Genomic DNA, 244,801 nt, shown 5'->3' with positions numbered 1-244,801 from the left:
ATTGAGCCCCGCATCGGGCTCCCTGCTCAACGGGGAACCTGCTTCTCCCTCTCCCTCTGCCCGCTCATGCTCTCTCTCACTCACTCTCTCTCTCAAATAAATAAAATCTTTTTAAAAAATAAAAAGAAGTGTTTAAGTTTTTTTCATGGCTTATTCTCTTGTACTCTCCTTATTTGAGAAAGATAATAACTGGAAGAATTGGAGCACTAATCTTTCACTATAAATATGTTATCACTCTTGGGATATCTTCATTTGGAGCTGAAGAATAAAAGCTGTTCTGGCACCTGGAAACAGGTTTTAGTTGGTCATTCAAAGCTTCCACTCATTCTGGAAGCTAGAGAGGTAGGTAGGAACCAAGAACCTTTCATACACCCCATTTTTAAAAAGATTTTATTTTTAAGTAATCTCCACACCCAACATGGGGCTTAAACTCACAACCCAGAGATCAAGAGCCACATGCTCCACCAACTGAGCCAGCCAGGTGCTCTCCCTTCCCATTTTTAATAGAACAAACTATATCTGCCACAAACCAAAAGCCTACCTTGTTTTGTAATAAGAAGAATATGCTGATAGGATTTGACATTTCTGCCATCCATAGCCTGAACTCCCAAGCTGAAAGAGACGTATAAATAGCCAACAAAGTCCAACTTCAACCTATATGGTATCTGGTAACTTGAGATGCTAATTGTTTCATCTTCACCCCGATCCCCTTCTCAGAGAATGTGCCCAACCCACAGTCCCTGGAAAGGGCAGCCCTCCTTCCATTAGACCCTGTCTCCTGAACTGTGGCTGATTGGACGAGGGGAGAACACCTAACCCAGTCAGGTTCTTTTGCTTGATTATTTGAACCCAGAGACCTAGATATTGAGTCAGTAACTCTGTGGAGGAAACTAGAGCTATAAGGTCAGGTAGGCTAAGGAGTGGCAGTCATTTTTTGCTGTATACATGCAAATAAACTGAGAAATCTGGTCCTCAGAGATATGCCATAACCTGGATGTGCCAAAGGAAGCAGAAATCATACAGCTCTAGAGAAAGATAGAGAAAGGAATGGTCTGACAAGTTGGACTATTTCTATATTTGTGTTGGGAACCATGAGATTTCTCCTCTGGGACTTCCTTTTTTTTTTTTTTTTTTTTTTTTTTAAGATTTATCTATTTACTCTAGAGAGAGAGAGAGAACATGTGCACGTGCAGAGGGAGAAGGATAGAATCTCAAGCCGACTCTGCACCGAGTGTGGAGCCCAATGCTTGGCTCAATCCCATGACCCTGAGATCATGACCAGAGCTGAAACCAAGAGTCAGAAGCTCAACCCACTGAGCCACCCAGGAGCCCCTCCTCTCTGGGACTTCTAATTACCTCCTTTTTACTTGAGTTAATTTGGATAGCTTTCTTTTACTTGTAACCAAAGAATCCCTGACTCAATAGTTTTTAAAAGTTCATTTTTGGCACCCATGACTCTACCTTTTCATACCTCTCTAACCATCTGGATCCTACAGGTCCTCTGTAATTTGTTTTAAGTTATTTGGGAACACAGAAATATCAAAGGAAAAACATTTCCTTTTTTTTTTTTTTTAAGATTTTATTTATTTGAGAGAGAGAGAGAGCATGAGCAGCAAGGAGGAGCAGAGGGAGAGGGACAAGCAGACTCCCTGCTGAGCAGGGAGCCCAATGTGGGGCTCGATTCCAGGACCCTGGGATCATGACCTGAGCGGAAAGCAGACCCTTAACCGACTGAGCCACCCAGGTGCCCCAAGAAAAGACATTTCCTTGCAATGTCCTACAGAAGGGATGCCTGGGTCTTTCTAGTTACAGGGATTCAGAGGTGCTTAAAGGATCATCCCTTTAAGACTCAGCCTGCTCTTCAGCAGTTCTGATCGATGTTGGAAGAAACCAGAGGATGAACCTGATGAATAATCTACATAATTTGATGCCATTTATTAACTTAGAACTATATCAAACTATAATTTGTGAGTAAAAGTTACAAGATTTGTTATGGTTTATTGTTGTTTCAGTACTCTTTTGTAAAATAAAGCTATTACATCTTGGTTGTAACTTGGTTGTCTCTCTCCCTCCCCGCACTTGTGAGCACAGGCGCATTTGCTCTCTCTGTCTCTCTAAATAAATAAATAAATAATCTTTTTTTTCTGTAAAGATTTTATTTATTTATCTGACAGAGACACAGCGAGAGAGGGAATACAAGCAGAGGGAGTGGGAGAGGGAGAAGCAGGCTTCCCTCGGAGCAGGGAGCCCGATGCGGGGCTCGATCCCAGGACCCCGGGATCATGACCTGAGCCAAAGGCAGATGCTTAACAACTGAGCCACCCAGGTGCCCCTAAATAAATATCTTTTAAAAATAAAAGTGTACCTTTAATACATTCAGTAAATTAAAGTCTATAAACAAGATAAAACTCTCCTTTGTACACTGACATAATTAATGGGACTGATAATGCTTTGCTGGACAATAATACTTTCAGGTCCTCACCATCAGATGTTGAAAACACTGTCCCACATGACAGTCAAATATTTCCCCTATTTAAAAAAAATTTTTTTTTAAATTTTAAGTAGTCTCCACGCCCAAATGGGGCTTGAACTCATGACCCTCAGCTTAAGAGTTGTATGCTCTACCAACTGAGCCAGCCAGGTACCTCAAGATATTTCCCTTTAGTTATTTTCTTGTTTTTTAAAAATGTAAGGTTTGAGGTGCCTGGGTGGCTTGGTTGGTTAAGTGTCTGCCTTCGGCACAGGTCATGATTTAGGGTCCTGGGATGGAGCCCCACGTCAGGCTCCCTGATCAGTGGGGAGTCTGCTTCTCCCTCTTCCCTTCCCTCTCCTCCTGCTTGTTCATGCTCTTGCTCTCTCTCTCGCTCTCATTCTCAAATAAATAAAATCTTCAAAAAATATAAGGTTATATTTTTTGTGGAGTTTTTTCTTGGTCCCTTGTTGAAACTTTATTTTAACAAATACCAGTATTGAGATCTCTATTTGAGAAAGTCTCTGCTGAGTAATTGTCAAAATAGAGAATTTTTAGCCATGTACTCAGAGAATGTGGAGAGAACCTCCCCAGGTAAATATTTGTAAACATACCTAATCTTCACATTTTTAACAGAACCAGTTTAGTATTATTCAAAATCCACAATTGTAGGGGCACCTGGGTAGCTCAGTCAGTTAGGCATCCAGCTCTTGGTTTCGGCTTAGGTTGTGATCTCAAGGTCCTGGGACTGAGCCCCATGTCAGACTCTGCACTGAGTGCAGAGTCTGCTTGAGATTCTCTCTCCCTCTGCCCCTCCTGCTTGTGCGCTCTCTCTCTCTCAAATAAATAAATAAATCTTTAAAAAGAAGAAAACCAAAATCCACAATTGTAGTTTTCAACTTAGCAAAATTTTGTTGTCTGCTATGTACTTAGCACTATGTGGAAGTATAAGATGAGGACCCTTCAAAGGACCATACATAAAATGCATGAATCTAGGAATTTATACATCTCAGTGTAAATTCAACTAATGAATTTCAATCCATAGAATGAAAGAATTACAAAAATTTGAAGGAGAAATACTGTTAAGAAGAGTAGGTAACTTTTTGTATAGGCAAACATCACATAATTATGGGTACTCTGGTATCTGGTCATATCACAAAGTATGCATTTTTTTTCTTTTTTACAAAGTATGCACTTTTATTTATTTATTTTTATTTTTATTTTATTTTTTAAAGATTTTGTTTATTTGTCAGAGAGAGAGAGAGAGCACAAGCAGGGGGAGTGGCAGGCAGAGGGAGAAGCAGGCTCCCTCCTGGGAGCCTGATGTGGGACTCCATCCCAGGACCCTGGGATCATGACCTGAGCCGAAGGCAGATGCTTAACCAACTGAGCCACCCAGGTGTCCCCAAAGTATGAAGTTTTAAAGTAGAGTCCTTAATGACTGTCAAATTCTGAGATACTAAAAACCATACATTTATTTATAAGTCAGTCACAGTGTTTACAATCATTAAATCCTTATGAAAGTAAGGTGGACCAAAAATGAAAATCATCATTACCGTGGATGAAAGAAAATAAATTGCTTCTACCCTTGGGTAATTAAAAATTAAAATATCTTATGAGTTTAACTATGTTGACAAGTTAATTTTTATCTACTTTGAATAGTGAAGTCACAGTACTGTTTATTTGTTTCATATCTAAATGAAATGTGAAAGTTTTCCATTCATTTTGTATTTCTATAAACTATTTCATGTCTAGTATTACTTGCACTAAGCCTTAAAAAGAAAATAACCTTTTTATTACTTATAAGCTTAGTTTTCCTTAAGAATATTCCTAAGAGGGACGCCTGGGTGGCTCAGTCGGTTAAGCGTCTGCCTTCGGCTCAGGTCGTGATCCCAGAGTCCTGGGATCGAGTCCCGCTTCGGGCTCCCTGCTCTGCGGGGAGCCTGCTTCTCCCTCTGCCTTTGTCTCTCTCTCTGTCTCTCATGAATAAATAAATAAAATCTTAAAAAAAAAAAAGAATATTCCTAAGAAAAACAATATTTATTTATTTATATATTTATTTTTTTTTAAAGATTTTATTTATTTATTTGAGAGAGAGAGCACAAGAGTGGGGAGCGGGAGAGGGAGAAGCAGACCCCCTGCTGAGCAGGGAGCCCGATGCGGGACTCGATCCCGGGACTCCCGGATCATGACCTGAGCCGAAGGCAGTTGCTTAACCAACTGAGCCACCCAGGCGCCCAGAAAAACAATATTTAAAGAAGTAATTAATCATTTCACTTTATTTATTACTTTTATTAATTTTCCATTGAGTATTTTAAAGCTTAATTTTTTTTAAAGATTTTATTTATTTATTTATTAGAGAGCGAGTGAGAGAGAAACAGCATGAGAGAGGAGAGGGTCAGAGGGAGAAGCAGGCTCCCGCCGAACAGGGAGCCCGATGTTGGACTTGATCCCAGGACCCTGGGATCATGACCTGAGCCAAAGGCAGACGCTTAACGACTGAGCCACCCAGGTGCCCAAAGCTTAATTTTTTTAAAGAAAGCAATTATGTGAACAAAGTAATACAGTAATTATAGCCTAGTTTTGTCCAAATAGGTTGGTTTGATGTGTATACTTTAGCCACTCAGAATTATAATTACATTGAAGGAGAATTTACTTTGTGCACTCACATTATACTTCCACCCAAGGAATTACATAGAAAGAAGTGATTCCTTTCTCCTTTGTACTCATTTATTTTCCTTTTTGTGCACCTTGCTGACCTACATAAAAGTTAGTTGTAGCTCGTTTAAATTCAGTCTCTGGTGTGAAGTTGTGTATTGCTTAACTGTAACCCAAAGTGTGAGAATGGGAGTGTCAGTGTTTCTCAACAGCAGTGTCTTTAGCAATTAAGGTGTGGCATCACTAGAACTGCTGAACCCCATTCCAGTCAAACGCACTTCTGCATCTTCCGTTGTGGAGTAAACTTTCTAATATAGAGATTCTAATTTTTAAATAAAGAAAAAAAGAGCTAGAAAAAAAAAAAAAAGAACAAATATCACCATCCAAAACCAAGAGTCATCCATAGTGTCTGAAAATTCCTGGACATAAAGAATTGGTCACTGGATTTTCCTTCATCCCTGCCAAGTTCTGCCTCCTCTGAGTAGGTTTCCAACAGGAGATAAGAGAGGGTGGCAGGGAAATGTTGCTAAGTAACATATGGCGTACAGCTGTGCAGTGGGCCTATCAGATGGCACAACCTGAGCTTTGTGCTGGCTTACAACCATTCTGCAATATAATAAAAGACCGCAATATTATGTAGATACAGAGAGGCAAAATAGAGAGTTCCTAACCTCAATTGTTAGTCCAGAAAGTCAGGTAGTTGAAAAAGGACATGGTTACTTATACCTATGAATTTTTCTTGTTAGTCTTATTTTTTTCCCAGAACACTTTTAGGTTTAGGCATCATTTTTATGTATTCATGAATTAATTAACTAATCCAATCATTCATTCATTCAACAACTATTCACTGAGTGCCTATTATGAAATTTTGCTAGGTCTTAGCTATTGAAATTGAGACTCTTATAATGATATTGTGAGGTTTCCATAAGCAGTTTGGTATAAAAATGAACAAGAATAGAGATCAAAATCAGCAATTCCTTCAATCAGTTATTATTGTTGCATTTTATTTTTGAGGTAACGTTAGAATTCGAGCCTTTATTTGATAGGCCTGAGTTAGAAAACAGTTATTTCCCAACTGTTAAAGGAGGTGGGGAGAAAGTCTAAACATGAATAGTTTTTATAATACACATTAGAAAATCCATTAGGTTATAGAAGAATTTACCAGGGTTCCCTTTTAAACAGCAGCTTTCAGTTGACTTTAATCAATTTATATATATTTTAAAGTTTTATATAAGTAATCTCTACACCCCGTGTGGGGCTCAAAGTCACGACCCCAAAATCAACAGCTACATGCTCTTTCGACTGGGCCAGCCAGGTGTTCCAATTTATACACATTTTAAAGGGGTGCCTGGGTGGCTCCATTGGTTCAGCCTCCGACTCTTGGTTTTGGCTCAGGTTGTGAGATCATGCCCCCTATTGGGCTCTACACTCAGTGGGGAGTCTGATGGAGATTCTTTCTCTCCCTCTGCCCACTTTCCTCCCCTCTCTCTCTAAAATAAATAAATAAATCTTAAAAAAAGAAAAAAAAAAGCAGGGGCACCTGGGTGGCTTAGTTGGTTAAGCATCTGCCTTCAGCTCAGGTCATGATCTTGGGGTACTAGGATTGAGCCCTGCATCAGGCTCCCTGCTCAGCGGGGAGTCTGCTTCTCCCTCTCCCTCTGCCTCTTCCTCCTGTTCATGCGTTCATGCACACTCTCTCTAATAAATAAGTAAAATCTTAAAAAAAAAAAAAAAAAAAGCACATTGGATTGCCTGGCTCACTCATTTGGAAGAGTACATGACTCTTGATCTGAGGGTCCTGAGTTTGAGTCAAACTTGTGTGTAGAGATTATTTTTAAAAAGGGTGTAGGGGCACCTGGGTGGCAAAGTCCACTGAGCATCCAACTCTTGGTTTCAGCTCAGGTTATGATCTCAAGGTTGTGAGATCAAGCCCCTCATCAGGCTCTGGGTTGAGTGTGGAGTCTGTGTGCGATTCTCTCTTCCTCTGCCCCTCACACTTGTGCTCTCTCTCACCCTAAAATAAATAAATAATTTAAAAAAAAAAGGTGTGTAGAGTGTAGAGCTCACACACACACAAAAGCACATTACTGTCTAAAGTGAGCTGTACTGGGCACCTGGGTGGCTCAGTCGTTGGGCGTCTGCCTTCGGCTCGGGTCATGATCCCGGGGTCCTGGGATTGAGTCCCGCATCGGGCTCCTTGCTCGGCAGGGAGTCCGGTTCTCCCTCTCCCTCTGCCCCTGCTTGTGTTCCCTCTCTCGCTGTGTCTCTCTCTGTCGAATAAATAAATAAATAAATAAATAAATAAATAAATCTTAAAAAAAAAAAAAAGTGAGCTGTACCTGTTATTTATTTTTGCATATTCAGCCCCTATTCTTTGTCTAGTGTAACTTTCCTTTTTTTTTTTTCCTGGCAAACTTAATATGCCTAAAATATATGAATAATGCTAACATTTATTGACTGCTTAATTTATACAACCTGGAGTCATGTTAAATACTACATGCTTTATCTCACTTAGGTTTTAAGAAGTAGATACTGTTATTAGCTCCACTTTACAAATAGTAAAACTAAGGTTAGTTATGTTCATTGCAGCATTATTTACAATACCTAAGATATGGAGGCAACCTAAGTGTCTATCAATAGATGAATGGATAAAGAAGATGTGGTATCTATACACACAATGGAATATTACTCAGCTTTAAAAAAGAATGAGGGGCACCTGGGTGGCTCAGTCATTGGGCGTCTGCCTTTGGCTTGGGTCATGGTCCCAGGGTCCTGGGATCGAGCCCTGCATCGGGCTCCCTGCTCCACGGGAAGCTTGCTTCTCCCTCTCCCACTCCCCCTGCTTGTGTTCCCTCTCTTGCTGTGTGTCTCTCTGTCAAATAAATGAATAAAATTTAAAATAAATAAATAAATAAATAAATAAATAAATAAATAAATAAATAAGAATGAAATATGGCGATTTGCAACAACATGAATGGATCTTGGGTATAATGCTAAGTAAAACAGAGAAAGACAAATACCATACAATTTCACTTACATGTGGAACTTAAGAAAGAAGACAAATATACAAGGAAAAAAGGAGACAGACCAAAAAGAAAAAAGAAAAACCAGACTCTTAACTATAAAGAACAAACTGGTGGTTGCCAAAGAGGAGGCCGGTGGGGGGATGGATGAAATAGGTGTTGGGAATTAAGAGTACACTTACTGTGATGAGCTCTGAGTAATGTATAGAACTGGTGAATCACTATATTGTATTGTATTGTAATATAACACTATATGTTAATTATGCTGGAGTTAAAATTTTAAAAAATTTCTACCAAATACAAAAAAAAAAAAAATGAAATTTTGCCATTTGTGACAACATGAATGGACTTAGAGGGTATTATGCTAAGTGAAATGAGTCAGAGAGAGAAAGACAAATATCATATGATTTCACTTGTATGTGGAATCTAAAAAAACAAAACAGAAGCAGATTCATAAATACAGAGAACAGACTCATGGTTATCAAAGGGGCAAGGGGTGGGGTGGATGGGCAAAATAGGTGAAGGGATTAAGAAGTACAAACTTCCAGTTATGAAATAAGTTGCAGGGATATAAAGTACAGCATAGGGAATATAGTGGATAATATTGTAAGAATTACATATGGTGACAGATAGTAACAAGACTTATTGTGTGATCGTTTTGTAATGTATATAAATGTTGACTATGTTGTACACCTAAAACTAATATAATATTGCATATCAACTATACTTCACTGAAAAAAAGGAGGGGATATGTGGACAGAGACACACAAGGAGAACATCATGTGAAGATTAAAGCAGAGATTGGGGTGGTGCTTCTACAAGCCAAAGAATGCAAAAGATTGCCAGCAAATTATCAAAAGTTAGGAAAGAGGCATGGAACAGATTCTTCCTCACAGCCCTAAGGAGGAACAGACCCTACTGATGTTTTGGTTCCAGACTTTTAGCCTCTAGGACTGAGACAATAAATTTCTGTTGTTTATAAAGAAGTCATTAAATAAATAAAGTAAACAAAATAAAACTTAGGTTAATTAAAAAAAAAAGGACAGGGGGCGCCTGTCTGGCTCAGTCAATAGAGCATGGCAGGTTTTATCTTGGGGTTGTGAGTTCAAGCCCCTCACTGGGCGTAGAGTTAATTTTTTTTTTTTTTTGATTCCTATCTTTTTTTTTTTAAAGATTTTATTTATTTATTTGTGTGAGAGAGAATGAGAGAGAGCACATGAGAGGGGGGAGGGTCAGAGGGAGAAGCAGACTCCCTGCCGAGCAGGGAGCCCAATGTGGGACTCGATCCAGGGACTCTGGGATCATGACCTGAGCCGAAGGCAGACGCTTAACAACTGAGCCACCCAGGTGCCCCCTATCTTTTTTTTTTAAAGATTTTATTTATTTATTTGACAGAGAGAGACACAGCGAGAGAGGGAACACAAGCAGGGGGAGTGGGAGAGGGAGAAGCAGGCTACCCGCAGAGCAGGGAGCCCGATGTGGGGCTCGATCCCAGGACTCTGAGATCATGACCTGAGCCGAAGGCAGACGCTTAACCAACTGAGCCACCCAGGCACCCCTTTGATTCCTATCTTTTATTTTTTATTTTTTTTTGGGTGTGTTTCTTTTTTATTATTTTTATTTATTTTATTTTGTTAGTCACCATACAATACATCATTGGTTTTTGATGTGGTGATCCACAATCCATTGTTATCGTATAACACCCAGTGCTCCATGCAGTATGTGCCCTCCTTAATACCCATCACTGGGCTAACCAATCCCCCCTCCCCTCTCCCCTCTAAAACCCTGTTTGTTTCTCAGAGTCCATAGTCTCTCATGGTTCATCTCTCCCTCCAATTCCCCCCCCCATTTTCCCCTTCCTTCTCCTAATGTCCTCCATGCTATTCCTTATGTTCCACAAATAAGTGAAACCATATGATAATTGACTTTCTCTGCTTGACTTATTTCACTTAGCATAATCTCCTCCAGTCCCATCCATGTTGATGTAAAAGTTGGGTATTCATCTTTTCTGATGGCTGAGTAATATTCCATTGTATATATGGACCACATTGGGCGTAGAGTTAACTTAAAAAAAAAAAAGGTGCAGTAAGTTGGCCAAAGTCATACAGACATTGAACTACAGAACCAAATCTGGACACTCTGTCTCCAGAACTCTTCTCATTAATTGCTATGCTCTACAACTTCCCATGAGCTTCAGTTGTATTCATCTGATGAAAATTTCACATGATACATCAAAATGCCCCTAACACTTAAAAATGTTGAACTAGAGAACTACAGTTTATTAACTGTAGTTTGGCTTTTCTCATTTATTGGGAATAAAATCCACTCATATACACAACACATTAATTACAGGAAAGTGCTTAAAAATCTCAACTTAAAACCTTTTATAGCATTTAGAAACAAAACACCTAAAATTATAAAAATAAACCACTACTTTTTAGGGAAAAATTCATGAATTCATGTTATCAGGACTTAAAAGCAAGTTTGTTTGTTTTTATTTACTTGTGACGCCATAATGAAGTTTAATTTCAGTCCATATTTTATACATACTTTGTCCTAAAAACAAAAACATGTTAAAGATTTTTTTAAAATCAACAAACTATGCTTTTTTTTTAAAGATTTTATTTATTTATTTGAGAGAGAAAGAGAGAAAAACAGCATGAGAAGGGGAGAGGGTCAGAGGGAGAAGCAGGCTCCCTGCTGAGCAGGGAGCCCGATGTGGGGCTCCATCCCAGGACTCCGGGATCATGACCTGAGCCGAAGGCAGTCGCTTAACTGACTGAGCCACCCAGGCACCCTCAACATAATGAATTTAAAGTAAATGAAACAGTCTATGTCTCTTGTGAAATGGGCAATGTTTCCTTTTCTGTGAAGAGGATTTCACTAGGCTAACAATCTCTTTCACTCTCCCCTATGCCTCCCAGCGAAGGCAAATGATTTGCTGAATTGGAGGGAAGAGACTGGGTTTCTGTATCCCACTCATTTCTTCCATTCTCCTGATAGCTGGCAGCCTCCATGAGCATCCAAGTATTGTCATATGGGAGAAGGGGCCAGTCTCTTCAAGTGAAGCCTCTGGTTTTCCAGCATTACCTGTTGACCAGATAGGCAAATCTGCCTACTTTTGGAGTTCAGTGTTAGGAAGCCCGCGTGCCCACAAATGTAAGCCGTATTCTCTGATATCTGCTTTTAGTATTAATAAAGAATATCCTCGGGTGGCTGGGTGGCTCAGTCAGTTAAGCGTCTGACTCTTGATTTTGACTCAGGTCATGATCTCAGGGTCCTCGAGCCCCATGTCGGGCTCACACTGGGCGTGAAGCCTGCTTAAGATTCTCTCTCTCCCTTCCTGGTGCTTGTGTGCTCATTGGGTGCGGACCTGGTACCTCTTTTGTGAAGCAGCAGCTGAGGAGACTCCGGAGCTCACCGTGGCCAACGAAAAACCCAAGGAAGGTGTCAAGACTGAGAACAACGATCATATTAATTTGAAGGTGGCGGGGCAGGATGGTTCTGTGGTGCAGTTTAGGACTAAGAGGCATACACCACTTAGTAAACTAATGAAAGCCTATTGTGAACCACAGGGTTTGTCAATGAGGCAGATCAGATTCTGATTTGATGGGCAGCCAATCAATGAAACAGACACACCTGCACAGTTGGAAATGGAGGATGAAGATACAACTGATATGTTCCAGCAGCAGACAGGAAATGTCTACTAAAAAGGGAACCTGCTACTTTACCCCAGAACTCTGTTCCTCCAGACCAAGAAGACATTCTCAATTAGAAAGCCACAATTTGGTTCCACCACATCCTACTACAGTATAGTTCTATTTTTTCATTTTCCTCTTCCCCATTCCTTTATTGTACATAGAGTAACTGTGTATGTGCACAAGCATATTGCATTTTTTAAAACTAAATGGCCAATGGTATGTTTTGATCGACATCAAATGGAGATGGGATGGGGCAAAATACTGCTTCTGTGAAAATACCCCCTCTCTCCATTAGTGGCATGCTCAGTCAGCACTTATCTTTATATTCCAGTAAGTTATTTTGCTCTCACTGTTTAACAAAAAAAGAACAACATAAAAATCCTTGCATACCTCGTTTGATTGGAGAATTTTAATGTTCTTCATTTATCATTGTAAAACCAAGGACAATTTTATAACTTTTTGGTACATAGCTGTTACATGTAGGGCAATCTGTCTTTAAGTAGGGATAAATTACTCTAAAAGAAATGAATCCTAGATAGTTTTCCCTTCAAGTCAAGCGTCTTGTTGTTTAAATAAACTTCTTGCTTATTTTATTTTTTTAAAGATTTTATTTATTTATTTGACAGAGAGAGAGAGAGAGAGACAGCGAGAGAGGGAACACAAGCAGGGGGAGTGGGAGAGGGAGAAGCAGGCTTCCCGCCGAGCAGAGAGCCCAATGTGGGGCCCAATCCCCGGACCCTGGGATCATGACCTGAGCCGAAGGCAGACGCCTAACGACTGAGCCACCCAGGCGCCCCAATAAACTTCTTGTTTAAAATGAAAAAAAAAAAAAAAAAAGTTTCTCTCTCCCTCTGCCCCTCCCCCGCCCTCCCCTCTGTCTCTAAAAAAATATATATGTATATATCATGGTGCTTCATATACCTACTCTTTTTTTAAGAATTTTATTTATTCATTTGAAACACACAGATACAGAGAGAGAAAGAGAGCATGAGAGAGACAGGGAGAAGCAGGCTCCGCGCTGAGCCAGGGGCCCGATATGGGGCCCCATCCCAGGACCTTGGGATCATGACCTGAGCCAAAGGCAGACGCTTAACCATCTGAATCACCCAGGCATCCCTCATATACCTACTTTTTAAAAAAGATTTTATTTATTTATTTGGCAGAGAGAGACACAGCGAGAGAGGGAACACAAGCAGGGGGAGCGGGAGAGGGAGAAGCAGGCTTCCCACTGAACAGGGAGCCCGACGCGGAGCTCAGTCCAAGGACCCTGGGATCAAGATTTGAGCTGAAGGCAGACGCTTAACGACTGAGCCACCAGGTGCCCCCCTCATATACCTACTCTTATCTCTTAATTAGTTCAGAACACAGGTGGGGAAGAGGAAAAAAACCATACAAACATACAAACATGTTGTTTGTTTCCCTTAAACATGAACATGTGTGTGATTGATATTATTAAACAGTATTTTAAAATGAACCAACCTTTTTTAAACTAACATTATTTTTTTAAAAAGATTTAAAAAAGGTTAAAAAAAAGATTTAAAAAAAAAGATATACAGAGAGAGCACACGCACAAGCAGGTGGAGTAGCAGGCAGAGGGAGAGGAAGAAGCAGGCTCTCTGCTGAGCAAAGAGCCCAACGTGGGGCTTGAATCCGGGACCCTGGGATCATGACCTGAGCTTAAAGCAGATGCTTAACCGACTGAGCTACCCAGGCGCCCCTGAACTAACATTATTTTTAATAATAGCTCTAAAGATATATATATATTTTATTTATATATGTATATATATAAATTTTATATATGTATATTTTATATATAAATTTTTTTTTATTTTTTTTATTTTTTTTAAAGATTTTATTTATTTGAGAGAGACAGAATGAGAGAGAGCAAGCACATGAGAGGGGGGAGGGTCAGAGGGAGAAGCAGACTCCCCGCCGAGCAGGGAGCCCGATGCGGGACTCGATCCAGGGACTCCAGGATCATGACCTGAGCCGAAGGCAGTCGCTTAACCAACTGAGCCACCCAGGCGCCCTATATATAAATTTTATATATGTATATTTTATATATAAATTTATATATTGTATATTTTTTTACATATATGTATTTTTAAAGATTTTATTTATTTATTTGACAGAGAGAGACACAGGGATAGAGGGAACACAAGCAGGGGGAGTGGGAGAGGGAGAAGCAGGCTTCCCGTGGAGCAGGGAGCCCAATGCGGGGCTCAATCCCAGGATCCTGGGATCATGACCTGAGCCGAAGGCAGACGCTGAACAACTGAGCCACCCAGGCACCCCTACATATATTTTAAGTAATCTCTACACTCAACGTGGGGCTCGAATTTGCAACCCCAAGACCATGAGTTGCATGCTCTAGACTGAGCCAACCAGAAGCCCCTAAAAATATTTTATATTTAAAATCAGCTCTTCCGCTGTGAATTGTAAGACTAATGAATCAGAGCTGTACCCCTGAAACAAATAATACATTATATGTTAATAAAATAAATAAATAAAATAGGGGCGCCTGGGTGGTTCAGTTGGTTAAGCGGCTGCCTTAGGCTCGGGTCATGATCCATCGAGCCCCCCGTCTGGCGCCCTGCTCAGCGGAGAGCCTGCTTCTTCCTCTGCTCAGCGGAGAGCCTGCTTCTTTCTCTGCTCCTCACCTCGCTAGCTTTCTCGCTCGCTCTCTTGCACTCTCTCAAATAAAGAAATAAAATCTTAAAAAAAAAAAAAATCAGCTCTTCATCACAGACCATATTAAATTGTGAAGTAACCGGACAAAGTTCCAAGGAGTGTTAAGATTACGTATTTCTGAGAAAGGGACCATCAAAAAAATTGAACTAAATCTTAAACAAAGCTAAGGGCCAGTAGGATCCAGAAGCTCATTTTCTCTATACAAGGCTTTCCCAAACATCCCTAGCACCTGGGCCACTTGTCAAATCTGCAGATTATCTATCAGGTCTCTCCCCTGGACATCTTGATTCATTGAGCCTTGATTGGGGCCCAGGAATCTCTGTTGCTAACTTTCTTCTAGGTAAGCTTTCCCATTAGGGAAATGAGAAAAACATTGCCTTTTACCAGAAATAATGAAGCTAACGTATTTTGATTTATAGCTATGCATAAAAATGTAGAATGAGGGACGCCTGGGTGGTTCAATCAGTTAAGCGTCTGCCTTCCGCTCAGGTCGTGATCCCAGGGTGCTGGGATCGAGTCCCACATCAGGCTCCTTGCTCAGGGAGGAGCCTGCTTCTCCTTCAGCCTGCCACTCCCTCTGCTTGTGCTCTCTCTGACAAATAAATAAATCAAATCTTTAAAAATGTAGAATGAAATTTAGGTTTGTATTATGACATCATCTAATAAATAAGTTTGGCTTATTTTTCTACTACTTCCAAATAAACTACTTGTTAATAGGAATATTATAGAATCGAACACTATATAAAATATAGAACAAAACTTTCAGGATTTCTGGGTCACATAATTCACACACAAAATGATAGCGACGGTAGCATTTGGATTCAAATCCCAGCTCTGCCACTTCCCAGGTAAGTGATCTTGTACAAATTATTTAACCTCTCTACCCCTTTTAATTTTATTTATTTGAGAGAGAGAGAGAGAGCACAAGCAGAGGGAAGAGGTAGAGGGGGAAGTAGGCTCCCTGCTGCGGGACTCGATCCCAGGGCTCTGGGATCATGACCTGAGCCGAAGGCAGATGCTTAACCAACTGAGCCACCCAGGCGCCCTACCCCTCAGCTTTCTGATTTGCAAAATGGAGATTGTATTAGTAGTAAATTCCTACAGAGTTGCTTTGAAGAGTTAATGAGATAATTAATGGAGTCTTCACAGTAAGTAATTAGTTGTTGAGTATCTTATTATGCCTTGTGTTAATTAATTTTAAGAGTTAATACACATAAAACCCTTAGGACACATAGCACATAGTAAGCCCTCAATGTAAGTTATTACATAAAGTAGGATTGAGATAATGATGACCTTTATTTCTATGACTATTTACATTTTAACATCCATCTTCACTTAAATATCCTCTCATTTGTTCTTTTCATTAACCCTGTGAGGTAGGTGTTATTAGCCTTTTTTATTAAGGATTCCTCCTTAAAGAATTCTTCTTTGAAGCTTACAGAGATTAAAAATTTACTCAAAAGTTCACAGTTTGTTAGTTGAGATCTACTTAGAAGGTTCAGTGTGCCAGAGTTTGTGAGGTGGGTCTGTTTCTTTTGTCATAGAAGGGCCTGGATCCAGGGATGCTTCATAACTGTTTGATGAATTTGATTAACCTACATGCTTTCTTACATCCTTAGTAGTTCCAAAGTACCTAATAAATCAAGCAGAAACTATTCTGAGTTTATCATTTCATTGCCTAGCCTCGTTTTACTTAATCTCACTCATCACATACACCCTCATCCACTCCCTGTGCTTAAGTACGTTTCTTGTTTCTGAGGCCTAATTATGATAACTATATTCTCCAAATCTAAGCTTGGGACATATGATTTGAATAATAGTCCAACAAAGGGGCAGATCATTGAAATCAGGTTCAGCGCAGAAAACTTGGGATGTACGTATAGCGCTTGTAGATATGACCCTCCTTTCACTCTTGATCTTTCACTCCTGGTAGTATATGATTTATTCCTAATCTCGGTCCCTATAATTCTGCCTTAGAAATGTGCTCAAGGGGCACCTGGGTGGCTCAGCCTTTAAGCGTCTGCCTTCGGCTCAGGTCATGATCCCGGGGTCCTGGGATCGAGCCCCGCATCGGGCTCCCTGCTCAGCAGGAAGTCTGCTTCTCCCTCTCCCACTCCCCCTGCTTGTGTTCCTCTCTAGCTGTCTCTCTCTGTCAAATAAATAAATAAAATCTTAAAAAAAAAAAAGAAATGTGCTCAAAAAGTATGTATTTACATTTGCAAATACATTAAAAAATTTTGGAAAATATACACCAAATGGTTAACAGTGGCTACTTCTGGGGAATGAGATTGGGGGTATCCAATCTGGATTTTGATTTTTTAAAATATTATACAACTTTTTATTAGTTGAATGGTATTATAATGATCATATGTTACTTACATATTTCAAAACTACTTAGGGAAAAAAACTACTTAGGAATTAATTAAAAAATTAATCACAAATAGAACTAAAATCAGGATGTCTTCTTTCCAAATAATAACAACTGCTCAGTCTAGGTTTCAGTCAACTAATCAAGCCAGCTGTTAGAGCCATCTCAGCTACTCCAGTTTGAACACTAAATTCAGGATCTCAAGTCAGAGCCTTTATATTGATAACGTGTGCCCAATTTGTTATTATATTCTTCTTTGCTCTAACACTTTTAGAATCCATTCCCACAAGCTTCCCAGTTTCCTATTAATACAGACTTGCATGGTTTTGCAATTATTTTGGTATGTAAAGCTGTATCTTCTTGGAACAGAAATGCAGCTTTCCCCTGGGGGTACCCTGGAAAGTTAACTGGTTTCTGGAGGCAGGAAGGAATGGTGGGGGTGAATCTTCAGGAAAATAGGCATCCTCTACTAAGGTCACAGCCTTAGGCAAGGTTTTACAGAGTCTTTTAACAAGGGAAATTGGTTTCCTCAGGCAGAGAAGGAGGTTCTGTTTTTACTTGCAAGGGAGGTTCAGGGGAATTTGTGTACAAGATTCTCAGCTTTGCCTTAGTCCATCCAAATATCTCTAACTCAGGTCTTATTTCCCTCCTTCCCAACTTATATCCTACTCTTAACATAAGACTTGGTGAGGGGGCACCTGGTTGGCTCAATTGGAAGAGCATGTAACTCGGGATCTCTTGATCTTGGGGTCATGAGTTTGAGCCCCACATTGGGTATAGAGATTTCTTCAATAAATAAAACTTAAAAAAAAAAAAGACTTGGTGAAGTTGTTTGTTCTGTTGTAATTCTGTCAGCTGCAAAATTAAATTGGGGCCTTGTCTACCAGGCACTTGCAAGAGATCATTTATTTTTATTTTATTTTTTTAAAGATTTTATTTATTCACTTGACAGAGAAAGACACAGTGAGAGAGGGAACACAAGCAGAGGGAGTGGGAGAGGGAGAAGCAGGCTTCCCGCTGAGCAGGGAGACTGATGCGGGGCTCGATCCCAGGACCCCGGTATCATGACCCGAGCCAAAGGCAGACGCTTAACGACTGAGCCACCTAGGCGCCCCGAGATCATTTTTTTTTAAGGTTATAGAATTTCTGTGGTTTTCTACCTATTTCTTGAGCTCAGAACCAATGTCCTGACATTTTCTTATTTTTACTGAATATTCTTTTACTCACTAGTATAGCTAGAAGGAATCTCACCTCTCAGTTCTTGTGGCCATCTTTATCATCATACTAGACTAGCCAGTACTTGAATTCTCAGAGCCTTGCCCTATTCAGACCCTCCATCTCAAACAGATCACACTTTAAGAAATTATGTCATCCCGGGGCGCCTGGGTGGCTCAGTCGTTAAGCATTTGCCTTCGGCTCAGGTCATGATCCCAGGGTCCTGGGATCGAGCCCCGCTTCGGGCTCCGTGCTCCATGGGAAGCCTGCTTCTCCCTCTCCCACTCCCCCTGCTTGTGTTCCCTCTCTCGCTGTGTCTCTCTCTGTCAAATAAATAAAATCTTAAAAAAAAAAAAAAAGAAATTATGTCATCCCATGGTGTAATGGTTAGTTTCATGTGTTAACTTGGCTAGGCTATAGTACCTAGCAATTCAATCAAACACTAATCCAGGGATTTTGTAGGTGGATGGAGATTAAATTCTACAGTTGTTGACTTTAAGTAAAGGAGATTACCCTCTATTATTATTATTAACTGGATAATTATTCTCATCCAATCAGTTGAATGCCTTTAAGAGCAAAGGCACCTGGGTGGCTCATTCAGTTAAGCGGTTAAGCATCTGCCTTAGGCTCAGGTCATGATCCCAGGGTCCCGGGATTGAGCCCCATGTCGTCAGGCTCCCTGCTCAGTGAGGGTCTGCTTCTGCCTCTTCCTCTGCCCCTCCCTGCCACTCGTGCTCGGTCTCTCGCTTTCTCTCTCTCAAATAAATAAATAATCTTAAAACAAAACAAAACAAAAACAACAAAGTACGTGAGGAAGAAATTCCACTGAATGGACTTCAGCTTCAGTTTCTGCCTGAATTTCTACCCAGAGGGCCTGCCTGTGCTATAGATTTCAGACTTGATTAGTCAGTCCCCACAACTGCTTAAGTATATTTCCTTGAAATATACATATTTGTATATGTACTAGATAATATATATATTAGATTCTGTTTCTCTGATACTTCAGAACCCTGATACACATGCCATTTCAAAGCTAGCTACATAATTTGTTCAGCCCACTGCAAAATGAAAATGTAGAGACCCTTATTCAAAAAGCAGGAAACAGGGGTGCCTGGGTGGCTTAGTCCGTTAAGCGTCTGCCTCCGGCTCAGGTCACAATCCCAGGATCCTGGGATTGAGCCCCACATGGGGCTCCCTGCTTGGCGGGGAGCCTGCTTCTCCCTCTCCCACTCCCCCTGCTTGTGTTCCCTCTCTCGCCGTGTCTCTGTCAAATAAATACATCAAATCTTAAAAAAAAAAAAAAAAAGCAGGAAACAGGGGCACCTGGGTGGCTCAGTTGGTTAAGCAACTGACTCTGATTTAGGCTCAGGTCATGATCTCAGGGTTGTGAGATCGAGCCCTGCGGCGGGCCTGTGCTGGGCATGGAGCCTGCTTAAGAGTCTCTTTCTCCCTCTGCCTCTACTTACTCCCCATCCTCAAAATAAAAAATCAAATACAATCCAAATGTGGAATGGGGATTCTTTAAAAAAAATAATGAAAAGCAGGAAACAAAAAAGCAGGAAACAAGTGCCATACTAAAACATAAAACTTTTTCCTTTAAAAATATTTTATTATTTATAAAACACATGGAGGCAATGATACATGAGTAACACCACAAACTTACTAATTACAAAAATGTATTTTTGTTGTCATATTGTAAGTAAATAATACTTTATTAGTAAATAAATAATACTTTATTAATATGATATCTTGATTGATCTTAAGATTTTTCTGACTTGCTTGCCTGCAAATTCATTCGTTAGGTCATCAAAATTTATACTTTTAGCAACTTCATTTTTAATCAATATAATTGAAAGTAACATCAGTTGGTCTTGGCAAATGCCAGATTGCAAATAATTTTTGATAATTTTAAATTTCAAGAAGGATCTTTCCACTGATGCAACTGTTACTGGAGCTATTAACAGTATTTCATAGACTTTGACAACATTGGGGTAATTTTCTGATAACTTAAATTGAAAATATAACATATAACTTATGTTATATATATTTTATATATATATTTATTTACATATATATTTAGGCTCTATGCCCAGTGAGGGGCTTGAACTCACAACCCCAAGATCAAAAGCCGCATGCTCCACTGACCGAGTCAGCCGTGTGCTCCACCCATGAAATGTATATTTTAATTCACCTAGAGCTAATGATTTACATGAAATAATTTTTCTGAAGAGATTTAAGGGGCACCTGGCTGGCTCTGTCAGAAGAGCATGTGACTCTTGATCTCGAAGTTGAGACTTTGAGCCCCACATTGGGTGTAGCGATTTTTTTCAAAGTGTTTTATTTATATTTTTAGGTAATCTCTATACCCAACATGGGGCTTGAACTCACAACCCTGAGATTTAGAGTTGCAGGCTCTTCTGACTGAACCAGCCGGCTGCCCAGGTGTAGTGATTACTAAAAAAAATAAATAAACTTAAAAAAAAAGATTTAATTCTACATATATATCAGCTTCTTGTAAGCCTGAATTTAATTGTAAATGTAAATTTATGCAATGGCATTTTAATGTTTCTTCTGACATTTCCAGTAATTTGTAACGGTCATACAAGAAATTTAAAGTGGCTTTGTGATTTGTATATAATTCAAGATGGCTGTTTATGCGTTCTGTTATGGCGTATTCAATTAAAAGGAAAAAGTTAATTTTCAAATTCTCTTCCTTCTCAATTTGCTCACCTACAGTTTCATATGAAAATAGTGTTCTTGGGCGCCTGGGTGGCTCAGTTGGTTAAGCGACTGCCTTCGGCTCAGGTCATGATCCTGGAGTCCCGGGATCGAGTCCCACATCGGGCTCCCTGCTCAGCAGGGAGTCTGCTTCTCCCTCTGCCACTCTCTCTCTCTCTCAAATAAATAAATAAAATCTTAAAAAAAAAAAAGAAAATAGTGTTCTTTTCCATTACATGTGACAATCTTTAAATTATTTGTAAAAACCATGAATACTTGCTTTGCAATACTGTCATTTTCAAACTTCTGGAATTTAAACTCAAGAATTTCGATAACTCTCTGAAATGATTTATTACAATATCCACGAGCACACTTTCATTTTATAGTAATTTGTTGACAGTGTCTCTTGCCAGAGTGCTGGCAGTTCCTGTCTGGGGACTCAGGACAGAGAATTAGCGTTTGTGCCGATGCCGCCCCTCCACCACTTGTGTTGCCCCTTCCATCATCACCAACACCGGGCTGGACCCAGACCCTGGCCCAGGCAAAGGCGGGGACAGCTCTGGGCTGCCAGGTCAACTGTTCAATACCCAGGCTATCTGCTGTGCCCATGGCTCTGAACCCTTGTCTGCATGGGCTGCCTCCTTCCCTCCCAGTGTATTTCGGTTGCTCACAAGAATGCTTCATTGCCCTATTGAGCTTCACTTACAAAACACAAGTTCAGGGGCACCTGGGTGGCTCAGATGGTTGAGCATCTGCCTTCCGCTCAGGTCATGATCTCCAGATCCTGGGATCGAGCCCCGCATCGGGCTCCCTGCTCAGCGGAGAGCCTGCTTCTCCCTCTCCCTCTCCCACTCCCCCTGCCTGTGCTCTCTCTCCCTCTCTCTCAAAGGAATAAAGCCTCTCCCCTTGCTTGTGCTCTCTCTCTCTCTCAAAGGAATAAATAAAATCTTTAAAAAACAACAACAAAAAAAACCAAAACACAAGTTCAAAGATAAAATTAAGTATGATGCCTTTCTTATGTGAGGCCCATGAGCCCATGAAGCAGTTCTGCATGGATTATCAGTATCCTAATTTCACTTCATTTATGCTGTACTAGGTGAGCAACTCAATCCCCAAATTACCTTCTTGAGAGTCTGTTTACTATGTAAGGAAAATATGGTCAGTGCCTGTGAAGTAGCTGTCAAGAAGGAATTAGGAATGTGATAGATTTATTGGGGGGCAATGTTTGTGAAAGATAAATGGAGGGGGATCAGTGGTAGAGAGGGAAAACCTTCACATTCAGTGATTCTGTGAGAACTCAGGTAGCTTTAATATAGATATTATAAAAATGTTAAACTAAATTTTAAAAACCCTTGCTTAGAGAAAATCAAAATTAGATTTTCAAACTTTTTAATTTCAAAAAAACTTCAGGCATTAACAGTCATGTTTCAAAGTAAATTTATGAAATCCAATTTCAGAACTCATAAAACTTTAAAAAAACATCTGAGGTTCATATCTAGAAACAGATGAATAACTTAGGAATTTAAAAAATGCCTCTTTGTATTTTGTAGAGCTATTTTCAAAAGGCCATGATCACAAAACTTATCTCGTTATCCACAGGCTGAATGAGCTGAAAGGTTTAATAGGTAAGTATAATTCATTTTAGATATGTTCACTTTATTTATTTATTTAATTATTATTATTATTTTTTAAAGATTTTATTTATTTATTTGACAGAGAGAGAGAGTTAGCGAGAGCAGAAACAAGCAGGGGGAGTGTGAGAGAGAGAAGCAGGCTTCCCCCGGAGCAGGGAGCCTGACTTGACTAGAAGCTCATGTTTCCTTGATACATTATCTATGGGAACTGTCTGAGGTCTCAGTTCTTCCAGGGAGGATTTTCTCTTGCTTATACAGATGGTTCCTGATTTTTTTTTTTTTAAGATTTTATTTATTTATTGACAGAGAGAGACGGAGCAAGAGAGGGAACACAAGCAGGGGGAGTGGGAGAGGGAGAAGCAGGCTTCCCGCCCAGCAGGGAGCCCGATGCGGAACTCGATCCCAGGACCCTGGGATCATGACCTGGGACGAAGGCAGACGCTTAACGACTGAGCGACCCAGGTGCCCCCAGGTGGTCCCTGACTTAATGATGGTTCAACTTAGGATTCTTTTGACTTTTCACTGTCAGTTTATTAAAAGCAATATGCATTCAGCAGAAACTGTACTTTGAATTTTGGTCTTTTCCCTGGCTAGCCCTATGTGGTGCATACTCTCTCGTGATGCTGGACAGTGTCAGTGAGCTGCAGCTCCCACTCAGCTACCCAATCACACAGGTAAGCAACCAATACACGTAAAACCATTCTGGGGGCGACTGGCTGGCTCAGTTGGTTGAGCATGACACTCTTTATCTCAGGGTCACGAGTTTGAGCACCACGTTGGAGGGGAGTAGATTGTACTTCAAATAAAAACATAAAAATTTAGAAAATTAAAAAAAATTAAAACCAGGGACGCCTGGGTGGCTCAGTCAGTTAAGTGTCTGCCTTTGGCTCAGGTCCTGATCTCAGGGTCCTGGGATCGAGTTCTGCATCAGGCTCCTTGCTCAGTGGGGAGTCTGCTTCTCCCTCTGCCTGCCGCTCCCCCTGCTTGTGCTTGCTCTCTCTGACAAATAAATAAATAAAATATTTAAACAACAACAACAAAAACCTAAAACCATTCTGTACCCATACAACCACTGTTTTTCACTTTCAGTATTCAATAAATTACCTGAGATATCCAACATTCATTATAAAATAGGCTTTGTATTTGTTGATTTTGCCCAACTATTGGGTAATGAAAGAGCCTGAGAATGTTTAGAGTAGGCTGGTTAGGTAGGTGTATTAAATGCCATTTTCAATTTACAATATTTTCAATTTGGCAGTGGGTATATTGGGACATAATCCATCATAAATTGAGACCTGTACTAGCTTTCTAAGGGTATGACCAACTTAGGACCAATTTAAAATATATTTTCAGCATAAGGTTTTTTCCTCCCTCCCTCCCTCCCTCCCTCCCTCCCTTCCTTCCTTCCTTCCTTCCTTCCCTTTTTAATGAGCTCTACATCTAATGTGGGGCTTAAACTCATGACCCCAAGATCAAGAGTCACGTGCTCTACCAAGAGTCAGCCAGGTACCCCTAAGCATAAGGTGTTTGGTGGAACCACCTACACTTGAAGAACTGTGAAAGATTTGAGATTTTACTCTGCCATAGTTAGCCTGCCTTAATTGCATGGATTTTTTATTTTTAATTGCATGGATTTTGGCAGAAGACAGTGTACACTACTCTTGGGTCAGAGACCAAAGACTGGTTATTACTCAAGCAATAGCAATAGCCAGAGTGTTAGCATTTGTGTTGCCTCCCCAAGGCCAATTCCCACAGGCAACACAAAGCAGGCCAGGTGACATCTGTATATGCAGTGGGTTGCATTACAGGAAAGGAACCCTGAACTTACAGAACATGCATTATTTTGTTTTATTATTTTATTTTATTTTTTTAAAGATTTAAAAATTTTTATTTATTTGACAGAGAGAGACACAGCGAGAAAAGGAACACAAGCAGGGGGAGCGGGAGAGGGAGAAGCAGGCTTCCCACGGAGCAGGGAGCCCGATGTGGGGCCCGATCCCAGGACCCTGGGATCATGACCCAAACTGAAGGCAGACACTTAATGACTGAGCCACCCAGGTGCCCCTTTATTTTATTTTTTTTAAAGATTTTATTTATTTGCTAGAGAGCGAGCAAGCAAGCGAGAGAGCGTGGGAGTACAAGCAGAGGGGGCAGCAGGCAGAGGGAGAAGCAGGCTCCCTGATGAGCAAGGAGCCCTACTTGGGACTCAATCCCAGGACCTTGGGATCATGACCCAAGCCGAAGGCAGACACTTAACTGACTGAGCCACCCAGGCGTCCCAGAACATGCACATTCTATAACGGGTAGTAAGCATGCCTACCTTTTTCTCCAGAGGTGGACTTTCTGGCTATCTTCTAAGGCTGTACACAAAGCTGTCTCTGGTCTAGAGGGAGACACCATCAGTATCTTCCAAGATTGCTCACTACATAAACCGTTGAAAAGAGAATCTGGAACAACAACAGTCAGTGCCTCTGCTCACAAGATGTGCAGAAACTTGAGCAACTCATGAAGAATTGTCTTCTAACAATAGATAATTTGAATTGGGCCATGAACCCATGCTTGTGTTTGGCAAATTATTAGGGTAGCTTTATCCCTCCTTTTATTTAGAGCCAAGATCAAGACAGATAAGTTTTCTTGCTGTCCTCTGGTGTAGGTTTGATAAAAGTGTAGACCTTTGTTCTAGTTTGTGTATGAGTATGTGTGTGTGGGTTAAGGATCTCCTATTAGACTCCCTACCTTGGCTGGAATCTTGGGTTTCTCTCCTGTCCCTACACCCTTCATAGTCATTAGAACTCTAGTCCAAACTCACTAGAGTTCAGAAGACACCCCTAGGGGAAGAATGAAGCAGGGGAAATCGGAGGGGTAGACGAACCATGAGAGACGATGGACTCTGAAAAACAAACAGGGTTCTAGAGGGGAGTGGGGTGGGAGGATGGGTTAGCCTGGTGGTGGGTATTGAGGAGGGCACATTCTGCATGGAGCACTGGGTGTTATGCACAAACAATGAATCATGGAACACTTCATCTAAAACTAATGATGTAATGTATGGGGATTAACATAAGAATAAAATAAATTAAAAAAAAAAAAAAGAAGACACCCCCTAGCCCCATAAAATCTTCCTTTTGTGCTCGTACCTCCCCAGATTCCTGCTTTCACTTGATTTTTGGCCTCTGGTTATTCCTTAATTTTTGGTATCTCAGAAATGTATTTCTATAGATTTTTTTTGTTTTGTTGAGAAGTATTATTATTATTTTTATATGAGAGGGCTATTCTGTGTCTCCAATCTCCTATACTGCCATGGTGGCTGAAATGCAGAGAGGTAATCCTAATTGGAGTTTAGGGTCGTGAGTCACCTGAATGAAAGCTGAATTCACCCAGAAGGCTGGCAGGTTTGAAAGAATATCCTTGTTGCTTGAAAATACCAAGATGCATGCATTAGGAAGAATGAATGATAAAAACACTGATTTTCTTAGAAAGCTCTTTGAAATAAAAACATATTTTAATAAAAAAAAAAGAATATACTTAACCAATATGATTAGGAAATGGGGTGTTTTAGTTAACTGGATTTTCCCCCCAGAATAGATATTCTTTATATCTAAAGAATAACTGGGGGGTTATACCCACGTAAGGCTGCCATATACAGGAAGCAAAGCCTCAGGATTCTCTAAGTTGTATATAGTCACAGCACAGTTGCATTGATTATTTTGTTGGCAACTTTAGAAATATTGCAGGTATTCAATTTCATAGCTTTGATATAGTAACTACTTGGATCACTCCAGAGTTAATAGACACTAAAAACTTGCTACTCAAAGTGTAGCCCATGATCAACATCAGCATTAGTACCAGCTGGGTGCAGTTAGAAATGAAGATTCCTAGGCCCCTCTCCAGCCCTACTGACCCAGAATCTGCATTTTAACAAAGTTCCCAGGTGGTTCCTTTGTGCATTAATGCTTTTTATTCTTTAAATATTTGTTTGAGAGAGAGAGAGAGAGAGAGAACACCTGCAGAGGGGCAGAGGGAGAGAAGCAGACTCACCGTTGAGTGCAGAGTGCAGAGCCTGATGCAGGGCTGGGTCCCACAGCCCTGACATCATGACCCAAGCCAAAATCAAGAGTTGGATGCTTAACCAACTGAGGAACCCAGGTGCCCCTGTGCATTAATGTTTGAGAAGCACTACCTTAGAAAAATGTTTTGAAGAAGGTACAGTTGTTGCTGATGACTCCAGCAGTCATAAAATTTGGAGGCAGTGTAATACAATGTAGAAAGCATGGTTTTAAGACTCAGAATCTGAGGTCCACTCCTGAGTAACAGTATGAGCCTCAACAAATCACTTAACATTTCTAAATGTAGGTCTGGGGTGCATGGGTGGCTCAGTAATTAAAATTACATATTTAAAATGATCTGACTTTTGTAAATTGTTTTTCTAACGGCAAATGTGTGTGTTTGTGTACACACCACAAATGGATGAAAAGATGTCAGAAAGGAAATGCACTGGGGCACCTGGGTGGCTCAGTTGTTAGGCATCTGCCTCCAGCTCAGGTCATGATCCCAGGGTCCTGGGATTGAGCCCTGCATCGGGCTCCCTGCTCCGTGGGAAGTCTGCTTCTTCCTCTCCCACTCCCCCCACTTGTGTTCCCTCTCTCGCTGTGTCTCTCTCTGTCAAATAAATAAATAAAATCTTAAAAAAATGTTGGATCTTATTTCACAAGATTGTTAAAGGAATAAAAAGAGATAATGTAAAGAGTGCCTATGATAGCACCTGTCATATAGTAGGTATGCAGTAATAGTTTATTTTCTTTCCTTTTTCATGTCTTGCCTAGAAAGAATAACTTTTCCCTCTATCATTCAAGTGTGTAGAAAATAGTTTTTATAAATCCATAAGAAATGTCAGTTATTAAAACAATTACATTCATGAATAGGTAAGATATAAATTATAAAAGTTTCCATAAATGATGAAATACGGTTTAAAAGAGATACATACAAAAATATTTAAATTAAAACAAAGTGAAAAAAAACCAAACAAATGAAAATCACTGGACGTTGAATAGGAAAAATACCTACCACATAGCTTATCAGTTACTCTAGGCAAGTTTGAAATGTAACGCTGAGCTTCCTAATCACCATAGCAAAGAGGAAAACTCAGTAGATTACATAAGGAAATTATTCCAGAGACAATTTCCTTGGCATTAAGGTCCAATAATGCATGAATCCTTGTCCAAGGAGCATCAAACAATTTAACGGGATATATTTAAATGGTACAAGTGGAAAGTAGCTGTTAAGATAACGAAAACGTGACTTTTAAGGGGTCTCTGGTTCTTTATACTTGAAAACTAAAGATAGATAGAATCTAAACAGAATTTTTTCTTCTTCCTTAATTATGAAAAACCAGCACAGGCTGAAAGAAAATTTCTTTTTTTTATAAAGATTTTATTTATTTATTTATTTATTTATTTATTTATTTATTTATTTGAGAGAGAGAATGAGATAGAGCATGAGAGGGGGGAGGGTCAGAGAGAGAAGCAGACTCCCTGCTGAGCAGGGAGCCCGATGTGGGACTCGATCCCGGGACTCCAGGATCATGACCTGAGCTGAAGGCAGTCGCCCAACCAACTGAGCCACCCAGGTGCCCCCCCCCTTTTTTTTTAAAGATTTTATTTATTTATTTGAGAGAGAGAATGAGAGAGAGAGAGAGCATGAGATGGGGGAGGGTCAGAGGGAGAAGCAGACTCCCCGCTGAGCAGGGAGCCCGATGCGGGACTCGATCCTGGGACTCCAGGATCATGACCTGTGCCGAAGGCAGTCGCTTAACCAACTGAGCCACCCAGGCGCCCTGAAAGAAAATTTCTTAATAAGCTCTCTAGAAATGGATTATCTACAATTCTTGGAAAACTTAATTTACACAATCAGAGGAATATTTTATATATCAGTTATAGGCATGGTAAAATGTCACCCAGAATTTTTCTAACCTGTATAGGAGGCATATAGACAGATGGAAGAAAGTATTCTTTTTTCCCTACCAATAGGGACCAACTCTTTTTTAGCCTATAAATATTAACTTGCTCTTTCCACTAGATTAATTCCCAGTAAAATAAATGAAGGTATATATATTAAAACAAAACAAAACTTAAGCCAGTTGATGTCTTGTGTTTTATAATGATTTTTTTTAAAGTAAGCTCTATGCTCAGTGTGGGGTTTGAACTCATGACCCTGAGATCAAGAGTCACATGCTCTACTGACCAAGCCAGGCAGGTGCCCCTAGAATGATTTTAAAATAAAAATAGCATAGAGGGTGCCTGGGTGGCTCAGTTGGTTAAGCGACTGCCTTCGGCACAGGTCATGATCCTGGAGTCCCAGGATCGAGTCCCACATCGGGCTCCCTGCTCAGCAGGGAGTCTGCTTCTCCCTCTGACCCTCCCCATCTCATGTGCTCTTTCTCTCTCTCTCTAATTCTCTCTCTCAAATAAAATAAAAATAGCATAGAACTCCTATTAATTTCTTAGTTTGAAACAAAAAAAAATGCATGATCAGAAATATTTGGGAGATGTCCTAAATGAAGAATATTTTGGCAAGTTTTTTATAATCTATTGTGTTTTTAATATTTTTAAAATTTCTGGGTTTTTTTACTCTGTGATATGAATGGGCATCCCTCCCTATTAATACAAACTATATCTATACCATTCTTTTAAATGGCTGCAGCAAAATTCACTGAAGGGATATACTATTACTTATTTAACCAATATTTAAACTATTTTTAATTTTTTTTATCATAAAAACCATAGTCATGTTCATCTTTGCATATATATCTTTACACACTTGCTTGGGATTACTTTTCCCCCCCCTTTCCTGGATTACTTTCTTAAGAGTTCTCAAAAGTGGAATTGTTAGGTTAAAGGGGATATATATTTAAATTTTTAAATTCATATTGCCAAACTGCATTCAAGAAAGATTACATCAGGGTGCCTGGGTGGCTCAGTCGTTAAGCGTCTGTCTTCGGCTCAGGTCATGATCCCTGGTTCCTGGGATCGAGTCCCACATCGGGCTCCCTGCTCACGGGGAGCTTGCTTCTCCCTCTCCCTCTGCCTGCAGCTCCCTCTGCTTGTGCTTGTGCTCTCTCTCTGTCAAATAAATAAATAAAATCTTTAAAAAAGAAAGAAAGAAAGATTACATCAGTTTACCTTCCCACTGAGAATGTATAACATTGTCCAATTTCCCTATCTTTAGTGAAAAGCAGCAATCATTATATATTGGCAAATCAGAGAGGTGAAAAGTGATTCAGGAATTATTTTAGATTATGCTCTCAAAAGAAAGGGAGTTAGGGAATTAGTATGGAGTAGGGGGAAACGTTAAGTCAGGTTATCATCTCAGCTGCAGACTAGCTCCATTCAGCCTTATCCCAAGGGGACCTCTGGTATATGATGTCACCACAAAGGTACTGCCCTGAGGCAAGAAGACCAACCGTGAGCTGCCTCTGGGAGGGGGTAACCACTTTCTTAGATGAAACAGTTCCCTTTGTTAAGGGCAGTTCTCTAGACTCTAGAGAAAGGACAGCTGTGAACTTTTAGCTGCCAACACTCATAGCAGTTCTGGGATGGGTGTACCTTCCTGCAGGGAATATTGATGGGTATCGTAGTCAAGTAATCGAGTAGTGTCCTCCTTAATTCATGTCCACCCAGAACCTCAGATTGTGACCTTATTTGAAAATAGGTTCTTTGTAGATGTAATTAGCTAAGGTGAGGTTGATAGGAGTCAGGACACACTACCCCAAAATATGGCCCGTGGCATATTGAATATTTTAAGCTGAAGGAGTTTGAGAAAACAGCAGAAGCAGTAAAGTCATCCCGACCACCTCTTCTCATCCCCTGAAAGAGATCGTAAAACACTCCTGTGAGAGGTGGCCTCCCTACATCCCAGGGGACAGGAGCATCCATATAGCTGAAGGAAAACAAAGGGACCCTAAGAAGAATATGAACAAGACAGGCCTTGCTAAGTTTCCCGCAGTTTACTATATTTATTCTCTTGAACTTACCATATTCCTCCACAACTGTCTACTCTTCATCAAATCTAGCATAAAAATCTCAGGTCTGTTTCTATGAGTCTTCATTTCCTTATGAAATTCTCCCTTGTCACGTAAAAGTTATTTTCAGACCCAGCTAGGGACCTTAAGAGGGTCCAGGAAAACTTTTTCCTCCCCTACAAATTCATGCTAGATTACAGTGGGCCCTAAATCCAATGACTTGTGTCCTTATAAAAAGAGGAGAGCACACAGACAGACACCCAGAGAAGGCCACATGCAGGTGGGAGCAGAGATTGGAGTTATGCTGCCATAAGCCAAGGAATGCCTGGGGCCACCAGAAGGTGGAAGAAACATCTGTGGGAACAAGGCCCTACTCATATCCTGATTTTAGACTTTTAGCCTCCATATCTGTGAGAGAATAAATTTCTGTTGCTTTAAGCCAACCAGTATGTGATATTTTGTTATAGCAACCCTTGGGAACTTATGAAGTAGGGCACTAGCTATTTACCAAGCAGTTCTTAAAGTATGGTCCATGGACTCCTGGGTATCCCTAATGCCCTTTCTAGGAGTCTACAAGGTTAAAACTATTTTCATAGTAATGTTAAGACTTTATTTGTCTTTGTTTTTTAACTGCGTTGATGTTTCAATAATGGTGCAAGAGCAATCAATGGGGGTAACACTGCTGGTGTCTCAACATGTATGAGATAATGGTACCAAACTGTATTAGCAGTTGTTGTATTCTTCACTGCCATACTCACAATAAAGAAAATGCCAGTCTGTATAGGAATGTCCTTGATGAAGCATAAAAATTATTAGCTTTATTAAATCTTGACCCTAGAGTACATAGCTCTTTAATATTTTGTGTGACAAGTGCTTTGTCTGACAAAGCGCTTCTGCTGCATATTGAAGTACAATGGTTGTCTTGAGGGAAACCCTTGTGTAATCACTGGAACTGTGAGCTAAAGTAGCCACCTTTTCCCACAGACTATCATTTCTACTTGAGAGAATAGCTGCCTAAAAAACTATGATTATTCAGACTTGGGTATTTGGCATTTTCTTAGAATTGAAGGGAGCGGGGGTGCCTGGCTAGTTCAGTCAGTAGAGCATGTGACTCTTGATCTCAGGGTTGTAGGTTTGAGTTCCACATTGGGTGTAGAGATTACTTAAAAATTAAAAAATATATATATTTAAAGAAAAAAAAGGAAATGAATGAAGTGACACTGTTACTTCAAGGAAAAGAGTTGATGGTATTTGTTACCAATGATAACAGTTGAGTTTTCAAGCAAAAATTAGTATTTTGAAAAACTTATCTGACACTGTGAGAGTTTCCTGATGAGATCATGGTGATATTAGCAAATATGATTTTTATGATCATGGAATGTGTCAACATTTGTCAGATCTGCATAACTCTGGAAAACATTTTCCAAATGACGAATGTATGATGTTACAAATTAATGTGTGAGAAAAAGATACGTTCAAGTTCAAGATAGACCAATGTTGACTTTTTAGATAATAGAATATGAAAACCTCATTGCTATTGGTTTCAGATTTTACACTGTAATCATCTTTAATAAACTGCCACTTGTTGGGATGCCTGGGTGGCTTAGTGGGTTAAGCATCTGCCTTTGGCTCAGGTCATGATCCTAGGGTCCTGGGACTGAGTTCTGTGTTGGGCTCCCTGCTCAGCAGGGAGCCTGCCTCTCCCTCTGCCCCTCCCCCCTGCTTGTGCATGCACTCTCTCTCAAATAAATAAATAAATAAAATCTTAAAAAAAACTATCACTTGTTAAGTTTTGATACAGTATCAGAATATAATACCCACATAATTATCTGAAAAGTCTGTTAAGATACCCCTCCTTTTTTATTTTTGTTTTTTTTAAGGAGGGAGGGGCAGAGTGAGAGAGAGAATCTCAAGCAGGCTCCATGCTCAGTGCAGAGCCTGATGTGGCTCGATACCACAACCCCGAGGTCACGACCTGAACCTAAATCAAGAATCGGTTGCTTAACCAACTGAGCCATCCAGGCACCACACATCCCTACTTTTTTAAAAAAAATATCTGTGTGATGCTAGATTTTCTTCATAGCAAACATAATAAAACATAACCAAGGGGCGCCTGAGTGGCTCAGTTGTTAAATGTCTGCCTTTGGCTCAGGTCATGATCCCAGGGTCCTGGGATCAAGCACCACATCGGGCTCCCTGCTCAGCGGGAAGCCTGCTTCTCCCTCTCCCACTCCCCCTGCTTGTGTTCCCTCTCTCACTGTCTCTCTCTCTGTCAAATAAATAAATAAAATCTTAAAAAAACCCTCAACCTATTGCAATAGAATGAATGCAAAAGCAGAGATGGAAATCTACCTGTATTCTGTAATCCAAATATAGAGATTTACAATGACATTCTTTTCACTAATTTTATTTTTGTTTTGGGAAACAGTTATTTTTCATATAAATGTGCTAGTATATTTATTATTATGTTTAAATAAAAACTACTTAAAAATTATTAGTGTCTATTTCTAATACACTAAATATTTATAAAAATAACCCACATATAAAAGTTTTTGGGGTCCTCAATTTTTAAGAGGGTTAAGGAGTACAGAGTCCAAAGAGTTTAAGAGTATTTAGTGTACTATAAGTCTTGTTTTAAAAATCAACTTTAGGGACACCTGGGTGGCTCAGTCAGTTAAGCAGCTGCCTTCGGCTCAGGTCATGATCCCAGGGTCCTGGGATCGAGTCCCGCATCGGGCTCCTTGCTCAGTGTGGAGCCTGCTTCTCCCTCTGCCTGCCACCCCCGTTTGTGCTCTCTCTCTCTCTCTGACAAATAAATAAATAAAATCTTTTAAAAAAATCAACTTTAATAAAAATTTTGCAAAAAGTATATAGTTATATAGACTAAACACTACTTATCAAACAATAATAAAGTCAATGAGGAGAAATTAAACTCAACTATTTCTGAGAATATTTAATCAGGTACATTCTTTCTCATGATCTACTTCACTGACAGTGGTTCCCACCTTCAATTTCAGTTTACTTAGTTCTTTTATTTTTTATTTTTTTTTGAGAGAGAGCATGTGTGCAAGCACAAGTGGCAGGGGGGAGGGGGGGACAGGGAAAGAGGGAGGGGGAGGGAGAGGGAGAGAGAGAGAATCCCAAGCAGGCTTCACACCTAGCGTGGAGCCTGAAGCTGGGCTCCATCTCACAACCCCGAGATCATGACCAAGCCGAAATCAAGAGTCAGATGCTCAACCAACTGAGTCACCCAGGCGCCTCCTCAGTTTAATTCATTCTTAAAATTAGGCTACTCAGGGTGTCTGGGTGGCTCAGTCAGTTGAGTGCCAGATTTTTGGTTTTGGCTCAGGTCGTGATCTCATGGGTCGTGGGATTGAGCCTCATGTCCAGCTCCATGTTCAACGGGGAGTCTGCTTGGAGATTCTCTCCCTCTGTCCCTCCCCCACTAAAATAAATAAATAAATCTTAAAAAAAATAAAATTAGGCTACCTGAAGCACTCTTTTTTTCCTCATGGATGAAATCATCTTTAATTTCTCTAGATGTATTTGAATCCTTAAAACTAGTTCTATATCCCTTGATAATGGAGAAGGCTACACATTCGTGGGGACAGAAAGTACATGGTAAATCTCTGTTCCTTCCTTTCAATTTTGCTGTAAATCTAGAACTGCTGTAAAAAATAAAGTCTATTAAAAACACAAAAACAAAACAAAGAAACAAAAAGCTGAGTGCTACATCCCCAATTCTGTTGCATGTTCACTTGGCTACTGTAGATGGTTAAGTCATATAAAAGAAGGATAAACTCTTTGGATACCTGAAACATTCTTTTATTTAACAAATTACTAAGTGTGTATGGAATACTATAAACTGCTAGGCATTGGTTATTTATTGGTAAGTAAAATCGACATAGCCTTTGCCCTTTGTACCATGATTCTTGCTTCTGGTTAAAGATGGGGGTGGTGAACATGTTTCCTTCCTGGCGTTTTTTTTTCCCTTCCTGTCCCTCTTACGACATCACTGAAATAGAGATTCAGAAGCACAAAGAGGAATAAAGTAGTAGTGAAGAGACCAGAGAATGAGCTTTTAAAACATTTCTTTCTTTCTTTTTTTTTAAGATTTCTTTGTAAGTGATCTCTATACCCAAGGTGGGGCTTGAACTTAACAACCCTGAGATCAAGAGTTGCATGCTCCACTGCCTGAGCCAGCCAGGCTCCCCTAAAACATTTCTATGAGACTATTCTGACACATGGAATGAGGAAGCTACAGGCCTCATCTACGAGGCTGGAGAGATGCAGGTGGTCTGCCACAAACCTCTAAGTTTTGGGGCTGCTGGAGTTGGCATACAAGGAAATACAGCAATAGACGTTAGAGTTTGGATGTTAATTGAAGAATTGCATATAGAACAGTCGACCTTCCCTTATCTGCTCCATTCTTCATATGGGCAAAGTACCGTCAAAACAAAGGCATTAGACATTTAGCACCAAGCCAAAAACAGGAGTGCCTTCTCTAAGAGAAGGGAAATGCTAAGGCCCCTAATATACATATTAGCTCCTCAGAGAATAGAGAAAGAAAGAACTGATTAAGAGGCATTAAGAATCAATCTAAGATAGGCACCTGGCTGGCTCAGTCAGTAGAGCTTGGAACTCTTGATCTCAGGGTTGTGAGTTTGAGCCCCACATTGGGCCTACAGATTAATTTAAAAAATCAATCTAAGAGGTCCAACATGAGAGTTAATGAGAGTCCTCAAAAGGGTGCAAAAAGGAGTGGTGATGTGACGATAGTGAAGAGGGGAAAGGAAAATCAAAGAGAAAATAAAAGAGCAAAATGAATTCAAAATACCCATACCCAGACACATCCTGAAAGATTCTATTTCCATGATGAAGAATAGATCCTAGGGGCACCTGGCTGGCTCAGTCAGTAGAGCATGCAACTCTTGATCTCAGGGTTGTAAGTTCGAGCCCCACATTGGTTGTAGAGATTATTTAGAAATAAAATCTTTTTTGGGGTGTGGCGCCTGGGTTCATTTAGTTGGGTGTCCCTTGATTTCAGCTCAGGCCATGATCTCAGGGTCATGGGATCAGCAGTGTAAGGCTCCATGCCTAGTAGGCTGTCTGCTTGAAGATTCTCTTCCTCTCCCTCTCCCTCAGCCCTTCCCCGCCTCAGCTCATGTGCTCTCTCTCAAATATATAAATCTTAAAAAAAAAAAACCCATTTTTTTAAAGTAGGAAGGTAAAACAGATTTTTTTTTTCGAGTTTGTTTGTTTGTTTGTTTATTTATTTATTTATCAGAGAGGGAGAGAGCACAGGCAAGGGGAGCGGCAGGCAGAGGGAGAAGCAGGCTCCCTGCCAAGCAAGGAGCTCGATGCAGGACTCGATCCTAGGACCCTGGGATCATGACCAGAGCTGAGGGCAGATGTCCAACCGACTGAGCCACCCAGGCATCCCAAAACAGATTTCTAATACAATTGAACCACTGATTGTTAGAAAATAGTGGGGGTATGCCTTTAGAGTTCTGAGGAAATTTCATTTTTAACTTGGAATTGTATATTCAGCCAAAAAATAATCAAACAGTTTATAGTTTGGAAAGCAACCAATCTAATCTGCTCACTGAGGAGCTTACAGCCTGTCTGGGAAGAAAGACAGGTAAACATGATATGCTTAAGTTAAGAAAGTATAAACAGGTCTCACAGGTGTTACCAACATGGAGAGGGGCACCCATCCTAGTTTGGGGAGGCCAGAGAAGACTTCTTGAAGATGATCCTGAGTTGAGCCTTGAACCATGAGAAAACAACTTGGTAAATCTCTTCAATAAATTTCCCTGACCTAGAGTAGACTGTGGTAAGAGAAACTTTATCTCCATATTCAAACTTGACTTCTACATAGCTTATAACTGGTCATGACTAAGGGTATAAGCATTAAAAAATCATCATGATTTTGCTCACTCCTTCTATCACATATGCACTGAACCTGATTTGCAAGATGTGCAGCTCAGTTCTCCTCATGACTAATCCATTGGAAGTAAGGCACACCTACCTTTCCTTCTGACTTGAACAAATGGTTGAAACCATCACTTTTTTCTTTCACTGTGGTTCTCTACCTGTGTCAAATGCACTCAGGTTTTTAATGTTTAGGCCAAACTTTTCAAATTCCTTATTGGCATGTGATTTAGGCCTTACTAAGTTCTGTGTGATTATCATTTGTTTTTTGCTTAGATCCCAGGGCAGACTATATTCGGATGTCAGAGAATGATTTGTGCTGTATTGGGGCTAAGAAGTTTAAAGAATGAAAAGATAGCCATCAAAGTCATATTTGTGACTTCCTATTTCTTTTTCTCTCTGTTTTCCTGAAAACATAGTAAGCCAAAAAGACAAATAAGGTACCTATGAAGTCTTGCTCCTACTTGGAATTTTTTTCTTTTTTGAATGAAAAAAAAAAATGTCCCAGCTCTCTTTGAGATGAGCATCAGCTGAATAGACCTACTTCATTGTTATTTTGTAGCACACTGTAGTTACTATATATTTGAAAAATCCTATATTTTCCCATACTTAGCTACTAAAAAAATGATAAGAAGAAGAACAAGAAGATCTTGTAATCTGTTTACAAGGCTACTTTTTTTTTTTTTTTGTAAAGTAGGCTCCATTCCCAACATGGGGCTTGAACTCACTCTGAGATCCTGAGATCAAGAGTTGCATGCTCTACCGACTGAGCTAGCTAGGCACTCCTACAAGGCCAATTTTTAAAGATCAGATTCATTCACCATGACATGTTTTTGTTATCAGAGCAGAGAAATACGGCTAAAAGATGGAGAGGGAGTGTTTTATAACATTCTTGTAGTTAGACTCTCCTTTATTTTTTATTTTTATTTATTTTTTAAAGATTTTATTTGAGACAGAGAGAGCATTTGAGAGAGAGAGAAAGCGAGCACGGGCTTACACGAGCAAGGGGAGGGGCAGAGGGAGAAGCAGGCTCCCTGACATGGGGCTACATCCCAGGACCTTGGGATCATGCCCTGAGCCTAAATCAGGAGCCAGATGCTTAACTGACTGAGCTACCCAGGGGCCCCTAGACTCTCCTTTATGAAAAGAAAAATGTAAATAAGAAAGCCCACTCTGGGGATGCCAAAAATTCCCTCTTATTCCTACTGAATGTTGTATGGGATGAGGGAAAAGATCATTTTCTTCCTTTTTTTCAGAATGGCCCCTCATTCAGTGACAGTCAAAACTGAGCACAGTTCCTGGTTGAATAGTGTTTCCCCCAAATTCATGCCTACCTAGAACTTGAGAGTATGATGTTATTTAGAAATAAGATTTTGTAAATGTATGAAAGTTACAATGAGGTTCTAACTTGTACAATGAGGATTAAGGTGGGGCCTAAATCCAATATGACTGATGTCCTTTTTTTTTTTAGATTTTATTTATTTATTTGACAGAGAGAGACACAGCGAGAGAGGGAACACAAGCAGGGGGAGTGGGAGAGAGAGAAGCAGGCTTCCCGCAGAGCAGGGAGCCCAATGTGGGGCTCGATCCCAGGACCCTGAGATCATGACCTGAGCCGAAGACAGACGCCCAACGACTGAGCCACCCAGGCGCCCCGACTGAGGTCCTTTTAAGAGGGGAATTTGGGGGGCGCCTGGGTGGCTCAGTTGGTTAAGCGACTGCCTTCGGCTCAGGTCATGATCCTGGAGTCCTGGGATCGAGTCCCACATCGGGCTCCCTGCTCGGCAGGGAGTCTGCTTCTCCCTCTGACCCTCCTCCCTCTCATGCTCTCTGTCTCTCATTCTCTCTGTCTCAAATAAATAAATAAAATCTTAAAAAAAAAAAAAAGAGGGGAATTTGGACACAGACACAGATGGAAGATGGCCATGTGAAGATAGAGGCAGAGACTAGAGTTATGTTGCCAAAAGCCAAGGAAAGCCAAGGATGGCCAAGGACTACTGACAACCACCAAACAAGGAGGGAGGCATGCAACAGATTCTCCCAGAATGAACCAACCTTGCTATACCTTGATTCCAGAATTCCAGAATTGCGCCCCAGACCATCCTTATTATATGAAGCTTTGTTATCAGACTTTTAATCAATGTTTAAATAGTCTGAATATGCCTCCCAGAAGAGTTACAGGTATTTACATGGCAATTAATACTCTGAAATCTGATTGGCCAGAGAACTGTTGCTGTTTGACTGGAAAAGCAAAGGCAAGGAAGGCCTCTTTAACATACTAGGACAATGAACATCATGGGGCACCTGGGTGGCTCATTCATTAAGCGTCTGCCTTCGGCTCAGGTCATGATCCCGGGGTCCTGGGATTGAGGCCCACATCGGGCTCCCTGCCAGGCGGAAAGCCTGCTTCTCCCTCTCCCACTCCCAGTGCTTGTGTTCTGTCTCTCTCTGTGCCTCCTCTGTCAAATAAATAAAATCTTAAAAAAAAAATACTAGGACAATGAACATCTCAATGGCTGTGGCAATGATAGTCTCTGTATTTCATAAGCCCTATGACTCTTCCACGCACTGAGAAAGCAGAAAGAGATGACTAATATCAACCAAATATGAAGAAGAATAAAGTAGAGGTAGTAATTTTAACATATACAAAGTAGAGTTTAAGACACAGACGACAGAATGTCTCAGAATCATTTGATCTTGATAAACAGCCCTGTTAATACTTGACAGTATCATCCTCTAGTGTCATAGAAACCTGGGGTTAAATCCTATCACTAACTGTAACATTCCATAGTTTATCTTCCTAGAGCCTCTGGTTTTTTTATTTGCAAAATGGAGATAATACATATCTTCCTCATAGAATGGTTGTAAGCTAATTTATATAAAATGCCTAGGATTCAATAAATGTTAGCTTTCATTCTCTCTGCTTACTTGTCAAAAAAAAAAATATGCCAAAACCATCATTCCTTCTTCAAGCCCCCTGCTCAAGCCCCATTGCTTTTTTTCCTCTGCATTTGATCATGCTTCCCATGTTATATAGAAGTTATTACTTTTATTATAAGGAGGCTAGGAATGTCTCAGTTCTTCAATTCCCTTTCCTTCATGGAGGCCTAGTCTTACTCTCCCCATTCACCTTCTGAAGATTTCTCCCTTTCCGTGTGAAGCTACCTCTGTTTGGATTTTGTCCCCTAGAAGCTCCATATTTTACCCCCAATATTTCCTATGTTTTCACTTTTCTTTCTCCACCAGTTCTTTCCTTTCAGTATATGAAAAGCTTCTTCCTCCTATTAAAAACAAACTAATAACAAAACCAAACTCTGAACTTCTCTTGACTATGTTAGGTTCAATTCTATCTTTCTCCATTCTTAGCCAAGCTCCTACTGTTTTTTTCAAGATTTATTTATTTGAGAGAGAGAGAGAGAGCATGTGTGCGCGCACGCACACACACACACACAGAGGCACAAACGGGGGGGGGGGCAGAGGGAGAGAGAATCTCAAGCAGACTTCTCACAAGCAGGGAATCCGACGTGGGGCTCCAGATGGGGCGCAATCTCACAACACAGAGCATGACCTGAGCCGAAATCAAGAGTCAGCCACTTAACTGACTGAGCCCTCTAGGTGCCCATACTTTTTTTTCATTTAAATTATTTAATATTCACCTTTTGAAAAGGCAACATTTTATGAATCAAAATTCAAAAAGGCCAGTACAAATTCTCCCTCCTATCCCTGATTCTTAAGCCATTTACCTTCCCTGAGCAAATGGTTTTCTGTGGTCTTTCTATGCATATACAAGCAAATACGTATTTTTCCTTTTGTATGAAAATTTTAGCATATGGCAGACACTCTTCTGATTCTTGCTTTTTTTCAGTTAAAAATATATCTTGGGGGCGCCTGGGTGGCTCAGTTGGTTAAGCGACTGCCTTCGGCTCAGGTCATGATCCTGGAGTCCCGGGATCGAGTCCCGCATCGGGCTCCCTGCTCGGCAGGGAGTCTGCTTCTCCCTCTGACCCTCCTCCCTCTCATGCTCTCTGTCTCTCATTCTCTCTCTCAAATAAATAAATAAAATCTTTAAAAAAAAATATATATATATATATCTTGGAGGTCTTTTCATATCAGTGCCTAAACAATTTCCTCACTGTTAAAGTGTTCTCAAAAGCAGATGCCAAGATGGGATTAGACATGCAAGAGACTTACTGGAGGAAATGCCTGTGAGGGAGAAAAAGGAGAGAGCTGGAGACAATCAGATAGTGATGCTGATCTGAGCCCCATGAAGGAAGGGTGGGGGGAATTAGGAGGGTTGGGGTAGTTAGTGACTCAGACTACAACATAGTTCTAAGAAAGTTTCAGACAGGCTTAAACCTGGGGATTCCTTAAAACAAAGTCACACATCAGAGGAATCCTGCATCCTGCAGGAATGGACCTGCCTGAACATCCTGCTATGCTCAGTCATCCGCTGGGAGAAGTTCATGGGGAGTGTGGCCTCATTGCAAATGCGGTGGTAGATTCAGGGCTTAGCAGATGGAGCCTCCCTGCAGGGAAGAGATCTGAGAGGAATAGTTCATAACCTTCATATTATTTTTAGGGCTGCATAATAATCCACTGATGGATGTGCCATACTTTATTTATCCATTCTGGGAGGTACATCACAGCATCTACCACAAGGAGTGGTACTACTATGTATTTTTTTTTTTGGTAAACTACTATGTAATTTTGATAGATGCTGCCAAGATCAAAATCTAATGTATATATTTTGTGAATGTGTACTTCCACTAGCAATGTAGAAGACTATATCCTCATATCCTTAGTAACACAGGGTGTGGTAAAACTTTATTTTTTTAGTTAACCTTTTCATAATCTATATTTGGTTTTTTACTTACACATTTTCCCACTTTTCATTTACTCCCAAGTACATACTCATTAAGCCCTGGCTCTGTAATTTACTAGCTGTCTCAGTTTGTTCATTGTAAAATAAGAATAATAAATCAACAAACCTAATAGGGATATTTCAAGGATAAAATGAATGCAAAACTCAATAGTTAAAAACAGCAACCAACCAAAAAATATTCTCCATACTCTACACTGATGATTTTCAAATCTATACATTTAGGCCAGACTTCTCATTGGCAGGTAAAAATACTCATCTGTTTACTTGTTCTTTCATTATTTATTTATTTTTTAAAAGATTTTATTTATTTATTTGACAGAGACAGACAGAGACACCAAGAGAGGGAACACAAGCAGGGGGAGCGGGAGAGGAAGAAGCAGGCCTCCTGTTGAGCAGGGAGCCCGACGTGGGGCTCGATCCCAGGACCCTGGGACCATGAACTGGGCTGAAGGCAGAGGCTCAACTGACTGAGCCACCCAGGTGCCCCGTTCTTTCATTTAAAAAAAATTTTAATTTAAATTCAACTTACTTGTTATTTATTTATTTATTTTATTATATTTTTTAAAGATTTTATTTGACAGAGAGAAACACAGTGAGAGAGGGAACACAAGCAGGGGGAGTGGGAGAGGGAGAAGCAGGCTTCCCGCCGAGCAGGGAGCCCGATACAGGGCTCGATCCCAGGACCCAGGGATCATGACCTGAGCCGAAGGCAGACACTTACCGACTGAGCCACCCAGGCGCCCCGTTCTTATTTTTAAAGATTTTATTTATTTATTTTGACAGAGAGAGAGAGAGACAGTGAGAGAGGGAACACAAGCAGGGGGAGTGGGAGAGGGAGAAGCAGGCCTCCCAGCGAGCAGGGAGCCCGATGCGGGGCTCCATCCCAGGATCCTGGGATCATGACCTGAGCCAAAGGAAGACTTTGCTTAAAGACTGAGCCCAGGCACCCCTTACTTGTTATTTCTATCTTGATGCCCCCACAAGCACTTCAGATTCAACGTGCTCTAGCCAAACTTATCATTTTTCTCTTAAAAACTGCTCTTATTCCTTTATTTACCTTATTGTTAAAGTCAAAACCCTGGAAGACATTTTGGATTATTCTTTCTCCCTTAAACCCACATTTAATTAATTACTAGGTTCTGTTGAATTTGATTCATAAATAATTCTGGTATCTGTCTTTTTCTCATGATCAGCACTATCACTCTATGGTTCAGATCCCTGTATTTTTTTTTTAAATTTTTTTTAAAGATTTTATTTATTTATTAGAGAGAAAGTATAAGCAGCGGGAGCAGCAGGCAGACGAAGAAGCAGGCTCCCCGCTGAGCAAGGAGCCCGATGTGGGACTCAATCCCAGGACCCTGGGATCATGATTTTTTTTTTTAAAGATTTATTTTTATTTATTTGACAGATAAAGACACAGCGAGAGAGGGAACACATGCAGGGGGAGTGGGAGAGGGAGAAGCAGGCTTCCTGCGGAGCAGCAAGCCCGATGCAGGGCTTGATCCCAGGACCCTGGGATCATGACCTGAGCTGAAGGCAGCCGCTTAACCGACTGAGCCACCCAGGAGCCCCTAGATCCCTGTATTTTATAAGTATTAAGGCAACAGCTTCTTCTTCTTCTTTTTTTAAATAGGCTTCACCATGGGGCTTGAACTGAAGACCCTAAAATCAAGAGTCACATGCTCTACCAACTTGGGGATCCAGCCAGGTGCCCTAAGGCAATACCTTCTTTACTGTTTCCACCTTCTTCCAATCTATCCTGAACACTGCTGTCAGGAGTTTTTGAGTACACAGCACTGATTATAATACTTCTTAGCTCAAGAGTCTTTAATAAACTGGACCATTTCCTTACACCACACACAAAAATAGACTCAAAATGGTTGAAAGACCTAAATGTGAGACAGGAGTCCATCAACATCCTTGAGGAGAACCCAGGCAGCAACCTCTTTGACCTCAGCCACAGCAACTTCTTCCTAGAAACATCACCAAAGGCAAGGGAAGCAAGGGCAAAAATGAACTATTGGGACCTCATCAAGATAAAAAGCTTTTTGCACAGCAAAAGAAACAGTCAACAAAACCAAAAGACAACTGACAGAATGGGAGAAGGTATTTGCAAATGACATATCAGATAAAGGGCTAGTATCCAAAATCTATAAAGAACTTCTTAAACTCAACACCCAAAGAACAAATGATCCAATCAAGAAATGGGCAGAAGACATGAACAGACATTTTTCCAAGGAAGACATCCAAATGGCCAACAGACACATGAAAAAGTGCTCAACATCGCTCGGCATCAGGGAAATCCAAATCAAAACCTCAATGAGATATCACCTCACACCAGTCAGAATGGCTAAAATTAACAAGTCAGGAAAGGACAGATGTTGGTGGGGATGCAGAGAAAGGGGAACCCTCCTACACTGTTGGTGGGAATGCAAGCTGGGGCAGTCACTCTGGAAAACAGTATGGAGGTTCTTCAAAAAGTTGAAAATAGAGCTACCCTACAACCCAGCAATTGCACTACTGGGTATTTACCCCAAAGATACAAATGTAGGGATCCGAAGGGGTGTATACACCCCGATGTTTATAGCAGCAATGTCCACAATAGCCAAACTGTGGAAAGAGCCAAGATGTCCATCGACAGATGAATGGATAAAGAAGATGTGGTATATATATACAATGGAATATTATGCAGCCATCAAAAAGAATGAAATCTTGTCATTTGCAATGACGTGGATGGAACTGGAGGGTACTATGCTGAGCAAAATAAGTCAATCAGAGAAAGACATGTATCATATGACCTCACTGATATGAGGAATTCTTAATCTCAGGAAACAAACTGAGGGTTGCTGGAGTGGTGGGGGGTGGGAGGGATGGGGTGGCTGGGTGATAGACACTGGGGAGGGTATGTGCCTTGGTGAGCACTGTGAATTATGCAAGACTGTTGAATCACAGATCTGTACCTCTGAAACAAATAATACATTATATGTTAAAAAAAAAAAAAGAAGATAGCAGGAGGGGAAGAATGAAGGGGGGGAAATCGGAGGGGGAGACGAACCATGAGAGACAATGGACTCTGAAAAACAAACTGAAGGTTCTAGAGGGGAGGGGCGTGGGAGGATAGGTTAGCCTGGTGATGGGCATTAAACAGGGCACGTTCTGCATGGAGCATTGGGTGTTATACGCAAACAATGAATCATGGTGGGTCAGCCTGGTGATGGGTATTAAAGAGGGAACGCTCTGCATGGAGCACTGGGTGTTATACGCAAACAATGAATCATGGAACACTACATCAAAAACTAATGATGTAATGTATGGTGATTAACATAACATAATAAAAAACACCTTTTTATCTTTAAAAAAAGTCTTTAATGGCTTCCGATTGCCTCTAAAATGATGAAATTTAAAACTTTTACTTGACATATATATAGGCTCTTCATAATCTGACCTCTGCTTATCTAACCTCTTTTTAGATATCCCCTTTCCCTGCTTTAATCTGTAACAAACTAGTTGCATTTCTCAGATTATATCATGTTCTCTCATGATATATGTATTTGCCATCCTGCCTTAAATAATTTCCTGCTACTTGTCACTTGCCCTTCACATAAGGTTCTCTAAATTTTGGCTCAAACTGACCTCCCTTGTGAAGCCTAGCCTGACTCCTCTAAAAGTCTTCCTATTCTACCATTGCTCTTTGTTCCCACACGGTTTGTTTTTAATTTGCCTGCATGTTTATTTCTTCAATAGGTTTTAGTTCCCCCGATGGAAAAAGACCAATTTTCATCTGGTATCTTCAGCACTTATCACGGCTCCTGGAAATAAGAGAAACTCAGATACTTTTTGATTGACTTCAAGATCTGAGAAAGTTTCCCAAGAAATTTACTCTTGTAGTAAATAAATGATCTCCCCCCCACCCCAAGTTCTCCAGGTTTCTTCCAAAACCTAGCAGGCAGCTCACTATCAACTTTCCTTGCCACTTTATTTATTTTTTAAAGAAAGCCTTTTTTTTTTTTAATTTAAGATTTTATTTATTTGTCAGAGAGAGAGAGGCAGGCAGAGGGAGAAGCAGGCTCCCCGACGAGCAAGGAGCCTCATGCGGGACTCAATCCCAGGACCCTGGGATCATGAACTGAGCCGAAGGCAGACGGTTAACCAACTGAGCCACCCAGGTACCCTCCTTACCACTTTAGATACGAGTGACCATTTCTTCCTTTGTGCTCCCACTAAATGTAGTATATTAGTCCTATCCTAGCAGCAATCATGTTTAAGATTGTATCCCAATTATCTGACACATTAAGCACACAATAATTAAATGAATCAATCTTCACCTTGATTAAGGAGACTTTCTTGAACATTCTAGGAGAATGTCACCATTATGCATAGACTGTAAAAAATCTTTTACAATCCAAACCTGATGATTGTTTTTAAAATGATGCATCCCCCTGGCACTTTAACTGTCCTTAGACAGATGGCCAAAGCTTGGCTGTGGGAACCGCATATGGTAGGAGGAGACCTGACTAGAGCGCGAGGAAAAGGATGATTGGCAGCTAGGGCTCAGAAGTTCTCCTCAGACCTAAGCTAGGACTAGGAAACTGCTGATGGTTCAGCTTTTGAAATACGGTTTTCGCATTGTAAAGAAAAAAGATTAACCTATCAGAAACAACCGAGCCCACCCAATTACCAATCAAGAGCGGGAAAGGAGCCAAAGCCTGGGGATACCCACGCACCAACGAGGACGTCATTCTCTAGTCTCAGCCAATGAACGGTTGGACGGGGGAGGGGGCGGGGTAACAGGCGGACCAATTGCCACAAAAAACAATCTGCAGTACAACTGCCTTAACCACAGCGCTCGCCTCTCAAACCGCTGGAGCAAGCTCCTGAGCAAACCACTTGTCAAATACTTTCCACTCTCTTTCTCGCCCGGGAGCAGTTATAGTGGAGTACCTTCCTCACACCAGAACAAGCCTTCTTTCCACCAGCTCCCACAGACTCGCAGAAAGAATACAGCAACTTTGAGCTTTCTACCTTCACAGGAACTGGCAGTCCGGCGGTACCTGAGGGGGAGGGGCGGCCCCAGTGCGCAGGCGTGCACGCCTCGTGGGGGCGGGGCTGTGGCGGCCCAAAGCAACCTGGGTGCTGTATTTCTTTTGCTGGCAAAACTCAGGCACTCCTGTAGACTTCAGAACTGTATTTCCCAGGAGCCTCCGCGACTTCGGGGTGGGCGGGATGGTTCGTTAATGAGCTCGAGGAAGCCGCGGAGCTGCCCACCAGGTTCCAAAACAAGGAAATGAAGGGGGGAGGCGGGACTGGGGCTGCCTGCGGGAGCCGCCGCCGCTGCCGCCGCGGAGGAGGAGGAGGTGGTGGTGGAGGAGGTGGCTGCCGCGGCCGCCGAGGAGTCCCTTGCTGAAGGCGGACCGCGGGGCGGCGGGCGGCGCGCGCGCGCCCGAGAGGCGGCTGTTAGAGAAGTGGAGCGGCGGTCGCGGGGGGAGGAGGAGGAGGGACTGAGCGGCGGCGGCCCCCGCGTCCCGGTGCCTCTATGGGGAAAGCAGACAATGGATTATGATTTCAAGGCGAAGCTGGCGGCGGAGCGGGAGCGGGTGGAGGATTTGTTTGAGTACGAAGGGTGCAAAGTGGGACGCGGCACCTACGGGCACGTCTACAAGGCGAGGCGGAAAGATGGGTAAGAGCAGGGGCGGGGGGAGTAGGCTCGCTTGGGTCTTCGCCCAGCCCGCGACCGCGCGGGATGGGTGGGTCGGCGCCGGGTCGGGCCGTTCCCGAGTGGCGAGGCGGAGGTGGTCGCGGGGCCGTGTCCCAGCGCGGACTGAGGGACGCGGGTGCTGTCCGCCTCCCGCGCGGCCCCGTCGCGCCCCTCGAACTCCCGCGGCGCAGCCCAGTCGGGGGGCGTCGGTCCCGTCCCAGAGGGCGCTTTCCGCGTGCATGGAGCTGGCGGCGGGACTCGAGTTGGGACCTCGGTTGGAGGTGGAGTTTGTGGGGTCCGGTCTCTTGGGGAGACGCGGAGGGATGGGAGAGCTTTGCCGAGGAGTTGCCGCTCCGGCCCTGGGCTGGTGACGGTCGTTGTGGAACTTCCAATCGGCTGAGCGCCTCCCGGGGGCGGCGGTTTGAAACCTAGCCGAGGAGCCGGTCGCGCGGCCGAGTGCTGGGGTCCTAGCCAGCCTCACGGGTCTGACCCGCCGGGCACCTCTGCCCTTGGCGCCAGCCAGCCCATTGGTTCCTCAGCGCAGCCCCCCCATCCCAGTCTATACCTGGCGATTCCTGGATCCCTCCTCATTCGCCCCCGATTGCGCTTTTTCACATTCTGAATTCCGCACCTTACCTCGAATGTAGGACCTCTTGGGAAACTAACCGCGTTTTACCCGCAGAACTTCAGAGTTCGCCTATTTCTCTGGTAACTCATTTCCCCCAACCTGGGATGTTCTGATGTCCTGCACTCCGTCCCCTGGCTAAATGCGTGCTGGGCTTTATAGAGCACCTAGATTATCCAGAACGGAATTGAAGTGACAGAGATCTGGGCCTCAGTCTCTGTTTTCCTGGGAGTTGAGGGAGAACCGTAGTAAGCTCTTCAGGAAGCCTTTATTGATTGATCTCTTAGGAGAAGGCGAGCTGGATAAAGTATTGAGAACACCTGTCTTTCGTCCTGTAGGGTAGACGAGCTCGTACTGTAGGACAGGTGGAACAGCTGCAGCTCCCTGCCTGTGAAGGGTAGGTGTAAACCAATCGCCTCTTCACCGCCTATCCTGGCAGAAATTCTCCTCCCCCAGAGTTAGGAGCCCAGGAACGTCTATCATCTACCTGTCCCGCTTAGATTTCAAAGACTTAGATTTCAAAAACTATATGAAAGAGAGTCTTTAGGGTCGTAACGGAACATTTCTGAATAAAGTGAGTATCAGCCAAAATGACATTAGTAAGATTTGAAGTGTTGCCTATCGTTCTGCGCACTCTGTTGTAATTGATATAATTGATTTATGAGCTCTAGGACGAAAGTAGTTGGAGTGTGTGTGCTAATTTCGTACAGAGAACGAGAAAGCACAACTTTACAAATTGTTTTATCATAAAGTATCATGGAGATCACCAGGTACTATACACGTGTCTAAGGATTGTTACTGGAAGTAATTTTTGTCTTATAACTGAACAGGCCCCATGGTATTCAGTTGTAAACTTTTCTCATAATTCTTTCAGTTAATTGCCAGGTGTTCTTGAATTAATATCTTGGAATGTGAGGTACTATAACTTGTATTTTGTTTTTGGAATATTTACTTGTTTTACTGGTGTCCCTGTAGTAATCTTATCAGATATACTCGGGGAGAGGACATCTAGTTTTCCTATTTGGACATTGGCATTACAAAACAAATTACACGTTGTGTTTCATACTCCTCATGCTAACTTTATAATATACTTGATCTGGAATTTCTAAAATGTATTTTCATTTTTGTTAAAATGGCTTCCTTTTAGTAGGCAACTTTTGAGAAAAATTGAAAATTCTGCTTTTGAATTGTATTTCGATAGCATGGGCTATAACAAAAAACAGATAATTTAATTTCTGCTTCTAATTGTTCTTTTTGAATATTTTCCCCTCTAATAAAGTTCTTGATTCGACTACACTTTCTTCTTGAGTGAAGTTTGTTTGATTAGAATTAATAAAGTTTCTTTAATAGAATAAGATCAGTTTGTGTATTTTCAAAATATACTTTTTAAAGAAACTTGTAGGATCTGAAAGCATTAGTTGATATCACTGTATTACTTGTAAGAAAAATCATTATAAAGGTAGGTTTTCTTGGACCAAGGGTCTAGTTGAGATTTGAGGCTTTACAGTAAACACATCTCTTGTGGGTTGGTAGGATTAGTTTTATGTTCATTGATACCAGCAATTTCAAAGAATAGAAAGTTTTCAGTGATGGTTCTAAACTGTGATGCAGATTTGCAACGTAAAGGATTTTACACTCTGATCATGGTCAATTACAGTTTAGCTCTTTACAGAATTTATTTTGGTTAATTCAGAAAAAATGTGTAATGCTATTTTAGGGAGCAAGAAAAAAGTCACATGGGTTCATTAAAGAGAAATTATTCTGTTGTATATAACATAGTATATAACCAAAAAATCATTCAGGTCTTTTGGAGAAACACTGGAAGAAGTAATGTAACACAAAACATCACTGGAAAAGCCTCTGCTTGTAGTTTAATACTAGTTTAAAAAACCTTAGACTATTTTCATTGAAATATGACTTTAACTTAGACTATGTTAATTATACTACATAACTTTATAACAGTGGAAATGAAAGATTACATTTGGGTTTTTCACTTTTAATAAAAATGTTACTTTTTGTTTTGAAGGAAGAGAATTTTTTGACCCAATCATCCTTTTTAAATAAACTGAGGCTTAAAAGTTATTCTTGAGAAACAAGTTCAGAATATTTCTAGATTTTTTAGTATGAGCAAGAATTTGTAATAGTTTTCTTTTAACAGTAACAAGTCACCTATAACGGTTTATGGTTACAAATCTCAAGACCATATTTCTTAAATTTGAAAAACTTTGTTTTGATTGATAAAGGAATATTGTTAAAAAGTTCTTTTGTCAATAAGAGGTTCAAACAAACTTGATTCCTTAGGATAGTGTTATGTCTGAAAACTGTTGGACCCAACAATACTACTATTCAACTTTGCAGACATTCATTTAGTCTTTGAACTACTCTAATCAAAGAATGCTCCTTTTTGGAGATGTCTGAAAGATACTTGTTAATTGAAAGTGAAATGGCTAACTGACAACAGTTTCAGTTTTGCCTTAGGGTTTCAGATGAGTAGTTGGTGACTATATATCTTAATGTATAAAGTTACAGATGAGCAATTGGTGTCTGCATGTCTACTAATATAGGTCACGAAATCCTTCACAAATAAATGTAGTTAGGTACATGTGGATACATATAGGTAAATAGTAATAGGCATGGTCATAACAGCCTGGTTTTGATAGATTTTTCATATTTGGTTTGTAGTTAAAATAGATTATATTTGCGTTCTTTTTTTTGAGATCTACGAAGATTAAAGATGATGTATCAGTAGGATCATAGCATTTTATTTTATTTTTTTTATGACTTTTTTTTAGATTTTTATTTATTTATTTGAGAGAGAGAATGAGAGAGAGAGAGCACATGAGAGGGGGGAGGGTCAGAGGGAGAAGCAGATTGCCTGTTGAGCAGGGAGCCCAATGCGGGACTCGATCCTGGGACTCCAGGATCATGACCTGAGCCGAAGGTAGTCGCTCAACCAACTGAGCCACCCAGGTGCCCAGATCATAGCATTTTAGAAAGCTATCAAGAATTTTAAGATTATTTAGTCTCATTTCTTTACAAATGAGAAAACCAGAGCTGTTAGAGGTTGTCATGACCATAGTCTCACAGCAAAGACAAGCCTCACAGCAAATTGCAAGACAGTAATCCAGATCTCATGACTGAGTTACTGCATTTTCTTTTATTTTTTTTTTAAAGATTTTATTTTATTTTTGAGAGAGAGAGAATAAGAGCACATGAGAGGGGGGAGGGTCAGAGGAAGAAGCAGACTCCCTGCCAAGCAGGGAACCCGATGCGGGACTCGATCCAGGGACTCCAGGATCATGACCTGAGCCGAAGGCAGTCGCTTAGCCAACTGAGCCACCCAGGCGCCCAGTTACTGCATTTTCTAATGTGTTTTCCTTCTTTAATACCATAGGAAGCAAAACAAAAAAGGTCCTGTTGCTTCCAGTTTATTGTATAAACTTTTTCCATGTAAAGGATACATCTATACCAACAAATACAGAAAAGGGAAAATATCACATGGACATTTAAAAAAAGTAGAAGTACAGGCCTGTAGTTCTCTTTATCTGGTTTCTCTGCATTCTCACTGTCTTACTTTTGTCCACCATCTTTGATTTGTGCAGTAGCTTAATTGGTCTCTGCTGTTAGGTTAGTCTTTCCTCATGATAGTCCAAGATCCAAGTTGCCTGGGGTCATTTTTCTAATAAAATAAAATCACTCATGTCACATCTTGGAAAACTGTGCAGTCTCTCTGGCTCATACAATCACATCCAATCTTAATTCCTTACTTTGGCATGTAAAGCCATTTGCATTCGGATCCTGAAGTCTTTCGTCTTTACAGCCTTTATGCTTGCCACCAATTCCCTCCTTTTTTCCAGAGTGTTCAAGCCATGCTTCTGTAGCATTGAACTCATATTTTCTAGGACTTGGTAAGTCCTTTTCATTTCTATTTTTTTTTTTCTGTAGTCAAAGTAGAATGGTGTTGCTCTGCTACTCCCTGCCTTTTCTCCTCACTCCCCAAAACTTGGCAAACTCCTGCTCATCCTTAATACCCAATTCAAATAGCTTTGCTTCCAGAAGCCTTCTCTTATTCACCAAGTATATTCATTAGCTGTGATTCTGTCCTTCTTTGTTCTTAGAGGTGTGTAATATCACTATAAGTAATAACCCGCAGGGCTTGATCTCACGACTGCGATCATGACCTGAGCCGAAATCTCAAGAGTTGGAAGCTTAGCTAATTGAGCCACCCCAGGTGCCCGTTCTGTGCTTTTACTAGCAATTTTATAGAGATGCTTAGAAAATGTTAGCATTCAAGCATACTTTAGGAAATTTATTGATATTATGGGTTTATGTTAATAAATTTAGTATCTTTAACACTTAGTAAATTAAATGGTCATTGGTTTATGTTTAATTGGTTCTTCATTTATGCAGTGCAAGCTTTCAGAACTTTATTTTTGAAGCCCAAGGGAAATAAATGCTCTTTTCAATGAAATTTGATTGTTTAGAGCAATGGCTGACAAACTTTTTTCCACAAAGAGGCATATACTAAATATTTTGGGCTTTGTGAGCCATACCATATATGTTATAATTACTTGAATCTGCTGTTGTAGTGCGAAAGTATCCACAAATAATATATAAATGAATATAAATTAGAGTGGCTGTGTTCCAATAGAACTTTATTTACAAAAACAGGTGGTGAACTGGCTTTGGTCTGTAGGCTGTAGTTTGCCCTGCTTAGTTTACCAACCCTTAGTTTAGAGCAGTGATGCCCAATAGAACTTCACGCAGTGATGAAAATGCATCTGTGCTCTACAGTATAGTAGCCACTAGCCACATGTGGTTCAAGGAATGTGACAACTGTGACTGAGAAACTGGCTAGTTGCTGTGATACTGGACTGGGAAGGTTTAGTTTTTAGAATGAGTGGCTTAGCAACACATAATTTTCAAATCCATGAAGTGACTTTTTTTTTTTTTTTAAATCTCTACACCCAACATGGGGCTCAAATTCACTACCCCAAGATCAAGAGTTGCATGCTCCACCGACTGAGCCAGCCAGGTGCCCCTGAGGTGACCATTTAATAAAAATGTGTATATGAGGGTGTGGACAAATGAAATAGGAAAGCTCATGTCTTTCAAGTTATAGGAGGGATTTTGAGGCTGAAACATTTTGATGATGCAAACTGATAACTTGGAACTGAAAAACTGTCAATTTGTGAATGCAGTCAAGATCACCTTTTCAAAAAAATATTTTGTTAAAAAAAAAGCATGTGTTCAGTAAGTAGTAAGTGCTTGTGCATAAAAAGATACACAATGTAATATATAAGCCTTCCCTTTCCCCACCCCTTTCCCTTTCTATAGGCAGCCGTTCTTGGTTTTCCATTTTAGAGAGATTTTCTTGGGATGTGTGTGTTTAATAAATAGTTTACATTTCTCTATTTTAAACAAATATAATTTGAAGATCATTACATAACTGATATGCAGAGATGCCTAGTTCTTCTGAATAGTTTTACTGTATTCCATTGTATTGACTTACGTAATTTATTTAACCATCCCTCTTGATGGATATTTAGGCTGTTTCCAGTCTTTTGCTAGTACTAATACTACAGTGAATAAATATCCTAGTAGGTACAGTTTTTGTGCATATTACTGTAGCTAATTAAAATTTCTGTAAGCTATTTACCTTTGGAAGTACTGGCTTGAAATGATTTGCTAACATGGTGATATATGAGATATAAATCTCTGAAGACTGGAGACAAGGAGGCTGAGGATAAGGAAAAGAAATGTTTAAGGCTTTAAGAATAATATATAAAAATGAGTTTTAAATCACTAGTTTGCTATAGGAAATACAGGTTACTATTTTAGCAGCATGGGAAAGGCATGTCTCCGAGTTTTATGTAGGAAAAAGTAGACCTATGGAAAGGTTTTTTTTTTTTTTTGATGTAATGGATGTCAATATTGATGAATTAAGGATTTTTACTTTTGTGTATTGATTGTTTGGACTGAATATGCTGGATAAAAAATTAATACGTGATGTTAAACTGTGTGCTTGTTTTGCAAAATGCTCACATAGCATAGTGAAGTTTAGACATCAGTATAGAAGACTTGAAGGCAATATATTACAATTTTAAATCTTCTTGGTGGTAAATGATGAGAGTAAGGCTGTTTGGTTAATTTTTTTGTTTTTTTTTTTAAGATTTTATTTATTTATTTGACAGAGAGAGACACAGCGAGAGAGGGAACACAAGCAAGGGGAGTGGGAGAGGGAGAAGCAGGCTCCCCGCAGAGCAGGGAGCCCGATGCGGGACTTGATCCCAGGACCGTGGGATCATGACCTGAGCCGAAGGCAGTCGCTTAACCAACTGAGCCACCCAGGCGCCCCTGTTTTTTTGTTTTTTTTAAAGATCAGCCTGTTCATTATCTTGTGATGTTGGTATTGTATAATGTTAGTCCTGCCTTTGGATCCCAAAACAAAGGGACAAGATATTTTTTCCCCAGAGAGCATTTTAATGTTTTGCATTATTAACATGACTGTTTCTTTAAAAACAGGTAGTTTTTAAGGTCTAGAACCATGAAGAAGTAGCCAACAAAGCTATTTGAAGATTTTGTCCATTTATAAATAGCTGATAGTTCAACACTTCCTGTAATAGGCCTTTTGAGCTCACATTGTGCAGGATAAAAGAGAGTCTCAAGAGAGGAGACAGGATGTAATTCAGGATACAAGTGTGCAGCAGTAGTTTTTTATTGAGGGTTTAAATTCTTATCCAAAAGTAAGTGATGGATCAAAGAGAAGTAAAAACCTGTGAAGTCCTCAAATAATTGGTATCCTTATAAAATATCTTTAATTTCTAATATAATGAGTCTTTCTAAAGGAGAAACACACCCTCCTTATAGAGGCTTTAAACCTGTTGTGTGTTTTCTTTTTTTAAGATTTTTTATTCATTTATATGAGAGGCAGAGAGAGAACTGGAGCAGGGCAGAGGGAGAGGGATAAGCAGACTCCCAGCTGAGCAGAAAGCCCGACTCGGGGCTCAGTCCCACGACTCTGGGATCATGACCTGAGCTGAAGGCAGATGCTTAACTGACTGAGCCATCCAGGTGCCCCCGTTGTGTGTTTTCTATCTAAAAATATTATTTCAGTGAGATTTTGTGGTTGATGATCTCAGTTACCAAGGAAAACGTGATTAGGAGATGGATTTAATTTTGTTTTGTACTGTGACCACAGACCAAAACCATGTCATGGCAAACTGTTTTATAGATACTTATATTTGGACAGAAAGGTGAATCCAAGGCTGCTGGAAAAATAAGGTAAAACTTTTGCCTTACAGGTGGTTAGTTTGCCTTACAGGTTAGTTGCATCTTTCTGTAGGGAAGTTATAATTTTCTTTATGATTGTTAAATAAGCTCACCTATGAAAGTACCAAGTGGTCTGAGGCACAAAGTATGTTGCTTTTTACAAAAGTTAGTTTCCTTTTTCTCTTTCCCTTTTTGCAGTGTAATTATTATAATGCATTTTAAGAGTGACTTAAACACCGAGTGAATCCTATTGCTTTGTTAGGTGCAAATTTAAAAAAAAAGTGACCTTCCGGGCGCCTGGGTGGCTCAGTTGGTTAAGTGACTGCCTTCGGCTCAGGTCATGATCCTGGAGTCCCTAGATCGAGTCCCGCATCGGGCTCCCTGCTCGGTGGGGAGTCTGCTTCGTTCTCTGACCCTCTCCCGTCTCATGTGTTCTCTCTCTCTCATTCTCTCTCTCTCAAATAAATAAATAAATAAATCTTTAAAAAAAAAAGTGACCTTCCTTTTTTCTGAAAAATTATATGTAATTTGAACTTGTGTAACTTAGAAAACCAGAGTTCTGTTAACTAATTTCTCAGCAGTTTTTGATGTTTATAATACATTCGTGTCAAAGTGGAAATATTTTTATTTTTATGCTATTAAAGTTTATTAAATAATAGTTGTACATGATTAAAACAAACTCCAACAGTACAACTTATATAATGAAAAGTAAAAGCTTTCCTTCTTATTGTCCACTCTCAAGCTTCCCTCATTTCTCAGAGGTAACCAATGTTAACTATTTCTGTTTTAAGTTTTGCTGGTGCTTACCACTATAACTTTAATAAGCATATAATTCTGTTTCTTTTTAAAAAATATTTATTTATTTATGTGAGAGCGAGAGAGAGTGTGAGTGCACATGAGTGGAGCAGGGGGAGGGACAAAGGGAGAGGGAGAGGGACAAGCAGACTTCTGGCTGAGCTCGATCCCAGGAACCTGAGATCATGACCTGAGCTGAAGGTCTGGTGCTTAACCAACTGATCCAACCAGACACCACCATAATTCTGTTTCTTGATTTATCAACTTTAAATGTTTTTTGTTTTTCCATTAGAAAAGCTGAACAATTGTGTGAAATCTCACTAATTCCTGTTTTCCCCTTTCCCATCTCAACATTCAAATTTATTACCTTTGTTATTTTAAATTTTTTATGGTGAATACTTTTATGACTTAAATCATAAATTTCTTTTTCTTGATTTGTTAGTTTAGATATTATTTGTGGTCTTTCTGATATGAATATTAAGGAAAGTAATATATTTGTCTTACTCTTTTTCTCCATCTGCCAATAAAGTATAATTTTTATAGCATCCTGCTTTTTGTCTATGAGTTGATTTTAAAAAGGGAACACTGAAAACCATTTAACAGCCTTAAAATATTGTGATTATGAAATTATTTATTGTGGGATGAATTAGTATATTAAGGCCCATGGAGAAGGAAAAGTAATCTTGTGCATTAAGTAATTGCTGCTTAAAAGTCTTCCAGGTATTAAGGCCTAATGGGTCTTTTAAAGTTATTTTGCCCTTTCTTCAAATATTTTGGATCTTACTTAGCTAATAGCGTTTCTTTATATCTCATGTGTGATTTTTCTTGGATTCCTCATTTTGGTTCAGTTGAGGACATCTTTTTGAGTAGCTTTTTCATATAGGATGTGTACATATTCTGAGTTCTTGTGTGTCTGATAATGTGTTTTATATTCATACTTGGTTAATAGTTTGGCTGAATAGATAATTCTATATTAAGAATAATTTTTGTCTCAGAACCCAAAACTGTTGCTTTATTTCTTCTGGGATTTCTTGTTGCTCATGGGAGTTTCTTTATTGGAAACTTGCTTTTTCCCCTCTGGAATCTCAGGATTTTTCTCTTTATCTAGGCATTCTAAAATTTCACCAAAGCCTGTCTAGAAAACGTAGGTCTTTTTTTTTTTTTTAATTTATGTGGTTTTGTTCCCATGTCTTTAACAAAGTATTTTTTTTTAAATAGATAACCTATGCATATAATTTGAGGTAAAAAGTGATATTTAGTCTAGTTGCATTCCTTCTGCCTTGTTCCCTGCACCTTCACTCCCCTTTTCCAATCTTGCCAGTTTCATATGACTATCATAGTAGCCTTTTTCTTTTGTCTTTGGTTTAGGGCAATTTTTTTCTTGTTATTTATTTGATTATTTTTTCTTCTCCCTCTGTTGCCTTTCTTGTTCTCTTCTTCAGATATGCTTATTAACAAATGTTGACCTTTTAGGCTCTATCTTTCATGTTTCTTAAATTCATTTTCAAAAATTGCAACTCTTTTTTCTCTCTACATTCTGAAAGATTTCCTTTATTTAATCTTCTAGATTACCAATTTGGTCTTTGGTGGGGGTCGCTATTCTTTTATTACAGGATGAGTCTGAGTGCCTGAGTTTAAGAGGACATTGGTTTAATAAAGTAAATAAATTCCTTATTAATATTTAGCTTGTTTCTAGTGTTTCTTAAGTAATTTTTTTGTATGTACCATGTGCTGTTTTTAGCTTTTCCTTCTTAATATTTTTCTTATAATCTGAGTGCTAGACCAAGATAATGGAAACATTTCTCTGTTTTGTTTTTTTTAAAGATTTTATTTATTTATTAGAGACACAGCGAGAGAGGGAACACAAGCAGGGGGGAGTGGGAGAGGGAGAAGCAGACTTTCTGCTGAGCAGGGAGCCCGATGTGGGGTTCGATCCCAGGACCCTGGGATCATGACCTGAGCCAAAGGCAGACGCTTAACTGACTGAGCCACCCAGGCGCCGCTTCTCTGTTTTTTTTAATGCCTTTTTTTTTTAAAGATTTTATTTATATTTGAAATAGAGCGAGAGAGAGAGCATGAGCAGGGAGACAGAGGGAGAGGGAGAAGCAGGCTCCCCACTGAGCAGGGAGCCCTTTGTAGGGTCGATCCCAGGACCCTGGGACCACAACCCGAACCAAAGGCAGACGCTTAAATGTCAGCCACCCAGGCCCCCCTTAAATGCCTTTTTTTTTTTTTTTTAAAGATTTTATTTATTTATTTATTAGAGAGAGAGAGCACACAAGCAGGGCAAGTGGCAGGCTAAGAGGAAGAGGGAGAAGCAGGCTTCCCACTGAGCAGGGAGCCCTATGTGGGGCTCCATCCCAGGACCCTGGAATCATGACCTGATCTGAAGGCAACCACTTAACCAACTTTTAGCCACCCACGTGCCCTTCTGTTTTCACATATATAGAAATTATATTGGTTTTACTGTCACTTTAATATAATAGTAAATTCTCAACAACATCCATTTATTCATATATTCATCAACCTATCTCTATCCAAATCTCCATCCATTCATCCTCCTTCTGCCTATCTTCTATCTATCTGACTATTATCTCTTTTCATCTGTCTTCATTTTTCTGGTATCCATTCACTTATCCCTTGTTTACTATTTATCATTTGATTCTTTTCCTTGAGCCAAGTATTGTGCCATACGTAATGAGTATACAAGGATAGTCCCAGACTGCAAAAACCGAGACTGGAGGTAAAACAACAAATTGCTAATTGTGACGGTCTACAGGAAGAAAAATAGGGTTGAGAGGAAGACTTTTTGAAAAAAGTGTATACTCTTGCATTATTTGAAAAATATCTACATATTTATTTTACTGTATTTGTATTACCTATTTAAAAATGATAAAACATTAAACTGTAGAGTATATATAACTTAAGGGAAAAAGACAAAATGCCTTCATTTTTAATTTTTTAAATATTTATTTATTTATTTATTCTTTTTAAGTATGCTCCATGTGGGGTTTGAACTCATGACCCTGAGATCAAGAATTGCTTGCTCACTGACTGAGCCAGCCAGGTGCCCTTATTTTTTATTAAAAACATTTATTTATTTATTTTTAAACTCAGGACCCCAAGGTCAAGAGTTGCACGCTCTACCGACTGTGCCAACCAGGCGTAAAAAAGGCAGATATCTTTAAAAAAACAAAATAGCTTCTATTATCTTATAAAAATCAATGTGTTAACAAAAAGACCAATATATATTTGTTAAAGAAAAGTTAAGAATTATAGAAACATGAAAAAGAAAACATAAATCACTTATAATAAGACCACTCAGAGATAAGCCTTGATAATATTTTGGTATATTCTCCTGGTGTTTTTTTTCCCCCCCAGTTCTATTGAGACAGTATTTACATACAGTACTGAATAAGTTTGAGGTGTATTGCGTAGGGGCAACTGGCTGCCTCAGTTGGAAGAGAGGTCAAATTTTTTTTTCTTTTTACTAACATATAATGTATTATTTGTTTCAGGGGTACAGGTCTGTGATTCATCAGTCTTATACAATTCACTCACCATAGCACATAACCCTCCCCAGTGTCTATCACCCAGCCATCCCGTCCCTCCCACCCCTCACCACTCCAACAACCCTCAGTTTGTTTCCTGAGATTAAGAGTCTCTTATGGTTTGTCTCCCTCTCTGGTTTCGTCTTGTTTCATTTTTCCCTCCCTTCCCCTATGATCCTCTGCCTTGTTTCTCAAATTCCACATATCAGTGAGATCATATGATAATTGTCTTTCTCTGATTGACTTATTTTGCTTAGCATAATACCCTCTAGTTCCATCGAGAGGGCAACTTTTGATCTTGGGGTCATGAATTTGAGCCCCCATTGGGTATAGAGATTACTTAAATAAATAAAACATAAAAAAAAATAAGGTGTATAGCATAATGGTTTGATTTATATTTTTTGTGAAATGATTTACCACAATAGGTTTAGTTGATTCTCTCATAAAGATAGAATAAAAATCTTGATTGGTAAACATAAAGTTCATCATTTTAAAATTATACAATTCAGTGATTTTTTTTTTTTTTAAGATTTTATTTATTTGACACATAGAGATAGTGAGAGAGAGAGCACAAGCAGGGGGAGCCTACAGGCAGAGGGAGAGAGAGAAGCAGGCTCCACTGAGCAAGGAGCCCGATGCTGGGCTCTATCCCAGCACCCCGGGATCATGACCTGTGCTGAAGGCAGAAGCTTAACCAACTGAGCCACCCAGGCACTCCAAATTCAGTGAGTTTTAGGACATTTGTAGCATTGTGCAACCACTACCATTACTTAGTTCCTTACTAAAGAACTTAAGATAGTTCTAGAACATTTTTGTTATAGCAAAAGGAAATCCATTCCTGTTAAGCAATCACTCTGATTTCCCCTCCCCTGGATCCTGGCAACCACTAACTGCTTTCTGCTATGGATTTGCCTATTGTGGATATTTCATGTAAATGGAATCATATACTATGTGGCTTTTTGTGGCTGGCTTCTTTCACTTAGCATAATATTTTCTTTTTTTGTTTTTAAGATTTATTTATTTATTATTAGAGAGAGAAAGAGACTGGGCATACTCAGGGGGAGGGGCAGAGGGAGAGCATCTCCAGCGGACTCCCTGCTGAGCGGAGTCAGCCATAGGACACAGGGCTCGAGCCCACAACCCTGAGATCATGACCTGAGCTGAAATCAAGAGTTGGACGCTTAAGTGACTGAGCCATCCAAGTACCCCTAGCATATTTTCAAGGTTCATCCATATGTGATGAATATCAGTACTTCAGTACTCTTTATGGCTGAATAATATTCTATTGTATGGATGTACCACATTTTGTTTATCCATTCATCCACTCAGAAATTTAGGTTGTTTCTACTTTTTGGCTATCGTGAGTAATGCTCTTATGAAAATTTGTGGACAAGTTTTGTTTTAACATGTTTTCAGTTCTCTTGGAGTGTAATTGCTGGGTCATATGGTAATTCTATATTTAACTTTTTGAGGAATTGCCAGATGTTTTCTGAAGTAGCTGTGCCATTTTATATTCCCATCTACAGTATATAAGCGTTCTGATTTCTTTACATCCTCACCGACACTTGCTATCTTCTGTTTTTGTTTGTTTGTTTTATTATAGCCATTCTAGTGGGTGTAAAGTGATTATCTCATTCTGGGTTTCTCTCTCCCCACTACCAGTTTTATTGAGATATAATTGACATATAACATTGTATTAAGTTGTACAGCATAATGATTTGATATATGTATATGTTGTGAAATGATTATCATAATTAGTTAGTATCCACTACTTCATAGTTACAGATTTTTTTCATGTGGTGAGAACTTTTAAGATTTACTCTTTTAGCGGCTGTCAAATATACAGTACAGTATTGTTAACTGTAGTCATCATGCTGTACATTACATCCCTACAACTTATTTATCTTATAATTGAAAATTTGTACCTTTGACTACTTTTAACTCTCCTCTCTTTCTCCCCACTCCCATAACCACCAATATGTTCTTGTTTCTATTTTAGTTTTTAAAGATTCCACATATAAGTGAGATGATAAAATATTTGCCTTTCTCTGACTTATTTTACTTGGTATGATACCCTCAAGGTCCATTCATATTGTCACAAATGGAAGGAGTCTTTCCTTTTTTATGGTTGAATAATATTCCATTGTACTTATATACCACATTTTCTTTATCCATTTATCTACCAATGGACACTTACGTTGTTTCAATGTCTTAGCTCTTGTAAATAATGCTGCAATATTTAGTAATTCATTTTTGAGATAGTAATTCATTTCCTTTGGCTATATACCAATAAGTGGAATTGCTGGATCATATAGTTGTTCTATTTTTACCTTTTTGAGAAACCTCCATACCAGAATTATTAGGTATCTATTTTGACCTAGAGGTGTCTTGAACAAGTTAGTAAGATACCAAGATTGTTTAAGTTTGGGATCCTCTTACTTGTGAAGAATGTTTATCCGTATTATTAAATTTCTTTTGAAAACTTGATTTATAATGGATGTCTATATTCTTCTATCATGTGGATTTGTAATGCTTTAGTTAACCCTTTCTAATTATTGAACATTTAAGTTCTTTCCAGTATTTTGATAATACAAATAACACTAGTAGATGTTTTTGTATGTGAATTTTGGTCCATATATTTGATTCTTTCTTACAGTAGTTTTATAAAGAAATTTACTGTGTCAAAGTATATTAATTGTTTTAAGGCTCTTAATATATATTTCCTAATTGCTTTCCATATGTAGTTTCATTCACCACCACAGACAGTATATATGTGCCCGTCTTATCTCATCTTCAGTAGCCTTAAATGTTCTTTTTTTTAAATCATTTTATTTTTTTCATCATGATAAGTGTACTCTTTAATCTCCATCCTCTATTTCCCCCATCCTCCCACCTACCTCCCCTCTGGTAACCATCAGTTGTTCTCTGCAGTTAAGAATCTATTTCAGTAAGTGATGGGAATTAAGAAGGTGATGAGCACTGGAATTATTGAATCACTACATTGTACACCTGAAACTAATATAACACTGTATGTTAACTAACTGGAATTAAAATAAAAACTTAAAAAAAGTCTGTTTCTTGGTTTGTCTCTCTTTCTTTTTTCTTTGCTTGTTGTTTTGTTTCTTAAATTCCACATATGAGTAAGTTCATATGGTATTCATCTTTCTCTGACCAAATTATTTTGCTTAGCATTGTACTCTCTAGCTCTATTCACGTTGCTGCAAATGGCAAGAGTTCATTCTTTTTTATGGCTGAATAATATTACATTGTGTGTGTGTGTGTGTGTGTGTGTGTATGCCACATCTTTATCCATTTATCTTTTTTTAAGATTTATTTATTTATTTGACAGAGAGAGAGAGAGAGACACAGTGAGAGAGGGAACACAAGCAGGGGGAGTGGGAGAGGGAGAAGCAGGGTTCCCGTGGAGCAGGGAGCCCGATGTGGGGCTTGATCCCAGGACCCTGGGATCATGACCTGAGCCAAAGGCAGACGCTTAACCGACTGAGCCACCCAGGCTCCCCTATCCATTTATCTGTTGATGGACACAAGTTGTTTCCATTGTTTGGCTATTGTAAATAATGCTGCAATGAACATAGGGTTGTGTGTATCCCTTTGAATTCGTGTTTTTATAATTTTGGGGATAAATACACAGTAGTGTGATCACTGGATTGTAGGGTGATTCTATTTTTAATTTTTTGAGGAACCTCCATATTGTTTTACATAGTAGCTGCACCAGTTTGCATTCCCCCCAACAATGCATGAAGGTTCCTTTTTCTCCACATCCTTACCAACACTTGTTACTTGTGTTTTTGTTCTTAGTCATTCTGCCAGGTGTGAGGTGTTATCTCATTGTAGTTTTAATTTGCATTTCCCTGATGATAAGTGATACTGAAAATCTTTTTGTGTGTTTGTTGGCCATCTCTATGTCTTTGTAGAAATGTCTATTCATGTCTTCTGCCCGTTTCTTAATTGGATTATTTGTTTTTTGGGTATTGAGTTATGTCAGTTCTTGATATACTTTGGATACTAACCCTTTTTTGGATATGTCTTTTGCAGATATCTTCTCCCGTTCTTATCTTTTAGTTTTGTTGATTGGTTCCTTTGCTGTGTAGAAAATTTTTATTTTGATATAGTACCAATAGTTTATTTTTGCTTTTATTTTCCTTGCCTTAGGAGACAGAGCTAGAAGAATGTTGCTATGGCTAATCAAAGAAATTACTACCTGTGTTCTTTTCAAGGATTTTTATGGCTTCAGGTCTCACATTTAGGTCTTTAATCCATTTTGAGTTTATTTTTGTGTATGGTGAAGAATGGTTGTTTCATTCTTTTGCATGTTGCTTTTCCCAACACCATTTGTTGAAGAGACTATCTTTTTCCATTATACAATTCCTCCTTTGTTGAAGATTAATTGATTATTCTTATTTTTGTAGCTCCTTCAAGTGAAGGTTATGTTGTTTATTTGATTTTTCTTGCTTTTTGAAGTAGGTATGTATTGCTGTAAACTACCCTCTTAGAACCACTTGTTGTATCCCAAAGATTTTAGACTGTTGTGTTTTTATTTTTATTTGTTTTCCTATCATTTTTTATTTCTTCTTTGATTTCTTGGTTGACCCATTCATTGTTTAGTAGCATGTTACTTAACTTCCATGTTATTAGTGTTTTTTTCCAGATTTTTTCTTGTGATTGATTTCTAGTTTCATAGCATTGTGGTCAGGAAAGATGCATGGTATGATTTTGATTTTTAAAAATTTGTTGAGACTTGTTTTGCAGCCTAATACGTGATCTATTCTGGAGAATGTTGCATGTGCACTTAAAAAGAATGTGTATTCTGTTTTAGGATGGAATGTTCTGAGTATGTCTGTTAAGTCCATCTGGTGCAGTGTGTCATTCAAAACCAGTTTCCTTGTGCTTGCTTTGGCAGCACATGTACAAAGCCACTGTTTCCTTGTTGATTTTCTGTTTTGGATGATCTTTTCATCGCTGTAAGTGGGGTGTTAATGTCCCCTGCTATTATTGTATTATTATGGATTATTTCCTTTATGTTTGTTATTAACTGTTTCATGTATTTGATTGCTCCCATGTTGGGTGCATAAATATTTACAATTGTTATATCCTCTTGTTGTATTGTCCCCTTTAGTATTATGTGTCCTTTGTCTCTTGTTACAGTCTTCATTTTAAAGTCTATTTTGTCCAGTATTAATGTTGCTACTCCGGCCTTCTTTTGAAATCTACTTGCATGATAAATGTTTCCCCATCCCCTTACTTTCAATCTGCAGGTGTCTTTCAGTCTGAAATGAGTCTCTTGTAGGCAGCATATAGCTAGGTCTTGCTTTTTTATCCATTCCCTCACCCTATGTCTTTCGATTGGAGTGTTTAGTCCATTTACAAAGTAATTATTGATAGATATGTGTTGCCACTTTGTTACTGTTTTGTGGTTGTTTCTATAGATTCTCTCTGGTTCTTTCTTCTCTTGCTCTCTTTCATAGTTTATTGGCTTTCCTTAGTGATAGACTTGAATTCCTCTCTCTTTATTCTTTGCATGTCTCTTACTGGTTTTTGATTTGTGGTTACCATTAGGTTTGTATATAACATCTTCTGCATTTAGCAGTCTATATTAAGCTGATGTTTGCTTAAATTTAAACCCATTCTGTACTCCTTCCCCCATCATGTTTTAGGTATATGGTGCTGTATCTTATATACTTTTTTTGGTTGTTTTTTAAGTAAACTCTGTGCCCAGCGTGGGGCTTGAACAAATGATTCCAAGATCAAGAGTCATATGCTCTACTGACTGAGCCAGCCAGGTGACCCTTATGTCCTTTTATTTTATGAATCCTTCCACTCATTTTTACAGAAATATTGATTTTTACGCTTTTGTGTTTTTTACTTTTCATACTCTCACTTATGGGCATTCCCTTCCACTCAAAGAGTCCCCTTTAATATTTCTTGTAGTGATAGTTTAGTGGTCATAAACTCCTTTAGTTTTTGTTTATTTGAGAAGCTCTTTATCTTTCCTTCTATTCTGAATGATAGCCTTGGTGGATAGAGTATGTTTGGCTGCAGATTTTCCCCTTTCAACACTTTGAATATATCATGCCATTCTCTTCTGGCCTTCAAAGTTTCTGCTGAAAAATCTGCTGATTGCTTTATGTGGTTTCCCTTTTATGTAACTGTCTTCTCTTGCTGGGTTTTTTTTTTTTTTTAAGATGTATTTATTTTTTATAAAGATTTTATTCATTTATTTGACAGAGAGAGGCACAGCAAGAGAGAGAGCACAAGCAGGGGGAGTGGGAGAGGGAGAAGCAGGCTTCCCGCAGAGCAGGAAGCCCAATGTAGGGCTCGATCCCAGGACCCTGGGATCATGACCTGAGCCGAAGGCAGATGCTTAACGACTGAGTCACCCAGGCGCCCCCTCTTGCTAGTTTTTTAAAAAAGGTTTATTTACTTATTTATTTATTTATTTATTTATGAGAGAAAACGAGAGAGAGCAGGGGAGTGGGGAGAGGCAGGGAGAGTCCCAAGCAGACGAACACAGAGCCTGATGCTGGCCTCGATCTCATGACCCAAGACCACAACCGGAGCCAAAAGCAAGAATCAGATGCTCAGGTGACTGTGCCACCCACGCACCCCTTTCTCTTGCTGCTTTAAAAAATTTTGTCTATTGCTACTTTTTGCCATTTTAAGTACTATATGTCTTGGTGTTGACTTCCTTGGGTTGAATTTTTGGGTGATCTCTGTGCCTCCTGCATCTGGATATCTGTTTCCTTTCCCCGATTAGGGAAGTTTTGAGCTATTATTTCTTCAAATAAATATTCTGCCCCCTTTTCTGTCTCTTCTTCTGAGATCCCAATAATGTAAGTGTTTATGCCTGATGGAGTACTCAGTTCCTTATGACTACCCTTGATTTGCATAATTTTCTCTCCTGTCCTTTGTCCAGCTTGGTTACATTCCATTACTCTGTTCATCTAGCCTGCTATATTCCATCAAGTGTATTTTTATTTTTATTTTTTAAGATTTTATTTATTTATTTGACAGAGAGAGAGCAGGGGAAGTGGCAGGGAGAGGGAGAGGGAGAAGCAGGCTTCCTGCTGAGCAGGGAGCCCGATGTGGGGCTCGATCCCAGGACCCCAGGATCATGACCTGAGCTGAAGGCAGATGCTTAACCAACTGAGCTACCCAGGTGCCCCTCAAGTGTATTTTTAATTTCATATATTGTGTTCTTTATCTGTGGTTGGTTCTTTTTTTTATCTCTGTAAAAGGATCTCACTGATGTCCTCCACTCCACACACACAGGTATCTCTGTGATTGTTACTTTAAATTCTCTATCAGGCATATTACTTCTATCTGTTTCACTTTGGTCTCTTGTGGTTTGGTTCTGTTGTTTCATTGGGAAATATTTTTCTGTCTCCTCATTTTGTCTGACTTTATCTGTTTCTGTGTGTTAGGAAAGTTAGCTACTTTTCTTGCTCTTAATGATAATAGTCTTATGAAGAAGAGGTCCTATAGTGCCCTGCAGTGCAGTGTCCCCTATTCCCCAGGGCCTGGTGCTTCAGGGAGGGTCTCCTATATGTGTTGCATGTGCTTTGCTGTTGAGTCTTGGACTCTTTTCCCTTCAGTTCAGTTGTCTGCAGAGGCTCTCTTTGCCTATTGTGGGCAGTGTTTGGTCCCCAGCATGGGTGGGGTGTGTTTTAACAAGATGTGTGGTAGTGTGCTGGTGAAAGGATACCTGCCGCCACCAGAACTGAGGTCCTACAACAGGTGGTCAGGAGAGGTGGTGTTGGCAGAATTGCTGGTTTTCTGGGGGAGGGGCCTGCAGCACCATTTGTAAGGGGAGCATGCCTGGGAAGGGTGGATCCGCTAAAGTGCAGGGGGCTAGGGCTTGGTGTAAGCAAGTTAAGTAGTGAGTGTCTGCACTGTGCTGGTTCCACAGGTGGCTGTTTATGCTGTGGGGTGGGGGAGGGAAATGGCACCTGCCAGCTCCTTTTTTCCTGGAGGAGACTCCCTGTGATCCCTATCTCTCTAGGCATGCTCTGAGATGAGCAAATCACTGTCCCTCCTGTCTGCCCCTGGCAGTTTTCAAATTGCTGGGGTTTTTTTTAATTTATTTTTTATTTTTATTTTTTATTTTTTTTCAAATTGCTGGTTTTATACTGTATCTGCATGGGTTGTTTGTCTGCTGTCTCTTTATGGGTGGGGACTCTGCTTCCTAACATCATCCAGGCTCTGTGAGAGTGGAGCCCACAGGTTTTAAAATTCCAGTCTTTAAGTTCTACTGTTGTAAGAACTAATGAAATTCAGCCCCTCTCGCTTTCAAAGGCAAATATGGAGATTTGTCTTCCTCATTAGTGTGAAAGTCTGTTTTTCGCCCTCCTCCATGCCACCACCGCCCTCCCCACCAAGGATGACCAAGGTCTGTTTTGCTCCTGGACTGTGTCTTGGCCCTTCCTATGTTCTTTGATGTGTCCTCTTCCCTAACTTTAGTTGTGGAGTTTGTTCTGCCAGTTTTTCAGTTGTTTTCAGTGTTATCTAGTTGTATCTGTGGGACCAGGGGAGCTTAGGGTCCCCCTACTCTACCATCTTCCCACCCAACTCAAATACTTTTCATGCTTTGAATGTTCATTATCACAATTTGATAGGTGCAATCATTTCTGTCTTAGCCTGATAGGAATTAGAGCTATTTTCTCTATACTTCTAAAGCTCAGATAAAGGTCTGGCCAGCTTTACAATTTACATCTCTCTTTAGCTTCTTAGGTATTGTAATTCATCTCCTTCTATCTGTGTCACCGGTGTTTACCCAATTTATAGTTAATATTTTTGGCTTTGAAAAACAAGAATTTTTTTACCTTGGAAAACTATGTGTTTATGTAACTTAGCATCCACATTTTTCCTACTCGTGTGTTGAAGAAAATTAATTACATGTTGTGTTTTACATATAGAAATGGTCAAAAGCATTTAAAAAAAATTTCAAACTGCTGGAAAGAGGAACAGATCTAGCTGTCCTTTAAATTCTGGAAAGAACACATGCTAAGGTATGTTTTTGTGTCAGTTGTAGCTTCATGTGACAGAAAAACCAATTGATAATGGACTTAAACAAGTAAGCAGTTTATATTCTTCTTGTATCAAAAAGTCCAGAGTTGGAGAGTGCTGTGCTGGTGCAGCTAGCCAAAAATATTTCCAGAGATCCACCTCCTTCCCTCTGTTTTGTGGTTTTTGTACACATGGTCAAATGATTGTTATACCTCCAAGTATTGATTCCAGGTTCTAGGCAGGAAGCAGGAGAAGAGGCAAAGGCTGAAAGACAAAAGGGGCTGTGCCAACCAAGTGGTAAGCAAGTGCCTTCTCTGGTGTAGAGGAAGGCAGAGGAAAAGCAGGCTGTGAATGGCTTTTGGGAAACTAGTTAATAATAATCTGTGACACATTGTGGAACAGAGTTCACTTTGAGGTGTTGAAGGAGAAAGGAACCTTTGAATTAATTTTAAACAAAATTCAACCAAATACATTTTAAAGATCTTATTGGCTCTATTTAACAACTCATGAATCGGGCTGCATCCAATCCAGCAGGTAGAAAGGAGCTCTGAGGAGCTGTACAAAATGAAAGACTTTTATAGGCCAAATGGAGAGGGAACAAGAAAGTTCTAGTAGACAAAAAAGCGGATTGGTTTTGGCAAGGTTACTTTCCTTTAGAGCATGGCAGGAATCTGTCAGGCAGATTATCTCTAACTAATGCTGATTAGGAGATTCTTGATTGGTTCAAGTTTCCATTTCTGGGAGAGCCTAAACTAATTAAATAGAGCTAGGTTGGGTGATACGCAGCTTAGCATAAGTGATTCCATTTTGGGCCTGTTGTCTTGTTTTTAACAAAGCTTAGCTATCACTCAAGTGCTTAATGATAAATTCAATTTGTGAACTGTTACTGTTTTCCACACTGTATAAAGATTTTCCATAATTAACCACAACGAATTTTGTAGACCCTCAAGTCCATATAAAGGTTTAAAATTTAGATGGATGAAGATGGGCTTTTAAGTAGAGCCATATGATGTTATGGGAACCCTTATCTTTTTATACATATGGTAGGTACACCAGAGAGAATTTTGGGACCTAAAAGAGAACAGAATTTAGTCATATTAAATTTTACATGTGATCTTTGCTCTAGGCCAACTAACTAAGCTTCTTTGTTTAGTTTATTGGGGTTGTAAATTCGGTACTTTTATCAGAAAAACATTTTCCATTACAAAGGCATTTGAATGCACAAAATACTTTTGGGTCCAAATGATTTAAATAAAGCTTATTCCTTCTTAAAGAACTACTTGAATGTCATTTCTCCCTTAGGAGTTTTTGCTTCTGATTCTCAATAAATATACATATAAATGAAAAGCACAACTGTGGTATCAGGAAAACTTGGAACTGGAACCCCTCAAATCTGAGCTAGTACTCTCTAGCTTCGGGATTTTGGTAATAACTCTGAACCTTAATTTCCCCACCTGTTAAAATTTGTATGATGATAAATTATTGTCTCATGTGGTTGCTGTGAGGAGTAATTAAACCATAATGTAGGGGCGCCTGGGTGGCTCAGTCGTTAAGCGTCTGCCTTTGGCTCGGGTCATGATCCCAGGGTCCTGGGATGGAGCCCCTCATTGGGCTCCCTGCTCTGCGGGAGGCCTGTTCTTCCCTCTCCCACTTGCCCTGCTTGTGTTCCCTCTCTCGCTGTGTCTCTCTCTGTCAAATAAATAAATAAATAAATCTTAAAAATAACAAACAAACCATAATGTATAAAAGTCCCCAGCAAAGTATTGGTTTATTTATTCTCCAAATATATTAAGGGGGTTTCCATGGTAAATTTCCCTAAAGATTAAATTAGCAAATAAAAAAGTGTAGGTACTGAGTAAAAATTATAGTCACCTTAGTTTTGGGAATAAGGATTAATCTTCTTAGGGTCAGTAGGAAGCTAGAATTTTTTGCCCATTTACATGAATTGTTATAAAATGAATGTTACAGGAATTGTTATAAATGAATTGTTATAATGAATTGTTATAAAAAACTTTATTGTATTAGGAAAGAAAAATCTGTTCCGTAACGGGCTATTTTACTTTAAGCCTTCAAAATAAAGAAAACAGATGAAAGAGGAGAACCTTATTTTTTATTAAATTAAAATTTTTTATTTTTCATTTTTATTTTTTAAAAGATTTAATTTATTTGAGAGAGAGAGAGAGCACTAGCAGGAGGAGGAGCAGAGGGAGAGGGACAAGCAGACTCCATGCTGAGCATGGAGCCCCACATGGGGCTTCATCCCACAACCCTGAGATCATGACCTGAACCGAAATCAAGAGTTTGACACTCAACTGACTGAGCCACCCAAGTGCCCCAGATTAAAAATTTTTATTATAAATAGAATATGTTTAAGAAAAGAAAGATAAGCACACACACAAATTGTAACTATGAGATTATAGATGTGTTAACTAACTTTACCATGGCAGTCATTTCCCAATACATACATAAATCATCACATTGTATACTTGAAACTTACACAGTGTTATATGTCAGTTATATCTAAAAGCTGGAAACAAATTAAGGTAAGCAAAGAAAAGTAAAATAATTCATAGAGGAACACTATGAATGGTATGGTATACATTTTTCTATATGTTTTCAAGAATCTGATTGTATTCTACATGATTTTTGATAACCTGAATTTTCCATTAAAAATATTTAATGGATATTTTTCTACTTCATTTAATGTTCTTTTCCAGCAGCGTTTTTTTTTTAAGTTAAAAAAATTTATTTTGAAGATTTTATTTATTTATTTGAATGAGAGAGAGAGAACAAGCAGGGCGAGCAGCAGAGGGAGAGGGAGAAGCAGACTCCCTACTCAGCAGGGCTCAATCCCAGGACCCTGGGACCATGACCTGAGCTGAAGGCAGACGCTTAATGACTGAGCCACCCAGGTACCCCAGCAATGGTTTTCTTTTAAAGAAAATCTGTACCATTTACATATACAACTCTTCCATCAATAATATCATTAATTAAATGCAGTTATTCTTGAGGGTATGGGTAAAAAGTCTGCTTTCTGATCTTCCTTCCCCAGAAAATCACTGTCTTTATTTTTAGGGACCATAGTCCACTGTATGGAGGTACTGTTACTTGTTTACCAAGTTACTCGATTGATTGATGGTTATGTTGTTTGTAACTTTTTATTGTTATAAAAAGCACTGTGATCAACAGATATTTAGTAAAAATTTTGGTTTTCTGAGAGGGGAATTTTCTAAAGTGAAAAATTAAAGTGAAAAGGAGAGAATACATAAATCAAAATGGTGCTTAACTATTTGATTTTAAAATGGAGACCACCATTAGGAAACATCAAAGTGAACTGGTGTTTCCTAGTATTACTATATTGATCTGAATAAAGTAGGGGTTTTAAGGATTTATATAATTTAATTAAAAACTTAAAATATTTCTTCCTGGGGTGCCTGGGTGACTCAGTTGGTAGAGCAACTGACTCTTGGTTTTGGCTTGGGTAATGATTTCTGGGTTGGGGGATCAAGTCCTGCATCGGTTCCACAGTCAGCATGGAGTTTGCTTGGTATTCTCTCTCTCCTTCTCCCTCAACCCCTCCCCCTGCTCGCTCGTGCTCTCTCTCTCTAAATAAATAAAATCTTAAAAAAAATTTTTTTCTGGATGTACTTATAGGTAGAAATAAAAACACAACATAAGTGTTTATAGAACTTCATGGAATCCTATATCTTGTTCAAATCATTTGCCTTAGAACAAGTCCAGAAATATTAATGCCTCCCTTAAGATCACATGGTATATTTCAGTATCTGGTATATTTCTGTCATTTTCTTTTTTTTTTTTTTAAATATTTTATTTATTTATTTGAGAGAGAGAATGAGATAGAGCGAGCATGAGAGGGGGGAGGGTCAGAGGGAGAAGCAGACTCCCTGCCGAGCAGGGAGCCCGATGCGGGACTCGATCCCAGGACTCCAGGATCATAACCTGAGCCGAAGGCAGTCGCTTAACCAACTGAGCCACCCAGGCACCCATATTTCTGTCATTTTCTGATTCCTACCCAACATTCTTACCTATAAGAAGTCTAATAACAAAGGTAATGAGAACGGTTTGGAGCTATGGATCATCCATAATCTTTAATGAAGAGACTGGATGAAGGCAAATTAATTATCATTTGTTGGGATGCACTTTTCTCTAAACTTTCTAAGATACTGGTTGACTGATAAGTACTGCCATTTTCTTCTTTTTTTTTTTAAAGATTTTATTTATTTATTCGACAGATAGAGAGCACAAGTAGGCAGAGTGGCAGGCAGAAGGAGAGGGAGAAGCAGGCTCTCTGCTGAGCAGGGAGCCGGACGTGGGGCTCGATCCCAGGACCCCAGGATCATGACCTGAGCCGAAGACAGCCGCTTAACTGACTGAGCCACCCAGGTGCCCCAAGTACTGCCATTTTCATCAGTGAAATATTTATTTAGGTCCACCTTGGCAGAGGCTTTTTTTTGACAATTCAGTGGTTTTAGTATGTTCACAGAGTTGTGTAATCATTACCCCTATCTAATTTTAGAACATTTCATCATTCCAAAAGAAACCCTGTACCCATTAGCAGTCACTCTATTTCCCCATTCTCCTAGTTCCTGGTAACACTATTCTACTTTCTGTCTCTATGGATTTGTCTATTCTGGACATTTCATAAAAATGAAATCCTACTATATGTGGTTTGTGTCTGGCTCTTGCACTTAGCATAGTATTTTCAAAGTTCATCCATGTTGTACAATGTGTGAATATAGTTGACCCTTGAACAATGCTGGGGTTAGGTACACCAACCCTCATATAACTTTTGATTCCTTCAAGACTTAACCACTAATAGCCTACTGTTGACCAGTAGCTGTACTAATAGCCTACTGTTGACCAGTAGCTGTACTGATAACATAAACAGTTGATTAGCACATATTTTATGTTTTATATACAGTATTCTTTATTTTTTTAAGATTTTATTTATTTGTCAGAGAGAGAGTGAGCACACGCAGAGGGAGTGGCAGGCAGAGGGAGAGGAAGAAGCAGGCTCCCCATGGAGCAGGGAGCCCCGTGTGGAGCTCGATCCCAGGACCCCGAGATCATGACCTGAGCCAAAGGCAGACACTTAACCGACTGAGCCACCCAGGTGTCCCTGTATACAACATTCATATAATAAGGTAGAGGAAAGAAAATGTTATTAAGAAAACCATAAAGAAAATACATTTTCAGTACTATACGTATATTCATTGAAAAAAAATTTGCATATAAACAGACCCATGTAGCTCAAACCTGTGTTCAAGGTCAACTCTATATCCTTCTTTTATTTTTTATTTTAAATTTTTATTTTTATTTAAAAAAGATTTATTTATTTTAGAGAGCGGGGAGGGGCAGAGGGAAAGGGAGAGAGAATCTAAAGCAGACTCCCCACTGAGCGCAGAGTTTGACCTGGGGCTCTGTCTCACGACCCTGAGATCATGAGCTGAGCTGAAATCAAGAGTTGGATGCTTAACCAACTGAGCCACCCAGGTGCTGCTTGTCTTGATTTTAGCCATCTTAGTTGGTGTGAACTGGCATTTCATTGTGGTTTTGATTTGTATTTTCCTAATAACTAATGATGTTGAATATCCTCTTGTGCTTTTTGGCCATTTGTGTATATTCTTTGGAGAAATGTCTATTCAAGTTCTTTGCCCATATTTTCATTGGGTTTTCTTTTTATTCTTTTTGTTGTTGTTCGTTATAAGAGTTCTTTATATGTTCTGGATATTAGGATCTTATGTGACTTATGATTTGCAAATATTTTCTCTCATTTTGTGGATTGCTTTTTCATTTTCTTGATGGTGTCCTTTGAAGCATAAAAGTTTTTAATTTTGTTGATGTCCAGTTTATGTCTTTTGTTGTTGCTTACAGTAGGAAACTGCTGATTGATCTAAGCTTGCAAAGATTTATTCCTTTGTTCTAAGGGTTTTGTGGTTTCAGTTCTTACCTTTAGGTCTGGCAGTGTTTTCTTTTTTTCAGTGAAGGGGACATGTGACAGGGTTGCAGCCTTTTAGGACTTTGAGTGTATTTGGCTAAATTAGACATATATGGCATAACTAGCAATACCATTCACTCATTTATTTGGCACTGACTGAATAACCCTATGTAGGAATTAGTAGTATAAGAATAAAAGACATAGTTCCTTTCCTTACCATCTAGAGAAAAAATAGATTACAGTACAGGGCTATGAATCGTTTTATGTAGGTATGCACAGAATACTGTGTGGGTAACTAGGAGGGACACTGAACTGACTCATGAGTGTGTGGGTGCTTGGGAAACCTTTCCAGTATAGGGAAATCCCATGATAATTGAATTTTGAAGGCCAAATAGTGAGCCAGACAGAGAAGTGGTTTTTAGTTTAGTAAGATGAGTGGTAAATACATAGTATAGAGGTGAAAGTAGTAATAAACTCAGAGATCTGGAGGAGATTTCAGTTCTTGTTTGAGCCTGATAAATTCTAAATGTGTATAAAAAGTTCTTTATACCTTGGGAGGAAAAGGAAAGAATTAGAAAATAAAAATCTGTAAATGGGGATGGTGTCTTTTACTTATGAGTTGTGAGGATTAAAGAAGATGATGCTTTTATACTATAAGAAATATATGTTAATCCTGTTACCATTAATTTTTTAACATAAAATTTTGATAATCATTGGTTTTTTAGTATCTTTTTATTTCTGGGGTGTCATGAAGTCCTTAAGAACAAATTGTTCTGAATTTCTTTTTTTTCTTCTTAATATTTTAAATATACATTGCATATTATAAACAAGGAAATGGTTATGCATGTTAATAACGAGATGGTGATTACTGAGCTGTAAAAAGCAAATATTTTAAATTGACTGTGGTTTTTAAAATAATTATAAAAGTTATACAATCTGCAAAAGTAATTAGTAAGGAAAGCTATAAGGGAGAAAGTAAGAAATATTCAAAATCCCATCATTACGTGATAATTACTTACTATTTTGGTGCATTTCCTTCCTTTTTTTTTTTTTTTAAAGATTTTATTTATTTATTTGACAGAGAGAGAGAGAGCGAGAGTAGGAACACAAGCAGGGGAAGTGGGAGAGGGAGAAGCAGGCTTCCTGCGGAGCAGGGAGCCTGATGTGGGGCTCGATCCCAGGACTCTGGGATCATGACCTGAGCCGAAGGCAGACGCTTAACAACTGAGCCACCCAGGCGCCCCAGTGCATTTCCTTTCTGACATCTTTTCATCCATTTGGTGCGTACACAAACACACACATTTGCTGTTAGAAAAACAATTTACAAAGGTCAGATCATTGTAAATGTGTAATTTTAATCTTTTTTTTTTTTAAAGATTCATTCATTTATTTGAGAGAGCGAGAATGAGAGAGAGTACATGAGAGGGGGAAGGGTCAGAGGGAGAAGCAGGCTCCCCGCCGAGCAAGGAGCCCGATGCGGGACTCGATCCCGGGACTCCAGGATCATGACCTGAGTGGAAGGCAGTCACTCAACCAACTGAGCCACCCAGGCGCCCCAATTTTAATCTTTTTTTAAAAGATTTTATTTTATTCTTTTAGATTTTTTTTTAAAATTTTTATTTTATTTGACAGAGAGAGAGACAGCGAGAGAGGGAACACAAGCAGGGGGAGTGGGAGAGGGAGAAGCAGGCTTCCCACTGAGCAGGGAGCCCAATGTGGGGCTCGATCCCAGACCCTGGGATCATGACCTGAGCTGAAGGCAGACGCTTAAAGACTGAGCCACCCAGGCGCCCCAAAGATTTTATTTTTAAGTAATCTCTACATCCAACGTTGGGCTTGAACTCACAACCCCAAGATCAAGAGTCACATGCTCTACTGACTGAGCCAGCCAGGTGCCCCTAATCTTATTTTTTAATCTAAATGCTTTATGAGATTATCTTTCTGTGTTAGCAAATATAGATCTATATAATCATCTTGTTTTATTGTATCTCATTGGCAATATTTTAATGTGATTAATCCCCTATTGATGAATATTTAGGTGGCTTCTAGTTTTTTTACTGGATAGTGCATAGTATGTTTGCCCACTTGTCTGATAATCCCTTTAGAATAAATTCTTAGAAGCAGAATTGTTGGATCACAGGGTATGCCTGTTTCAAATTTAGGAAGTATTGCCATACTCTTTCTCCAAGTAGGTTGAGCCAATTCTTGTATTCATCTTTTGGGTATTTCACATTCATTTCCTTTGTGCTTTTTTCAATAGGCAGTGTGTATGGCAATTAATATTGGGCTTTGAAGTTGTATTATCTGGATTCATAATCACATCTCTACCACTTTTTAGCTGTTGTGACTTGGGCAAATTAACTGTGTCTTAGATTTCTCATCTGTAAAGTGGGGATAATGGCAGCAGTTACCTTGTAGGGTTGTTGTGAGGACTGCATGACATGTGAAGTGCTTGCAACAGGGTCTAGCAGATAATAAGCACTGCTATCACTATTGATCTTTTCACACTTGCATATTTCTATAGGATAAATCCCTACTAGGGTAGCCGTGTTCGAAAATAGAGATCACCAAATTACTGGTTTAAAAAGTTGTTCCTTTTGCACTAAAACCTGCATAATAACTCGTTGCAGTATCATATCAGTATTATGATTGTGTCCACGCTCTCTGTCTCAATGATCTGTTTCTGTATTCATCTGTTTTCTTGAGAAATCAAAAAACTCATGTATAAAATTATATTCATTTCCAACTTTTGATTATAAAAAATCTCAAACGTACAGCGTATTTTAAAGACTTAGTCCTATTATGATCACCTGTATATCCACTGTCTAGACCAGGAGTTAGCAAATTTTTTTTTCTGTAAAGGGCCAAGTGTTTTCTGTATTTCTGTAAAGGGCGAGTAAATATTTTAGATTTTGGGGGCCATATAGTCTCTGTCACAACTTCTCAATTCTGTAGTTGTAATGAGTAAGCAACCATAGAGAGCAGGTGAATGAATGGACATGCAGTGTTCAACAGAACTTTATTTACAAGAACAGGCACAGCTGGATTTGGCCTGGGCTGTAGTTTGCCATCCCCAGATCCAGATTAAATAGTTAACAGATTGCTATGTTTGCTTTCTCTGTAAATGTGTTTATGTATTTCTGAACCACTTCAAAGTTAAGTGGCAATCGTCATGGCATAATCATTGTGTGCCTGGCTTCAGAACTTGGCCTTTAACCTGATGGAGACATAGAGTAATGGATTCAAAATGGAATAGATTCTAATATTTCCCCAAATGGAAATAGCAATTTTTTTTTTCTGATTGTAAAAGGAACACATACTTGTTGTAAAACGCAGATAATTAATATAAAATGTAGGCATTCATGAGAGCTCTCCACTGCCTACAGTTAGGTGTGTAGCCTCACAGTGGGGAATTTCATGATGAGTTTTGTATTGGTGTGGTTGGTAGAGAGGACCAGAGGTGTGAGAGTGGAAGTATGAGGCTCTTAGGTCTAGGTGAGAAATGATGAGGACCTGTTTCTTAGTAGCAGCTATGAGAGTAGACAAAGGGCAAGGCTGGGGTAACAGTTCAAGGGCTATTTAGGAGATAGATGGGATTCAGTGACTAGTTGGATGAATGGGCTGAAGGATCCCCCAGTGAAGTGGCCAGGATGGTAGTTGAGTGGATTTTCCAGAACTTGGGACCAAATTGTGGGGTCATTTGAAGGGGGCATAAAAGGAAAAATACCAGTTTTGCCAATGGCAGAATTCGAGTGGAAAGTGTGTCCTTTGTTCTTATTTATTTATTTATTTTTTAAAGATTTTTTATTTATTTATTCATGAGAGACAGAGAGAGAGAGAGAGGCAGAGGGAGAAGCAGGCTCCCAAGGAGCAGGGAGCCCGATGCGGGACTCAATCCCAGGACCCTGGGATCATGACCCGAGCCGAAGGCAGACGCTTAACCATCTGAGCCACCCAGGCGCCCCTTTGTTCTTATTTTTATCCTGTTTCCAGGCTTATTTAGAAGGGGAGGGTAAAAATAAGAATTCAATTATATTTTGACAGATAAGAGCTATTATATTATATTATATCATGCCCTCTTCTCTTACTGATTGTTCCGCTCTTGAATTAGTTAAGGTTAGCAGCTTCTGTTTTGGTGTGTAACTGTAGCATAACTTTTACATTTCACAAAGTTCTTGTTGCAGTCTTTAAATTTTTATTCTGAGGAACTGGGATTCGAGTGGGGTAAAGGGGGCACTTGGGCAAGTTATTGGCAGAGGTTCTTTGACTCTGAATTAAGGGCTGTCTAGGTCTCTGAGTAGCATCTTGCTTTCACCAGATTCTGCTATGTTTCTCATCACTAGAAACAAGGCTGTAGAATTTATGGTGTGAAACTTCGGCTCATTGTCATCTTCACAGTAATGCAGTGTTAGCATAGACTCTGAGTTCTGGGACACAGTGAAGGATCTTCAGTATCCAGTTAACTAAATGACTGGTTGGTTAATGGCGGGTGGGGGGTTTATGGAGCTAAGGCATTCATTCCTGCGTGAGAAAGACTTGGGTCACTAATGCTAACTTCTCTTGCTTTTTCAGATAGGATTAAACATGGTGCTCTATACCCTTTAATATTTTAACATGCATCTCCTAAAAATAAGTGCATTTTCCTGCATAACCTTAATACCATTGTTACAGCTAAGAACATTATAATTTTGTTCTTTTTAATAGAACTGTATAATGTAGCATAAAAAGTATGAAAATCCTTAGGTTTGCTTTTCAACTTTGTAATCTATTGAACTGTCTTTATCCCTGTTACTCTTTACCTGTCTTTTTCTTTAAAAAAAAATTGTTTTTTAAAGATTTTATTTGTTCATGAAAGACAGAGAGAGAAAGAGGCAGAGGCAGAGGGAGAAGCAGGCTCCCCGCGGAGCAGGGAGCTCCATGTGGGGCTTGATCCCAGGACCCCGGGATCACAACCTGAGCCAAAGGCATCAAAAACTAATGATGGTGGGTGGATGGGTTAGCCTGGTGATGGGTATTAAAGAGGGCACATATTGAATGGAGCACTGGATGTTATACGCAAACAGTGAATCATGGAACACTACATCAAAAACTAATGATGTATGGTGATTAACATAACATAATAAAATAAAAAAACCCAAAAAGCTAATGATGTACTGTATGGGAACTAATAACATAATAAAATAAAATAAAATAAAATAAAATAAAAATTATTTTCTAGCTTAAAAAAAAAAAACAACAAAAACCAAAGGCAGACGCTTAACCGACAGAGCCACCTAGGCGCCCTTCCTATCTTTTTCTTTAGATGGAAATCTGTATTGGGTAGCGCGTTTGCTGCTTTCATTTGACCCAATTACACAATCAAATGAAAGGAATATTTTGATTTTTTTTCCATGTGTTTGTATTTTTAAAAATCTGGGTTTTGTTTCTGTATTTTATATGATTTGAAAGAGAATTACATGTAACTTATAATCAAAAGAAGAGTTTACATAGTCTCTAATTTCCATTTGATTGTTGGTACTTGTTATGTGGTAGAAGAAACTGAAGGAAGGCAAAGCCAATTATGTGCTTTTAAAAAAGTAGCCAACTTTGGAATTTTCATACTAAAAGGAGCAGGGAAAGTAATATGGATATTCCTATTGTTTTCAAGTTTAACTTTATATGCTTTTATTTGATAAGAAAATTTATAATAACTTCAGATAAAGATCTTGTACTCTGAAAAATTATGCTGCAAATTTATCCAGGGTCCTTGCTTTATTTTTCTCTACTCCTCCATCCCCCTCCCAGATTTAGTACTCTGCATTGTCTTCCTCCCATATCATCTCGTAGGCTGTGGATACAAAGCACCATCTTATTTTATCCTTTTAAAAACATCAGTTACCTTGATTAGAAGGAAGGAATTTAGTGTCTTGGTATAGCCGTGGCGCTGTAGGCTACAGTTAGGAATAGCATGAGCAAAATGAGGTAAATGAGAGCTTATTCTTCCTAGATTACAGACCTAATCATAACTACCAGTTGGAGGCAGTTTGACTAGTAGGAACAGACTCAAAATTATTGTTACATCTCTGTATTCTACACAGAAGAAGCAAAATGTATAAAATTATGATAAAAAGAAACAGCAAGTAATTCAGGACAGCTAGTATAAGCACTTGGGATGGAGGTTGGAAATATGTTTGGTTCTATCAATTGTACTCTTTATTTTTTTACTTATTTTTTAATTAAGTAGGCTCCACGCCTGGCATGGGGCTTGAACTCACAACCCTGAGATCAGGAGTTGCGTGCTCTACTGACTGAGCCAGCCGGGTGCTCTTTAAAGTCAGTTTTTTTCTCATTATTTAAAAAATGGCTTCCTTGCACCCAACCAAAATGTTGTAAAGAGTGATGAAGCATATTAAAGCTTAGTTAACTGGTGAATTATTTATTGATAACTTTCTCTTGGCTCCTATATTTTATGTTTATATCCAAGAATTTAAGAGCTAGCAGGTAATGGACAACAGTTGTTAGAGATAGACATTTCTGAGTTCAGATCCTAGCTGTTTAACTTTCACAGATCGTGTACTACTTAGCCTTTAAAATGAGGTGAAGAACTATCTCACAGAACTTTTATGAAGCTTAGTTGAAATTATGTATGTTTGGAACCTGGTACAGTGCTGCGTAGTGGGCACTAAAAGACACCGGCTCCTTCTGTCATACCTAAAAACAAACTTGAGTTTATAAAAAACTGGAAAATTAAAGTTTCTCTTCTAAAAATAAAAAAAAAAAATCTAAAGGCCATCTCCTTTAAGCCTTGTCATTGTGTGGCGATGGGGATAGATGCACTCATAGTTTCTTGGGGCTTTTTCTCTTTCAAAGAGCTCATTATTCTGTTTTGTAACTGCCTGGTATAATGCTTGGCACATAAATATTCCTCAATATGTGTTAGAGGGATGTCTTGCAAAGAGAGAAAATGTTCTCTATTGCTTTTTTCTCTTGAACACCTCACAAGTTGTTTACTTATATAGATTTACTCATCCACTCAAGATACTTGGCTTGTTTTGGAAGAGAAATGATATTTTATATTTAGGAAATTAAGTACAGTGTTACCGACTGGCTAAAAATCCTGATGTCTAATGATATATTCCATGATATCAGAATTTTTGTGATTTGAAATGAAGGCAACAGTATGCTTTTAAATGTTTGAGGATGGACAACCCTCTTGGGGTCCCCTCCCTCTTCAGGAGCTTTGTATTATTGCTCAATAACTTTACTATCACTCAATAAACTTTGCTTTGCTGCACAAAAAAAAGTTTGAGGATATGAAATTTTTGAAGGGCTTAAGAATGACTTTCTCTGAACTTCATTCATTCACCCCACATTTACTGAGTACTTCTGTGTTCTCTAGACCCTGTGTTAAAGGCTATGGAAAGCCGAAGAATTACTGATGGTTTCTGTCCTCAGGGACTTTTACTTCAGTGACAAAGGCAGATAAGAAAACCAACGTTACATTATAATTGAAAAATACTATAGGACCTGCACAGAAAAGGTGAACGTAGCAGAGGAAGACTGTCTATTCATATTTGGTGCGTGAAAGTGTTGTCTGCGCCTCTGTCAATGACAGGTGCAGCAGGCAAACTCTTTGGAAGAGCTGAGACTTGAAGGACAGGTGGAGAAAGTTTCCGGAAAAGGACATTGCAAGCAGCTTGTGCAAAGGCAGGGTGGTATGAGAAGCCTATAAGTTGTTCTTTGTATGATGAAGCTGGGATCATCAAGGACTGGGTTCCTTCTGTTTGCTTCCCTGTCCTTTGGCATTGCTTCTATTACCTTGCAGTCCAAAATCACTACCGGAGTGCTCTCCATCATGTCCCAGTAAATGGACACACTCCCAGCTAAGTGAGTTCCCTTGAAGTAGCCTTTCTGGAAGTCACATTCATGACTTCCACTTCCAGCTCACTGACTAATTGTAGCAGCTCGGAAGGGTGGAAAGGGTGCACTTCTACCTGGGGGAATGCCATCCAGAATAAAGCCAGGGTCTGTTACTGAGGAGAAAAGAGAGAATGGGTATGTAGACAGCCAGCGGTGTCTGTCACAAAGAGGATTGAGAATGGAGGTGGGGAGACCAATTTAGTACAACAGTTAAGTAGTAATACTTGCAGTCTCTTAAAGAAGAGATTTCATTGATAATCTTGAAATGCAAGAATGTGTTTGGTTACTAAGTAGAAAAGCTATTCTGCTGGGAAAACTAGAGGATTGAAGCCATTATTTTGATACCATTCTGTTCAAGTTTCTGGGAGCAAAAATTATGCTTTAATTATTTTAACCCTTGAGTTAAATTTTTTCCAACTAAGCTTTTCATAAAATTAAATATTTTGTTGCTAAAGAGGATTAACACCGATAAGAATGGCATGAATAAGAATTACATTAAAAAAACTATAGCATGACTTTTGCAACTGGGTAATAATATACAATGAAAGGGGATTTACAATGTATTTTTTCTGGGAGAGGAAATAATGAATGATTTTATTTTTCTTCTTTTTACTTCTCTTTAAACTTTATACACTTAGCACATACTATTTTTTTAAAAATGGGGTATGGGTGCCTGGGTGGCACAGTTGGTTAAGTGACTCTTGGTTTCAGCTTAGGTCGTGATCTCAAGGTCATGATCTCAGGGTCATGAGATTGAGCCCCTTGTGGGGCTCTGCACTCAGTGGGGAGTCTGCTTAAGATTCTTCTCCTCAGGTGGAGGGGCAGAGGGAGAGGGAGAGAGAATCTTAAGCACATTCTGCGCTGAGTATGGAGCCCAGTGTGGAGCTCAATCTCATGACCCTGAGATCACGAACTGAGCTGAAACTAAGAGTCTGATGCTTAACTGACTCCACCACTCAGGTGCCCCCATCTTAATCATTTTTATTTTTTTTATTTTAATTTTTTTAAAGATTTTATTTATTTATTTGACAGAGAGAGACAGAGCTAGAGAGGGAACACAAGCAGGGGGAGTGGGAGAGGGAGAAGCAGACTTCCCGCAGAGCAGGGAGCCCAACGTGGGGCTCGATCAGGATGCTGGGATCATGACCTGAGCTGAAGGCAGACACTTAACGACTGAGCCACCCAGGTGCCCCCATCTTAACCGTTTTTAAGTGTATGGTAGCATTAAGTACATTCATTTTTTTTTTTTTTAAGGTTTTATTTATTTATCTGAGAGAGAGAATGGGAGACAGAGAGCATGAGAGGGAAGAGGGTCAGAGGGATAAGCAGACCCCCCGCTGAGCAGGGAGCCAGATGTGGGACTCGATCCCGGGACTCCAGGATCATGACCCGAGCCGAAGGCAGTCGCTTAACCAACTGAGCCACCCAGGCGCCCCAAGTACATTCATATTTTTGTGTGCCATCACCACCATCCATCTACAGAACTCTTCTCATCTTGCAAAACTGAAACCCTGTACCTTTATCATTTCTCCCCTTCCCCCAGCCTCTGGCAACCACCATCCTACTTTCTATCTTTATGAATTTGCCTACTACTCCAGGTTCCTCAATAGAAGTAGGATAACGCAGTATTTGTCCTTTTCTGACTTACTTATTTCATCAAGCATATTCTTAAGGTTAATCTATGTTGTAGTATGTATCAGAAAAAAAATTGAAGATCTAATTGGCTTTATTAAATGATTCATGAATCAGACAGCATCCCATCTAGCAAGTAGAGAGTTACTTTAAGGAGTAGAACAAAATGGAAGGTTTTTGTAGGAAAGAGTGTGGGGCAAGAAAGTTATAAGCAAAAGAGAAGAAAGGACAGTTTCAGGCAAGATCATGTGCCCTGAAGGGAATGGGCTGAGGGTCTTATTATACAGATTACCTCATCTTCCTTTGGGGGATAGAGAAAGCCCATGGCACATATTACCTCATTGGTGCTGATTAGAAAATTTTTAATTGACCAGTTAAGACACTGGAGATTGAGGGGCACCTGGGTGGTCCAGTTGGTTAAGTGTCCGACTTTAACTCAGGTCATGATCTCAGGGTCCTGGGATTGAGCCCCTTGTTGGGCTCTGCGCTCTGCCTGTCCCTCTCCCTCTGCCCTCCTCCTGCTCTCTCTCTCTCTCTCCCAAATAAATAAATAAAATCTTAAAAAAAAAAAAAAAAGACAGTGGAGGTCGAGACTACAGTTAGATCTGGTATTAAGCCCTGGTTTACTGACTTGGGGCCTTAAACTAAGTGATGGCATTTGGGGCCTGTGATTTTCTTTTTCTTTCTTTCTTTTTTTTTTTTTTTAAGATTTGTTTATTTATTTTAGAGAGAGAGTGCTAGAGAGCATGAGGGTGCATGTGCATGTGTGAAGAAGGGGAAAGGGACAGAGGGAGAAAAATCAAGCCGACTCCCTGCTAAGCATGGAACCTGACGCAGGGCTCAATCTCACGACCCTGAGATCATGACCTGAGCCGAAATCAAGAGTCAGCTGCTTACTGACTGAGCCACCCAGGTGCCCCGCTGTGATTTTTTAGCAATTACCCCCTGGGGATCAGACACTTGGTTTAACTGAGAGATGTGCTCAAAATTTAAGGCATTAGCACCGCTCTCAGCTACTGTCCTGGAAAGTTCCCACAGTTGTTAGGATTTCTTTGTGCCGTATCCGTAGGTCATGATGTTTTTTCCTAATCTCTGTGATATTCACAAGTAACAAGGTGTGCAGTTTTTAAGTCAGTCATTCTCTTTGTTTACTTGGTGGTTAGTGGCTGCAAACAGTCATTTAATTTAAAGCTTTTGTGAGAATACAGTTTGCCAGGGAGATTATTATTATTATTATTTTTTAGATTTTATTTATTTATTTGAGAGAGAGAATGAGATAGAGAGAGAGAGCATGAGAAGGGGGAGGGTCAGAGGAAGAAGCAAACTCCCCGCTGAGCAGGGAGCCCGATGCGGGACTCGATCCCGGGACTCCAGGATCATGACCTGAGCCGAAGGCAGTCGCCCAACCGACTGAGCCACCCAGGCGCCCCTGCCAGGGAGATTATTATGATTACTGTAAACAGGATAATTTCCAATGTTTGGAGTGCATTTTGGAGCCATGGTCCCCAAGACTCAAGTCAAAATCATACAGGTCAAAGAAAGACCCACTGAAGGAGTCACCTTTTTTAGACAAGCGCCTGCTCAGTGATCTTCGTAGTTAAGTTTCAACTTCCCCAGAAATGTTAATCCTGCCGTAACTGGTGCTGTAACACAAACACCTCCTTGCTTGGCGAAAAGATAATCAAGAGCTATCCTATTACCAAGAACAACTTTGGCTAGAAAGTCTAAGGATCTTTTTTTGGGCAGCTATTGCTTTAGCAGCAGTTTTTGCAATAATTTTTTTTTTTTAATTTTTTTTTTTTTTTATTTGACAGAGAGAGACACAGCGAGAGAGGGAACACAAACAGGGAGTGGGAGAGGGAGAAGCAGACTCCCTGCCAAGCAGGGAGCCCGATATGGGACTCGATCCTGGGACTCCAGGATCATGACCTGAGCCGAAGGCAGTCGCTTAACCAACTGAGCCACCCAGGCGCCCAGTTTTTGCAATAATTTTAAGAATTAAGGAGAAGTTCTTGATCATAACCTCATTACATTTATCCCTAACCAGGGAAATAGGGACCAGTCAAAGCAGTGGATCCTGAATCATGAGTCTCTCCTGCTAGGTCCTTTTTAAATCAACAGTGTTAGTTGAGGGAGCCTACCAGTGAGATGTCTCATTTTGCTTGTAAAAAATTAGGGGCACAGTTAGATTTTCTCCTAGCCTGATATAAAAGGTTGTTCTACTTTCCAGAAGTTACTCCCCTAGCAATGGCCTGGGAGATAAAGATGAGGGTGTTATCTTTCCAGGCCAGTGCCAGAGGAAAGGAAAGGAAAAGGAGAAAGTTTCAGGTTTAGTTAACTAAAGTATGAAGTCTTGGTTCATTGTCTTGGCTGGGAACAGTCTACCTTGATGTCAGCTACTTCTCTTCCTCGTCAAATTGATTTGGGGGTCTCCAGTGTCTGTACAGGAGCAGGTGTCGGGTGGAGCCTTCTGTGAGATGTGTATCCAAGGTTCAGTGCCTTTTCATTTTGCAGCCTCGTCAGTGGTCAGGAGCCCTTGGTAAAATCCTTTGCAACGATGTTTGAGGGCTGCCGTCCCCTGAGGATGTTTCTGGAATACCCAATCACCAGGCTCCAGACTGCGACCAACAGGACCCTTTGAATTGGGATCTGGGATGGCTTCTTAACCTGTTGATAATAGGCTTGAGCATGAGACATTAGAGACTTACAGTAGTTGATCATATACCTGAAGTAACAAGGGATTAGCAGAAGGTGGTATGCCGGTAGACATTGGTCTGCTAGTGATTTTCTTGCGTGGAATAAATTCGTTTCCCAAAGGGGATCCTGGGAACGGTCAGTAAGATCAAAAGCAATCGCTTAGCCAGGGAAGTCCAGTAGATTTAGCAAGTTTAGCAGTTTTAAGTTTGAGGATCCCATTAGTTCTTTCAGCCTTGCCTGATGATTGAGGGTGATAAGGGCAATGATAATTCCAAGAAGTTTGCAAGTGCTTCATTAAGGCTTGTGTGATTTGCCCAGTGAAGTGGGTGCGTCCATCACTGGAGATTACAGGAGGTATGCCCCAAGTATAACCACAATTTGTTTATCCATTCATCTGTCAATGGAGACTTGGGTGGCTTCCACTTTTTGGCTATTATGAATAATGCTGCTATGAACATGGGCATATAAATGTCTCTTTGAGAATCCCTGCTTTGAATCCTTTTGGCTATATACCCCAAAGTGGAATTGCTGGATAATATGGTAATTCTATTTTTAATTTTTTGAGGAACTGCCATACTGTTTTCTATTGCAACTGCACCATTTTACATTCTCACCAACAGTACACAGGGGTTCCAGTCTCTCCACATCCTCACCAACACTTATTTCCCTCCTTTAAAAAAAATTGATAGTAACCATCTTAATGGGCATGTGGTAGTATCTCATTATGTTGAATTTTTTTAAGCTTATAAAATGTTTATAAGAGTGAGTTATATAATCACATGGCAGCAATTTAATTAATCAATTTATTTTTAAAGATTTATTTATTTATTTTAGAGAAAGGGAGAGAGAGAGAGAGAGAGCAGGGGGAGGGACAGAGGAAGAGGGAGATAAGCAGACTCCCAGCTGAGCAGGGAGCCGGACGTGGGGCTCGATCCGAAGACCCTGAGATCATGAACTGAGCTGAATCAAGGGTCAGATGCTTAACCAACTGAGCCACCCAGGTGTCCCTATTTATTTATTTTTAAGTAGGCTCCACACCCAACATGGGCTTGAACTCACAACCCTGAGATTGAGAGTTGCATGCTGTACTGACAGAGCCAGCCAGGTGCCCCACCCGATAAAACAATAGTGGCAGCAATTAAAAAAAAATGGAACAGAAAGTACTCCCCAACTCAGTCTTGCTACTCTAACACCAATATTATTTTAATGTTATTTGGCTATGTATGACCATATATATATTTTACTCATGACTGGGCTCATAAGCATTTCCCTTTTTTTTTTTTTTAAGATTTTATTTATTTATTTGAGAGAGGGAATGAGAGACAGACAGCAGGAGAGGGAGGAGGGTCAGAGGGAGAAGCAGACTCCCCGCTGAGCAGGAAGCCCGATGCGGGACTCGATCCCAGGACTCCAGGATCATGACCCGAGCTGAAGGCAGTCGCTTAACCAACTGAGCCACCCAGGCGCCCAAGCATTTCCCATTTTTTACATATTTTGTACAACAATCATTTGAATTTTAATTTTCCAGGAAAATGTTGCAAATGCTGAAGGATCCATATAGCATGATTGACTACATTGAATTCATTTGAACATTTATGAATAAATTGAATATTTATTATTGTGTGGTTTCTTACATAGAGATAAGTACCTGGTTTGTATGATTTTAATTCCATAGACTGGATGATACAGTGATGAAGAGTGTGGCTCTTGAAGTCATGTGTTTGAATTGCACATCTGCTGCTTCTGGCTGTGTGTGTTTAAGCAAGTTTCTTAAGGTCTTGTGTCTCAGTTTCTTTATTTGTGAAGTGAGGGTAATATCTCTGAGTTGTGAAGACCGAATGACCTCATACCCATGGAGCTCTTAGAATTGTGCCTGGCACATCATATATATATTCAGTAGGAGACTCTGCTGCCATTATTGTTTTATCGGGTGGGATTTTATCTGTTTGGTTTTTAGAAATATATGCAACATGCAGACAGTTCCTGTGTCTCACATCCTGTCAGTTAGTTTAGACTGTCCCAAGTAGCACTTTAGAGGAGGGTGCAGTCTATAAGATTGCTTTGGGATTTGGGGGAAGATAAATCTGAGGCAGATAGTGCTGGGCAAAATGCTAAATTAGTAATATGATACAATCCCCTCCTGGGGATGGTGACCTTTCTGGCTGCCATTTAGCCCTGACAGCTCCTCTAGGCTCTTCTGGCCAGCTCAGTCTTTTTTGCTTTGGGCTTCCTTCCTCATCCATTTCCCCAAATTCCTTGGCTTGGCACTCTGCATTCCCTCTATATGACCACTTTTTTTTTTTTTTTAAGATTTTATTTATTTATTTGAGAGAGAGAGAGAGAGCAAGCACAAGCAGGGGGAGGAGCAGAGGGAGAGGGAGAAGCAGATTCTCCACTGAGCAGGGAGCCCAATGTGGGGCTCGATCCCAGGACCCTGGGATCATGACCTGAGCCGAAGGCAGATGCTTAACCGACTGAGTCACCCAGGCGCCCCTATATGACCACTTTTATTGTTAATTTAAGTCAAATACACTGATTTAAATTCTTACAAAATATAGCATCTTGTGGGGATTTTTAAAATCTAACTTCTTTTGATATTCAATGTAAGTCTGTGAGATGGTGAAGGAGCCCTCATTGAACAGCTCTGGTTGTACTAAGAAATTAAGTGAGCTGCCTGATGTTGCAAAGCAACAGAATGATTTATCTGGAACTTGAACTCAAGCCACCTGACTTTAGGGCCAATGTTTTGTAATACTATATTTCTTTCTTGACATACCATGTTTTAAGACAACGCTTTGTTTCTTCTTTCCTAATTATTTGATGACATTTTTAAGGTTTTCTAAATATTACATAAAGATAACATGTGCCCCTCTTTCAAATTTAATAGCTTGTAAAATTTATCTGATTCCTGTTCTCATACCCGAGCTGCATTTTGCAGTCTTTTATCCCTGTCGTTCGAAAAGAATGAGATGAAATCTGAGTTCTAAATATTTTCCCTGATTACATACTTAATTTTTTACATGGATGTTTTCTGAAAAGCTTTTCATGTTTCGTGCTTATATTTATTTTATAATATTGGAACAAGGTAGATTTCCCCCTTACTGCCTAGCATATGTAGTACCTTGCTCATTTCAAAATTACTGTCAGACTTGGCATTAGAATATCTTTTCGGTTCTACTTTTCCCTTTTTCCTCTACCTTGTCCTCTTCCAGGTCTGTTTCTAATTGTTTTTCTCGTATATCCCCAACAATCTCATGTCCTAAGAAGGAATTTACCTTGAGCTGTAGGGTCTATGACACTCCATTTTGTGAAGAATATTTTTCTACTTAATTTCTTTTATATTCCTTATGTGTGTATTGGCTCTTTACATTATTTATTTATTTATAAGTAAGTTCTATGCCCAACATGGGGCTTGAACTCATCACCCTGAGATCAAGAGTTGCATGCTCTACTGACTGAGCCAGCCAGGTGCCCCATCTCTCACATAATTTTAAAAATTAAATTGTTACTTTGACTACATATGAATTCATACTTTGTTTCTCTTTTAGTATTTCAGAGAGTATAAATCATTTCTTTTGGTGAGAGTATATATTAATTAAGGCTCCACTTCTGCTTTTTTTCACGTAATTAGCTACATAATATATAATGAACTCTGAATATTATCAATATATTGTTGATGTGATCACTGTCAAATCTAAAATCCGATTTCCTTGACAGATATGTAGACTTGTGATAGGCATTTGGCATTTTATGTTTTGGGCAGTGTAACTTTAAATCTGCATAAACTTCTCTGCCTTTTGCCTCTGCTGTGTTCATAGATACCAGGAGGGCTTCGTGTATGGACCTCAAGCGTTGGAGGTAGCAGACTTTTCAGCAGAAGGTAAAGCAGAGTGTTGCCTTCTGGTGTCATTGTGTGTGTGTGCTGGGGTGGGTATGTGACAGGTGAGAACTCTTCACAAATGTCATCAGAAATAATTTATAATGATACATTAAATAATTCACAGAATTTAAGGCCAACTTGTATAATTTTATTCAGTATTATTAAAATCCATACCAAATAGAAAACTTTAGATAGAACTAAAGACTAAATGTCACCCTCTGCTGTTAACAAAACAGTAGGGGTGATTAAGAAAAGAGCATTAGCATAATGTGTACTATCTACCATCTAGCTTTCTCAGACCTAGCTTCATGATGATTTCTTCCTGGGAAGTTGTCCAAGTCATTATTCATCTGTTGTATTCTTCCCTGCTGCTCCTTTGCTGAAAGATTGCTTCACAATAGAGACAGCCTAGTCCATGACTCATGGCTAGAGGATAGACATTCTTGCTGTAGGTCCCATGTGCCAAAAATGTTAGTTTCCAGTATGTTAATTACCTCTCTTTTCAGAATGTGTTAATATGCTCTTCTCTCAAGTTAGTTCTTGTTTCAGTAGAGAAACAAACACATCCCACATATTTGTAAAATATGTTTTTATAGAGACCTTCTTAATGAGTTACTTTTTAAGAAAATAATGCGACACACCTTTCCTGGGTAATGCTTCTTTGATTTTTTTTTTTTAATAGAAACATTTTGCCTTATATGTGCCAGATATTATAGCTACTACTTTCCGTGACCTTGTAAAACCATTTATGAACTTTCTTCAGATGATACTTGTATAGAGGTTTTTTGTTGTTGTTTGTTTTGTTTCAAGATCTATAGCCGCTAACAAAATGTATTCTTAGACATAAAGTTCATAATGTGGCGTTTTTTAGAGAGAAATCTGAATGGGAATTAGAGGAATGGTTCCCTTATGTCTTCTGGAAATTTTATTTGTAGTGGCTGCACATTATACCTTATACGCGGATTGTATACCATATGCAAAGTCAACATAGTACATATATATAGATATATATATTAGGGTGATACATATTTATTAAATTTCTATTCTGTGCCCAACACAGACTCCATCTTAAAATCAACCGAGTTTAACTGTTTCTTTCACTTCCTCCTCTTCAGAGAAGCTTCTTTTATTAACTGGGAGATAGTTAATGAGAAGGTAGATGAGTTTCAGACTGTTGATTGTGGTTAGCTACAATGGTACCTCTTAGGCCCTTTCTCCTTTCTTTTACTCTTTTCAGTGGCCAGTTGGAGGATATTTTCTATTTACCAGTATATTGGAAGTAATTTCTTAAAGGCCTGCTCATGCTTCATTTTCAGGCCACTTGGCTCTACAGCCTTATATTTGCTTAACTATTCTGCATGTGGTATATTTTGTTACCAATTGAGAATCTCAATAGATTATTCTAAGCACTAGTATAAAAGATATAAAGTTCTGCTTCTATCAAAGCAGAGAAAGACTCTCCTCCCCAGGTCCTCACCCCCCAGTTTCTATGAGAAAGATGTGATGAAACGGATGGCTCTTAAAGTATTTTTTCAAAAATAATTGACTCTATTTTTTTTTTTAAAGATTTTATTTATTTATTTGAGAGAGAGAATGAGATAGAGCGTGAGAGGGGGGAGGGTCAGAGAGAGAAGCAGACTCCCTGCTGAGCAGGGAGCCCGACGTGGGACTCGATCCCGGGACTCCAGGATCATGACCTGAGCCGAAGGCAGTCGCTTAACCAACTGAGCCACCCAGGCACCCAATTGACTCTATTTTTTAGAGCAGTTTTAGGTTTACAGAAAAACTGAGTGGAAAGTACGGAGAGTTCTCATATATCCCCTTACTGCCTCCCCTTCCTATAATTAATATCTTGCTTTAGTGTGGTCCATTTACTGTAATTGATGAGCCAGTATTGTTATATCATTATTAATTAAAATCCACACTTTACCTTAAAGTTAACTCTTTTCATTGTAGATACTCTATGGGTTTGACAAATGTACAATCACATGTATTCACCAATATGATATCATACAGAATAATTTTCTTATCCTGAACATATCCTGTGCTCTACCCATTTATCCCTGGCTCCTTTCCTTTGAGCCCCTGACAACCACTGATCTTTTCCTGTCTCTATAATTTTACCTTTTCCAGAATGGCATAGTTGTAATCACACAGCATGTAGCCTGAGATTAGCTTCTTTCATTTAGTAATAAGCATTTTAGCTTCCTCCATGCCTTTACATGGCTTGATAGTTCATTTCTTTTTAGTGCTGAATAACATATCATTGTCTGGATATACCATAGTCTATTTATCCATTCACCTACTGAAGGATATCTTGATTGCTTCCAAGTTTTGGCAATTATGAATAAAGCTGCTATAAACATTCATGTGCCGATTTCTGTGTGGATATAGTTTTCAATTCGTGTGGGTAAATACCAAGGAGTGTAATTGTTGGATCATATGCTAAGAGAATGTTTGGTTTTGTAAGAAACTGCCAAACTCTTCCAAAGTGGCTATATCATTTTGTACTTCCACCAACAATAAATGAGCTTTACTGTTGCTTCATATCCTTGTCAGCATTTGATCTTCTGGATTTTAGCCATTCTAATAGGTGTATAGTGGTATCTCATTTTGTGTTTTTTTTTTTTTTTTTTAAAGATCTTATTTATTTATTTGACAGAGAGAGACACAGTGAGAGAGGGAACACAGGTGAGGGGAGTGGGAGAGGGAGAAGCAGGCTTCCTGTGGAGCAGGGAGCCCGACGCGGGGCTCCATCCCAGGACCCTGGGATCATGACCTGAGCAGAAGGCAGATGCTTAAGGACTGAGCCACCCAGGTGCCCTTCATTTTGTATTTTAATCTGCAACAGTCTAATGACATGTGATGTTGACCAGCTTTTTTTATTTTTTAAATTTTTTTAAATTTTTTATTTTTTATTTTTTTTAAAGATTTTATTTATTTGCGAGAGAGAGAATGAGAGACAGAGAGCATGAGAGGGAGGAGAGTCAGAGGGAGAAGCAGACTCCCTGCTGAGCAGGGAGCCCGATGTGGGACTCGATCCCGGGACTCCAGGATCATGACCTGAGCCGGAGGCAGTCACTTAACCAACTGAGCCACCCAGGCGCCCGTTGACCAGCTTTTCATATGCTTATTTGTCATCTGCATATCTTCTTTGCTGAGATATCTTTTGCCCATTTTAAAATGGGGTTATTTGTTCTCTTACTGTTGAGGGTTTTTTTTTTGTTTGTTTTTGTGTTTTAAGTAGGCTCCATGCCCAATGCAGAGCTTGAACTCACGACCCTGAGATCAAGACCTGAGCTGAGATCAAGAGTGAGACACTTAACCAACTGAGCCACCCAGGTGCCCCTCATTGTTGCATTTTAATAATATTAAATTGTATATTTTGAATACCAGTCTTTTAACAGATACATATTTTGCAAATATTTTCTCCCAATCTGTGGCTTATCTTTTTAGTCTCTTAAGTGTCTTTTGCAGAGCAGAAGTTTTTTGTTTTTTTGTTTTTTTTTAATTCATGAGAGACAGAGCGAGAGAGAAAGGCAGAGGGAGAAGCAGGCTCCCAAGGAGCAGGGAGCCCGATGCGAGACTCGATCCCAGGACCCTGAGATCATGACCTGAGCCGAAGGCAGACGGTAGAGCAGAAGTTTTAATTTTTAGTCAAAAGTCATCTCCAAACTCAAGGTCATCTAGATTTTCTCTTCCATTATCTTATAGGAGTTTTATTGGTTTGTATTTTACATTTAGATCTATGTTCCGTTTTGAATTAATTTTTGTGAAGGGTGCAAGGTCTGTGTCTAGATTAATATTTTTGCATGTGGATGTCCATTAGTTCAAGCACCATTTGTTGACTTTTTTTTCTCTAATGCTATCCTTTGTTGCTTTGTCAAAGATTATTTGAATATACTTATGTGGGCCTATTTTTGGGCTCTGTATCCATTCTATTAATCTATTGGCCTGTTCTTTTGCGAATGTTACCCTGTCTTGATCACTATAGCTTTATAGTAAATCTTGAAGTTGGGTAATGTCAATCTTCTGCTTTCTTCTTCTTCTTCAATATTATGTTGGATATTCTGAGTCCTTTGCTTTTCCGTGTCAACTTGAGAGACATTTTGTCAATACAAAATAACTGGCTGAGATTTTGATTGGGATTTTGTTGAATCCATAGATCACATTAGGAAAAACAGACATTTTGTCAATATTGGGTCTTCTTAGGCACATGCATGGAATATCTCTTCTTTTATTTAGATCTTTTTTGATTTCTCTCCTCAGTTTTCCTTGTATAGATCTTGTACATGTTTTGTTAGATTTATACCTAAGTATTTCATTTTTGGGGGTACTAATGTAAATGTTATTGTGTTTTTAATTTAAATTCCAACTTTTCATTCTGGTATATAAGAAAGTAATTGACTTTTGTTTATTAACCTTGTATCCTGCAACCTTGCTATAATAATTTATTTGTCCCAGGAGTTTTTTGTTGATTCTTTAGGATTTTCTCCCAAGGCAATCATATCATCTGTGAACAAAGAGTTTTATTTCTTCCTTCTCAATCTGTATACTTTTATTTCCTTATCTTACTGTATTAGCTAGGACTTCCAGTGTGATATTGAATAGGAGTGCCTTGTTCCTAATCTTAGCAGGAAACCCATCTAGTTTCTCTTCATGAAATATGACAATCTTGATAGATTATCCCAGTCAGTAGTATAAGAGATGTAATGTACTATTCCTATTAGGTCATAGGAGGCCTCCTTCCCCTCATTGAAATTTCTAAAAGAAAGATAGGATTGGGGTGCTCAGACGATTAAACGTCTACCCAGGGTCCTGGGATTGAGCAGTGGGCTCCCTGCTCAGCAGGGAGTCTGCTTTTCCCTCTGCCTCTTCCCCATCGCTCATGCTCTCTCTCTCTCTCAAGTGAATAAATAAAATCTTAAGAAACAAAAAGAAAGATACGGGCGCCTGGGTGGCTCAGTTGGTTAAGAGACTGCCTTTGGCTCAGGTCATGATCCCAGGGTCCTGGGATCGAGTTCCGCATTGGGCTCTCTGCTCAGCAGGGAGTCTGCTTCTCCCTTTGACCCTCCCCCCTCTCATGTGCTCTCTCTCATTCTCTCGCTCTCAAATAAATAAATAAAATCTTAAAAAAAAAAAAGAAAGATAGGATTAAATTGATGGTTATAAAAGTATTTTAAATCATGGGATTCAGGTAGTTTTTCATATAATACCTTATATTTAGAAACTGCACATATTACTTAGTTCCTCCACTCTCTTGTCAACTTCCAAAGAACAAAGATTTTAGGTAAATATATTATTATAACACTTGTAGGGTTCAATAGGCACTACAATAGGCAAAACAGTTTGTTGAATGAAAAACTTAATTCTAGACTCTTACTGTAAACCTCCATTAGAAAGGAGATAGAAAAGGGAGATAACCAATAACATCAGTCCTCTAATCAATTAATCCATGAAATATTTGATTGTTAGTTGCTAGGTATTGTGATGGCTACAAAGATACACATGATAATGACATCTTGTTTCAGAAAACTTATTATCCATATAGGAAATGTTAATTTCAAATGTTATGTTCCATTTTTGTTAATATTTGCCAAAAACTCATATTCCTGTGTCACTTCCTACGTACTCTTTTTTGGGGGTGAGGAGCAGAGGGGAGAAGGAGAGAGATAATCCTTTTTTTTTTTTTTAAGATTTATTTATTTTAGAGAGGGATCGGGGAAGGGCCAGAGAGTCTCAGGCAGACTCTGCTCTGAGTGTAGAGCCTGACCTGGGACTTGATTTCACAACCCTGAGATCATGACCCTGAGATCATGACTCGAGCAGAAACCAAGATTCAGATGCTTAACCAACTGCACCACCCAGGTGCGCCCCGCCCAGAAGCAATCTTAAGCAGCCTCCACGCCCAGGATCTCACAACCCTGAGATCATGACCTGAACCAAAATCAAGAATTGGACACTTAACAGACTGAGCCACCCAGGCGCCCCCCTTCCCAAGCATTCAAATTGAAATGTCTATTCATGGACATCTTTAGTATTATTCTAAGAAAAGTTTACAATTTTGATGCAAGAACTGACAATTACTGAGCTTATAGCTGGACACAGTGCTAGGCACTTTACATATGTGATCTCAATTATCTTCAAAACAGTTGTGCAATGTTGTTACTATTATTCTCAATTTACAAATGCAAAAACTGGCAACCTGAGGGTATAAGTAACTTAACTTATTAACTGTGTGACTTAGTGTAACAGGTGTATAATTCCATATCCCATGCTCTCTAAGTCATACTTTATAGAAAAGTACCATACAAAGTGGTATGTGATGAATGTCATATGTATAATACAGAATTGTGCTTGGTGAATGCAGAGAAGAGAGCTTTGACCTTAGACTAAAGTGTTACAAATTTCTGGAAAGCTTGGTCTAATGGATAGGAATAATAAGGGGAAAGAGAGATCAGGGAGATTCGTCACCGTGGTAAAGACAGAGGGTCAAAAATAGGAAGTATTTTGTGATTTGACAATATAATATAAAAATATAAGAAGAATTCCTGCTGTAGTAGTAAAATGCAATAGAACAAATTTTGTCTTTTATTTTTTTTAAAGATTAGATTGATTGATTGATTGATTGATTGATTTAGAGCACGCTGAGTGCAGAGCCTGATGGGGGTTTGATCTAAGGACCTGACCTGCAATCAAGACGTTTAACCGTCTGAGCCACCCAGGCACCCCTGTCTTTTATTTTAAATGAGAACTTCTATCCTCTATTTTTCCCTTAAAATCATTTCAACTGGATTTGTTTATTAGGTTTTGAGTATGAGAGAGTAGATCACAGAACATAACTCCCATGTCATCAGTCCTTAACCTTATCTTAGAGCAATCACTATAGCAAGTGCAGAGAGAGTAAAAGCTGGGGAGAAATGGAAGATCAAAGGAATCTTAAATTTTAAATCTCTCTCTCAAATAAATAAATCTTAAAAATAAAAAAAAGTCTGGTTTCTTTAATGTGGCTTACCTGTTCTGCTTGATCTGGCCCCGCCTCCTTCTTCAGCTTTAAATTGCTTTCCCCTATTCTAAATCAGCCTTACTGAACTTCAAATGCATAGAACTCTTTTGCCTGTGGTACATGCTATTCCCTTTTTCCAGAAGGGGAATAAGAAGAGATGAAGCTGCAGTGATTAAAAGCATAGACTCTGAAGACAGACTTCCTAAATCCAGGCAAATCCTGATCCGCCACTTACCTAGCTGTGTGATCTAGAGTGAGTTACTTAACCTCTCTGCTTTCAGTGTCCTCATATATATGATGGAATGGCAATAGTATCTGCTTCACAGTATATTGTGAGGATTAAACAAGTTAGTATCATTGAGGCTTTTAAAGTGGTGCCTGCCTCAGACTAAGGACTATATAAATGTAGCTATTATTATAACTCTTATTATAAATGTGCTGTGCCATTGGATGGTATTAAATTTTGTTTTAAAGATGATTCAAGGATAACAGAAAAAATATGTTGTTTCCCCATAAATTATGAGTTAATTGGCTGGTTCTTATAATTGGTATTTATCTTTTTTCTTGGGTGAGCAGCAGCTTTATATTCCTAACTTCTTCTTCTTCTTCTTTTTTTTAAAGATTTTATATGTCTGTTTGAGAGCAAGAGAGCACAAGTGGGGAGGGGGCGGCAGAGGCAGAGGGAGAAGCAGACTCCCCGCTGAGCAGGGAGCCCAACGCGGGGCTCGATCTCAGGACCCCGGGATCATGACCCAAGCCGAAGGCAGACACTTAACTGACTGAGCCACCCAGGCATGCATATTACTAACTTCTTGTGTTTTAGCTTTTTAGTGACTAAAATTTGGCCTTAGGTTGACATTCTCATGAAATGGATCATTTGACAACATTGTTTACCTGAATTTTTATACAAACTAATTCAGGTAAACCTCCATGGAAACTTTTATTTTATTTTAATTTTAAAAAGATTTTATTTATTTATTTTATTAGAGAGAGAGTACATGAGTGGGAGGAGGGGCAGAGGGAGAGGGAGAGAGAGAATCCCAAGCAGACTTCCCACTGAGTGCCGAGCCCGATGCAGGGCTCAATCTCATGACCCTGGCATGACAGCTGAAACCAAGAGTCAGATGCTAAGCCGACTGAGCTACCCAGGCACCCCCTCCATGGCAACCTTTAAAAAAAATTAATTCTTAATAACTAATACCTGACTTTTTACTTTATGATTTATGTGCCATGTTGATTAAAGTTTCAAGTAAAGTCCTTTAAAGGATTTCACTTTTTTCTTTCAAGTGTATTTCAGAGATTGTGGATTATAATGGTTCAAATGGTTTGGGATCTAGCAAGGATACTTACTGTATTATTAAATAGACTCTCCAAAAGGAAAAACTCTTGTTTCTCTCTATTCACAGTTCTACTTGCTTAAACCCAACACTTCCCAGAACACTTCTGATACCAGATGTGTGACTATTTTCTCATACTGACAAGTTCTTCAACACCATCTGAGTATTCTACAATTTAATCAATTTTGACACTAACTGCTTGAAGTTGGTGCAGACTCCACAGCCTAAGGACTCAGTCCCACAAGACTGCCCCCAGCTTCAGACCCCCATAGAAAGTGGTGGGTTCCCAAGTCACCTACAATTTCTGTCCAACTCGACTACAAATTGGAGGTTCCTATGACACCATCTGCAAGTTCATCATTTGCTAGAATGGCTCACAGAACTCAGGAAAACAATTTAATTACTAGATTACTGGTTTATTACAAAGGATATATTAAAGAATACAGATGAACAACCAGATGAAGAATATATAGGGCTAGATCTGTGTCTGGAAGGTCTGGAGCACAGGAGCTTTTGTCCCCATGGAGTTTTGGGGTATGCCACCCTCCTGGCAAGTATATGTATTCTTGTTCATCCATCTAGAGCTCTTAGAACTCTGTACTTCAGAGTTGAGGCTTCATTATGCAGGCGTGATTGATTAAATTGTTGATCATTGATTTTCAACCTCCAGCCCCCTTCTTAGGGATGTGGGTGAGGTTGAGGGGTGAGGTGAAAGTTCTCATCACCTAGTTTTCCCCCTATTGACCAGCCCCCATCCAGTGGTTATCTAGAGGCTTTCTAAACATCACCTCATTAACATAAACTCAGGTCTGGTTGAAAGGGACTTGTTATGAATAACAAAAGAGTTTCTTTCACTTTTATCCTTCTGGAGCTATTCCAGGAACAAAAACCAAATATTATAATAAAAGATGCTTCTATGCTCTAAACACTTAGGAAATTACAAGGGTTTTAGGAGATGTGAGCCAGGAACCTTGGAGGAAGACCAAAATACATATTTCTTACTCTATCACAATATCACATTTTCTATTATCACAGTAGTTAAGGTCAGCCAGGAAAACATGGAAAACCTAAATTTTATCAAAAGAAGTTTCCTCAGTGGTCTAGGTTTGGCAGAAACTTAAGTCATATGGTGAAAAACTGATATATATTTAAATTTTAAGTGTTGATTTTGAATCTTAAAAGAGGACTTCAGCTGCCTCCCTTTTGACTCAAACTTTTTAGTTGGGTTTTTCTTTCCCTGTTTGTCTCTTGGCTCAGCCGGAAGACCTTGAGGGCAGAGCATCCCCTAATGGGAATCAAAAATACCCCTTGATGCAATAAGGACTGCCCTGAGCCTGTAAGACCCCACTTGGTATTGACTCCATGATAATGATCCATTTGACCTTCACTGACTACCTGCATGTACCCACCCACCTTTGCCCCACGTTTTCTTTGTGTAAACCTGGAAGTAGTTTCAGCCCTTTGGAGACTGTCTTTGAGAGGCTAGTCTGCAGTCTTCCGGCTGTTGGCCTCACAGAAATAAATTCCTTTGTTTCACCACACTCATCCTGTTTCTCTGCCTTTGAATTTTGTCAGCTACGAGTGGCCAAACCTGGTCTATTTGGGACCCCTGGAGCCAGGTGCTCTTGCACCCCAGTGCCCTGGCTATAGTTTTGACTGTTAATTTCTTTTAAGTATTTATTTTTCATTGAGACTTATGATTTGAGATTATTTTGTGAAGACTGAAATATGAAATGTACCTAAAGGAACAAGTTGTTGATCTAGTTCTATTTGATCTGACAGTGCTGGGTTCGAGAATGACAAAATATTCATATTTTTCTCCTTTCCTTCTAGAAGGAGATAGTTGCTTTCTGGTAAATTTTTAGATATGATTACTTTTCCATTAAAAAGTATTGGTAGGGCGCCTGGGTGGCTCAGTTGGTTAAGCGACTGCCTTCGGCTTAGGTCATGATCCTGGAGTCCCGGGATCGAGTCCCGCATCGGGCTCCCTGCTCAGCAGGGGGTCTGCTTCTCCCTCTGACCTTCCCCCCTCTCATGCTCTCTCTCTATCTCATTCTCTCTCTCAAATAAATAAATAAAATCTTAAAAAAAAAGTATTGGTATTTGCTTATGACTATTATTTTATCTTCTGGAATATTTTACTTTTGTCTTTAGAAAAAAAATATATTTTTAAAGATTTTATTTATTTATTTGACAGAGAGACACAGCAAGAGAGGGAACACAAGCAAGGGGAGTGGGAGAGGGAGAAGCAGGCTTCCTGCTGAGCAGGGAGCCCGATGTGGGACTCGATCCCAGGACCCTGGGACCATGACCTGAGCAGAAGGCAGACACTTAAGGACTGAGCCACCCAGGCGCCCCTAGAAAATATATTTTTTAAAGAAGTTTTTTCAGATTTTCTATATGCTGAATATATTTTTTAAGTTTATCAAGACTAATAAATATGTTTATTTCAGTGCAACAAATGTTTAGTTTGTACGATTTGCAAGACACTTTGTTAGCTCCTAAAGAATATAGAGAAATGAGTAAGATAGTCTCCTTCCTCATTTGGGAATTGGGAAATAAGACATGAGTCAATTCTAAGTAATTCTAATAACAAAGTAGAGTATGTTACAGATCTTGAGAGAGTTTGAGCAAAGTGCATGTTCTACTGGTCCATGCTGTTACAAAACATCAGTAGCTGCCAAATATGACCAGCTTTCCTCTATTCCCTCCCGTTTGACTTTGCTTCTATGCTTTTGCCCAGCTTTGTTTTAATACTTGTCTTTTGGCTTCCATATACAACTTCCTTTTCTTTTAACTTTCTAATTGCGCCTATTAGTTATTTTCCTCCTCAGTTTTGTTTTATTAAGAAAAGTTTTGTAAAAGCAAAGAAGTTTAAGGATGCCTGGGTGGCTCAGTCGGTTAAGCGTCTGCCTTCGGCTCAGGTCATGATCCCAGGGTCCTGGGATTGAGTCCCACATCAGGCTCCCTGCTCAGCGGGGAGTCTGCTTCTCCCTCTCCCTCCTCTTGCCGCTCCCCTGCCACTCCCCTGCTTGTGCTCGCTTGCTCTCTCCCTCTGACAAAAAAAAAAAAAAAAAAAAAAGTTTAAACTGTAGAACAATGAACATCCACATACCCTCCACCTAGATTTCAGTTTTGTTATCATTTTTCTGTATTGCTTTATCTCTCACTTTGTATATGTGTGTGTGTGTGTGTCTTTTGTTGCTGTTGAACCATTTGAAATAAATTGCCAGTGTCATGACATGAGACCCCAAAATACCTGAACCTGTATCTCCTGAGAATGAGGATATTCTGCATAGCCATCATAAATTATCCTCTACTTAAGAAAATTAATAAAATAAAAATTAAAAAATAAAATTAACAATGATAAATTGTCTAGTCTATAAATTAAATTTTCACTGGTGTCCCACAAATAACCTTTTTAGCTGTTTTTTTTTTTTTAAAGTAGGCTCCATGTCCAGTATGGAGCCCGACACAGGACTTGAACTCACAACCCTGAGATCAAGACTTGAGCTGAGATCAAGAGTCAGATGCTTAACTGACTGAGCCACCCAGATGCCCTGATTTTTTAGTTGTTTTTATTTGAACAACAGTCTAGTCGGGATTTTCATGCACACTATTAGTTGTTACATGTCTTGAATAGACTCTCTCCTCCCCCCAGTCTACCTTTTTCTGTTTTTTTTTTTCTTTTTAGGAGCCAGGCCAATTTTCTTGTAGAGTGTCTCACATCTAGATTTGCCTGTCAAGGTCTTTTGAAAGTTTCTCTTCCTGTAGCCTGTTGGAGGGTGGCATTAATTAGAGGAGGGCTTACCAACCCCAGGGGCATGGGCGTTGTGTATGGGTTATGGGTCCTATTTTTTTTTTTTATAATTTTTTTACAGTACATCATTATATGGGTCCTATTTTTAATCCTCTAATATCTTTTTTTTTTTTAAGATTTATTTATTTATTTGAGAGACAGAGCATTAGTGGGAGGGTTAGAGGGAGAGAGAATCTCAAGTAGACTCTGCCCTGAGCATGGAGCTCTACACAGAGCTCGATCCCATGATCATGAGGTCATGACCTGAGCTGAAACCAAGAGTTGGACACTTAACCGACTGCGCCACGCAGGCACCCCTAATCCTCTAAGTTCTTTGGCCATCAGTGGATTTTGGGGCCCTGGAAGCCTATGAGTCCCTTCACCTCTGCTGTGAGCATGGTTAATTTCCCTGGTAGGTTGGTGCCATGATATGAAAGAGCAATGGCTACCATCTTCAGCTCTTTTTTTCTTCTGAGCACTTTCTCTTGTGATCACATTTACTTCTATGGTTTTAACAGTTGCTGCCGTAGTGATGTTTTCTTTTCCAAATTCCTTTTCTGTTATTTCCTTTTTTTCATCTTCTTCTGGCTATCTAGTAGCCACTTCAAAATCACCATGTCCAAAATGAATTTATTCTCTACTTATGAACTGGCTCATTGTCAGTATTATTTGTGGGGAAGGGGAGGGTGTAGAAGGTACAGTGTAAATGGCTTTACTTTCACTGAGACAGCACTCTGGCTTAGAAACCTCAGTCATGTTTAGCTGCTTCTCTGGCTGTTCAGCTCTTTCTCATATACATACACAGATGTGCATACACATTTATGCATCAAGTATTTCTTTAATGCCTTCAGTGTGCCTATATATATTTGGCTATGGTAGATGCGTCTATCTCTGGAATGCTTCTTGCATACATTCTTTCCATTCTTAACTATATTTACTCTGATTTTGTCCTTATCAACCTTTTCCAGAACTTTTACACTATTTGCCCAACCTCTGGTTTTAAATCCTCTGATCCATCCTGCACACTGTCTGCTTGTTGGGAGTATCTGTTTGATCATATGTTTCTCTTGCTTAAAAACTTCTGATGGTTTCTCATTCATTATACAGGAAAAATGCCAACTTATTAGCATACCATAAAGACTATGCTAATTCTACTTTGCTCTTTTTGTGCTATTTCATCTTGTGTTCCAGTTATATAAGTCTTCTGCTAATATCTTGAATGTAGCATAGATTTTAATCTTTAGACTTTGTCCATACATTTCTGGTGTCCATAAGACCCTGCCCCTTCTTTTTTGCTTACTGGAATCCTACTCACCTCTCAAGGTCCACTCAGATGTTCCTTTTGAAACTTACTTACCTGATAGCCTTCTGTCTATCCCTTTCACCAGAACCAAAGCCTTTGCATTCTTTATCTGATGTACTTTGCATATGCATCTGCTGTCGTGCTTATCAGATTGTGTCCATTGCTGGTGTGCCTCTCAATGTGAAGGTTCACAAGGGAAAGGATCATCTTGTTCTTCCTACTGTTCCTGAAGCCCAACACAAGGCCTGGCACACAGCACATGCTTAGTAAAATATTACCAAAAGGACAGTGTGGCATTCTTGCTGTATTACCCTCTGTAGTAAGCAAATCTGATTTGAGATTCAAGAATGCTGGGGCGCCTGGGTGGCTCAGTCGTTAAGCGTCTGCCTTCGGCTCAGGTCATGGTCCCAGGGTCCTGGGATCGAGCCCTGCATCGGGCTCCCTGCTCAGCGGGAAGCCTGCTTCTCCTTCTCCCACTCCCCCTGCTTGTGTTCCCTCTCTCGCTGTGTCTCTCTCTGTCAAATAAATAAATAAAATCTTTAAAAAAAAAAAAAAGAATGCTCCTAGGAAGATAATATTTTATATTAACAATTTGGTTTATATGAAATATTTGCTAATGATTGCTTTCTGTGTAATACAGTCCTGAATTATTTGTTTTAAACTTAACGCTTTGATGCCTTATGTCTCAAAGTATTACTGCAGGTATATTTGTTTTAATTTTTTTTTTTTAAGATTTTATTTATTTGACAGAGGGAGACACAGCGAGAGAGGGAACACAAGCAGGGGGAGTGGGAGAGGGAGAAGCAGGCTTCCCGCCAAGCAGGGAGCCCGATGCGGGGCTCGATCCCGGGACCCTGGGATCATGACCTGAGCCACCCAGGCGCCCCTATATTTGTTTTAATTAAAGTAACTTCTGAGCAGTACAAATCTGCCATGATAGGAGTTTCTGAAATTTTATCATTTTAGAGCCTTTGAATTAGTAAATGTTTATTTGAATTGGAATTCTGAATGAAGGACACAGTATAACATGAAAGGTTATTTTCCAGAGAAAGAGATACATTGATCAGTTTTTAAGAAAACCTGAATAAAGGCAGTCTTTCTAAAGAATGAAGACAAAACGATAAACTCTTGTCAAATTTCCATGTTGCAAGGGAATCTTGAACTTCAATAAAGAGACCATTACTGTATTTTGGTGATGTTTAGAGAATGAGTAGATGAAATGTTTGATAGATGAAGACATAAAGAGGGTGCTAATACTATTTGGAATTTTTTTATTAATAAGGGGAATACAAAATAGAGTAACTTGTGTTACAGGTTTTTAGTATTTCAGAATTATTTTAAAAGTCTGTTATTATTTAAACAAAAGAAATTTCTGATAATTAAAAATACTATGGTGTTGAACTGTTTATGAGTGAAATGGTGTGGTGTCTGGGTTTTGTTTCAAAATAATCAAGAGGGGGGTAGGCAGTGGAAATAAGACTGGCCATGTGTTGATGATTTGTTGAAGCTGTGTGACAGATACGTAGAATATCACTGTATTTTTTTGTTCAGTTTTGGAAAATTTCATGATAAAAAATTTAAAAATATTATGGTATTATATAATAAAGGAAAGCATTCCCAAATAAAGAATTGTTATTATTAGGCTGGCTGAATACTGAGTTCATGATATTGAATAACTCAGAATGATACCGACGTGAAACTAAGTGATCTTTTTTGGTTTTTGTTTTTCCAAATTTTTTATTCCATAAGAGGAAGGCTCTTAATCTGTTAAGCCCAATCATCACATATTAAAAGAAAGGGATAGGATATTGCTTTATGTACACATTCTTGAAGAAAAGTTTGCTGGTAAGACTCAGGTGTTATATTGTTTGAAGAATGTCTTATTGATAACACCTAACTATAAAAACTGGTAATATTGTACCATCTTGGATACTATATCTCTGATGATTTCATTATTTTGAATTCTACTCTTAAGGTTTGGAAAAGGAAATTTGACGAATTCATAGAATAGTTTGTCTTCTTAAGGGATGTGAGAGAGAAGTGTTCAGAAATTGTTCTGCCTTTTGTCTTTTCTTCCTTCTCTGTCTCTCCCCCTACCCCCCTCTTGCCTCAAGTTCTTTTCTAGACACCAAGAAGGTCATCTTTGTTCTACTTCCTCTAATCCAGTATCACATATGTAGGCTCAAGTCCTTTCCATCTGAAACTACTATGGTAGTTCCTAAGTAAACATCTTTAGGGCATCTCTCTTTTGAACTTCTCAGATATTTTCATTTTTGATTGGAGTTTTTCTTTCTATTGAAAAGAATCATTTGTGAGCTGAAGGGCCTCCTGAGATCTGCCCAAGTCTTGTTCTTTGTGGTATCATCCTTCCCATCAGCAAGCTCAGAACCTCAGACTTCTCCTTGATTCAGCCTTCTTGATCTTCACTATTTGTTAACTTTGTCCTGCCAATTCCCTTTTTAGAATGACTGTCACCAGTGTTCCTTTTTTTCTCCAGTCTTACTGTTACCACTCTGTTACGGAGAATGTTGGACTTGGAACTGGAAGATTTTGTCTCAGCTCTGCTTCCGGCTGCTTGCCTAGCTTCTTCATCTTTAAAATGAGGAGGGCTTAACAGGGTCGTCTTATACCCGTTTTGGAGCTAACATTCTATTATACGAATCCAGGTCCTTACCTGCTCACACTTACATTGCAGTCACCTCCTCATTGTTTTTCATACCTTTAATTCAGTCCTTCCTAATGAGATTAATCTTCATACGTAACTTTCATTGCCTGTAGAGTAAAATCTTATATTTCCTGGTCTCTATTTATTCACGCCATCATCTCTCTGGTTAGTGGTGTTCTCATTTACACAATTGGACAAAGTGGCGACTCCATCCATCTTCAGAGTCTTCCTTTCTTTCACCTACAGAATCAAATTGTTTACTAAATTCTGTCAGTTCTGACTCAGAAATGTCTTTTGAATCCATATTTGTTCTCTTCTGCCACTGTTCTAATCTAGTTCTTCATCTTCTCTTATCTGGACTTTTGACGCAAACTACCAAATGTTTGCTCTGCCACCAGTTTCTAGTTACCACAGTTATCTTTCTGAGCTAAGATCTGTTAACTACCTTTTCTGTTCTAAAAACCTTTTGCTCCACACTGTTGACATATGAAACACAAGCTTTTTTGCAGGACTCATAGGGTCCCTTCCCTTTACTTTTCTAACCTTGTCTCTTGCTCCTTGTCATCCTGCCCCAGCTTCAAGCCATACTGAATAGTAGCACTTTCCGGAATATGCCTCTGTTATTTTTCTCATGCTGTACTTCTGCCTGCAATTCTCTGACCCCTTCATCCCTTCTCTGTTTGGGGAACTCCTCCCTTAAAGGCATCACTCATGGAGTTACCTTCCCTGAAGCTCTGAAAGAAACATTAGTCTCCTCCTCTCTGTGTCTGTTATGCATACATCCTGGGTTTAGTGGAAGTCATATCAGAGTTATTTGTTTATATTTCCCACTCACCCAGAATCTCTTTCCAGGGGGATTGTGAACTCCATGATATCTAGGATAGTCAGTCTCTAATTTTGTTCATCCTCAGAGTTTGGCACAGTGTTGGGACACACAATATTTACTCAGTAGGTTTTCGTTGGTTGATGTAAAATAAAATAGTAAGCCTCTTCTGTTTTCCTTATAAACAATGAGAAAAGGATTTTAACCCTATTAGTTTGAAGACTAAAATTTTTTTAGATTTATTTATTTATCTTAGAGAGTGAATGAGCAGGGGGAGGGGCATAGGGAGAGGAAGAGAAAAAGAAGCTTCAAGCAGACTCCCCAGCACTGAGAGCCCCACGCAGGACTTGATCCCAGGACCCTCAGATCATAACCTGAGCCAGAATCAAGAGTCAGACACTCAATGGACTGAGCCACCCAGGCGCCCCATGAAGATTAAAATTTTTATCTCAGCCTTGCTTGAGCTTGAATTTCCTCATCTTATCTTGAAAGATGCTTCTAATTTTTTTGTCTGTCAGAGATCCTTAGGACCAAAGATGCCCCAGGGCTGATCTGGACACTTGGTAGTAGTATTGATAGGAGTCAAAAAAGCCTTGGGCCTAATTATGATGATAACAGATGGGGTTTTGGCCTATAGTTGTACATACAGGCTACCGAATGGTGCTTCACCTTGCTAAAAGTGACTAGAGGCTGGCCACCAAGTTTGGACATTATTGAAAGGCATAAGACTATCTTTTTCATTAAACCAGTTCCTAATATTTTATTCAAGAGATGTTCCTGAACTTGCTTCTTTAAGCTTGAGAAATTCTTTCCTGAATTACATTTAGATTCTAACACTGATACTGGTTTTCTGCCTGGGATCAAGCTTTCATTTTAAGGCAGAAATTTCTACAATTTGTACAAATACGTGTTCTTATATTTTCTACTATCTATAGAATTGCTTGCATCACGAGTTTTCCAGAACATAGTGTCTCAGATGGAAAATTTAATAGAATTGCAGTCTCTTCCAAATTTATTTTTCTATTTTGTTATTACATAATGTTCTTGTTGAATAATTGTTTTTCTTTGTCACTGCTGAGAGTGAAGCCCACATGGTTTTGATATACATTGCAGCCATATTCATGTGAAATGTCTTTGAGTTAAAAATTTACATATTAAATATATACATGTTTATGCTACAAATTTATGTATTTTTGATTCTCCTGGATTTATTTGGTAACCTCCTTTGATTATTATCAATATGCAGTTGCTCTAACCATAGTATCTAATATGCACTAAAATTTAGAAAGCTGTTTCTCTGAAGGCTTTGGAATTGCTTTGTCTGCCTTTAATACAGTAAATAATAAAGTATTTTTATTTAGAAGTTAATTTATTTTTTTTTTTAAGATTTTATTTATTTATTTGACAGAGAAAGAGAGACAGCGAGAGAGGGAACACAAGCAGGGGGAGTGGGAGAGGGAGAAGCAGGCTTCCCGCTGAGCAGGGAGCCCAATGTGGGGCTCGATCCCAGGACCCTGGGATCATGATCTGAGCTGAAGGCAGACGCTTAACCGACTGAGCCACCCAGGCACCCTAGAAGTTAAAGTAATTTAGAAATAAGGTCATTTTAAGAAAGAACAAGCTGCCTCTAAAAGCCAGACTCTCATAGCAATGTAGGTGGGGCAGGTTTACCTGCTTTTCAGCCTTGTCATGTAAAAGAACAAATTATTCCTTTACGATACTTAATGTTATGTGTGCCTGAGACACCTAAGCTGTGGGGTATGAATTGTCACTACCCCTTAGAGAAAGTTCCCAAGAGGGGCAGCACTCCCATACGTTGAGAGCAACAAAGCCTCTCTGCCCACCTGCTAATCATTGAAGTATTTGTGGGCATTGTGGGAAAGAATGCATCTGTAGTTTCCATAACTAAGGTGTTGGCATCTGACCAAAGACTGGCGCTAACATAGTGCAATGGTGAAAGTGAGTCCCATGTGCCCTCCGGGATCTGCCACTTCTTCATATGGTGAACCTCAGAGGTGCTGCATTATCACTCATCGTCTGACAGTTAATATACAAGAGAAATGGTCATGAGATACCCACTTTCTTTCATTTTCAATTTCAAAGCTGCAGATAAACCTTAAGTTTGCAGATCTTTGAGTATTTTGCTAATTTAGCAGATAGAAGTTATATTTAAATTTATTAAGTGAAATAATTACTGGGTTTGTTCCTAGATCCCATCCATAAAATTCAGAGTAAAGACCTATGCGTCAGTTTATTCTGCTTTCAAATTCCTTTGACAGCCTGGATGTGAAATTCAAAAGTCATTAATGTGATGTGTTAATTTTGCACTTTTTGACTTACTGCAAAAAAAAAAAAATCTTATAGTTTCCATAGCAACAATAACCTATCCAGATTGTGTAATATTCTTTACGGTATTAAAAATAAAACCATGCAATTACATGAGCTTCTGGAGCACTTCATTTAGGGGAACTGGGGATTGAAATATTTCTGTTTTAAAAAATTATGATTTCATTGAAAAATTTCCAGAAAGCTTATATAGTTTTGTTTTAATAAATTTAACAAATTTCTTAAAAATTTAGCAATAGTACTTGGTAGTTAAATTAATTATTAAATGTGAAATTTGCATCGTGAGCATTGTGTTGAACATCTCAGGCCTAAGTGCCCTCACACACATGTTCACACATACATTTAAGGTGTGTGTGTCGGGGGGAACATTTGGCTTTAATTACATTCAGTCACCTGCTGTTTGTACTTCTTAATGGCTTCTGGGTGGTCTGAAAAAAGTCTAGCTTTATGTTTGGAGGGAACAGGATAGAGAAAAAGGAAAAAGTGATCACTTAAGCTCTCCCTAGTTTTGACTTTGCTTTTTAAAACATGTCTAAGATAATACTTTGAAGATACTAAGGATTATTTTAGTAGGTGACTATTTTCAGCATGTCAAATTATTTTGGCTTTTCTCTTTTTCCCTCTAATTCTAATTTAAAAGACAATATAATATAATATTAGCACTAAAGTTAATTAACATAAGTTCCTACATTTTAACACACTAATTTTCATTTTTTAATCATCTTCAGCATATGTCTAGATGTATGTATATTTTTATATGGTATAATTTGTGTATTTTCTCACTAATATATAGTAAATGTTTTCCATTTTCTGATGATGGTCATGAATATCATTTTAATAATTGCATAACAGTCTATATCCTTTTGATATATCTGGTGTGTTTTCTGTTTATCAAAATGCTGCTTAATTATTTCCTGAATGCCATATATTGGAAGAAAAATATGGATATAATTTTCAAACTGATTGTGGGGGAAAAGTAACTATAATTCACTTATTTGCCCAAACCATAGATGATTGTGAAAATCTTCAAAAGGCATGTAAAATGTTTTAAAATAACAAATAACCTCTTAAGCTGCTTTATTTGTGGTGCACCTGGGTGGCTCATTCAGTTAGGTGTCCAACTCTTGATTTCAGCTTAGGTCTTGATCTCAGGATCTCAGGGTCTCGAGTTCAAGCCCGGTGTTGGGCTCCATGCTATGTGTGGAGCCTACTTACAAAACTGCTTTATCTGCTAGTAAACACAGAATGGGGAAGATAAGGAATAGGTAAGTAGGACAGATGTGGCACCGTTTAGGTGCTATCATTTGAGAAAACCATCATGACATGATGAAAGTTTGCTGAGGCTCCAATATAATCAAAAGACAAAACTCATAGGTGTGGATGATACTCGTCTTATCAGAACAACCCATAATATGAACCACATTTCTGACATTTTGCTATGTCTGGTTCTGGTGTCAGTACCCTGAGGATACTGTGTTATGATACTATTTTTTTTTTTAAGATTTTATTTATTTATTAGAGAGCATAAGTTAGGGAGAGAGGCAGGGGCAGAGGGAGAGGGAGAAGCAGGCTCTCCGCTAAGCAGGGAGCCCAATGTGGGGTTTAATCCCAGGACCCTCGGGGTATCATGACCTGAGCCGAAGGTAGACACTTAATGACTGAGCCGCCCAGACGCCCCTCATGTGATACTATTTTTTTATGGACTGTATCACCATTATTGAACTGATGTCTTCCCTTGGTTGAGCACCCTGGTAATTACTGGGATTTCCCAGAATTCCTAACCCTGCCTACATTTTTTGGAAAATTCACTGTACCTACTAGGTTTTTCCTAGAGTTCTTGAGAATGAGATGTTGGTGGCTAGAGTTTTAAAGACTTTCCAAGGCTTTTGGTTGAGGTCTTGAGGCTTTTGAATGTCCCCTATCCTAGGTCAGAAGTAGGGTGTCCCAATGGGTTGACATATTTCTAGAGCCCATCCCTCCTATTAAGTGGTTCTTATACTGTGAAATTACTTTAAACAAATATAGAAGTTTACATCTGTCATTTATTTTTGTAGTTAATGTTTATAACAGAATGCTTTCATAGATTACAGATAATTAAGACAGGCGTAGAATTATCTTGCAATATGCTTGGGTTTATATTTATGCTTGTTTACTTTTTGAAAGTAGTGCTGTGTTTAGTATCCTGTTTCAATTTTGAATTTTGTGTTTTGGCTCTGTCTACTGTTTTCATTGTAACATGAATTTTTTTTGGTATTTCATATTTCTGTAGTTGTAATATTATCAGAAGCAGTAAGCAATGCATGCATAGTGAGAGTGTTTATATATCACTGAGAGACTAGAGTATTTTTATTGTTTTTGTAGTTATGATTTTGAATCTGAAAACAATGTTTAGAAAAAATAATATTTTTTTGTTTGTATGCAGAAAAGATGAAAAGGAATATGCATTGAAGCAAATTGAAGGCACAGGAATATCCATGTCGGCTTGTAGAGAGATTGCAGTAAGTGGATATCAATATGTTATTTATTTTGTTATTGATATTGGATGATGAGTGATATTAAAATGAAATAGTTTCATATGTATTCCATGCATAATTATTTCAAAGGTGTCAATTAGTTTAATATTTTAGATAAGATGAGAAAAGCTGCCTAAACTTTTTAATTACTTGAAAGTCATCTTTAAACATTCTCAGTGATATTTAGGATTTATAATCTTAGGAGTACTGAGCTACATGATGATTTAATTAAATTATGAATTAATACAATTCATTAATATAATTAATCAGTATAACTAATCAATAATTATATTGATAATTAATCAGTATAATTGATTGACATATTGATAATATAATTCATTATTAATACAATTCATTGTTAAAGTAATAATTTGATTAATGTCTATTTTTCTTGTAATTTTAAGACTGATACATGTCTACAGAGAAAGGGGTGATATTAGATATTAGATATTATGCATATTAAATATTTTTTCTGTAATACATGTTTTAGTACTAGATTTTACTAGTTGCTAGAAAAATACGGCTATCATTATAATAATAGGATAAATCCTTAAAGAAAGATCATTTCTTTTTTTTTGTCTTTATATGACATACTTGTGCATTTAAGAAATGATTGTCTATAAGAATTCCTAACATTTACTGAATGTTTACTAGGTACCAGGCTTACTAAGTGCTTTCAAGAATTAATTAATTTACTTTTCACAGCAATCATATAAAATAAGTACTTTTAATATCCCCACCTAACATATCAGTAAACAGAGGCGAAGCCACGATTATGGCTTAGAAGGCTTACCATTATATTACCTTTAGTTCCGTTTCTTATTTTAGTTCTTTAGTTTCTTCTTGGGGCTTTATCATGATATCACATCAGTTAGGGATTTCTGTCTCTAAATTGTTAAATATTTATATTGTCTATATCCATTAGGTATTTCCGTTTCTAACTTGGTAGCTGTACACATATTGCACACGGTTCCGTGTTTCTGCCTCACCCACATGGAAGTACGCCATCACCGTTCAAAGAAATGTGTGGTTCAAAGAACACAGGGGCAGGAAATCTGTAGACCTGAGTGTCTGTTGGCCTGAGTGGCTAATTAGCCATGAGTACCATTTTCTTTATTTGTGAAATAAGGGAACTATAAGGTCTCTTCTAGTCATAAATTCTTTGCTTTCAGAATGGGAGCTTCTCCCTAGACTGTGCACACTTTAAGGGGCAGAAACTTTGTCTTTTTATCCCCAGTTCCTAGCATAGTGCCTGGCACATAGCAGGTGGTCCATAAATGTTTGTTGAATTAATGAACAAACAGAACAAAAAAATTCTACTAGCAGTCCATGATCCTAAGTTTGCTTTAGAATATAAATATATTGTTTAAAAACTCCAGTTTGGCAGTTTTCTATTAATTATGAAATGGTATTTGTAATGCCTTGCCAGAATAAGCATTTTTGGTAAGTGATTTTTAATTCCCTAAAATTCTTAAACATATTATCTCAACCAATATGAATATGGTGTACAATTTTGCTATTATAGCGTACCATCGTTTAGTATAGCATTAATTCACTTTCTATGAGTTAATTGGGAAAAAAGTTGATATTTAAGGTATTAATTATTAGGAAATGAAAACCCAGTTGTAGATGTTGTTTTTGAAACAGAGACTTCTCTATGATGAGGAATCCATGTGTTCCCTTTTCTCTACATCCTCACTAGCATTTGTTATCTCTTGTCTTTTTGATGATAGTCATTATACAGGTATGAAGTGATATCTCATTGTGGTTTTGATTTGCATTTCCTTGATGATTAGTAATGTTGAGCTCCTTTTATGTACCTGTTGACTATTTGTTTGTTGTCTTTGGAAAAATGTCTATTCAGTTCCTCTGCCTATTTTTTAATTGGATTTTTTTTTTACTATTGAGTTGTATGAATTTCTGATATACTTTGGCTATTCTTGTTTTTTCTTTTAAAATATTTTATTTGAGAGAGAGCAAGCATGAGTGGGGGAGTGGGAGGGGCAGAAGGAGCAGCAGACTCCATGCTGAGCAGAGAGCCTGATGCGGGGCTTGATCCCAGGTCCCTGGGATCATTACCCGAGCAGAAGGCAGATACTTAACTGACTGAGCCACCCAGGTGCCCCTATATTTTGGATATTAACCTTTTATCAAATATAAGGCTTGCAAATATTTTCTCCCATTCTGTAAGTTGCCTTTTCATTTTGTTGATTATTTTGCTGTGCAGAAGCTGGAAAAGCATGACCCATCCACAGTCTTCATCTTTTTATCGAGAATTTGCTTAATAGACCTTTAGGAAGTATGCAGTTTCTGGCTTGAATAGTATTTTATCACTACCTGAATGACCTAACCCCAGTGTTATAGTGATTTTGACATAAGTTGAGCATGGACGTTATTATGTAGTGGCTAAGTGCATATATACTTTGTACCTTATAAGCCTGCTAACACAGTTTTATAATTACTGCTTTATGTAGTTGTCTTTCAGATCATATACAAGGAAAATAAGTTACAAAAATACATTTATGCTTTTTTTTTAACCCATGTTTTTACCTTTACCAGTGCCCTTTATTTTTTGTGTAGATGAATTACTGTCTATAGTCCTTTCATTTTAACTGAAGGTCTCCCCTTAGTATATTTTTATTTTTTATTTATTTTTAAAGGTTTTACTATTATTATTATTATTTTTAAAGATTTTATTTATTTATTTGACAGAGAGAGACACAGTGAGAGAGGGAACACAAGCAGGGGGAGTGGGAGAGGGAGAAGCAGGCTTCCTGCTGAGCAGGGAGCCCGATGTGGGGCTCGATCCCGGGACCCTGGGATCATCACCTGAGCCAAAGGCAGATGCTTAGTGACTGAGCCACCCAGCGCCCTAGTATATTTTCATAAAACAGATCTGCTAGTGATGAATTGTCTCAGTTTTTGTATTTGAGAATGTCTTACTTGCTTCTTTGTTTTTCTTTCCTCACCTGGTTCTCCTTTGATTTCATAGGATAATTTTGCTGGATATAGAATTATTTACAGTGTTTTTCTTTCATCACTTTGACTATGTTAATCCACTGCCTTCTGGCCTCCCTGGTTTCTGATGAGAAGTCAGTTGTTAAATTTATGAGAATCTCATGTATACAAGGAGTTTTTTTCCTGCGACTTTCAAGATTCTCTTTTTGTCTTTCTCTTTTGACAGTTTGACTATATGTGTGTAAGTGTGGATCCTATTTGGAATTTGTTGAGTTCTTGGATGTATAGATTAATGTTTTTCATCAAATTTGGAAAATATTCAGCCATCATTTCTTCGGATATTGTTTCAGCCCCTTTCTCTCCTTTCTCCTGAGACTCACATCATGCACATGTTTATAGGCTTGTTGGTGTCCCATAGGTCTCAGAGGCTCTACTTATTTTTCCTAATTATTTTTTTTCCCTATTTGTTGCAGACAGGATACTTTCAATTGCCTACCTTCAAGGTTGCTGATTCTTTGTTCTGCCAACTTGGATATGCTGCTGAAATTTTCATTTAGTTGTTGTACTTTTCAACTCCAAAATTACTATATGTTTCTTTTAATAGACCTTATTTTTTGGAGCAGTTTTAAGTTTACAGCAAAATTGAGTAGAAAGTCTAGAGATTTGCCATATATTCCCTACTCCACACATGCACAGCCTACCTCATTATCAACATCCCCCACCAGAGTGGTACAATTGTTATAATTGATGAACCTATGTTGATACCCAAAATCCATAGTTTACATTAAGTTTCACTCTTGGTATTGTATATTCTATGGGTTTGGATAAATGTTTAATGACATGTATCTACCATTATTGCACCATACAAAATATTTCCACTGCCTTAAAAATCCTTTATGCTCTGGCTATTTATCCTATATACCCTCCCATCCTGCCTTGGTCCCTGACAACCATTGATCCTTTTACTGTTTCCATAGTTTTGTCTTTTCCAGAATGGCCTGTAGTTGGAATCGTACAGTATGTAGCCTTTTCAGATTGGCTTCTTTCACTTAGTAATGGACATTTCAGATTCCTCTATGTCTTTTATGGCTTGATAGCCCATTTCTTTTTAGCACTAAATAGTATTCCATTGTCTGGGTGTACTATAGTGTGTTTATCTGTTCACCTACTGAAGTACATCTTGGTCGCTTCCAAGTTTCGGCAATTATGAAGAAAGCTGCTGTAAACAGTGTGTGCAGGCTTTTTGTGGACATAACTTTCAGCTCTTTTGGGTAAACACCAAGGAGTACAATTGCGGGATTGTATGGTCAAAGTATGTGTACTTTGGAAGAAACCACCAAACTGTCTTCCAAAGTGGCTGTACCATTTTGTATTCCCACCAGCAATGAATGAAAAGTTACTGTTGCTCTACATCCTTGCTAGCATCTATTGTTGTCAGTATTCTGGATATTAGCTGTTCTAAGTATCTTATTGCTGTTTAATTTGGGACTCTGCTTTAGCCTTCATATCCTGCTTAAGAATTTAGAGTCTTTTTTATCTATTTCCTGGACATGTCCACAGTTTTGCACTTGGGCATAGTTACAGTCTTTTTTTTTTTTTTTCTTTTTCCTAGTTACACTCTTTCCTACCTGTTTCCATTTATAGAAAATTCTGGGATATGCAAACTTATCTATGGTAGTAGATAGTAGATCAGTGACTATTTGAGGATGGGAATGGAAATGGAAATATTACAAAGCAGTATGAGGAGTCTTTGGAGACGATGTAAGTCTTCATCACATTGTCATGATGGTTTCATGGGTGTGTAGCTATATCAAAACTCATAAATGGTATGCTTTAAATTTGTGCAGTTTATTGCACATCAATTATATCTCAGTAAATTTGGAAGAAAATCAATAAAGCTGTATGGGTTTATTAGTGGACAAAAGGTCTGTACATGAAGAATTTGTAAAAATCAGTGGATCATAGCACAGCTGGAGGGATAGACCTTGAATAGGAAATGGAAAAGCTAGTTTATCCTCTGAAACTGCAGTGAGAGAATAAATGTTGCTGTCAACATATGTCCATTTGCTAGGCGGATGATGAGGTAGTTACATTCTTGTGTGCCTCTTTTTTGTGGGTGTGGTGTTAAGTGATGAGCATTTGAGGTAATTGATGAAGGATATGTGAAAATTTGCTGATCAAAGATAAGGTTATAGAAGCATTGTAGTCCACCTAAAGTAGGAGATGAGTCATGGGACCAGTCTGCGTGATTGTATGGTTCTCTTCATTCACAGCCCAGTGTGAGAAGCAGAATTGGATTTTTCTGTTTGATGTGGTAGAAGGACAGAGAGTGTAAGGTGGGTGAGAGTCAGAGAGGTGAAGAGGGACTGGACTGATAGATCCAGGAGATGTAGACAACACCATAAGTTAAAGAGTAGACAGAGCTTGTTCTCTGCCTTTTTTCTTTTCTATCCCATGATATATCTAACTCCTAGTATTTTCTAGTTCACATAGTCTCACCTAGGTAAGAGGCTTTTGATATGGAGAACGCTAGGAACATTTCCCTCTTCACTCCAAAATGGTGGGACTGTTGCCCATAAAAGAACTTCTGAGAGCAGGGTTGGAGGATGAGAAAAGAAGTCAAAGAACCTACAGCCATGGAAAGAACTTGGAAGAATTTGTACAGAATGGGAAGAAGTTTAAGAACTAAAATGTGTTATTAGCTCAAGTCTCATTAATAAAGAATGTCATATCAAATTTAAATTTCGTTTGAACCTTATTTATATCTTTGTATGGTGCTTTCCAGTTTACAATATGCCATAGTTGGGAGTAATTCTGCGTGATGAACATATCAGGAACATATGAACATTAGCCTGAGGTTACAGGGAAGTTCTAATATAAAGTTGATTACCTTTGGGGCCTATGTAATCATAAGATTGCTGGATTAGAAATGTGGTAAATGGTGTGCCTGGGTGGCTCAGTCAGTTAAACATCAGACTCTTGGTTTTGGTTCAGGTCATGATCTCAGGGTCATGAGATTGAGCCCCAAGTTGGGCTCCGTGTTCAGTGCACAGTCTGCTAGAGATTCTTCCCCCCTCTCCTTCCATCTCCCCCCAACCCTCCCTCCCCCCTGTTCATGGCTCATGTGCATGTGTTCTCTCTCTCAAATAAATAAAATCTTAAAAAAAAAAAGAAATGTGGTAAATGTCATTAATTCAAATCTTATTCATTTCCTTCCTGATTATGAAATTCAGATATGTTCATTACAGAATTCTCAGGCAGGGGGTGCCTGGCTGGCTCAGTCAAAGGGCATGTGACTCTTGATCTCCAGTCCTGAGTTTGAGCCCTGCATTGGGTGTATAGATTACTTAAATAAATAAGTAAATAAGCTTAAAAAAATAAAAATAAAAATTCTTAGTATGGAAAAAGGATGTTAAAAGCATCTGTTATGCTAATTTAGAAATAATCATTATTAACATCTTGTGTATAGTCTTCTAGACTTTTTTCTTTGCAAAAATACAGAAGATTTTTTCCCATAAGAGTGGAGATTCTATTTTTTTTATAAAATGTAATTTTAGCTGGAGTGATACAAAGGTAAATTTCAACTATCAAAATAAGTTGGGGGGCGCCTGGGTGGCTCAGTCGTTAAGCGTCTGCCTTCGGCTCAGGTCATGATCCCAGGGTCCTGGGATCGAACCCTGCATCGGGCTCCTGGCTCCTGGCTCTGTGGGAGGCCTGCTTCTCCCTCTCCTACTCCCCGTGCTTGTGTTCCCTCTCTCGCTGTGTCTTTCTCTGTCAAATAAATAAATAAAAAATCTTAAAAAAAAATAAGTTGGTGGAGCATTTATTAATCATGTTAGGTTCTGCAGGCTGTAAGAAAGATTTAAAAATATAACCCTTGAGGGGGCACCTTGCTGGCTTAGTTGGTAGAGTCTGTGACTCTTGATCTCAGGGTTGTGAGTTCGGGCCCCATGTTGGGTGTAGAGATTCCTTAAAAATAAAATCTTAAGGGGCGCCTGGGTGGCTCAGTTGGTTAAGCGACTGCCTTCGGCTCAGGTCATGATCCTGGAGTCCCGGGATCGAGTCCCTCATCGGGCTCCCTGCTCGGCAGGGAGTCTGCTTCTCCCTCTGACCCTCCCCGCTCTTGTGCTCTGTCTCTAAAATAAATAAATAAAATCTAAAAAAAAACAAAAACAAAACAAAAAAAAAACTTAAAAAAAAATCTCTATCTGTATCTATCTATCTATCTATCTACCTACCTACCTACCTACCTACCTACCTACCTACCTACCTACCTATCTATAACTCCTGAGTACTCTTCAAAAAATAGAGATGTTCCCAAAGAAAGTGAAGACAGACTGAAAGGAAAATTAGTCAGGGAAGTAGGGCGGAGGCATAGGCTGAGGAGGGAAGAGAAATAGGGAAACCTGACTTTCTGTCATACTTGCTATCTTCCTGACTGCTGGTTTTCATTTGCCACTTCCTCATTCACCTCTGCACAGTTTTGTCCAGATTCTATGTAACCGCCAGCAGCCTGGCATTGATGCTTCCATGGTGATGGGTGACAGGTGGGATCAGCTGTAATGTACTGTCCCTTGCAGTTTTTCCACATAGCACAGAGCAGGCAGGGTGGAGTGGCAGTTAACAGACTTGCCGTCATTTCTTCACCTCTCTTGCCACTATGGTTGTTTAACAGGCCACTATGTAAACTTCAGTAGAATGCCTGGAACTTTCCCCTGTCATCAAGGAATAAGCTTTTGCTTTTTAATTTTTTTTTAATTTTTAATTTAATTTAATTTAATTTTTTAAAAAAGATTTTATTTATTTATTTGACAGAGAGAGACACAGTGAGAGAGGGAACACAAGCAGGGGGAGTGGGAGAGGGAGAAGCAGGCTCCCCGCAGAGCAGGGAGCCCGATGCGGGACTCAATCCCAGGACCATGGGATCATGACCTGAGCTGAAGGCAGTCGCTTAACCAACTGAGCCACCCAGGCGCCCAGCTTTTGCTTTTTTAAATATATGAAATGCAATTGATAAAATGTACATTTGCTGTGGATTCCTTGAGAAGAACTTTAAAATGTCTTTGAGGAGGAGAGGGGGTGGGGGGATAGGTTAGCCTGGTGATGGGTATTGAAGAGGGCACGTTCTGCATGGAGCACTGGGTGTTATACGCAAACAATGAATCATGGAACAGTACATCAAAAACTAATGATGTAATGTATGGTGATTAACATAACATAAGAAAAAAAATCCAAAAATAAAAAAAATGTTTATGAGGAAGGCTCTAATTCTTACTACTATATTTCTTTTTATCAACCTTAAAACTATTTTGTTAAAGTTTCATGTATTGAAAATGGAGAAATACCCTGCTTATTCTCATTAAGATTAATTATATCCTCTCAATTGCTTTTATGTTGCATGGAATACAAATTTTTCTTTAAATATATGTCCAACTTTATAGAAGTATAGATTTGTGGAAATAGATGTGTAATTCAGGTATTTTACCGTTTCTATGAAGGAGACAAAATCAAAGTATAGTATTAAGTTTTTTGTGAAAACCACCAAGGGTAGAAAAGTTTTTTTTTTTTCCAGTAGACTTTTAAATGATTATTTAATAATTATTTTTATATAATGATAACTATATAAAAAGTTTGGCATGATTTTAGGAGACTAGAACTAAATAAATTATGTATGAAATTGCCTTTGAGCAAAATCTGTTTTTTGGTGTGGTCCTTGTGTTCTCCTTAGAAATGAACAAAAGTTTACTTTTGGGACTGAAGACTTAGCATAGATTTTTTTCCTCTTTAAAATGTGTTTTTTGGGGGGCGCCTGGGTGGCTCAGTTGTTAAGCGTCTGCCTTCGGCTCGGGTCATGATCCCAGGGTCCTGGGATCGAGCCCCACATCGGGCTCCCTGCTCAGCAGGAAGCCTGCTTCTCCCTCTCCCACTTGGCCTGCTTGTGTTCCCTCTCTCGCTGTGTCTCTCTGTCAAATAAATAAATAAAATCTTAAAAAAAAAAAATGTGTTTTTTTTCTTGCATTGATTGGATAGTGATAGTTATTACTTTTCTCATATATATAATATTTAGCTTTCTTGGCAAAATAAATATATTCTTGGTGACTCTTATAATGAAAAATAGAATCTTGTATGAGTTGGAGATGGGGTTTGGGATTATTTTAGGATGAATCTGAGAAATGGATATGGTGTCAGTTGATAGGGAAGAACCATGCTATAGCACTTTTCATTTCCTTTCAAGAGCTGAGAAGGTAGAAGGGGGCGGGTAAGAGGAGTCACAAGCAGATTCTTTTTTTTTTTTTTTTTAAAGATTTTATTTATTTATTTGAGAGGGAGAGAATGAGAGAGAGCATGAGAGGGAAGAGGGCAGAGGGAGAAGCAGACCCCCTGCCGAGCAGGGAGCCCGATGTGGGACTCGATCCCGGGACTCCAGGATCATGACCTGAGCCGAAGGCAGTCGCTTAACCAACTGAGCCACCCAGGCGCCCCACAAGCAGATTCTTCAGTCTTGTGGTGATCTATCTGCCTTACTATATATGTTAGGTCATGAGTCTCTTATAATTTATTATTGTGTGTGTGTGTGTGTGTGTGTGTGTCTGTCTGTCTGTGTGTGTGTGCTTCTATTTCAAGCCACTTTGTTTCTTCTGAGAAGACTAATAAATCTTTGTATTCTCAGAAGCTGATTTAAATACCTATTGTTTCTAGTGGTAGAAAAGAGGTGGGTCACCTGTAGGTTTCTGAGATTTTTTATAAAGGTGACTAAGGTGAGAAGGAACAGTTTTGGAAGAGATAATATTGGTTTTGTTCACCACTTTTTTATGTGTGTGTGTTATGGTGAGGGAAGATGGATTGATGTGGTAACATGAGTCATATATGTAACTGAAAACTGCCCCACTTTTCCCTCTTCCCCATGTCTAGGAGAACAGACTAGTTGGTTGGAAGCAGTGCCTTTAGGGGCCTGTGGTTTCTGTAGCTCCTTTCTCTCCGTGAAGAATGGGTAGGTAATTAAAGAGTTGGCTTTCTGCTGTGTCAGTATCCTCCCTACCAAATAAATCAGTTATTTCCATTCTAAAAATATAAAATGATTAATTTCATATTCCTACTCTAATTAGATTAGATTTAATTGGCTATTCCCTATTTTTAGTGTTGTTTATTTTTCTTTTAAATAGTACTGAAGCAAAATTATACTAGTGATATTATGCAGAGTAAAGGACTGAAAATAAATATGATAGTGGTATGCAAAGGGCTTATCTTAGAGCCTGAGTGTAAATGCACAGTAAATGGTTTTTATTACTATTATTATTATTATTATTGTTATTGATAATAACAACTTTTTCCTATTTAAACTCTAATCAAAGAAAATATAATTTTTAGTTGAAATTGTTTTCACTGTGGTCAAAGTAAATTATTTTTAAGAATCTGTGCATTTAATTTTTAAAGCTTATTATTATAGAAAATACTAAACTATAAAATTTAACTTAAATTTGGTAATTATAGATTCAGAATAAGAGATTGAAGTGGAGAGGGGCACCTGGGTGGCTCAGTCATTAAGTGTCTACCTTCGGCTCGGGTCATGATCCCGGGGTCCTGGGATTGAGCCCCGCATCGGGCTCCCTGCTCAGCGGGAAGCCTGCTTCTCTCTCTCCTACTCACCCTGCTTGTGTTCCCTCTCTCGCTGTGTCTGTCTTTGTCAAATAAATAAATAAAATCTTAAAAAAAAAAAAGAGATTGAAGTGGGGAAACTTCAAACACTTTTTGAAAATATGCCTTCGGTTTCAGATTGTAAAGTGAGAGAGACTATGGACTTTGGATTCAGATAGACTCGGAGTCGTGTCTAGACTTCACCATTACTCCTGTATGTCTTGGGCAAGTTGCTCTTACTACAAGGACCCATTTTCTAGGTAGCTATAGAAATGAAGCTATTTTAATTAATTAATTATGTTGAAGTATAATCGGGATTTAAAAATGAAGCTATTTTAATGGAGGATCGGGTTATATCTTGATTTGCTTCTAGGGCTGGCATTTCCAAGGAAGCAGCCATGCAGCAGTCCACAGGTTGCCCAGATTTCTCAGATTCTCTGACCCTCTGAGCCTCTTGCTAATGTTCCAGGCCATTCTCAGCTCTACCTTGGAACCAGAATATCAGCTAAACCGCATGAAATCTTTTGACAAGGTGCTTTTTTTCAGATATGTTCAAGAATCTTAAAAGTTCTTAGGAGGAGGGGCGCCTGGGTGGCTCAGTTGGTTAAGCGACTGCCTTCGGCTCAGGTCATGATCCTGGAGTCTAGGGATCGAGTCCCGCGTCGGGCTCCCTGCTCGGCGGGGAGTCTGCTTCTCCCTCTCATGTTCTCTCTCTCTCAGTCTCTCTCTCAAATAAATAAATAAAAATCTTAAAAAAAAAAAAAAGTTCTTAGGAGGAAGGAGTTGCCCATGAGAGCAGAGTCTCACCCTAGCATAAATTTTAGTGGTGCACACTAAATGTGCATCTAAGCTCTTGGGTTAAAATATGGCTAATTTCTAATTATATTTCTAGTTCATTCTTCAGACTACTTATTCTGATTTATTTGGATTTGGAATTAAACATCCAATCTCTTTTTTCTTTTTTGGCCTAATAAAAATTATTCATTCTATAACCAACTATCAAAGTATCTGATTTCTGTGAACCTTAGTTTCTTCATATCTAAAATAGGATTAATGGTACCTACTATCACAGAATTGTGGTAAGGATAAGTTAAAGCACATAAACATTTTAGTTCATAATCAGGTCTCAGTGAAGGTTAGGTTTCCTCCTTTCTTTTAAGTTGAATTTGTTAATGTGATGGAAAGGTAGGTTTTAGTGGCCTTAGCTTTGATCAGTAATAATAAACGGGGCCAGTAAATACACTTTTAAAAATTCAGTTACTTCATTGTGGTCTGTGAATGCTGGATTATATTTAAAACATACTTACAGCAGCAGATACAATTTTGCCCCCACGCCCCTATTCCTTCAAATATATGGGTCAATTAACAGAAATTGATCACTACTCTTTGTAACATAGCATTGCTTGCTGAGAGAATACAGAACAGTTTTTTTCGGAAGATGGAAGTCTTTATTTTATTTATTTAAAAAAAGATTTATTTGTTTATTTATTTAGTTGAGAGAGAGAGCGTGTGAGCAGGGGGAGTGGCAGAGGGAGAGAATCTCAAGCAGACCCTGCATTGAGTGCAGAGCCCAACGTGGGGCTCAATCCCATGACCCCAAGACCATGACTTGAGCCAAAACCAAAAGGCAGAGGCTCAACCAACTGGACCATCCAGGTGCCCCTGTAAGTCTTTATTTTTAAGCCAGTTGTTTGAAATGCCTTATGCTTCAGGGAACACTGATGTAAGTCATGCCCAGGTTACCAGTCTACTACACCAAAACCTATTTAGCCTATAGGTAACTGAGTTATGGTACTCTAGTATTGCAGTACCTGAGAACTACTTATAACATTGTTTTGATGGAGAAACATGTTCATAATTAAAATCTTATATGTTAGGCTATATCTTGCCTTGTCATAGTTTTCTAAAAGGAAACAGGCTCTTCACATCCAGGTCACTGACTGGGGGTCTGAGACATTAGAAACTAGAGTAGGGATTGGGGAAGATTAGGCGTAGTGTCAGAGGTTAGGGGGCTTTAGCAATCAGAAGAAGGGATAGAAATTGTATTATCCAAGCAGTGAAGATCAGGGACTAGGATTTTGCCTGGGAGGAATAAAGGAGGGAGGGGATAATGAGGGAGCTGAGAAGGCTGGGGACCTGGGAAGCAGCTGGTGGGGTTTCAGGAAGTAACCAGGTAAAATGAGGAATGGAGGTACTTGGTCAGTCAGTAGCTGTCTTGAATCAGTAGAGAGAGCTAGTGAACAGGGTAATCTAAAGTGATAGGGATCAGAAACAGGGAAAGCCCATAATTAGGGTTTTGATACAATAACACGAGATAGCAAAGAATTTCGCATAATTAGGCAAAGAAGTTTAGTTACTTCGAGTACCAGTGGATTATCATAATGACATAGTCTCATATTATTATTCTGTTACTTTGGCTTTATATCTCTTTTTCTGGTGACATAAGCTCTTCACATTTTTAATATAGGTCTTTGACTTAAATAACTATCAGAATGGTGCAAAGTCAAGATGAAGTAGAACTTTAACAGATACAAACTAGAGTTAACAGGCTGCACTTTGAAAGGATGAAGATTATTATTCAAAAGCAGATAATTCTATTTTTTTAAAGATTTATTTCTTTTAGAGAGAGAGTAAGAGAGTGTTTGCAAGTGGGGGAGGGGAAGAGCAGAAGCAGAGGGAGAGGGAATCTTCAAGCAGACTCCCTGCTGAGCATGGAGCCTACCGTGGGGCTCCATCCCAGAACCCTGAGATCATGATCTGAGCTGAAATCAAGAGTCAGCCATTCAATTGACTGAGCCACCGAGGCACCCCCAGATAATTCTGTATTATTATAAAAGGCAGTATATAATGGGAATGGGATAAACTGATAAAACATAAATGTTGGTTTACAAACTTCTGAACATACTCAGCAGCTCAGTAATTTCAAAGTTTGATAAGGCTACTTAGAAGAAATTCATTCTAATTGATTGCAATTTCTACAGTTTGTAGACTTTACTGATATTATTAGACAATATAGCATTCAAATAGTTGAAAGTAAATTAGCATTCGAAACAGAATAACTACCAGAGGATTAAAATTTACCCAAGATAATGCTAGGTATTCTTCATAGTCAAAGTATATCAAGAAAAGAAAAAGATATTTGAAAATCTTATTTGTAGAGTAGTAAATAACTAAGGTTTGAGTTCAGACTGCTTTGTCACCTTTTTTTCTCTATAAGTTCTAATTAAAAACAGAAGTTTTTTTTTCTCCTTCCAGATTGTCTGCCTTTCTGCTAAGTGTGCTGTACCATCTTGTATTAAAATAATCTGATTAAGAAACCTAATTTTATTTGTGGTTTTGGCCTTTGTATGTTGCCAGCATGGTGTATGGTGTTCATTTTAATTTATTCCCCCTCAGAAAGAATTCTTAAAGTTAGGTTTTTGTTTTTGCTTTTTTTTAAGTACCGTCCATGCTGGGCATGGAGCCCAACACAGGGCTTGAACTCACAACCCTGAGATTGAGACCTGAGCTGAGATCAAGAGTTAGACGCTCAAACAACTGAGCCACCCGGGCGCCACTAAAGTTAGGTATTTTTAATCCAATAGAAAAAGAGTCTTAAAGAATTAAATAGGAACTTAAAAAAAAAAGTGAAACATTATTGGCCAATAAATAAAAAAGATGCTCAATTATGTTGTCAGAGAAATAAAAACTAAAACCACAATAAGATATACTTTTTGCCCACCAGATTGGTAACAGTATCCAGTATTTGCAATGATTTGGAATACTAGAACTGTCATATAGCGCTAGTAGAATTGTAAATTATTATATTACAACACTGAGGAAAACAATTTGTTTATCTAGTAAAGTTAAGATGCACATGCCTTATTACCCAATAACTTCATTCCTAGATGTAGATGCTGTAGCAGTGCTTCTCAGCCCCAGTTGACCTAATTAATTCCCCCTTTATAAGAATTATTGTATAGGTCTATTTACTACCCTGAACTGAAATGCATAGATGATATAACCTATTTTCATGCATACCTAAAAAATGATGATAATCCTTTATTATAAAAAAAGCAAAAGAAAGTAATTTATAATGAAATAACATATTTAAATATATAAGAATCAGGCTTTTTTTTTTTTTTTTAAAGAGAGGGAAGAGGGGGAGGGACAAAGGGAGAATCTTAAGCAGGCCCCACACCCAGCACAGAGCCTGACACGGGGCTCAATCTCACAACCCTGAGATCATGACCTAAGTTGAAATCAAAAGTTGGATGCTTAACTGAGCCACCCAGATGCCGCGGAATCAGGCATTTTTATTATGATATCTAAATGCTAATCAGATCCTAGCTGCATATCTAATTGTGAAACATGGAATTGGGGTGATGCAGTATGTGGTTTTGGGTACCTTTGAATTAGCGCTGTTTTTTGTGTTTTGCGAAATGTATACTGTGGTATATATAAATTAACCTGTGGGCTTCACAATTCCATAGGAGATTCTGAAAAGAAGTTCTAATTGTTCCCCAGATTCTTACCTTGGGTCTGGAATGTAAGAGTGACGCTCATTGGCATGTTAGATAATATTTTTATCTTGTCATTTGAATTTTCACTTCACTTCTTTTTCTCCTAGTGTTTATCCTATTTCCTGTTTTCTCTTTTTATTTCTGCCTTATTTCTTATGTGTTTTCTTTTTTTCTACCCTTTGCCAATAGTAGATGTTTCACAACTGTAGCCACAAAGACTATCCTTGTTTTATCTGTTTTTCTTCTTATCTGGGACTGTCTTCCTATCTGTTCAGTTATGCAAGGTATGTAGGTTCATACTCAGAATTTTCCCAGAGGCATAAGGAAATCCTTTATAATATAAATAATGCTCAATTAAGTTATTAATTAATAATTTGAAGCGCTTTTTTGAAAACAAAAATTAACAAGCCATTGGACTTTTTGAAATTGAGATTCTCATTGTTGTGGGTTTTTTTGTTGTTGTTCATATACTAGCATTTTAAAGGTATTTTTAGTATAGATTCACCCTGCCTTCATAATGTTTAGGTCAGGGATTGTGTCTGATGTTTTCACTCTTGAATTTTTGGAATCTGTCTAGTACAGTGCTTGGAACAAAGTGGGCTCTTAATAAATTATTGAATAAAAGCAACAGTTTGAATTTGTTACATTAACAGTATTAACAGTTGTGTTTCTTCTGAAATTTTCCCAGTAGTAGAAGATTTAAAATTTTCTACTTAAGCTAATTATTATTTGAAATATAAAATTAAACTTTGTGGACTATTTGTATTATCTGAAATTTAGGATCCTTTCTGATTCTCCTTCCCCTAACCATGTGTGACTTAATGGATAAGTGATAGAAATAATATGTATATGAATAATTATTTAAATAAGTTGATTTTTCATGAAATATTTGAGTATCTGTTGTAATCCAGGAAGAAGAAATGAACAAAATTTTTCCTATTCCCTTAAAAAGTTTATAGTTTTGGAGGACACAGATAAGAAAACACAGATTTCAACACAATATAATCAGTGCTATGACAGTTAAGCAGAATGCTAGAAGAACACATAGCCCATATGTGGGAGTCCGGGAGGGCTCTATAGGGATTTTGTGGTAGTATAAGTCTGAAGGACACTTCAGGAGCTGTCTGGGTAAATAAGGGAAGAAGTGGGAAGAGCATTTGGCCTAAGGAAACAACAGGTAGGAAGGCCCAGAAGTGAGAGAGAGTGAGCCTGGATGATGCTCTTAATTTTATGAACAACTATGGAGAAGTACACCGTTTTAATTCTCTTAAGCCTATCAAATTATTAGTTATTGTAAGAGCATTATATAAATTTCTATTGTGTTAAGCAACTGAAATTTTGGGGTTTAATTACTACAGTAGCTCGGGTCACCTTCAGTAATGTATGAATAATAAAGTTTCTATCCAAAGTTGAAACAAAAAATTTGTGTTAAGGATAATTTTTAAAGTAAACAATAGATGAACTAAAAAGGATCATCTGAGTATAAGAAGATAGAGAGGGAACATGGAGATGGAGGGTTGTAAATGAACTATACTTCCATCTATTATACCAGAAAACCAATAATGTTTAAAGTTTTTTTTTTTTTTAAGATTTTATTTATTTATTTGACAGAGAGCAAGAGTGAGCACACAAGCAAGGGGGAGCAGCAGAGGGAGAGGGAGAAGCAGGTTAACCTCTGAGCAGGGAGCCCGATGTGGGGCTCGATTCCAGGACCCTGGGACCATGACCTGAACCGAAGGCAGACGCTTAACCAACTGAGCAACCCAGGCGCCCCCAATAATATTTAAAGTTAAGTCAAGAATTGTGATATAAACACTTAGAGATAGGAAATAATCAGGAGAACCCAAACCAGAAGAAGTTAAAAGTAGTTGTATATAGGGAAGGGGAGGGATGATCAGAGGATTGTTTGATTATAATCTCTGCTATGTTGTTTTGTTTTTGAGCACTATAAGTATATTATTTTGATTAAAAATTAGATTAAAAGTTACTATATATCCACTAGAATGTCTAAAATTAAGAAGAGTGATCATTGTTGGTGAAGATATGGAGTAACTGGCACTGGTGAAAGTATAAAATGGTATAGCCACTTTGGTAAAAAACTTGGCAGTTTCTGATGAATTTATATATAGACCTATTGTATGACCCAGTAATTCCATCTGTAGGTGTATATATCTAAGAAGAATTAAGGCATACGAGCATAGGACACTTGTAGAAGAATGTTCATAAAAGCTTTATTAATAATAGCCCCAAACAGGAAACAATTCAAATGTCCATCAATAGGAGAATGAATAAACAATTTATGGTATATCTATAAGAAAGATTACTACTCAACTCTAAAAAAGAAAACTGATACAGTAACATAGATGAATGTCAGAAATGTTAAGTTGAATAACAGAAGCCAGACTCAAAAGAATACATATGGGTATGATCTCATTTATATGAAATTCAGGAATGACAGAAATATCTATTGTGATAGAAATCAGAATTATGATTGCGTGGAGTTGGGGGGAAGGGTTGGGTAGAAAGGGGCACATGGGAACTTTATGGAGTGATGGAAATATTCTCTGTCTTGATCTGGTTGATGGTTAAATAGATGTATATGTTTGTCAGAATTCAAGCCGATCACTTAAGACTTGTGTATTTTACTGTATGTAAATTTTACCTCAGTAAAATACTAGTAGTATAAAAAATACAAAATAAAGACTAGAGAGTTTGTGCATTAAGGGAACAAAAGTCTAATATGGTTGGGTTGAGAGGAAGAGTTGGGGGTAGGAATGTATGTTGGGCTGGGGCCATCTTGAATGACTTTGTAAATTACTAAGGCTTATCCTAAGAATATCAGGAAGCCATTGAAGGTTTTTAAGAGACAGTATTAAATTCGATTTTAAAACCATCCTTGCCTTCTCAGTGGATTGGAGAGGGGCAAGGATGGATGTAGAAGACCTGTTGAGAAGCTTTTGCTGAAGCCAAAATGAAAGATGATAGTAGTTTGTATTGGAACGTAATAAAGGGGTTGGAGGAAGCAGACATTTAGTGATGGGGAATGCAAGAGAGAACAAGGCTGACCACAACATTTCTCTCTTGATCAGCTAGGTGGATGATGGCATGATATACTGAGCAAAAGAGCAGAGGTAGGCAAGAGGTGGGGAGGTTAGGGGAAGATGGTGACCTGAATTTCACAGATTTGATTGCTTAGTTTTGGGAAAGATACAGAAGATAATATAATAGTAATATAATTAGAAATATAATAAGACTAAAATTTCAAGGAATTATTATGGTCTCAATTATTATATATTTCTTTTTTTTTTTTAAAGATTTTATTTATTTATTTGAGAGAGAGAGAATGAGAGAGAGAGAACACATGAGAAGGGATAGGGTCAGAGGACGAAGCAGACTCCCTGCCGAGCAGGGAGCCCGATGCGGGACTCGATCCCGGGACTCCAGGATCATGACCTGAGCCGAAGGCAGTCGCTTAACCAACTGAGCCACCCAGGCGCCCCTCAATTATTATATATTTCTTTCTGCTGAAGCTGTTCATTATCCCTTCTCTTTTCTCTTTATGAAGACATAGATGATTTGCCATTCACAGTCTATATAAAATACAACTACTGAACAAAGGATAGTTTATACAAATAGAGGAAGTTGGGTGGTTTTATTCAAGAGAATAATTTTCCGTGTAACTTTCCATATTTAATTTTAATAGTCAACCATATAGTATCGAAGCAATCAGACTCCTTCAGGGGAGGGACTGCGTGGGCCCAGTGCTATTACATTCTTTTCTAAAATTGAGATATAATTCACATACCATAAAACTCATCATTTTAAAGTGTACAATTCATTGATTTTTAGTATATTCACACAGTTATGCAACCGTCACTACTATCTAATTCCAGGACGTTTTCATTACCCCACAAAGGAACCCTGTACCCCCCAGTAGTAGTCATTTCCCTTCCCCCCCCATTGCCCTCAGCCCCTGGCAACCACTAATCTACTTTCTATCTTTATGAATTTGCCTGTATTCTTTCTATATTATCCTATCTCCATTATTATCACAGCTCATCATTCTATAGTCCAGAAATTTTCAAACTTTATTGGCCTATATATCACCTGTCAAAGATAGCAATCTGTGACATGGTTCTCTCCCTTACGGAGCTTATATGCTGATCATACGCATTTTTTTTTTAAGCTTTTATTTATTTATTTCAGACAGGAAGAGAGTGAGAGAGAGCGCATGGCGGGGGGGTTGGCAGAGGGAGAGGGAGAAGCAGACACCCCGCTGAGCAGGGGTCCGACGCGGGGCTCCGTCCCAGGACCCTGGGACGATGACCTGAGCCAAAGGCAGATGTTCAACCAAGCCACCCAGTCACCCCACAAGACACATTTTTGAATATAATTAGTGCTACAAGGTTTTGAATGAATACATTCTGAAAGAATAGTAAAGTAAGTGGAGTGAGGCCACTTTGGACATGGTATTCTCAAAGTTTTATAGATAATATTAGTGTTAGTATTAGATTAGTATTAATCACAACTCAGCCAAGAATCTTTTATATCTAAGTTGACTTGTATAATGTGTTTTGATAGCCCTCATGAAAAATTGTCTTATATAACATAATTCTATCTTATATGGTTCCACCTTTCCTACTTACTGAAAAGTTCATATTATTTAAACTCAGTATTATATTGTTGACCGGTTCAGATGTGCCATGTAGTAGGGGCTATCTTTCTAGCTTGATATTTTAGGGAAAAAAATGGCATCCAATTTAATTTATATGAGAGTACCTTGTAGACTTTATGGTTTTATGCTAATGCAAAGTATTATTGTTATTAACCCTTCCATATGTTCTATGCTACTATTTAGAATCTAGAAGTAAACATTCTTTGTTCTGTAGCAAAAGGATCGCCATCAGTGGACTTTTTTCCTCCTAAGTCTTTGTCTTAGGGGTCTGAGGAGCTTCATTCTCTGTAGCAAGGGATATTTTGGAATTATATAGTGTTCTTCCCTTCCCACTTAATTATGGTGTGTTTGCTATAAACAAAAGTATAGTTCTTGGGGTGCCTGGGTGGCTCAGTCAGTTAAGTGTCTGCCTTTGGCTCAGGTCATGATCCCAGGGTTCTGGGATCGAGTCCCACATCAGGCTCCCTGCTCAGCGAGGAGTTTGCTTCTCCCTCTCCCTGTGCTGCTCCCCCTGCTTGTGCTCTCTCTCTCTCTCTCTGTCAAATAAATAAATAAATAAATAAATAAATAAATAAATAAATAAGTAAAATCTTAAAAAAAATAGTTCTTTATTAACATAGATAAAATAAACTTAATCCAGTAGTTTAAAACATTTTTCTCAATTACCCAATAAAGATAAGATTTAAGGAAAAACCCCACTTAAGTATCTATGATTAGGTAGGGAATATTTTCAGGCCATACCTGTTATCAATTATTACTTAATCAATTCCCCCTGCCTCATTTTCTCCAGGCTTGAGTTGTGAGAACACTTTTACTCTGATTCTGAGGGCTTTCCAGAATTATGAATGGGGGATGGCCCTTTAATAGTTTCCACTCACATCTGAGTCCTTTCCTTCTTTAACTCTTGGAAGAAGGACCTGATTATAGCTGTTTACTCAAAACACCTGGGATTATTAGGCTTTCTCTAATAGTCTCCTATTATCTCCTAAAGTGTCTCCTGATACTTTCCCTACAGGTACAGAAAGAAAAAGGTATATGAAACTCTTGCAGCATGATTAATAATGGTTGTATTATTGGGTACTCTTTTCAATATTGGTTGAAATATTAGGGTACTCTTCCCCCCCCTTTTTTTCCTTAATTTTTCTTTACTTCATTGTTCTTTGAAGTTACTGGTGTTTTAAAATGATATTAAAATATTGTTCCCATAGCAACACCTTACCGATTTCTTATGGCAAACGCTGCATCTTTCACAAGTTGGGTTGAAAAAGAGAAATGCTTTCAGAAAGAGTTTATTTATAAAATCAAGCCAACAGAACATAACTTGTTTATTTTTAAGAAAGCATTTTAAAGCAGACTGTAAGAGAGAATTTTACACATCGATGTAATGTGAGCTTCCCAGTGAATTTCTTGCTTATGTAAAAGTTCATTTTTGAATTTGTATTAAATTGACATTTTCCCCTCATAATAAGATTTGAACAGCTTAAATAAAAAATGGAAATCCTGCCAAATTTCACTTAAATAATTTGTAAGTTCTGCTTAAATGCAATACCTGTACACAGAAGTTTGTAGACTGCTTATAAGACTGTTAGAGCAGGGCACCTAGGTGGCTCAGTCGGTTAAGCACCTGCCTTTGGCTCAGGTCATGATTCTGGGGTCAGGTCACGATCCCATAATCCTGGGATTGAGCCCCGCATTGGGCTCCTTGCTCAGCAAGGGGGAGCCTACTTCTCCTTCTCCCTCTCCTGCTTCCCTTGTTTATGCTCTCTCTCTCTGTCAAATAAATAAACTCATTAAAAAAAAGACTGTTAGAGCAAAGAGCAATGCTCATAATACTCTTGTAATGATTTTCCAACCTCTTAGGCTACATGGTGGATTTTGTTCAGGATCTGTTCCTCTGATTTCTTTTCTTTTTTGCTTTTTGTTTTTGTGAGTTTTTTTTGTCTACTCATTTGTCAAATCAGTGTCAAGTAATTTTAAATCTTTTTACATTTAAATTTTATAAGTTTTATCCATTTTAAGCTGCTTCTTACTATCTGTTTGCTTTTAGTAATACTCAGTTTCATCTCAGAATTTAATTCATTATTTTTTCAAGGAGGTTTAGGGAAGACATTATATTTATAACAAATTATTAAACCATATTTTCCTCTTCTGTTTACTTTAGTTTTCTTTTTAAAAGTTTTTATTTAAATTCCAGTTAGTTAGCATGCAATGTAATATTAGTTTCAGGTATACAATGTAGTGATTCAACAATTCCATATATCAGCTGGTGCTCATCACAGCAAGTACACTCCTTAATGCCCATCCCGTCTATAACCCATCCTCCCACCCCTCCCACCCCCTGTAACCATCAGTTTGTTCTCCACAGTTAAGAGTCTGTTTCTTGGTTTGTCTTTCTCTTTTTTTCTTTTGCTCATTTGTTTTGTTTGTTAAATTCCACATATGAGTGAAATCATATGGTATTTGTCTTTCTCTGACTTAGTGTAATAATCTCTAATTACTTTAGTTTTCTTACTCTGAATTTGGTTTAATTCCTATTAACTCAGACTTTCTGGCTTTTTCACACTTCCAAAAGCATATGTTCTAGTTTGGCTAGCATGCTCTTTCCTTTCCATTCTCTTGCTGGAATTTTTGAAGGTTATAGATCCATAAGAAATCCTTTGAAGTTGCCATAGGTTATATTTTTTGGAGATATATATATATATATTTATGGCGGTGGTATTTAATGTACTTTAATTACTGGTTCATTCAATAAATTCCAGATGTGGAGATATAATAGTGAAAAAAATACTGACATTAATAATTCTGTCCCAGGGTGCCTGGGTGGCTCAGTTGCTAAGCATCTGCCTTCGGCTCAGGTCATGATCCCGGCATCCTGGGATCGAGTCCTGTGTCAGCTCCCTGCTCAGTGAGGAACCTGTTTCTCCCTCTCCCACTCCCCCTGCTTGTGTTCCCTCTCTCGCTATCTTTCTCTCTGTCAAAAAATAAATAAAATCTTAAAAAAAAAAAATTCTGTCCCAATGAAGCTTACAGAGTGGATATCAACTGAAGACTTAACTATTTTTTTAAACATTTTTAAATTTAAATTCAGTTAATTAACATATAATGTATTATTGGTTTCAGAGGTATAGGCCTGTGATTCATCAGTCTTATTTAATACCCAGTGCTCATTACATCACATGCCCTCCTTAATGTCCATCACCCAGTTACCCCATCCCTCCACTCCCCTCCCAAGACTTAACTATTCTGAATGCTTTTGTGAACACCCTTTGCATTTATTCAGTTGGCTCTTTTCATCTCTATATTCACAGTGCCAATCTGAAAGGCCCCACTTGCTGATACCTTCTCCATTTCCATATAATTTAGAATTCTGGGTGACTTTGTATATTTCAATTTCCAGCTAGATGTCTATATATTAATACTTTCTGGTGTTGCACTATAGTTTCAGTTATATTTAATTCAGGCACAGAAACCAAAACTTAATCTTACCTAGGTATATATCTTCTCTAATGTATTTTTTTGTAATAGCTCAAGATTTACCCAGCTGGATTACCAAATCTTGTTAATTTTTCTTTCAAAAACCTTTTCATCTTTAGCTTTTCTATTTTTATTTTCATCGCCTTCATCTAAGCCGTCTTTGTGCCTAAACTTTAGCAACAGTATTCTCTTTCTCCTTGCCTCTCCTGGCCCAAACATAGCCACCAGATTGGTCTTCTTAAGCTATAGATGTGATCTTACCAGTTCCTTGCTCCACAGTGTTTCTAGCTAGAACAAGAACCATACACTAAGATTTGGGGAGGGTAGGGGTGGTGGGCAACCCAACCTTGGTGTCCCTGGGGATTAGCAGGGCAGTGGTAAGTCATGCTTTTTCACTCCTCACCAGGTTATGTACTTTTGTTGATATATATGTTTTTTCTTTATTTTTATTTCCAGACTATAGAAGAGATAAAAGGAATCTTCTGAATAATCATGCTAGACAGTTTATTTCAGAACCAGTTTCTATTGCCTTGAGTCATTGTTTGCACTTTAGTAAGATTTCATCTACTTTGTTGCATTTATAATGGCTGGTTTGGATTATTCTCTTTAAAACTAGTTTGTTTAGAATGTATGTTTTCCAGGCTCTTAGCTTGTGCAGTAATGATCACTATCAATTGTAGACTACATACAGAAGACATATTAGGTATTGTTGGACTGTGTTAATCATTCTTTCTAAATAGTGGGAAGAGAATATTCTTCTAATTCTCTCAAAGGAAAGGAAATCACAGTTTAGATAAGCAGTTTATCTAGCCTATGAGCCTGTTCATAAAATTTCTGTGGGACTTAATTAAGAGTTGAATTATAAGAGAACTTTAATGTATTTGTGAAAATCAGGAGTGGTTAGTACAAATTTTGATTTATTTATTTAAACATTTTGATGGTAGACAAAGAGAAAGCCCAGGTATAATTTTATCACATTTTCCCCAATCTTTTGTAGATAGGAAGACTCACTTTGTTTAGGTTAAAAAATATGCAAGTTTAGAAATGAGATTAACTTCCCCCCCCTCAGATCCAGTTAGGATGGTTGCCTAACACCTATTACAAAACTTAGGAGCATAAAACGCATTTTTTATTATGCACATAGATTCTGTGAGTTGGGAACTCCAAAAGGGCACAGTAGGGATAGTTTTCTCAGCTCTTATGATGATGGCTGTTACAGTTGGGAAAACCTAAAGGTTGGGATCAACTGTTAGGGGCTGGAATAATTTGGATAATTATTTCATAATTTGAAGGTTTGTCACCACCATCTCTGGCATCGGGGCTGGGAAGACTTGAAGAGTCTAGGACCATTGACCAGAGTATCCATATATGTGGCCTTGCTTCTGTGCAACATGGTGGTTTCAGCATAGTCAGATCCAACTTAAGTGTTAATGTGAATGAGGAGAAAGTTGGATTGTTTTGTTTTTTTAATAAAGCCTCATGAGCTATGTATGTCACATTTGCTGCATTTTGTTGGTTATAAATATGTGCATATGCACACCCAGATAGACTTCACCTCTTGCTGGGAGGGTGGCAAATTCTAGAAAAGCATTTGGTACTGGAGATACTATTTTGGCCATCTTTGGAAAATACATCCTGCCACAATAGTCAAGTCCAATATTTGCTAATATTTTTTCATTTCAAATGCATATTTATAATGACTTTAGAGATAAAAGACCAAGAATTCTTTACCTGTTTACGTGAAGGGAGTTTAGGACTTTAGGAGTCTGTGAACTGAAGGTTCACAAAAAAGGTTTTAAAAAGTATCTATTACTTTGACAATTGGCTTTTTAAAAACATTTTTCATCCCCCTTAAGTCAAAATTGCTTAGGTATTTTTTTCTTTCTCTTACTTTAAACAAGTATAATGTCGTGGACCACTAATGTATCCAGTTAGATTATGTTCAGTTTTCATTGTTGCTGCATGTGGAGACAATGTCAGACAGTTTCCCATTGATAAGAATCAATGAAAACCAGGGACGCCTGGGTGGCTCAGTTGGTTAAGCGACTGACTGCCTTCCGCTCAGGTCGTGATCCCGGGGTTCTGGGATCGAGCCCTGCATCCTCCCTGCTCAGCAGGCGGCTTGCTTCTCCCTTTCCCTCTGCCACTCCCACTGCTTGTGCTCTCCTGCTCTCTCTCTGTCAAATAAATAAAATCTTAAAAAAAAAAAAATCAATGAAAACTGGGGGCACCTGGTTGGCTCAGTTGGTTAAACATCTGCCTTCGGCTCAGGTCGTGATCCCAGGGTTCTGGGATCGGACTCCCTGCTCGGCTGGGAGTCTGCTTGCCCCTCTCCTCCCCGCTTATGCTCTCTCTTGCTATCTCTCTCAAATAAATAAAATATATATATAAAAAGAATCAATGAAAATTTACCATGCTATCTGTATTGATACAGAGGCTACATAAAAATTAAAAAGACAAGGAAAGAAAAAAAGAGAAAAGAAAAAGAAAGTAAGACAAAACTCCTGTGTCCTTTGATCTTATTCTGAAGACTGAATATGCAGAGATACAAAGTCTTGCTTTTTCTCTGGCAAGATTCTTGCTAATGGAAGCCTGAAGCCAACACAGCTGAAGAAGCCTCTATGTCTGCCCAGCCAGAAAACATACTGGATAGTGTGAATTCTTTTAACAAGAAGGTGGCTTACTTTGAAAAGGCTTGAACCTTACCAAAATTTGGATTTGCCCCAGCACCAAAAAGCCTTATCTTATAAAATCTCGCAAGTGAAAGTAGTGATATGATTGGAGAGGCCTTAGTGAAGCTCTCTGAACTCCTGACGGTTTGTGACCAGGAGCCAAACCATGAAGGCTTCTTTCAGATGACATTCTTCTAGAACGGTTGATGCTTTTTCCTTGTTTTCTCTCAAATCAAGGTTTTAAAGGAATTGGCAGTTAGCCATTTTCTTTGAGCATGTAACCAAATGAAATTCTGATGTTTCCTTAGTAAAGATAGTTGCTCTTTTGTGTCCTTTAAGAGCATGCTGAAGCCATCAAGATTCTTGTTGTGTGAACCCATTTTGGACACTGGAAAGACCATTGAGAGATAAAACAGTGAAAAGTGGCTTGCCATCAAAACTGATGGCATACCTGGTGATACATCTGGTTTTGCTGTTTTGATGAAGAAGGAAGCTCCATAGGTCTCTATGAATCATTGCTTTTACATTAGCATCAAAGACTCTGCCAAAGATCATGAAAGAAGTCTTGTCCGATGTCTTGAAAGTCACACTTTATCCCAGTCAGGGCCTTGAATTACTGCCTTGTCTAGAGCTTCTCTTGCGAGATGGGAGTGGAATATAAGGTTGTTTTCTATTGCAGAGAAGTTCATTGATTCTCCAAAGAATAAGTCTCAAACCACTGGGGAATTCTGATTCCATTTGCTGTTACATAACTTTGTGAATCAGAGTTTCCAGAACACTTGTAGCAATCTATTGGATTGTTAAAACCGCTGGCATGTTAAAAACCATTCTGCTTATTATTTTAGCTCTTTATTCAAGAGAAACGCTAGCATTCTTCTAATTGAAATTTATTTTTGTGGAATTAATTTTAATTTTTTCTGTTAAATTTAATATCCTTTCCTTTCTAATCTAAGCATCCTTTTTAAGTTTGGAGAGTTTACTCTACATTAATGTGTTTATTCACGTATTTTGCTTTATTTCTAATTTTTGTGTTTTCTATGTCTCATGCTTTGATTTTTTTTCCCCCCTTCTTTTCTGGCTCCTAAAGTATTGGTTGAGTTTCCTTTATTTCCCTTTTTTCTAAACTTCTGGTTTGAAAATCACATTTTTTTCTAATTTAGCAATTATTCTAATATTTTTACATGCATATTTGACTTAAATTCTCAAATTTACCCCATTTCCTCCAAGTGGTAGGACTTCAAATCTCTTTAACTCAGCTCTCTCCCTCCTGTTACTTCTATTATTTTTGTTCTACCTTGGTTTTACTTAATCTCCCCTCTCCCCACCCCCAACTTTGTATATTTTAGGTTTCTTTATAGTCAGGACTTATTTAGATTTACTTATTATTATTATTATATTATTCCTTTTTGCATACACTCCTTATTGGGGTATATTTTTAGTGGTTCTTTCAGCAAGGACTTGTTTAACCAGTGTTTTTAGTCTGGCTGAAAATGTCTGTCTTGCCCTCACTTTTGAAATATCATTTAGGTAGATAGAGAATTAAATATCAGTTTTTTTCAGCACTTTGAGGATTTCTCCATGGTCCCCTGGCCTTGATTCCTGCTGATGTCATGTCTGTGTCAGCGTAATGGTCTCACCTTTCTGGGTAATTCATTTTCTCTCTGATTTTAAGGTTTTCCCTTTGCCTTTGACGTGTTCTGCATACTGCACAACGCAAGGACCAGGATATACAGCAAACTTCTTTACTGCTTCTCCAGCCAGAGGGTAGAGTTTGTGGTCCTTTTTTCACTGATTTCTCACTGTAGCACCTCCTGGGCTCAGGGTTCTGTGGAGGGGCTTGTCCCAGTACCCCAGTCTTAAATACTGAAGATGTCGTCTTCCATTTTCCAGTGGGGATTTAGAATCTCAGCTCCTAGGGCCTGTATCCAGGTCGCAAATCTCCGTGGGCTTTATATATCAGCTTATTCTTTTGGCTCTGATTCGATTTTTCTCTTTGTTCCTGGCATCTGGGAATCTTCTTTTTTGTCTTTTTGGATTCTCCATTTAACATGTGTTTAACAGTAGGAAACAAAAAAATGAAAGTCTTGAAAACAGGAGATTTATTTTTCTACTTCAGGAGATTTCCAGAGTGCTATTCTTTTTTTTTTTTTTTTTTAAGATTTTATTTATTTATTTGACAGAGACACAGCAAGAGAGGGAACACAAGCGGTGGGGAGTGGGAGAGGGAGAAGCAGGCTTCCTGCTGAGCAGGGAGCCCGATGCGGGTCTCGATCCCAGGACCCTGGGACCATGACCTGAGCCGAAGGCAGACGCTTAACCGACTGAGCCACCCAGGCGCACCTCCAGAGTGCTATTCTTTTTTTTTTTTTTTTTAAGATTTTATTTATTTATTTTGACAGATAGAGACACAGCGAGAGAGGGAACACAAGCAGGGGGAGTGGGAGAGGGAGAAGCAGGCTTCCCACTGAGCAGGGAGCCCGATGCGGGGCTTGATCCCAGGACCCCGGGATCATGACCTGAGCCGAAGGCAGACGCTTAACGACTGAGCCACCCAGGCGCCCCCAGAGTGCTATTCTTAATGTTAGCTGAAGTGTTTAATAATGTCCAGAGCTCTGAGTTCTTATTGACTGATTGACTGATTGCTTTATTTGACCAAGAGATTAAAAGTGACATTTTGTTATATACACAGCCCTTGTGGACGATACCCTTGAGCTCCTGTTTCCTGTTTAACTTGAGTCTATCAAAACCTGCAACCACCCTAGGCATGACTAACAATCTTGGATGATTTTTTTAATACTTCTTTAAATGAATCTTTCTATAGAAAGACTCTTTGCCATAATCTAAGGTAGTGGTTTTCAGAGTATGGTTCCTAAATCCTCAGTACCAGCATTATGTGGGATTATATAGTATACATTGTTCCCTTGTCATTCATTAGATATTCTTCTTTGTCATGCTTTTTTTTAAAAAAAGATTTTATTTATTTATTAGAGAGAGAGACAGAGGATAGCAAGAGAGAGCACAAGCAGGGAGGAAAGGGAGGAGCAGGCTCCCCGCTGAGGGCTCGATCCCAGGACACTGGGATCATGACCTGAGCCAAAGGCAGACACTCAACTGAGTGAGCCACCCAGGTGCTCCTGTCATGCTTTTTAAATTAAAGTTTGATAAAATATTTGGATTGGCACTTTGTTTTTGTTTTTTTAAAGATTTTATTTATTTATTTGACAGAGAGAGAGAGAGCCAGAGCAGGAACACAACAAGCAGGGGGAGTGGGAGAGGGAGAATCAGGCTTCCTGCCAGCAGGGAGCCCGATGCGGGGCTCGATCCCAGGACCCTGGGATCATGACCTGAGCTGAAGGCAGACGCTTAACACCTGAGCCACCCAGGCGCTCTGGCACTTTGTTCTTAATTTTATTTATTTAGTTAATCTCTATACCCAACGTGGGGTTCAAACTCATGACCCCAAGATCAAGAGTTGCATGTTCTTCTGATTGAGCCAGCCAGGTGCCCCGAAGTTTGAAAAAATGGTTGAACTAATAGGTGGTCCAGTGATGGGTACTTTTTATAAATAGATAAAGTATGAATTTTATGGCTTGATTTTTTTTTTATACAGAGAGTACTTATTAATTCTATGGTATAAATCATGTTAAATACTCTGATAAAAATGATACATATGTTGCTATATCTATGATTTCCTTATACTTGAGCATTCTTTATTTAAAAAAAAGTTCTTAAAAGTTGAGTGTTAGATGTGGAATGAAGGAAATGTTTTATATCTGTAAATTAATTGCCTTATCTTTTTTTCATAATCTGCCCACCCCAAAGCTCAGAAAAGTCACAGTATTATTTATGCAACTCCTTTTAATGGTCCCCATGGATTTAAAACACAATTGGCATTGTTACACTTCCTTCCATAGAGAAAATGTATGCTTTTTAAATAAATGTAATATGCTTTTGTTCATGAAGAATGTCATTGAGTAGTGCCAACTATTTTAGGATACTAAAATAAAAATATTTACAATCCAAAAATACTTTAAGATTATTCTTAGAAAGATGTTCCATTGTTTTTAGTCTATTACTTAATCTTATAAAAGTGCTATGAAAAGGGAGAAGATGGCCGTCCCAGCAGTGTCTGGGCTGTCCCGGCAGCTCAGCCAGTAAGGGGTAGGTAGAGCTGAGATTCGAACCCACACAGGCACATAGAAGATGGAGTTGGAAGGAAAATTCGTGCTCTTTATACTACGTATCAACACTATGCTTTGCATGTCATGACACCTTGCAACTTAGGTGCGATGCTTTAGTATGACTGTTGTCAGGCCGTTTTCCAAGTTCATGCGGCTGCCTGTTCAGGTATATGGTATCGAAAGTCGCTATGCCACTGCTCTTTATTCTGCTGCATCTAAACAGAATAAACTGGAACAAGTAGAGAAAGAATTGTTGAGAGTAGCACAAATCCTGAAGGAACCCAAAATGGCTGCTTCTATTATGAATCCCTATATAAAGCGTTCCGTGAAAGTGAAAAGCTTAAATGACATGAGCGCAAAAGAGAGGTCCTTTCCTCTCACATTCAACCTGATCAACTTGCTTGTTGAGAATGGTCGCTTGGACAATACCCCTGGAGTCATTTCTGCCTTTTCGACCATGATGAGCATCCACTGTGGAGAAGTACCGTGCACAGTGATCACTGCATCTCCTTTAGATGAAGCCACTCTTACTGAATTAAAAACGGTCCTGAAGAGCTTCCTAAGTAAAGGCCAAGTCTTGAAATTGGAAGTTAAGACTGACCCCTCAATCATGGGTGGAATGATTGTCTGTATTGGAGAGAGATACACTGATATGTCTGCGAAAACCAAGATTCAGAAGCTCAGCAGGGCCATGCGGGAAGTTTTCTGAAAGTGTTGATTTTCTGTCAGTGAAAATTCCTAAACTTGGAGCAACAATAAAATGCTTCCTGAACAGAAAAAGAAAAAAAAAAGTGCTATGAAAAGCAAACTACATGACATTTCAGAGTTCAGAGATTTGATTAGATCATTTAAATAAAGTTTTTGCCAAGGAACTGAACACATGAAATGAATGGTAGCATCATTGTGAAGATTTTCAATACTCATGAGACTTATAATTAATTAAGTACTTTATTTTTTTTTTTAAGTACTTTATTTGAGAGAGAGAGAGCACAAGCAGATGGGAGGGGCAGAGGGAGAGGGAGAAGCAGACTCCCCACTGAACAGGGAGCCCGATGCAGGGCTCAATCCCAGGACCCTGGGATCATGACCTGAGCCGAAGGCAGACGCTTAACGACTGAGCCACCCAGGCGCCCCTAGACATGAAGAATTAAAGAAAAGATAGTTGTTTAATAGATTTAAAAATGAATATTCACCAAAAAAGACGATCTAATTTAAAAATGGACAAAGGACTTGAATAGACATTTCTCCCAGGGAGGTATTCAGATAGCCAATAAGCACATGAATAGATTTTCAACATCATTAGTTATTAAGGAACTTAAAACCCACAGTGAGATACCACTTCTCATCCACTGGAATGGCAATAATAATAATAATAAAAGGAAAATATGAACTGTTGATGATGATGTGGAGAATTTGAATCCTCATACATTGCTGGTGGAAATGTAAAATAAGGTAGATGCTGTGAAAGATATTTTTGTGGTTCTTCAATAAGTTAGACATAGAACTGCCATCTGACCCAGCAACTCTGCTCCTAGGTAAATACCCAAGAGAACTGAAAACAGGTGCACAAATGTTTATAGTAGCACTATTCGTAATAGCCAAAAAAGGGGAACAACCCAGATGTCTATCAGCTGATAAGTGGATAACCAAATGTGGTATATCCATACAATAGAATATTATTCAGCCATAAGAAGGAGTGAAGTACTGATACTTGCTACGATATGGATGAACCTTAATAATATTAAGTGAAAGAAGCCAGATACACAAAGCCACATATTGTATGATTTCATTTATTTGAAATGATCAGAATAGGTGAATCTGTGGAGACAGCAGATTAATGGTTGCCAGGGGCTGGGATGAGCAAGGAATGAGGAGTAGTTGTTCAATGGGTATGGGGTTTCTTTTTGGGATGATGAAAATTTTCCGGAATTAGATAGTGGTGCTGGTTGTGCAACATTATGAATGTCCTGGAAGTCACTGAACTTCCAGTACATTTAAATAAACTTTAAAATGGTAAAGTTTATATTATAGGAATTTTAGCTCAGTAAAAAAGAATATTCAGTGTGATTATAATTCTCAGTGAAATATTAAGGTAAGAATTTTAAAATCAAAGGAAACTTTATTTCAACATTGTTATTTTGTGCTTAGAAAAATTACACAACATGTTTCGTGAAAATATGTATGAAGTCAAATAAATATTCTTTAGAGCAGGTTTCAATACAAGGTATGTGTGTTTTGGGCCTCATTCAGAGGGATTTTGCTGGGTAGAATAAAGCACTAGGAGGCAGTCTCATGCTGGGTACTGTGATTGGTACATTGCCTTTTTTTTTTTTTTAATTTTTTAAAATTTTTGTTTATTTGACAGAGAGACCGCGAAAGAGGGAACACAAGCAGGGGGAGTGGGAAAGAGAGAAGCAGGCTTTCCACTGAGCAGGGAGCCGGACTCAGGCCTCAATCCCAGGACCCTGGGATCATGACCTAAGCTGAAGGCAGACACTTAACAACTGAGCCACCCATGTGCCCCTAGTACGTTGCTTTTTAACTGGCTGGCCCTCTTTGTAGTCATGAGCAGTGTCTCTCAACTGTTTACACTTTCCTTGCCATCTTCTAGATCTGCTTGACTGCTTACTGTTGTGAGCTTCATGCATGCCTTTCTGACATGAAACTATATACTGCTCAATTAGCATTAATAGGGTCCCTATCGTTAACTAACCTACTCCTTCACTGACACTGTTTCCAGCCACTTTGGATAAACACCTGGTTTATCTTGCTTCCCCACGGTCCTGTTCAGTTATCTAGATCCTTTTATGTTTCAGCATTCTCACTTCTTCGACCTTGCCAAGGACCTGGACAGCAAGGACCCCAAGGACAGGAATAGGGGGAGGGGTGAATGAGAGCTAATGAAACAAAGGCCCTGTCTTCTTTGTGAAATCTGTTAGAAGAGGAACCTGTCCATAGATGTGAGCAGTATGGTTCCATATCGACCTGCTATTTCCAGAAATCAAACATTATTTAATGTTTGTTGTACAGCTTATCTAGTAAATTTGTGTTTTTATTCAATGTAGAACATATAGGCTGTCTTGAGAGTAGTTATTTCTTTCCCAAAATACGTTCCACAGAATACTAGTCCCTGGTATTATTACTAGAAGCTCTGCTTTGGAAGGGGGAGGATCCCATGGTCAAATATATTTAGAAAATGCTGCTTAATCCCCTCTTGGAAGTCCATAGCACACTGTAGTCTTTAAGGTCTCTGAAACATAGTCAAGAAACTTGTTTGACTCAGCATTTCCAAACTTACTTGAGCCCAGAACTTTTGGTGGGGAGGAAAGAGACAGCATAGCTATTAATATCTTACATAATAATATCAGTTGGGAAGACATTGTCTTAGAGCATTGTAAATTTCTACAACTGCAGCTTAAAAAAAAAGTAGCTGCATTTATTTACTTATTTATTTAAATTCCAGTTAGTTAACATATACTGTTATATTATTTAGTTTTTTTAGTTTTTTTTAAAGATTTTATTTATTATTTATTTATTTATTTATTTTTAAAGATTTTATTTATTTATTTGAGAGAGAGAGAATGAGAGACAGAGAGCACGAGAGGGAAGAGGGCAGAGGGAGAAGCAGACCCCTTGCTGAGCAGGGAGCCTGATGCGGGACTCGATCCCGGGACTCCAGGATCATGACCTGAGCCGAAGGCAGTCGGTTAACCAATTGAGCCACCCAGGCGCCCAAGATTTTATTTTTTTGACAGAGAGAAAGACAGCCAGAGAGGGAACACAAGCAGGGTGAGTGGGAGAGGGAGAAGCAGGCTTCCCGCTGAGCAGGGAGCCCGATGGGGGCTCGATCCCAGGACCCTGGGACCATGACCTGAGCCGAAGGCAGACGCTTAACGACTGAGCCACCCAGGCGCCCCTTTTTTTAGTTTTTATTTTAATTCCAAAAAGTAGCTACTTTTACCGGCTAGTACCAAAAAATACCTGTCCTTCATATGTTCTATGTAATATACATCATATGTATATAGTTAACCTATAAATTCTCTATCAAGATAGACCTCATTTTTTCCCCTTTCCTTACAAGTGTCAGATTGTTGTCTTTCAGTGATTTTCTTGTTCTTTCTTCCTTAATCATATCAAAATATTTTTTTGAAAGGGTGACTAAAGCACTTAGGACATTCACAGTTTTAAATAAGTAAACGGCTCTGTTAAAGCTGTAGTACATATATTTGTTGAGCCTGTTATAAAATTTCAGACTTGTCTAATTCAAACACCCTTTGAAATCCAAGTCACGTTTTCATTTACTAAGGATTTTTCTTGAGACAGGCCCTTTCTTAAAAAAAGTAATTAGCCTTGGATGTAGAAGGTGTAATTAATAAATAAGCACAATTCATTACTTTGTTAATTCTTCTCTACAGAAAAGAGCTGGCACTCAGTGTTTATCCTTTATTAACATATAAATATGTAGGCACTGAAATTATGTATCACAGTACATTCCTATGAAATACATAGTCGGTATCATTTTTTCTCTTTCAGTTGTAATTAGTGTAGGATTTTAGCTTTAAAAAGTTTTAGCCTTTTCATGTACTTGAATTTCTTTTCTCTATAATATGGCTCTCATTACATTGTCTTTCTTGTTTTTGAGAACTTTATAGTTTATAATGGATATCACTAATATTCATCAATAATCTGTGAGGCTCTCTTATTATAGACGGGATAAGATTAGATTGTTGTGGCTTGCCCCTTTTTTTGTTGTTTCTTTAGGCACAGTGCTTGAATCTAATGGGGAAATAAAGCCTCCGGCGTTGTGGCTTGGATTCCTCTTGTGTTTTTAGGGGTGTATTATATTTCCATTTAGATCTCCTGCTCTGTCTTCTGACTGATGATGACCCAGGTTTCTGTTCAGAGTTGTTTCTGGGTGGTTGGCTCCTGGTCCCGTACAACTCAGCCATGTCGGGCAGTGATAGAACATGGTCTTTCAGAGATTCGCCCAGATTTACCAAGAAGTAAAAATGACTCGCAGGTGCGTTCCTGATGAACCAGAACAGATCTTCTCTCACAAGACCGTCTTGGCATTTCGACAAAGCATGAAGTGAAAGCTTTTTGTTTTTGTTCGAGTTGGCTTTAAGACTAATTTTAATTTTGTTTGCTTAGAAATTAATGTTTTTCTCTTGTATTTGCTTTTTCTAGTCACAGGCAGCCTTTCTTCTCAAATGGTGTCATGTACTTTGCATTGTTAGATGTGATCTACCGGCTCTTATGGCATAATATTTTCAATTCTGTACATATTCTGTTGTCTGAATTAGAGGGAGTTTGAGAAATGAAATTAGAACTGCTACTGTAATTTTTTTTTTTTTTTTTTTGTGATGATGAATTCCTAAAGTCAAAATCCTATTTGTCTGTTTGGAAAAATAGTAACCCATAATGATATATAGATATATATCCCTAGCAAACAGATGATTTGTCCACTGGAAGTTTTATCTTTAATACTGTTTTTGGTCAGATTCTACTCTCCTATATATATTTTGATGGTATGTAAAAATTTAGAGAATAATATAGCTTCTTAAAAAAGGCTTTCTATGGGGTGTCTGGGTGCCTTAGTCGGTTAAACATCTGCCTTCTGCTCGGGTCATCATCCTGGGGTTCTGGGATTGAGCCCCAGTGGCTGGCTTCCTGGTCAGTGGGGAGTCTGCTTCCCCTGACCCCCCACTCATGCTCTCTCTCCCTCTCAAATAAATAAATAAAAATAAACTCTTTAAAAAAGACTTTCTAGCATGATTGTGAGTGAGAACTGGGAATTTCAATTCTTGTTTTTTAGTCTTTGCTCTTTCATTCTGTAATTACATGTGGGCTGGTATTTATTTTCTTATGTAAAAAATTGGAAAATACCTCCTTCTTTTCTACCTCAAAGAAATTGCATTGCCATGAATAAAGATTCCATGTAAAGTCTAGTTGCTATTTATGTAGTAAATTTGGGACAATCTACTATTTCTTAATGTATTCTGACACTTTACCAAGGCAAACCTTTTCTAGGTACTTATTTCTTTTATTTTTTTATTTTGTTTTTTTAAAACACTTTTAAAATATAAATTGAATTAATTAACATATAGTATAGTATTAATTTCGGAGGTAGAGTTCAGTGATTCATCAGTCTTATTTAATACCCTGTGCTCATTACATCACTAGGTTCTTATTTCTTAAGAGGATTCTAAATGGAAAGGTAAAGAGAGATAGTTGAGGTATCAAGTTGTTATCTAAAACTGTTTTTTTTTTTAAAGATTTTATTTATTTATTTGAGAGAGAGAGAATGAGACAGAGAGCATGAGAGGGAAGAGGGCAGAGGGAGAAGCAGACCCCCTGCCGAGCAGGGAGCCCGATGTGGGACTCGATCCCGGGACTCCAGGATCATGACCCGAGCCGAAGGCAGTCGCCCAACCAACTGAGCCACCCAGGCGCCCCTAAAACTGTTTTAATATCTATAAACTTTAAAAGCTTTAACTTCTAAGTCCATGGTGGTGATTATTTTTTATTTTCACCCTCTTACCAATTTCCTTTTGAAACAACCCAAATGGTAGAATGCAAAAAAATTTATATCACCTTTGGAAAACTAATGGAGAGTCTCATTCCCACTGTCATCCTTTTGAAGAGCTGTGGTAGGAAACAGTAAAGGTAAGGGCAGGGTGAGGGTATACGTCAGCCTGCCAGTTGCCAGCCAGCCCATTCAGGAGAAATTGGCTAAGGAGGTCGATCAGAAAGCCTGCCTCTCCATGTAAACTTAGTAGCACGTGCAGGCTGGGAGCTAGGGCTGGAGACAAAAATGGGACCAGTGTTGTCAGTAGGTAAAATCTGTATCCTACCCTGGGTGGAGCTGCAGGAGGGAGGTGATTCTCCAGTGTATATCCTGTGTGCTGCAGCTGTGGGGTCAGAGTAGACGTCATGGTGCAGGGGGGGGTCCTTAGTAGTAAGTGAGTATAGCCGAGTTTCCTACCCCTACCAGCTTCAGGCTAAATGCGGAGGCTGTGCCCTATTCAAGAATTCAACTGTGATCTGCACCATCTAGTACAGTGTAGGCCAGTGCTGTCCAGTAGAACTCTCTGCAGTTAGGGAAATATCTGTGCTGTCCAGTATGTGGCCACTAGTCACACATCTTTGGAGCCCTTGAAATGTGGCTAAGAACTGCATAACCACCAAAAGCCTTAAAAAGGGCTTTCCTGGGGCGCCTGGGTGGCTCAGTTGGTTAAGCGACTGCCTTCGGCTCAGGTCATGATCCTGGAGTCCCTGGATCGAGTCCCGCATCCGGCTCCCTGCTCGGCAGGGAGCCTGCTTCTGCCTCTGACCCTCCCCCCTCTCATGTGCTCTCTCTCTCATTCTCTCTGTCTCAAATAAATAAATAAAATCTTTAAAAAAAAAAAAAAGGGCTTTCCTATTTCGGTTATTTTTCTCTTAAGGAGTTGATAGACAAAAGCTATTCATTACAACATTGTTTTTATATTAAGAAGCATATGTAATATCAGAGTAACAGAAATGTACTGGTTAAAGCAGTCTGTTTCATTCCCAGACAGTGGGATAGTATGCAGCCATTGAAATGCTGATATAGATAGACATTTATGGACAGAAAAGTTTTTTCCAATATGTTAAGTGAAAGGAGATTGGTTACAAAACCATGTGGTTAGTGTGTTCCCATATTTTTGTGTAAATATTTGAAGATATTGTGTGTGTGAGTATGTAAACACATACATAGATAAATAGGATCTGGAATTTAGGCATCAAAAGATTTATCTTTTTTTTTTTTTTTTTAAAGATTTTATTTATTTATTTGACAGAGAGAGACACAGTGAGGGAGGGAAAACCAGCAGGGGGAATGGGAGAGGGAGAAGCAGGCTTCCCACTGAGCAGGGAGCTCAACGCAGGGCTCCATCCCAGGACCATGACCTGAGCCGAAGGCAGACGCTTAACGACAGAGCCACCCAGGCACCCCCAAAAGATTTATCTTAATCCTCGTTCTGCCATTCGCTTTGTGCAAGTTACTTAACCTCTCAGCTTCTTCAGTTTTTCCACTGTAAAAGAGGGATTAAAAATAGCACCTATCTCATTGGGTTGTTTTAAAAATTAAATGAAATAACATGGCAGAATTGCTTAGCAGGATGCCTGTATTATCCTGTTATAAGATCATATAAAGCATCAGCTTTTTCGTGGTCATGGTGATTATTATTGTATCACACGTGTATGTGCGTAGGAGAAAGCTTAGGAGTACATAAAAAGTACTTGAAGATGTCTAGTAGGATTGCAGGTGACCTATGTTTTCTTCTTTGTGCTTTTCTATGTTTTCAGATTCTGGTATTGCATTTGGGCAATATTACTTCTATAATTTAAAAATGTTTAAAATGTTTAAAACTTTTGGGGTGCCTGGGTGGCTCAGTCAGTTAAGCTTCTGCCTTCTGCCTTCAGCTCAGGTCATGATTCCAGGGCTCTCTGCTCATCAGGGAGCCTGATTTTCCCTCTCCCTCTGCCTGCAGGTCTGCCTACTTGTGCTCTCTCTCTCTCTCTCTCTGTGTCAAATAAATAAAATCTTAAAAAAACCCACAACTTTCTGTGTGCCTAAGTAATTAACAAATGATAATACGAGTTAAGCAAATGACTCATGGTAAGTGGATGAAAGATTTATGATACAGATTTATAATACGGATTTCATCACTCTCTTTAGAGATGCACAACTATTTTTGTGATTATACAAAATCTGTAAAATTAAGGCCGTTGGAAATGTAGTAGTGTAATCGAAACACATTCCTAAATGTAGAATTAGAGTTTTAATCATGTTTACATCTGGGAAGACTAAGACAAGTTATGTTTTAACTTGTATCCTTCATAATCTGGGCAAAAACTACATTTATCTCTATTTGGAAATGGTTTTGTTTGTGATTGCTTATTTCTGGGGTTCAGTCGCTCTAATGGTGTTGTAGATGGTTGGCAAAGCTGTAGACATCTAGGTAGAGTATTGCTTTGGTGGAGAGCATTGAATTTTGTATTTCCAAAATTGTTGGCCACAATCTTTTATATTTCACTTTGCTTAGAATTTACATGTGTCAGGTTCTGTTCTAGGCTCTGGGGAATGAGATGAACGAGAAAGGTGGCAGTCTTTCCAGGTAGGCAATCAAACAACCAGAATAGTAGGATCTTAAAGGTGGGTATGATAAAAGTAAGTGGGTACAGTAGGGTACCAGTGGAGAAGTGGTCAATTATATTTTGAGTGAGGGCGGATGGTGGGCAGAGAAAGGTAAAAAGGGGCTATCAAGGAAAGGCCAGGATGTGGAGCTGGATCTTGAAGGTGAGTGTCTCAGTATTTGCAGGTTGGGGTCAAGGCCTTTGTGGCAGTGAACCAGCTGTGGTGTGAGGCAGCATGGGGTATTGGGCAGCCTGAAAGTGGGTTGGTGTGGCTTAAGGTAGAATACAAGCCAGAGGCCAGCCAGTGAGAAAGCTGGAGAATCAGGTCAAGGAACTCTAGTGTTGATGTTTTCAGAAATAGGTTTAGGATAAGAGAAACTGCTGACCATTTTTTTGTTTGATCAGATCTTTTAAAGAACGCTCACTTTTTTTTTTTTTTTTTTTTTTGACAGAGAGAGACACAGCGAGAGAGGGAACACAAGCAGGGGGAGTGGGAGAGGGAGAAGCAGGCTTCCCGCAGAGCAGGGAGCCCGATGCGGGTCTCGATCCCAGGACCCTGGGATCATGACCTGAGCTGAAGGCAGACGCTTAACGACTGAGCCACCCAGGCGCCCCCCAAAATGCTCACATTTAATAGATGCCATAGATGTAGATTTGAGGTGTTCTGAACCATGGAAGTTTTATGTGAGATCATAGTTTTTCTTTCTTTTTCTTTTTTTTTTCTTTTCCTCTTCTTCTCCTCCTCCTTCTTCTTTTTTAAAACGATGTGGATCTTACCATATCACTAAATTGACAACTGAAACTATGTATTTCCTGATTTAAGAATAGCCTTCCTGAAGGTTCTTTCAGCTCCTTCTTCCTTCCCTATTCCCTAAGTTCCCCCTTCTTACCACTGCACCTGTACCAAACTCTGACTCCCACGAGGTCTTGTTGCCCCGCTATAGGGACACCTTTAAAGAATTTGTGAGTTAGAAGTAAAGGAAGGGAGGAAGCTGGGTAAAGACCTGTAGTGGTTCAGTAGCTGATTTCGCCATACTCGCTCGCTTATAAGGAGGCTATTCTGTTCTGGATCATAATCCTGTGTTGCTTGCTTTGTTTTTTTCCTACTCATTAAAACAAAATTTCAGATCTTTAACCAATTAGATATTCATTTGGGCCAAAGTTAGCAAATAATTCTGGGAAGGGTCTTATATGAAGTCTGGGCAGATGTTTACTTTTTCTTCCTGCCCTGTGGATTCTTCTCTCTCCATATTTAAAAATATTGAAGACTCTCCTATCACACAAAGCAAAACAGTATAAAACCACCTCTCTGAGGCCTTAGTGCCCCCATTCATAGCCTGTCAGTTTCTCCTCACCACTAACTATTAAGGGCAGCCTAGCATTTGTTGCAATCTGACTTTGTTTCCACTTTCAGTTTAGTTAAAAAAAAAAAATTATTGCGTGCCCACCAAATAACCAGCCTTGTTCTCCATGCAGTAAATAACAGTGAACAAGACAGCTGTGATACTTTTCCTTTGGAAGTGTCAGTGGAGAAAACTGTTCTTTCTAAGCTTCCTAAATACCTCCAATAGATGTTGACAAATCTAATAGACACTTCTCTCAACACTTGAAATCATCTATTCTCCCTTCTGAGAGGAGGGAAACCCTCTGGTTTTTATACCAATATCCTCTCTCCAGGGAGAAGAAGGCTTTTCCTCTGAGTACACATTCTGAGTCTTTGTGTCATCCTCTTTCTCTTAAATGTTTCTTTTTCAGACTCTTAAATGTTTTTATTTCAGGGCGCCTGGGTGGCTCAGTCGGTTAAGCGTCTGCCTTTGGCTCAAGTCATGATCCCAGGGTCCTGCGATCGAGTCCCTGTTGAGCATGGAGCCTACTTCTCCCTCACCCTCTGCCCCTCTCCCTGCTCATGTTCTCTCTTTCTCTGTCAAATAAATAAAATCCTTAAAAAAAAAGTTTTTATTTCCCAAAAGTGCTCCCTACTAATTGCCCTTCTCACCTTTGCATGCAAAACACTTCTGGGGCCATCTTATCCCTGTGCTGATGACACCTCAGTTTTTTGTCTCCAATTGCACACTCTCTCCCGAGTTCCAGATCCACATATCCAAGACTGCTATCAAGGTGCCCCACGAACATCTCAAACTCAGTCATGTTTGATAGTAAAATCAACATTTCTCCCAACCTCAAAGCTGTAATGCTTTTCCTTGTCTCTAAATTTTATAACTGTCGGGGCGCCTGGGTAGCTTAGTAGGTAAAGCATCTGCCTTCCACTCAGGTCCTGGGATCGAGCCCACATCGGGCTCCCTGCTCAGCAGGGAGTCTGCTTCTTCCTCTTTGGCTCCCCTTGCTTGTGCACGCTCTCTCTCTGTCAAATAAATAAATAAAAATCTTTAAAAAAAAATCAAAGAAATCGCACCATCTTTTTTTTTTTTTTTAAAGATTTTATTTATTTATTTGACAGAGAGATAGTGAGAGCAGGAACACAAGCAGGTGGAGTGAGAGAGGGAGAAGCAGGCTTCCTGCCAAGCAGGGAGCCTGATGCGGGGCTCGATCCCAGGACCCTGGGATCATGACCTGAGTCAAAGGCAGATGCTTAACAACTGAGCCACCCAGGCGCCCCAAAATCGCACCACTATCTATTCAGTGGTTTGTACCATCCTGGATCATTTACCCTTAACATATCATATTAATTCTGCCCAGCCCTCTTTTTATTGACTTCCTTTCTATCCTTATTGCCATTGTTCATGTCCAGTAATATCTTCCCTCCCTGTCTCTCCCCAACCTTTTAAAAAATTTAAATTCCACTAATTGACATATAATGTATTACTTTCAGGGGTACAAGTCAGTGTGACTCATCAGTCTTATGTAATAGCCAGTGCTCATTACATCATATGCCCTCCTTAATGTCCAGCACCCTGTAATCCCGTCCCCCCACCCCCCTCCCCTCTAGCAACCCTCAGTTTGTTTCCTATCATTAAGAGTCTCTTATGGTTTGTCTTCCTCTCTGATTTTATCTTGTTTTATTTTTTCCTCTCTTCCCCTATGGTCCTCTGTTTTGTTTCTTAAATTCCACATATGACTGAGATCATATGATAATTGTTTTTCTCTGACTGACTTATTTCGCTTAGCATAATACTGCTAGTTCCATCCACGTCATTGCAAATAGCAATATTTCACTTTTTTCATGGCTGAGTAGTATTCTACCTATCTCTTTTTTAAAGACTTATTGGACTCACTGCTTCTAAAATTAGTTTTGGCCTATGGTCCCACACTCCTGGGATGTATGTGGATTACCAGAATCTATTTAGTCATGGAACCCATAACCTGAACAACTTTTGACTTCTAGGTTATATGAGAACTTAAAAATATAACTAAAAGGATTTATTGGTGTTTACTATATTCATCGTATGGAATGACCATATAGTTTAACAAAGAGTTAACATAAGTATATAACTATATATAGAAGTATTAGGATATGTATAAAAAGGTAGATAATATAAGTCATCATATGTTAAATTCAAAATGAGTGGGATAATATAATTGCCATAGGGATTTAGAAGAGTGAGAGATCATTAATGGTGAATCCCTTCATGAATGGAAGAGAACAAAGGAAGCAAAAAGCCAGCAAGGGTTAGTGGAGGATGGGGCATGGCTGAAAGGGAGAAAAAGATGGAAGGAGTAAAGATACATGAAATTAAAGTTTGTCACATTAAAAAAAACAAGTTTTCTATGGATGCACTGACTGCATAATGTATAGGGTTTAGTTGCCATGTTAGTGAAAAAAAGTCTTTTGATTTCATTCTCCTATAGTTCTTCAGTTTTACTTAATTTATGGTGACTAAACTATGTTCCTAATCCTGGCTAATCATTTTTTAGTTGTTTATCTACCCTCATCAAACAGGTGATTGGGCAATAGATTGTGTTTGTAACCAGAATAAACACATCCTTTGACACCAGAAAGAACCTAAAATACATGCCTTCATGAATATCTTTTGTATATATATTCAAGCTATGTGATCTTCTGTCAATATTCTGAAATTCTCAGATAGCCTAGCATTTTTAAAAAGTCAGTTATTTTGGTGATTTCTTAATAGATAAACAATCTTAACCAAACTTCTTTAATTTCGATCTTATCAATTCCAGAGATTATTAATGTTTATAACTTAAAATGTAGGGCTATTCCCAATAAATGTATGTAGATTCATTTTTTAAAAATTCACTGATTAAAAAAAATTCATTCAAGTCTTCATGTACATTGTATAGGTATCTTATTAATACATCTCTTTAGATTTTTCAGAAATTATATTTTTTCTTCATTACCATTTCAACTATTAGTATTTTTTTCAAGCTGGTCATACTAAGAATTGGCATATAAAAACTCAGTTTAATATAAGATGGTTCTTGGCTTTGGAATGGAAATGATAAGGTCATTAAGATTTTTCCTGACTCAGTAGTATTAACATATAATATCCAAGAGCAGTGGTTTTCAAGCTCTTTTTGACTGTGACCCACTCTTGCTTTGGCTCTATCTTACTTGTAACCTATGAGGTACACGGTGTTTTCAATTATTTTCTCCTCTAGTCCCAATTGAGGTGATTTCCCCTGATGGATGAGAAATGCTGGTTGCAACTCACTAAACTGATTTCGTAATCCATTAACGGGTTATAAGCTGCAGTTTGAAATACCGTATCTTAGAGTAGGTTTTATAACTTAAAAAATTAATATATAACTTAATATTATATTAAGTTATAAATTAATATATAACTTAATATAACTTAAAAAATGCATAGCAGTATGAGGTAGCAAATTCAAATTATGCATAATTTGTTCCTTCAGGTAACTCCTGTTGACATTTCAGAAATATTGAAGTAATATAGCCTAATAGGAATTCAAAAAATACTGAAAGATTTAAAATGAAAAATTTTAAACCTCTGTCTTTCTCATCCTGGTGCTTCTGTACAAAAGTAGCTATATATGTGCTAATATAGACATAAAAATACAATGACTTCTTTTGGCCTTTCCAATGTATTTTTATGTGTTTATTAGCACATATATATCTTCTATTTTTAAAAAAAAATTTTCAAAGATTTTATTCATTTTGTTTTTTTAAAGATTTTATTTATTTTTGCAAGAGAGCAAGAGAGGGAACATAAGCAGGGGGAGTGGGAGAGGGAGAAGCAGGCTTCCTGGCGGAGCAGGGAGCCCAATGCGGGACTCGATCCCAGGACCCTGGGACCATGACCTGAGCCGAAGGCAGACGCTTAACTGACTGAGCCACCCAGGCTCCCTTTATTCATTTATTTTAGAGAAACAGAATATGCGTGTGAGTGGGGAGGGGCAGAGAGGGAAGAAGAGGGACAAGCAGCCTTTGCCTTGAGCATGGAGCCTGACAGGGAGCCGATCCCACAACCCCAAGATCAGACCTGAGGTTAAACCAAGAGTCTGACGTTCAACCGACGACTGAGCCACGTAGGCGCCCCTGTATCTTTTAAAAGTACCAAAAGAGGTTATATTCTGTTCTATCTATATTAACATTTTTTCTTGGTACTCTTTCCATACCAACAATTCAGATCTAATTCTTACTGTATTCTTTTTAATGGCTATATAATATTTCCACCATAGGGATGGGCCTTTAATTTATTCAGCCAGTTTCCTATTGATACCATTTAGATACTTTTTTTTTTTTTTAAAGATTTTATTTATTTATTTATTTGACAGAGGGAGAGAGAGACAGCAAGAGAGGGAACACAAGCAGGGGGAGTGGGAGAGGGAGAAGCAGGCTTCCCACGGAGCAGGGAGCCTGATGTGGTGCTGGATCCCAGGATCCCTGGGATCATGACCTGAACTGAAGGCAGACGCCCAATGACTGAGCCACCCAGGCGCCCCCCATTTAGATACTCTTAAGCTTTAAAATTTCCTTCAGAAATTTTTCCCTATCTCATAGATGAAAGATATCTCCATTGCTTCAGTTCGCATTCTTATATTGTGAGATAGTCATATTTTCATATAATTTTTTACTATTTTAGTTAGTATTTCCTTTTGTGAAATGTCTATTCATATTCTCTGCCCATTGTTTTATTGATGTGGTTTTTTTTTTTTTTAAGATTTTATTTACTTATTTGACAGAGAGATAGAGAGCACAAGTAGGCAGAGCGGCAGGCAGAGGGAGAGGGAGAAGCAGGCTTCCCGCTGAGCAGGGAGCCCAACACAGTGCTCGATCCCAGGACCCTGGGATCATGACCTGAGCGGAAGGCAGTCGCTTAACAACTGAGCCACCCAGGTGCCCCGAAGTGGTTTTTTTTCTTAATGATTTTTGTAAGCCCTATAAATCAAGCAAATTAGCCCTTTAATGTTAATGTCTTACAATTTGGTGATGTTTTCCACGTTTGTTGTTAGCCTTTTGACTTTGTTTAGGATATATTTTCTGAACAAGACAGTTTTGTTGTCAGATTTATCAACCTTTTCCCTGTGAATTTTACTTAAAAGGAGCTTCTCCCTTTGGCAGATGTTTGTTTTCAGTGTGACCAGAACTTATGTTGGAGAATTACATTTCAAAGAGGAGAGTCTAGTGAGATTTGACATTTTATATGTATTTTTCAAGCAGCTGAATGAAGACATTTCAAAGCTCCAAGATTATTCAAAGAAAGCTTACTTTAAAGTTGATGTCCTTTTTTGCATCTGTGCTCTGCTAAACATAATATTATTGAAAGTTATAGTATTTTGAATTATCTTTCATTATTATAATGTAGTAATTACTAGGGTTTTTTTCCCCTAATTGTTTTAACATATTTTCATAAAAGTCACATATGTCACAATGTAGCTCTTTTAAAAAAGTAAAGGTAGAGGCCCCTGGGTGGCTCAGTTGTTAAGCATCTGTCTTCAGCTCAGGTCATGATCCCAGGGTCCTGGAATCGAGCCCCGCGTCGGGCTCCCTGCTCAGTGGGAAGCCTGCTTCTCCCTCTCCCATTCCACACTGCTGTGTTCCCTCTCTCACTGTTTTCTCTGTCAAATAAATAAAATCTTAAAAAAAAAAAAGTAAAGTTAATACTCAGTAGAAATATTTAGGATTTATTAATTCTAGTAGATGTTTAATATAAAAGAAGTCATTTATTTCATTGTGGAAACTCACCCCCCTCTGTGTTTGCTTATAATGCCTACAAAGGTTTTTTAGCGGAGTAGGAAGGAAGTAGATTTTCTGTTTAATGGAAACAATACAGTAGACATTTCCTGGATTGCATTTTGGTCAGATCATTTAGTAGCTTTACTTATTACTACTGTTTAAATTCCCATGAGGTCTTCAGGAGCTATAAATGATTAATTTATTTGAGCCTTGACTTCACTGTGTTTATCTTCTCTGGAAGCATAGTGATGTGAAAAACGTTGAGTTACTGGTATTGGTATTTTAGCTATTAATAATTAATCAAAACCTTTAGCTATAAATTGTAAGTATGAGTGCAATTTCTTGTAGTTGTATGGGAGGGGTGTCTGACCACTGATAATGTCAGTCATTCTGAAAAGCAGAACATCCAACATGGATGAAACAAGTTCCTTCAGAAAGCAAAACCCTCTCCCTCTCCCTCAAAATCCTCAGCCGGAACCATCTAGATGGCGGGCAGGGAGGGAGTGGGTAAGGGATGACCTTCAGGGCTACTTGGTTGCCTGCTTTTATTAAAGAAAATGTAAACCATATATTTTAGAAGTATAAGCTGTAAGGGTATGGGTTAGGTGTGAACCCAGATAGCTTGAGAGTGCACTGAAATAAAAATAAGGTTTATTATGGCCATTTAGGATAAAATTACTACTTTTTTTTTTTTAAGATTTTATGTATTTATTTGACAGAGAGAGAGACAGTGAGAGAGGGAACGCAAGCAGGGAGAGTGGCAGGCAGAGGGAAAAGCAGGCTCTCTGCTAAGCAGGGAGCCTGACACGGGACTTGGTCCCAGGACCCTGGGATCATGACCTGAGCTGAAGGCAGACGCTTAACGACTGAGCCACCCAGGCGTCCCTAAAATTACTACTTTATTTGCTTAACTAATCAGATGCCGACTTCAATTTTCAGACTTACCAAATTCCTTGTTAGAAATTTTGTTTCTTGGTTTTGAAAATATTATTTTTTCTATGTGGAATAAATGTCATTTAAGCAGTGTGTTTGAAAACCAATTCCTGTCCTGCTGCTTTCGTTTTTTCATTCAACAAAACCTGCCGAGAGTCTACTTTGTGCTAGGTCCTGTGCTAGGTGGTTTTATAAATATTCATCTGGAAAGAAAAGACACATCTCTGTTACACAGTGATAGAAGTCTGCCATGGCAAATTTAGAACAAAGTGGGAATTGCATTTGATATGTGCTCCTAAAAGATGAATGGTGAAGGAGTTCTTAGAGGTGACGTCTTCCGGCCATAGTGAGAGTAACTGCTAGCTGGTAGTGCACTTGCTGGCTGGTGGAGGCTCTGTACTGCTCAGGTCTCTTTCCAACAAGTATGCTGCATTAGGAGCACCTTCTCTGACTTCCCAGAGCACGTTAGGTTTGCTGTGTATGCATATATCTTAATAACCTCATCATAATTTTAATTTAAAAATTATTTCTTTACTCCTTCTCCTCTTTGGTCTCTATTACGCCGTAAACCTAACCTGAGGCTCCCTGTGCCCGCAGTATGCTAGGCACTCAGGTTTATTAAGGAATTTTGACTTCTTTTTTTTTTTCTTTATCATTGTTACCTGCTGGGTATTTTCTGTCATGCTTCTGCCTCATCTGCATGTCCTAGGCCAAGGCTTTGTGGGAGATACTGGGTAATGGGCAGCATTCTGAGCAGTGGAGACCTTGGGAGCCCATTCCTGATGATGGCATACGGAGTATCCTTATGGTGAAGGCCACAACCTATGGCAGTTATGATACTCCCTTTGTCAGGGAGTGTTTTTTAAAAACACTCATAGTTTAAAAGCTCACTGGTTCTTAATTTGGATCTTATCCATCTGCCTCATTTACAGTGCAGTTTTTTTTTTTTTTAAAGATTTTATTTATTTATTTGACAGAGAGACACAGCGAGAGAGGGAACACAAGCAGGGGGAGTGGGAGAGGGAGAAGCAGGCTCCCCGTAGAGCAGGGAGCCCGATGCAGGACTCGATCCCAGGACCCTGGGATCATGACCTGAGCTGAAGGCAGTCGCTCAACCAACTGAGCCACCCAGGTGCCCTACAGTGCAGTTTTATCTTGAGTCTTAGCTCCGCCTAGCACCCCATTCCCCAGAAATTATTTCTGGAAAAATAGATTTAGCCTTTGGGGTGGATGGTTTTGAATGTTCTGTTTAGAGTTTTAACTTTGAAGCCATTTAAGATTTTGAATGGGAGAGTTAACATTATCAGACTTTTTATTTTAGGAAGGTATTTTGATGTCAGTGCATAGGATGTATTAAAAGAGATAGGAGAGGGGCGCCTGGGTGGCTCAGTCAGTTAAGCGTCTGCCTTCGGCTCAGGTCATGATCCCAGGGTCCTGGGATCGAGCCCCGTGTTGGGCTCCCTGCTCGGCAGGGAGTTTGCTTCTCCCTCTGCTGTCCCCCCCGCCCAGCTTGTGCTCTCTCTCTCTCTCTCAAATAAATAAATAAATAAAAATCTTTTAAAAAAATAGAAGAGATAGGTGATACATCATCACTCATTAATTCAGCCAGCATTTGTTGAACACCTACCGTGTGTCTGGCTTGTTCAAGACAATGGAAATGTAGAGATGGAAGACACAGTCCCTGCACTCCAGGACCTTACAATCTATTAAGGGAGATAGATAATTAAACTACATCATAATTTTATTTAATTAGTTGTGTGTTAACAAGAAATACAGGATGGATGGAAACAGAAGAGAGATACCTACTTCTGACTAGGAGTTTCAGGGAAGACTTCTTAGAAGCAGTGATAAACTACTCCTTTCTTTTTTTTTTGTTTTAAAGTTTTTATTTATTTATTTGACAGAGATAGAGAGAGCAGGAATACAAGCAGGGGGAGTGGGAGAGGGAGAAGCAGGCCTCCCGCCGAGCAGGGAGCCGGATGTGGGGCTCGATCCCAGGATGCTGGGATATGACTTGAGCCGAAGGCAGACGCTCAATGACTGAGCCATGCAGGCGCCCCTAAACTACTCCTTTCTAAAAAAGCAAGTAGGCATTAATCAGACAGAGGGTAGGGAAGATCTTTCCAGGCAGAGACAGGGGCCCATGTGTAAAGGTGAGAATTCATGAGTGATATTTAAAAGGCAGGGTATGTAGCACTTGTTCAGTGCCTGAACACTGATTGATGGTAAGTTTTGAGCTTACCTTGGTAATTAGGAAATATTAGTGTAATTGCAGGAATAGTGGGCACACTAAGAGGGAGAGGTCGGCAAGTGATGTTCAGTCTTGGATCTGTGGATTTTGAGGTACAGAGAGATTCATGTGGACGTAGATATGCATAGTTGGAAATTGACGTCAGAGCTTAGGGGCAAGGTTAGAGCTAGAGCTAGAGATTTGGGATTCTCCATAAAAGTAGTAGCTAAACCTCAGACACATGAGTAAGATGTTAAGAAGGACTGCAGAATAGAGAAGGAAAAGAGGACTAGAGACAGAATTATGGAGAGTAAGACAATACTTTTTTTTTTTAAAGCAAGGATCTAATTAAGGAGTTTTAAATTAGATTTTTTTTCCTTCCTCATTTTGCTTCTAGGACAAAAACAAGGATAGATGAGAAGAAAATAAGCATTTGTTAGAAGTTTATTTATTGAAACCCCAAGGCTCTAAAACAATGTCCAGAGTCAAAGACAAATTTAGTTTCAATAATTGTGAAGGTAGGGAAGATTTTCAACCAGGAGCATTGAAACAAGAAAAGATTTTCTGATTACCACTCATTGACTCAGAAAGCCCTTGAGAATTCCAGTTCCTTAGGTTTTACTTTGTAAACTCTTTATTTTGATTTGCATTGGTTTTGTTTTTCATATTTAAGCTTTGTATATTCAGAGTGCTTATAAAACACTCATAGTTAGGGGTGCCTGGGTGGCTCCATCAGTTAAGCATCTGCCTTGACTTAGGTCATGATCCCAGGGTCCTGGGATCGAGCCCTGCATCAGGCTCCCTCTGCCTGCCGCTCCCCCTGCTTGTGCTCTCTCGCTCTCTCTGTCAAATAAATAAATTAAATCTTTTTAAAAAACACTCATAGTTTAAAAAGAACATATCAGCTATCATAGTTGAGGGGATATTTATTTATTTATTACAGATCTTATTTGGTTTCAAGTATCTCTCAAGTACCTGTAGTACTTGAGGTCAGAGAGAAAAGGAAACCAGATTGCTACAAAATGGAAAGGAAAGTAACTTTCCTATAGCTATGGTATTATTATAGATCGTACCAGGGGAGTTTCAGGAATTTGGTAAGGAAATGCTATGGCATTCCCCATCACAGCACATCTCCTTTTTTTTTTTTTTAAGAATTTACTTATTTATTTGAAAGAGAGAGAGCACAACCAGGGGGAGGGGCAGCAGGAGAGGGAGAAACGGACTCCCTGCTGAGCAGGGAGCGGGGCTTGATCTCAGGACCCTGGGATCATGACCTGAACCAAAGGCAGATGCTTAACCAACTGAGCCACCCAGGCGCCCCAGCAGCACATCTCCCTTTAACAGGTTCTCCGACTGTCCAGAGTGGTTGGTCTCTTCCACTCATGTATGTGGGCAATAATAGCTATTATTCATCAAGAACTTACAGTATGCCAGGCATTCTGCATATATTATGTCATTTAGTCCACATCACATTCTTGTTAATAAGAGTTAATTAATAAGAGTAATAACTATAATTTATCAAGCACTTAATATGTCCTATGCATTGTGTTACATAGTCAATGTACTTATATTCATTTAATTCTTACAGACCCTGTGTTTGTGTTTGGCAGTAGATATTCATTATTCCATGAGGCCCAGAGGGGTTTTGAAATCAACTTGCTTTATGTCATGCAGCTAGTAAGTCAGGACTGAAACTCAGATCTGGGAATTCTACAATCTGTACTTTTTGCATTATGCGTGCTGCTTCACTGTCGCCTCTCCTTTGGGGCAGTCGGAGCATTGACCTCCCTGAAGCTTATGACTGGTACCTAAGCAGTGTCCCTAAAGTAAAATAAAGCAAAATAATTTAGGGCCACCTTGAGCCAGAGCTGGGTTACTGTTTTATAGACCCCTTTTCAGAGTATGAGTGCCACCTGCTGGGAGGTTATAATGTATCTATGTGCTTGCAAAGACCAGCTTCCCAAAGGGCTGCTGTCACAGATGTGGAAGTGGCAGATTTCTAAACGCTAATTCTTAGCTTGCCGTTTAGGAATACTGCAGCATTTTGGAATTAGCTGAGTCCCCTCTTTGCCATAAAATAAACTGCTTCACGACGTGGATGGAACTGGAGGGTATTATGTTGAGCGAAATAAGTCAAACAGAGAAAGACATGTATCATATGACCTCACTGATATGAGGAATTCTTAATCGCAGGAAACAAACTGAGGGTTGCTGGAGTGGGGGGGGTGGGGTGGGAGGGATGGGGTGACTGGGTGATAGACACTGGGGAGGGTCTGTGCTCTGGTAAGCGCTGTGAATTGTGCAAGACTGTTGAATCTCAGATCTGTACCTCTGAAACAAATAATGCAATATATGTTAAGAAAAAAAAAAAAGAAGAAGGTAGCGGGAGGGGAAGAATGAAGCGGGGAAAATCGGAGGGGTAGACGAACCATGAGAGACGATGGACTCTGAAAAACAAACAGGGTTCTAGAGGGGAGGGGGGTGGGAGGATGGGTTAGCCTGGTGGTGGGTATTGAGGAGGGCACATTCTGCATGGAGCACTGGGTGTTGTGCACAAACAATGAATCATGGAACACTACATCTAAAACTAATGATGTAATGAATGGGGATAATATAAGAATAAAAAAATTAAAAAAAAACCCTGCTTCATTTGTCTTCCTTTTGTGTGTGGGGGGGTGGGTGGGAGGGGGTCATACACTTTAAAAAGTGATGTAACTCAGTGCTTCCTAAAGTAAAGGCATTTTCACCATGGGAAAGATTGATAGTCAAATGAATCCTACAGTTACTTTCTTTCTTTCTTTCTTTTTTTTTTTCCTGCAGTTACTTTCAACAGATCAAATAAGAATAGAAAACTGAGGGCGCCTGGATGGCTCACTCGGTTAAGTGTCCGATTCTTGATTTCGGCTCAGGTTATGATCTCAGGGTCGTGAGTTCAGGCCCTGCGTCAGACTCTGCACGGAGTGTGGAGCCTGCTTAAGATTCTCTCTCTCTCTCTGTCTGCCTCTCGCCCACCTCTCTCTCTCTCACTCTCTTAAAAAAAAAGAATAGAAAATTGAATTTACTTTGAGATAAATGAGTCATTGAAGTATAAGAGGACCCTTTCCATTCAGATACCCTAAAAGAGGAATCTGGAACCCATGGGAGGGGGGCATCAGAGACTTGGAGAGCAGAAAGAGGGGTAAGAGGGGAAGAAAGATGTATGTATAAAAATTAGAATGGGTTCTGTAATTGGTAGTCTAGCCCAAGCTTCCCCAAAGTGAGTCAGGATCCTAAATAGTGCCTTCGAGAAAAAAGATTAGGATTGTAACTTTGAATTATATGTTTAGGATAGTGAAAAGTAGATACTCTTTATGGTCACTTAGATGCCCTTGAAGATCAGGTAAAATCTTGGGATGTTCATTGCACATTCTTCATTAGGCTCCTTTGAGATTATGTTAGTACTCTAAGTATCTGCACAGGAGATGCTATCATTTAGTGTAGGATTTTCACAGGAAAATCACATTATACTTAACTGTTGTTTAGATATGATTAAAGCATATCTATAGTTGCATGATGTCATGTTGAACAAATATTTGTGTGACAAGAGATTCAAGTCCATTGGTAAAATCTGATATTGCCAAGAATGAAGGAAAGTACAAGCACAACTGTCCCCTTTCTTCAGGTCCCTTTTCAGATCAATCACGTAAGGAACCGTGATAGTTTGATAGTATCTTATCTTAGCAGGAGATATCTTTCTGGAGAGAAAGAACTGTCTTTTGGGTGTGTGTGTGTACATGTGTGTGAGTTTTTAAATGATAAGAGTAAGTTTTTAAATTATAAGAGCTCATTATAGAAAACTTGTAAAATAGAAAAATAGAACTAAAAAATCACACCTAATCCCACCACCCAAAGATAACTATGTTAATGTTTTGATGTGTTTCCTATTTTACAGACATTTAATACTTTGCAGCTTTTTCTACTACATCACAATATTGTAAGTCTTTTCTCATGTATTTAAAAACTCTTGGGGGGCGCCTGAGTGGCTCAGTTGGTTAAGCGACTGCCTTCGGCTCAGGTCATGATCCTGGAGTCCCGGGATCGAGTCCCCCATCGGGCTCCCTGCTCAGCGGAGGGTCTGCTTCTCCCTCTGACCCTCCCCCCTCTCATGTACTCTATCTCTCTCTCTCATTTTCGCTCTCTCAAATAAATAAATAAATCTTAAAAAAAAAAAAAACTCTTGGTATAGGGCACCTGGGTGGCTCAGATGGTTAAGCGTCTGCCTTCGGCTCAGGTCATGATCCCAGCATCCTGGGATCGAGTCCCGCATCGGGCTCCCTGCTCCTTGGGAGCCTGCTTCTCCCTCTGCCTCTCTCTCTCTCTCTGTCTCTCATGAATAAATAAATAAAATCTTTAAAAAAAAAAAAACTCTTGGTATATGCGCATGAGGCTACAATATGTGGATATACTGTAATTCACTTGTCAGTGAATAATATTTCTTATTATCAGACATTTATGTTTGCTGTTTTTGTTCATTTGTTTCTTCAGTAAATAGTGGTAGAGAAATTTCCTTTTTTTTCATTTGTCTGCTTCAGTAAATTGGGGTAGAGAATACACTCTTGTGTGGCATCTGTTTAGGGTCTAGCATTGTGTTAGTAAACTAGCCTTGAAAGTAATCAGTGACTCATCTGTTTTGTTCCTCAGGTGTGTCCCCCCGGGTCCCCTTCTCCTGTGCGCATTTTCTTCAGAATTTTGTAGTGCTTATTTCATTCACAGCCCTTTCAGGAAACACCCTCACAGCGCCCTTTTCCATTTCAGGTTCTGCACAGGTGAAATACCTCACCCTGAGCTATGTTTCTGCTCTTCACATCAAGGCAGCTCTCTTCTGCTTCTGGTAGTGTGGGTGCTAGTTGAGAGAACTATTCCTTTTTAAGCTTAAAATAGATGTAGCTTGCAGAAAGTCAGTATCTTTAGAAAAACTACTTTAGACGTAGTCTATTCAGTTTATTAAAAGCAAAATCGTTCAAAACACCTTTTGGAAGGATACCAAAGTTTTATAATATTCCAAGCTCTTTACTGATTTGTTTTGTAAGAACTAGATAAGTTCAGTAGATTTAATTCTTTTGACAAATATTTATGGAGTGCTTACCATGTGCCAGGCACCATTTTAAGCATGGGGGTATAAAACCAGCAAAAACTTTGCCTTCATGGAGCTTATGTGTTAATGGAGAGAAACAGACAATAAACAAGATAAAATAAATAAACAATACCTAGGTCCCCAATTCCTTAAATGAAGCTTTGGGAACCAGATGTGTTTTAAAGATTTTTTATTTTTTATTTATTTATTTGAGAGAGAGAGAATGAGAGAGAGAGAGCACATGAGAGGGGGGAGGGTCAGAGGGAGAAGCAGACTCCCTGCCGAGCAGGGAGCCCGATGCAGGACTCGATCCAGGGACTCCAGGATCATGACCTGAGCCGAAGGCAGTCGCTTAACCAACTGAGCCACCCAGGCGCCCAACCAGATGTGTTTTAGATTCAAAAATTTTAAGAAGATTTTAGAAAGATAATATGGTGTATATATTATGTTACCTAACACCCAGGGAAGCAGTAATCAAACCTTTTAATATTCTTCAGTATCGAAGTATGATCATTCACACTGGGATGAATAAAGACTATGACAGCTTCATGTTAGTGCAAGTGAGATATTTCTGCAAAATGAGTATCAAAGGATAATTTCCAAAAAAGATAAAATTATGATGTGATACAGAGATGAAATGAATGCATTTTGAAGATTTTATTTAACTTATTAAATGAAGGAACCCAATAGATGGTATAGCCCATTCAAAGGAGAATCCTTAGAACAGACATATTTATAGATCAGGAATATTAAAATGATGGGCAAATTGAGGCAAAACTCACCTCTTCCATAACAGGAGAAGGAAGTCAGTGAACCTCTTCTGGACAGGACAGTTTGCATGTGTATAGACAAGAATTATCCTGCATTGTTATCAGTTATCTATAATGTACAGAGTTGAAAATAGCTTCCATAGAATTAGAATCTGATAACCTGAAAGGATGTGCCCTTGACAGTGTATTTTTTTTTCCACTGAGGTTAAATTTTTTTTTTCCTACATGAGTTCCTAGAAAGCTTTGTTTTCTGAGCTCTTCAGAATTATAGATAAGGGAAATAGAGGCATAATACATTTGACAGTGATAGTGCTTTGCAGAAAAATAAAGGTGCAGAGGGAGGTTACAATTTCAAATAGAGGAGGCAGGAAAGACTCACTGAGAAGGTGATATTGTGAGTTGAGTTAAAGTAGATGAAGTTGTTTACCTGAGTAACTGGAATGATGAGGTTGCTATGAACTGAGCCAGAGGAAGAGCAATTGAGGTAGAGGGCAGGGGAGGTGGAGATCACCCCTTCAGTTTGGGCCCTTAGACATTCAAGTAGAGATGCTGATGCAGTTGGATACACATTGCGGGAGTTCAGGGAAGATGTGCGGGCTAAAGATGAACATTGGGGAGTTCATGCACGTCGGTGACATTTAAAGCCCTCAAACTAGATGAGATCACTAAAAACAGGGCTTCTTCTATGGGCCAGGCTCTGCGTTAGTCCCTGGGGATACAGGGATAAATTAAAAATTGTTCTCAAGGTTTAATGGGGGCAGTTATAAACAGTCAAAGCAGTATAAAAATATACTAATATAAATACACATAAAGTACAGATGATTCCGTGAAGTCAAATCTGAGCGTCATCTTAAACTCCATCACCCTCAAACTTCCTCGTTCGGTGACCTGACCGTGAGACATGCACAGAAGATATTCAAAGTGTGGGACCTTTAATATCAGCTGGCTTCTCCACTAACCCCCTCTGCCCAGCAAACTTTCAGTGATACTAGAGAGCCTTGCTGGTGACACTCTGCATGGCTTACAGGGCTCCCCATTATTTGGCATTTGTCTTATCCCTTGCTTTACTTGAATGAATAAAGACTGTAACAGCTTCATGTTAGTACAAGTGAGATATTTCTGCAAAACGAGTATCAAAGGATAACTGTACACTTAAAAATGGTTAAAATGGCAAACTTATGTATATTTTACCACAATAAAAAAAAATGGAACATAGAAAGGAAAAGACCTAGAAATACATTGCTGCTGTAATAAAAAAAGAGAAAGATTTCTACCTACTAAAATTGTATACTGATACTGGAGAGAATTTCTAGGATAGATTGTATTGAAAACAAGTGCTATCTTTTGAGTAAATAAGGACAGATAAAAATATATAGTCATATTTGCTTTTATTTGCATAAAGAAACACTGGAAGGATTAACTAATAAAAGTTGTTAGTTCTAGCAGGTAAGGAGGACTAAGGTCACCAGGGGCAGGCGTGGTAATGAGACATCTCAATGTATAATATCCTTTTATGTACTTTTGATTTTTGGACCATGTAAATGTATTACCTATTCAAAATAATGTTTAAACATGGGAGTTAAAGTGGTTTCATTGTAGAGGGATCATCAATTTGTAGCCACAGAAAACAGCTTTTTAGAGATACTGATTGAAATATTGCTACATGTGACATCCCCTCCCCCAGACAAGTCAGAGCCTGGTTTAGATGAAGAAGTGAGTTTCACCTCCCTTCCACTGCAGGCAACAAAGAGAACGTATTCTGGGTAGAGATTTAATAAAGCCAAACTCTCTTAGTTCATTAATACCAAGAGTCAGAAAGAGAGGGTGACAAGACATTGCACCTGCAGTGAGGCCTCTTACCAGGGTCCAAATGCTCGAAGGTTGACCATGGCAAATAGGGTCATTAAATATATTAAGCTACTGAGTCTGGGAGCCTTAACCATTCAAAAACAGGAAAACTGTCTGGATATAGCTCTGCATCCCTCCCCCCACTTTCTCTGATTCTGTCACTAATTAGGAGCATATTATGTCTAACATTTGCATCTGAAGCAAGAAGCAGGATTGTTTCACCTTTCTTAGGCAGTGGGAGCAGAGAGAGCGGCCGATAGCTGAGCACCCACCTAGTGGCCCCCCTCCTGCCGTCCCCACCAAGGGAGTAGGACTATTATATCTTCTCTAGACATTTCTTTCCAGCTCTTCTTTCCCACCTAGATCCAGTAGGAAATGTGGATAGAACCCTGAGGCAGACTGCGTAAAGTAGAAGGCTGTCTCTGGGCAGCCCAGCCCATCCTAACTCTTGCTTCTTAGCTGTGTCCCAGGGCATGTGGTTTGAGGGAGAGCCCAGGGAGTCATATCCGGGAACCATGCCCAGATTATAGCTGGTAGAGTACCACCTTCCAGCAAGGTGGTCAAAGTGCAGGTCAAGAGAAAAAGCTGAAGTACAGAGCCAAAATGAGAGAATTGAAGGACTGGGAAACAACATTGAAAGTAGTGAAGAATTCGGCAACTGCGAAGAAATTTATAAAAGTTCCAGAGATGGAATTCACATGATTTTTTTTATAGGATTCCAGCACAGGCACTGAAGGTATACTTTACTCATTTAAAGTTATTAGGAAAAAATAATAAAAGTTATTAGAATGGGGGAGCAATTCATTTTTCTCTTGCCTCATTGATCAATTTGTAGGTCTGTCTTGCCCCTTACACTGTAGGAATTGCAGACAAGGACTTTAGCCATAGTGGACAAAGCATGGACTTTGGAACTGGGCAGATCTCTTTAAATCCAAACCGCTTCTCTTTCTAGGTGTTTGGTTTTGGTCAAGTTATTTTTATAACACTGGACTTCAGTTTCCATGTGCATCATAGGGTTGTTATAAGGATTTAACGAGAGAAAAACGTGTATATATGATCATCCTACACACAGAAAGTATTCAGTAGAAATTTTGTTCCCTCTTCCGTTTTGTGTCTCCCACAGAGTTTTACGTTTAAAAGACGTTCAAAATATCAAATTGAGCATGTTAGTGTTAAATTTGAACGCTGGTTAAGGACCGCCTGAGGCAGGCATGTTTATAAGGCTTTCCCCTCGAACAGTGAAAGTTGTTGTTGCTAAATAATTTATCAAGCAGTGCCTGTTATGTGCCAAGTGCTAAGGTTTCACTTGTGGATCTGGTTTATCTTTTTATGATTTCCTTCTTACTATCAGGGTTCAGCTTCTACTCTGTGAGGGCCTCTTCCTTACTCTCTATTTATGGGACCTCTTCTCCACACCATTTTTTTTTTTTTTAATCAGTGGGTATGAGAGACATTACCTTATACTCACTGTTTTTCTAAAAAACCTCAACGACATGCTTTAGGCATGGATAAGTGTGGGGACTGTTATATCTCTTTCCTTTTTTTGTCAAATATTTACTGAACACCTCCTGTGCTAGGGTAGAAAAAAACAGAATGAATACGTGATTCCTGCTCCCCAATAGTAAAAAAAAATAAGCACACTCTAAATTATATTTAATTACTTCATGATACAATATTTACTTTTGTTTACCATTTTACATTTTACTGTTTAAAATGATCCCGTTTTGCAAACACTCACATACATGTGGAAAAAGAATTTGGAAGGGTATCCACCAAGATGGGGCAGAGCTTATCTTGGAGTAGGGGTATTTTTTTAAATTTTATTTTGCTTATCTGGATTGTCTAAATTTTCAAAAATTTCACTAGAAAGTGCATCATTTCCCCCTGCTTGCGAACAGGAGAGTGACCCCTCTCTTCCTCTTGCATTCAGCTTTTGCGAGAATTGAATCACCCTAACGTGATCGCCTTGCAGAAGGTGTTCCTTTCTCACAGTGACAGGAAGGTGTGGCTGCTCTTTGATTATGCAGAGCATGATTTGTGGGTAAGTCTAAACTCGCTTTATTTTTGGGACCCTTTCCTCTAGGTACAGAGAAACAGTTGTATATACGCACTGCATATTGCTAATGCGCGTAAAGGAAAACTTGCTTTGTTGACCAGAGTTTAAAATAAATATTAAATGCAAATGCAGATTTAAAAGAACTCGAGCAATAAACACTGTCATATCCTGAGAAAATGGTATTTGTAACATTCAGAAATTTCACTTCAGAAAGTGGTAATGTGTGTGAGATTGTAATTTTATGCAAATCATCAATGACCGTTTACCGGTAATGTGTAGTGAAAATTGCTTTCCTTTGTGGTACACACAGTAGTTCAACTTTCACCAATTATGTACTTGTGAATAATTTCCCTTTCTAAGTTAAGGTCCGTCTCTTGCAGCATTTTTCCAATTAAAACTGACTCCACCAAATGGAAGTACATATATAGTTTTACAAATATTAGCCAAAAATTCTAATTCCAAAATTTTTAAGTTAGAAATCAGGGTATTTAAGCATTTTATCCAAGGAGTTGCTAAAAGTACAAAAATTCAAACTTGGCAGTAAGTCCACGTTTTTGATAGTTAAGTTTTGACTTAACATAGTTTGGTGTGTCATCTATATATACGGCACATCTGTTTAGGAGTAACTTTAACAGACTTACAGGTCTTGAAGGAACTTTCAGAATTTATGCTATTATAGCATATTGACAAGAATGTCCAATGAATTTCTCTCATGGATATTCATAAAAATTATGTTTTCCCCATTTCTCTGTATCTTTTATATTTCTGCCAAGGTTTATTTGATAACGTGTGCACTTCACTTTGAACGTCAGTGATGTGACGAAAGAACATGTAGTGCATTGGACTAGTCAGGTCCTGTAGAACTGTGTTTTTTGTAACATGGTGGCCCCCAGCTGCGTGTGCCCATTGAGCACTTGAAGTGTAGCTGGTCTAAATTGAGATGCATCATAAATATAAGATACACACTGATTTTTGAAGACTTAGTAGGAAAAAAATGTAAAATACCTCATTAATATGTTATATGTTGAAATGATAATATTTTGAATATACTGGGTTAATTAAAATATAGTACATCAATTTTAGCTGGTTTTTTTTTTTTCTTTTGATGTGGCTGTAAAAAGTTGAAGGTTATATATGTGTAGCTCCTACTATATATTTTTGGGGGGGACACTGATGCTACAGTATAAACCCTAATTTTCTATTAGTTATTTAAATAAAGTACATATTGTTGAACAGTTTATAAAAAAGCAAGAAAGCTATGTAAATAGCTTAAAATGTTTCCCTACCGTTTGGCCATTTTAAAGTTAGTAGAGCAATGTTAACAGTGTTGTTTAATAGGGGTTTAAATGGCCTTTAATACCCTTATGTCATGTTTTGCATAGGGGTGAGGTGGAGATGGAGGTGCAGGTTTGGGGTTCAGGTAGCATTTCTTCCCTATCATTATAATGTTTTCATGACCTACAAAATAACATGTGGACATAAAAATTTGAATATGTTGATGCAGTTATATTTATTTCAATGGGATTGAATGCCCCAATTTTCTCTCCCTCCTCCTTTCTAGTGATTTCCTATTTAATATTAACTACTAGGAATGTATCTTAATTTCATTCTGTGCCAAAACAAGGTAGAACTTTCCAATAATTCAAATGTCCACATAGTCAATGACATTACACAAATGCTCTAAGAGCTAACTTTTTATAGTATCATAAAGATATAGGGGCGCATGGCTGGCTCAGTTGGTAGAGCACGCGACTCTTGATCTCAAGGTCGTGAGTTCCAGCCCCATGTATGGCATGGAGTTTCCTTAAAAAACAAAACAAAACAAAACAAAACAAAAAACAGTAAAGATTTACAGGGTCTTTTCTTCTTTTTTTTAGTCTTTCATTCTGTCAATAGAAAATACAACTAGTACAATTTTTATGCAGGCTTTTAAACATCAATGCTTTTTACCTTTCGGTCTTATTTAATGAAAATCTTAATGGTTTCAGTAAATCTAGTCATACCCTCAGTAACATTGTCACATTCACCGCCAATATAGGTTCCATTTGGTTGACCTTATTATTCAAATTATTTTTCTTTGCATCATTATTGGCCTTTAATAAGTAATTTTTAAACATAGAGAGTTTATTGCAGACTTGTGTTTTATTGATATAGATATTAGCAAATACTATATATAATTTAGTATGTTTTATTTTTTTTAATTTTTAGCATATTATTAAGTTTCACCGTGCATCAAAAGCAAATAAAAAGCCCATGCAGTTGCCAAGATCTATGGTTAAATCATTACTTTACCAGATTCTTGATGGTATCCATTACCTCCATGCAAATTGGGTGCTTCACAGAGATCTGGTAAGTATGTTTCTTTTAAATTGATCCATATGATTTTTACCTTCTCTTAAAAAATATCTTTTCCTCTTAGTGCAATTATTATAAACATTAATTGTAGAAAATTCTGAAAACACATATAAGCAAAAGGGAAGGAAATAAAATCACCCATAAGCCTACAATTAAAAGATTAACATTATTAATATTTTGTGTATGTTCTTCCATTATATTTATGCATAGCTCTAAAATGTCAGTGTGGTTTTCAATGAATGATTGGCATAATCTTAATGGAATAGTCATATGTGAAATAAGTATCTTTTAATCCATTTTGTTTTTCATATTATTGCTCATTGTTAGTAAAAACATTAATAATTAAAGATTGAGTTCTCATTGTTTTTTTTCCTTAAGAGCTAAGTTGAAATAATGACATTGCATCCAGTAAATAGAATGTTGTTATCAATATTATCAATAAATGTTATCAATATTAACAAATCAAATGTTTGATTTTACTTTTTTTTCAGTACACATGTAACAAGCATTTATTAATGTCAAATTCTAGTTATCTTTGCATTATTGTCATGTTAGTTTATGTTGATGAGATCTTTTTGGTTTGTTTGTGAGAAAACATGGTTACTGGATAGTTGTTATACCCATGAGTTTATAATTGGAAATTTTATTCCCCAACGCTCCTCAAAAAAGTGGTTTCGTGATCATTATTTCTTAGGCTTTTGGAGATTCTAGGGATATGGTAGGGATAAATCTAGGTCGACTCGGTTTTACTAATTGAGGAGAAGTATTTGTTATGGAAAGCGATGAATACACAAGGACATTAGTTAGTACCCCTTGCTGTCTGACTTGACCATCTCTTGCTATGACACTGAAGTTAAATTGGACCCAAAAGACAGTGACCACAAAGATGGACTTACCCTTTCAATAGATGCATGTCACCTCATAATTTTGAACTGTTCTCAAAGACTTCCACCTATCCACTTTACTACTAACCATGAATCAGCACATTTTTACGTGGGTACATGAGGTCGTTCCAGTTCAAAACCTTCTTCATAAATGGTTTTAGATATTAATTTGCTATGTACTTAATATAACCGATGTGAGTTATTTTTGAGTTCCTGATCATGTTTGAATCATCGATCAGAATCTTTTATTGAAGATTAATTTCAACTCTTTTTTCACAAAATTATATAGTTTATTCTGAAAGCATAGATTAACAGATTTTATTTCTGATCTTGTCACCTGAGTATCCACCTGTGCTAAAACTCAGTATGACTAGGGCTCGGTTTTCTCCTAGTTGGTTCGCTGCTGCTTTAGTGTCTATTTTAGTTATGGCATCACCCTCCTCTCAGCCTAGAAAGTTCTTTTACCCCTTGCAGACCCTTGCACTGTATATGTAGACCTTGCCTAGTCTCGTCAGTTTCACCTCTAAAATCTCTCCTCCATTTGTCCATTTCCATCCCTGGTGCCTCATTCCTAGTTCGGGCCTTTGTTATCTCTTTCTTGAAGGATGGTACTAGCCTCTCACCTTGTCTCCTCGCAAATAGTCTATTTCTCTTCCATCCACTTTGGACCTTCTGAATAATTACACAGCTCCTGTTCAAGAACTTTGAGATAGTTCCTCTTTGCTTACAGACTAAAGCTCTAGTTCCTTATTGGGCTTTCAAGGTCATAACAGATATAGCTCCAACTGCCTTTAGAACTTTTCTTTATCCCTACAGTCTTTCATTTACACTGTACCATTAAACTATTGATTGTTCCCTGTGTCATCCTGAGATTTCCTGCCTCAGTGGCCTTTATTACCCCATCTCTTCATATTCAAATACTACCTGTCTTTGAGGACTTGCACAAATGTTAAAACTTATCCTCATATCCATTCCTACTTGGAAATAATGTCTCCTTCGTGCTGGTTGCTGTTGTCCTTCTTTCCTTCTCTTATGACACTTATCTGTTAGTATTATAGCACTGTTTGTAGCTGCCTTAGAACATCTTCTAGACTTTTTGAGAGAGGAGGGTCTACGATTCATTTTGGCACACTAGGAGTACCTGAGTACACAACAGGTACTGAGTAAGTATTTCCTCAGTGAGTGAATATGAGTAAGAATACTGATTATTATGGGGTGCTCTTGGATCACGTAACATATTTACACATTTCAGCACACTGTCTGCAATAAACATTTATTATTACCTCGTATGTTTAAAGCATGAGGGATGGGGACAGCACAGATATGACTGCATGGAAGACCTTCTCCTCGGGGCTTTACTCTGAGGGAAGAAGTATGCCATGGACACAAGCAATTACACCATAAGCCAGATGAGAAAGAATGTGATCGTGACCATGTGACAGGAACAGACTAAATGCTACTCAAGGTTAGAAGAGGTTATGAGGGGCGAGGGGAGAAGGGAAAGCTTCACAGAGCTGCCACTTGAGCTAGACACTGAGGGATAAGTAGAATTGAAATAGAGGTTTGAGGAAGTGAAGCTTGACTTTGGCATCTTAGACCACTCGGCTATACTGACATCCTAAGTAGAGGTTTGAGAGAGGAGGGTAACCTAAGGGAGTGTTGGATGTAAAAACTTCTGAGGTGAGAAAACTCTTGAATTATCCCAGAAAGAGTATGAAGTTCTGTCTGATTCCACTATGGATAAGCTAGTGGTAGTATGTGGTTAAGACTAGAAAGATATGGGGGCGCCTGGGTGGCTTAGTGGTTAAGCGTCTGCCTTTGGCTCAGGTCATGATCCCGGGGTCCGGGGATCGAGCCCTGCATCGTGCTCCCTGCTCAGCGGGAAGCCTGCTTCTCCCTCTCCCGCTCCCCCTGATTGTGTTCCCTCTCTCACTGTGTCTCTGTCAAATAAATAAATAAAAATTTAAAAAAAAAAAAAAAAGACTAGAAAGATATCGGTTAGAGCCTGATCAAGGAAGCCCAAGATATCAGGCTAGGAAGTTTGTTTGTTCTTTTTTTTTTTTTAAGATTTATTTATTTATTTATTAGAGAGAGAGAGAGAGAGCGCACAAGCAGGGGGAGAGGGAGAAGCAGACTCCCCACCGAGCAGAGAGCCTGATGTGGGACTCGATCCAAGGACCCTGGGATCATGACCTGAACCGAAGGCAGACAGACCCTTAACCAACTGAGCCAACCCAGGCACCTCAGGAGTTTGTCTGTTCTTAAGTACTAAAAGTTTATAAGCAACAGGGCTGCCTGGCTGGCTCAGTGGATAGTGCAGTCAACTCTTGATCTCAGGGTTGTGAGTTCAAGCCTCGCATGTGGTGTAGAGATTACTTAAAAAAAAAAAAAAAAAAATTGGGAGCAACAGAATGAACATTTTTTCCTGGAATGAGAATTTTTCTCCCACTAAAGAAGCCACTATTGATTATTATTACCTCATCCATAGCATGAACACGGTTTTGAAAAAAATATATTCTGAATGTGGTTCTGACCTTATATAGCACATTCATAATTTACTCACATTCACTGAATGCCTCTACTCTTCAAGTAAGTAACTAATAATATTTGAAACTTTGAACGAGTAGGAATCTACCTGGGACAGCCTGCTCAGTTCTTACCGCTGATCATGAATCCTGATAGCTGGACCATATTGTCATGGTTCTGCCAAAGTATTTTCAGGAGTAGAAGATTTAAACTGTATGTTTACTTTAGATGTATTCTGTAGTCAGTATAGAAATATAAAGTATATCAAATATGAATGTGGTGTTAAAAATATGATGGGGACATTTGAAAAATTATTTTTTTGTGTGAGCTTAATAGAGTTGCGATTTTAGTCAGGAGTGGTTTTTTTTTTAATGCTTCATTTCCTATTGCTATAAGAAATTTGGCTTTATTTATACTATTTGTTGGTCACAGTTGTTTCAGAGTATGTACCATTTCTAAATTTTCATTTGACGTGAGAAACCTGCAAGATCCATTTAATTAAAGGCATTAGAGTAAATGTAAATTTGCAATGTAATAGTCTAACCCCCCAAATTTAAAAAGAAAATCAAAATTCAGTGTTTTGGACTCTACAAACAGAGGCATTATATCATCAAAGAAGTTGGGGTTTTTCATTGTGATTGATTACATATCTGGGGTAAGTATTTAGTTATGTCATTTGAATCCAAGAACTTAAAACAGAAATAGAGAATTTAAATAGATTTAAATTTAAAAAGATTACTTATATTAAGGAATTGCTTTAAAAGGAAAGGAGAAGAGGAGCTAAATATATTCATCTTGGCTGAGAGACAGCGAAGTAGAGACATGAGTCTATAAATATTTGGAACTTGTAAACACACAAGAAAAAAGATGTATTTTAATTTTACAGCAGGATATAGCTAAGAGTAAGAAGATGAAATATAGGATGACTCACTTTTATATTACTATTCTGGTAGGCTGGAAGGTTACCAAGATATAGTTTATCCCTTTTTCAAAATTATGAGCTTCGGGAGAGCAAGGATCATATCTTACTAATTTTTGTATTCCTAGCGTTGGTATACTGTTTGTGTTTTAAGTTACTTAAATTGAATTTCAGCAAAGCACCTGGCAATTGCCTATTGTTCTTTAGCAAAGGCAGAGAAATACTGGCTAAATGATAGTGTTGTTAAGATTTATGGCTCCTTAGTTACTCAGTATTGCTACTGGATCAATGGCATCAACTGAACAATAAGTTAAACTATCTCTGTCACTTTCATATTTCAGTACCTAACACATGACAAATGCTAGGTCTTTATCAAATGAAAGATCTGAGTAAACGCTCCAGGGCCCTGGCCAGCCCTGTCTTTTAAAAAATATTTGTGGGAGTCCCATCATAAAACTCTAACTTTGGGTTTGAATGGTAATTATTATTCACAATAGTGGGTGAACTTGTACTCCTTTGAAGTCTATGGGCACAAATAACTATATTGTCTGCAAACATGGTACATGGAAATTTTGTGAGAGCTGGTTGAGGGAGAAAATAATTTTGTATCCAGTAATCTTTTGAGTTTTGTTATTAGTTAACATCTACTGAAACATTTTAAGATTGTCAAAAAGTCACTTCTGTCACAGACCTAAAGACTTACTTATTCTATTAGAGGTTAATAGTAATAATAATAATAATAAACTTGCCAGTACTTAGAGTCAGATATATTTCAGTTGATTAAAGAAAATGGTGTAATAGATATTCTAGCTACAGAGAAATGTGTAATATATGACTCTGGATACTTTGTCATACTAACTGATAGAGAGCTATATAGTTTTGGTTTGTTATTTTTTTCCTTAGGACACCAGCTTGTTCAGGCAGAATACTTACTTGATTTTCAACAGCATTCTAGGTTGTTTACGACCTGTTGGCTGTGTATGTTTTAAGTCTGTATTAGTTACCTACTGCTGTATGACAAATTGCCCCCAAACTTAGTGGCTTTAAAGATGTTTATACATTTATCATCTCACAGGTTCTGTGGGTCAGGAATCTTGTGGTTTATCTGGATCCTCTGTTTCAGAGTCGCCTTGAAAGATTGCAGTCATCTCCAGTCTTGACTAGGAAGCATCTTGTTCACATGGTTGTCGGCAGGATTCATTTCCTCAGGAGCTGATAGGTGGAGGCTTCCCTTGGTTCTTTGCCACATGGGCTTCTGCACAGAGCGTCTTACAACATGGCAGTTTTCTTCACCAGAGTGAGCCAACAAGAAGGCGAGAGAGTGCGTGTTAGCAAGATGGAAGTCAGAGTGTTCTGTTAGTGAATCATGGAAGTGACATCCCATTACCATTGCTGTCTCCTGTTCCCTAGAAGTTGTTTGTGCAGCCCACACTCAGGGGGAGTGATTACACAAGAGTGTGTTTGCTAGGGGTGGGGATATTGGAAGCCACGTCCAAAACTGCCTACCACAAACTCTAAGAGGCTTTCATATGATATTTGGATCCTGTTATTGTTCTGTGATTTAGTGGAAACATAAGAAAGTGCAAGTAGTCCCTTCTTTCATATATCATTTTTTTCCATGTTGAAAAGTTGCTTGGGTGGCAAGAGTTTGGGGATAGTTCTGGTTCTAAAGAGCTAAAAAATATTATAATGTACCAGTTATCCCTTCCCTTTTGCAAACATTCGTCAGTGATTTATTTCCAGAATTCAGTATATGTTCCTTACATTTCCCCTCCTCTCCTGTCCCCTCCATTCCTTCCCCATTATTGAACCACAGGTTTAATCTGTTTAAATGTAGAGGATATGTTCAATTGAGAGCCAGGATTTTTCTTCACTTTGAACGTACCTAGAGATCCCACCTTTGTTACACTGTCTGAGGCCTATGCTTATCACGACTACTTTCTTATTTCTATTTTTCACGCATTTGTGTCAAACGAAGGCAAAAATGCAAAGAAAAATTTAAGTTTCCCACTACCAGAAATTGGTAGTGCTTCTGAGTTGTAACAGGTAGCTGACAAGCAGTGAAAGGACACCATGTGGAAGCATGAAATATTATAGTCCTTTAAGAGAGAGCATTTGAAGGTGCTTTAGGAACATTGCTGTATAAAATATATGAAAGTCAGAGATGGCCTCTGTCTCCACTCAGTTGGAGAAGAAGTACTGTACTGTTAATCTTTGTGAAAGTTTGATTAAAATAAGTGCTTGGTGGTTAGAGAATCTTCTAGAAATCTCTGTGTGCGGCACAGCTTCTCTTCATACCTTGTCTGACAAGGAGATACATCAAGTCTTTAATTTTGTCTATGCTAAACAGGGCCTGACAAGGTGAATGTGTTATACCACAATGAACCCCTTAAAATCTGACTGCAGCCATCATGCTGGCATTTTGAAGAACTTTAGTAATATTTTAGAGTTTAGCCTTGCTTAGTTCTTATGAAATGGGAGCTTTGAGATCTTAGACTTAAAAAAAAATTATTTCTAAAATAGCTAATTGTTTTTTTCTTTTTAAATTTTTTATTAACATATAATGTATTATTTGTTTCAGAGGTAAAGGTCTGTGATTCATCAGCCTTACACAATTCACAGCGCTCACCATAGCACATACCCTCCCCAGTATCCATCACCCAGGCACCCCATCCCTCCCACGCCCCACCACTCCAGTAACCCTCAGTTTGTTTCCTGAGATTAAGAATTCCTCATATCAGTGAGATCATATGATACTTGTCTTTCTCTGATTGACTTATTTTGCTTAGCATAATACCCTCTAGTTCCATCCACGTTGTTGCAAATGGCAAGATTTCATTTTTTGATGGCTGCATAATATTCCACCGTATATATATACAGCATAAGATAGCTAATCTTGATCCGTAAACCCCAGCTTACTCATTTATGAAATGGGAATAAGGATAGGTACTTTGTACAGTTGTTGGTCTCCCAGTCTTAGCTCCAGAGTTCCTGAATTCCTCCTAATTTCCCTTCTGTAGAAGCTTCTGGATCCCATCAGCAGCCCAAAGATGCCCTTTCTTTTAACTGCCTTCTTCCCCAGAATTCCTTTAGCCTGAAACTCTAGCCCCTTCTGCTTTACAAAGTAGAGCCCTATTAGGAATATGTGAACACGCTTCTTGGTGTTTTTTTTTGTTTTTTTTTTTAAGTAGACTGTGTTTCAACTTGTTTATATTTAAACATTGCTAATATTTTTTGCCAAGTCTTCATATTTAAAAATATGAGTTAAAAAAAGTTGTTTAAGTGAAATCAAAATGAATAAGTGCCTCAAATAACTTACTTTTCATTCTAATAATCATGCTAATTGAATGACTTTCTATTATTTTTTATTTGATTTATTAAGTTAATGGTCTACTTAAAGAATTATGGCAGAAAGTAGTATTTATTTATTTATTTATTTTAAAGATTTTTAAATTTTATTTATTTGAGACAGAGAGAATGAGAGAGACAGAGAGCACATGAGAGGGAGGAGGGTCAGAGGGAGAAGCAGACTCCCTGCCGAGCAGGGAGCCCGATGCGGGACTCGATCCCGGGACTCCAGGATCATGACCTGAGCCGAAGGCAGTCGCTTAACCAACTGAGCCGCCCAGGCACCCCGAAAGTAGTATTTATTTTAACATGACTTAATCATCATAATTTCTTTAGAATGCAGAGCTAGCAACGAAAAAGGAAAATGTGGCTTGGTTCTTTTCTTTCTTTTTTTTTTTTTTAAAGATTTTATTTATTTGACAGAGAGAGACACAGCGAGAGAGGGAACACAGGCAGGGGGAGTGGGAAAGGGAGAAGCAGCCTTCCCGCCGAGCAGGGAGCCCGATGTGGGGCTCGATCCCAGGACCCTGGGATCATGACCTGAGCCGAAGGCAGACGATTAACGACTAAGCCACCCAGGCGCCCCGGTTATTTTCTAACTTGCAATTTTAGGTGACTTTGGATGATTGCAGATCTTGTCATGCTGATGAATCACACTGGGGTTCCTGCTGGTGACTTTTGGTCCCTTACTAGTTCCTTAGGGCTGGGTCCTCGAGAGTCTGTGGCTCAGCAGTTCATGTCTGCAGCCTAAAGGCTTTTGATGGTAGTGATGTTACCCCTGTGCAGGGATTCTTACTCTGCTTGTACATAAGGCCTTGTGGAGATGAGGCGAGATAATGTTTCTTAAGATGCTTTGGATACTGTGACACATACCTTAAAATGTGAGAAGGTATTACTGAGGTGTTTTCTAGATATGGGCTGTGATTTTTTTTTTTTTTTTGAGAGAGAGAGTGTGTGAGTGGGATGGGGGCAGAGGGAGAGAGAGAGAGAGAGAATCTTAAGCAGGTTCCACACCTAGCATGGAGCCAGATGTGGGGCTCAATCTTACAACCCTGAGATCATGACCTGAGCTGAAATCAAGAGTTGGACGCCTAACTGACTGAGCCACCCAAGCGCCCCTGGGCTGTGATTTTTTTTTTGGCATGACAGGTTTTCATCGTGCACACCCATAACCCAGTCACAGGAGCTTTCTACAGAGTCCTACCCTTCTGTGGGTGTCAGCTGGAGTGTAATGCTGCACCATCTGTTCCACAGACAGGTGATACACACTAAGAAGCACACTTCCAGAGAACCCACTTCAAAGGGGATGAGAGTTCTTAAGGTTCAGCTCAGGGATAGGGCTCTTGTGATGATCCCAGACTTAAGCGGAAAGTTTTAGTGGCCTGTACTGACAAACATGTGTATCTAGAAGGTGGTTTGCCAAACTAACTCCAAAGTCACTGAGAGGTGATAGTCAAGATATATTCCACAGTGGTAGGAAATGGCAGGGCCTGGTTAAGAATCAAGGGCTACAGACAGGAGTCCCAGCACCTTGAGGCCTGTGTTTAAAACTGAAGAATCATTTCAGGCATACTATTTTATTAAATTAGTATTATTGAGGTAGAATTCACATACAATAACATGTATCCATTTTAGTTAGAAATTGATCAGTTTGGACAAATGTATATATGAGGGTAATCACTACCACAGGCATCCTTTGTGACTAGCACTCTAGGGTGATTCAGGATCCCTCATTGAGAATGACCGCGTCTTAATCAAGAGGGGATCTGACATGCATGGACTGATTATTTATTTCATTGGGAGATTGCATATGATGATTATTTTGGATGATCGTATTCTCAACTAAGCACTCATCTGAGTAGAAGCCTTCTAGAGGTAAGGGCCATAAATCAATTAAGTGTTGTGCATTTTCCAGGTGTGCTTTTGTTCTCATAACCCTGGCCTGTGGTGCATTTCTGAGAGACTTGAGTTCTAATCCTGCCTAGGCCTGCCACTGTTGGGGGGACAGTGAACTTGGGTAAGGTTGTAGGTCTTTCACCTTCGTGTCTTCATGAGTCAAAAGAGAGGGCTCAGTTTCATAATTTCTACCTCTGACCTTTTTTTTTTTTCCCCCAAACCAAAGGTCTCCCATATTTATTGCTGAACCAACAGAAAACAATCATCGCCCTCCCCCGCCCCAAAACATGTCTATTGTTCAGGTAGGCATAATGTTTACGGAGTGATAGGGTAGGAGCACGTGACCTGCATGCAGCGTAAACACGTGTGCTGTCTCATGCGCAGTCCTTTAGAGACCCAGCCTGGCTCTTCTCTCAAGTCTCCTCTTGGAGTTGCACCTGATTTTATCACCAGTTTTCATCCAAATGCACTGGGGGAATGGGAGGATTCTGCTTTTGCTTCTCAGCCAGGAATCGTTTGATGCTACAAGTCTTGTGAGAAGACATGGCCAGGAATTTCTCATGATAATAAGACTGAGTTACTTGATTTAAATATGAATGTCACAAATGTAAATAGAAAACTACTTCCTACCAGCATGGGTACTCTGAGGACAGATTGTACTCGTTAATGAGTAAGATAGAATCTGAATGTCTTTGTAGCATTAGTCCTGGCTTTGCCATCAATGTAGGATTTATCTTGATTACACTCTTAGTGACCTTGCAGTTAGTTAGGTAAGTAGTCTTCTAGATACCTGTGTTTGTCTGGCATTAAGCTTTTTATAATGGCTGCTTTTTATTGGTTCTTGTTAGAGAAAAGAAAACCTTATCTCTGCTGTCCAGGCCTGTAACCACTCCTAAAAGGCAAAAACAAAGAAGTGCATTGTTAACTGTTGCGCAGTCCTGGGTTGGCAGGCATTGTTTACTGTGAACACCAAGGTTTAATTAACAGAGGTTATTCAGATTAACCTATTATAGATACCTCCAGACCGTTTTAAGGTAAAATGAAATGAATCACAGCATTTAATACTGTAGACGGCTCCTGAGTTACAAATAGTCTGTATTTAGTTGTAGATAAATAATTTTGACCTGAGAAGGCATTTTTGCTTAGAAACAGCAACTTAAACAGTGGTTAGGTTCTCTGAACACAAAGGCCCATTTCACCCAAAATATAAGTAAAGTGTGACACTTATAGAACTATGGAACCTAATTGTCATTTTATTTTTTTTTTAAGATTGTATTTATTTATTTGACCGAGAGAGAGCTTGAACACAAGCAGGGGGAGTGGCAGGCAGAGGGAGAGGGAGAAGCAGGCTCCCCGCTGAGCAGGGAGCCCAACGCGTGGCTCCATCCCAGGACCCTGGGATCATGACCTGAGCCAAAGGCAAATGCTTAATGGACTGAACCACCCAGGTGACCCCCTAATTGTCATTTTAACTAAATTATTCATTTATAACTGGATCTCTGTGGAGGAAGTCCTGAAAGAAGGACTCAGAATATTTGCTTTATAAACAGATTTTGACCTCCTAGTATGTACCAGGAGCTATGCTGAGCACCAGGACTAAAATAAATACCAGGATAAATAAAATACAACCCCTTCCCTCAATGAATGCATGCTGGGGAAGATACACAAATGGATCGTCATATAACAACAAGTTTAAAAAAGACATTATGGGGGCGCCTGCGTGGCTCAGTTGGTTAAGCGTCTGCCTTCGGCTCAGATCGTGATCCCAGGGTTCTGGGATCGAGCCCCGCGTCCTGTTTCTTCCTCTCCCTCTAACCCTCCCCCCCCCACACTTGTGCTCTCTCTCAAATAAATAAAATCTTTAAAAAAAAAAAAAAGACATTATGAGGTATAGTCAGGGATCCGCTATGCATAAAGTACTGAGCATAGGAGGACATCCGACCAGTTGGGATGGGGGCTGTCTGAGAGGACTCACACTGAGCTGAATCTAAAGGAGGAGTAGAAATTTATAGGATGAAAGGGGGAAGAGGCGGGGCAGCATTCCAGGCAGAGGAGACAGCAGGAGTAAGAGCATGGGGTAAGAAACTGCAAGCATGTTGGCGTCATTGGAATGAAGCAAGAAGTAGTGAATGACGAAGCAGAAGAGAAAAGGAAGGACCCAACCATGGTGATTCTTCACCATCATGTTCAGAAGCGTGGACTTTTCCTGTGGCCAGTTGGAGCTGAGCTGGTCAGTTTTTTGCTTAAGAAGACCACTCAGACACTCCACAGGGATATGGAGAATTGGTTTGAGGGTGCAGGGATAGCAGCTTTATCAGGCTGTTGTAATCAGGTGGTGGAGAAGTGATGAAAACCTGGCAGAGGTAATCAAGATAGACAGGAGGGGAAATAGTAGCTAAATATTTAGGAAGTAAGATAATCAGATCTGAGGATTTGATTTGAAGGATAAAGAACAGGGTGTTCAGACTTCTGCTTTTGTTGATTGAGAAGGGAATACCAGAAAAAGAGGCAGTAAGAATTCAGTTTGAACAAGTGGAGATGATTGTGGAGACAGCCAACGTACCGTTGTCATAACTCTAAGCATATAGAAGTTTAGAGACCTATGGTTATAGATTTGAGCATCAGTAGCATATGGGTGGTTGCTGGAAACTCCAGAAAAAACTAAAATCATGATTTCTTTAAAAAAAACCTCTACAGGTTTTCTCCACTATCCGAAAGTACAGTGTTCCTGTGAAATCTTTTATAGGCTGAAATGGAGTAAAGAAGTGGTAACCATTACTCTATACGGAAAAGTTTTTGAGCTTTCCTAGACCCCAAAAATAACCTCTGTCAGGCTTTTCTGATGCCTTAGGACACATCTTGCTAACAGATGCACACAGTCAATCCAGAGAAAGCCCAGATGATGCTCATAGTCGAGGGCTATGGCAGGTCGATGCTGAGAGTGTTCCGGGGGAAGGAGCTTGGTGGAGCCAGTCTCCCTGCTCGGGACCCGTTGCCTCGGTAAGGGCTGCTGTGCAGCAAAAGCTGAACGCGATTTTCGCTTCTCACCTTCTTTTGTAAAAGCAAAATCTTCGTATTTCTTTCAATTAGAAAAAGCAGGTATTAATGCAGGTCTTTGGTAAAAGTAAAGGGATGTAACAACTTTTAGAAAGCAGGGGAGACCCATATTCAGAAGTGAGCTTGGCATATTTTGGGGTAAGCACTGACTCTAGTTTCTGGCAACTTCTTTTATTTTTTTTTCCTTAAAGATTTTATTTTTAAGTAATCTCCACACCCAGTATGGGGCTCGAACCCACAACCCCACGATCAAGAGTCGCACACTCCATCGACTGAGCCAGCCAGGCGCCCTGCAACTTCTTTTTAAAAAGTTCAAAACTTGCCTACCAAAGGACCGTGTTTATTAACCATTGACAATTTTTATTCATTCTTCCAATAAATATTTATTAAATACTGTGTCCCTGGATTTCAGCTGATACAGAAAGTGGTGATAGAAGTATCTTCCTTGCCCTTTGGGAGGTTCCAATCACGATGACCAGATTCTCTATATTTTTAAATCCTTTACTATCAAGGAGGTTATTTTAAGGCATAAACAGTTATGATAAACTGATGGTCTTAGCAAATGACTCTTGTGTTTGCTAAGGAAAAAAAAGCACATATATCTCACTCATAGTTCTTTGCGCAGTTTGTTACAACACAAATCTTTTTTGTTTAAGGTCAACAGTGGAGAACAGTATAAAGAAAGGAACATAAACGGAGGGTTTTCTCCTGAGAATGTACTTCCGTATCAAATGTGAGGAGAGTTGTGCCACTACCATATTTAAGTAAAGGAATAGTTGTAGCTATCAGTATTAGACCGGCACTATTCATTGTTCAGAAATGAGTCCGATGGGGTGCCTGGGTGGCTCAGTTGGTTAAGCGACTGCCTTCGGCTCAGGTCATGATCCTGGAGTCCCAGGATCGAGTCCCGCATCGGGTTCCCTGCTCGGCAGGGAGTCTGCTTCTCCCTCTGACCCTCCCCCCTCTCATGTGCTCTCTCTCTCTCTCATTCTCTCTCTCAAATAAATAAAATCTTTAAAAAAAAAAAAAAGAAATGAGTCCGATGGATATTCTGATTGGTTTTGTCCCTATTATTCAGGATTGTAGACAATTGTGTTTGTGTTTTCCTATCTTCTTTATTGGTCTTGATAAGAGTCATCTTGTGGCTTCATATTTTTGTTCCAAATGTCCTGGGGTGGGGAGTGCAAAAGGAAATGTAGTAAAGGATAATTGTGTATCTTCAGGGTGTTCTTTTATGAGGTGCCAATTAACTAAAATAAATTTAACCCTGTGGGGGGAAAAATTGATTCTATAGAAGGAAAAAGCAAATCTGAAGTACGCGCAGAGCATCATGAATGTAACTTCAAGAATTAGCTAAATTTGGGGCTCCTGGGTGGCTCAGTTGTTAAGCGTCTGCCTTCGGCTAAGGTCATGATCCCGGGGTCCTGGGATCGAGCCCCACATCGGGCTCTCTGCTCAGTGGGAAGCCTGCTTCTCCCTCTCCCACTACCCCTGCTTGTGTTCCCTCTCTCGCTGTGTCTCTCTCTGTCAAATAAATAAGTAAAATCTTAAAAAAAAAAAAAGCTAAATTTTGCTAAGATGCAGGTATTTCAAGAATAGTTTCTAAGTAATCATATTGTTTATCACATGATTTCCCTGACTTTTGCCTTTCAAATGCAATTTAACCAAAATGAACCTTGCAGCCTTGGTTTGTCTGTCCGATTTTATTGCTGATAACTTAAATGCGAGGCATCCAGCGCCTGCCATCTCTGCTGTTTCTATGGTAACAGAAGTGTGCAAACCCAGCAGTATCACTTTCTTTCACAGCTGGCATTTTGTGTTCGCAGTAAGAGGAGTTTTAGCAAAGCATAGTCCGTGCTAATTGGGATGTAAGTAGGTCAGAACAATTTTGGTGCCCTCTCTTCGTTCTTTCAGGTGTGGGTGGGTGTGCACGAGATGCAGTTGCCTTAATTTTTTTTTTTAAAGCATATACATCCACTTGAAGTAATCACTGTTAAAGTTAGTTTTTTGAAAACTAAGCATAATATCTGTAAATATGACTCGGTTTGGAATCTTGAGGATCAGGTGGAGTTCTGAGACTTGCCCCAGACCTATAGGCCCTTGAATATTTCTGTTTAAGGAAAAGGAAATGATTGATATGAAGATGCTTTGAAAATGTAAGCGCATTTTAATGGTGCTTAGAACATTTGTTTTGTTGTTATCATTGTTATTTTGAAACATGTATCTTGTGACCTGGACATGTATTTACTTACTCCCAGTTAAGGAGTGCGTATTTAAAAATGACTTCCTGTGCAATTCTAGATCTTAACTTGACTACAGGAGCCCTTCTCTGTGGATACTGCCCAAGCCCTGGGTTCCTTTCTTAGGTTGTACAAAAGAGCTTATAGCCACTGCTCCCCAAACCACGTCACTGCCTCTGCCCTCAACTCAGGCTCTACACTTAGAGCTTCCATAGGCTTCAAGTATCTTAGATAAAAGGTATTCCTTACAAACTTCAGTACCTGCTAGAATCCTCTTTTCTCTCTCTCTCTCTCTCTGTAACCTCATTCCGTTGTGGTGTTCATATTCTGTTTCTAGAGAGCATGACTGTAGGAACTTCTGAGAGTTAGCTAACAGTGATCTGAGACCAGCTTCCAGTGCTTTTCTCCCATTCAAAGGCTCGTAATCTATTTGCATCTCTTTTCTTTTCTTTTTTTTTTTTTTAAAGATTTTATTTATTTGACAGAGAGAGACACAGAGAGAGAGGGAACACAAGCAGGGGTAGTGGGAGAGGGAGAAGCAGGCTTCCCGCCGAGCAGGCAGCCCGATGCGGGGCTCGATCCCAGGACCCTAGGATTATGACCTGAGCCGAAGGCAGACGCTTAATGACTGAGCCACCCAGGCGCCCCAATCTATTTTCATTTCTTATGTGAAGCAACTTTGCTCCCATATCACATACTTTGTGTTTTCATCTTACAGATTTATTTTGAAAGGGTTTAAGCTCAAAATTTAGGAATTACAAATAATGTAGCAAAGAGTATGTAAGGTGGTTTATTTGATAATTTGATAATTTTTAAGAATTGTTTTTTAAATTTTATTAATTTAAGTAACCTTTATACCCAACATGGGGCTCAAAGTCATGACCCCAAGATCAAGAGTTGCATGCCCATCTGACTGAGCCAAGCAGGCTCCTCAAGAATTGTTATATCCCAGAGAGTCTATTCTCTCTAAGGCCTTCAATAGTATACTCTAATTCTGCCTTTACCTTCTTTCTACTTATTTGGGTCTCATTTACTGTGTCTGGCTTCTGTAAATGGACAGAAGTTGCCTCTTCCATCTTTCATTCTATTGCACCTAAAGACCACCTCATCCTTTTTAAGCTCTCTTAGCTTCTAGAACCTTTTGCTATCTGTTTTTTTACCGTGGGGCTCCTCCTTCATAGGGTTTTTCATTAGGCTCGTTTTCCTCTAAACACCTTTTATTTCTCTCAGCATTGTTTATTTTTTATTAAAAAATACTATTTCTCTAATGAGAAACCATACCAAAAAATACAAAGTCAAATATTATAGAAATATATAATGTTGTACAAAATGATAGTCTCTCCATATCCTTCTATCAGAGATTTGGCAAAATGACAAAATCCATATTGTACAACCTATAAAAATTATGGGTAAGACAGAAAGATAATATGTAATAAAATGATGCTAATTCTAGTCATGTAAAACCTAGTCTTTCCAAGTTCCTACATCATTCTGTATGATTGAAGGCCCCCTGCCAGCTTCACTTTACCTCTCCACTTCTTCTCCTGTACCACCTCTCTTCCTGTCTCATTGACTCCAGCCACATTGACCTCTTCACTCCTTGTCCAGTTAACCAGCCTGCTAGCTCACCACGGCTTCTCCTCATTGCTCTACCATGGCTTTGCCCTTCTGCAAATCTTTCGGGAGCCCTCACCCTACTCTCAGAGCACAGGCCAGACCGTGCTCAAGAACTTACCCAATTCTGGTACTCAAATGACTTGTGCCCAAAGCAGAACCATCAGGAACAGCAAGCAAGCCCTCTGTTGACTTTCCTTCTGTGGTGTCAACACCGCCTTATTCTGTGCTTCCAGATGCCCACTGTTCTCCCTAGCAAGTTCCAGCTCACCAGGCGAGCTCCTGTCTCAAACATTTCAGCTTCCCCTTCCCTTTGCCTAGACTGCTCTTCCCTTCGATTCCAGCAGCTTATTACTTTACTTTCTTCAGGTCTTATCCCAAAAGTTACCTTCTCAAAAGGAGGCATTCTCTGAGCAATTTAAAATAGTGCTTATTACTGTTGAAAATGACACCCTCCCAGCAATGTGTATCCCCATGCCTCGCTTTGTTGTTGTTGTTTTTTTAAGATTTTATTTATTTGACAGAGAGACAGCGGGAGAGAGGGAACACAGCAGGGGGAGTGGGAGAGGGAGAAACAGGCTTCCCGCCCAGCAGAGAGCCCGATGCGGGACTCGATCCCAGGACCCCGGGAGCATGACCTGAGCTGAAGGCAGACACTTAACCGACTGAGCCACCCAGGCGCCCCCCCACCACTTTGTTTTTTGTCTTTATTATCATTGTCTTAATATATGATATATACAAAAGAGTATTTGGAACATTATGTACTATACAAAGCATAACAGTCCAGAGCCTGTCACTTACCCCAGTAACCGGAACATTACTGATAGCTTGCTTCTAGTTATGCTTCCCCCTTCCATCCCATCGTCCTGCCTCCTCAAGAAGTAACAAATATTCCTAAGTTTTGAATCCATTATTCACTCCTTTTTAAAAATAAGTTTATCACATTTGTTTGTGTGCCTAAACAGTATATTCTTTAGCTTTGCTTGGTTTTAAGGTTTATGAAAATAGTATTCTGCCGTATATAGTCTTCTAAACTTGCTTTTTTTACTCAATGTAATGCTTCTAAGATTCAAATTTTTTTTTTACCTTTATTAGTAACTCCAAAATTTTCACTGCTATTTTAAAATTCATTGTGTGATTCTACCAAAATTAATTTCTCCATTTTTCTATTAGCTAGGAATTTGGGTTGTGTCCACAGATTTTTTTTTGTATTACAACCTATGCTACTATGAACATTCTCTGGTGTGTCTAGAAATGGAATTACTGAGTCAAAGGGTATGTAATTGTTCAGGTTTGCAAGATGATGCCAAATTGTTTTCCAAAGAAGTTGTACCAAGTTATTCTCTTACCAACAATGTATTGGAATTCCCCCTGACCCGCTTCCTACTCAACAGTTCTTTTAAAGATTTTTTTTTTTTTTAATTTATTTGAGACAGAGAGAATGAGAGAGAGCACATGAGAGGGGGGAGGGTCAGAGGGAGAAGCAGACTCCCTGCCGAGCAGGGAGCACGGATGCGGGACTCGATCCTGGGACTCCAGGATCATGACCTGAGCCGAAGGCAGTCGCTTAACCAACTGAGCCACCCAGGAGCCCCAACAGTTCTTAACTTTTAACCAATATACTAGGTGTAAAATGGTATCTCACTGTGATTTTAATTGCATTTCCCCCATTACTGATGAGGTTGAGCATCTACACATGCTTGGTGATTAAATGTTTCTTCTTTTGTTAAATGCCTGTTTGGACATTTTACCCATTTTTCTCTTAGGTTGTTTTTATATTGATTTGTGGGAGTTCTTTATTCTGGATACAAAATCTTCGTTACTGATGTATATTGCAAATACTTCTGCTGGTTTGTGCTTTGTCTTTTTATTTTCTTTATTTTTGATGATTGAAAGTTATTTTTAATAATAGCCAGATTTATCAGTCTTTTCTGATTTTTTAAAAATCTTGTTTAAGAAATTCTTTCCTACCTGAGAGTCAGAAATATATTCTCTACATTCTCCCTACCCCACCGCCAGTTTTAAAGTTTTGCATGTTTAAATCCTTAATCTGCCTGAAATTGTGTGTATGGTATGAGGCGAGCATTCATTTTATTTTATTTTTTTCTCATTTGGATGACCTGTTGTGCCAACACCATTTAGTGAATGGTTCCTCTTTTCTCCACTGACCTGAAGTTCCTCTTCTCCCAGTATCATGGGTCTATCTGGGCTCTCCGTTCTGTCCCATTGATCCATTTGTCTCTCTCTGTAACAGTATCACACTGTCTTAATTACTGTGGCTTTAAAATAAATTGTGATGTCTGTTTTGAGCCAGATGCCTCTCCTCATCCTCTACCTCTAGCACTTCATGAGTATCTTGGCCATCTTTAGGGCTTTGCTCTTCCACATATATTTTATTTTATTTTATTTTATTTTATTTTATTTTATTTTATTTTCCACATACATTTTAAAATCAGCTTTTCATGTTTACATGCACACACACACACACACAAAACTTTGATGGAAGTTTGATTGAAATTGCATTGAATTGGGGCCCCTGGGTGGCTCAGTTGGTTAAGCGACTGCCTTCGGCTCAGGTCATGATCCCAGGGTCCTGGGATCGAGCCCTGCATGGGGCTCCCTGCTCAGCGGGGAGTCTGCTTTTCCCTCTGACCCTCCCCCGTCTCATGCTCTCTCTCTCTATCTCATTCTCTCTCTCAAATAAATAAATAAAATCTTTAAAAAAAAAAGAAATTGCATTGAATTTACAGATAAGTATGAGGAAAATTGATGTCTTTATGTAGAGAGTCCTCTTATCTATCAACATGGCCCCTTAATTTATTTAGGACTTAACTAATGTCATTTAAGATCAAGTTTCAAGATTCTCTGTATAAAAAACTTGTACATCCTTTAATGTATTCTTAGGTGCCTTAATAGTTTTTTTTATTGCTATGGAAATGCGGCCTTTGAAAAATTGTATTTCCTACCTTTTTTTTTTTTTTTTTTTGCTGTTATATAGAAATACAGTTGACTTTTTCATATTTTTCAGTTAGGCAAACATCCTACTAAACTCTCTTACTATTGCTAATAATTTGTCTGTAAATACTTTGAGTTTTTATGTAAATAATTACATCATCTGCAATGAACAATAATTTTGTTTCCGCCTTTCCAATCCATATCCCTTTAATTATTGTTTTATAGCACTAGACTTACAGTGCGATGTTGATTTTAGAAGTGGTAATGGTGGGTATGCCTACATTAGTCCTGATTTTTTTTTTTTAAGATTTTATTTATTTATTTGAGAGAGAGTCAGAGATAGTGACAGAGAGCACAAGCGGGGAGGAGAGGGAGAAGCAGGCTCCACTTAGGGAGCCCGATGTGGGACTCGATTCTAGGACCCTGGGATCATGACCTGAGCCAAAGACGGACGCTTAACCGACTGAGCCACCCAGGCACCCCATTAGTCCCGATTTTAAAGGGAATGGTTCCCATGTTACTTCTTAGTTTTTGATACATACCCATTATCAGTTGAAGGAGGTACTTTTCTAGTCTAACTTGCTGAGAGATTTTATCATAGAATGGCTGTTAAGTTTTATCAACTGCTTTTTCAGCCTCTATCAACATAATTATATCATCTTTCTTTTTTAATATGTTAATATGGTGATGGACATATATAGGCTTTCTCATGTTAAGCCATCCTGGAATTCCTGTTAATGGCTTTTGACTTAATAATATTTTGTTTAATATTTTTGCATCTATACTCATGAGTATTTTTGTATCTATATTCATGAGGTTGGCCTGAAATTTTTCTTTTTCATACTTTGGGTTTGCTACCAAGATTATACTTGCCTTCTAGAATGTATTGGGAGCATTCCCTCTTTTTCTATTCTCTGCAAATGTTTGAATAAGATTGAATAGTCTGTTCATTGAAAATTTGGAGAACTTGCTTTTGTGATGATTTGAGGTCCAGTGTTTTCTTGGTAGGAAGATTTTTAACTTTCTATTTATTTAGCACATATTGGTTTCTTAAGCTTTTCTAATTCATTTTGAGTCAATTTGTTGGTTACATTTTCTTGACTTTGTTTTGTATACATGTTTAAATTAATATAAAGTTTTTGTGGGGTTCTTTTATCCTTCTAACCTGTTTTTATGGTCATTCTTGTAATTTGTAATGTTTATTTGTACCTTCTCTTCTCTTGTAGTAGTTGTCTAGAGGCTTCATAAATACCATCTCATTCATAGATTTCTGCCCTTACTGTTATCTTTTTACTTCTACTTTCTTTTGGTTTATTTTGGTACTTTTCATAACCTGCTTAATATTCCAAAAAGCAGTTTGTCTGTCTTTCCTTACTAGATTTGAAAGCTCTTTGAAGTCAAGAGCTTCATGTTTTATTTTTCTTTCTTTCCAGAAAGTCTGCAGTACAGTGTTTCATCTATAATGGATCATTGATAAATTGTTGTCAAACTTGAACCTTGCAGGTCTGGGTTTCGTCTAGTGCCATTTTCTCTTTTGGCTGTGATAAACTAATTTTGTCTCGTCTTCTTCAGTCATCACACTCCAGTGACAATGACTTTCAAATCCAAATCTTCCTATTTCCACTCCCCTGGCTAGTGGGACTTAGGCATCTCACATTATTCCCCCTTCCTAACCAGGACCTCTCATAACTTTTTTATAGTAAAGGCACCATCATTCTTCCAGTTACAGAAACTCAAAACCTTTTTGAAATGTTTATCACCCTTTGTCTTAGTCTTCTGACTTCAACTAGTCACAAAGTCCTATTAATTTCTCCTTCAGAGTGTTACTCAGCTCCATACCTCCCCCTCTGTTTCAGTGGAGAAGACCTTGGACAGAACCTAGTTCGGAGACTGCCCCCTCTCCTATCATCTCACGGCCTGTCATATAAATGTCAGATGACTTCACCTGGCATTTAAGACTATCCTGAGTCTAGGTGCACTTTACTACCCCCAACATGAGTCCTCTGGTTTCTGTCCAGAGTTCTGTCCAGGTTACTGTCTCCTAACCCTACCTCGTTCATAGCCTTTTGTACCTCCTGTCGTTCTGTTGCCCTTCTACTCCACCATGCTAGTTCCTGTTCATTTTTCAGGATCTGGATAATGGACACCACCCTTGCCCTCACATCCAATGAATATTTCCCTCAACAATGGAAACTCTGGTTAATCACTTCCCCCTTTGAACTGTTTTTTTTTTTTTTTAAAGTCTTATTGTTTTCATTGAAACTTCAAAAAGAGCCAGCAAATTGGAAGGGATCTAAAAGTAATCTGGTTTAACCTCTAACCCAAGACCTCGCTCCTCTCTGTAACTCATAAATGGCATTAGCTTTTAAGATACAAAGCTCCTGTTTTTTCTTTCTATATATATAGAAATCTTTATATAATGAGCATCTGGAGGTTAGGAATTTGGTTCATCAGGCTCTTGTGTTTCTTCTTTATTGTTAATATGTTTTTTGTCCCTAGAAGATGCTAAAAATATATTCATTGATTGAATAAATGAATCATAAATTTTCTCCCTAGATAGTTTACAAAGGAGACTGACTTGCCCAAAAGCCTGTTTCCACAGTTCCTCTGTTTCTAAATATCTACAAATGAGGATGACTTAAAAAACAGCAGATGCATTTGCAGCTTATTCTTTTCTTTATATAGCTCTGTATTAGCCCTGGTTTTTATTTTCCTACATTTTGAAATTCTATTTGGAATTTCTTTCTTTCTTTTCTTTTCTTTTCTTTTCTTTCTTTTTAAAATTTATTTAACAGAAAGAGACACAGCAAGAGAGGGAACACAAGCAGGGGGAGAGGGAGAAGCAGGCTTCCCGCGGAGCAGGGAGCCTGATGCGGGGCTCGATCCCAGGACCCCGGGATCATGACCTGAGCCAAAGGCAGAGGCTTAACGACTGAGCCACCCACGCGCCCCCTATTTGGAATTTCTCACTTTTGCATGAACTATAGCTGAAAATGCATGTGGATTTTAATAGAGTCTGTTGAATGTTGATCATGTTTTCCTATAGTAGTTTAGAAATATTGAGCAAGGAATATTCCATTTGATTAATTTAAATGGAGGCAATGATGTTGTGGTTGGAAATTTTACATAAAAATTTTCAACCCCAAAAACTCTTTGTTGTGGGCAGCAAGTGGACAGTTTATAATATGTGCAGGTTTTAAAAAAATTATTATTACTTGTTACTTCTGTGGGGTAAACAAAAATGATAGCTTCAATTTCTTTATAATTACTTGTATGATATAATTTTGAAAATAAGATGTTTTCAAAGCAAAGATGTTTATAGGAGTTTAGTGCTAACTTCAGGTATGTCAAATGCTTTTATATAGAAGGTAATTAATATTCTATTGTGGTTTTGATGCAAATACAGAAGTGATATTTTCATATTTTAAGAACTTCTTTCCATTTTAGAGCATGTCAAAAGAATAAACATAGTAATTTGAATGCTCTATTTTTATTTCTAGAAACCAGCCAATATCCTAGTAATGGGAGAAGGTCCTGAAAGGGGGAGAGTCAAAATAGGTAGGTAATTATTTCTAAAATAATTTATTAAGAAACTGAAGTGACTGCAAAAGTGGTATCCCCTTTTTAAGACTCTTACTTAAGTAGCTAATTTTCAAATGACTTCCTTATCATATTTTTAGGAAATATACTGGGGAGTGTAGATAGATAGTTTATAAAACTCCTTAGGTTTATTCCCCAAAGAAGGTTCTGTGATTCTAAGCTGAGGCAAGCAAGCCCAAAAACTTTATTCCCATACAGTACCCAAGCATGTGCTTATGCTGTGATTACTGTCCTACACAGTTATCCTAAACATAATCTGCTAAGTCTTGCTTTCATCTCAGCTTCACCAGTGTTCTTTCCCTGAATGCCCGTCTCTCACCTGACCCGATACACACATCGTCCCAGATACCTGTCCCCCGCCCCCTGCAGTCCTGTGCCAGGTACCAACATATTTTTTCCAAATGCATACATGTTTATAGACTCTCTTACTTGGTAGTCTTAGGTTAAGGCAGCAGCAGGAACCCTATCTATATATTAAAATTTCCTTTGCAACCCTGAAGGTTGTTCTAAAAGAAATTGGCATCATCTATACCCACGACATACTGGGGAAGAAAATGAGCTAAAGAAATGCTTTATTGTAATTTTTTGTAGTAGAAATTACTTTTGTTAAATGTTTGATGGTTTTTAGAAGGATTTTAAAAGAAATTTTGTTTCATCAACCTGCTTTCTTTGCTGTTAGAATATATCATACTAAGGGTGATGCAAAATTGTGCTAACTGGACCAGCTACCCATCTGTTTTGTCCTACTACAACTGAGCCTGCCTCCTGCCTGGTTTTCTACTTCTTCAATTAGTTTGCTAGCCCAGTTCCAGAAGAAGCTGGTTTAAACCAACTTCCCCCCCCTTTTTTTTTTTTTAGATTTTGTTTATTTATTTGACAGAGAGAGACACAGCGAGAGAGGGAACACAAGCAGGGGGAGCGGGAGAGGGAGAAGCAGGCTTCCCACTGAGCAGGGAGCCCGATGCGGGGCTTGATCCCAGGACGCTGGGATCATGACCTGAGCTGAAGGCAGACGCTTAACGACGGAGCCACCCAGGCGCCCCCCAACTTCCCTTTCTTTAAACCTCTACGCTGAGTTTACTGAGATTCAGAGCCCTAAAAAAATATTGTTGATGGTCACTAAGAACCAGGTAGCTGCATTCCTTGCTTCCCCCTTCCCACCCCCTTTCCAGCACTCCTCACTTGCTCCTGTTTTATGCTCACACATTTTCTTGTAGGCATTTGAGGCCCTACGTTTTGCTAGACATTGGTGACAGGGAAATGCTAGTGACGGGTAGCCCTCCCTGTGAGGGACAGTGACCGAGACAGTTCAGTGTCCCATGTGGTAAATGCCGTCACACATTTCCTCACTTACTTTACTCAAGCACCCTGCCTGGTGGGATGCGAGCAAGGAGGGGAGCTGGCTTCAGAGAGGTTGCAGCTTACGCAGCCACTCCGAGGGAGGACTTGAGTTCCCCGTCCGGAGTCTCTTTCCCTACAAGTGTTGCTGCCCAGCCATATCAAAGCTGTCTGCTGTACCCTCACCAACCACTTTCTGTCAGCACAGCGCTGCCTTTGAAAGGGTCTCCGACAAAGAGTGACTCTCCCCTCCTGAGTCCAGTCTGGTGCCCCGCCCACCCCCAGCTTCTAAATATCTTCCTGCTGGGAGGGGAAGAATGAAGGGGGGAATCGGTGGGGGAGACGAACCATGAGAGACTATGGACTCTGAGAAACAAACTGAGGGTTGTAGAGGGGAGGGGGTGGGAGGATGGGTTAGCCTGGTGATGGGTATTAAAGAGGGCACGTTCTGCATGGAGCACTGGGTGTTATACGCAAATAGTGAATCATGGAACACTACATCAAAAACTAACGATGTAATGTATGGCGATTAACATAACAATAAAAAATAAAAAAAAACCCCAAAACCAAAAAGCTCTCACACTGTTGTGTCTCCACTCTCCGCTTCCTGGGTTTCTCCTCTTCACCTTTCAACATTCATAACCCTTTTCCCAATTCTGGAATAAATCTTCTCATATCCATTGTGTTTTCTTTACCATGTGTTCATTTTTCCCCCCTTGTTCCTCTACTTCTAGAACACACAGTATTCACCCACGGGTTCCACCCACCCTCATTTGTTATAATCTGTCCTCTAATTCCATCCCTCTATGGAAACTGCTCTCCCAAGTCAGTCACCTATGACCTCTGTCTCAGCAGAGCCAGTGGCCCGTAGTTAGTCACCGTTTTTCTTTATTGCCTTAGTCATTCCTTCCTCTGACCAGTCTGACTTCAGGGCTGTCTTTTCCCTTATATGGCATCACAGAAATCTATTTTTCTATTTACCACTTTTGCTCTTTCTTCTGCATTTTATTCATTATTGGCTTTTACTCCTATTAGCCTTTTGTTTCAAGATCTCCTAGGCACTGGCTTGGGGCATGGCCTCCCTCTACAGTTCTTTCTTTCTTTCTTTTTTTTTTTTTAAAGATTGTATTGATTTATTTGACAGAGAGAGACACAGCAAGAGAGGGAACACAAGCAAGGGGAGTGGGAGAGGCAGAAGCAGGCTTCCCGCCGAGCAGGGAGCCCGATGCGGGGCTCGATCCCAGGACCCTGGGACCATGACCTGAGCCGAAGGCAGACGCTTAACGACTGAGCCACCCAGGCTCCCCTCTATAATTATTCCTTTAAGGAACTGATAAGTTATGGCCTTAAAATCATGGATTCTATAAAAATCATTTTACGATCTGAATCTCAGATTCTCTTCTCTCACCCTAGCCGAAATCTTTACTTTTATTTGTTGCTGGCAACCTCTCCTCCGTTGTTTCAAACCAAATTCCTCATCACCATCCCGTACTCTCCCTTGTTTGTACCAGTCATCACGTTTATCCTGGTCACCCACACTTACTTTCTTCTCACCACTCCCAGATATCTCTAGTACTCCTCACCATAAATTCTGTATTCCAGCCAGGCCCATTCGTTGCCCTCCTGTTAAGAGTTTTAGGATTGGGGGACCAGCCTCCTGAATAAAACTCAAATTCCTTTCCAATGGGGAAAAAAAAAGTTTTAGGATTGTAATTCTATCCAAGATTAGGGGTAAAATCAGGGTTAAAATAAGCAATAAGCAATACCAATAGTCTAGTGAACAATCTAGTTTTTAAAATTGCTTTTGAATTTTGTTTTAATAGCACATCACTTTTTAAAAATTAGTAATGCTCAGATGCCTATGCTTAACACTTTAATACAGTCCTTTTTTGAGAGAAAAGAAAAGGGCAAATGGAAAATGCAGCGTGACTTTCGCTGCATCTGAGCCTCCTCCCCCACGCCAGCAGCCTAAAGACTTCAGGCCTTCCCTGAAGTGCTTGCTTGTCCCCTTTACTGTTCACAATGATTCACCCTTCAGAACTACAGCTCAAGTCCTGCGTTCAATTTAGTCCAGTGCTACAGAGGTTTACCAGACACTGTTCCAGTTAAAGCCAGGAAGGAGACATAAGCCCTCCCCTCAAAGGACGTCGAGTCTAGTAGAAGCCACTGGCAGCTGTCCTTTAGCCTTACAGCCCTTACCCTTTTTTGTTTTTATCTACTCCGTGTATTTTGTCACCTCACCTTCGTGTAAGTTCCTTGGTGGTAGACACTGCCTTTTCCTGCTTGTCTCTGTCCTTTGATACTATCTAATTAGCACTCCCACCAGAATTTTATTATTGCAGTCCATTGAATCGAACAATTTCACTCATATCTAATTTTAGGAAAACAACTGTTAGTTACCTTACGTCTGAAGTATTATTTGAGGAAGGATTTGAAACTCCTTTAAAATTCAAACAACAGACAAGAATTATTTTTAAGAATGCTTGTTGTTTCCTTTGGACTTGATTTCGACTTAATGTCATCTGACAGTGAATAGATGAGGCTTATATAAAACTAGGAAGGTAGAGAATAAGGGGAGAAATACTGGCTTTAGCTTTTACTTAAAAATAACATGCTTTTCAGTGGATAAACAGCATTGCATCATATTACTTTGCCATCAGTAACAATCAGCATCTATTAAATACATAAAGCAGTGCTTTGAAGTAGGCGTAGTATTGGTAGAATGATTTTGAATGTTTTTGTTTGCTCTAGGGAAATTTAGTTAAGAAAGAGTAAGCATGGCACAGGCTTCCTTGGATAGCTTTATTTTTTATTAGCTGTGTTCTCCAAAGCATTCTCAGAAAATCTTGTAAATTATTCAAGCTCCAAAGAAACAAAATCGCTGTAAATTAAAATTTTAATGTACATTATATCATAGCATGTTAATTTTAGATTAAATAATTCTCTAGAGTTGAAACCTTAGTTACTATTACATAATGTACATTATCCCTTATACAATCAAAATATACTGTGTATATCGTATATTTCAAGTTATAGAGGGTTTTCATTCTCACGATTTTATCTTTGTGACATGGGCGTATCTCTATTGGATGTGTCAGATCAATGATTCAGAATATAGCTGCTAAATTATAACATGGTTTGTTTGAATACTGGCATTTTTACTTCCTATCTTTATGACCTTGGGCAAGTCATTTAGCTGCCATGGGCTTTAGATTCTTCATCTCAGAGGTGGGGAGCAAAATACTTACTAAACCAGCATTTGTATGAGGATTAGATGAAGTGATAGATGATATATGTGAAAACCATCTGTAAACTCTAAAGTGCTTGATAAATAAAAGGCATTTGTTATTTATGAAATCTTAAGAAAATTAGATAGTCTCCAGGAACTTTTTATAGTAATAACTATTCTTTTTACTACTCGCGTACACCTCTTAAGATTTAAATCACTTAGCTTTGGTATAGACCTTTGCTAAATCGTGAATTATAACAAAGTATAACAAATAATCTCTTATGTGTCTTTGGAAACATGTTTATGATGTGCTGGTAATTATACAACAGTGACTCTCTGGGGTGAAAAAGCCCCGATTTGTAGCATTTGCTGTTTATCATGATGCAGATATTCCCTAATCATAGCCAATTTCAAGTCATTGACATGACATCACTGAACCCAGAATTGGGAAGAAATGTGTACAAATTGGCTCTCATGTGTCCACGAGCCAACTTGAGCTCACACCAAACTAAGATGCATCAGTTTTTAGATGCATAGGCATACAGAGGCCGTAATTAATCATGGAAACTTTTAGACTATTTCAATTTTATAAACATTTAAGATTATTGCAATGTTTCTGAAAGCCAGGGGACTGAAGTCAGACCTGGATTCTAATTATGACCCTGTGTTTACTAGCTCTACGACCTTGGGCAGGTCAGAATGTCTTTAAGCCTCAGTTTCTTTATCAGTAAAATAGGCACAGTAATAATATCTACCTCAGAAGAGGCAATCTGGTGCCTGGTGCAGACCCCTGGTTGAAAAGGGAGGAAAGGATTGCTTCATAAGGCTAGTGGCTATTGTCATCAACCTTGCATGGTTCTAGTAGCATGCCAAACTGAGCTATATATTAATTTGTTTCTTTTTTTTTTTTTTTTAAGCTGACATGGGTTTTGCCAGATTATTCAATTCTCCTCTAAAGCCACTGGCAGATTTGGATCCAGTAGTTGTGACTTTTTGGTATCGGGCTCCTGAACTTCTGCTTGGTGCAAGGCATTATACAAAGGCCATTGGTAAGTTAGTCTAAAATGATTTACTGTCATAGCATCGAATTATCATAAATACCAAATGGTATAATAATAATGAAGCTGCTTTGTAAAAACCACTTTTATATCTCTTTGTAAAAGTCCTATTGTCTTCTATATTCCTAGATATTATATTCTGGTAGATTAGGATTTTTCACTTTATAGGAGAATATGGTTTTTTAAAAAGAAGAAAGTATTTTCTTTTAGGGAATCAAGTTATCAGACCCTGTTGAGTTGCTATGGAAATGATAATGTGCAAACTTTATTTTGCATGTACCTACCGTCGATCAGAAGACCTGGAGAGAGGTTTAGAATTGTTTTCCCCACAGAAAGAACAACAGAAAGCAGGCACAGCGTGGTGTGGAAGAGAGCCCCTTCTATCTGGGGAAAAGTCAGTCAGTCAGTCCTTTCCTCAACCAGAAATAATGTGACTACTTTCTGTCTCCTGCCATTGCCGTTATCAGGATGGCGGTTTCTCCATCACAGTAGGAAATAGAGTCTGGGTGGATTAGCTGTGCCCAGCATCTTGCCATTTCACTAAGTGAAAAAAAAAACGGCGTAAGAAAACCTGTTACAAACACACGCCCTGCAGGATTTCAAGTCTGCCCCCGAACGGAGACAGCAGAGACTTTGCTACCTGATCACTCCAGTGTCCGCGGAGGGCCCAGCTGTGAATTGGGGCAGTCAGGAAGAGAGAGCTCTCCTCAAACCATGAGATTTCTTTAACTGAGATAAAAAGAGAGGATAGAGAAGGGTAGATAGCCCTGTCACTGTGATGAGCTAGTTCTCTAAGGTACCGAAATCTGCCAGGTGTATTTCTTGAAATTTTCCTTTTGTTGAATTTTCCATTTACTGGTATTAGACTAATATCATTTTTGTTTTGTTTTTTTTTTACTACCTTTAGCTGCTTTGGTTAAGTTCCATTGAATAAAGGCACTACAAGTATAAAATTATTAAAAATAGATGAGCACAAGACTTTCTCTGTTAAATTTATTTAAAAAAACCTGATGGCATGCAAAGAACTACAAAGGTAGTTCCTATGTTTGAAAAGATTAGACCGCTAATTAACCTATTTGTGGGTAAAAGGAGAAACAAAGATTAAACCATAGTGATGTCCTCGTTCACCCGGAGATCTGGTTTCTGCAAAACTCTGACACCTAGCACATATTTATACTTTGTCCAAGGATTGAGATGCCAGGACAGTGCTGGAATCTTGTAATACTTTATAAGTATTGCTGAAAGATTTTGTTAAATTCGTGAAAAAGCCTATGAGTGTTTGACAGTAGGGCAGTGGGAGACCGACCCTCTACCCTTCTGCTAGCAGCTGAGCCCAGAGTAAGGCCGCATTCAGAGGCTGCCAAGGCCAGGCTACTGGCATCGGGCCGGACCATGGCAGCTGTGTGGAGGCTGCAGACAGGGGAACTACACAAGCGGACGGAAGGAATGGGGTGCTCTCAGAATGAGGGGTTAAAATCAGAGCGTGACTCCACTTACATTCCAGTGAGTGATTTTTACTGAGGAGCTGTATCTTTGCAACTTTTAGAATTGTCTGCTTGTTCTATTAGATCTCTCAGTTGAGGACAGTAAAGTCTCTTAGACAATCTCAGAAGGCACCAGGGGATAGGAAGAGACTGAAAATGCACCAGAGAAAGGGTCTGTCAGCTGGGAAGTAACAGGCGGTGCCTCAGAGCAGAATTGATGACGAGATAACCCAGGGCACAGGGCAGCGAGTAGAGGACATGGTAACAGTAGAAATCCACATGTGCTGGGCTCCTACCAAGCTCCATACAGTCTTTATCTAGAAGGGAGGTTTCCAGTAAGAAAAGGCACATTCAGCCAAAACCTTCCATTGAACTAAATGACTCCCTACCAAAGTCTGTCCTACTCTCAGAGATTCTTATAGAGCAAATCCATGGTAGTAAGTCCCATTTTTGATATGTGCCATTATATGATTCTGTGTATGTGGTCCACACACTTTGACAGCCCACACTTTGAGAAGCGCAGTTCTGTGAATATTTTCTGATTAACTGTTCTACTATTGAAATAAAACTAGATGTTTTGGGGGGAAATAAAGATAATTGGGTATGAATTGGAAATCAACTATGTTTCCTATTTCCTCAGGGCAAGGACAACTGAAATTGAATTTAAACCAGTTTGCAACTTACAGATAAAGATAAAAATATAATCACTAATTTCCAAGTTTAGTCAAGTTGCAATTATCCATTCTGGATAGAGATTAGGAAAAAAGACACACAAAAAGAATAATCCCCAAATCAGTTATTTTTAGGCTTCAGATATATTCATAGCAGACATTATAAATATAATATGTACACATTCACTCGTTCTTACTCTCCTCCATACCTGGTTCATGTCAGAAATGAGTATTATTTCTAGTCAGAGTATATAAAAGAAGAGTTTGATGATTTGGTATCAGTGAAATTTTATGGAGTAACGTTTAGAGGGGGAGGGGAGTGACAGCGTTTGTGCTTGTGTGTGTGTGTGTGTGTGTGTGTGTCTAGAGGGAGGGAGGGAGAAACAAGTCATTGACAGAGGAATGAGAGCTGAGAAATGGTGTAGATGATACAAGAGCCAGATGACCATTTAAAATTAGAGGCTAATATGAAGCAAGAAAGCCTATAACTTAACATTACCTGCTACACTGAGGTTCCTTCTCTTAGCAGTTCTCAGGGGAATCTAGATCCTGGCTTCTGTCCTTTAAATGGAAGGCAAACAAGGAACTGGCATGACCAGGAACATGCAGTACCAGCCCCAGTTGACTGCATAGTAGAAGCAGCCAGCAGGAAGAGAGATGGGACTGTGTCAGAGGCAAGAGTGACAACAACATGATGCGGGAGAGAGAAAAGAATTTAAAAGTAGACACTGAAGAGTATTGTTACTCTATTCTTTCATGATGGATGTTTGTGATGACCCTTCTGAGTCATTAAGAAAGGTTTTATTTTATAGCCTCTTAAGATGGCAGGTAATGGTGTAATAAAAAACAATTATTGAAGGGATATGTTTCCATTATCCAGAAGACTACATTACGTGAAAGGAAGCCACTCCTGAATGGAGTCAGCTATGTAAGACATTACTCTTATGTTTTTTTTTCATTTGGCAGTTTGTTTTATGAAATAGCATACCAACGTTGATTCTAGCTAATGGATATAATTAGACTTTTTTCTTATTTAGCTTGTCTACAGAATGTGATTCCCACATTTAGTAGGCTACTAAACACTGCTTTTCTATACTATACCGTGGTCTGTGTGTTATTTATTTTTTTAGATTTTTATTTATTTATTTGACAGACAGATGTGAGAGCAGGAACACAAGCAGGGGGAGTGGGAAAGGGAGAAGCAGGCTCCCCACCGAGCAGGGAGCCCAACGCGGGGCTCAGTCCCAGGACCCTGGGATCATGACCTGAGCCGAAGGCAGATGCTTAACGACTGAGCCACCCAGGCGCATCCGGGCATTATTTTTTTTAAACTATTAAATAGCATTTATTTAAGTGGGCAAGTGTGAATATATATCTTACAAAAATTAATTCACCTGTACATTTGGCAAAACGTGAATATAATATTATAGTCAGAATCGAAATTACAGTTTTTCAACGTGTAAAATCCAAATAGAATAATCTATAACTGGTGATTTAAAATAGTTAATAAAACTTTTAACTTTTAACTTTGTCTTGGAGTGTTGGAGGATTGGAGCAGCTTAATCCAAGTGAATATATTCAAATAACACCGAGCTCTATGGGTGTCATGCTGTACCTGTAGGTACTTGTATTTATCAGCTTTTAGACCTTACAGTTTGTTGAAAAAATGGAAGTTGGTAGCCTTGCATACAAAAGTTGAGTTTTTCCAAACCATTTTATATGGTCTATACTGTTTGTCTATACTCACAAATCAGAAATTGTGCTCTATCATTATGCATTTGATTGCTTTAAAGGAATGTATCCCTGTACCTGATGATGGTATTGTTTTATTCTGTCATGAGTATTTAACCCTGCATTAGATTATAATTGAATGCTTCAGTGACTACATTATTAATAGTGGTTAGAAAGGCTTTTGCCTAAATGTAAATTCATTGCTTGCTAAATTGAGTTTCCCAAGTATATCTTCATTAGGAAATATATAAGTAAATGTTTTTTATTTGGCATTTAATCTGTTATGTGATGATACAGCTATTTCATGTCATATATATATGTTTTCTTAATATAGTTGTCAGACTTTGTATATTCCATCACTGAAAAGTATTTTTATATGTAGGTTGTGATTATACTCAGGAATTATAACCCAAGAACTATAATAAATGTGTATAAAAACTTGTTTTTCTTTCTTCATAGATATATGGGCAATAGGTTGCATATTTGCTGAATTGTTGACTTCAGAACCTATTTTTCACTGTCGTCAGGAAGATATAAAAACAAGCAATCCCTTTCATCATGATCAACTAGATCGGATATTTAGTGTCATGGGGTTTCCTGCAGGTAATTTATTCTTCTTTCCAAAATAGTATTGGAGTCATATTTCAAAATAATTCCTTTTCAAAAGCATATTTTGAGTATTTTTATGTATATTTTTAAGCTAACATAAGTAGATGTTTTTATATAAGTAACCTTATTTTCTATAACAATATTCAATATTTTTTTGTAAGATAAAGATTGGGAAGATATTAGAAAGATGCCAGAATACCCCACACTTCAGAAAGACTTTAGAAGAACAACGTAAGTAATTTCATGTTAAATATAAGTAGTAACTTCAATGGTAATATTTAAATTAATCCTTTTAAAAACCAGATATAGATTAGTATTTAAGCCAGAAATTTAGATTTTAATATATTAATTATGCTTATGATTTAAAGACGATATCCCAGATGTTGGTAACGTACACGTGAGGCTTAGGCTGTAGTATTTTACAAACTTTTAAGAATTTTAAGGGTCAGTATAGCGTTTAAACATCTCTCCTATTTTAGCATGATGAGGGCTGAGTTCAAGGTCGCAACTGTGATTTTATCTTTATCTGAATAATGACTAGTGACCGAAATGCTGGGTTAGGCAACCAGGAAGGATAGCAGAAGGATGAATGCATGGCCCAGAAGCTGAGTAAAACACACTGGTGGTATATTGAGCAGAAATGAAAGAATAAGGGTGACAGTGTGAGAGGAGTTTGCTATAAATGCACACGCCTAGAGGAAAAAAGGTGAAAGAGGTTCTCTTTCGGGCAACTTAACTGGAAAATTTCAGGACAGGATGGCTTGTAGGAACAAAAGCAGACATGATAAAGAGAAGTAGGAAACGGCACTCATTTTTGGCTCCTCTTGTACACAGTCCCTGGTGGAGTGTTTTTCTTCTATCTGTCTCCTAAAGATAACACTCATATTGCTCAAGGTTCTGTCTTGGGCTCTCTTCTCACTCTGGACGTTTCCCTGGGCAGTTTCTCTGATTTTAATGGCGACAATTTACCATTGATTATGCCGATAACTCCCAGTTTATGCATCCGAGTAGGATCTCTTTTCCAAGTTTCAGACCCACTTGTCTAATTGCCTTATGGAAGCCCAACTTGAATGTTCCATAAATACTTCAAGTTACATGTCCAAAATTGAACTCATCATCTATCCTCCCACACTGTCCTCCCGCTGTATTTCCTATCTTAGGAAATGACTCCATGATTCACCCAGTTGTTCAAGCCCAAGACCTGAGATATCCCTGATCCTTCTCTTATCCCATTCTCTCCCATTTCACCTTGTGCGGTCCAAACAGTTAGTAAGTCTAGTCAGTTCTTTGTATTCCTCTCCATCTACTCTGCCACTATTACAGTCCAGACCACCGTCTCTCACTTAGGATCCTGCAGTGGCCTTCCAAGTGGTATTGCTACCTCCAGTCTTTATTCCAACTCACTGTCTATACTGCAGTCATTGCCAAAAGCAAATTGGATCATGTTGGTTTCCTAGTTGCTCTTAAATCACCACTGCCCTCAATTCTCTAGGATGGCTTATAGAGCTTTGGCTTATACATCACCATAATTCATCCACTAAGCCACTGTCCACTTTGTATTCTCTAGTCTGGACATCATGAATTTCTTTAAGAATCTGAAAAACCCAGAGCTTTTTTTACCTCTGGGTTGTTATATATGCTGTTCCTTCAGTCTAGGATGTACTTTCCTCCCACTCATTTTAACTCCTCAGATTAACTCCCATTTTTCCTTTCTACTTATCCTTTAGGTCTTGGCTTAGGCATCACTTGCCTGCGGAGGTCTCCCTTGACCTTCTAGGTCTGAGTTAGGTCGTCCCCCTCAGTTCTCCCGTAGCATCCTTGCTGCTTCTCTCCGCACTGATGACTTTGCACTACAATTTGCTTTTGAATGCTTCTCTGCCTTTCCCTCTAGATAGTATGGGTTATGTCTACTCTGTACACCATTATATGTATCCCCAGGGCCTGGTACATAGTACATGCTCATTAGTTACTTGTCACATGGTATTAATGAAAGTGGTACAAGTAGTTGAAGACACGCTAATAGTGTAAAAGATAGAGAAAATTAATGTAAGCACTTAACATTTATTTTAGTGTTTAAAGACCAAAGGAAAATTTTCACATAAAATGGTAGTGTTTACAGTAACCAGAAATAAAAGGAGAGAAGTTTTAAAAGATAAATGAAATTCAGTTGGAAAAGTAATAGGAAAAGCTCAGTGATAAGAGCCCATATGTCTTATGCAAATGGTTCTACCCCTGTGAAAGCAGGCTCCTGATACAAAAGATGAAAGGACTGTATTAAAAATTAGCTAAATCTAATAGAGTACATACAAGTCACTAAAGTAAAATATAATTTAAAAATTTCAGAAAACATGATGTGAAATGACATAAAAGGTAAAATAACTTGCTTTCATTGTATCAGATGAAAAGCACCAAAAAAATTACTCTTTAGTGAATTGGGAAGGATAGTGAATAGAAGTTTCTGTAATCTTCCCAGAGCTCTTATTAGCTCAGTAGAAGGCAAGGTGAAAGTAGAATTAAAAGGAAATCTCTAAGTTGACTTTAAAATTGAATGTTCCAATAAGCATGGTCCAATATTATGATAGAAATAAATAACTTAGAATCTGGAGTTAACCCAAGAGATCAGTTGATTTAACATGAAGACCAAAGACATATATGTGGACAAACTCCATTTCTATATAAACTTTAAAATTTCTTCCCATTAACAAACTTAGTGGCTACCTTGCTAATAAAAATGTTCCTGGTATTGGGGGAAAAGATGTAAAAAAAAAAAAAATTTTTTTTTAAGATTTTATTTTTAATCAACCTCTGTACCCATCTGTGCAGCTTGAACTTAATAACCCTGAGATCAAGAGTCACATGCTCTACTGACTGAGCCAGCCAGGCACTCCGAGGCAATTTTAAATGAATACACATGGCAAAGATTTTTTAAATGAACATACCTAGGGTTGGCAAGGGTACGACAAAATGGGCACTCTCCCTTGTATGCGACTGCTGAGCACAATGTTTCTCAAACTTTAACGTACGTACAAATCACCTGGAGACCTTGTTAAAAATGCAGGCTCTCGGGGGCCCATACTGCTGAGCTGAGGGCCAGCTTTGTGTAGCAAGGTTCTAGAGCACATAAAAATGGCTTTGAAATGTACATATCCTTTGACCTAATAAATCCAAGAATTTATCCTATGGAAGCAGTCAGAGCAGCCACAAATGGCTCACTACGTCCTATGTGTCAGACGTGGTGCTAAGCCCTGACCTACATTTTCTCATACGGTCCTCACAACAACTCTATAAAATAGGTGTGATTATAATCCTCAGTTTCCAGAGGAGGAACCTAAGGCTTTCATAGGGGTTAACGAACTACCCAAGATCACACAGCTGGTAAATGCCAGGAGTCAGGATCTAGAAGGGGTCCCTGATTCTCACCTGCTGTGCAGCATTGTCTTCCTACCGTGCGGATCAGATTAACCTACAAGGACCCATATTTCTTAACTATTGTGAAACAAACAACAACAGTAACAGTAGGAATATACAACCACTGCAAATTAGTCGTTTAGGTAGTGTTAGACAAGGAAAAATGTTTATGAAACATTATTATTATTAAGTGAAAAGAGGTAGGACAGTTTATATAGTATGATCCCAATTTTATAAAAACAAAACAAAAACCCCCTCTGTGTTTGTATCATACATAGATACATAGCAAAAATGCCGAAGGAAAATTAGCAAAATCTCAACAGTGTTTGGGTGCTTTGTTGTTTTTCTTTTTTTTAATCACTGAATGGCTGGACTCTGAGTGATTTCAGTTTTCTTCTCTATACCTTTCTGTATTCTCTAAATTTTCTACCATAAACATATATTACTTATTTTTTGGCCTTTTAAATGTGAAATATTTCATATATAGGAAAGAACATATGATGAAAACACGATACGTAGTCTTTTTAGAATAATAAAACGAATACTCCTCTACTCACCCTTCAACGTAAGAAATAGAACATTACTAAGATTACTGAAGTGCTCTGTGTACCCTGCCTTCCTGTTCATGTCCCTCCCAGTGGGTCAACATGGTTCTGAATTTGTATTTATCATTCCACATTTTTTATTCTCGTTTTGCTACAGATGTATGTATCTCTCAGTGGATTATTGTTTCAGTTTAATGTATCTGAACTTTTTATAAATTATAGTCTGCTTTTATTTGCTTTTATTCCCCACTCAACCTCTGTATTCATTTTTACTATTGTGTAACTTTCCATTCTGTGAATATATAACAATGTAGCCGTTCTTTAATTGATAGACATTTGTGTTGCTTACAGTTTTGTTTTGTTTTTACTATAGAAATGCTGCTAAGAACATTCTTGTTCATGTATCCTGTGATATACATGCACAAAGGAATCTCGTAGAGTACCTACCTAGGAAAGGAATTGCTAGATTTTAGGTTGTTCACATTTTCAACTCTAATGGTTAATGTCTAATTGTTTTCCAAAGCCGTTGTAACAATAGAAACTCTTGCGCAGGGTGTTTAACAATTCCTACTTCTTCACACGTTTGCCAGTATTCGGTTATGTGTTCTTTTATTAAGCAGAAAAAACAATGGCCTAATAAACGTGTATCTTATAGGGAAACCAATCTGGGAGCTTTCCATTAAAAAATACAGATTGTGTAAACTGTACTTCAGTAATAAACATTTTATGGGGAAAAAATGTGCGAGTGTTCCCAGTGATGTGTGATTGTCATGTCCTCTTGCAGGTACGCCAACAGTAGCCTCATAAAGTACATGGAGAAACACAAGGTCAAGCCTGACAGCAAAGTGTTCCTCTTGGTAGGTGCCTCTCGTCCAGGCGGGGACGTTGGATCTGTGGCACAGGCCACCTTGTCCCGTTCACCATGGGATTGTCCTAGCTCTTCCTCCTCTTCAGAAAGAAAAGAAATTGGTGGATGCTGAGGCAAAATGAAGTATTTTTCTTTGGGGATGTCACCCTTGACTTCTAGACTTAATTTTTTCCAATGATTTATCAGCAGGGAAGAAAAGTTACACTTTTGAAGGGCTTTAACGCTAATGATTTCTGCCAATTTCACATCAATGTGTGTAGTGAACTAACAGCGCGGTGAGCTCTACAAAATGGCATTGATAGTAATCCTGCTAGACATTTGTACAAAAGTCAAAACATTGATTTATAAGCAATCTTTCCATGTGCTATCGGTTTCTCATGTGTTACTCTAGCTTCAGAAACTCCTTACTATGGATCCAACCAAGAGAATTACCTCGGAGCAGGCTCTGCAGGATCCCTATTTTCAGGAGGACCCCTTGCCGACATTAGAGTATGTATCCTACATTTTCTGTGTCCTTTGCTCCAGGTTGAGGGTGTCAGATGGTGGCTGAAAGTAAGAGAAGCGCTTTACTGCAGTGTTACTGAAGTTCTCCATTAATACTACCTTGGAGAAAAAGTACGCAAGAAAAAGGACCTGTATTGTGAAACAGGCAAAGCTATAGAGAGGTGTGAATGAAACAAGTATTTTAGGAATGACCGTTATTCAGTATTACAGAAAAAAACTAAAGCTGAGAACAGGTGGGACTTTTAGATCAGTCAGCCAGATGAGTTTATACAATTAGTATAAAACTTAGACAACAAAATTTTTTTTTTTTTTTGAGAGGGAGAGAGGGGGGCGAGGGACAGAGGGAGAGAGAGAATGTTAAGTAGGTTCCACGCCCAGCGTGGTGGGAGCCCAATGCAGGGCTCAATCTCATGTCCCTGAGATCATGACCCAAGCCGAAATGAAGAGTTGGATGCTTAACTGACTGCACCACCCAGGCATACCACAAATTCTTTTCTTATTTGATTGAATTAAGTTGTCTTGGGAGGCATCCAGCAAATATTAGCTATAGACGAAGAGTGGAAAATATGTTAAGGAAAAAAAGTGGGATCTTAAGTTAACATTTAAGGTCAATGATATTGTAGATTTTAGGTCATGATGTATATTCTTTTTTTTTTTTTTTAATGATTTTGTAGTGTGTTTGCTGGCTGCCAGATTCCATACCCCAAACGGGAATTCCTTAATGAAGATGAACCCGAAGAGAAAGGTGACAAGGTATAAGCTATGGTACACTTCACTTCCAGAGAGTAAGGGAGGCAAAAAGAGAATTTAGGGAAGTATAATGTACTGATTCCTCCGTATTTAACTGCCTTTAATTAAGTATGTATTTGACGTGACTGCAGATGTACTTTGCAATTTGAAATATAATAAGTTTACAGATAAATGAAGTTCTGATTTCTTTTAGAGCCCATTTTTTTCCAGGATTCTTTTCTTTTCTTTTTTTTAAGATTTTATTTATTCATTTGAGAGAGAGAGAAACAGCGTGAGAGGGGAGAAGGTCAGAGGGAGAAACAGGCTCCCCGCTGAGCCGGGAGCCCGATGCGGGACTCGATCCCAGGACTCCGGGATCATGACCTGAGCCGAAGGCAGACGCTTAACGACTGAGCCACCCAGGCGCCCCATTCCAGGATTCTTAATTGTTGCGTTTTGTTTGTTCGGTGTCAACACCATCACTTTATAGCAGCCTGCTTTCAAAGCATCTTTCTCTTCTTTGCTTGTAATTGGATATATCAGGCCCTCCCCGTATCCCTCTACTTCTCCAAACTCCTGAGGGAGCCCAGTACCGCTGGGTCCGTGCGTGCAGAACGACTTCCTGGGTGCCGCGTGCTCTCCAGCGGGCTGTCTGCGACTGGGCTGGAGGATGGCTGCGCAATCTTAAATGAGCCCCAGAGAATGGAACCTGTTCAGGACCCAGTACTCGGACCTCTGGGGATGCTGCATGCCCCGGCTGTAGTCACTGCCGTGTCCCACCTAGGTCGCTCTCCAGCTCGGTCGCAGTCACGTGTGCATATCCAGTAATCGAAGTAATGTCCTGTTACAAAGGAGACGAAAAAGAAAGCACTGTCCTGTGAATGTAGTTTCATACCGAGTTTGCCTTTTGGTTTTCCTTCCAAGAATCAGCAGCAGCAGCAGAACCAACATCAGCAGCCCACAGCGCCCCCGCAGCAGGCGGCGGCCCCCCCGCCGGCGCCCCCGCCGCAGCAGAACAGCGCCCAGACCAACGGGACTGCGGGCGGGGCGGGCGCCGGGGCCGGGGCCGCGGGGGCCGGCCTGCAGCACAGTCAGGACGCGGGCCTCACCCAGGTGCCTCCCAACAAGAAGCCCCGCCTGGGGCCTTCGGGCGCAAACTCCGGCGGGCCTGTTATGCCGACAGATTATCAGGTACGGCCCTCGCTTTTGTTCCTGCTAGCGGCCATACGTTTTATGAAATGGGAAGTAGGATTTTTTTTTTTTTTTTTTTTTAAAGAGAGAAAGAGCGAGCGCTAGAACACGAGCAGCGGGGAGGGGCAGAGGGAGAGGAAGAAGCAGACGCCAGGCCGAGCAGGGAGCCCCACGAGGGGCTCGATCCCAGGACCCCAGAATCATGACCTGAGCTGAAGGCTGATGCTCAACCGATTGAACCACCCAGGAGCCCCAGAAATCAATTTTATAATAGAGCCTTTTAGACTTAAGTAGTACTTGACTCTAAAGTTTGTACAAATGGTACAATCCTATTTCTAGGTCATTATATGAAAATGAAGATTGTGGCCATATTTCATGTAATTGCAAAACATTTCATTTCTTGACTTGTTTTTCCGGACTTCCTGAGGAGGGAAGGTGAGGCGGGCATCTCCCTCCTCAAAGAAGCTTTCTCATATTACCCTTCCAGCTGCCTGTCAGCTTTGGGTCAGAAAAAGATAACAGATAAGCAACTGAAAGAGAGCAGAGCAGCGGCTTATTTTGGACAAAATAAGCTGCATACTTGAGAAAGATTTGCTGTCATCGAGAGGAAATAATTAGTCAGTAGCCATGTAAACATAGAAAGGGATTAAGCTTGAGACTTTTCAGAAATCACTGTTAAATCTCATTGTAAGTATTTTTGAGACTAGAAAATACTTTTTATTATTAAGATTAAAAAAAACCCCTACAATTGTGTGGTATCTGTCTAAATGTGGTGTCTCTCTTGATGGGCTGGGGGCTCCCCGAGTGTGGGGTGGGGATGGGTGGAAGCTGGTGGTCCAGGCGGTGAAAGGGTAACAAAGGAGATAGAAGTTTACTGAATACAGTGCAAGAGAGCAGTGGGCAGGACCACAGAGGAGAGGCTGTGTGACAGGAGGCTGGGGGTGGGGGCTGTAGTTAAAGCGGGAAGGTGAGGAGGTATGATGACTATGGAGTTCTCCCTTTTTTGGTGACTGTGCCTGGTTGTAAGTAGCCCGTTGGTCAGCTAGGGCCTGTGGATATCTTGAGGTGGGTCCCCTGAGGGGGCTGTCTGTGTTCAGCAGCCAGGGGGTCGCTGTGGGCTCTTTTGCCTTGATCAAGTTTCATTGCTCAAGCCTATTGTCTAAAAGCGGCCTCTACAGGTTGTACTACTAATTTGGGAAACTAAAGGGAAAAAGGTCTAAGGATTATTAGTATTTGGGGAGAGAGAGGTAAAAATACCTGTGAAAACCATAGGGTTTTCTGCAAACAAAACAAAACAAAACCCCACAAAACCTCATTTTCTTTCTTTTTTTTTTTTAAGCCCTCATTTTCAAGGAAAGTAACCAGCTAAGATCTAAGAAAGGGGGGGGGAACACCCTTAAAACTTGTAGATCCTCAGGGTGCTGGTGGAAGAGGAGCAAGACGATGGAGATAATAGAAAACAAAACCACAGGCAAGGGAGTCATAAACTCACTGATGAGGAACGGGAACCAAGAGAAACATTAACGAGAAAGACATAATAAGTAGCTGCCTCAACTGGCTTTACATTTGGAATATATCTGCAGACAAATGTGTTTTCGCACAACCTCTTCTCTGAAAACTTCTCTTGGAAGAGTCCCTGCAAGCGGAGGAGTACACAATAGTACTTCCATTGGTTCTGCTGGCGAAAAAACAAAACTCCACAGAGTAAATGTGAAGATCGAATTGGCTTCGTTAAATGATCTGTGAATTGGGCAGCACCCCATCTAGCAAGCAGAGGGGAGCTCCCAGGAGTTGTGCAGAATGGAAGGTTTTTATAGGAAGGAGGACAGGGCAAGAAAGCTATTAGCAAGAGAGAAGAAAAGATTGTTCCAGGCTGGGTCACTTTCCCTTAGGGGGAAAGAGCAGGGGTCTGAGTGTGCGAATTACCTCATCTTCCTTTGGGGGAATGGAAAGGGCCCAGGTGGCAGACTCTTTGGCAACCATCTGAAAATTTCCTGACTGACCTGGTAAACTACATTTCTGGGGAAAGTTGAAACTGCAGTTAGATTAGGTATTAAGCTCTGGGTTGGTGACTTGGCCTAAGTGACACTATTTGGTGCCTGTGGTTTTCTTCTCTAAACACAATGAAACTAATCAAGGGCTTCATTTTGATCTACTAAAAACAGCTTGCTATTTGGGTAGTAGTCATGAACATTATTTGAATTTTATTATAAATTCCTTTCCCCCTCCCCGACTGTAGTTTAGTTTATTCCTATTATGTGAGCACCAGACCTCTATTATATACTGGTTCATGTTTGTGTCTCTGATTTTATTATATTAACCTGAGTATAGTCCATTATGGACAGATTACCTTCCTACTGTATTCCTTTCAAATCCAAGAATTCTTCAAAATGTTTCTTTGTCCCATACTGTGCTATCTACTTAAAAATAAAACAGTGTATCTATGGAATTGGTAGATATTTCAGCTACTTAGTTGGAGAGGTCAGCATGACGTGGGGGTGGGAGAACCCTATTGCACCTACCTGCGACTCACATTTCAACATGTTTGTTCTTTGCCTAGAGTGGAGGAACTCTCGTGCTGAATTTAATCTGCAAAAGTAAAATAATCATAGCCAGCGTAGCAATTGTAGGTCATGTGAGTGGCAAGAATATGTTTTTCATAATAAACTTAAAAATAAAACATGTGAATTTGGAAGCCCGAAAGGCTTCTTACACAACACATCTAGTGTCATGAGCACGCCACGAAGGCACAAACACAGTTCCGTCTTGCCACATGTTGGCTTTATTCAGTCATAAAGCAAGATTAACATTATAAAGCAGGTGCAGGGTTCCAAACTCAGTGACTTTTCACCACATGATTAACTTGGCTCCTTACACGGCACACAGAGCAGAACACAAGCCAAGTCACACAACAGACGAGGTAGCATAAGGGGTAGGAAGTTATCGAACCAGATGAGAAGTCAGTCTGTGGGCGCAGAGTTGAGATAAGGCCTCGGTCTGGTTCCGGTCAGCTCTTGGCACTTCGTGCTTTGGATGTTCAAGCAGCGAAGGATCTCAGTTCTGTTCAGAGATCAGTCGGGCAGAGCCTTTGGCTAAAGGTGCCTTTTTTAAGTGGTCGGACATAGAAGGGTCAGTGTCTGAGAAGTGGGACAGTTTGCTGCAAAAATTCTCTCTTTTTAAAGGGATTTAATCAGTCTTGGGCCCCTGCCAACCTCCTCTGCATCCGCTGATAATCAGTTCTGAGGTGTCATCCGTTGGTGCTGGTCTCGGCAATATCTGGGAGTTACAGTCCCCTTAGCTGCTGTGTCATTGCTTGACACAGGCCCCTGCTTGACATGAGTGACTCCATCTTGCTCTCTGCAACTAGCCAGAGTTCTGTAATGGGGAAGGAGCTAAGCAGAGCTGTTTTTCACCGAGACTATCTTATGGCCCTGCTGTCTTAGACCAGATGTTGCAAGTTCAGTTTGGCAGCCTTTGCACATTGAGTAGGGGGCACCCTGCTGGTTTGTCCTTCCTTAAACCCCCGGTGCCACCTCAAGGTCATTTACATTTTTTACTCCAAGTAATGGTTTTATTAGTAAGATCTTTCCCACTTTGCTCACGGGAAAAACCAGCCTTCCGAGCTTAGCTAAAGACACTGGTTCCAGCTCTGCTTATCTCTAACTAGGCACCATGTTCTTATTCTATAGATGATTTTTTAAACATATTTTTCATATTTGCCCTTGGTACCATGAAGATGAATGTTTCATTTAAGGTAATAAAAAAACATTGAATTGAAATACATTTGTCTCTGCTTTCTCTTGAGGGCATTTTCATGTATGAACATTTTTTTTCATTCTAAATGTTACCTGAGGTTTATACAACACACTTATTGCCACCTCACCCTGCCTACCCTGCCTTGCTTTGTCGTATCGGAACCTCCACCTCTGAAAATTCTCTTCTCTAGAAATGACTTCTTAATCATCGCTTTGTTATTTATAATGAGGAAATTAACAGCACATCCGTATACATTATGAATACCACTAATTCAGTGCCAAATTGAGCGTTCTTGTTTGCAAATCTCAGTTACACAAAGAACAACTAAGCAGAGTTAGTCAGTATCAAGAGCAGGGGGCCAGCCTACATTTCCCTTCTGCCTTTCTTTGCCACTGTGGCTTATGCCCCCAAAGAAATCCAGCCAAACTTCATGCCTGCCAAAACATGTCACAGTGGCGGCAGGTCGTGGTTCCAAGTACGCAGAATGTATTAACGAGCTCACATCAGCTGTCCGCTACTGTCATTTCTGAACCAGGAGCCTCTGAAAATGGTTCCTGCGCCCCGTCCTGTCGTGATGAACAGCCTCAGCCATTCTCTGCCTCCCCCAGTGATTCCCTTTTTCCCTTTCCTTCCTCCAGCACTCCAGTTCTCGCCTGAATTACCAAAGCAGTGTTCAGGGATCCTCTCAGTCCCAGAGCACACTCGGCTACTCGTCCTCGTCCCAGCAGAGTGCACAGTACCACCCGTCTCACCAGGGCCACCGCTACTGACCGCCGCGGCCCAGAGCCCAGACTCCAGCAATATGATGTCCGCATTGGAAAGAACCAAAAAATGCAAACGATGATGCCGTTTAAAACTCATCCACTTAGGAGGAAGACTCCATCCTGAGCATTTTGCAGGACTGACTGACTGATGTCTCTTCTTTATGGGCTTAAAGAAGATTTTTGTGAAGTTTCCCCAACACCCTTTCCCTGCATGTGTTCCATTGTGACTTTGATTCAGAGTCTGATCTAATCCCAGCACTTAACTTCTGTAACCTTCAGCATTTTTTGGAAGGATTTCCTGGTGCACCTTTCTCATGCTGTAGCAATCACTATGATTTATCTTTTCAAAGCTCTTTTAATAGGATTTTAATGTTTTAGACACAGGACTCCAGTGGTGTATAGTTTTATACTTCATGAACTGATCTAGCAACACAGGTAAAAATGCACCTTTTAAAGCACTACGTTGTTTTCACAGAATATGACTGTTTTGCTCATGGAAGTCTTAAACAGCAATTGTTACTGTCCCAAAGTACTTTACTATTACGTTTTTATTTATCTAGTTTCAGGGAAGGTCTAAAAAAAGACGAATCGTGGGACAGAGGGAACTTACAACCCAAAACAGCCTAGATCTTTACAGTTACTATGCTTTATGCTACGAAGAACTGAAGTATGTGCTAGTTTTTATATGATCAGTCATTCATATGGAACGTAGTTCCCAGAATCACCTTGTTCTGAAGAGTATCCAGTACTTAAGAATTCTCATTTTAACCTTCATGTAGCTAAGTCTACCTTAAAAAGGGTTTCAAGAGCTTTGATGAACTGCAGCCCTCTGGTGCCCCATACCAGAAAGCAGAAGAGAGTATTGACTGCACTAGGGTTTCTTTAAGGAGTAGTGTTGATCAAAGGATGTGTTACTTATCTTTGAAGGAAAAGCTTTTAGTGTGTATTGTATATAAAGTTGGCTTCTCTAAAGAACTGTTGGTTTCTTCACATCGGGGTTAGCTTGAGTAACTTTCTTACATAATCAAGAGTACTCAAATAGAAGCCTGCAAATTAATTTGCAAATTAATCTGCTTTTAAAATAAAGAGCAGCGTTCTGCATTCATATTTGCATTAGACATAGAGTGACTATTTTTAAAGCATGTTAAAAATTTAGGTTTTATTCATGTTTCAAGTGTGTATTATGTATGCATAATTTTGCTGTTGTTACTGAAACTTAGTTCTATCAAGGATCTTTTCATTGCACTGAATGCTTTCTTTGCCCCTAGGAGAAAACTTAATAATTGTGCCTAAAAAACTATGGGCAGATAGTATACATGACTATACTAGTTAAAGTGCATATTTGCATTTCCACGATCTATGAATTAGAGGTTGAGTTCTTTCTTAGCCAGTGAAAGGAGCCCCTCACTCCCCAGAGTCACAGGAAATGTAAAGACTTAGATCTCCCATTGTAGTGTAAGGGGCAAGAAATGTGTGTTCTTCTGAATGCTACTAGCAGCACCAGCCTTGTTTTAAATGTTTTCTTGAGCTAGAAGAAATAGCTGATTGTTGTATATGCAAGTTATATGCATTTTTTAAAAACTATTCTTTGTGAACTTATCTACCTGGTTATGATACTCTGGGTCCATACACAAGCAAAATAAGATTTTAGACAGAAGCCAGTATACATTTTGCACTATTAATGTGATACTGTAGCCAGCAAGGACCTTCCTGATCTCAGCATAATAATGCTTATTAGTAATAAAAGCTATATAGTGACACTCATGAACATCGAAGATGAAACAGTCGGCATTGCTCCATTGGAAGGAATTTCTGATCGTCTCAATGGTAATTCACCCCTTCCATTTTTTTTTTTAATGGGAAATTAATAGCCCTTTGCATAACGTAGCTACCTGTATAAAGTTCTATCCTGTGCCCTGAAGCCTCACTGTCCAGAGTTATGGGTCATCAGATGTTCCCTGCACACTCACCACGTGCCCAGTGCCAGGCTGGCCGGAAGACTCAAAGGGCAAGACACACTTCCTGTCCTTAAGGAGCTTAGGATCCATTCCATTGACAGTAAGTTCTCCTGGGATGAGAGGAGTGGCTTATAAGAGTATGAAGGTCCTTTTGTTTACTTCTAAACTCACTTGGATAGACTTGTTATTCCAAATTCTGCTGTGTGAGAAACAGTGTTATCCAGAGGTTTCTATCTACCTTAGAGAAAGCCAGTGATTAACTATCACAACAGGCATTAGTGCGGATCTGAAATGTTCACAGCAGCCTTCAGCAACAGTTGGGTGGCCCTTATAAGCAGAACGCACTCCTTAAGTGGTTGTGGGAAATTACAATGAAAACAGAAGGTCTGTTGCTGCCTTTGGGGGGCACTTACATTTAATAAGAGGAAAGCCCACCTACGTGCATAGACCAAAATACCATGCCCCTGAATACTTTATAAGCAACTTTGATACACTATTCTTGTGATATGTGCTTATATAATCACAGAACTACCCTGCTTTCCTTGCAGATAGCTAATTTTATTGGCAGAACTGATAGAGAAACCATGAGGGGATTTCATCCGTTTTTCCTAGTCCACGGTGTTCTCCAGGATACAGCCAGATAGCCCCATTATTCTGCTCACTGTGCTGGTACTGGCCCTTTTCTTCTTGTTCTTGCCTCGGAGTTGGGGATGCCCAGTTGGGCCCAGTACCCTTGAAATAATTTTGGCTCATGATTCCCTTTTCCCTGTGAAGGGGAACAAAGCCTTTAACCTTCTTTTGGACCCTAAACTGTGGGACCTCGAGGGAGATCGGTGAAGCTTTTTGAGGTTAAAATTTACCTTTGTAGTCCCCAAATGACCTCATTCCTCTCTGAAAACATATTACTGTCTTGTTCCCTGAGAATGCAGGAAGGGCCCCCACCCCCTCAGCCCATGAGAACACCCAAACCAAGGGAGGTTATTTGAAAGGAAGGAAGGAATACAAGTGAAGGTTCTCTGCCCTCCATATTACAAATCACTTTTCGAATTAGCTTTCTGGTGAGGTGTGTGTTTGAGAAAAGGGATTCTAGAGTTTCAGGGGAGCTGAGCTCAAGGGGAAGGTAGCCTGGTGGCAGGGCTGTTACTATGAGGCTGAAGCAATCCTTGTGATAAAAGTAGATCGTGCAGTAACTTATGAAAACCAAGGGCATGTATATTTTTATATCTGTGTGTTTTTAAAACTTTAGTACTTAGAACTTTGGCCTTCTGCACTACTCTTTCGCTCTTCTAAACCTAATTTACATTGAAGAATGGAAAGGGACGACGTTTACCTACATGTTCACTGCCTCACTCCTGGTGAAGCAACTGCTGGGTGTATACCTCTGAAATGATGCTGTTTTCTCTGCTCAAGGGAAAAGGAAACATCGTCGGACAATAAGATTTGCAGCTTAATCTGCTTTGAATAAAACGATGTGGCAGAAACTATACAATGAAGGAAGAATTCTATGAAAATTACAAATCCTGAACTCTCTGGTGATATCTTTCTAGAGAGTGGAGAAAGGCAATAAAATAGCAGTTAACCTAAAGGAGGCTCGAAGGATTCAAGTATAAGTTAATATTTTATATCAAACATAGCAGTTTAGGCCCCGATCATCTTCAAGAGTAGTCACAGATATCATATAAAGCAATGTTCATTGTTTTAGGATTTTTAAAAAAATGTGTTGTACCTAAGGCCATACTTACTCTTCTATGCTATCACTGCAAAGGAGTGATATGTATGTATTATATGAAAAAAACCCTTAATGCACTGTTATCTCCTAAATATTTAGTAAATTAATACTATTTAATTTTTTTAAAGATTTGTCTGTGTAGACACTAAAAGTATTACACAAAATCTGGACTGAAGATGTCCTTTTTAACAACAATTTAAAGTACTTTTTATATATGTTATGTAGTATATCCTTTCTAAACTGCCTAGTTTGTAATTCCCATAATTCCTATTTGTGAAGTGTACCTGTCTTTGTCTCTTCTTTCAGCCATTTTCTGCACGCACCCCTCTTTCTATGATGATAGAGATGACCGTGTATGCTTCCCCCACTCTGGCGTGCGCTCGGAGCCGGCTGCCCCTCAGCGAGGCGCGCTCCGTGGGGGGCAGGAGAGCAGCTACTTTGGAGCTCGAGTGTTTCCCCGCTTTTGAGTTGTCCTGACATCCTTCTTGAAATGACTGTTAAAACTAAAATAAATTACATTGCATTTATTTTATATTCTTGGTTGTAATAAAATTTAATTGACTTTGTTTCTCTGTGGATTTTTTTTAAGTCTAGAAAAACTCCTGTTAATAAGTTTTAGTGTCAAAATTTTATCTGCATGCCTAGAAGCTTTTCAGATAACACTTGTTCTGCAGAGATGCAAAGTCTCCCTGCGAGTTGCAATATGCTGTTTTATTCAGGATGCTTCTGATGTCACAAAACCACGGACACGCTGCTTACATATACCTCAGAGGCAAAATGACAGTTTTAAAAACGTTTCTTGGGAAAACATCCTTTCTATAAGAAAATGAAGATTAGAATGATATTTTAGAAAAAAACAAAGAGGCAGCATTTTGTGGGTAGAGTGGCATTGGGTTCTTCTCCTTTTTATAAGAACACTCTTTTTTACCTGGCTGTCCCTTATAACTTACTTGATGAACCTAATGTGGTTACCCCAATGGTTAAGGGCATCATGGAGTGAATTGAAGAATGTTTAAGTGGCACAAACACAAAACTTCCATTTCTGCACACGTCCAGTTGCTTCACAGCTTGGCACGGACCGTATGTATATTCAATACAGTGCTATTTGGAGGGTAGAGCTTCCCTTGGAAAACTATTCTTTGACCATAGCTGCCTTTCTAACCAGCCACCTGGATAAGAGAATGTGGAGGACGGTACAAACCTCTTACTGCTCCTGGGAAGAACACTTTGAAAGGATGGGTCCATGTCCTTGGCCGACTATAAGTTCTTTGTGGACAGCCCCCGGGTTTTATTCTTCCTGCATTCCCAGCACCTGTCATGATACCCAACACAGAACAGGCAATTAATAGAGCAAGTCATTAGCATCATTTTTTTTTTTTTTTTTACCTTGGCATAGAATTCCTGGATCATATTAAATGGTGGGCATTTTAAAACCTCAAATAGCATCATTTTATCTTGCAGGCAGTGGAAAGCCAGCTTGGACCAGCAAAACACAAGCTTAACAGGAACATTTGTTCATTTGTTCTAAATGAGAGAATATAATATAAGGGAAAGAGATGAAAATACTGACTTAAAACATTAAGATGTATTAAGTGCATTCTGCTTTTTCAGGCTTTTTCTGCAGCTTAGATTTTTTCAGAAAGTACTGCTGAATTTTTTCACATAAAGGTGCTATTATGAACTGAATGTTTGTGTCCCTTCAAAATTCTTATGTTGAAGCCCTTATCCCCAGTGTGGCTATATTTGGAGATAAGGTCTTTATCAAAGTAATTATAGTTAGATGAAGTCATAAGGATAAGACTGTGATGGGGGGGGGAAGGATAGAACCCTGATATAATCATATTAATTTCCTTGCAAGAAGAGATACCAGAGAGCTCTCTTCCCTCTCCTTTTTACCTTGCGCCCCCCTCCCCCACTTTCTCTTCTCTCTCCCCACAGCCTTTTCTTCCTACCATGTGAGGACACAGCAAGAGGGCTGTCACTGGCAAGCCAGGGAGACAGCCTTCACCAGAAACCAAACCCTGCCAGACCTTGATCTTGGACTTCCCAGCCTCCAGAACTGTGAGAAAATAAATTTCTGTTGTTGAGGTCACCCAGTCTGTGGTATTTTGTCACAGCAACTCATGCAGACTAATACAGATTTTGGTACCAAGAAAAGGGGTGCTGCTGTAACAAGTACCTAAGTGTGGCATCAGCTTTGGAACTGGGGGTTGGAGGGAGGCTGGAGGAGTCAGAGGTGCATGCTAGAAATGAGAAATTTTAGAGGCAATTCGGCTGAGAGCTTAGAAAGAAGAGGAGAGCTGGAGAGAAAGCTTCCATCTTCTTAGAGAACACATCAATAATCATGAATAGAATGATGGTAGAAATATATGGACATAAAGGCCATTCTGGTGATGTCTCAGATGGAAATGAGGAACAGGTAATTGGAAACTGGAGAAAAGGCAGTTCTTTTTACAAAGTTGCAAAGAACATGGCTGAATTGTTCTCTAGTGTTTAATGGAAGGTAGAAATTTTGAGGGGTGAAATTTCATTTTGGAATTATTTGTATACAGAAATACAATTGTTTTTTGCATATTGCCTTTATATCCTGCAACATTGCCAAATTCACTGTTCTAATATGAGAGGTTCCCCTAGATTTTCTACATATACAATCATGTCATCTGTGAATAAAGACAGTTTTACTTCCTCCTTTCCAATTTAAATAACTTTTATTTATTTTTCTTTCCTAAATGCATGGGCTAGCAGGTCCAATACAATGTTGAATAGAACTGGTATGAATGAACACCTTATAACGTTCTCAGTCGTAGAAAGAAAGTATTCTATATTTCACCAATAGGTATGATGTTAGATGAATGTTTCTCATAGATGCCCGAAATCAAATGGAGGAAGTTTCCTTCCACTTCTATTTTGACAAGAGTTTTAATCACAAACAGGTGCTGCATTTTGTTAAGTGCCTTTCCTGCATATGAGATGATTATATGATTTTTCTCCTTTATGCTGTTAATATGATGAATTACACTAAAAAATATTTTTGGCCAAGGGCGCCTGGCTGGCTCAGTCGGAAGAGCATGCGACTCTTGATCTTGGGGTTGTGAGTTTGAGCCCCATGTTGGGTGTAGAGATTACTTAAATAAATAAATAAACTTAAAAAAAATTTTTTTTGGTTTAGCACAACACAAATTTATGATTTCACAGTTTCTGTGGGTCAGGAGTGTGGTCATATGTTGACTGGGTCCTCTGCTCGGAGTCTCCCCAGATCTCAAGGTGGAAGCTGGGACTTCAAGCTCATCTAAGGCTTGGAGTTTTCTTCTAGGATCACTAGTTTTTGGCAGAATTCAGCTCCTGTGGTTGTAGGGTTTGTCTGCTATCGGGAGAAGGCCATCCTTAGCTCCTAGAGACTGTACTTTGCCATGTGGCCTTTTCAACAACATGGTAGTTGGCTTCTTCAAGGCTGCCAGGGAAATTCCTCTTTAGTCTGTTACAGTGGAGTTTTATATGATATAATGTAATCACCGATGTGACTATTCCACCATATTTGCAAGTCCTGCTCAAGTGAGGGGAATTGTGTAGGGTGTGTATCGGGGGCTACACTGACTGATTTTTGGATGTTAAAACAACCTTGCATTCCTGGGATCAACACAAAGAGAAGGCGATGTGAAGATGGAAGCAGAGACTGGAGTGATGCAGCCACAAGCCAAGGAATGCTGTCAGTCACCAGAAACTAGAGGAGGCAAGGATGAATTCTCCTTTGGCCTCTGGAGGGAATGTGGCCCTGCCGTCAGTGATTTCTGACTTCTGGCCTCTAGAACTGAGAGAGAACAAGTTTCTGTTGTTTTAAGCCCCTAAGTTTGTGGTAATTTGTTACAACAAGCATAGGAAACGAATACAGATTTTGGCCATGGTGTATTACCATTTTTCTAATTTGCTAGGTTTGATTTGAAACTGCTTAAAACGTAAAGTGGAACAAAACCAAAACGGCTGCACTTATTGCTTCAGCAAAGCTTGATTTTAAACTGAGTAACCTCCGGCGCTTGGGTGGCACAGTCGGTTAAGCATCCTACTCTTGGTTTCGGCTCAGGTCGTGATCTCAGGATCATGATCTCAGGGTTGAGATTGAGCCCCGAGTGGGGCTCCGTGCTCAGCGGTCAGTCTGCTTGAAAGATTCTGCTCCTACTCCGACTTGTGGGCTCTTTCTGATTCTCTCTCTAAAATAAATGCATAAATCTTCAAGTAACCTTTTCCCTCCCTTCAGCAAACCTCCCCTTCCGCCTTAGCCTTTTGTTTTGGGAACCTGATACGACCCTGAAGACGTGGCAAAGGAGGCTGGCGGCACGTACGCAATTCCTGCCCAAACTGGCTAGATCCCGTATCTCCCTCTAAAACTCCCAGCCCCTTCCTCTGGCCGGGTTTGCAGCTTTGAAGGCAGCCTCCTTTGCCTGGCAAAGCAGTAAAGCTATTGTTCCTCTTTATACCCAAACTCTGTCTTTGCGATACATATTTTGGCTCTGGAGCGGGGAGGTCGGTGTTTGACAACAGATTTGCTAATATTTTGTTAAAAATTTTCGTATCCATATTCATGAAGGATATTGGTCTATAATTTTCTTGTGATGTCCTTGTCAAGTTTAGGGTCAAGGTTATGCAGGACTCATAAAATGATTTGGGAAATGTTTTATCTCCTTCTGTTGTCTGAGAGAGTTTGTGCAATACTTGTATTATTTCTTCCTTAAGCAGTTTGGTAGAAGACACCAGGGAGGACTTCTGGAGTTTTCTTTATGAGAAACATTTTAATTATAAGTTGGATTACTTTAAAGGTTATAGAGCTATACAGATTTTCTATTCTTCAGTGAAGAATATTTTATTAAGTTATATTTTTAAATGAATTTATTTCATCAGGCACCTGGGTGGCTCAGATGGTTAAGTGTCTGCCTTCGGCTCAGGTCATGATCCCAGGGTCCTGGGATGGAGCCCCGCATCGGGCTCCCTGCTCAGCAGGGGGCCTGCTTCTCCCCCGCCCTCTGCTTCTCCCCCTACTCATGTTCTCTCTCTCTCTCTCTCTCTCTCTGTATCTGTGTCTTAAATGAATTAAAAAAAAAAATCTTAAAATTAAAAAATGAATTTATTTCATCTAGGTTGTAATATAAATGTTTCTCTGGAGATATATACTTAGACATGGAATTGTCCAATCAAAAAGAATGAACATTTTAAATTATGAAAACATTTATTGAGTGGCGCCCGGGTGGCTCAGTAGGCTAAGCATCTGCCTTCGGCTGAGGTCTTGATCTCAGGGTCCTGGAATAGAGCCCCATGTCCGGCTCTCTGCTCAGATGGGAGTCTGCTTCTCCCTCTCTCTCTGCCCCTCCCCTCTGCTTGTGCATGTGTGCACTTGCGTGTGCTCTCTCTCAAATAAAATCTTTAAAAAAAACATTAAAACATTTATTGAACTAACATTTAGTGAGCACTTCCCATATGCACTTTACATTTATTAACTCTTAATTCTCACAACAACTATATGAGGTAGACACTATTTATTGTCCTCATTTTTTTAAAAGATTTTATTTTTAAGTAATCTCTACACCCAAGGTGGGGCTCGAACTCACAACCCGAAGACCAACAGTTGCACTCTCCACTGACTGAGCCAGCCAGGTACCCTGTTGTCCTCATTTTTAATAAATGAAAAACAAAACTGAGAGAGGTTAAGTAACTTGTATATGTCACACAACTGATAAGCATTAGAGCCAAAGTCCCAACCATTTATTTATACCAGTAGTTCTCAAAGTGTATTCCCTAGACCAGCCTTATTAGCATCATGTGGGAACTTGTTAGAAATGCAAATTCTCCAACTCTCCCCCATACTGCTGAATCAGAAACTCTGGGGGTGGGGCCCAGCAATTTGTGTTTTTTTTTTTTAATTTGTGTTTTAATGAGTCTCCAGGTGATTCTGATGCATGCTAAAGTGATGCATGAGAACCCCAGACTTGCACCATAATCTTCTTACATATACTCCCAAATTACCTTCTAAAAAGGCTGGATTAATTTACTTTCACCAGTAGTATATGAGAGTGTCCTTGTCCCTTAGCCTTACCAAAATTCACTATGAGCAATCTTTAAATTATGTACCAATCTGATAGGCAAAGAATAGTGTCTTGCCCCCCTTTTTTTAAGGAAAAAAAATCGATTTATTTATTTGAGAGAGAGAGCATAGAGGGAGGGGCAGAGGGAGAGAATCCTCAAGCAGACTCCCCGCTGAGTGTGCATCCTAAGACAGGGCTCCATCCCAGGACCTTGAGATCATGACCTGAGCCAAAATCAAGAGTCAGACGCTTAACTGACTGAGCCACCCGGTGCTCCTGTCTTGTTCCTTTAAAAAATATATTTTGGGGCACCTGGGTGGCTCAGTCGTTAAGCATCTGCCTTTGGCTCAGGTCATGATCCCAGGGTCCTGGGATTGAGCCCCGTGTTGGGCTCCCTGCTCGGCAGGAAGCCTGCTTCTCCCTCTCCCACTCCCACTCCCCCTGTTTGCGTTCCCTCTCTCGCTATCTCTCTCGCTGTCAAACAAATAAATAAAAAATCTTAAAAAAAAAAAAAAAATATATATATATATATATATTGTTGTTGTTGTTGTTCTCCTTTTAGTGAGAGTCAGTTTCTGTCCCCTTTCCTGCCCTGCTTGGGCCTCCTCTCTTCTGCATGGCCTTTGACTCCATTGACCTTCATTTTTTGGGGGTGGGTTCTCAATTCTAACCCTTCTAACCTTGTCAGGCAACCATGTGGTACTTGAGTGCTAAATTAATCTCATTCTTTAGGAGTGGGGAGAAGCAAATAGGTTATTTTATATAAATATAAAAATCTTTTTTTGTTTCCTGAGCATGAAATATAGTCTTCTTCAGCTTTTGTTAATGACAATCCTTTTCTAAAATGTGTATTTTCCTTGAAATTCTGTGTACCTCTTGGCATTGTGGTGCCCGTGTACTGAATATCAATGAGGACAATAAGTGTAGGAGCACAGAGATTCGTAGTCACCCCAAGTGATAGCTTCAGAAGTGTTTGGGGTAACCTAATCCTTGATCTTGACATTTTGGGGGGAGGGAGTACCTTTCTCATGTCCAAGAACAGAAAAACCTTGATTGACCAAAGGTCCCCATGATTTGATTTCATGGTGTTTCCCATTATATTTTCACCACATTGCAGAAAAGACCCCATAAAAACTGAGCTGGTTAAATATCACAGGGCTAGGGCACCTGTTTGGCTCATTTGGAGAGCATGGGACTCTTGATCTTGGAGTCGTGAGTTTGAACCTCATGTTGGGCATAAAGATTACTTAAAAAAAATCACTGGGTTAATTTCCATTTATAGTCTCTAATAATTATTGAGTTGTGATATTCACCTCCACATCAGTCATATCAACATGACATGACAGAAAGAACATGGGTTTTGGAGACAAATTTAGGCTTGAAACCCAGCACTTCTACTTCTGAGCTATGTGGCCTTGGATAAGTTACTGAACCTCTCTGATCTTACATTATTGTCTATAAAATGCAAAAAGTAGCTCCTACCTCATAGAGTTTAAGGATTAAATGATTTAATATATGTTGTACCTGGAAGAATCCCTGCCCCATAGTAGGTGCTCAGTAAATGTGGATTCCATTGGTTTTCTCCTCCCTCTGAAATTTCTATGTGCTTGAATGTGTTTCTAGTATAAATAGGAAGTTTACTATCCTTTATTTCCTTTATCTTATGATCTCTCTTTGTACAGAGAATGACATCTATATCTGCACAGATTATTGGCCTGGCATTTGAGTGCCAAAGACCCCACCCATTGTGCCAAGGAGCACTCTTCTAAGCAGGGGGCTATGTAACAGGCATCTGGGTTCATTCTTTGAGGAAACACTATCAAAAAATGAGGGGCTCTTTCACTGTGTTCTGTTGGTATTACCCATCACCTTTTCTCTGGCTTTCCCACAGTTCCCTACAGTGTGCCCCTAAACTCATATTACACTCTATGTTAACTACCTGGAATTGAAATAAAAACTTTAGGGGCGCCTGGGTGGCTCAGTCAGTGGAGTTGCTGGCTCTTGTTTTTGGCTCAGGTCATGATCTTGGGGTCCTGGGATCAAGCCTTGCGACCTGCTCTGTGCTCAGCGGGGAGTCTGCTTGAGGATTCTCTCTCTCTCCCTCAGCCCCTCCCCCCGCTCATGTGCATGCTCTCTCTCTAAAATAAATAAATGCATCTTAAAAAAAAAAGAAAAACTTTAAAAAAGATAATAAATGCATTAGATAGTGTTTCCATACCATCTATAGCTACGGTTACACCAATGAGAGCAACTATCTTTTCTGGACATGAAATTGCAACATGAAGCAGAAGCCATCCACAAAGTCTAGGTCCAAAGAGAACATGTTCCTCCAGTTCCTCACTGTGGTTCTCATAAGTTACCATCTGTACTTCCAACTCCTGAGTCATCACATCTCACAAAGACATGGTCCAGAGATTTGCAAAACCCCTCTGCTACCAATACTTTTGTATCATTCATTGGAGAACGATCACCAGGATTAAAAATAGCTCTTGAGTTTTGCTTTTTAGCCCTTTTAGGCTGAGTTTGGAAGGTCTGTGCCGCTCAAGGGACAGGAGGGAAGAGAGAAAGAGCTCCTCTCTCTGTACATAGACAACATGAGGGGTCCCCCTGAGAAGAGCAGCCCTTAGCAGGTGAGACTCCCAGTCTGGGAGACTCAGAGACTCCAGTCTGCTGGAGAGTGCCATGGAGGAAAGGCCTGCTGGAGTTGGAGCAGTCTGAGCCCAAACTCCAAACCAATAAAACAAAGTTCCCTTCCAGAAAGCCATCATCATCCAAACTGAGCAGGGCATAGGCTAGAGGGCCAAAGGAAAGAGAAGATCCAAATGAAAATAGGGGATGGAGCAGAGGAGATGGGTCCAGAAAATCCAGAGGCATTTTCCCCCTAAGGTATTTGCAGAAATGTATTAAGCTCTTTTAATCATGATCATTTCAATTCTATACATGTATCTAAAAGCCTTTTCAAAAACCACTTTCTTGATTTTTCCAGTGGCTTAAAAAATCCCACACACTTTTTTCCATATAAACAAGGAATAGATTTATGTTTGCTTCCCCACCCATACTATGAACAAAGAGCTTAGCATTGATATAATATATGTGTGTACATAGTTTTCACATATAATTACTTATTTGTAATTCATAAGAACTTTCATATGAAAATGATTCAAAGAACTACAGGTTAAGTGGGGGCTTCCAACAACGAAATTATGTGAAAAATTCTTGTACAATTTGTTGTAACACGTTCTTTATTTCCAGTGAGGATTGGACAAAGGAAAATAAGTTTTTAGGCAGAAATTCAGGGTGTGTCTCATGTAGTCTTAATTAATATTGTCTGGTGGCTTCTCTGAAGTTGCCCTGCATCATTTAGCTATCCTGGTATCATTTTAACATTTGGACTTGTATCTTGACACCAACTAAATAGTGCACTTGTTTTTTGTTGTTGTTTTGTTTTTTTAAAGATTTATTCATTTATTTAAGAGGGGGAGAGAGAGAGAGCACAAGTGGGAGGGGCAGATGGGGAGAGAGAATTTTAAGCAGAATCCGTGCTGAGCTCAAAGCTCCACGTGGGGCTCGATCTCACGACCATGAGATCATGACATGAATGGAAACCAAGAGTCAGATGCTTAACTGACTGAGCCACCCAGGTGCCCTGATAGTGCACTTGTTAAAGCAAGTACCATGCTTCTGGTTTTGTTCACCTTTGAAATTCCCAGGGCCTTACACATATAATGAACATTCAATTGCATTTGTGAATGAGCTATACAGAAGATTCAGGTTGAGTATATGGAGCAACTTCCTAAGTTGAAACTGCTCTAATTGGTTAGTGAACCTAAGCGAGGCCGCATACCCTCATTTTGGAAACTATTAACCATTATATTGCCCTTGGAGTGCGTTACGTACCATGTGACTTGGATAGTCTCTTTGGATTTTTCCTGTCCCTGTGTTCTGTGGGAAAACAAATAATAGAAAGGCTGGACATCTTATCTGGAGCTTACCCTGGCCAACAGAATTAACTTTTGTTTGCTCCAAAGGCTAAGTAATGAAAACAATAGATTTAGAACCTAGATCTTTACACCAGATCTAGTTTCAGCAAACGAATTGGTCTCCAGCCTACCACCGCCACCACACCCTTTCTAATTTGGAGAAGGGAACAAATGAATTCTGCAACATTTTTAAGGTCTTTAAAAAAAGTAGCAAAACATTCTAAAGTAAAACTGTCTAAAATTTTCTTATAAACGCATTGTTTATATATACACACATAAACTTGTTAACATAAAACTTACTAACACCTAAATCCAACTTAAAATGTTATAAAAGCTGAACAAAGATCCAATAGCCAACCCAGTGTCTCACAAACAGATGTTTCATGAAACACTACTTCTGTGGGATTGTTCACAGGTTTTCACAATAAAAAGTTTACACGCATCTGGAAAATTCTAGGTTTAACATGAAGTACCGGTTTTCTCAGAGCCTTTAATATGAATTCCCAGGGAGATGATCTAGTGCACCCTTTTCCACACTTAATTGACCAACGAACTCCTATTTCTTGCACCTCCAAAGAATGTTCTGTGGAAACCAATTTAGAAATCCCTGGTTGTGGCAGACAATGTTGTTGCCTCCTCCATGGCCTTTCCCTGCTTCCTCCTTATTGTCAGAAGCCCTATTTGTTTACTCTGTCCAGAGTGGCTTTCTCCTTCCGTGGAGGCTGGGCCCCTCCTCAGCTCCAGAAGATGAATTGTGATTGGACCAAACCCAACACACTGGTCTCATTCCCTTTGCTAAGCCACTGGTTCAAGCATGGGCATGTAATGCAATCCTGGCCAACAAAATTTGAGGGAAAACTTTCAGGGAGGGTTTTTAGGAGGATTTGCTTTAAGCTTAAAAAGATAACCAAGACACCAGCATTCCATTTTCTATTTCTGGACTTCTAAATATGAGCTGTGGCAGCCATCTCAAGACCTTGGAGGCCACACAGAAATACCAAGGATCACTGAAAAGAAAAATGGCAAGAGCCTGTAGTCTTGAGAACTGCATTGAATCACCCATTTTGCCAGCCTTGGAACTGTCCTCTCTCTGGAGTTCTCTTCTGGGACATTATAAATAGTCCTTACTTTAAACATCAATTTCTTTTTTTTAATATTTGCATTCAAAATCATCCACATATGGGGTTCTCACCAGTCAGAGCCTTAGTACATTGGTACAAGTACAGAACATTCAAAGCATTGTTTCTGAAAATGTTAATTTTTTGGGAAATATTAATTGTTAAAAGGCAGTAGCTTATTACAAACTGAGTGTCTACGACCATTATTACCAGGATCTGCAACCTTTATATTTAAACGAATGACTCTAATATTACCATTTTTAGTGGCTTTAAATTAGAAAATGAAACATGTATTCCTTCACAGCAGGGGCAGGCTAAGATGATAAACAATCATCAAAGTACTGTAACAGTGAAATCCCTAACTCACCACAAGCCCCGGGGCCGGAGCTGTACTTCGGAAGCAGGATGCACACAACAGCCCTGTGTCTCCCTGTCGGTTGCCCAGCGTATGCTGCACGTTGTCAGGGCCAAGACTGTTCTCTCCTTTGCATCGAGTTCTCCCCGTGTGCAAAGCTTGGGCAAGGTCCCATCCCCTTCCTCCAAGTCCTACTCCCATCACAGTCCTGCTGAAGTCCCATCCGTGAGGAACCTCCCCAGTTACTCCAGCCTCCACTAAACAGCCTTTTGGAAGGGTTCTTCCTAGATAACCAGTCTGAACCATTCACTTTGGCATTTAATTGAAACACCCTACATTTTCTCTTATTCCTTTGTGTTTTGTCTAGGCCACCTGTTGGATGAAAGGAGTGGAGGGAAGGTGGGCATGATAAGAGTATTGTGCAGGTCAGTGGCTCAACTCTGTCCGGTCCAACAAACTCATTTTATAAGAAATGCCTTTTTTTTTTTTTTTTGAGATTTTGTTTCTTTCTTTAGTTATCTACTTAGAGTGCATGTGAGCGGGGCTGGGGTATGGGGGGGAAGAGGGGGAGAGAGAGAGAGAGAGAGAGAGAGAATCTCAAGGAGACTCCACTGAGCGTGGGGCTCAATCTTGTGACCCTGAGATCATGACCTGAACCGAAATCAAGAGTATAGCGCTTAACCGACAGATCCACCCAGGTGCTCCTATAAGAAATAATTTTGTAGCGACGCCTGGGTGGCTCAGTCCTTGAGCGTCTGCCTTCGGATTGGGTCATGATCTCAGGGTCCTGGGATGGAGCCCCACATCGGGCTCCCTGCTCAGCGGGGAGTCTTTTTCTCCCTCTCCCACTGCCTCCACTTGTGTACCCTCTCTTGCTGTCTCTCTCTGTCAAATAAATAAATAAAATCTTTAAAAAAAAAAAGAAAAATACTTTTGTAACACCCCTTTACCTAGCATGAAATTCATAGATAAGGCAACTGGCCTATACATATAACTTTAAAATACAATTGACCCTTGAACAACATGGGGCTTGGGGGCACCAACCCCCCAGTTGAAAATCCTGTATAACCTTTGACTCTCCTAAAACTTAACCACTTAATAGCCTATTGTTGACTGGCAGCTTTACCAACAATATACACAGTCGATTCAGATGAATGGATAAAGAAGATGTGGTATATATATATGTGTGTGTATATATACACACACACACACGATGGAATATTATCCAGCCACCAAAAAAATGAAATCTTGCCATTTGCAATGACATGGATAGAACTAGAGGGTGTTATGCTAAGCGAAATAAATCAGAGAAAGACAATTATATGATGTCACTTATCTGTGGAATTTAAGAAACAAAACAGAGGATCATAAGGGAAGAGAGGAAAAAATAAAATAAGACGAAACCAGAGTGGGAGACAAACCATAAGAGACTCTTAATCATAGGAAACAAACTGAGGATGGCTGGAGGGGAGAGGGGTGGGGGGATGGGATAACTGGGTGATGGACACTGGGGAGGGCACATGATGTAATGAGCACTGAGTATTATATAAGACTGATGAATCACAGACCTGTACATCCCAAACAAATAATACATTATATATTAATTAAAAATAAAAAATATACAGTCAATTAACATATGCTTTGTATGTTATATGTATTATATACTGTACTCTTATGATTGAGCTACAGAAAAGAAAATGTTATTAAGAAAATCATAAGGAAGGGGCACCTGGGTGGCTCAGTCGTTAAGTGTCTGCCTTCGGCTCAGGTCATGATCCCAGGGTCCTGGGATGGAGCCCCGCATCGGGCTCCCTGCTCAGTGAGGAGCCTGCTTCTCCCTCTCACTTTGCCTGCTGCTCCCCCTGCTTGTACTCTCTCTCTCTCTCTCTCTCTCCCTCTCTGTCAAGTAAATAAAAAATCGTAAAAAAAAAAAAAAAAGAAAGAAAATCATAAGGAAGAGAAAATACATTTGCAGTTCTGTACTGCATTAAAAAAATCTGCATGTAAGTGGCCCATGTTGTTCAAGGTCAACCGTTTATGAATTCAATGCTCTAGCTGTAGTATAATTGAGAAGAAAAGGAAAAGGAACTTATGATAAAGTGATACATATATCAATATGTAAATGTTTGTCACGACGGCAGGAGAAGCCACAGTGAATTACTGAGAAATGCAGACTGATGTCATGTGTGGTATTGGGAGCTCAAATGCCACAAGCCGTGGTACTATTAGTGGGGGGACTTTCTCAAATGATGAATGATAAACAATCTAAATGATAAACAAAAAAGTCCAACTTACTTTGATTTATGTGGTAGTCTCATTCCTAGCAATTCAGTGTATATTAAAACAATGCAAAAATACTTTTTGTATATATAGAAGGTAGGTTTGGTTCTAGGTTCAAATAATTATAAACAAAATGTTCACCTGGGCACCTGGGTGGCTCAATCGGTTAAGCATCTGACTCTTGATTTCAGCTCGGGTCATGATCTCAAGGTTGTGAGATTGAGCCCCACCTTGGGTCCTGTGCTTCTTAAGGTCCTCTCCCTCTCCCCCTCCTCCCTGTACCAGCCCCCCTCCCCGCTTGTGCACTCACTCTCTCTTAAAAAAAAAATCCACCGAATGAGTGACTGAGAGGACATTCAAAAGTTGCAATGGATGCAGGACAATTCTTCATTGTGGGGCCCAGTCCTGCACATTTTAGTCTGCTCAGCAACTCTGGCCCTCACCCACTGCAGGCCAGCAGTACCCTCCAAGCATTAGATTACCCCAAAGTCCCCACAAATTTCTACAAAGCCCTCTGGGGGAATTGGTTCTAATGACATCCACTGAGCTAAACCAAGGCCAGTGGGTATTGGGATTACTACTAGACAATCCAGAACCTGACCCTCAGCTTTAAAGGCCCTAAGAACGGGAGGTGAACTCCAAAATGTCGGTTTACTAGTCCACTGCCAGAGTTCTGAAGGGGGTGCTGTGGATGAACCATAGGACGCAGCAAGTTCAGCTGGGGGTGGAGGGTGGTCTGCTTCGCCAGCAGATGTATTCATTTGTTCCATTTACCAGATGAGCTCCCATCTATACTTCTGTTTGAGCAAAGGGCTCCTCAGTTTCAAGAAGTAAATGTTATATATGTTTTGACAGTTTTGTCCAGATTTATATTTTCTGCGAGAGGAAATGTTGACCTCCTCACTCCATCATGCCATAAATGAATGTCCCTTTGGTTCTTTTTAGTAGTTTCTACTTCTCTATCGAGACTCTGTATATATTTCAGTCTTTGTCATCATAGTTTCCATTAATCCTTTGAACATATTTATAATAGCTGTTTTGAAGTCTTTGCTTAATATAATTTCTGGGCCCAAGCAGAGTCCATGAGCTCTGCTAGTCACTCAATTCTGAATCTCACATCTCAATATTCAATCAGCACATTCACTTCCTGTGGTCATAATTTTATGGAAAACCATGAGAAATCCCTGTCCAATGACAGAAACTTCTCAGGTTATGGACTTGCTTATCAGTTCCCACCCTCCTCTGGGCTTAGAACAGCTAAGCATAGAGGGCTGTAGGGGAAGACAGAAATATGAACTAGGGCTGGGTGGCTTGGCTCAGAGGTCATGGCCTTCTGGAAGAACTGGAGTACAAGCATCACCAAAGAGAGGGTCCTTCGCTGGCACATCCTTCTTGTAGACGACCCACGAGAAAGGGCACAGGGAGCCTGGACACAGAATCTGGGAAACTGGAAGATGAGAAGATTCTCTGGTTGTAAGCTCAAGATACTGATTAATATGATCCATTTGTACTCAAAACACTTGTGACACCAAACGTGGGGGTTTTCTACACCAAGAATTCTTCAATTCTCTGTAGACACCAACTGGATGTCTAATAATTTAATTCAATTCGGATACTAATTAACCTGGATTTAGTGAAGACCCCACAGTTTAAGGGCTCAGTGAGATTCTTTGTTTTTTTTAAAGATTTTATTTATTTGACAGAGAGAGACACAGCAAGAGAGGGAACACAAGCAGGGGAGTGGGAGAGGGAGAAGCAGGCTTCCCGCTGAGCAGGGAGACCGATGTGAGATTCTGTCTGCTGTGTGAGTCTGTCTGCTTTGTCTTTATCAGCCTCAGCCTCTCTTTTCCTGTTCCTTTATGGCTGACCTACCCCTATCTCCATCTGGTGACAGCAGAAGCTTCTGGGAGCTACTTGTGACTCTGTCCTCTTTGATCCAATGACAGTTTAACCCTCAGAATAATATTCTTTTTCTCATTCCAGTTCCCAAGGGAGTGTACTTGAGCCCCCGGGTACAGACAAGCCCTTCCCCCCATCTGGTTGGTGAGTCCTGATGGGGGCACAACACAGCTTTGGGTCTGGCAGACCTGGCTCTCAGCTCCTCCTGACCAGTTGTGTGTGTGGTCTTGGGTGGAGCTGTTTCTCTCCAGAGCCTAGTTAGTGTACTAAACTGGGAATAAAGATCATAACACGTCACAGAGCTAACATGATGATAGAATGAGATAAGGCATAGATAGCATCTGGCTAAGATATTACTGATAAGCATTATTGTCTTCTCCTGTCTCTTCATTGCACTGTGTCATTCCTAGAGTATCTAGACCCAGCTGCTGCTCAGTAGATATTGTTGGGGGAATTACCTGCGGCTGCTCTCTCTGCACTTTTTGTTGGTGATCATCACACTACGCTCAGTGGGGTCTTAGGGCTTCTGAGGAGGTGCCCAAGGGCCCAGGTGGGCCTGGCAGGTGAGACTCAATAAAGGTGGAAAGCAGAGGAGGGAGCAGTTTGGTTCCATGACCACCCTCACGTTAGCCCTGCTGGTTTATGTATTATTAGTTTGGGAACAATATTTTCTTTTTTTAAAGAATGGATGCTGTGAGTTAAAGTTTGAAGGGTGCTGGGTGGCTCAGTTGGTTCAGGGTTTGACTTTGGCTCAGGTCATGATCTCAGGGTCCTGAGATCGAGCCCCGAATTGAGCTCCCTGCTCACACAGAAGTCTGCTTGTCTCCCTCTCTCTCTCGCCCTCCCCTTTCTCATGCTCTTTCTCTCTTGTGAATAAATAAACCTTAAAAAAAAAAATAGGGCGCCTGGGTGGCTCAGTTGGTTAAGCATCTGCCTTTGGCTCAGGTCGTGATCCCAGGGTCCTGGGATCGAGTCCCACATCAGGCTCCCTGCTCTGCAGGGAACCTGCCTCTCTCTCTTTCTCTCTTTGTCTCTGTCTCTCATGAATAAATAAATAAAATCTTAAAAAAAAAACAACTTTGAAAATAACTGCCTTAAGCTTTTTTTTTTTTAATTACTTTTATTATAACAGTCACTTTCTTTTAGACTCCTCCTGTTCTTGAAGAAATGGGACATTGTGACAGTGTTTACCTCTCAGAAGTTGGTGACACACAGGTGGAGGTTTTTAAGCATGGTATGTAGAAATGGTCAAGTATGTTTATGTAAGTATGGGGTGTTCATTTGCTTGTATTAATATATTTAAATTTCTTGACCGAAAAGGAAGAGGGTGCCATTTCGACCATAGTGCTTCGAGTCTCTACAGACAATCTGATGGATGATATAGAAAGGGCAGTAGATGATGGCATTAATACTTTCAAAGTTCTCACAAGGATCAGTATTAGCAATACTCTTAATTTAGTAATTTGTAAGGTTTCAAACATAGTTGGCAGAGAACTTCAAAATGAATGGCTTATGTAAAAGCAAAGTACCTTTTTTACTTAACTGCCTTAAGCTTTGAATAGCTTAGAGGAGGAATTTAATTTTATGAATGACTCAAAGGTTTACATCTTCATTCTCCAAAACGTTAGTCACTATAAATTAAATAAAGAATTCGGTTCAGTTCCTCAGTTTCACTAGCCATATTTCAAGTACTCAATAGCCATATGTGGCTAGTGGCTACCGTTTGGACAATACAAATATGAATATTTCCTTCATTGCAGAAAGTTCTGTTAGACAGCATTGGTCTATATTTTATATTATTTAAATTGTTGGACTTAATTGATAGTGACTGTGGACTCTGTGCTATAATATGTTTATAGGCTGGAAGGGGAAGTTGAGTTGCCCATAGATGTAGGTTTGGGTCCTGATATTAACCTGCCATGTGGCCTGCTGGACTGGCTTCATGTTTCCTCGTCTGTACCAGGGAGGTGGGGGCCACATCAAAGGTTTCTATCTATTTTATCTGTAAGGTCCCTTTGTTACTTTGTTCCCTTGGACCCACACCCATGTTTGAAATAAACTGCTTTATTAGGTAATAATTGGCTTACTCTCCCACTTTTGTTAACTGACACTATTTATAACTACCAGCAAAAACCTCTGATCAGCACAAGATTACCAGAATCCGTATATTGAGGTGAAGTAATTCCAGCCCAGAACTTAGAAATGAGATGTTGTGGTAAGCTTTGCCTTGTCTCTGGTAATTGTACAATGTTCATGTGGTGTTTCTCAAATATTGAAATTATCTTATTAATTGCCCCTCCCTGTCCCTGTCACTACTTCGCCTCCTCCTAAGGTTTAAGGGGTCCTGGTTAGAAGTCTCCTGACTACGTGGTCATTTACAATTTCTTTGAGTTTTTCAAAGTGATCTTAGGTCAAAGGAGGTAAAGATCCTCAAAATTCAATTTGGGAATTCAGAAAAGCAACCAAAAGAAGAAAACTTATCAAATGCACAAATGAAACTAAAAACCTAGAATAGATAGTCTTTTCAGTATAGAAAACAGAATGTGCAGTGTGATTGTATTTTGAAAATATATATTGGGTGGGACTTCTGGCTATGGCAGAGTGAAAACGCTGACAAATTCTCACCCTAAAAAATAAAATATAAAATTGAGCAAAATGGCAAAAACAATTTCAGGGTTTGGGAAATCAAACAAAGGGAAAGAACAAATTGAGAAGCATTTAGTCATGAGAAGCTGCTAACCTTTTATGTTAAAATGATGAGAGTCTGTGGCCTTCATGGGTTCCCTTCCCTGTGCCCCCAGCACATCTAGCCTGGTAATTTTACCAGCACCATACTGGCTGTGAAAACCAGCAGCCTCACTGTCAGAGGGGGGTAGTTTTGATTTGGAATGAAAGGTGAAAACCCACACCCAGCAGTGTTGTCAGTAAAAGCAGCAAACTCAGTAGGATTTAAAAAGGAAACCTCGCAGTGCTACTAGCCTGAGATTGCAGTCCTGGTTGGAGTGAGTGGCTGACCAGTCAGACGTTCAATGGGGAAATCCTAGAAATAAAGCTATGTGAGCTCTCCATGCATCCCTAGTTGACTAAGACACTGCATATGTACAGGGAAGAGCCAAGAAAGCCTGGAAGAAAGTACAAGTCAGGCAGACTTGAAAACTGACTGACCTTTGAATGCATTCCTCAACTCACACACAGATCCATCAACAGAGGATGGATCTTATAGGCTTAAGGTATTTGAGCATAACCTCTGCCCAGTCATCAGTTGACCACGAAACTATGCAGACACAGGGACAACGCTTTGGGAGCTAGGCTAAAAATTAAACATAAGAATTAAAAACAAAAAACTGAGGAGAAACATTCACGGCCACACACTGCAGGAGACACAGATTCCACAGATTAAGTCCAGACAAGTTAATAAAAACAACATAACCACCTCAGAAAAAGAAATTAGAGTCCAGAGTTGCTATAGAATATTTTCTAAAATGTCAAATTTTCAAGAAAAATGATGAGACATGAAAAGAAACAAGAAATCTGATTCATACCCTAAAAAAATGTGACGCATACTCAAAACAAAACAACAGAAACTCTGAGTAGGCCCAGAAGCTAGATTTAGCAGAAAAAAATTTCAAAATAGCTGTTATAAATATGTTTAAAGAACTAGAGAAAACTGTACTTAAGAATTAAGGAACAGTTCAGTGATAATGACTTGACAAGTAGAAAATCACAACAGAGAAGTAGACATTATAAAAAAGAACCTAATGGGAATTTGGAGTTGAAATATATAAAAACAGAAATTTAAAAATCTACTAGAAGAGGTCACAGAAGAAAAAAATCAGTGAACTTGAATACAGTTCATGAGAAATTATTCAATCTGAGGAACAGCTAGTAAAAATACTAGAGAAAAGTAAACAGAGCCTCAGAGACTCTCAGGTGAGATAGCAGCAGGCATAACAACATATATGTAATTGGTGTCCCAGAAGGCTAAAAGAGAAAGTGGCAGAAAAATTTCATGACATAATGGCTGAAAAATTCTCAAATTTGGTGAAAGCAGTAATCTACAGACCCAGAAGCTCAACAAACTCCAAGCAGAATAAAAAGAGATCCAGAATAAATAAAAAGAGAATCGTTAGAGATTCCAATACTCACCTTTTGATAACTGACAGAATAACTGGACAGAAAATAAGGGTAGAATGAGTCTTAAAAACTTTAACAACAGCAGAATACACATCCTTTTATATTTCTTAAAGATTTATTTATTTTTATTTTTTTTTAAGATTTTATTTATTTGACACAGAGGCGGGGGAGAGAGAGCACAAGCAGGGGGAGCAGCAGAGGGAGAGGGAGAAGCAGGCTTCACGCTGAGCAAGGAGCCCGATGCGGAACTGGATCCCAGGACCCTGGGCTCATGACCTAAGCCGAAGGCAGATGCTTAACGACTGAGCCACCCAGTCGCCCTCTTAAAGATTTATTTTTAAGTAATCTTTATACCCAAATGGGCCTTGAACTTATAACCCTAAAATCAAGAGTCACATGCTCTACTGACTGAGCCAGCCAGGTGCCCCAGAATATATGTCCTTTTAGACTGCACATGAAGTATTCTCCAGGATAGATCATATACTAGGTCCTACAACAAAGCTAAGTAAATTTAAAATGACTGAAATTATTCAAAAGATGTTCTCTGACCACAATGGAGTTAAATTAAAGATCATCAACAGTAAGAAACTTGGGAACTCTCCAAGTATTTGGATGTTCAATAATGTACTTCTAAATAACCCATGCACAAAAGAAGAAATCAAGAAGGAAATCTCAGGGGGGCCTGGGTGGCTCAGTCTGTTAAACATCCAACTCTTGATTTCAGCTCAGGTCTCAATCTCGGGATCATGAGTTCAAGGCCTGAGTTGGGCTCCATGCTGAGCGTAGAACCTACTTAAAAAACAAAAAACAAAAACCAGGAGGGGCACCTGGGTGGCTTTGTCAGTGAAGTGTCTGACTCTTGATTTTGGCTCAGGTCATGATCTCAGAGTTGTGAAATCAAGCCCCACTCGGGCTCCATGCTCAGGGTGGAGTCTGCTTGAGATTCTCTCCCTCTCCTTCTGCCCCTCCCCGATTTCTCTCTCTCTAAGATAAATAAATAAATATTTTTTTTAAAAAAAGGAAATTTCAAAACATAATGAATTTAAAATAAACAAAACACAACATATTAAAATTTATGAACTGCAGCTAAAGCAGTGGTTGGGAGGAAGTCATAACACTAAATACTTCCACTAAAAAAGAAGAAATATTAGGGCACCTGGGTGTGCAGTTGGGTTAAGCATCCAACTCTTGGTTTTATTTATTTATTTATTTTTTAAAGATTTTATTTATTTATTTGACAGAGAGAGACATAGCAAGAGAGGGAACACAAGCAGGGGGAGTGGGAGAGGGAGAAGCAGGCTTCCTGCAGAGCAGGGAGCCCGATGCGGGGCTCGATCCCAGGACCCTGGGATCATGACCTGAGCCGAAGGCAGATGCTTAACGACTGAGCCACCCAGGTGCCCCCAACTCTTGGTTTTAGCTCGGGTTGTAATCTCAGGGTTGTGGGATCGAGCCCTGAGTTAGGCTCTCACTCAGCTCTGAGTCTGCTTGAGATTCTCTCTCCCTGTCCCTTTGCCCCTCCCCACCATGCTCACTTGCATGCACTCTTTCTCTAAAATAAATAAAATAAAGCTTTAAAAAAGAAGAAACATTACAAGCCAATTACCTCAACGTTCATCGTAAGAAATTATAAAAGAAGAACAAATGAAACCTTAAGTAAGCAGAAGAAAGGAAAAAATAAAGATCAATGAAGGAATCAATAAAATAAAAAAAGAAAAGTAATACAGAAAATCAATCCAATTAAACCAAAACTATGTACTTTGAAAAGATTAAAAAAAAATAAACCTTTAATTAGAGTGAACAATTAAAAAAAAGAGGTAAGACACAAATTATCAAAATCAGCAATGAAAGAGGGGATATCACTACCAATCTGGTAAGATGAAGTACTTCTTTTATTTTAAAGATTTTATTTTTAAATTTAATTATTATTTTATCTTAAGTTTATTTATTTTAAGTAACCGCTCCACATGGGGTTTGAACTCACAACCCTGAGATCAAGGATCACATACCCTACTGACTGAGTCAGCCAGGTGCCCCTGATAAAATGAAAGGATTTTATAGGAATATCATGAAAAGACACAAATTACCAAAACTGACTCAAGAAGAAAGAGAAATTCTGTATAAATTTATAACAGGTAAAGAAATTGAATATATAGTTTAAAACTTTCAATAAAATAAACTCTAGGCCTAAATATTTTCACTGGCAAATTCTACTAACATTTAAGGAATAATACCAATTCTATACAACCTCTTCCAGAATACAGAAGAGGAGGAAACACATTCCAACTCAATTTATTAGGGAAGCATTTCCCTGATACCAAAACCAGACAAAATCTCTCTCTCTCTCTCTCACACACACACACACACACACACACTACAGACCCAAATTCCTCATGAACACACAAGCAAAAATCCTTAACAAAAATTAACAAATCACATCCAGCAATATGAATAAAAAGGTAACACATCAGGACCTAGACAGGTTTATTTTGGTCATCCAAATTATGAATCATGACTATCTCTGGATCCTGGGATTATGGGCAGTT

At 39.2% G+C, this 244,801-nt stretch overlaps 2 protein-coding genes and 1 pseudogene across 6 annotated transcripts; all 3 read left to right on the top strand.

Moving 5' to 3' along the window:
* Positions 1 to 11,166: 11,166 nt before the first annotated feature.
* LOC123836496 (small ubiquitin-related modifier 2-like) lies at positions 11,167 to 11,924 on the top strand (annotated as a pseudogene).
* A 34,766-nt stretch (positions 11,925 to 46,690) lies between these two features.
* CDK19 (cyclin dependent kinase 19) lies at positions 46,691 to 222,091 on the top strand. 5 transcript variants are annotated; one of them, XM_054505499.2, is made up of 14 exons: positions 46,851 to 46,985; positions 90,276 to 90,337; positions 112,039 to 112,114; positions 171,327 to 171,437; positions 173,661 to 173,801; positions 196,747 to 196,804; positions 202,331 to 202,462; positions 206,817 to 206,960; positions 207,128 to 207,197; positions 211,704 to 211,776; positions 212,179 to 212,276; positions 212,966 to 213,044; positions 213,945 to 214,211; positions 218,606 to 222,091. In XM_054505499.2, the coding sequence occupies exons 3-14, from the start codon at positions 112,091 to 112,093 to the stop codon at positions 218,735 to 218,737; spliced, it is 1,329 nt and encodes a 442-aa protein (XP_054361474.1). In that variant the 5' UTR covers positions 46,851 to 46,985; positions 90,276 to 90,337; positions 112,039 to 112,090; the 3' UTR covers positions 218,738 to 222,091. The 5 variants fall into 5 exon arrangements, with proteins under 5 accessions (XP_045721272.1, XP_064454065.1, XP_045721273.1 ...); XM_045865316.3 differs by lacking the exons at positions 90,276 to 90,337; positions 218,606 to 222,091 and adding an exon at positions 215,551 to 215,696 and having other exon boundaries at positions 46,691 to 46,985; XM_045865315.3 differs by lacking the exon at positions 90,276 to 90,337 and having other exon boundaries at positions 46,693 to 46,985.
* LOC123836349 (ATP synthase subunit O, mitochondrial-like) lies at positions 142,103 to 143,006 on the top strand. The gene has a single exon (XM_045865318.3). It carries the CDS (start codon positions 142,345 to 142,347, stop codon positions 142,933 to 142,935), a length of 591 nt encoding a protein of 196 aa, XP_045721274.1. The 5' UTR covers positions 142,103 to 142,344; the 3' UTR covers positions 142,936 to 143,006.
* Positions 222,092 to 244,801: the final 22,710 nt, after the last annotated feature.

Source organism: Mirounga angustirostris, unplaced genomic scaffold (genome assembly GCF_029215605.1).
Source record: "Mirounga angustirostris isolate CCGP_5_RB_7025 unplaced genomic scaffold, mMirAng1.0.hap1 SCAF_8, whole genome shotgun sequence".
NCBI classification, from domain to species: Eukaryota; Metazoa; Chordata; class Mammalia; order Carnivora; family Phocidae; genus Mirounga; species Mirounga angustirostris.
The sequence above is the reverse complement of the archived record's forward strand: the minus strand, read 5'-3'. Positions and strand labels throughout refer to the sequence as shown.

Bases quoted from the DNA above. Each gene is read 5' to 3' on its own strand.
- CDK19 (XM_045865315.3), top strand. From the start codon at position 46,858: ATGGATTATGATTTCAAGGCGAAGCTGGCGGCGGAGCGGGAGCGGGTG. The intron at 112,115-171,326 runs GTAAGTGGATAT...TCTTGCATTCAG, and splicing joins CGGCTTGTAGAGAGATTGCA to CTTTTGCGAGAATTGAATCA. The intron at 211,777-212,178 runs GTAGGTGCCTCT...GTGTTACTCTAG, and splicing joins ACAGCAAAGTGTTCCTCTTG to CTTCAGAAACTCCTTACTAT.
- LOC123836349 (XM_045865318.3), top strand. From the start codon at position 142,345: ATGACTGTTGTCAGGCCGTTTTCCAAGTTCATGCGGCTGCCTGTTCAG.